Source organism: Neodiprion virginianus, chromosome 2 (genome assembly GCF_021901495.1).
Source record: "Neodiprion virginianus isolate iyNeoVirg1 chromosome 2, iyNeoVirg1.1, whole genome shotgun sequence".
NCBI lineage: Eukaryota > Metazoa > Arthropoda > Insecta > Hymenoptera > Diprionidae > Neodiprion > Neodiprion virginianus.
The window spans coordinates 28,981,856-29,225,648 of NC_060878.1; the positions used below are offsets into that span (position 1 = coordinate 28,981,856).

The 243,793-nt window shown below is 38.9% G+C and overlaps 23 protein-coding genes, 1 long non-coding RNA gene and 1 other non-coding gene across 81 annotated transcripts; 10 read left to right on the plus strand and 15 right to left on the minus strand.

Annotated features, from left to right (window-relative positions):
• Positions 1–5,889: 5,889 nt before the first annotated feature.
• LOC124297570 (transcription factor Sox-14-like) lies at positions 5,890–97,957 on the minus strand. 4 transcript variants are annotated; one of them, XM_046748738.1, is made up of 5 exons: positions 97,850–97,957; positions 58,006–58,086; positions 10,062–10,239; positions 7,430–7,517; positions 5,890–7,109 (listed from the first exon to the last, which is right to left on the minus strand). In XM_046748738.1, exons 3-5 carry the CDS (start codon positions 10,166–10,168, stop codon positions 6,387–6,389), a joined length of 918 nt encoding a protein of 305 aa, XP_046604694.1. In that variant the 5' UTR covers positions 10,169–10,239; positions 58,006–58,086; positions 97,850–97,957; the 3' UTR covers positions 5,890–6,386. The 4 variants fall into 4 exon arrangements, with proteins under 4 accessions (XP_046604694.1, XP_046604693.1, XP_046604691.1 ...); XM_046748737.1 differs by lacking the exon at positions 97,850–97,957 and adding an exon at positions 87,198–87,360; XM_046748735.1 differs by lacking the exons at positions 58,006–58,086; positions 97,850–97,957 and adding an exon at positions 47,249–47,458.
• Positions 23,200–39,716, plus strand: LOC124297569 (transcription factor Sox-9-B-like). Its single transcript, XM_046748734.1, has 5 exons — positions 23,200–24,124; positions 30,106–30,252; positions 35,527–35,872; positions 36,564–36,901; positions 37,553–39,716. Exons 1-5 carry the CDS (start codon positions 23,880–23,882, stop codon positions 37,965–37,967), a joined length of 1,491 nt encoding a protein of 496 aa, XP_046604690.1. The 5' UTR covers positions 23,200–23,879; the 3' UTR covers positions 37,968–39,716.
• A 1,967-nt stretch (positions 97,958–99,924) lies between the features above and the next one.
• On the minus strand, positions 99,925–118,218 carry LOC124298503 (zinc transporter ZIP11). Of its 2 annotated transcripts, none has more exons than XM_046750599.1 (6): positions 117,475–118,218; positions 115,878–116,259; positions 114,566–114,720; positions 113,924–114,009; positions 102,906–103,163; positions 99,925–101,135 (listed from the first exon to the last, which is right to left on the minus strand). In XM_046750599.1, exons 1-6 carry the CDS (start codon positions 117,580–117,582, stop codon positions 101,057–101,059), a joined length of 1,068 nt encoding a protein of 355 aa, XP_046606555.1. In that variant the 5' UTR covers positions 117,583–118,218; the 3' UTR covers positions 99,925–101,056. The 2 variants fall into 2 exon arrangements, with proteins under 2 accessions (XP_046606555.1, XP_046606556.1); XM_046750600.1 differs by having other exon boundaries at positions 116,010–116,259; positions 117,475–118,217.
• Positions 118,219–122,345: 4,127 nt separating this feature from the next.
• Positions 122,346–124,580, plus strand: LOC124298506 (uncharacterized Golgi apparatus membrane protein-like protein CG5021). 4 transcript variants are annotated; one of them, XM_046750613.1, is made up of 5 exons: positions 122,346–122,652; positions 122,925–122,986; positions 123,133–123,367; positions 123,633–123,887; positions 124,179–124,580. In XM_046750613.1, exons 1-5 carry the CDS (start codon positions 122,638–122,640, stop codon positions 124,242–124,244), a joined length of 633 nt encoding a protein of 210 aa, XP_046606569.1. In that variant the 5' UTR covers positions 122,346–122,637; the 3' UTR covers positions 124,245–124,580. The 4 variants fall into 4 exon arrangements, with proteins under 4 accessions (XP_046606569.1, XP_046606567.1, XP_046606566.1 ...); XM_046750611.1 differs by having other exon boundaries at positions 122,347–122,652; positions 122,913–122,986; positions 123,642–123,887; XM_046750610.1 differs by having other exon boundaries at positions 122,348–122,652; positions 122,913–122,986.
• Positions 124,581–124,832: 252 nt separating this feature from the next.
• On the minus strand, positions 124,833–124,924 carry Trnai-uau (transfer RNA isoleucine (anticodon UAU)). The gene is given in 2 exon segments: positions 124,833–124,868; positions 124,887–124,924. It is a non-coding gene; the product is annotated as a tRNA-Ile (tRNA).
• A 257-nt stretch (positions 124,925–125,181) lies between these two features.
• On the plus strand, positions 125,182–132,176 carry LOC124298496 (TATA element modulatory factor). Of its 5 annotated transcripts, XM_046750588.1 has the most exons (12): positions 125,182–125,526; positions 125,928–125,981; positions 126,120–128,342; positions 128,536–128,643; positions 129,037–129,318; positions 129,501–129,839; positions 129,923–130,135; positions 130,249–130,395; positions 130,688–131,080; positions 131,196–131,442; positions 131,529–131,655; positions 131,735–132,176. In XM_046750588.1, the coding sequence occupies exons 3-12, from the start codon at positions 126,136–126,138 to the stop codon at positions 132,022–132,024; spliced, it is 4,353 nt and encodes a 1,450-aa protein (XP_046606544.1). In that variant the 5' UTR covers positions 125,182–125,526; positions 125,928–125,981; positions 126,120–126,135; the 3' UTR covers positions 132,025–132,176. The 5 variants fall into 5 exon arrangements, with proteins under 5 accessions (XP_046606544.1, XP_046606541.1, XP_046606545.1 ...); XM_046750585.1 differs by lacking the exon at positions 125,928–125,981; XM_046750589.1 differs by lacking the exon at positions 125,928–125,981 and having other exon boundaries at positions 128,536–128,637.
• A 1,022-nt stretch (positions 132,177–133,198) lies between these two features.
• Positions 133,199–135,517, minus strand: LOC124298500 (protoporphyrinogen oxidase). Its single transcript, XM_046750597.1, has 4 exons — positions 135,365–135,517; positions 135,123–135,294; positions 133,755–134,871; positions 133,199–133,555 (listed from the first exon to the last, which is right to left on the minus strand). Exons 3-4 carry the CDS (start codon positions 134,868–134,870, stop codon positions 133,226–133,228), a joined length of 1,446 nt encoding a protein of 481 aa, XP_046606553.1. The 5' UTR covers position 134,871; positions 135,123–135,294; positions 135,365–135,517; the 3' UTR covers positions 133,199–133,225.
• Positions 135,308–138,767, plus strand: LOC124298499 (RNA-binding region-containing protein 3). Of its 4 annotated transcripts, XM_046750595.1 has the most exons (6): positions 136,608–136,842; positions 136,948–137,157; positions 137,241–137,584; positions 137,714–138,184; positions 138,279–138,438; positions 138,526–138,767. In XM_046750595.1, the coding sequence occupies exons 2-6, from the start codon at positions 137,084–137,086 to the stop codon at positions 138,695–138,697; spliced, it is 1,221 nt and encodes a 406-aa protein (XP_046606551.1). In that variant the 5' UTR covers positions 136,608–136,842; positions 136,948–137,083; the 3' UTR covers positions 138,698–138,767. The 4 variants fall into 4 exon arrangements, with proteins under 4 accessions (XP_046606549.1, XP_046606552.1, XP_046606550.1 ...); XM_046750593.1 differs by lacking the exon at positions 136,608–136,842 and adding an exon at positions 135,308–135,394 and having other exon boundaries at positions 136,948–137,584; XM_046750596.1 differs by lacking the exons at positions 136,608–136,842; positions 136,948–137,157 and adding an exon at positions 135,342–135,394.
• Positions 135,655–136,524, minus strand: LOC124298508 (50S ribosomal protein L27). Its single transcript, XM_046750614.1, has 3 exons — positions 136,326–136,524; positions 136,047–136,210; positions 135,655–135,944 (listed from the first exon to the last, which is right to left on the minus strand). Exons 1-3 carry the CDS (start codon positions 136,405–136,407, stop codon positions 135,741–135,743), a joined length of 450 nt encoding a protein of 149 aa, XP_046606570.1. The 5' UTR covers positions 136,408–136,524; the 3' UTR covers positions 135,655–135,740.
• Positions 138,768–138,971: 204 nt separating the features above from the next.
• On the plus strand, positions 138,972–146,827 carry LOC124298501 (axoneme-associated protein mst101(2)-like). Of its 2 annotated transcripts, XR_006906823.1 has the most exons (6): positions 138,972–139,583; positions 140,294–140,573; positions 140,679–140,965; positions 141,318–141,603; positions 141,724–141,877; positions 146,558–146,827. XR_006906823.1 is itself a non-coding variant. In XM_046750598.1 (5 exons), the coding sequence occupies exons 1-5, from the start codon at positions 139,395–139,397 to the stop codon at positions 141,783–141,785; spliced, it is 1,104 nt and encodes a 367-aa protein (XP_046606554.1). In that variant the 5' UTR covers positions 138,972–139,394; the 3' UTR covers positions 141,786–145,338. The 2 variants fall into 2 exon arrangements, 1 of the variants encoding a protein (XP_046606554.1); XM_046750598.1 differs by lacking the exon at positions 146,558–146,827 and having other exon boundaries at positions 141,724–145,338.
• LOC124298505 (uncharacterized) lies at positions 145,147–146,768 on the minus strand. The gene is made up of 3 exons (XM_046750609.1): positions 146,550–146,768; positions 146,148–146,369; positions 145,147–146,006 (listed from the first exon to the last, which is right to left on the minus strand). Exons 1-3 carry the CDS (start codon positions 146,766–146,768, stop codon positions 145,590–145,592), a joined length of 858 nt encoding a protein of 285 aa, XP_046606565.1. The 3' UTR covers positions 145,147–145,589.
• LOC124298498 (histone-lysine N-methyltransferase, H3 lysine-79 specific) lies at positions 146,780–152,371 on the minus strand. Of its 3 annotated transcripts, XM_046750590.1 has the most exons (11): positions 152,126–152,369; positions 151,921–151,999; positions 151,013–151,256; positions 149,870–150,068; positions 149,416–149,666; positions 148,983–149,272; positions 148,078–148,857; positions 147,846–147,953; positions 147,429–147,530; positions 146,997–147,306; positions 146,780–146,919 (listed from the first exon to the last, which is right to left on the minus strand). In XM_046750590.1, the coding sequence occupies exons 1-11, from the start codon at positions 152,181–152,183 to the stop codon at positions 146,848–146,850; spliced, it is 2,493 nt and encodes an 830-aa protein (XP_046606546.1). In that variant the 5' UTR covers positions 152,184–152,369; the 3' UTR covers positions 146,780–146,847. The 3 variants fall into 3 exon arrangements, 2 of the variants coding, with proteins under 2 accessions (XP_046606546.1, XP_046606548.1); XR_006906822.1 differs by lacking the exon at positions 146,780–146,919 and having other exon boundaries at positions 147,166–147,306; positions 147,429–147,540; positions 152,126–152,370; XM_046750592.1 differs by lacking the exons at positions 146,780–146,919; positions 146,997–147,306 and having other exon boundaries at positions 147,512–147,644; positions 152,126–152,371.
• Positions 152,372–153,173: 802 nt separating this feature from the next.
• LOC124298504 (CYFIP-related Rac1 interactor B) lies at positions 153,174–160,930 on the minus strand. Of its 6 annotated transcripts, none has more exons than XM_046750606.1 (7): positions 160,645–160,930; positions 155,798–155,927; positions 155,462–155,686; positions 154,915–155,249; positions 154,748–154,827; positions 154,499–154,625; positions 153,174–154,354 (listed from the first exon to the last, which is right to left on the minus strand). In XM_046750606.1, exons 2-7 carry the CDS (start codon positions 155,880–155,882, stop codon positions 154,217–154,219), a joined length of 990 nt encoding a protein of 329 aa, XP_046606562.1. In that variant the 5' UTR covers positions 155,883–155,927; positions 160,645–160,930; the 3' UTR covers positions 153,174–154,216. The 6 variants fall into 6 exon arrangements, with proteins under 6 accessions (XP_046606562.1, XP_046606557.1, XP_046606564.1 ...); XM_046750601.1 differs by having other exon boundaries at positions 160,463–160,930; XM_046750608.1 differs by lacking the exon at positions 160,645–160,930 and adding an exon at positions 157,416–157,978.
• Positions 160,931–166,725: 5,795 nt separating this feature from the next.
• Positions 166,726–170,602, plus strand: LOC124298427 (uridine-cytidine kinase-like 1). The gene is made up of 10 exons (XM_046750405.1): positions 166,726–167,002; positions 167,180–167,310; positions 167,385–167,555; positions 167,732–167,838; positions 167,910–168,080; positions 168,150–168,221; positions 168,300–168,551; positions 168,683–168,892; positions 168,995–169,180; positions 169,294–170,602. Exons 1-10 carry the CDS (start codon positions 166,950–166,952, stop codon positions 169,606–169,608), a joined length of 1,668 nt encoding a protein of 555 aa, XP_046606361.1. The 5' UTR covers positions 166,726–166,949; the 3' UTR covers positions 169,609–170,602.
• On the minus strand, positions 170,533–176,214 carry LOC124298431 (E3 ubiquitin-protein ligase Iruka). 6 transcript variants are annotated; one of them, XM_046750421.1, is made up of 9 exons: positions 176,089–176,214; positions 175,603–175,785; positions 174,891–175,022; positions 174,288–174,433; positions 173,604–173,717; positions 173,367–173,527; positions 172,848–172,963; positions 172,342–172,439; positions 170,533–172,037 (listed from the first exon to the last, which is right to left on the minus strand). In XM_046750421.1, the coding sequence occupies exons 2-9, from the start codon at positions 175,684–175,686 to the stop codon at positions 171,944–171,946; spliced, it is 945 nt and encodes a 314-aa protein (XP_046606377.1). In that variant the 5' UTR covers positions 175,687–175,785; positions 176,089–176,214; the 3' UTR covers positions 170,533–171,943. The 6 variants fall into 6 exon arrangements, with proteins under 6 accessions (XP_046606377.1, XP_046606376.1, XP_046606374.1 ...); XM_046750420.1 differs by having other exon boundaries at positions 170,533–172,032; positions 174,198–174,433; XM_046750418.1 differs by having other exon boundaries at positions 174,198–174,433.
• A 7-nt stretch (positions 176,215–176,221) lies between these two features.
• LOC124298433 (uncharacterized) lies at positions 176,222–177,568 on the plus strand. 5 transcript variants are annotated; one of them, XM_046750426.1, is made up of 4 exons: positions 176,222–176,363; positions 176,513–176,733; positions 176,796–177,110; positions 177,198–177,568. In XM_046750426.1, exons 2-4 carry the CDS (start codon positions 176,729–176,731, stop codon positions 177,418–177,420), a joined length of 543 nt encoding a protein of 180 aa, XP_046606382.1. In that variant the 5' UTR covers positions 176,222–176,363; positions 176,513–176,728; the 3' UTR covers positions 177,421–177,568. The 5 variants fall into 5 exon arrangements, with proteins under 5 accessions (XP_046606382.1, XP_046606383.1, XP_046606386.1 ...); XM_046750427.1 differs by having other exon boundaries at positions 176,534–176,733; XM_046750430.1 differs by having other exon boundaries at positions 176,308–176,441; positions 176,534–176,733.
• A 248-nt stretch (positions 177,569–177,816) lies between these two features.
• LOC124298432 (protein TSSC4) lies at positions 177,817–179,244 on the minus strand. The gene has a single exon (XM_046750425.1). The coding sequence runs from the start codon at positions 178,630–178,632 to the stop codon at positions 177,850–177,852; it is 783 nt and encodes a 260-aa protein (XP_046606381.1). The 5' UTR covers positions 178,633–179,244; the 3' UTR covers positions 177,817–177,849.
• A 2,921-nt stretch (positions 179,245–182,165) lies between these two features.
• Positions 182,166–185,149, minus strand: LOC124298428 (probable ATP-dependent RNA helicase DDX5). 2 transcript variants are annotated; one of them, XR_006906802.1, is made up of 6 exons: positions 185,099–185,149; positions 184,718–184,955; positions 184,242–184,522; positions 183,674–184,167; positions 182,663–183,180; positions 182,166–182,303 (listed from the first exon to the last, which is right to left on the minus strand). XR_006906802.1 is itself a non-coding variant. In XM_046750406.1 (5 exons), the coding sequence occupies exons 2-5, from the start codon at positions 184,841–184,843 to the stop codon at positions 182,334–182,336; spliced, it is 978 nt and encodes a 325-aa protein (XP_046606362.1). In that variant the 5' UTR covers positions 184,844–184,955; positions 185,099–185,149; the 3' UTR covers positions 182,283–182,333. The 2 variants fall into 2 exon arrangements, 1 of the variants encoding a protein (XP_046606362.1); XM_046750406.1 differs by lacking the exon at positions 182,663–183,180 and having other exon boundaries at positions 182,283–182,410.
• A 2,450-nt stretch (positions 185,150–187,599) lies between these two features.
• On the plus strand, positions 187,600–188,128 carry LOC124298434 (uncharacterized). The gene is made up of 3 exons (XR_006906803.1): positions 187,600–187,641; positions 187,751–187,925; positions 187,987–188,128. It is a non-coding gene; the product is annotated as an uncharacterized LOC124298434 (long non-coding RNA).
• Positions 188,129–189,264: 1,136 nt separating this feature from the next.
• On the plus strand, positions 189,265–210,991 carry LOC124298426 (serine/threonine-protein kinase SMG1). 4 transcript variants are annotated; one of them, XM_046750401.1, is made up of 16 exons: positions 189,265–189,749; positions 189,886–190,192; positions 190,281–190,504; positions 190,632–190,884; positions 191,032–191,161; positions 191,823–193,170; positions 193,267–193,423; positions 193,506–194,034; positions 194,181–194,368; positions 194,493–198,338; positions 198,423–198,696; positions 204,861–205,123; positions 205,477–205,753; positions 206,376–208,257; positions 208,337–209,284; positions 209,446–210,991. In XM_046750401.1, the coding sequence occupies exons 2-16, from the start codon at positions 189,939–189,941 to the stop codon at positions 209,628–209,630; spliced, it is 10,758 nt and encodes a 3,585-aa protein (XP_046606357.1). In that variant the 5' UTR covers positions 189,265–189,749; positions 189,886–189,938; the 3' UTR covers positions 209,631–210,991. The 4 variants fall into 4 exon arrangements, with proteins under 4 accessions (XP_046606357.1, XP_046606358.1, XP_046606359.1 ...); XM_046750402.1 differs by having other exon boundaries at positions 189,265–189,367; XM_046750403.1 differs by having other exon boundaries at positions 189,265–189,367; positions 189,902–190,192.
• Positions 198,736–214,461, minus strand: LOC124298429 (D(2)-like dopamine receptor). Of its 10 annotated transcripts, XM_046750417.1 has the most exons (6): positions 204,256–204,508; positions 202,885–203,068; positions 202,362–202,559; positions 202,042–202,138; positions 201,731–201,890; positions 198,736–199,336 (listed from the first exon to the last, which is right to left on the minus strand). In XM_046750417.1, exons 3-6 carry the CDS (start codon positions 202,462–202,464, stop codon positions 198,935–198,937), a joined length of 762 nt encoding a protein of 253 aa, XP_046606373.1. In that variant the 5' UTR covers positions 202,465–202,559; positions 202,885–203,068; positions 204,256–204,508; the 3' UTR covers positions 198,736–198,934. The 10 variants fall into 10 exon arrangements, with proteins under 10 accessions (XP_046606373.1, XP_046606368.1, XP_046606371.1 ...); XM_046750412.1 differs by lacking the exon at positions 204,256–204,508 and adding an exon at positions 214,306–214,461 and having other exon boundaries at positions 202,042–202,559; XM_046750415.1 differs by lacking the exon at positions 204,256–204,508 and adding an exon at positions 204,772–204,807 and having other exon boundaries at positions 202,042–202,559.
• Positions 214,462–215,341: 880 nt separating this feature from the next.
• On the plus strand, positions 215,342–218,713 carry LOC124296983 (serine/threonine-protein kinase RIO1). Of its 2 annotated transcripts, XM_046747504.1 has the most exons (6): positions 215,342–215,498; positions 215,636–215,779; positions 215,915–216,918; positions 217,036–217,247; positions 217,336–217,599; positions 217,887–218,713. In XM_046747504.1, exons 2-6 carry the CDS (start codon positions 215,730–215,732, stop codon positions 217,986–217,988), a joined length of 1,632 nt encoding a protein of 543 aa, XP_046603460.1. In that variant the 5' UTR covers positions 215,342–215,498; positions 215,636–215,729; the 3' UTR covers positions 217,989–218,713. The 2 variants fall into 2 exon arrangements, with proteins under 2 accessions (XP_046603460.1, XP_046603461.1); XM_046747505.1 differs by having other exon boundaries at positions 215,407–215,779.
• A 587-nt stretch (positions 218,714–219,300) lies between these two features.
• On the minus strand, positions 219,301–227,671 carry LOC124296982 (putative uncharacterized protein DDB_G0282133). Of its 8 annotated transcripts, none has more exons than XM_046747498.1 (13): positions 227,344–227,670; positions 227,064–227,209; positions 225,760–226,109; positions 222,971–224,949; positions 222,625–222,885; positions 221,438–221,779; positions 221,213–221,339; positions 220,934–221,127; positions 220,688–220,777; positions 220,517–220,574; positions 220,028–220,104; positions 219,768–219,870; positions 219,301–219,572 (listed from the first exon to the last, which is right to left on the minus strand). In XM_046747498.1, exons 3-13 carry the CDS (start codon positions 226,067–226,069, stop codon positions 219,307–219,309), a joined length of 3,807 nt encoding a protein of 1,268 aa, XP_046603454.1. In that variant the 5' UTR covers positions 226,070–226,109; positions 227,064–227,209; positions 227,344–227,670; the 3' UTR covers positions 219,301–219,306. The 8 variants fall into 8 exon arrangements, with proteins under 8 accessions (XP_046603454.1, XP_046603453.1, XP_046603452.1 ...); XM_046747497.1 differs by having other exon boundaries at positions 227,055–227,209; XM_046747496.1 differs by lacking the exon at positions 227,064–227,209 and having other exon boundaries at positions 227,344–227,462; positions 227,527–227,667.
• Positions 227,672–229,112: 1,441 nt separating this feature from the next.
• Positions 229,113–232,502, minus strand: LOC124296992 (uncharacterized). Of its 2 annotated transcripts, XR_006906495.1 has the most exons (5): positions 232,232–232,502; positions 231,388–231,616; positions 230,941–231,219; positions 229,859–230,415; positions 229,113–229,779 (listed from the first exon to the last, which is right to left on the minus strand). XR_006906495.1 is itself a non-coding variant. In XM_046747528.1 (4 exons), the coding sequence occupies exons 2-4, from the start codon at positions 231,597–231,599 to the stop codon at positions 230,151–230,153; spliced, it is 756 nt and encodes a 251-aa protein (XP_046603484.1). In that variant the 5' UTR covers positions 231,600–231,616; positions 232,232–232,502; the 3' UTR covers positions 229,113–230,150. The 2 variants fall into 2 exon arrangements, 1 of the variants encoding a protein (XP_046603484.1); XM_046747528.1 differs by having other exon boundaries at positions 229,113–230,415.
• A 1,320-nt stretch (positions 232,503–233,822) lies between these two features.
• Positions 233,823–239,896, minus strand: LOC124296989 (activating transcription factor of chaperone). Of its 4 annotated transcripts, none has more exons than XM_046747519.1 (4): positions 239,740–239,896; positions 238,860–239,219; positions 234,481–235,391; positions 233,823–234,362 (listed from the first exon to the last, which is right to left on the minus strand). In XM_046747519.1, exons 2-3 carry the CDS (start codon positions 239,122–239,124, stop codon positions 234,535–234,537), a joined length of 1,122 nt encoding a protein of 373 aa, XP_046603475.1. In that variant the 5' UTR covers positions 239,125–239,219; positions 239,740–239,896; the 3' UTR covers positions 233,823–234,362; positions 234,481–234,534. The 4 variants fall into 4 exon arrangements, with proteins under 4 accessions (XP_046603475.1, XP_046603477.1, XP_046603479.1 ...); XM_046747521.1 differs by having other exon boundaries at positions 233,823–234,366; XM_046747522.1 differs by lacking the exon at positions 233,823–234,362 and adding an exon at positions 234,415–234,446.
• Between the last annotated feature and the right edge of the window lie 3,897 nt (positions 239,897–243,793).

Genomic DNA, 243,793 nt, shown 5'->3' on the forward strand with positions numbered 1-243,793 from the left:
TGATCGCGATTTTTCGAAGTGCTGGAATAAATTCATTCTGGCACTACTCCACCTTAACTTTGCGAGACAAATCGATGAAGCGCAGTCCCGATACGCTGCGAGCAGCGGATCAAAAGTCACAGCCAAAAAACCAGAACCTGTGTGTTCGACATTTTTCAACAGGCAACCTAACCTAACCTACCCAGCACCCAACCTACCACCTACCTTCCCTACCCTACCCCACCCTACCCTACCCCTGCCTCTCCTTCTACTCTTGTTCCCACTCGATATCCTACTCCTACTCCCATTCCTACTCCTAGGTATTTACTAGTCTCTGCTTGTAAGACGTGTTTTGGAGGAAAAATTACCGAAGTGCGTGGATCGGTAAACAGTAAATTTAGTTTCTGGCACAGTTATGTTTGTAACCGTCTATCAGTTCTAAAAAAGCGAATCAAACTTGAGGCATCATGGCTCATTATGTTAGTGGCGTGCAGTGTTCAACAAACAGGAATAATCTGTCTATCTAAAGCTTGGATCAAGACCAAAACTTAGTACCAGGCTACTTTTCTTCCCTTTCTTCATTGGTAGAGCTGGGGAATGGTAAGTACTTTTGTTCATTCACTTTTATTCGTATATAATCAGTATTTTTGTTTATTGGCCTCAGTTTCTATACAATATATATATATGTATATATACAATGTATATGTATACAATTTTCCGATATATAGATCAGTATATCGTCCCACATCAACCCAACACTACTTCACATGGCGACTCCCCTATGAATGCAGAAATCCTAAAATTTGATGAAATAAAACAGCCGGAGATATTTGGTAGGTTCGATATTGATTCTGGAGAAAACCACAGTTCATCCGGTTTTTGGTAAAGTAACAGATATTTTTATGTTCGGAGACAACCCCTGCTTTTTAGTTAATATTTCGCCATCTTGTCGATTCGATCGTCATTTTTGGGGCTACGAAATAATTGAAAATCCAGGTATGGATATACATCCAAGTCTCATTTCTTTTAAAATGTTAGCCGACTCACGTCCGTGTAGTTTGTTACTTATAAAACAGTCTAAGAGACTTACGGAACTACACGTTGCGCCTTGTAATTTCTTGCAATTGTTATATGTACCTGCCCAATGTTCATGTTTAATGTAAATTGAAGGAATGTTGAATAAACAGACAAACATTATAATTACAGACTTATTATTTCTATAACTATATCTTGCATGTTAAATTTACTGAACTTCTGGTAGATTTCACCAGACTGGCAAGTCTGTATATGGATAGAATGCCTGTACTGTTAATTTTACCAAAAAGTTTAGTACAACAAACAAAACAATATTTTAGCTACGATTGCACCGATCGGTACTCTCAACTATAGACAGTGGTAACCAGTGCATGGATTATTCCTTCAGCTTGATAAGGATACTGTACAGTTTGGTTATTCCAACAATACCAGCTGGTTCAATGAACCACATTGGGGCAGTAATTTCAACTTTATGGTCTTGTAAATTTATCGTTGTTATGTCGTAGCAATTAAAGCATTGACTAATAGATTTATAGTTGTTCTGTCGTAACACTTACAGCATCGACTAGTAAATAAGCTGTCTGGACAGAGTAAATATAACATGCGTGTTTGTAATGCTGATGCTCGGGATTGGTTTTGAGAACCACAATTTGAGTTTCGAGCCTTACCAGACAAATAAAATAGGAATTACCGTACAGGCATTCTGTCCATATACGCACCAGCGACTTCAGTAAAAGTTACATTCATTACGGTATTCTGAACCCGGTTTTTTCTCCGTGCAGTGCACAAGTTGTTGTCGTCCTCGTCGTACACCTCGATCACCCGCAACCACCTCCGACCACTTCCAACGACCACCTCCAACGACCACCGATGACCACCTCGGGTTATACCTTGAATAGTAATAAATATTTTCAGCATAAGAACACATCAAAAATATTGTATAAGGATTAGTATAATTAAATAATGAATTAATAATATAATAAATGTTAGCAGCGCATTTATGGCTACTGAATTTGTGCTTGCGCGAAGAATGAATTGAAATAATATGTTGTAAACATGACAAGTTTGAAAAATTTTAGATGAAATGTAATCACAATTGCCATTAAATATTATAAAAATATTAAACTCACTGAGTACAAATCCTCGTGCTCCTCGTCCACGCTGCTCTCCTCGTCTTTCTCGTTCTCTTCCTCGTCCACCTTGATCACCCGCAACCACCCCTAACCACCTCCGACCAGCTCCAACCACCGCCAACCGTCTCCAACGACCACCGCTAATCACCTCGAATACTAATAAATAATTTCAGTATCAGAACACATCAAAAATATTGCTTAAGCATTAATGTAATTTTTTTATCGACTCATTTTACAAAGAAGATTATGAGAAAATTACAAAAAATTATAGAAATTTTATTAGCGCATTGATGGCTACTGAATTTGGGCTTGCGCGAATTGAAATAATTTATTGTAAACATGACAAGTTTGAAAAACTTCAGATAAAATATAATTACAATTGCCATTAAATATTATGAAAATGTTACTCCTACCGTGCAGAAGTCCTCATCCTCCTCGTGCACCTTGTTCTCCTTGTCCTCCTCGTCCTCTCCTTGAAGTCGAGTTTCACCGGTTTGGACCTGGAGCGTAGAAACTACAGAGCGCTTGGTCAAAAGTCACCAGGTGAAGCACCTGGACAGCCAGAACTACGGAGCGCTTGTCCTGGAAGTCGAGTTTCACGAAGTAGTGGACCTGGAGCGCAGGAACCACGGAGCGCTTGTCCCTGAAGTCAAGTTTCACCAGGTAGCGGACCTGGAGCACAGAAACCACGGAGCGCGAGTTGCACCAGAAAGCGGACCCGAATCGCAGGATCCAGGAGGTTGAGAACCCGGTACTCGAAATTTCCGGAGCTCGATTTTCATGCGTCCGCTCTACTGCGCGGTTGTTTCCAGACTGAAGAATTCGGGGAGCTGATTTTCGTCTACATAGATCGATGACGTCAAGAGAAAAAAAATTTTGTTGACTAAAGATATATTCTTCAGTTAACGAGTCAGTTAATAACGCTGCTATTCTGAGACAGTCGCCGACAATCACCTTTTTGGGTCTTCAAATCACGACACTGCGTTAAAGACTGTCTCACATACGGAGCATCCATTTCATTTCAATCAAAATCAGCGCATCCGTGATGTATTAAGTTACTCTGAATTTTTTTTCCATACGTACACTTCTCGAAAAACAATTCTGCTCCTCTACTCAACGTAGATACTTCACTTGCGACTAGCTAAAACAGTGTTTCGATTCCATGCTAACGAAAATTCAAGATCGCGAGAGCAAATGAAAAGTTGTTGGAATAATCATGAATATTAATGTTATAGAATACATCGAGCGCGTGTCAAATAGAATCCCATTTCGAAATGAATAATTCTTCTTATTTCATATTATAGCCGATTATTGGAGATAATCTAGTTTGTCTCCTGGAAAATTATAAAATTTATAGTATTCATCACGTATTAATCGTAAATGGATTGTATGTATTAATATCGTACATGGACCGCATATACGTATATACTTTTTGATCTCTGCATAATTATTACGTCTGATCTATTATTATTTATGATCTATGTATACATTCTTCTCTCGGGTACCTGTAATTTAATTAAATCACTGTTTTGCTACGAATTTTGGAAGAAATTTATTCTCATTATTAATTCCTTGTATCGCCGACAATTCGTTATGTAGACACAGGCTAAGTACTGTCTTGGACTTACCATTGCGAAGACTGTATTACTCGGAAGGTGAATGCAGCCAGCATCATGTCGAAATCGGTGACTCTCTGATGTTCTGCAATAAGCTCTCAACTCTACTGTTGGAACATCTCAGGGGGCGTAAGCGCACGACGGTTCTCGGTTGTCACACCAAAGTCCATTAGAGTAACTGTCTTTATATTCCTCAGTCAACCTATTAGCTTTATGAGACGTGCATAGGGAAGGATGGCAGTGTCATGAGATTTCGTGTCGTGGGGGAGGGAGCAAACGTACTTATTGAATGGCCTTCAGGATAAAATAACATGTTTTTTTCCATGTTAAATACAATATTACTTCTACCAAAAATACAATTTTCACGACGTAAACAACGCATACAAACTAAACAGAGATAGATCAGGTGTTTAGTCGGAGAAAGAAGATGGTAACGCTGCCACATTTCTCACTTCCCAGGAACATATCAACGCATAAAACAAGACCATTTTTGAATCACAATTTTTGTTTGTCTAATTCATGAATACTGAGTACAATATTATTCATAACAAATTTATACTTCATATTCGTATCGATTTAATGACAATTATGCGTAAATTCTTAATTTGACATTGGGCTCATGGTGGGCACCCACGTAATAAGTCCCTGTGCGGAAGAACCACCTTAAGTAGAATCTGATAACTGGTACATGAGACGGTTATTTGTGTAGTATGTAAGTATAGTTTAAGTTCTGACCTACATACAGGTGCAATGTATCTCTGCAGGATACGGTGTGAATGATATTATATTGTTACCATTTCATGTAATCTGTATTAAAAAATCGATTAATAAATAAATTTCCCCGAATGTTTTTCGTATTTTGTCAGCTGTTGGTCCTACACCATTGCAATTGTTTTTCTCGCCCTTCTCCTAGGCAATTTCTTTGCTCCTGGTACTTTCCTCTCTTAGTTGTCTATTTCGTATTACTTTGGGTCCAATTAGTCTTAAAAATGTCGTAGAAATTGATTCTGAGATGAAAGATATTATGATTAAAACAAAGCAAGGCTTACCTCTCTGTATTTTTGTTCAAAATTTTAACGCTTTTGAATAATGCTGGAATCAATTCTTTGAAGCACTATAGCGACGTCATTTTACAGAAGGAATCCACTGGGCGCGCTCCAAATCCATTGTGATCAAGGGATCAAGAGTTATAAACGAAGATCAAACGATTTCCTTCGTCATTTTTTTGGTGCTGGTCCTTTGCTTTCTATGAAGTCTTTCTTGCGTTTTTGAGATTCAAATCAGACTAGAATGGGTCAAACATATCGATTCTGAAGCGAAAAATTTTTTCGACATAAGAAAGCAACTTCTTTGTACTTTTTTACTCGAAAGTTCGTCGATTTTGAACAATGCTTTGAACCAATTATTTGTTACACCACGGCGACGTAATTTTGTCAAAGAAATACATTGCGTACAATCTCAACTTGCTGTGAATAACGGATCAAAACTTAAAGTTAAAAAAAAAATTGTATTTATTCATATTTTCTTCTTTTACTCAGCTGTTGTTCCTTCGATAATCCAATCCTCATTTTCGTGGCAAGTATGCATAACGTAGGAATTTTTTTCAGTCGTATTTTGACCTATTCCTAGTCATGCTAGAATCAATCCTTCTCCACAATTCATCGACCTAATTTCGCGAGCTGAATTGATTACCAGCAATGGATTAGAAGTGACAATCGAAAAACGGAACATATCGTGTTATTTTCTTTGTCTGCTCGCAATTACTCATCCCACAAAATCCAAGATCTTCTACCTGGAAGTTGCATGTAAGCAAGTAATCGCATGTCCTTTCAAGCAATCAGGCACTTAGGTACTAGAGTTAGTTTATTGGATCATACCTGTGTTGAAATCGTGTTCGTAAGATGCGGTAAAAAAGTCGCTACAGATGCTTGCTCAGGTAAGGATTCTTCGCACTACATAATTTTGCCCTATCCCGATGTATTTTAGTTCTACAGATGAAGTAAATCTTATAAAAGAACATCACATTTCCAGGCATCATTCACCTTACCTTATCTACGATGTTACGCCACATATATTTCCTACGAAGACGTGACGCACCAAAAATAATGGTTTGACACGGCATGCGGTTCTTATTTTAGCCAAAGGCGAATGAGTTTATTTTCATCTTCCCGACCAAAAACTTGACAATGGGATTCAATTCTACATCGGAAAATAATACATCCGTACACAATATCTAGACATTACTTTCGCAATCATGAGTGCGTAAACGTAATGTAAAACGTTTGAAAAGAGTGGTATATCGTGCTGGGAATTATTTCATTTTTTGACAGGTGTGAGTTTTATAAACAATAAAAGTTTTATGCTCATTAATTAGCCCTGGCTTAAACATTTCTCCAAAAGTTCTAAAACTTATTTTATATTATGAAGTCTAATAAATCGGACTGCCAGATCACGATTTGAGCTCCAGTGACACTTTGCGATGAAGTGGGATTTACATCCTAACGTAACAATGACATTTCAATATTCGAAAACGGCACATATTCCTTTGCTACGAGATTGAACTCTTCGTAAAAACTCGAATTCAAATGCAAGATGAAGTGACTTGTCGATCACCCGGGTACAGTTATCGGGGGCCCATGTAATAAGGGGGCTGCGCAATCGAGGTCGCGGCTGTTACGTAGGGGTAAAAGGAGTGTCCTGGAGGAACGCCTTGAGGCTGATGATCACCGTCGCTGTGAGCGGCGGCGTAACCTTCGAGGGGGTGGTAATCGCTGTGGAAACACGTGTAAGACGGCTTCATCGCCGCGCTGGAGTCATGGGGGTACTTCAAGTTCTCTGGGTACGTCTTCATCGCGTCCGTAATTTTCGGTAGATCATAGGCTCTCGGCTGTGGCTCAACGAACTTTGGCACACCGCCGTTTTCTTCGTGACGATGATGGTGATGGTGATGATGATGATGGAGATACCTAGCGTGCAACAGGTCCTGACGCTTGGAATCAGGGTGTGTTTTTGGTAGTTCGTACTTTGGGGGCTGCGTCTGACCGTCGTAGGCTTGCTTCTCGGCGTATACCTTATCGTGGTCGGGTCGCTGCGGGAACTTTACTGGTGGCGGTAGGTTGGATGGCACCATTGATGGATCTCCGTATGTCCTCGACGGATTAGCCGCGTAGTACGACGTCGGTAGATCGTAGGCCTTGCCGGCTTCGTGATACAACAGCCGTCCATAGCCGCAGTCTCCCGTCGATCCAGTCGGTGAGTCGAAGCTCGTTGTGGTTGGGACGATGCATTGCGCAAGCACCATGCCGGCCTGCTCGGCCAATTTTTGCTTTCTTCGCCTCGGCTGATACTGAAACAAGTAATTGATTCGCGTATTGCTACACCGTTATACTTTTCGACTATGACTGGTAGAACAGTGTGGAGTCACTAGATTCGGGATTGGACCGGTTCATGATTCGGTAGGTGGAAGAGAGAACGGGACGTAATTGGTAAGCAAAATGAAAGTGATATCTCAGCACACGATGCATCAAACGTATAATAATAAAATCTGTAATCGAGACGAGAAATCGATGCGGAATGTTACATGCGACTTTTACTTGTTATACTGTACCCGCGTATCTATATGTGATGCACGTGTGTGTAAATTTAAATAATACTTGTATCATGTACCTTGTACTCAGGATGCTGTTTCTTGTGAGCGCTTCGTAGTCTTTGCGCTTCTTCGACGAACGGTTGTTTGTCTCTGTCACTCAAGATTCTTTGAACAAAAAACAAGAAAAAAATAATAATTACGAAATATTACCACTGTAAAGAACACCTAAGCATTTATGATAAACAAGTGATTGGATATTATTTCAATGCTGTAAGATCTTAGCGTTATCGAATAGTAGATGAGCTGCGAAGGCTAGGGTAAGAGACTCACTGGTGTCACAGAACACAAATTATGATTCCAAAAATAATTTATCCACGCAGATTTGGATTTAAAAATTATTTGCAGACTTCACTTTAGAAGTTGGAAATATTGGGCATATAACGACGTGATAAAAATTCATTCCAATAATTCATATTGATCTTTCGAAAACGAAGTATATTAAGTGATGTTAGAGATGAATGACATGAATATATTCATCGTCGAAGGGTACACGAAACAGCGCGCGGTATTCGGAATCGATGTTCGTTGGCATGGGAACTGTACACACCGCAACGTATGAAAGACAGATGTTTGAATGATCTATACGATCTATACCTCCGATTTCAAATTTTTTACCCAACAGTCTACTGCCGTCATCTGCACCGTGATTTCCAGAATCCCCATAAATACTTCAATGAATATTCTACGGTGGCATCGACGTGCCGTTAATTGTCCACTAGGCTGCTTGAAAATCAATAGTTTAATCGACAAGGTATGCGAACGTCAAGTGGTATTCTAAAAGTCAAATGAAACTCTACTTTGTGCGATTCGACAGTTTTTTTGGCTACCGGAGTTCACATGATAATTAGTCTTTAAATCTTCGAAACGTTGTATCGCCAAAAGTTTGGTCCCGCATGGCGTCTGACTGGCTTCCCCATTGACAACATTGGTGCAGTACGCCAGGGTTCAAGTATCGACGAGGCATTGTGTGTCAACGAAGCACCTATGCTAGATCCAGAGTGGGCCACAGCAGATTGCGAAAAGCTCGAGGCACTCGAAAGATCATCCGGCAACATTAGAATTGACGTTGAGTATCCCGTGAGTGATTCAGGCAGTCTCTCCCGTCTCTCATCCAGTCTGTATCAACGTGAACCATACATTTTGATAAGGTCATGCTGTATACGCATAGGAAAAATTTTTACGGGAAAATTCAAATTCAACAATCAACTCTGTAATAAAAAGTTCCAGGTTCAGTGGAGTCACCTAAGGATTTTCAGTATAACGAATACCAAATTTACCGTACGTTTATCGTAGGTGTATAAAACAGTAATTTTTCCTTGAGCACATGGGACCAGGATAGGTTGCCAGAAGGTTCACGTCACACAAGAGTCCGGTGACTCACTATAATAAGATATAGCAAAGTAGAATAAGACCCACTTGTGTAGTTAGTGTGTAAGAGCGCTAGCACTCCGACTTGCATACATTCAATTTTTGTGAGACGTACGGCAATGGAAACATTTACACCGCGTGTACAATGTTTTCCGGAAATGCACATTCAACCTCCACTCACGACGCACTTTGAGTCCCAGAATTGCCAAGGCATCGAATGTACAAACCATTGTTGACCTGTAAACGAAGATTCAGTTTCCTTCCTCCATTGCGCAGGAATGCGCGGCAACAACTAACGGGGTTCCGGATGGGCTCAAATGTTCAAAGGCACTCTACATTCGTTGTTCGGTAAAGTACGCGACCATGTCTGGAACCGCACACACTTACCACTGGGAAGCATCTTGGGAACCGGGAAAGAATTGGATGAATCCACTCATGGGCTGGACAAGCTCGTGAGTTGAAATGATTTAAAAATTGTTTGTACAAAGTATATCGTATCGTGTAAAACGAATTGTAGTCTGGATGAGCAGCTGAGCAGCGGTAAAGAGTAAACAGTGCCAAATAACCACAGGCTGGTCCATAGGTGCGCTAAAATGGATACATCAATAGTTAGACCATCTGATTCATAGACTATGCATCGACCTAGCAACCGAAATTGCGGTGCAAACGTCCCATTATATCCAATAATTATTGAGTTTTCGAGTGTGTAAAGATGAGCTTGAAACTTGCTCCGAAATTCTTCAGGTCCGATCCAGGAGCTTCGTTGGCGCCCCTCAGGTTTCCGGATGAAGCGTCCGCGGTGAAGTTCTGCGAAAAGAACGGGTACAACTGGTACAAACAGCGCGGCCCCCCATCGCTGCGAAACCCCATTGTCAAGCGTTACGAGAATAACTTCCACTGGAATCGGAGAAGCCGCCTCTCGACCCGTTGAGATACTTGGAGCACTTATAACATCATACTGTTCCGCTTGTGTACCTCAAGTGAGCCGGCGGGCTTGACGCGCATGAAAGTTACCAAATTTCAACGGAGATTTTATTGGAAAGTTGTACAACGCGTTGTGTGTACCGAAGAAATTATAAAAAAGCGAAGAAAAATAACCGACGCCCACGCGTCGTTTTTTATACAAATACAATCTTATTATACACGCGCTTGTCGGTTGGAGAAAAGTTTAAGTGTAAAAGATGAGATGACGTTAAAGGTGGACGACTGAAATTTCGCCTCTGCGCCCTGCAAGATCGTATTGTTGAAACGAAAATTAGGAAACTGCGAAATATTTCTTACCGCCACAATTTTCCGAGGGTCTTTGACAGCTCCGAGTTGTGGAGATGCGGATACTGATAGGAGAGCTTTCTTCTCGCTGCTTGAGCCCACACCATGAAAGCGTTCATCGGTCTTTTAATGTGGCCACCCCGGCGACCACTGGCTTTCGATGTGACTGGTAAAAGCGTCCAGTCGTAACCTGCGATATAATCAAGCATTATCATTCGCTCTCCACGTATACTCTAGAGTATACGCGTAGACATCGTACAAGTTTTGAATTCTCTGAAAAACACCAAAGACTAGAACGATCTTACATCACAGTGACCATTAAAGCAAACTTAACGGAAACAGTTTTAATTAAAACGTGAACTGCGAGATTAAAAATCCGGAGTCTACCAAAGAATCTCAATTCTATAAGGTTAGATATAATCATACCCTGTTCCACGTACATGATACTGACTTTACATAGTCGATTTTACGCTCTTAGTCTACGATTGCATCATCATCCGGAAGCGCCGCGAGCGAAACGAGATAACACCGGTTACTAATATGCTTTTACGTGCACACCTGCTTTTATAATGTATAATCTGCTCACCCTGCGGTGGAGCGCAGATGCGAGCTTTGTCAACAATTTTTCAGAAATGGCGGATGATATCGAATGACAGCGATCGTTGGCCTTGAAATGTGGCGATAATTTTTTAACCGCACGTCCTCGGGAAAGTCTTGTCGTGCGTACCTATCCTCGTGGCAAAGCTGCATGCGACATGTAATACCGAAAATGACTTCAAAGTGGTTTTCTCGCCCCTAATTGCCCCACCAAGAATCATTAGGCTCTCCTCGCCTAGTATTCCGGCAAGTTCCCCGGCTGTCACCATGGCCCATGGCCACCCCTCCGAGGAGCGTGCCACGGTAGCTAATTACCACGGGGTCACGGATGGCCGAGGCGGCATCTCTGTCGGTTTTCTTTCATCAAAGGAGGTCCTCGACGGGGTTCCCGTACGCGGAAATCCTCCAAAGGATTGCCGAAATGTTGAGAATAACTTTACTCGCTGTCACGCGATGCAAAAAGATCATATCGAAGCGTTGTTACATGTGCATATTGTATATACCTAAATTTGCCAGGGTTACCTGAAATTATTATATTGGTAATATTCTTGTAAAACCCCTCCCCGGTGAAAATTGCAAACGCAGAGCTCGATTAATCAATCTTGTCAAGGAAACTAAGCGATGATGCCTGATCGATCGATGATATTTGTTGATACAAAATTAATTTATTTTATTCAACTTTTCAGCCAGTGTTACAAAACAGATATTTACTGACTTTGTTCGGAATTGCGCAATTATCTACGGAGAAAAAAGTCTGCTGTTCCGTTTTATCTCTAATAGCATGTGACTACTTTCGGCCACCTATTTTTCAGAATTTTACACCGAAGTCCAAAGTAGGCCGAGTCGATTAGTATTTTGTTTGTTTTCTCTTTAGTTGCTAAAAAAATATCGCCGAGCAATAGGTGTCTGTACATTTATTCTTGCCTCTGTAATGTATATGTATTTATCGATATATGTAGATGGTTTTAAGTCGTCATTTGTGATACAAAATATAAATATATACATATATATATAACGTTTGACAGTTTGGAGATGAAAGATTTTTCACGATTTAACTGTATTGAAAAATCGGTGAGAAAAAAAATACACCGACTTCTATACGAAAGGCGTCCATAAATCGGCAGTTTACGAGATGTCTGGCAGACAGGGAGCCTCTGTTTCCTGATGTAACTTTAAATATTTAGCCAAGGAGCGATAAAAGAACCAAATCCGTTCTCAAACTGTCTTAAACCGTTTCGAACTATCGAAATAGACATTGGCCCAATTAACATGGTGTAGGTACATTCACGTACACTCTGTACACACGAGAAACACCCATCCACCCTCTGCACGGTGTAATGCACAATTTTTATACTTGCGTAAGCGGGCTGCACTTCCATACATTATAACCATAGAAATATTCAATGGTCAGTTGATCAAAGAAGCTGCTGCAGCGGTGAAAGAACATTTGAATTTCTTCCAATTTTTCCGTAACTGTTTTCATCCGACGAATTTGCAAAAATTACCAATTGGGAAATATTTTCAACTCCACGATGTTGAAGTCCTGACAACAATATCAACCCCATTACTCGATGAAAATAAATAAATAAATAAGAATAGGAGTAAAAAAATATCCAATAAAGATCGACGCTTACTTCTACACTGCTCCAACAATAATTACTACCGCTTGGAGAATAATGATTATTTCTTATTTCTATAACTTTACCCTCGCGACTTTGTTCAAATTGCAAAATGCCGTTGCTTTGACAAATTTGAGAAAAGAACTAGATCCATCGATCACGGTGTAAATGTATAGGCATAGGTAATGCGTTACGCGACGACGTGAAATATGGGAGGCGAATGTTTATTATAAAAAAGTGTATAACGCAAGTTAATGATGAAATAGGATAGGATGACGTGAGTTCACGGAGCGGTTTGACGCGTAAAATAACGGTATCATCGACGCCCGTCGGGCCGAAAGATTAACGAACGTTCGCGTTATACGAAATATAGGTAGGTACGACATAATTTCTTGCGAGGCCAAGATGTGTCAGATTTAAATCTGTCCGCGCGTAATTAGCGCCGCGGTACCGCGATCCTGGTCGCGCTCGACTCGCAGCACCTGCCTTGAAAGTCTCCGGGTATCCCGAACGGTACCAACTAGCGTCTGCGAGGCATGGCAGCATCATCCCCGGACCCGGGCGGCCATCTCGTACGTCGTTCGTATCACCGGGGTAAATCTGCGCTGCCCGATGGAGAGCGAAGAGCAATGGCTGGCGACGTGTGCAGGCCGGCCTTTCAACGCCAATTAAAATGCCACTGCTAAACGACGCAATGAAGATGCGCGCCCGGAGATATATCACGCTACTCGCGTTTCGCTGTAGGTATTATAACGTTAACTCCTTCTAAAACTGCATTTCTTTGCCATATGCACGAGCCGGCGTCCCACGCGTGTCGGTGCATTCGAGAAAAAACTGCAGTCACAAAAATTGGCGCTATGCGTACTCTTCACACGCTGGTTGAAGATAATTTTCTTCAAGGATGGACACGCTGTAACACCTGCGCGAATTTACTTCAAGTCCGAGTTCAGCATACGGTCCATCGTCGTCGTGTTGAATTAGTTAGTAATTTAATGTTATCGTAACGATTAGTGCCAAAGAAAAATCGTCGCTTCGCGATTTCGGAATCGTGTGCAATTCAGTAAATCGTAATAGAACAAAACGCATTCATATTTCAAAATTTTAGTTCCTCCAAAATCGTTGCAAAATTAAGATAATAGTGATGTTTTCCCCAATATTTCGTTACGATAACGTTGCTAACTTCAATCTCGTCCATCATCTGACGGTGGAGAAAATTCTGGATTCATCAAACGCTGTAGATTGTGTTTGAATTTGAGATAGCTGACAGAGAATGACATTTTTATTTTTGGGTAATACCGAGGCAGTCGAGATAAAGTAACTTTGCTGGTGTTATTCTAGACATATTATTGCCAACTTATGCTCGAACATTTTTGAATTTTAATTATATTTAGGTCTAAAATAAACAGTAGAAATCCCACGAGAGATGTTCAAAAAATCGGTAACTTATAGCCTGAAAAACTTTTATCTAACATCCTTCCATACACAATTATCAAATGACGCGCTGCGGTACAGCCTCAGTTATAAATTCATGCTCCTGGGAGAAATTACACGCTAAGATAAGGGTGAACTGAATGGATTTGCCACGGTCGTCAGGTAGTTAGTCTTTTGAAGTATTGCATGTAAACGGATGAAGAATTACACGTTCATCATGCACACGAAATTACGTATGTCCATTTTACAGATGTAAAACAACCGTCGAACGAGGGGTGAGTTACAGTGAAGAGTATCAATTATACGTATACGTTGTAACAAGAGGACCGGTGTGATTTGAGTCTAACGTTGTCATTAGGTTGTGCTTCCTAAAAAACTCGTTTTTCAAATCAAGTAAAAAAATCTCGAGTGAAGATTCAGCCCTTTTCAAGCTGAATCTATAAATTCTAAGTGTAAATTGATCAAGTCGATTAACAATTGATGATAGTTTTGTGAACATAGGAATGAACTAAGGACCGTGTTTGAATTTAGACACAAGTACTCTGTATTAATTGTCGTAATTTTCCAGGTTGATCATCGTGTGATTCTGATTTATATTTAGGAGACCTTCAGCTCTCCAGAAAATAAACTTCTATCGTATAATCCGATAATATGGGAATAAAAAATTCTGCGGCAAAGGTACTTCAATTGAAGTCAAAAAATTGAACTATATATATTGAAAAAATCACGCTTCCTCGGGACTTGCTTAATCGTATACGTTAAAATATTCTTGCACCCACAGCAGGTAGAAATGAATTTGGAATGTTGCAGCGACTATAAGTTACGTGCTAAAGAAATGGTCTTATCATCGTTCCTCTACAACTACAATCATCAATGTTTATGGTATGTCAACTAATACGAGTTTGAGCAGACCTGAGCGTTCCCAAAAATCACTGATCTTGATCATGTATGTAGTCTGAGAAGTTCAAGCTCTTTAAAAAATAATAATAATCTGCAATTTTTCCATTGTATCAAAGTAAACCCATATCGATCCCCCATAATCGTCAGTCAATATACCTTGTAGCAATTTTCCAACCGCGTCATCCAACGTGTTCTTCTGACCACTGGATGGTCCTGCAGCTTCTCCCTCCATCGGCAAAGGATGCGTTGTGTAACGTCAACTAGGTTTGTTTGAATTTTGGATCACAGCATAGGTGCGAGACGGCACCCAACTCCAACGATGAAGAATATTATACACTAATCGGTGGGTCGATCAGAAGAATTAAACTCAATGGAGGCAGTCTCGCTTCCGCTTCTAGGTACAAGTTTAAAATGGCGTTCTACGCGGTTCACGATGATAGTTCGCGATGTAAATCGAACGATCTCATTGTGACCATACAGGGGTGAAATTAGTAGGTAACCGAATTAAGGTTGTATACTTGACACCCGGCAATGCGAATATACCGAATAAAATTTACTGGATCCCGTTTTAATTGGCGATGATGAGTTGAGACCCTGTGTAACGCACAACCACGCACATCGCACATACACACACATATATATACACTTATAGCGTGCGCGCAAGCGCGTTTCAGACTTGACAATCGGCTACGCGACGAGAATCGTCTGATTATTTAATTCTACTGTTATTTAAGCATTCATTTTCCTCCTATACGTCGGAAACGACGAGTTTAATTCTCGGCGAGTCATTATCATCCCCGTAACGGCATGTAACGCGAACTGTTCATAGGATTCGCACACACACACATACACACACGCACACACACAAACCTCTACTCCAGTATCTGTTAACTCGCTCATTAATTCCCACTCACAATCAGTTAGCTATGTATTTGAAAGATGCGTGATGTACTCCTACCCACGTGCATCCATGTTACCGTATCACCGAACGAGATTCTCCAATGCAATCGTCTTGCGCTCGGCGACTCTTGCGCGCCTTGTCTTACCGATAAAATTATATTTTTACATGGAAAAATTTATACGTTATCCGATATCCTGCCCATTTCGCATCAACGATTCCTCCGATAAATTTTCGCTTCAACCCTCTACCAGCCTTTCATGGTGAATATAAACAAGTTACCGATACAGCCATCAACGCCAAATATTAATCGCAATTCGCACTCGGAGGACGAAATTGAACGCGGTTGGCAGCTGCGAGGGGATCGGCCTCGCGCACTGAGAGACACTGCCACCAGGAGATGGGAGATGAGAGATCGCGGAGGCGGTCGGCTGTACCCTGTGGACCACCTCTCCGGAGGCAAGTGGGGTGGGGGCAGGGGAGTGGGAGTCTCTTCATCGTCCTGGCTCTCCTGCATGTCCACATACGTACACAGCACGCGTTGATCGCTAAGACAGCGTGGGCGCACAATCCTGGTTTCGGCTGTTACCTGGCACCAAAATTCCTGCAGGTGTCGGGTATTTCTTTTATTCGGCCCCGACTTTTTTACTCCGTCAATTTTCATTGCATAAGTGAGAAACCCTTTTAAACGATTCTGGGAATATATTATCACAAAGAATAAATAGCTTGGGATGAGCTGAAGTAAACAGGGTCATCTAATGCTGTGTAATTTTCAGATGTTTGAAGGATAGTTTTGAACTTGCGAGTATTTAGAACCAAGAAAATTTACTTTTCCTAGTATTCTTGTATTGGTTTAAGATATACCGTATCAAAAAAAAAAAAATTTAAATAAAAAAAACTGAAAACAAAAATCCAGATGTTATACCCTTTCAGATGAAATTATACGTCAGCAAAAGTGTTGAGAAGATTTAAAAAAAACCTGAATTTTTCAATTTGGCAATATACCGAAACGTCGACACAATTATATATATATAAATGTGATTGACCAACAATGGACAAAATTCTCTTCAATCTATGCATATCAGACTTTGAAATTGTTTAAAATCGATCAATTAAAGTAGAAAAAAAATCTAATCTTTCCGAACTTATGGCGTACAAGGAATACGAGAGTGCAAAGAGTACGAGCAAAAAACCCCGACAATTCTAAAAATCGATGAAACTAGCCGTTGACGTTTTCGCAAGTCATTTAAATCTGTAAACGTGTCTAAAAATGCATACCTTTACTACAGTCGAATAAAAATCTTCGCCTTGGCTCGTTTACCAAGAAACAAGTAAAAGCGTATTATATATCTAGTCCCGCGGCAGTGTTCTGTACGAAGGCGTAAGAGACATTCAGAGCAGATGGATATTCTAGGACAAAGTGCAAGGGTCTACCGCGTGCAGGCGCATCGCCATTTTAGCCTTAGCTATACGGAGGCACGCATATGCATAGGGTAATATATGCGGAGAGCCTAATTATACAACTAATTTGATGAATGAATGAGCTAGCGAGTACAGTGGTCCATACATCGCGGTACAATATATGCATACCCATACGTATATACACGCGTCAGGGATGCGCTCGCGTGTATACGCATAATGGATACGCGTGGATACGCGCACCCTTGGTGCGTGCGTGCGTGTGTGGGTGTAACTCGAGGCGCGTATATCGCTCTATACGGTGCCACGGTCACTGCCGGGCGTGCAGGCGGCCTTTGTGCGGAAACATCAAAGCCCCGAGACTCCACGTAGCACGACCCAGGGCGCTCATCACTTACGAGCTCACGCGTGAGGATCCATGGAAAATGTACGCCCGGACACGTGTATCTGTCACTAGAGTCACCCGGTTTTAATTTTATATCCTGAAAATTGTCGGTTTTGGAAGAAAACCGAGAAAAGGGTGTCAAACGCTTCTCTACCTCACTTCCGAATTCTTGTATACCAGCAGCAGGGTGTCGATGTTCGGCGCTCGTATACTTTAATCTTACTACGTTACTTTTTCAATCGTACAACGGAGCGATATTCCGACGACGGACATGCCAACTCACATGTTAGGGGCCATACTTAAATTACGTAACAAACGTAAGGGAGGGGGGGGGTCAGACTCGATTGTTACACTTTGTTACGATACGGGGGAGGGGGTCTTTTGATGCTTGTACGTAATTTTTTGAATTGAATGTAAAATTTTTTGATAATTAATAAAAAAATTCAAACTGAATTCCCGCGCCAGATTCTGTTATAGCCAAACCTTTAACATTTTGAAACTAGCGCGCTGCGGTAGCTCTTGGCATTAGATCACTCAACTTACAGTAATTAAAACACTTAATAATTAATTAATAATTAATAAATAGAAGAATAATGAAAAATACAAATGATTTTAATAAAATTTTATGCTATTTCGTTATTTGATTCCGAAAAATTACGTACAATTTGGGACGGGGGGGGGGGGGGGTTGACATTTTGTTATGATCTGTTACACAGGGGGGGTAGGGGTTGAAAAGTTCTTCAAATTCCGTTACGTAATTTAAGTACGGCCCCTTAGCTGATACCCAGCAACTATCCGTAGGACTTGTGGGGTCCTGGTCGATTTCGACGTTGGTATATACGTCGCCAAATATCAAAGTCCTACGTATCTCAAACGCGAAGAAGGGCCTGACAGCCCCATTCTCTACACAATTTTGAGCAAAAACACTCCAAATCATTTTCATTCGACGCAGAACTAAAGCAATGGCATGAATCCTACGAATTTACTATTGCGATTTCGTAGAACCCGTACCATTTCTTTATTTCTGCCTCAGTGGAAAATGTATCAGTGTATTTTTGTTCAGAACAGTGTATATAATGGGAGATAGGTGAGCTTCGATATTTGGAGATGCATACGTCACGTCGAAAACGACCAGGGCACGGCCTTATACCTCGGGAAAAGTTGGTCGAGTTCGGCACGCGTTTACGGACAGCTAGCTTGCCGTCGGTAAAAAAAAATGGTTAATCTGACAGTGAAGCAACCCTCGCAAAAGCCATTTGTGATTCAGATTTGTAACCGTGTCCCAGTAGAAAATTGATACAGCTATTGGATGTATCGTTAGCGAAAAGCGTAATTTCAGAACGAAAAAGAGATTTCTTCGCGTTTGCTTCCGAAAACGAATTTCTATTTGGTCATTTTTTCCATACCTTCGAGACAACGGAATCGCTAGCCATGTATCCAGGCAACTCCAACGCGTCTAGCACGTCAGTCTTGACACGTAGGGCCTGATTCTCATCCTCGCTTCAAAGTGTGTGTGTGTATACAATAAGTAATGCATTGAGACACCAATTTTGACGTTCAGTTGCGACGGGAATATCAATTGCGAGCCTAGGTCCACGGGTATGGTAGAATGAAATCTATACGTGACGGATGTTGAGTTAAATTCGTTACTATCTGGTAGCTACGGATGATGAGGGTGTACATGAATATAAACATGGATAGGCATACCGTGCATGCGGGAATGGTTCATTATATCTTTATCCTCGATCGGCACTCGACTGTTATCTTGAGGAATGACCGAATTTACTTTTAGCCAGTGAACAATAATATTGACTTAATGGCGAGTCGGCGGCGCAGGAGGCACCAGGGGAGGAACGGAGGATTTACTCTCCCTGAGCTGGTAAACATCCAGACCAGACGCACGTGGCGCCAGTATGTGATTTTGCGCTCAACTCCAATCGAATAATATACAGTAATTGTTCGATAGTGCAAGCGCATACGTGCACAAGTAACTGCCAACCTTCGCATCCCTCTGGACAGAATAAATACGATCGTCGGTATAATAGACGTTTATTTATTTATTTACACTGAATTTTTTCACGTCAAACTTAATCCCGAGATTTGTTTTGCCGAGACCAGCCTGCAACACGGAAAAGTGGCTTTTCAATATTGAAGTCAATGTGCCCTGACCGTCACCAATCGTCGATATCTTGACTTTCCTGGCAATTGGATTCCCATCAGTTTTATAATTTGAAGTTAACCAAGAAGCGACAATTGTAATAACAAGTTTTTCACCGGATCAAATCAGGTGTCATCACATTCGTCGCTACAGCTTCGGGGTGCTGACTTTTTGAACATCATTTCTGATGATACCCACAAGATCGGAATGGGTTTGAAATCAGCTTGAAAAATTATCTACAAGTCCGGACACTCAACAGGTGTGTCGCCATTTCGTCCCGGCATGGATATTGTCGTAGATAGGAATTCTAGGGACATCGTGTATATATTATATAATATATATGTATAGATATGCAAAAGTATACGAACGCACATATTCGTGTGTTTGTACCGTAAATATATACGGAGCAAGCTACGTTACACCGTCAAAAGATTGGAGCTATCCACGTACACCTGCGGGCAGCAGGTGAGAATCATGGTGTCGATAGGGCTGGGAATATCTATTGTTATAAGTCACCGTACGACTTGTTGAATCCTCTATATAGTATTTTCAACGAGTTACATATGGGAAATGTCTCTATCCTCGAGTGCGCGATAATCTCCAAATCAATTTTGACAGGACAGTTTGCAACTGGCTCAGGTCTGACCAATCGTGTCACAAATTTCAAAGTCACGATAATACCTTGAGTTCATTAAATTCTCTCATTAGCACATTTCCACTTACACAATGTATCCTGAAACTAATCCGCATTTGGGCGTACGAAACGATCAGCCAGCTGCGGCTCTTGGGAATAGTTGCTCAACTTTTCATGACGAAAGCTTGACAAAAAGGGCGATAACTCTTTTCTTCTACCATACCGTCATCGATGTCTATTCCCAAAGCATCACGGTTATTGAGGTCCAAATCCCGGCGGCGTAAGAACACCGGTAAAAGGGTTGGTCAACGCGGTTGTCCGGTTGTTGCACGACCGCTATCCATGTGGATGTAACCTCGCCGTATCTCTTTTCGCCCGTGACTGAACTACACGCGTGTAGGTGGTATACGGATATTGCGTGCAGCACGGGGCAAGACGTCGTCGTCGTCGTCGTCGTCTTCGTCGTCGGCGGCGACGGTTCAGCGTCGGGTACTTGAAAGAGTCGGTCGTGCGCGGCGGGATCGAGGCGGCGTCGGGAACGAGGGATACCGACACATGTTGTCCCCCGGGAGGTGGGCCCACGACCGGGACCCCCAAGAGAGTACGGCTGTAGCAAGCATTCTGCAACGTCATATCGACCACGGACGTAAACACTCGTGGATCGGCTTATCCATTCCGCGGAGCAATGTAGCGTAAGTAGGCTGCGCCTAATTACCTGGGCAATAAAGATCGGCGCAACTTGTTACCTACGCGGTCATGTGGACCTGGAATTACCACTAGTGAGAAAGAAAATCCGACTCTGAGAATCGTATTTATAACCGATAAAAATCCTTGAATACCGCATTTCTTACTCGATAATAAATACTGAATATCGGAAAATCAAAGCTTGACACTTTTGGCACCAAGTTTTCTGTGCATTGATATTCGTATAATTCAGCTAAAACGATCCAGCTGTTCAGCTTTTCTTCCACGCAACGTTGCGGCACGATAAGAGATGAGAAGTGAAAGAGTTCTCGAAAGGAAAATAACGCGGCCCTACGACGTTGGCGTCCGGTATTTAACTTTGAAACGCGTGCCACATTATTTGACCGATCATCCACCGCAGGATCATCACGAGATTATCCACTACGAGGTCCGGCAGACTCCCGGAGGTCGGTTTTGGGGTCCCTGATCTCGGGGCGAGTGATATATTCTCGGAAGTAAGACGGCGTAGCAATAATCTTGAAAATAAATTAATGTCCTTGCGTTACGTGATGCGGCGACTTATTCCACAGCTCGAAACAATTTTCACTAGTCTGAGATTGCACGTACGGTGAAAAATATCAAATCTGCGGCCGTACCAAGACCAAAGCGGAAGCGGTTGGACAAGGACTAATATTTAAATCACAACTTCAGTGCTGGCCCGGATCGTAATATAGATATACACGTAGAACGTGAACTATATTGAAGAGTCATTGCTCAGATGCTTGGGCGTGTCTATTCCGTGCGGATGCTGTGCGGGCAGATCAAAAAGAATCGGATCTTGACCGGAGTCACTGAACCGAGGCCTCATCACTTCCATATTTCTGCAACTTTCTTCCCGCTCCCACGTGGGCCTTGTTAGGCCCTTAATTAGAAGCCCTCTTCGCGTCTCTCCTGGCGTATAACATGCAGGGGGCCCAAAGCGCATGCTGGTCCATCGCAGGTCCCTAACGTACAAAGTAAAACTGTTATACGCATCAAAGGGGTTAAAAGTCCCCAAAACCCAATATCGTGTAAATTCTTGTTAAGCCTGTTAAAAATCTTTCCTGCAGTGTTATCTTCTGGGTTTCTAAAATCGTTTATTGAAAAACCTTCTGAAATTTATTAAAATCGTTAGCCAAGTTTCAATTTCTTAAAACATGCATCCTTTGTGCATCGTTGTGCAGCACTTGCCTTTGCCATGGTCCATACGAAAAACCAAGTACCCGATGATATGGAAGGCAAATACAAATACAAGGACTCGTGTGATTAGACTTAACATTTTTTTAACGATATCACGAAAGGATCCCCGGTCATTCGAGTTACGGTTAAAATCTCAGCTTTCTGATAGCCCCTGCCAACCGGCTGAACTACATGTTGGTAACGACGAAAACGGACCATGTAGTCAGGTTACAAATCGCGATTTAGCTGCTCGACGGCGGTCCTCTGATCCCTGAGGCATTTCTCCGATTTCAGAACCAGTCGGTCGATAGCGATTGACGAACGGCTATAACTTGGTACGGGTGTTGAAATAAAACGGTACTGGATTAGGTGCGCTGCGTAGGTGACGTCATAATTATAGACCCCATTAACCAATCGGAGACCAGCGCCAAGGCGAACATACACGATGCATCCGCGGATGAGAGGAAGATTCGAAAGGAGCGAGGGAGAGAGAGGTGAGAGGGTGAGAGAGCGGATAGTGGGGGGCACTGAAGTGGAGTTGGGAGAAGGAGGAGCCAGAAATAACCCGATTGGCCACGGACTTGGAGGATATTGTAACCATGGCAACCCTAGCTCTGACTTCCCAGTATCCAGCTTGGGACAAAATATAGAGATATTTATCGAGAGAGACGAAGAGAGAAGGAGATAATCGAGTGTACGAAAACGTTGCTCTTGGCGGAGTTCGCAATTTCGGCACGAACGAGTGGGAATCGACTATGTTGTACAGCACGTAACGCATACGCGACGCAACGTTCTTTCTCTTTCCAGAGCACAGAGGTCTTCGTCTTGCCAAATCATTACTAACGTACCTCGCGATATCGATTGGGCAAATTACTCACCTGTGGAATATACCTTAGACGGACTTTTCGCACAAGTTGAAGAAAGAGAAGAGGGAGACAGGGAGACGGAAAGAGTGGGCAGAAATAAAATGGCGATGAATACCTCGCTACGGTGAGTAAGAGAAAAGAGATGCGAGAGCCAAAGTATACAGAGGAAGAAGGAGATGACGGAATGAGAGAAATGAAGCGCGGCGCGAGAGGCGAGGAGGAAAGCGGCGGATTCAGGAAGCAACAAGTGTCGGTGGTATATATAAAACCGACGGCAGACTCCGCCTCCGAAAAGGCCTCGTGGTGGAGGCGCCCCGGGGCGACGTTACACCACCGCACTTGAGCTCGGAACGTTTTACACGATCCACTATAGCAGCGGTCCTGCCGCTCGGATAGAAACTCTGCAAGTTGTTCGGTTTCGGTGATTTGAAATTTTGCCGTCATCGATTGACGGTTGTTCGGCCAGGCGAAACGGTGAAGGGAAATAAAAATTTCAAGAAAAAACAAAGAATCGGTTTCGTAAACATACATACGCGATTTTCGTACAAGTATACAAATTCCGCGTTCAGAGGAATTCTTCTCCGCGGCGACGGCGGTCTTCCCGACGATGAGGAGCATCCTTCACGCCCACTGTTCGTTTGTATTATAATGATCGGTGAACGGTACCTAAAGACTTGTGCATCGGTTAACGAGTTCCCGCAGACCTACGTAAGATCGTTTGAACAATACCCGAAAGTTTGTTGGGTGAAAACTTGACTGAACGTGCGCTGTTAAAGGCCGTGAATATAACCACCGGCTGTATATACGACAAAGAGATTTTAACGAGTGAACCGTGACGTGATATGCCGAAACGGAATACCGTTGAGAAATAGTTCGACACGATTGTGATTGAAAATAAGAATCGTTCCTCATACATTCGCCTTGGAATAAAGTGGTTCTGTATAATATATAATAGGCGAAGTGATTTATCCCGTTCAACCGCCGATTACGCGACGTTACTGCGATCCGGAGGATCGGTAACATGAACGAAATAATGGGTGAATCATCGGCACCACCCGCGACAGGGATGGAAAATTCTATCAGCGTCAGTTCCACCCCTGTCCTCAACAACAACAACAACAACAACGAAAACAATAACAGCAGCAGCAACAACAATAATAACAATGGTCCAGGAATCGGTGGAGTGAACGGGGGCGAGGGAATCAGCGCTGCAGTTGCCAAAGTTCTGAAGGGGTACGACTGGACGTTGGTGCCTGTTGCCACCAAGTAAGTTTTCCAAGCCATTGTTAACTCTGCGAAAATCGTATTATTGTTTTCCACGCAAATATCCTGCAATACCAAGCGCGACCGTCGTACGTGTACCAATCACGATGTGTGGTGCATCGTGTACGTTGCACTCGGACATCTTCGCACCCGTAGTCTAAGATGCCACATGCACTGCACCGAGACTCTATAATCAAGTATGTACGTACTACGGGTCATTATTTATCCGTCAACCCTATCGCGTTGCTATCGCGTTGTTAAAGCAGGGTCAGTAACGCGTTACTGCAGCGTCCGTTTATCTCGCAACGTCTAGTGTCACTGAACTACGGGATATACCCTGTTGCTGCAGTGGCTGGCATGCACCTAAATACGTACAGAACGAGAGTTGTATTACACATGTAATTGTTCTCCACCCCGCGAAGTCACGAGGGCTCTAGAAAACTTCCCAAGTTACCCTGATTTTTAGACATTCGATGGTTAGACGTGAAACGAAAGCCGGTGATTGTTGTTCGCTGGACACAGACGTCGCAAACTCGTGAGTTTTATAAGACCGAAGGACGTGCTCTTTCTGATGAATTATTCTACGAGAATCTTCAATTTCTATATTTAATGTTTCACCGATTCGACACTCTTTAAGTCAGCCATTGGCGGCGTACAGTAAATTGGCAATACAGGGTGTCCTGGTAGCTCTCTTCCGTAGGATAAATTCATTACAAACAAAAAGATATTTTGTGAAGCGAAATCGGCAAGAGACTAGTCTATTAGATAGTTTTCAAGCCACAAGACGGGGTCAAAGATGAGTGACCATGGCTCACGATCATCGGAGCTTTCAGACTTAGGGACGTATGCCTGCTGGAGCCGGCGGGTATCGCTAGTTATCGCTCTCCCAAGTTCCCGCTAGTCATACGCTGTATAAGGCGATCGGTAAACTTTGACCTCTTCTACATTATTTGGAAACTATCAGCTCCTCGATGTTTTTGCCCAGGAATACCTACCAGTCTCGACGGTTCTCGTCCAAGATCCATCGGGAGTGTCTTCATGGGTGGTCGTGATTCAGACTGGAGTGCAAGGACTTTGAAAAAGTTGTCTTATAGACCATACATTATAGAGGAGAGAAAAAAACAATAAAACAAAAAAAAAAAAAAAGAAATAACTTTCTTTTTTCCAACCCACGATGACATGTCCCGATGTATTCACGCATCCCTCGAGTGTCATTAGAAGCAATACACACGCCCGGTTCGCACGGGTATGCTGGCCACCTGTTGAGCCTGTCGGATATTGAAAGTTTGCCGTCCCACCACCACCTCTGCCTATACCGTACACGATAAGCCTAGGCCCTAGACCGTGCGTCAACAAATTCCCATGTGTCTCGTACCGCGGCACACGCGAAACCATAAGACGACATTGGCCAGTCGCAAACCCGCGCACCGCGATGCTGCGTGCCCTACGTATACGTGTAGATAAGTACACTTAGCGTGACGCTAATTAATGTGTATATGTATAATATATATTTACGCGCACGCGTGTGTATTTGCACGTCCGAATATGCGCGTACTGCACACATACGTCAGGTATATATTCTGAATCGCTGCAGGCACTCCGCGGGCTTAGACTGCGGGACAGACGCGGAAAAGACGTAGAGGGTAAGCGGTACTGTGAGAGGCAAAGGGAGGTTCAACGCCGCTAACTCAATTATGACGTGCTTGTTTCCCCAGCCTGGGAAAGGCTCGCGGATAAGAGTAGGAAAAAACATCCTTGTCCCACAATTATCAACAATTAGTTAAATGACAGTCTATCGATATATGTCTATGTACGAATGTCTTACATGTAACCTGATGCATAGTACAGTGGATGACATCATAACGTTACGCTGTCATTGTACGAACCGCAGGTTCAACCTACAACTGCCCAGCATTACAATGACTTCGACTAAACTCCTTGCAATACCTTTCATCCCTTTCATCATATTAGAGTCCAAATTCCTTTAATACGATTTCTTTGACCTGAGATGGGACTTCATTTTTATTACAGGCTTGTGGTGAACCTTTGCGAGGTAGTCAAAAATATGTGACATATATACCTATGCAAAACGCTTTATACAAACACGAGTCGATCGAATTCACGAGAAAATCTGTATGATCTGTAATCTCTCAGACCTTCGACTTAAACCCATAGAAGAAGGTAATGAGAACTTGAGATGCAGTCCAACTGTACTAAGAAACTTGAGTTGATTACAAGTTTTCGACCATCAGGTGCGATGATGGTTGAAGTTGGGCCAAAGATGGCGTAGAATAACGCGGTAAAAATCTTATACTATCCCAGCTAAGTAAGAAGGCGAAACCAATAAATGGTACCAACGTATCAATTCAATAAATATTAACACCCATAACCCAATATCCCACGATCTGCAGGTTCCGTGTCAACTGTGACATACTCGCAATGCGTGTACCGGGATATAAATCGAGTCGCTCGAGTGTCGTTTGATTTTAACGATTTGATAACAACGCGGACGTCTGCCTGGCGAATGATGCAACGACGGAACGGCGCCGAGTGGTGATCTGGTATTTGTAATTGCTCGGTAAAAATTCTCTCGCCACTCGGCCAGCCCTCGATCTCGGGCTCGTCACCATCGCACCGCGTCTTATGTACAACCGGTCCAGTCCAGTCCTGGCCGTCGGATGTTGAAAACACTGTTTAAATTATTTTTTTTTTTATAATTAGATATTATAACCTATATCCAGCACGTGCTCTGCGTACAGTGGATTGCTGTGATCTCTTGATTAACCACCGCTCGTGTCACGTCAATCCACAACCTGCAGGTAGTTCCCTTATCCCGACGCGACGTTGCCTACCAAGAATCTTGGATGATCCTTGGCCTGACCGGTTTCAGTTCGGCCACTGCCGTCTTTCTCTCATTCAATACCATAAAATCGAATTGGTCTGTTCAGACTTTGAACAAATCGTGAGAATCATTATCGGATCACTCGGTAAAAAAAAATAAAAAAATTGATAAACAAATCTAGGTATGAGAAAACGGTGAATTGTATAGTGGCGCAACCGATCTTTGCGACGAAAATTGTGGATCGGAACACCTTTTGGTAACATGTTAAAGGTACGCGTTGAGAGGGTATTAACGCGTATTATAAACGCAGGCCGGCGGACGCAGGGAAGCGGTGTAGTTTGAACCCTGTGCAACCGGTTGGTAATGAAATCTGACAAATTTTGACGAGTCTACTTCCCCAGGAAGGTTGGCCCACTCAATTCTACCAAATTTCATAGGTTTACGAGTGGGTCGCAAGCTGGGCACCGTTCATGTTTACTCTGTCTTTGACTGCGTAATTGAATTACGGTTCGCCGGGACCTCGCCAGCCGAATCTCGCTGCTTGGCTAGCCTTACTAATTCCGCCGCATACACACCTATTTATTTATTTATTTATTATTTTCCGTATGTGTGCACCGTTTGTATACCTGATCGTCGTGGCCTCGCTCCTTCTCTACCTAGACTTTTCTTATACGTTTTTTCTCATAACTTTTAACCCGCTGACTGCCGGATGACTGAACTATCAGAATTCCTCGACTCTCTTCCTACGTACAGGTATTATACCGATTGTCTGAGAAAAAACTTGCCTTTTTACGCGCCGTTTTTTTATCCGAATTAAGAGCTGTGGATAATAATGATACATTCGTTGTTCGAACTTTCGGATCAATATTACAGCGTAGAAACACGTTAAATTAATTCTGGAATCCGCCGACAGGAATAAAATCGACTCTTTGAAAAAAATGTGGGTTCCCAATCAAGTTCCATGAATCCTCCCGAATTTCCAGGTTTACACGGTGAACACTTTCACATACCTATGCTGGCCGAGCACGCGCACGCTGCATCAGACTTTCACTGTGTGAAGTATAATATTGTAAGTGTAAGTGTACGGCTTACGGGGTACCAAGTACCGAGCTATATAGGTGTCCCTTATCTTCACGGCACGGTTGAGGGGGTTATCAAGGGCGGCAACGGGTGCAATGTTTATTTCTACTGATACGGTGATGGGGCGATAGCTTCGACTGTTTTTATTCCCATGAGGTCTATGGGAATTTTGTGCGGTGAATTCGTTTTATAATCTGTCAAGAGAGAAAGAGGGGGGAGGGGGCAGAGAAAGAAAGGGGTAAAAAAAAAAAAATACGAGAGACAAGGAGTCGTCGGCGGAGTTTCCGGGGATACAATCTGAACAATATTCAAATATACGCGTGTAATGCATACGGATACGCGTTATAAAAACATTACACATAATGTACCCTACTGCAACATGCAGATACAATGTGAATACTATAAATAATAGCAGCTTATACCTAAACATACGTTCCGCAGTAAAGTTAATTTCAACATTTATTGATGGGGTAAAAAACGACATGATGTTTTATTGACGTGGTGAAGAACGACACGATGTTAGGTAGATGCGAAATAAAAATATTATCAGAGACTGTTACGATGTTATGAATCTGATTATTAATTTTACGTCCAACATTTTGTAAATATAAATTCGTTCATACGTTGTACCGTACGGAATTCTGAAATGTACGCGGTCTTGAAATGGAAAAAGACCATTACTTTGCCGGAACCACGTGCTTTGCACGAAGACCAAGCTAATTCTGAACAAATGTCGGTTTTCAATTAGAATCGTAAATTCTCGAATTCATATTTGCACTTCGTCATATTATAGGTACACTTAAGCGGCGTACAACGCACATCGCGTAGAAGTTTAGACGACAAGACCATATGCGCATATAATTATAAATTCGGGTAGATATAGGTAGGTATGTTATACGCGCGTATAACCGTACACGTAAAGAGGTAAAACATCGTACGTACGCATCTTTGGGAAGCAAATGAGGTGCAAAGAGGAGAAATTTTTGCGTATCTGGGTAAACCTGTAATGTACCGAGTCGGTTGGGTCCTGTTAGAGGTGCGGTGTTAATTTCCTTGCCGCTTAGGTTTACCCACCAGTTTCACACCCAGCTCGTTTCAAAGAGGCCGAAGAGCGCGTAGAACGCGCCTCGTCGCGGGGGAGAAAGAGAAGAGGATGGGAGGGCGGGAGGGCGGGAGGGAGGGAGGGAGGGATCGAGGCGTGATTCCGGCAGTCGACTATACATTTGTTATCGGATCGAAAAAATCGTAACTGTAACAACTGACGAAAAATTCACGCACCTATCGTTACTTAGGCTGCTAAACACAATTATCTGCGACTCGTATATGAATTCCCCCCGGTGTTTCGAAAGCGGCCTGTGATACTTTTGTAACTGGAATACAATTTAACGTACAACGAGGCGATATTAACACGACAGGCTGCAACGAAATCTCACAAGCTTTGAAAAAAAAAAAACTCGCGGGAAGCGCTGCACGAGAGATGACGAGCTGAAGAACTCTGATGAAGTCATCTCGTATATACATATAGGTAGGCATATAAGCAAAGGGCACGCCGTCCGTACGCCCGGGCGCACTCGACCAGTGTTATTTTAAGCTCACCTCTAATACATGCATACATAAATACATACGAAAATACATACATGATACATCCATGCATGTGTAGCTCGCATTCGGGAATCCGACCGGGTCCTTCTCGGAGAAACGGAGGAGATGCTGGACCACGAGGCTAAGAGCCTAAGGGTGGGCGCCGAGCGAACAAAACGCTCCTCCATCCTCTCCTTCTAGGTCATTTTTCGCCCCTCAGACAGACTTGTGAAGTAGAATATTTATAACCACTCTATGTGAAAGAGTGAATCGAGCGAGTGATAATTCGAATGATTTTTTGAATTGTGCAGATTTTACAAGATTGTCATACTGTTTTGCATGATTTTGACGTTGCACAATTCCAATGATCGGAGAAGGCGCAACAAATCCACACATCCCATTCCATGCTTTGATATCATTTATTATTCGTAACACTTGCTTCACTCACTACAACGACGTTTGTCCATGTATGAAATTGCAGAGGTTCCGGGGACAAGCGAGCAGCCCACGTTAAGAGGCCGATGAACGCTTTTATGGTTTGGGCACAGGCAGCGAGAAGAAGGCTCGCCGATCAGTATCCTCAGCTCCACAACGCCGAGTTGTCAAAGACCCTCGGAAAACTGTGGCGGTAAGTTGCAGGGGTTCGTTCAGAAATAAAAAAACATCAATTTTCGCCCTTCAATGGTATAACTGACAAATTCGCAATGTCATTTATGGTAGCCAGCTACCGTGCGAATCTGGTAACGGTGCTGCAAATTACAACAAGGGTACAAAGTACACAAGGTGATTGTCAGCGATTCGATGCCCGGAAACGAAGTCGTAAATTTCAAGTTTCGATATAATTTAGATTTTTTCACAACTGATTTCCAACTCCCAGAACAATTTAGTCCCGCAATAATTTACACCCGCAAACCATTGAAGGACAAACTCGCCGATCGGGCAGCGATAGCTGTATAGGCACTGAGAGAAATTTTTTGTTCAGGTTACCACTCAGTCCTTAACTATTTTGATTTTTTACCACAATCGAAAAATATAGTTGCAGGTACAGAATGGAAATTAGTTCTCTAGCTGTTACCGGAAAGTTTAGTATCCGTTGCTGTTCTTTCTCATTACGATCACTGTTGCTATATTTTCTTGTGACTGTTGCAAAAATTTAATGCTTGTGCAAGAATAAATCGACGTTAAAGCCTTGTTTAACTAAAAAAGTAGAGTCAACCTCAGAAACTGATTTTGCGTTGCGATTAGCAAAAAAGCATCGACAATAGCGCAAAATGGATACGCGTACCTCGTTTTTGGTAATTCCAACGATATTCAAACAGTTTTCTCAACGATGCCTGTTTTATTGAATTTTTCCAGTTAATGTAACATGTGAAATATTTCTCAGTGCGGCGGGGGGCGAAGGGTTACGATTACATTTCCTCCCGCTAACGAGAGGCCCCGGCGAGACGAAACTAACCGCGTATTCCGTCGCGATTAGCCGACGCCGACGACGCGCGTCGTGTCTCCCCCGCTGCGAGTGATTTCAATTCGCCCGATATCACGGCCCCCCGCCATCCCTTTTCACACACACAAGTGGAAATGCGTACAACACCTGCATGTGAAAGAGCATCGAGTACACTTGAATATACGAATATGTATTAAGATTAGTTCTTTACCCGTTACTGACCAAATATTGACTCTGAGCATAGCAGTCGTTGCAAGTGTCTACAAACCGAAACTCCACCACATTAATTGGACCAAAGTGCGAATTGCAGTGATAGTTCGGGTTTCACGGAGTAAGATGGATGAATGAATTAGAGTTTGCTATCTTGAGAAATTAGTTCTAATATATGAAGTCAAACAGAGATCTCATTCGCTTGCTTCACGCCACGAGGTTTAACAGTTTCGTAGCATTTTGGATTTGCAGATATTTAATTTATGTAAGTGCTCAATCGCGGCCAACATCAGTGCAGTGAAATCAATTAATTCTACATTGAATTGACTTCAAAATAAGGAACCAATAATCAATTGCGACCTTTTTTTGACATAAGATTCACTCGATCTTTCATTCTGTGATACTTGATAATGAAATTATTCAAATTTATGGATAAACAGATTATGACCACCTTAAATTTACATACAATATATATTTCGAGCAGGTAATTGATAAGATTCTCGCCGATATTTTCCGTCGTTGGAAATAACACTTACGGATCGTTAGTACATCTTTAATTGTTGAGACCTGGCTCTCGTGAGGAACGAACCTGTCTACGTCAACCGAAAGATGCATCGACGGTTGGTGGATTGATATAACAGAAGAACCTATAACAGTAAATATAGGTCGTCGGACGGGGTGGCAAGGCTTAGAGGTTCAGTCCGGTCTGGCGTCGCGGGATCGTTCACGCGTCACTTCTAAAAAGTCATTATTTAGCACCTTCCGAAATGGCCGAAACCCTGTTAGCACGTGATGTCAAACATGAAATTTATCTTAGAGTCGACGCCTGCGGGGTGTTTTCAATTTTGCCTCAATATTAGCTGCGTTCGGAATCCTTACATACTACTCGATAGCCTTGGTACCCTCCGCAAGTTTACCTGAATTTTAAACTTCAAACCGAATGCAGTTGCATGCAGCAAAATGAAACGGGTGAGAAAATTGACTGAAAAAAAATTCACCCAACGGCTAATAGGCATCACGCGTTACAGGGGGTGCTGTAAGATCTTGGCGCACCGAGACGCTGGCACGATAGATCGTGTCCAGATCCGGGCCCGTGATTGGTCCCAATCATGATCGCACAGATTCAATTCGGCGCCTCATTCTTCAGCGGCGTAACAAACAGTACCGCAGTCATCTAGGATAATTGCCGTGCTTAAGCACACGTATGTGGGACATTCCGTACCCTTTATCAAAATCAGATCACGTGGCTAGAACCGGAATCGACCATACATTATATAGGGACATTTTACTGCGTCAGGCTTTTTCAAAATTTTTTGTACGTTACTACGTTATTCGTTATAATTTATAAATTTACTCGCAAACTTAAATCCTTTAGGCGCGAACATCGACTAAATAATAGTATCCTGTGTAACAAGGAGGCAAACTGGGTCTTTTTGGGCCGCGTGTAAGTTTGTAGATATTGCAAATACGTGAGGTGAAAAGGTCATTGCATCCGTGTCGCACATAATTCTTTACATAACAACAGTATGTTGCGCGATTTTTTGCTAAGCACGACATTAAGGTTAGGCTCGCGTAATGTCAGATTTGTTCGCTAGAGCGCATGCGCGCAGTACAGAAAATACCAGTTTCAACTCCCGCGCATGCGCATTCGCAGACTCGCTTTACCGTCATAGAAACGGGTACTTTGCGTACGAAAAACACGCATAAAAAAACGCGCGAAAAATGCTCGCGTTATATAATGCGAATTACTCAAATCTGTAAAATAAAGTTGACAAAATAAAATCACCGCTCGACAATTTTAACAATAAATGAAACTACACAGGAGTGTGTAGGCATGCCTGTCGTATCCGTAGTCAAAACTCCAGGTGCGACTTTTCGACAATATTTGTCGAAGAAGATATTGAGGGTTGGCGATTATGCCTGCAGGGGAGGGTCGGTGCAGAGGATGTATAAACGCGCACAACGCGGTGTCGCCGGACACGAACGATCCGTAACTGCTCGTGCGGCAGCTGCCGACGATGTTAGTTCCTGTGACACGGATAGGCTTAGGTACACACAACACGTATGAAATGTATAATGCCACTTGCATCCCTGCGCCCTGTCCCTCACACTACTGCGCATAACGTAACTACGATACTCTCCGATTCGTACAAGGACCACAATGACACCCTTGTCCCTGTCAGGTGAATTTCACTGTATATCTATGTGTACCTGTATCACATTAACTTGCCGAGAGATCTCGGGTAAACATCCACCATCATCGCAGCCCCCCATTTGGCCAAGTAAATCTGGTATGGATAGAAAGAGATTATAGGGTCAGAGAGGAAACTAGGGTATAACTTCTATAGGACGTCGAAATTCACGAATAATTCTTTTTCTAACTCACCGTTAAATGCATGATGTATTTCGTTGAAAATTGATTCGAGTGCGAGACGTAGAATCGTACCCAAAACGGTTTAAGTGTCGAATACGAATATTTGTTCGTTAAAAAAAATTTCTGAAGATCATCTGCGCGGAATCTAACGCAGTAAAATCCCCACGTCGCCGAACACGGGATGTACAAATTATAACACCCAGTTACAATTATAATTGAGATATAGAACGTACAGGGCGCAAGACGAGATTGGCTGACCCTGCGCCGCATCTGGCAGCGAAACTTGAGATATCGTGATTGATCGTAACCCCCGTACGTCTTTCCGAACGGAGATACAAGAAAGAGAAAAAGAAGATGTAACAAAAAAGAAAAATCCAAGACAAAGTCCATTGACCATATGGAGTTTTAAGAGTGACAAAACATCCGTTAAAGATGAAATATATAATACTTATAAGCGTAGTCGAGGACCCGCGGCGCATGGACCCCGTATAGTATCTATATGGCTATGCATACCACATTGGCACTTCACATCTATTATACGGAGGCGTCACGCAACGAAACGAGCAAGCGAGCGCCGCGACGCCTCGGTGGCCGATCTGCTCCTTGTCATAATTTGAACCTCCTTATCCGAGCTCCTCGGGCTTCAGACTGACCCCGTTATACCTGTGTAAACGAAGAGCGAACGAGTCGCTCCTCAAGGAGTGTTCAACTCTTAAACCCGTCAATTCTCGTCGCCCGATCTTGTAACCATAATTAAACGTTAATTGTTCCAAGAGTTGCATTCCGGCATGAGTCGTCGTATACTAAGCGGAGAGCGGTGTGATTAGAAGGTAATGATTATTAATCTATCTAATATTACGACGCGACGAAGAGTCTAACGAGCTCCAAAGAGGGGCTGCAAGAGGTTGAATTGCGGTGATAAATAACTCGTTTTTGTCTTCGCTACCTTGGTCACCGCGTGTACAATTTTGCGCGAGTAACCGCTAATGCGGAATATTGCGATCCGCGAGGCGAATACGCGCAACGTCTATGTATGTACATATTTCTATGTATGAGTGTTTATATTTTTATATGTGTGTTTGTGTGCGCGTGTGTGTGTCGAAAAAAAAATAACTGTAATAAAAAATTCACACAACCGTCCTGTCAAATCTTTCGAGGCATAATATAACGCGCCATACCGGAAAAGCTTATCAGCTAAAGGGTTTACGAGCCAGTTGGAGCATAAACATTAACCGTAACTAGTCCCAGTCCCGAAGCTGTGCCGGAGAATGAACGACGCATACTTCGAGTGTACATGAAGGGTACTTGTGTGTAGGTGCGCGTATGGCACGGTGAACGAGGATGGATGTGACTATGTACGCACGCACATAGGTATGTATTCCAGCTCACGCGGTGGTTCAAGATTCAAGGAACACTAACCAGACCCACCAACCGACTGACTGACTGACTTCGTCGTCATTACCACGAGACGTCAAACCGACAAGCCGTCGGAGTCACTCAGTGATTCCCGAGTCCGTATCAAACTTTTATCACGTGGTATTATACATACACCTCAGATTCACGATGGGGTCTACGGATGAATCAGTCTTTTACCAAAAATCGATACGCATGTTATATTTCTACCGCATATTCCTTGCGTTGTTTATTCAATCAGCCTTTGCCGTTTCACCTCGAAAAACGAGCGCTTTATCTACTCATCCCCATATTTACATACCTACCCGCTTAAATAGACGCGATGAAGTAGCGTATTAGGGAAGCTTCGTCGTTTCATGCGACGTCGCCAGAACTGGAAAGACACAATATCAGATCAGAAAGAATCGGAAGAAAAATATCACATTGCACTCACTGATTATTTTCGAAACGCGCAATTCCAGGTTGTTGTCCGAATCGGATAAAAAGCCCTTTGTCGAGGAGGCGGAACGACTTCGGGTGATCCACAAGCGTGAGCACCCGGACTACAAGTATCAGCCCCGACGTAGGAAACAGAACGGGAGCAACGGACGAGACAATTCGCCAACCAGGAGTCAGAGCAACGTAACCTTCAGCGTATCCCGGTCTTCGTTCAAGCAGGAGGACAGCAGAAGCCCGGTCGGTGGTCTTCAAGGTCCCACCTCGCCCCAGAGCGGCATAAGCTCCTCGCCCCCGACGACACCACGTCAGGGTTTGTCGCCGCTGACACCGCCGACGACGCCGAGAGAGCAGCACTACGCCAACATGCAGGTGAGCACAGCCTGCTCTGCTAAAGAACCCCGTAATAATATTATGGGAATTGTGTTTCAGGGAAATAGTCGTAGATCGTGGCATTCTGAAAACAGTCTTCACGGGCACGATCTCCGCTATGAATAGTTTGCGCGATAGAAAACTGTTCATTTTTTATCCTGTATTCTTTTGTCAAAAAAAAAACTAAGAAAAAAATTATTATCTCTGATAAATAAAACTTGTCCACGTAACCAGACGTGGCCACTTTAAGTGTATCGCCTCCTCTAACCTCAATGACCTTACCTGTAGAGGACGTTACGTGGTGGCGTCTGATGCAAACAGATTTTTTCAGTTCTTCGATGGAAAAACGGACATTAGAGAGTATAAAAAACATCACCGAGTTCCAAGTGAATTGACGGAAGTCCGGTTACGTGGCTAAGTTTCATTTATTAGAAATAATAATTTTTTTTCTTACTTTTTCTCGCACAAACAAATACTCGATGTATAATTAACATTTTTCTAGCGCCCAAACTATTCATAGCGGAAGGTCGTGTCCTTGGAGACTTGTTTTCAGAACGCCAAGATCTACAACATATAAAAAATTCAAACGATTTCACCCAAAACCCAATCCCCGTAAGATTATTCCGAAGTTCTTTAAAATCGCCTGTCTCATCACCGCGAGATGGTCTTGACAAAACGAATGGTTGCGCAGGGAAATCCTCATCAGCAGAACAACAGCACTATACCGCTCTACCACCACGATCAGTCCTCGGGGGCTTCGTCGGCTACATGCGAAGGTCCCCAGCAACACGGCGGTGTCGACCTCCGGTATATCGAGGTTGGCGAATGCCTACCCGTCGAGGATGGACACCTCACTACCCTCAGCAATACCTTGGGCGGTGTTGCAGGGTTGAACCTGCCTCTTGCTCTACACGAGTGCGAAGTCGAGAGTAGTGAGTTGGACCAGTATCTTCCACCTCCTGCTCTGCACCACATGCAGTATGCCTTGGCGCCTCCGTGTTCAACGGCCTCCCAGTGGCTGCCCAACAGGTGGGTGCTTGGTTGGTCTATACTACCTGGTGAAGTTTATCGAGGCTGAACAATCTGTACTGCTTAAGGTTTTTGCATGACTCAAGTGTACGGAGATGTTGATGTGGAGATACAGCTAGTCCAAAGAGGACGGAAACTGGTTAGCAAATATTGGAGTTTCGTATTATGTACCTGCTATTAGAGAGTGATCATCGATTGGTTTGGTTGATAATATTCTTGAAAAATCTGGTCAGAGCTCAAGATTGAATCGTTTGTCAGTGATGACAGTTCAGACAAACGTCAATGTTATTTCTAGTTTAGTTCCTCAGCTGTTTTCAAACCGAACGCTTGCGGCATGCATTAGCTTGGTTCTTGATCGTGTATTGTATCACAATACGGTAGTATAACTCCGAATGAGAATTTTTTCTCGTGACTATCATTCATAAAAGTATTTACTTAGTAGAGTTTCGACCGGAAGCCGTGCGAGTCGGATTTTTCCCAGTCCCTATACCTATATTTTTACATCGCTGCTCAAGCCAAAGATCCATATCTAGACGGTTATACACACATCCCCCGGGAATAAACACAACTAGTCCTGAAGCCGTGTAAAAATTAACCAAGCTCTGACAAGTTAATCCGCGGAACGATGACGGTTTTGAATTGATTTTTAAGGTACGGTATGACCGACGGGGACGACGAGGAGGATGACGACGAGGAACACGATAACGAGGACCTCGATAACGAGGACTCAGAGAGAGCCAGGAAGCGCCACTGCAATGAACACCATTTGGAGATGACGTGGGAAGAACGGACCCACGACATGATACGATATCACGAACTCCAGCCACCGCTACCGCCCGTTCAGTACATCCACGCCCCTCACCACGGCCAGAGCCATGTCCACCTCCACCTCCACGGACACGGCCACCCTCACGGAACGACGAACTCGTCGACCGGGACGTCGACGTCGACGACAACGACGACCCCCCACGGTGGCCACCCGCACGTGGTGGGACCAAGCCCCTACACTAACCAGTACCATCGCTACGTACCTGGAATAGAAGAATCATGGGCAAACTGTTTGTAAAGCTGGAAAGAAGGACGGAAGCGATCCTTATATACATGTGTGTGTGCGTGTGTGTGTGTTTAATTAAATACTTATTCCTCCATCTTCGAGTCACGTCCAGTATCACCGTTGCGTCCGAATGCTGATTATTGTGGGAATGTACCTCAATCGTTCAAACTACGCAGATGATGATTTGAAATTTACGCTAAAACAGCAATGGTGATTATGGTACTAATGGAAGAAGGGGATAAGTCGAGAATGAGGTTCACTGACGTGTTCTGCAATGTAGCGATACATCTCAAAGTCATATTTAAGCTCGTGTATGTATATGCGTTATAGAAGATTAACGACTTTTCGAATCTCACCCCCTTTTTCTGAATATCGAGGTTCGTAATAATTGGGAGCTATCTTTTTCGTGTCTGGTCCCGTTTTCGTTGATACTTCCCGAGTACCCGGAACGGGGGAACGACTTTGAACACACGAATATATTTATACACAGCGTATATTATACTACATAAATTTGTACATGTTACTCTCGCCTGCAACTTGTGTGCCAGAGTATTCTAGACCAACGTTACAGCTACGCAAATATACTATATATTATAATCGTAATACAGCTTCCTTCAACGTTGGAGTCTCGCGTATAATATACACACATATATATAATATATACACATACATACACGCATGCATAGGTTTACCCATATACACGTATAGGTACCACAATATTCCATGACATCATTCCATGACAGCCACCCATTCCAAGGCGAACATTTTCAGGCAAAAGAGAACAAATGAATCGGTGCACCAAGGCGTAGTAACTGACCGTGAACTTTGACTAAACCATCGCGTCATCCCTTTTATCACAATTTGCGTATATTTTCCACTGATGTGGATCAAGGGCAACAAACATTTTACGACTATAGACAAGTTTTGCCGGTTTGAGCCCAACCGATTTTCATCAAGTAATAGTATCAAAGTTTTTGTTTCCTAGAATAACAATTATTCAGATAAGTATCTAAACCCGACATCCGACTGACGTTTGTCTAGTCAGGAGTTGGAAATAAGTTCCAAAAAAATATGCGAAACATGACAGTAACAAATAGAGAAGTATCACCCGAAATCGACAACGTACTTCGTTATCGTGAAGCGTATATTTATCTGGCAATAAATTTGTACCGCGACAAAGGTATATCTGCCTGTATACTCGATGCGTGTCGGTCTTTCGGGTATATTGATAACGTATATAATACCTATGTGTATGGATGATAACCTTTGTCCACACATATGTACCTGGCGATCGAATCGATTCTTTGCGTACTTGCGTATGTTAATAGAGCCTGAATCTATAGGAATCTTCGGTAACAATGTTGGGGATTCAGTTTGTTCGATGACGAGTCTGTGTACACTGAATTGAAAAAACGTAGTGTGCTATTACGATACGTACAATTTATTACATTCTTGGTCGCTCCCCGATGTTCGCCACTCCGGTGTAGATACAGTGCATATAACTTTCGACTGTAGATAACACAGTAACGTAATAATCATATTGATGTATTACCGATGATGTATCAAAAAGCAAACTATACGTAAATCGAGTATAAATGAATTGCAAAAGGAATTCAGGATGTTCATATTACCATATCTTTAAAGAAGTTACGTATATCATCAAAGTTCCGCCGTATTTTCATATTAGTAATAATTATCTGTAACAATAAAATATTGATAGTTGATAATATAATTGTCCCCCCCCCTCCCCCTCTCTTTTGCTTTAATATGTACTTTATATATGTACACATATATGTATGTATATGCATTACCAATATATAAATAGGTATAATATATTTATTTACTTTTATTTTGGCACAGATAGAAATAATAAGATAATTATGTAATTTTAGACTTAAACCGTTCGTCTGACGTGCTTCTATTATATATAAAATTGTTAAGGGAACAGCGATCCTGTTGACGGTGATTTTTGAGTGGAGCTTCGGACTAGTAATAAAATTGACTGTTCTCTCAATATCGCTTACTCAGTTTGAAATTAATCACCAGCTGATCGTAAATGGTAATACTTCCCTTACCAATGCCGATGAAACCCATTCTGTCGTATACGCGTACATATATGTGTAGGTACATCGTCCTGCACACATACTAGAAGCATGTTATTTTTATAATTTTGTATTATATCGCTGCACATGTAGAAAAATTAAACGTTATTCATAAAACTTCATCACGAGTTTTATTTTTAGTTCAATCGTTACCTATACTCGTCATAGTTGCGCGTGCAATACGTGCGACAGCTTCTTCGGGCATATAAAAGAAACGCATTGCACGAGGCTGCGTAATGACACAGTCCCGAAAATTCACACGCATACAAGGCGCGTGAACTATAATATTATAGTGTATAAAGTGTGTCTCGAATATGGCAACAAATATTTGTCTTTCATCTTTACGAGCTGCTCTTGTATGAATGGACCAACCGTACTCCAAGATCACGTCTATATATAGGAGTAGGTAAACAGTGCTATCATCGTAGCCCCCGTGTCCTGCAAGGATCGTGGGAATATCTCGTTATGCATCTCGCCAGCAACCTTACAATTAGTTCTAGGTCCGCTGGTTGACGGTAAGTTTGACAATCGTTGGACGAAAAGGGAGTAAGCATATCACTCATTAGTTGAGATCTCGAAGTCCATCTGAATTAAGTTGAATCGAAATTGATCTGTTTCAAAAATAACATCATCCGACAGAATTGAAGAATAGTGTGACTGGAGTAATTCTTCAATTGTAACCTATGGGATCGCGATTCTGTCTCTCTAGAATTGTGCGTTCCAGATGTCGGTACATGCCTTGAGAATAAAAATCGAAATTCTTATCGTCAACTGCCGTGATTATATATACATACATATACATATATATATATATATATATAGACAAGATTGGTACAACGGCGCGCATTTTTCTGTCAATCATGGTCAATAAGACAGACAAGATAATTAGGGAAACGAGCCGCTCGAATTCGTCGTACGGAAAGACGCGCGTTTCCTGACTGAGTTGCCGGCATTGGTGACCCCGCGATAGGATTGATCGACGCCGAGGTCGAGGTGGCGCGGAAGGCTGATGGTACTAATGGGAGTATAATATTAAGCCTTAAGATTCCGTGAAGTGAATATTATTCCGAGAGATCTGACCCACGAAACAATCATCACACAGCCTTCTCGTATAATAGACTTCATTCAGAAATACGATTACGAACTTTTGGAATAAATTTTAATATACATGAATTATAATTTGCGTGTGTGTGTTGCGGTTACTTTGAAGTAGGCCGACTTGTTTAAGCATGATCTTCGTTTAATTTCACGTATGGTTTGAAATTGTAAGGGGAAATGGAAGCGAGTTCCTACGGCACACGTGCTCGAAATAACGCATACGTAATACGTGCCCTCGACGACCCTTCGTACTTTATGGTACTTTGTACCATTGTACTATTATAGCTTGTATCTTGGCAGTCCGCTCGGAAACTCGGATGAAACCTTTGTCAGCGCGAATCTGGCATCGGCGGTGGGTATACGACTTTTGACTAAGCACACACAGCAGTGATAAGTCCCGGTATTAAGGTCGACAACAATTGCGTATATGCAGGTATCCACAGACGGTTATTTGACGTAGGTGCTACTTACACGTACTCCAAAATCGATCGCATCTTTCTACGTGTCCGCGTTAACTCGCGATACGAAATTTATATACCTGGGTGATCGCGTCCGACGTGAGCAAATATTTGTCAGGTAAGATATAGTCTCGATAATTTTGACAAAGTCACCCATTCAGAGGACCACGTGGATATGTATAAATATGCATATCTGTGTTGTTATGTTACGTGTGCAGTATAAAGTAATGAATTCCGTTGGAGATGACATATTTTTGTCAACGTCATGCGCGTCGATCCTTCGGCTCATTTTCTCGATTACATTCGGACCTACGGTGTACAAAGAGAAACGAGTCACCTATTGTGCCTACTCGCCGACCAAGAATCTGAGGAAATAATTCAACCGCAATTGAAACCTCTCAAACTATTATCGTATAATATGCTCATGGATGTTCAAACTTCGTAGTATCGGTATATCAATTTTTATGCTACATCGAGGATTGGGTTTTTGGTGCAGACAGATGAAGCGAGGATGAGGATCCAATAAAATATTAAGCTAGACTCTCGATATAATAAGAAATCTTACGTAAGATTTTTTTCACAAAGTTTATCCACGTTTCCACATTCATCATCGCATTTGAAAAGATAATGCATGGATTTCATTTCACGGGTCATCCCGTGGAAGTATGGCGGTAGTGTGCAGAGCGTGCAGTTTAAGTTAATTATAATATACGAGCGCATAAGATAATTGGCTTCAAGTGATCCACGATATGTGTATACAGGGATACATTATACGCATTATACATACGCATATGCAATGTACACGGATGACGGGGTATGTGTATGCTGCAGGCAGAAGGAGGAAGAGACGGCTAATTCCCGGAAAGATTTTGTTGTTTTAGTTTCAAGTTTCATTGGTCCAACGTCGGGACCCGGGAGCTGCAGCCTTCGTGCCGTGATTCGATATGCGTACTACGTCGAGAAAAGAGCGCTTACGTACAATTCTGACGTCGCCTCGACGCTCCTGGTCCGGACACTCGAGCCAATTCAATGCAGACGTATTCCCCAAAACGTATATGCGCACTTGTGTGCATAGTTTCTCACATGTGTCAATTTGCTAAACGTTTCGCGTGATGACGAGGCAATTTTTAAATACGAGTTGAAAACTCGAGGATGATGATGATTAATGAACCTAATCAAGGGAACGGTATGCATATGATTTAAATTTCATGTGAAGAATACACGAGATTCGATTACGTTGCAGTAATCGTCTTATGAGAAGTTCGACGATTTAGACTGTGCCAGAAAAAAAAAAAAAAAATCGCCTAAGGAACGGTGATTTATGGCCTTCTGGAATCATTTTGGTTAATTACCGGACAACGATTAGAATGAGAGCGACCTTCCCACTTTCCCATTTCTCAAAGTTAACACAGCCGGAGAACTCTTCAAAATCTTGAAACGATACCGCTGATATATGATAGCAATATAGGTCGTGTTTCGTCGGAAGAAATCAACCGTGTAAAGGAAATGAATTGTACATAAGTGATCCGATGATCGGACTAATTGACAGAACGGGGATACCGGGATCTATATCTAGTTACAAGCAGGTCACAGAGGGATGATGATCTGCGCATTATCAATATCGTCACTCTCGAAGATCTCTTCGTCACCCCGCTGCATTGGAAAGATTAAGAGTATCACTTAGATGAGAGCTAGCAAAGGGACAGAGAAAAAGAGAGAGAGAGACAGAGAGAGAGAGAGTCGAGCAGTTGACTGACTGATTGACTTACTGACTGGTTCTACGAAAGCTAGAAATATGAAAAGAAACTGATCGAATGTCGGAGTCGAAGCAGGGGAACCGGAGGAGATTGATGTGTGTACGTTCCGCGTACGTCTACATATATCGAGATCATCTTCTCTGCAGGACGTTACTGCATGAGCATCATGTGAGAGAGGAGCGATAGGATCCAATCTGGTTGAACGAACCCAGATGACGCAACTTTCGTGGTGATCTGTTTTTTAACCACTTGACGCCATTCGACTCTCTTCTTGATTGCAAACGTCGAGATAGAGAACTCCGCGTTCGGTCCGATCGCGCATCACATGCACCGCTCTGCGTGTGTGTAAACCGTTTTTGTAAATTCGTGCGTATCAACGGATAAACAACTACGAGTGAAGTTTAAAAGTTAGGAAAAAATACAATAAGGAACGACCGTTGCAAATGCACGATAAAATCAGTTTCAGGCCAATTTAGATACCAAATGGAAAACACCGCTGCTGTTAAGCCAGTGCAGAAAATCATTATAAAATAATGCCTAAGTATCGATTGAACGTTACTTTAAATAATATAACGTTGGTTGATTATCGAGAGCAGTTGCCCTTTGAATGGCAAGTGTCTGTAGGTAATGACAATTTCCGTTATAGACCGCGAGATAGTCAGTAGCTGTTAAAGCTCGCTGGATAGCTAATCTAATTCCTCAGCTGCAACCTCGGTGTTTGTATGGAAAATCTCAACGACATCTTTCCCTATTAATTTCTATTTCTATTACGCATACGTCGTCGCTTAACACGACTATAGCCTTCCGTTTGGGAACGGAGCGTGGTACTCCAGGGTTATAACAGAAATTGTTCGCCTCGCGTACACTGCGTTTCGCGCAAGAAAACAACACAGACGTAACTCGCAGTTGGTTTTAATTAGCGTACAAGTCTAGAATAAAGCAGGATAGCCTGCTCGCATTACGCGTTATGCGAATATTTATACCCGTATATCATGTGTATGTTTTACTAGACTTAACAAAGTGAATTCGTAGAGATATGTATTGTACCTATTCACATCTGGAAACTAACGCTCCGAGCCCTCGAGTTCTCTCGCAAGTATGCATAAGTTAACAGCTGAGCTGCATTCGGCCTGAACTTCGATCGCTATACGTACGTCGATCTGAACTGTCGGTGTCTAAAACACAATAATGCGATACCGACACGTTTTTTATATTCGACTTGAGGGTAGAGGGAGAAAAAATTATCTGGCAATTCACAACGGAAATAGTCTTATCTTACCGTTACCATATATATTATATGCTGTACGTTTCACACACCCTATATTCTTCTCTCTTTCTCTCCCACAGCTATTTCGAATCACAAAGTGCATCCTCAAAGAACAATGAAACTAATAGCAGACAATAATATTGTGTAACAACAACTTCAAACGATGTACGCAACCATGTTTTATAATTTATTATCCTGCACTATCGTAGTTATTGAAATCATTCCGCTATCACCCTTTCTGTTGTTGCTTTAGCTCATTACATTCTACCATTAATAACATTCGTTGTTATAAAAAGATTCTCGACATTTTAAGCACACAGCTTCGGCTGCCTTGTTTCGACTTTTGTTGGTAAAAATGCGTGATGGTGATTTTGCGAAATGGTAGAAATATGCAATTTAGATACTATCTTTATTATTCTTTAAACATCTACGACATTTTTTGGTTGAGAGCGTAAAAAATCATCAGCTGCCATTTAATCTAGCTTCTATTTTCTTCATCGATCGCAATGTTAAAAATTTTCGAACTCACGTTACATAGAAATGGATAAACTACGACTCTGCCACCAGGTTTATTAAAATTTCATAACATATAATGTATAATAAACTACCAATAATTGCCGCAGATGATATTCGAAATTAAAAAGAACTTTGTTCAAACTTGTATCTTGATTAATCTCCTGATTGCGATACGCTGGAATCTGTACCGTCACCATTGATCAAAGCTTACAAATCGTATTACATCCACCCCGCAGTGTTTTCATATCGCAAAATCCACTGTGCGGTAGGATAAACGCGCGCGTAAACGGTATGCGGACTCTGCGCTTAAAGCTTAATTAATTATCATCCAACAAAACGTAGTCCGGAGCGAGCTAATGTCTCGTACGCGTTGCACACGCCGCGTTTTATACCCTGGTTACCGAGTGTGGGTGGATTCCCAACTTAAATCGTAATACGTAACACCGAAGAATAAATAACGCCGCGTGGAGTTGCATGGCTCTGCGGATGTTCGCGCCATTGCGTTTTGCCGCGCTCAAATTGCACGCAAGCCAGCGGCCCTCGTTCGTCCGACTATAAACCGACTCTCCGTCCTAATAATCCCTATCGCTCGGCGATCTTTGCCCCAGCATCATCACGCATCGTCCGTGGCCACGTGTTGGATGCAAAAAGAGCTCGAACTCCCGAGTATCCATATAATTCTGCGCCGGCAATGTTGACAGTAAAAAAGTACAACTTTGTTCCAACTTGGCTCGTTTTAACCGTCAACAAAAATTCATCACATTATTCCTGAGACGAGTGAGACACTTTTTCGAATTATAGAACCCTCTGAAACTAAGGAGAAATTCCAGAGACTTGAAAGACGTGTTAGATAAGAAAAAATCTCAATAAGTTTACGCCAGATGGATACTGTGAGAAGACGTGAATGCGTCGAAGCCGCTTGTACCGATGACTGATTGGGCGACAAGAACCCTCCGATATTTGTTTAACTGATCTCAAGATATGCAATGATTTTACATAACTTGAGGGTAAGCTGTGCAGAGGTTTACAGAATACGTTTGATCGTCAAATTTTCATGATGTTGATTATGTCCCGGTATTTCCCACGCGTTCGCTAATTGTAACCGGAATAACCTAACTGCCGCGAACCAGTGTTTACAATGACGAAAATATTTCTTGACCTCAGTAATGCTGAGAGTAGGATACATTGGGCTCAAAACAAAATTTATCTACGTCAGTCATACAGAACGAGAAAAACAAAAACAAAATATAAATAAACAATGTATCATAAAAAAAAGTATTAAAATAAAATAAAAGAATAAAGCTTAGACTTTGTGTAATCTCAAATTACCTTGGGTTGTAAGAATCAGATCAAATTTGTGTGCAAAAACAAACTTTGCAACTCGAGGTAATTCGAAGTTATCCAAAGCCTAAACTTTTTTTTATTTTACTTTATTTTTTTTCCGTTCTGTATGACAGATGTCAATGGATTCCGTTCTGAGGGGAGGCAATGTGGAAAATATACACAGCCCAAGCCATCACAATATGAAATTGTCGCGCTTGTAGGTCGCAATGTAAAAAATCACAATAAACCTCTACAAGTTTATACGTGTTCGAAAAAGTAGCTATACGAGACTATTTCATACTATTTCGTACACAGAAATCGAATGGAGTATAACGCAACCATAATGGTACATTTCCTCAGATCAGGTATAATCTTAATTGGAAATTTCATCGAACAGCGTACAATCGAAATCATAAAATGATCGCAATCCGAATCATAAACTGACATAAGAAATTCGTAATCTTTTCCGCAATTCGAAAATTATACCGACGCCATTCGACACACCCACACACGGGAATTCGCGACCTATTCGAGAGGCGACACTGAAAAATCTGCGAACGCGACTCGACACAGAATAGAATAGAATTTTGGCTACACGCAGTTTACGTTAAAACTAATTTCAAACAAAAAACTGACTCGAATCGTCAACCCTCAACTCAGGCTACGATCATCAAACGAATTTCGAACACATATCGTTATCGTAATCCAAAAATGGCAAGCTGTTACTTTGTTACGCTCGAAATTCGATAGCAAGAAATAAAGAAGCGCTTACCTCTTCGAAGCCGCAATAGATAGCTTTCCATTGTTTCAAACGGTCGCCTTAAGAGTATCAACGGAAATCCAAAATAACTTATATAACACGGCACTCTATGAAAACCTATCGTTCGCGCCATCCCCGAAATTCCAAATACAAAACCTTGCATTAAAGGAAAACTTGCGTCACCAGTGTTCGCCAGAACTACAGTGATTCGAAATCTATCGACCTACCGCAACTCGGATACCTTTGCGCCATCTGTTACGCGACGTCGCGCTTAGCAAGAATTCGCAACAATCGATTCTAGATCAATTTTGCCTATTGCGCAATCCTACGCGCACCTGCTGGAACGTCGCGACGCAGAACTTACCCGTCAAATCGTAAAGTGACGATCGTTGGCTTTCCCTCCGTAGCCGGGCGCCGTTCTTCTTTGGAAATTGGTGCCATTCGCTACTCCGTAACACCTTCAAAATCATCACCGACTCCTCGCTTGACGCCGTAGATACTCGAAAATCGATAAGAAACAAAATCTCTGAAACAAAACCTATTCCTTGTACCGTCCAGTGTCCCCTCTTCCAATTTTCGGATGCGTGACGCCAGTCTTGGCGCTCTTTTTCGAATTTAACTTTGGATTCCGTCCAAGGTTCAAAGCGCCGCTTGTAACATTTATTCAAATTGCCACGTTACAATGTATAATAAGAAGCAGTAATACTGCAGACACCGCGTTACAAAGGTGCGCTATTTTGCAAATTAAAACATATTTTCAAAGCTTGTTGTACAATTGTAAAAACGTGAGTCCCGATGAGAGAAAGAGAAAAACCTAACTGAAAGTGTTCCTCGTAATCTGAGCCTGTGTGTGAGACTGTTATAAGCGTGGGGCGAATGCGGGCACACATAAGGAGCGAGTCCTCGCGTATAAAGGACGGCTGGAAGGGATGGCTTAGCCTCGCGTTGCGAAGATTTACGAGTTTTGAAGAAAGGCCCAAAAGTTTAACGAGAATCCGTCGCGCTCGCTTAAAATTCCCGCCCCGGTCATAAAAGTGAAATTGTTTCCAAAACCTTGATATAATCATACGCGCCTTTATTATACACTTTCATACGCTTGTATTTACTGGTTTATCTTCCGGTCCTCCGGCTCTTGCAGCAGGACTTGACTGCGGCTTCTCCTCGGTCTGAATTAGCGATACGTCGCTACTTGAATTCCCATTTCGTCCATCCTTATAACGATCCTGTCCCCCGATAACGGCGATATAACAGTAATAAAACATAATGACCTGCACACTTGGTATACAAGTAGCTGTATATTAAACAGCAGAGAATTCATACCGTCTAGAAAGTGACAGACAGTATACCGAATCGTCAAACTAATTACTCTAATTGTGAATCTAACTTGGAATCGACTAACTGGCTCACTACTGATTTATACGTAACAGCTGTAGGCGTAATTGGCAATTTTTGGTAGAAACAATCGAGTCCAAGACATGTTCAGGACTTGACTGTGATAAACGTTGACGTTAAAATTTACCAAAATTTGTCGGTACGGGAGTGTCGACTAGTGTAAAACAATTTTTCTGGTCAATTTGGAATTCGGAATTGAAAATCATATAGTGTTAGATTGACACCGAATTATAATCCATAAAAGACCCACACCTAATTTTCTTTTACTCAATTGACGAATGAAAGCTGACTAAAAAAGTTGCTACTCTCAAGGCGGGCCATTTCAAACTGCGGCAATAGCGATTCCGATTAAAGCCGAAAATTGAACTTGACTCGAGTAAACGAGGAGGAATAATCACCGAAACCACACCGCACACTCGACTCAATGGCGACCTGCCACTTGCCACACTTGACCGAGCCCCCTGCTCTCACTCGTCGCTCTCTTTTTACTAGCCGAGGTAAGCGGAGGACCGCAAGTTGATAAGGTTCAGAAAATGAGCGAGACAGAGGTAAGGCGAAGGAATCAGAGAAGGAGGGAAAATTCTTTCGGTAGCCGTTTCTTTTATACGACGACGTGAAAGACGCGCGAGCTGCAGGCGACGGAGGCAAAGTAAAGTCCTTCGAGACCGTTGAATCGAAGCGGGGAACACGAACCGTGGCGAGTCGACTGTGCCAAGGAACCCTGGATTGAACTTTGGATTGAAGCTGTAGCTCATCGGTCGAATTTAGACTTTGAAATAATCCATTCATAAAAATCTTTGGAAATTGTTTCAAGTTTTCTGCTATTACATGAACGCTTTATCCGACAAGGTGTTAATTCTCTTATCTCGTGTACTCGAAGAAAGCGATGAATTGCATGCGAGATTTTAGCTTTAAGCTTATCCATTTACCGTTGCGTTTACCCTAGTGACCAACGCCGTGTCTACTGTTAATTACACTATACAAGTTTTGAACGAAGCGTGTATACCAAATAGGTTTGCTTTCGTGCTCCAAGCTCGTAAAAGCTAGGTTTGTATCGCCCGATAGTTTAAAATATTTACACAACGGTCCTCGAACAAAATTTCACTCCAATTTTTATCCCCTATAAATTTTGTTGTTTACGCGTCAAAATATCTCGGGGCGAGTTAGACGCAATATAAATACTTGTGTACGGTTGCTGCTGCATGCACCAGCACCATGGACCTGCCTCTAGGACTCTCGCTCTATTATGCAGACTCACTGCTGCCGTAACCCGATATACACCGGGGACTATATTTCATTCGTTGCCTCATAATTTGCCAGAAAATTTAACGACACCCCCTCCTTCCCTCCCCGCCATCTACCGCACGAAATATGGCTGTACCAACACGGCGCAACGGAAGCAGGTGACGAATTTTCATTAAACTATAGTACATGATGTATGTAATCTGTAACGCCACTGCAATAATGATAGATGTGAGATAGAATAAATGCAATCGTATAAAGTCAAATTTTTTTGAAAATTAATCAACTATTTTCACGAAAAATTTCCTTTAGTCTACGGCAGTCGCAATTTTATGGATTTTATGCAAAAAAGATTGTTTATATACGATTAGCAATTTTTTATACCAAACTGACTTAAACTTATAATCAGTCTTAAATTTTGATCGCGTAGAAAAGTTTTTCTCGACTGTACAAAAGAAAATGGTAGTATTTTCGCAGAGAGAAAATGAACCGTATCGAAGAATTTATGTAATGTATGAAATTTCTATCATTAATATTCACTGATACGATCACTTTTTATTTTTTAAAATCACCTGGGAAAAAATGTATAAATTCACCCTGGGGTGATCAATTTTTTCGCAAAACATCTTTCATTCGCCCTTAAAACGAAGTTAAAAATAACGAGTTGAATTCTGTAGATCTATATGTAAAATGTAAAATTGACCGTCCCACGTGATTGGTAGATATAGTGAAAATGAAATAATTTTTTCATCCGCTCGATTGCGATATTTTATACGTTAATAAACCAGTGTCTAAAATTCCTATAGTTGTTCCCGGATACGATCCTGACACTTGAGAGTTGGTGAAAAAAGCCAAACTTCAATCGTTTCTTTAGATTTTATTTTTACAACTTATCACGTATACGAGTGCCGGAGGTATGAAAGCGCACGCTTGACCCGTTGACGGATCCTTGAGCCCTTCAGGGTTCAGGAAGCGGTACTCACACTTACCGCATACGTCCCGTACATACATACATACATGTCCAGATTCACATGCTAGAGAGTTTGAAAGTCCATAAAAATTTATCAGGAATTTCAAACGCGGCGCGCTGCAGGAGAACGACACGTTGCACGTATGCGCGTCAGGGGTCTAGGACGTATAAAGTTTCCCGGCTGCGTTGTTTCAATTCTGACTCTTCGGATTTTCTTGTACGTCTTGCGGGCTCGTTTGACACGCGATAGTTGATAGCGTTGAGCTACCCCCCGTACGCAATGCAAGAGACAGCTAATCGTCGGCTCTGTGTGTGCAATACTTGAAGCGGTGCGCGTTTTATATACACATACATACATACATGCGTGTATACAACGTATGTAAAAGTATATATCCGCGGAGGAGCAGAGCCCTTACTCCGCTGCTGCCAGCCACTTACGATTAAACTTCTTACCGACTTGGCTACCCGAGCGAGTTTCAGCAGCTCAAGATACGATCTCGCCGGTTCGCCCTTTGATAAATCGCTAACGGAAATTAATACAAAAACTTATTTATTATACCCCGCCTGCCTGTCTGCCTGCCTGTATTCAGCCAACCAACATGCGTTCGCGGTATAAATGCAGCGTAATTGGCGCGCGATGCTGAGTGGCAGTGAAGGAACCTTGATGCCGGAGAAATTAGCGATGAAAAAATATTCTCAAACGAGTAGAAAAAATTAAATAATCGAATGCCGCAACTGCCGAATATCAAACCGATCGCTGGATCGTTTGATTGAATTGGTTAAGAATTAATTGAAACTTACGTATTACGTGACGTCACTCTTCATGCGTCGAAATACTTACGATTATTATAACCGACCGATGTTGCGTTCCCAGTATATTTTCCCTGCAGGTTGACAGAAATTTTTTTTCAACCTCCCCAACGGTACTGCCGCGTACGAACAATCATCGATGGCGAAAGAACAAAATTAGCTTTCACAATGATCTCAGAATCAAATCCATCTGTTAAATCATTGTGAAAACCAGTTTCGTCTAAAATAACAGGTACGTATCATCTAGATCACCGGATTTTCTGAAAGTAGAATAATCAATAGAACTGATAAAACAAGAATCAAAAACCTTCTTAAAACTGTATACAGACATATTATATTCTTTCGAATCTTGCACCTTACATCCTGGAAAGATTCAATTTCCTACAGACAGGTATAAGAATGTGAACTTCGAGGAAGAGTCTAAATGCGGAATATGAGAAGAAGAAGAAGAAGAAGAAGTAGAAGAAGAAGAACTAAAAAAAGAAATGAGAAGAATATATAAGTGTTAGTCATATGCGTTAAACCTGACGCCTAAAACTGTCGACTGTCGTATGTCAACCGTCAACCTTCGCCTGTCGCAAAGCAGTAAAAGAAGAAAGAAAAGTGCAACTAAGTTATGCATATACATATCAATGACACCTTTTAACACAACTGCGATTAGTAGATAGCCCGCTACGTAAGTATAGCATGCGCACACACACACCCACACATGCACGCACGCAAAGGCAAGGGCATCATCGAGTGCGATATTCGAGAGAAAAGATCCTAAAACAACAGAAAGATGGACGTGTGCCGTAGTGCTGAGTCTTAACCGTGTATCCAACTCTGAGGCGTGGCAATCTCGCATCGTAGCCATAAGATACGCGTCACGCATCCCTCAAGAACCCCGACAAAGATCACTTCGGATTCGTACGAACCTCTCTTCTCGGATGGTCTTCTCTAATCCCAGCCGCGCAGCGTATATAATACTGCATCTAACCGTCACTCGATAGGACCACCTGTACATCTTCCTGGCTATAGCTGTTGTATTAGGAAGATCAGAGAGAGAGAGAGAGAGAGAGAGAGAGAGAGAGAATAAATTCGAACAAGGGGCGATGATCAGTGATATCCGAAGCCTTTGCATCTCGATGTGGTATTACCTACCTATCATCGCTCGTCACTCGACCCTACCGCACGCAACATTCTTCCTCCAACCACAGTGGTTGGTTATACGGTCCTCGTTACAGGTTATAGAGAGGATGTGCTTTTTACCTCGGCACTTCGCGAAGAGTCTAAAAGTCGTATCGAAGCTAATCTTAAACAAAATTCGATCTGACACTCGTGTCGTCGGTTTCGACTAATTCTCTTATGTTCTGCAAAAGTTGCCCCTTCCAGTCATCGTTTCCCAAATTTCATTCGTATCTCTGGGTACGTGGTCCCAATATTTCCGGCGAAACGAATTCTGTTTACTACGCAACTATTCGCTAGTCAAACGTGTAATTTTCATACCAGGGTTTACCATGGCCATTAACCAACAACTTGAACCTGGAATTTAGGGAATGATATTTGGAGCCTGATCGGTGTACGAAATAATTAACGTAATTATATTACGCTTCTAGGAAAACAAAAAAACTCTTCCAAAGCGAATAACGTTGCGCAATATTTAGCTTCTAGACCCAATCGCAACGCAGACACATCATATAACTACAGCCAGATATGAAACCCCATAATACCGGGCAGTATTCGCTACCGCATGCTGGTCACACGTCAAAGTTTTGATACCCTCACCATCTTCTGGGATGCGGGAAAACGAATTTACTGTGCTGTTAACATCTCGCCAGACAGGTGAGGAATGCATTCGTTTAACAAATCAGGGAATAAAACCCATCGAACGAGCACAGTATACTCATATATCATAGAAAGGCTTTGGAGGAACTGGTATCATCATCTCGGTAGCAGCATAGAGAAGAGGAAGGGGAAAAAGGTGGCGGAGAAGGAGTAGGAGAATGAGAAGGAGTAGAAGGGGGGATGCGCCCCCGGGTTATCTAAACAGCAAGACCGACAACACGTGTCGTCGGCGAGGTACAAAGCAACACGTAAGGCAGTACGAGTCGAGCGAAGCCCTCGACCGTTCACATCTGACGTACGCGTCTGAGGATGAGCGGTAATCGGGAGCCAAGACCAAGACCAAGACATAAGACCAAGGCTCGATAGTCAGTTATTCGAGTCTTATTTTTTCCCCAAGCTTCGCTTTCCCATTAATATGTTTAGTACACTGCACCAACTTTTTCTCAAACCCGTGTCGTTTTTGTTTCATGCACGGCGGCTACTCCACTTCACCAACCACCCCAACTGAATTCCGGAAAGGGCATAATAAAGCCGAGCAGATATCGTGGAACCATGCAGCTGTAATATAGAGCTGGGTGGTCGCCGATGAGATCCGACCTACTGACAATGTGCTGGTAATTGCGGCTGAGACGAGGATTGCTATCTTTCTATCGACTGCACATGCTTTGGGAAAGTTCCGAATCTCTTGCAGGCATTTGCAAGCTTCACACCGAGCAGCAAGCGACAAAGAATACACGTATCGTTCTGCGCATGCGAGGGAAGATGCGATTGATCAGATTTTGCCCCCCTTAGAAACGTCTCTGTCTTATGATTTCAATTAAATCTTATGTCACACTATATTGTTATACCTGGAGGTGAATAATCTCAGTTTTGCTTTCGTATTAGAATTTTTAGAAGAAAAAAAGCCTATCATTGCAATTATTGTTAATACTGACAATTCTGGGTTCCTCCGCTATGGTATAATAGTATAGACGTTGCGTTACGCAAGGATGAACGTGTGTGGACGACATATTCTGTACGCGTCGCGTTTTATCCATAACCGCCAAGTAACCCTTACATGAATGATCGACTTCGAATGATTGTTAGTAATATTTTTATACTATTATCTGAAGTGTTGACTGTTGTTAAGAAACTGCAGTTACGGTTACACGATAAACCGGCACCGATCAAAGCCACGGTTCAATTCACCGACCTTCGCCGTGCATCGAAAGTAAAAGAATTTTACAAATCTTCGATGAGCCCATGGCACCAATAATAATATCGATGGTTGTATAATGGTAATTTTTATGCGATAGGTACAGCTGCATCGTGCATGAACGTTGAAGAAAATTGATACGGGAGCAAGTATAACACGAGGCATGAGTACGTGAAAAAAAATGATACGCCATTCAAATACGATAATATATGCATATAATGTTATTTTGCACGTGTGCCCGTAAGATACAATATCTGGAAGAACCACGGGGCGAGATACGGGCATAGACCGCACGTAAGCGAAGATATACGGCCCCGTGACTTGTGACCCCGTTAAGATTTGCCTGGAAGTGTATAAGATATATACTATATGCGTAATATTATATTCATACACGTACGTGGTACATAGATATACGTGTAAGGGGGTAAGAATCGTTTCCTCCATAAAACGTAATATACATATGAATAAACGCGTATTCGTATACGTATAAACCGGAAATTATCTATGATGGTGTACACAAGCATCCTTAGATAATACACGACAAGCTAACCAAGCCCCGATAATTTCGATGTAGATGCAAGTATGCCACTGACTTATAGATACCATTATACACGTATTTATATTCTCGGAATTAATAACTTATCGTTACTTTATCTCATCAACGGTTAATTCTTATACGACATTCGTACACCGAACACGGCACACTCTCGTTAATATTAACGAGTCCAGTCAGTCGTTGGAACTATTTTTTATCTTCCATTTTTTACAAATTTTATTACAGTATCGATTACGCAGTTGGCAATTTTACACAAGTTGCGCACCCTCTGGTCTGTGCTGACTTAATGACATGGAGCTACTGAGATCCACGCGACTTCGACATATGTAAACGAAACTTTATATACCGTCTTTCACTGCGTAACATTAAACCTTACAATGTGACTAGACGTTATTGTAAAATTGACTAAATAAATTATCGACGAAAAGTTTCGCTGCGTTCAAATCAAGCTTGACATCACAGAATCTCGTAGCCTTATAAGACTGTAATTTATCGGATTTATGGTCAAAGATAGACTCCGCTAAACGCTGACGCAACCTCATAAAACATTTACCGACCGTCGGTCTTACAGAAACTTAAAAAATTATAGAGTCACAGTTACCACACATGAAGTAGCTGCAACGGTCAGAACAAATTACCCTGAGGAAAAGTCGACCGATTCAAACAATATCTCGTAAAATAAACCCTCTCCGTCGGTCGGCAATTTGTTGAAAATCGATCAGGTTCTATTTTACCGACAGTGTGAAGGTATCCTACCAACACTACGATTCGATATCGACCCGCGGTAACGTGGATCAGGATCACCGAGCACTGCTAAAATGAACAACTTTTTACCGACCGATTATTCAAGACGATAAACTCTGTCTATAGCTACCGCACGCACGTACAAAGAACCAAGCGTTAAATGTATTACACAGTCTTTTAAAAGTACGAAGTCAACGAGGCAGTTGGAACAATTTTACCAATTTGCGAAACGTTGGATTCATTTCTCAACATCGCATGGTGTTATTAATACAAAAGTTGCTGACAAAAGAAAGAGCGTTCTAAAAGAATTTCACATGCGAAAACTATACGGAAACACAACGAAGAAGGGGAGGGGAGGGGAGAGTCACCGCGGAAAAAACGATAGTGGCGATAAGAGGGGCGAATGAGAGAAGGTACGGTAAAGGGTGGGGAAGGGGGAAAGCATTGACGGGGCGCGAGTTTGGTTGGAGCGGAGAAGTGGCGGAGGAGAGAGATGAAGGAGGGAAGGAGGAAAGGAGGGAAGAAGGGAAGTAACGCGTCCCCCGCCGCTTGCTTATATACACCACGCAATCGCGGCGTAGTAGGAAAAGAAACGAAATATACAGCCATTGAGGCTGCTGCAGTGAGCGAGCCATTGATAGAGACGAACCGAGGTCAGCCGGCTATTTGTACGCGTGACAGAGTTCTCCAGAGAATTTCGCCACGGCACACACGTTACGATGCCCAGAAATGTTTCCCTCTCTTTTTCACTGTCTCTCTCTCTCTCTCTCTCTCTCTCTCTCTCTCTCTCTCTCTCTCTCTCTCTCTCTCTCTCTCTCTCTCTCTCTCTCTCTCTCTCTCTCTCTCTCTCTCTCTCTCTCTCTCTCTCTCTCTCTATATATATATATATATATATATATCTATCTCTCACCAATTCATACTCAAGTAGGTACACCATATCGAGTGCACCGTACCGATGATGTTTTATAAAATTAATTCCAACGCTCAGCAACGAGATAATTGAAAATCGTAATTGTAACAGGCGTTAGGAAAGAGAATTTTATCGTTTTTATGACAAATATTTTTGTTGTTTGAACAGCGGTGATGAAAATATGGAAAATATGTACGTATGGAAAAGAGACAGATTCCATCGGCGTCTCTTCTATCGTTCTTTTAGCGCGTCGAAACAGCGTAGAAGAAGAAGATGGAGAGGAGAGGAGAAGAGAAGAGAAGAGAAGAGAAGAGAAGAAAAGAGAAGAGAAGAGAAGACACGCGGCGTCGCGGCGGGTGTCGGCGTCGGCGTCGCCGGCAAATACAGCTGATATATCTCTCTTCTATCTATCCCATACATATATAATATTATACATAGATACTCCAGGCAGCAGCCACGCACTGCTAGAAAACTCTTGTGCGGTTACGTAACCCCCTTCGAGGTTACACATCCTATCTGTTTATCGCGGGCCTAAATAGAGTTAAGCGCTTCGGCAAACTACGCCGTATAAGTATCTATATATTCGTCCATCCATACGTTATACGTACATATACGTATATATATATATATATATATATATATATATGTACGTATGTACGTATAAATTTGCACAGGGTGTACGCACAACTGTATAACGAACGTGTATTGTATGGTTTTGTGTTCATCATGTGGGTATATGTTGACCCAATCAAAAGCCCCCCTTCACCTTTTTAATCTTATCAGCTGTATAGTATCTTACTACTATATCGTTGTATATTGGATCAAAGAAAATTATCGAAAGTTATAGAGAAATGAACGCAAACGGAGTAGACATTGTACAAGTCGATAGTTGGGTGACTAAATATGAGTATATGGTACGGCAAAGCTAATCGCATCCAAGCTACGAAGCAGGCATTGTAAATTGTAGGATAGACGGGAAATACCCAATTCTGTTAGGTATATAAATAACTATAATGTATTCAACTAATTGCCAACAGTTGTAATACGTCGTAAGAAGAAAGGAGAGAACAATAAAATAAAAATGTGCATCGAATTACGTATCCATGTATAAATGTTTACTCACAGTTGTGTTACAATGAATTCCCGCACCTAGTTAGGGATGACGAAATTCTACTCCTATCGAGAGTTTCGTAAGTTGAAAAATCTGTAAGAAGAAAATAACCGAATTATTGACGTTACCCTCATCGTAACTTATCAGCGAACAGACACATAATTACGATATACTGTAAAATAAATGTAGAAATTTACAAAAAATGAAATATAAAAAAAGGCTATGATAACGATGATAATAATAATTATGACAATTGCTTTTTCCTGTACATCTGTATTTAAAATGAAGAAAAATGGAGTAAAAAATAAACAGTTTATACCGCACAGCAGCAGCAGCGGTATAATTCATATATAACGATTACGTGCACCCATACAACGTATAAATTCATTCTCCGTTAAGCGATCAGCATTCCCGAGGCGTATAGGTGGGTAGGTAAGTACGTATAGGTGTAGGTATAGGTATAAGTACACTACAGCCTCCTTCATCGCGACGCACGTGACACAGGGCGCATACCTTTAAAGCGACCGTAGGTATGCGTTCACCACCAATACCTATAACAGTACCTGTGCAGTGTGCAGACTGGTAAATGTAGATACAATTCGTACCCGTTCGAGATACTCCCGTATTTTTCCGCGCAGAAGGAAAAACGCTGCTTCCCCCGAGTATACGTGCCTTAGGATGTACGCACATTATAAGGAAGAGCATACACGTGTGTAATACATTACGAGGCGTGTGTGGTTGGTACGCGTCTCTGCGAGTGCATGTCGTATATATACACGTATATACAGCAAGCGGGCAGAAAAGTGCCTTGACAAGGCTGTAACAACTCGAGTGTCAACCGTGTCTAGCCCTGGTATGTACCGTAATAAAGGTCAGTGAACTCGTATACCCGCGACCGATGGTCGCATTCCTCGATAAATACCCATGACTCGATTAGTTGTTTCGATTAACCGCGCGCATCGTCACGTTTACGTGTATTATACGTATAATTCTACAATGCGTGTGCGTGTGTGTGTGGGCGCGCGCGTGTATGACACACAATATATATATATACATACACACGCACACACACACAACACAGTGTATCGAAACCATTATCGTCGACGGTGGTCTTCGTTGCGCAACGAATGCAAACCGTGCAAAACGTCGGACGAGGGCAATTGATGTTAATTTTCAACATTCTGAGTGTACGTATAATGAAGAATTTCACAAACCGTTAATTTACATTGAACGAGGATTCGTTCCTTTATTTTGAAAAAATATAATCTCATTATACGCACGTATCGTTTAAATGAGGATTGAGCCGTGAGTGCATGTACAGTTATATGGATAAGCGAGGCGGATTGGCTACTATAAAACCGCGAGAATATAATGAGGAGAAAATAGAATTATAAATATACTGTAATAACACAATGTATAAATAAAGTATATATAAGACCGGAATTCCATCGCGTTTACCGATTCTATTTCTTCCGTACACTTCTTAATCACTATCACAGGTACTATTCCTGTACACAAAATATTCAACCATTGTGCATTGATTTACGGTTCACGGTTTGTTGGATTCCCGCTGCAGAGAACAGCTCTTTTCTTACTACTTCATTTAATTTTTATTCTTCATTCTTTGCTTTATTTTTATTCATTTTCTCCCGGTGACGGGAAAGAGGAAAGTTGGGTTATTCCAAATCGTACACTGCGTTCATTCCCGATCCCCCCCCCCCCCCCCCCGTCGTCGGAATTCGCCGCTATTTCTTTTCTTTTTTTTTTAAATTTTTTTGTTTCACCTCCTTCATTGTACTTGGACGTATAAAATGCTATAGTATGCGTAATACCGTTGGTGCGTTTACGGTACGGTTGAGAATTTGCATAGAATGGGAATTTCCTTCGTTTCCAGTACACAGCGAATACCTAGTTAGGCGGACTTTCGTTAGAAAGATCTCCGACGATAGACAACAACAACTATTGCCTGTATCAAAATCGTCAGAGATTTTTAAGTATACAAACACTAAGATAACGATGTATGCATTTATCGCGGTGTTCTTTTTCTTGACATTTAAAAAAGGAGGATCGCGACCACCTTTGAGATAAAGGCGACTTTCCTCTCTCTCCCGAAAAAATTCGCTATCTTAAACGGGGCTCTGGTTAAGGAAAGCCACGGCAATTATCCTCGCTGAATGTTCGGGACGACGACGAGTAATCACACCTAACACGTATGATGTACACGCGTGTGAATATGCGTGCACACGCAATGCGATGCGATACGACGCGCCTCGTGACGAATCCATCTATTCTTGGACCGTACATAACTGTTCTAATTAAAAGACCGCCGGGATCGCTTCGGTGTAAACTTGGTCAGTAATACTTGAATATATATATATATATATATATAATAAATAATATATTATAAAATAGCGTTACGTGCAATAATTATTATTTATTTTTATAATAATATGTATCATATAATATATCATATTAATAAACGGGTAATTATTTTAAAACAGATCGCGCGCGATTATCCTACAACTAGAATTATTATTATACAAATATAGATGATGAATATACCGTATAACGGATTATATATATATATAATAAAAGTGAACGTCGCAAGTGCCGCAAAGAAGATCAACGCGATCGAATCTCGATTATAAACCTATACTACTATGATAATGTATACAGCATAGAATAGGCATCTATTATACCATTTCAACGAGTACATACCCCGACGTATATAAACGTGTTTGGTGTTTAATAACAGATTTAAAAGGCTACTATACGCAGGTTTTTTTTTCTTCGTTAGTTTGCCTTTTTTTTTTGCTCTCTTATATTCCACACTCTTCCCCAACAGGCCGGCCGGCAAGGGAGGGGGTAGAGGTAGGATAAAATCAATTGTAGTAAATGACGATCCCATCGAACGTCCGTATAGTATATAAAACTATAAAACGCACTGCAGCCTAAATATAATGTATATTTTATATTATGTATAATGTAATACATATAGTATTAAGTTGTCGTGCGATTGGCCATGATAAATATAGTATAGAGGCCAGGATAGAGATCTGCCGATGACGAGGAGGAGGAGGAGGAGGAGGAGGAGGAGGAGGAGGAGGAGGAGGAGGAGGAGGAGGAGGAGGAGGAGGAGGAGGAGAGGCAAGGCAGTCAGGCAGACAGGGTGGGAAGGGAAAGGGAGGGGGGGGGTGTCTCTCGAACGAACCAGCGCATTCCTTTCCCACTGGCACTTGGCAGCGAAGGCCCTTGTATAGCCGGCTACTATCCTCCTTGGCCTTACTTACTTACTTGCCAACTCTCCTCCTCCTCCTCCCCCACCCTTCCTCGTCCGTGCAGCCCCTCTACCCGCCGGTCAATTCACTTTTTCCCCCCACCCCCTCGAGCCGGACGAAAGAGACGGATGCACGGGCACGTGTACGCTCCTGTTGTACTTACGTATGTATGCATACATACTTTTTTGTACAGTACGCTTGAAAAATGAGGAAAAGAGAGAAGGAGATGAAGAAAATGAGGAGAGGAGAGAGGAGAGGTGAGGTGAGGTAAGGTGAGACAGAGGAAGAAGAGACGCACGTAAATTCATCGTCCAACTTCTCTTATCTTCGTTAACCGCGAATGAGGTAGGTGTACAATGTATGCAGGTGTATTACATGTACATATATACCACCATCTAACCTCAGAAGCTCGCACCCGTTTCTGCGCACAATGTGAAAAAAAAAAACGATACACCATCAACTGGACTGTGAATAGGAAATTAAAGGGTAAAACTTGAGCACAAAGTCCCTCCGCATTTCACAATTAGAAATATAAGGCTGCGACTAACGGTCATTATACTTATATGTTGTACTGTGCAATTATGTCACATCCCATGCGTGAGAATCACTGCAGACTGTCGTCTGCAAGTATTACTGTAGAGATTTATTTAAAATTACTCTGTATGTGTGTATACAAATACATACGAGTATAGATTAATGAAATTTTACAAAATTTCTAATTGCTTCAACTTTTCAGCTCGTAATACCCTTGCCGTTAAATTCGTATTTAATTAATTTACACAATCTTTGAGTATTATACCAACGTTATTCATTATAATTGTCGGGCATATGTCCCATGTCTACAAGTATCGCACTGGGAAAAATTTCATTTGTTACAGTAACTAGAAAAATTCAGTAAAACAGGTATCGTTAAAAAAAACTATTCGAATGTTGTTGGAATTACGAAAAACGAGGTACGCCTAACCATTTTGCGCTATCGTCGATACTTTTTTGGTAATTGCAACGCAAAATCAGTTTGTAAGGTTTACTCTACTGTTTTAGTTAAACAAGGCTTTAACGTCAATTTATTCTTGCACAAGCATTAAATTTGCGCAACAGTTACGAGAAAATATAGCAACAGCGATCGTAATGATAAAGAATAGTAACGGATAATAGACTTTCCGGTAACAGCTATAAAATTAATTTTCATTTTTTACCTAGAACTATATTTTTCGATTGTGGTAAAAAATGAAAATAGTTAAGGACTGAGCAGTAACCGGAACTTAAAATTTCTCTCAGTGCGTATACACACCCGTGGATCGATTTGATTTAGGGATAGGTGAAGGCATATATATGTATATAAAATTATATGTATTATAGCTAATATTATGTATACAAGAAGCTAATGAAATATGATTAATGTCTGTTGATCGAGAAGTGTTTACGTATACTGTACTAAGTACTTATAGATATATATATATATACCTATATACGTCCGCGTGATAGCGAGGTATATATGTATAACATGTACATACTCGATGGTAGATACTTGGTGAAAACTTGAAAGTTTCACCATTCCGGAGTGCCGGAGGCTGATTTTAGACGGATCAGCGGAACTGTTCGACGATTTCGTTTAAAAATAATACAATTCGAATTATCCAGAAAAAAAAACCGGAAGCAATGGCTAGGACGCGTGTATCGTACGTCGCTGATTGCGAGTATTCTTTACACACACCTGTACCTATGCATATCGCAAGTATACGGTATACAAATTAGATTACACTGGCAAACATGCAAGAAATATTTCACAACTATATAACATATTCGACGAGTAATGAGATGAAAATTCATTATTCATCGTCAGTCGAGTCAATTCGAATTCTCCTTCTGCATACCGATAACGCGATTACGGTAAGGTTGAGGAACGGTTCAATCGATCTAGTCGATAAAAACGTCTGCTGTTTTTTGCAAGAATAAAAATTGAAAAAAACAAAGAAAATAAAAATATCAATCCTTATCGTCAACGGTATTATTGTTTCCGCATACAGGTACAACAGTGCAAAACGTAAGGCGTAAACGCGTGTGACGAAAAAAAAAAATAAAATAAAATGCACACATATATGGGCCATTCCATGGTAATATCGTATATGTATGTATATATCATATCTATGATACATAATACTCGAAAGGAGGACGTCGCACCTGTCCATGTGCGGTGGTGCGATTTTATTGTCGTGACCCATAAGGGCCCGCGGTTGGAATGCGGACAGCACACTACGCGGCCCTGCAGAGCCATGGAAGACGGATCACGGGTCTGGTCCCCCCACCCCCCTTCTCTTCCACCTCTCTTACTTTCCTTTCCTTTCCTTTCCTTTCCCTTCGTTTCCCATCCCTTCCCTTTCTTTCCTTACCGTCCCGCGAATCCTCGCGTCTCTGTCTCTCTGTGTTCGTAAATACCGCACATACTGCACATGCATACATATATGCATATCCAAACGCAGCAGGGACACACATGCGGTCACGTGTGGACAGCTTACGTTTAGAGCTGTTTCAAGACTGTCTGCCCAAAGCTAGACCTTTACTACTTACTCGTCTCGATATTCTCACAATCATCCCGTCCCCCGCACAACAATGCAAGCGGAACCCTTTTACCCGTAACAGGCCATTCATGTACGTACGTACGTATGTATGCATGTATGTATGAACACCGCGTTAAACCTCCGCATGCGTATCGCCGTATACTGTTCAGCCAAATAAATCGTCGACCGAAATTAATACGGATATATATCGATTATGCATACTTTATTAAAGTATAGGTTGTAAGTATGCAAGAACGCGCAATTACGAGTTCACACTTTTTCATTTATTTGTACGATAAATTTGATTTTTTATGAATTCAATTACACTCAATTCGTTACTAACATTCGTGACTTGGTACACGTTTTGAACGTCTTTGTTTTTTTTTTTTTTTTTTTTTTATTATACCTGATCCAGTTTGTTGTTTAAATTATATTGGTATTGACTTGGTTTAATTCACATATCCATAATCATATGTGACCGTGATCTTGAATTACACGGAACAGGTTAAACAAGTATAGATAAAACGATGATTAAAAGTAATGGATATTATTTTACCCTAATAATATACGTCGGACCTATTAGACTTTCGTTACATTATTGAAAAATAATCAACCAGTTTGTTCGTTTTCTTACTGTGAGACAAAAATAAATTGTGTGAATCAAAGAATGGAATCAAAAAGACATCAAAACAACTCGGTCGATGAAAAATAATAGCGTAAAAGCAAAACGTTTCCTCCTGCACAAAATCGACGTATCGAACCGAGTGAGATAGGTAAATGTTGACTTTTGTCTACGCCAAACGGTAATTAGGGTATATGAAAAAAATACAAAGAAAAAATAAAAAAACTTCCATCACTGAAATAAAGTATTCTTTCTCTTTCTTTCTCTCTCCCTCTCTATATATAGAACGAATTTAATACAGATATTAATTACATTTTTTTAAATGTAAGTGTAATATATGTTTAGGTGTACGTATATATATATATATATATATATATATATATATATATATATATATATATATATACATGTGTACGCAACGAAATACGATTGTTCGCCAATGGTACGTATAATGTATTATGCATATAACGTGAATTAATCATTTCATTACGCTTGTAGAAATTCCTTCAGAGTTACGCATCACTTGAACCCACCACAACGATACATGATATAGATTGTGCAACGCCCCTGGGGCAGATCGTGCATTACGGAGTCACGTTAGTAAGGTGCATAGCAGCTGGTATAGAGAGGTGATAAAACGTGCCGCTGCACATACATAGGCATATAACACCCATATAGATATACCGTTCTTTGCTCAACGATTACTTCCGGCGTAGCAAGGCTTACGTATTACTTTATACGTAGGTACGTACATACGTCCGTACGGTTGGCGCATCACTCTCCAAAATAGGCTCCTTCCGGTTTAGAACAGTGAGCGCGAATTTATACGTCATACCTATACGACACATACATATACAATACATATACATATATGCACACACCTAGTACAGTTGCGTTATACGTATATGTATGATACCCATATGCACACTCGTTACCAGTATAATCTATATGCATGCGAATACGTTCACCGAGCCATAGAACACGACTAAATCTGCACGAATGTTCTAAAACTCATACAATAATGCAAACAAGATTATCATTGTATATTATTATTTTAATACCGCACGCGTGTAACAACGGTATTATACGTATACGGTATGTTCAACTGCATACGGTACAGGGTGTACTTTTAATTTGTACGACCAGTAGCCTAAACTTGTTGTAAACGTTATAAAATTTACCCAAATCGACATTTTTTTCTATTAAATTTGAATCACATAAATACTTTGAGAATTCAAAACGCCCCAAATTATTCGAGCGTTCTTTGATCAATGTTTGCTTCTCGTTGGGAAAGAAAAATTCAATCGAACATTCGTTTGACTGTTTTTCTCGGTGAAACACCCCTTCAATTTTTGGCTAATTTCATAGAGCGCGCATTGCCGTTTATCACCGCCTCGATATGTTCGTATACATATACGATAATATACGTTACACATGCTACCGAAAACACATGCGCATGAATATATCACGAACATACATATATATATATATACATATATACATGGTACATGTACATGCTGTTCATATAATATGATAATTTATTGATAATTTCTATGAATAATGTAGAAGTTTGAAAACCACGCAGTATGTCATTGTCAATTTAAACGGTTTAAATGCCTAAGAATCGGTTTCATAATAAATTATAGTTGTCCGATGTATATATATTTGTCTTATTCGTGTGTGTGCGCGAGTGTGCCTCTGTACATACATTACACCACGGTCGATGTATTAGGAAGGTATTACTCGTGGCCTATATTTCGATTTGACCATAGAAAGGGTGTCGATGACCTCCGCCGTAAACACGAGTGGTCATTTTCATGGCTCGCATTTAACCGCTCGTATACGCAGAATGCAGGAATCAACTCAAATTTGCGTACCCGTATTACAAACACCGCTTTCATTCGCTCGCACTTCACGACTCAATCAATCCAGGGATTTCTATAATTTCATAATAGATGTTTGTTATACAGTTCGTACGTTAATTTTTAAAAAGGTGAATTTTCTTCCAACTCTCTACCCTGTAACAATAAGTTATACCAATATTCACTTAACGTTATACTATACGTGACTAAATATACATGCAGAATGAAACCGCGTTCCATAATAATTTATTATACTGTGCACAGCAGATTCAGGCACATGTGTCTTGCATACAAAACTTCGTCCCCTTTTAAGAAGTATATCATCCAGGTGTTTAACCCCCCCACCCCTCGACATGTTCCTGCACCAACTTCCTTCACAATATGAACTTACAACGAATAGTACGTATGCATATACGTATAGGGTCCATTGTAAAAACGAATATACGAATTTAAGCTTCCGCTGCAAATCTTGCAGCTGCGGTTGAAATAAAAATTAAAAAAAAAAAAAAAAAACTATACCTTCGCGTTTCGACAATTTTATAACGCGTTGTTTCGTTACATAAACAACTTTACGTTAGGGTGTTTTGGAAAAAAATAATTTACGATTTTCCACCATGGGACCCCATAAAAAGTTTGTTTGTGTCAAAAGAAAGGTTCTGGCAAAAGCCGAGTACTCTAGGTTACGTGAAAGATCGCGCTCACAATCGTTTGACTTTTCACCTTTATACATTTTTTTAAACTCAGGAAGAATCGTAAATAAATATTTTTTTTTTTTTTACTGCTTAAATCAATCATAATACCAATTTACGTCACTAAGAAGACCCACACTTGTAATGTTAAGTCTCCAATCGATGTTTGAGAAGTGTATCCAACGATCTTTTCATTATTAATTCAATCTCATAAAATAGTTATTGTTTAATGTGAACTTTTAATTCAGGAGAATAAGGATTCCCGGATGATACATCGTTCCATTATGGATCGTGATCTTTGGGTTGAATATAAATGTCAGGAAAGAAACAATAATTGAATTGCTACAACGTGTTTCTTCGCACATTTAAAAATTAAAAAAAAAAAAGTGACAACCAACTGCGCGTGATCTTCCACGTAACATGGAACGCTCATATTTCCACAGAATCTTTCTTTTGACCTAAACAAATTTTTTACGGGGTACCACGGTGAAAAATCGCTAATTATTTTTTTCTAAAACAACCCGATATACATATTATGATTCATAAGCAGGTCATGGTCTATTTTAAATTAATCCATAATAAGAACAAAAGAATTTAAAAAAAAAATTAAAAATGCCAAATGCTAATTCAGTATGAAATAAAATTAGCCTACGATCATGCTACACTGGGAGGTGGGTATAGGTAAAAATTGCAGCAACGGTACCGTAATAGACCAGTTACAGGAAGATTCCGATGTCTCCAGGATAATTATAGATATTACCTCCTGTACAATAACGCAATTATACACACTGAGAGAAATTTTTAGTTCCGGTTACTATTTTCATTCTTTACCACAATCAAAAAAATACAGGTCTAGGTACAAAATGAAAATTGTTTTTCTAGCTGTTACCGGAAAGGCTAGTATCCGTTACTATTTTTTCTCGTTACGATCGATGTTACTATATTTTCTTGTGACCGTTGCGAAAATTTAACGCTTGCGCAAGAATAAATTGACGTTGCAGCCTTACTTAACTAAAAAAGTATAGTAAACCTCACAAACTGATTTCGCGTTGCAATTACCAAAAAAGGATCGACGATAGCGCAAAATGGTTAAGCGTACCTCGTTTTTCGTAATCCCATCAATATTCGAACAGTTTTTTTTAACGATACCTGTTTTACAGAATTTATCTAGTTACTCTGAAAAATGAAATTTTTCACAGTGCAGGCATAATTTACTACGAGCCAATTTATCGTAAACAAACATCATATCCCATGTTACGGTTGCATTACGTAATGCTGCACCTTGCACCGTGCGTAACCTATGTATAACCTGTGTCGGGGATGATGCGATAAAAATAAATAATATAAATAAATAAAATTGCACTGTACGGCACCGATGTACGTAGCTGTCTTTGCGAAGTCGGGAGGGCGAGGGCGGCGCAACGAGGTGGTTACCAACCAGCAGGGTTATGCATACGTATCTACGTACGTACGGTACACGGAGAGGATCTGAGGGCCGTTCAGCGTGGGACCAGAGGAACTCAAAAAGTCGCACGCCGCGCTGCTAACAGCAGCGGTTCTCAAATCTTGATAATTTTACAAGGTGTAGTAAGCGCGTATGCGAGGAACCGAACCCGTTACGTACATACTTCCTAGATAACGTATAAAAAATTATCCCATCAGCAAGAAAGAAAGAAGGAAGGAAAAAAAAACACCATCGTCTAACGTGTAAACAGCGGGTTTGACACACTCAATGCTTTAGTATGTGACCATTATTCGACAACCTGATGTAAGTGTACCGGTCATTGACACGATTAGGCTCAACGTTATCGTACCTTTTACTTTCCAAAATTGTAAATTGACGACAGTATTATAATGAATTTCTCGGTGACTGAAACCAATTGCCAAAGGGTCAGACGCTAGAAATTTATTTTTTGGTAATTTTAGAACTACTAAGAATCGAACAGATACAACCAAAAAAGGTCGATAACTGCTACACTTACCTTATTGCGGAACATTATTTATTATACCACCTGATCCGAGCTGGGTGATGAAGTAACCAAAGGTTAACAGAACTGTACAACTTTTGAGTTTTCCCTCAAGCTTGTCGGTAACAACACAACTTTCTCACAGCGCACACTCGTGATAAAAAAATCAAACAAATAACTTCCACCGTTCATTATTACAATCACTGCCATCGCTCTCTGACTAGTTCAAAACTTTTCTTTCCGCCGCTTATTTTTCACGCTACGATAACGGAACGTCGCAAGTTCCCAAATAAGAAAAAAAAAGAAATGAAAGAAAAAACTTGCGCGCCAACCCCGCTGCGTGTAAGAATAAGGTTGTACGCGGATATATTCTCGGCGCGTGTCTTTAGCTGCGAGAGAGGAGGAGGACTACGCGACATCTGCCGTTCGCGACGGGGATTCTGGACTTAAGAAGGGGACGACTAGGCATTCAACTATTTCATGCCCCGGGTGTAAGAGGGTCGTTCGTAACTTTGATTCAGGATCGCCGGTTGCAGCGACGACTTTGATCGGGGTTTTGGAACGACAATGACTTCGTATTGCACATCCTACCCGCTTTACGTACATATATGTATTAAGTATATCTATATACATGTACACAATTCGTGCGTAGATGCGTAACCTATTGCTCGTACGTAAAAGTAGGTAGGTTAGGTATGTATATTCATTCGAGTTTGTGTTGCACGAAGGAATCAACAGCTGCTTGTGGTATACATACACGTACGTCTTGTTCGTTCGGTTTGCAGGCCTACGTATTACAGGATAATAATGCTTGAACCTACCGCTGCTATGTACGCAAGCCCCGGGCCGAATCGGCACACCTGCAGCCCTCACCTGGCCCAAAACAATTGAGAAAGAGAGACGAGTATGAAACCGTCGGCATATATATATATATATATATGTATTTTTGTATAATGCAAGACGTTGTCGATGCATAATTCTAACACAGTTGTACGGAAAGAATTTGTTGAAACTTTATTGCAATTTACGTTATAATATGTAACGTGATCCTGAAATTAATCGTGCAAACGATAATTATCAAGATATTTGTAACGTGTACGGCCCGGATAAATATGTATTAAAAATTACAAAATATGCACGTATAATATAAACTTAAAAAAGTTAAATATTTGAAATAAAAACTGCATTTTGGGACTCCAAACATCATACTTTATGCAGAAACCTTATTAGGAATGAAAATGATTTAAATAAAAAATGCCCTAACGTGTATTTAATCAAATTTTCATCACATATCGCGACGCGTCTGCACTTTTGCGTATAACGCCGGTCAACGAGTGACAAAAAAATTTCATCTGCCTGCGTTGAGTTTATTATTTTTATATTTGTCATGCGTGAAAACAATGGAAAAATATATACACCTCTGCTTAAAGTTTGCTTTTGTAGCCTTGGGAGAAATAGTTACGATTTTATTATAGTTTTGATAGCACAATTGTACTTGGACGGATTTTGTGCCTGGTATTTTTGTAGGTGTGATTGTTACAGGTGTAGCGATACTAAACAGAGGAAAGTTACTGCTTCTCGAAAATGTTTGATTTTGCAAAACAGGAGAATGCTACTTCAAAACTTAAGAAAATTTCTAAATTCAATCGTTCACTTGTTACTTATTTTGTATATTATTTTCATCAACTGTAAATTAAAGTTACATAAATTATACTTTAATACTTAAGAAAACCTAGGGTATTAATTATTCAGCCAATAAATATCATAAATTTTCCAAACTTTTAAAACACCATACTCCCGGCTGCAAAAGCAAACTTTTTCGACAAATATTAATTTTCCTCTCTTTAGCATCGTGAAACCTACAATAATAACGTACACTAATCCCAATCCCGAGATCAGTGTATACTAATATAATGTATAGGTACGGATCGGCGTTGAAAGCTTTTCTTTTTTTAATATATATATATTTTTTTTTCTCTCAAACGATAAAAATATATACAGCGTTTATATTACTAGCGTTACACGGCGGAGAGACGGAGACTACACGATAAAGTGTATACGGTGTATACATACATATATTTACGTACCGTATGTGTGAATCGAGTAACACGTGGCGAGACGTGGCTTCTATAAATTGTGCGTATAAATACTAGAATTATACGTAAAAAATATACAGGTACACGTATATGGGTGTAAAACGATGTAGACGTTTGTGCGCGTGTGTATGTATGTACGCATGTATATATACATACAAATAAATATACGTATGCACGGATACAGGTTATGGTGTATATACCTACAGCCTATCCGCAGTGACATAATCGCCCGGCGTTTGAAGAGAGCGAGGCGCTATTTCTGGCCGGGCATCGACCCGTAGACAACTCCTAGACGCGCGGGACCCGGTTATACACGGAGAAACTCGCAATGGTTTTGTATACGCGAAGGTGCGTCTACGATACAATTGCGTACAACGTAGAGACACCACGTCCGTGTGCAAGGCGATGCGGATGCCCTCGAGGTATTTCGCAAAATCTTGTATAATAAAATTTATCGAGTTAGATTGGCAAACGAGAGATAAAAGTGTGCCCGATACCTACGATATTTCAAAGATCCTAATTTCCTTGCATTTTCCCGTCGAATGTGTATCGGTGGTTGAGGTGTTATCGTCGATATTGCTACAGGGTACCTACGTACATTATTATCGATAATAGGGGGCCGTCGCGTTTAATTATCTCAAGCACATGCCTGTGCGTGTAATAAACGAAAAAGTTGGAGACCCGAGTCTGTCAGGAAGGCGAGCGAGCGTCTGTCTGATAGCACACAGAATTTTCAACACGGCGCCACAGCTGTATCGTCGCGTCGTGACGTAACAGTATTTATCTAGCAGACAACGACGACGTAACTGGCCAACCGAAGTGCACGTGCCGAACTGTTAAATTCGTCGGTGAAAATCACCCTTTGCACAGTGCGAAGAAATACGAATGATGATTTGTCTTTTTTAAATACATTATACGCAGGTATTGTATGTATGTATGTATGCATGGATGTTAGGGTGGTCCAAAAAAGTTGACTATTTTTTTTTTTCTCAAAGGCATACGTTCAATAGTTGTAGGAAGAGGAAATAACACGTCTGTTATAATTTGAGTCCTTAATGTTAATATTTAGTGGTTCCTAAACGCGATTTTCCATTTTCCATTTAATTAACACGCGAAAATGATTTTAGTTATTACTGAATTATGTAGCTCAGCAACGAGGAAATTTTGTAATAAGTCTAGTATTTTCGCTGTTGATCTCGACAAAAAAAAAAAAAAAAAACCAATTTTTACATGATATTCACTTTAACTTTGATTAACTTTTGAAAGAGTTGAGTTATCAAAAAATAAGAGTCCTTTTTCGTAAAGCATTCAGTTCCCTACATAAATAACTAAAATCATTTTCGCGCGTTAATTGAATGAAAAAGTGGAAGATTGCATTAAACAATCATTAAATATCAAGATCAATGGTTCAAATTATAACAAGCCTCTCACTTTCAATCCCAGCACCCATTAAACGTGTGACTTTGAAAAAAAAAATATCCGATTTCTAAAATTTCTAAAAAATCCTAAATCGTGTATAGTATCGATATTAAATTGTGTCGCGTTCTCGGACTCGGATATCATCACACAACAAACAGAATAAGCTAAATACGAGAAAGATACGAAGCACGGAATGACCCGTAATTACATAAATAAAATTGAAAAAAAAAAAAAAATTTGATAAACCGCGTGCGATCGTTCTGACTTTGTTTGAAACCGCGCTATGCATAACGAGACCAGGAATTCGCAGCTTCGGGGGCGAAATACCAGTGTGGCGTAACCGAGGACCGGAAGAAGACAGACGAGCTGCGAGCTGCGAGGTTGTAAAGCGCGTGCGTGCGTGCGTGTCGGAACCAAACGCCTGACCCAGTTCTGCAGCACGACGTGCTGATCTCACCTATAATTATACGGATTCAAAGATATATTCTCATCAAATTAATCCAATAGATTCGCGATCATTTATAATGAATTATTACAACGGTCGCATCCGAGCGAGAGAGAAAAAAAACTCGACACTTTCGAATTGTAATATTTACACAAAATATGTACAGGTATACATATAATTATAAATTGTATGTTGATAAAAAACGAATGACGAAAATAACGACCAGTCGGTGTGAACGAGTCTGCATATTTAACACATCCGATTCTAATATCGTTGTTAAAAGTTTATATTATAGAGTTCGATTTCAGTCGATTTACCTGTACTCAGGTTATTTAATAAATATATGAAGTTGGGTTGATATGTGACGCCTGACTGGGTGGCTAATTCGTTTTCATACGTGTGCACAGTTGCCTACGGACACTGGAAGCTGATGACGAAAAAGCAGAGACGAGTAGATGAATTAGGAGAAAGAGAAAGAGATAGAAAAAGAAGAAAGAGCCAGATACGGATACCCATTTAAATGTATACATACGTACGGTTGGCGGGATGTACGGACGGATGGACGGCTACGCGCGAGCTTCTCCCGTACGACTCATTCATCGCAAGTTCGTGAATGGAGAGGGAGCGAGAGAGGGAGTGAGGGAGAGAGGGAGAGAGGAGAAAGAAGGGAGGGAGAGTCTCGAGCGCACAAACGCACCGATGCGACGGGACCGAGAAGTTAGCAGGAGCACGACTGGCGGCAACTTATTCGTCGTCGTGGCCTTGCACCTTGATTGTGAGAACGAGAGGGGAAGGAGAAAGAGAAAGAGAGATATAAAGCTCGCTCGCAAAGGAAATTGTGAAATTTGCCAGCGAATAAGCCACGGTCGCACTTACGTTAGTCGCATAATAGAGTTATAATTTACATACTAAATATCGATGTATGCGGATGAGGAACACCAGGCACCCCCCGTAGACTCACACACATACACAGGTGACGGGCAAAACTCCTTCGCATATATCGAGTGTAAACTGCGACGAAGGAAAGTTGTTAGCACCGCGCATGCGCGAAATAATCGACGTCTATTGGTCGGCGAGACAGCAAGAGACAGGAGAGCCAACTTGTTCGAAATTAGTTTTCAGTTACATTGAGGAGAATTGAAATTGAGTTGTTTATAAAATGACTCGTAGTCCAGTAATCAGTCATCGGTCGGTTAACGATCAAAGACTTACAAGCCTTCCCGAATCACTGCATCGTTCGTCTGTTCGAGTAGATTATAACTTCCATAAGCCGAGTTTGGCAGCTGAGAATGAAGCCCGATGTGGCCAGCCTGCATTTAAATTCAACAAAGCTCGCGCATGCGCGGCAGTCGGATGCGAAATATGACAACTTTCACTGTTTCATCTCGGTGAAATGTAATGTACTAATTGTTGCGAGGGACCTATTCACTCAAACTTTTAGCGTACCTATGAGAGATTTTGCGATTTTGCACGATTGCAAGTAAGCAAATGAATTTCAGATGAACTTACACGTCGTGAATGTAATTCAACTGGATTTGATTAGATTTCAAGCAATTTCACATCGTAGATTTTTTTTACAATTTTCTACGCGTCCGTAATATTTTATTTTGAATTAATGTTTTCATTTAGTATCACTGGTGAAGGTGAAATGTGGAACGATCAGAAAAATGATGTCCAATAATAAATTTTCAATAAGGCAAAAATCCGTGTCACGGAATTTAAAAAGGCTAAAGTTGAAAGCAGAAAAATAAAAATGTCGGAAGATCAAAGTATAGAAAGCCAAAAATATTGAATCGTCAGACTGAATATAGGATGAAGAATACAAAAAGCCGAAACGGAGGTAAGGTTTAAAATCTAACCAATCCATATTTTGGTTTTAGATGTACTTTACCTCTCTACATTTCGACTTTTATTTACCTCGGCATTTTACATTACGAATTTCTCCAAACAGAATGCCATATTGTGACCCATCTATTTTCTTATTGACATTTTAATCTTTTTAATTGAAAATTAAAAATATAGAAATCAAAGTATAGAAATACAAAATATAGAATTAAAAATACAGAATCTGTATACGATTTTACACTATCGAGACGAACTCTGGCGATTCTTCAGGTTCTATAAATTAAAAGTTTCCCCTTTTCAAAAATTCAATTTTTTGATCTTTCCATATTTTACCCTCACCCTTTACCTTTAAATTTTTCGACGATCACGTATGTCAAGTCAGAATAGAGTTGTATACCAAAATCGTTTACTTCGTTCTCGGACTAAAAGTATATTCGAATATGTGGCAATACACACACGCTAACTTATGAAAACAATTGTACTTTTCAATATTATATAAACCACTTACACAGGGTGATTGGTTTAAATCGCGCTAATCAAATATCTCGAAAACAAAAATCATCAAATGAGACTTCGTATAATTTTCAATGATTACATTGTAATTTCGACAAGATTCCCATGTAATTATAAACGATTTCCACACCTATATTTTTAATTAATTTCACCTTCGCTTCAACAAATTCCAATTCATTTCTGTAAATGTCAATTAATTCCAAGTGACTAAATCTAATGTCATCTCAATCCACGTCATTTCTTTCTTATTTATACAAATCTTCTAACCCATTTCAAACTAGAATCGTATATAAATTTAATATCAATAGTACATAGCACAGCCTCTCGAATTCTTATATTCGCAGGGTGTATATTTCCATCGCACGGTACAACAAATACCGAACGGAATGTCAGGAAGAGAAATATTCATGTGTATGTATACACGTGCGTCCGTATACATGCGCGCGCATGTAGATAGAATGCAAGTGACTATCACGTTACCCTCGTCGCCGCCGTACGACGAATAGTACGAAGAAGAAGCGATCGAGCTGCTGTTAAGTTGAGCACCGCAGCGCCGACGGCGGGTGCCGAAGAATCTAGAGAGAGTTCCCACGCTGCTGGCACGGCCACGACGACGTTATACGGCATGGCATAAGCCTATACAGTATTACACACACACACACACACACACACACACACACGTATATATCGTTCTCTCGAAGATACGTATGTCCCGCAATCGAGGCACCGAACAACCCACTTCGCGACAAAAGACCTCTCCCCCCCCCCCCTACCACTTGATTTTCCTCTTTATTCGCGCAAGCCGGCGATCGGTGCGACGTCCGACGTACCGGGGGGTCTGCCTCCCCCCCCCCCCTGCCGCCATACTTCGAAATTTTTTTTTTTTTTTTTTTAATTATCGTTATTTTTTCAAGATATACCTGTTACACGTACGCTGTGCGATAACAACAAAAAAAAAAAAAAAAACAAAAAAAAAAAAATATAAGGAACGATTGTGATCAGTTTTCCTGTAGATCGTCAAAGATGGTTTGTGCGGTAGATTGGAAAGTAACCGGAAAAAAAACGAAAAGAAAAAAAAAAAAAAAAAAACAGAGTTCCGAGTTCCGAAACTCGGGGCCGAGCACATGCATCGCAATAATTGTATATAGATACATGTGCGATGTATGAATTTTTGGGGCTTAATTGACGGATAGATTGGAAAATCAAAGCGGATGTGATCTTGCATTCCTGCGCAGGAATGTGCGATGTGAAACGGTATAATATGTATGTATATTGTACATATATACCGGATGATAGCGGTGGGGTTGCGGACAGATTGCCGTTAGGATACCTCGCGGAAGAATTGAAATCAGTATAAGAGAACGGTACAATAAATATACGTACGTAAATTATAATCGTTGCGCGCGAAACTAGAAACCGATATAACACCTGTGACATTATATTGAATAATTTTTCTTATTTCTGTTAATATTTTTTTAAACTGCAGTAACAATAAATCTACTCGTCATTTATTATATACCTACGACATATCGATATACATGTCTATTGAACCGCGTGGCCGCGGTAAATATAAACATCATTCGATCTATCTATCCGTGTCGAAACGTTTCCCTGGAACGTAAAACAAATAAACGCGTCCTCGCGTATAATTTAAATAACTGACAAATTGGAAGAGGAATAAAAAAAAAAAAAAACCAAACGAATAAAATAACCTGCAAGACTTACATACATCACAATTGTATGCGAAAACTGTAATCGTATATAATAATATACGGATAATCGAAAGGTGATCGGTTATCGTATATTTGTCTCTGTAATATATGACAAAAGAAATCAATCGATTATATCCAAGTACACGTTATACCCTGGAATCTACGATGAATTCGGCTAGATCTCTATACTCGATGTATCTCATACGATATGTATGTATGTACGTACGTATTATATACGTAAATAGGAAGACGGATCGGTCGCGGTATAATAGGGGGTATATGAATACAAACAGCTATATTTATTTATACATCATACATACATACATGTGTGCATGTATAAATATACGTATCTACACGTTTTCCGCACTCGTGCGCGGTGGCGATTTCCGAGCACCCATACCCAAGTATCCACGAACCGATGCACACGTGAGTTGAACATGTACACGCATGTGTGTATTACAGGCATCATTACTCGTCGACGGAGAGAGAGAGAGAGAGAGAGAGAGAGAGAGAGAGAGAGAGAGAGTGGGAGAACCGCACACAAACGACGGATGCCACGTGCAGAGCTGTTCGTCGTCGCGCCGAATATTCGCGTGGCGCGCACTAGCCGAGATATGTGGATAAGCAGATAGATAAATAGATAGATAGGTAGATGAAAATGAGTTGGTGGTGGGGGGGGGGGATACGCAAATACGCGTTAGGCACGCAGCCATGTGTGCAGGATGTAGATGCAACGCACACAACCTCGTAGTCGTCGTAAATGTTCCTCTTCCCCGATCCTCCGCCTCCTCTTCTTCCTCTTCCTCCTCCTCCTCCTCCTCCTCCTCCTCTTCCTCCTCCTCCTCTGCGTGGTGTGCGAGATCGCGTGTATATAACGTAACTCTTGTACCACAGGAGCAGCAGCAGCGGCAACGGCAGCAAGCAAGCACCCGGTTGTGTGAGCGCGAAGATACAGCCGAGGTTGAACGAACCCACGTGCCAGCCGAACCTTGCTAATAATTTTTTAAAGCACCGCCGCCGCCTTGCGCAGCTCCGACGAAACGACGACGACGACGACGACGACGAGACTGAGGAAGAGAGGGTTACCGTACGCACGACACGGTTCGAGAGAGTACACGCTGGGTATTCTTTCCACTCTCGTCTACCACAGGGATTTCGAACCAATTCTAAATTTACCTCGTTTTTTTTTTTTTTAAACCCTCTCAGTCACAGTGGGATGCCGAGGTTCCCACCTCAACAATGTCCAAGTCCTAACCTTTGATTTGAATGATATTTGTCTGTATTGGATCCGCCGTCCTGGGTTTAGAAATGATCAAATTCAGACTTATGTTTCGTGACAAGCGTGCCGAAAACCCCCCCGAATAAGAAAATTGAGGCAAAAATATCGAGTTGAAAAATATGCGATTGAAAAGGTTAATAATTAGCACTTTCAGGCTTTCGAAGATAGTAATGCGTGCGAAACCGCTATATGTGTGAATCTCGATGATTTACTAAATTGTGGGAGTTGCGAAACCAATGCGTGACATGTGCGGTGCGAAGAATAGAAAAATATAGCGATCTGCGTAACGTTTCGTCGTATAGGGGTCGATTCTGTAACTTTATGGATGCGAGGGTACCGCAGTTGTAACTGACTGGCAACAAACGTCACGTAAAGTAGATGCGTGAAGAATCAGTGTTCTTTCAAGTTCTTTGCCATTTTGCAAACAGCAAAGCTAGACTGTCGTGAAAATCCAGCCAAGGAAAGCAAAGTGCAGTACGCCGATTAACGAGACTTGCATTAAGATTTATTTACCGATTTGAGGCAAAACAAGCGTATCAAGGAGCGTTATGAACAAGGAAGAAAGTTGCACTGATCCTTACGATCGAGGAATAGCAGCTTCGCAATAATTAGATCAGACTCTTGGAAGACTCCCCTAATCGAATGAATATGTATGAAAAATTTGAAATTGGTTTTGATTTTTGAAACATGCTTTTCTCAAACTAATATCCATGATATCGCAAAAACTACACGTCGTTCTATCAACTTTAGATTCGTAGATATTCCGGTGCACATCCGCACTGACTGTGAAATGTGTCTCCGTATCCGACTAACCGAAAATACATACATTCTCTCACAATCAGCGAGGGACCTTGGATATGGTTATCGAAGAACTAATGATCATTTTTTAGAACGTTAAAATTTTGTATTAGTATTAATTTTAATACAAGATTTTCGAGGTTTATTTTCGATGACCTGCTCAAGTATCGGTATTAGTAGATCAAATTGACTTTCATTTACGAAACTTCAAACGGTCGTTTTAAAACATGTTAATTAAAACAACATTTGACAGAATTGGTCCGATTGCTTTACATGTTTTCCTCGCGTTAAAAATACGTAAAAATTCCGACAAAAAATTCCTTCGGACTAGAATAATATCCTCCTTAATTCATATGCGAATAGCGCGTTTTTCATTTTAAGGCATACAAAGAAAAACAAAAAAGAATTTTAAAAATAGTCAACACGAAATACATAAACTTGACAATTTTCAATTCGACTCATTTGCAGACAAACGTGAAAATCAAAGGTTATTTTCTTACAGAAAAATGCCAGACTTATGCGTCACGTTCTATAAATTCTCGTGTTTTATATTCCCTCTTTCGTCTACGTGTCGGAGGCATGCGATTTTTCTCAACCCTACAGACTACCACTAATAACACATTCATCAAACGTCATTTAATCCGAAATACAAATACCGCATGATTTTTCAATCTAAAGCGGAATATAAATAATTTTTTTTATTCAATTTATAAAAAAGAAAACTTCTCACGTCATGATTTTATACACGCAAAAATAACGTACATCACCAGGATTCGTAATCTATTTGGAATCTGAAATTCCGCGACATTTCCAGGTATTCCAGTCTAAAAATTGGATTTTCCCAGTAAATTTTTCAGAAATATTCCGCTGATTAATGAAATTTTGTTTTACACATTAATACCAATACCTTCAATATTATACCTAATAACTAACTTACCGTCTGACCATCAATTTACAAACAACAGCCTGCGATTTTCCGTAAGAAAAAAAAACGAAAGCAAGTTATTGGTATCAAGTAATATACGTGGAATGGTTTTTTTTTTTTTCTCTCTCAAGATCGACAGTCCGTACTTTGTACAAGAACGAGTTTACTTCTAAAAATTGCATTCTTATTTTCGAAATTCCCTAACTCTTCCCTGCCGTAAGAAATTCGCAGAGTTTTCCCATTTTCCCAGCTTTTCCCTTGCGCGTTACACGAACCCTGATAACGCGTGATTAACAATAAACACAAACGATTCGGGTAATAATAAGACGATGAAAAATATCTCTACAGCTGCATATCGTACGAGGAATTCCTCACTGTTGTAACATACATTAACAGGTAAGTACATACTTATGTACAATATCCATAAATATGCAAGAGGCGCGTATCGTGCGCTGTGCAGGTGTAACAACGAATAAACGTTATTACACCTCGTCCGTCGTCAGTGGGCCAAATTTCTCAGAGCATAATTATCATCTCGTCGCGTCGAGACTTACCTACCTAACAAACCTATAAGCCGAATAGCGGAGGTGAGAGCCGACGTAGGTATATTCAGACAGACAGACAGCTGGCGGTTTAATCCGCAGACTACGCGGCTCCGGTGCTTGACCATATATTATACAAATATACGACACGCGTATGCACATTCGACGTTATACGTCATCGTAGCCGTATTATACGTACGATTTATAATTGTACCCATCATGCTTACAATGCGTTAATTAATTTTCGAATTCGTGATTTAAGAAATATTGACGACGGGTGAGACGATTTCATTGCAGTTCGGTAAAACGGATCGTTAAAGAAAAGCTGAGAATTCCTCTTAACGGTCAAGGATATGGTTGACTGAGGAATGTTCGTGTCATATACCTAGAATAAGGTATACACACCTTATTCCAGAAATATACATAATATATAATGCAACCATATTTCAAAGAATATAATTTGAAAAAATTGAATCTGTTCGAATCAACACCACGTTGAGACTATAATGCATCATCGCTTGAGTTTGTTCAATGTATATATATATATATATATATATGCATGTATGTATATGCATATATGCCTTGTGACACACGTATATATAATATGTAAGTATATACAAGTTTTCAGAAACGTGAAGTCAGATTAAATGTATTTCAAATAGGAAACCGCAAGCAGCCCGACACTTTTTTTCTTCCTCTTTACCTTTTTCTTCTTCTTTGAACATCTGACGTAAGATTTTTCATTGTATAAAGTTAACCGTGTGCACGCTTTGGGATAAAAATAAAAACGCGTCATTTAGATGCATACGTGCGTATATATATATATATATATATATACTAGCAGCCCATCCCGGCTTCGCACGGGCATATAATAATATTAAGTAATAATGTAAATGTTATTTTTCTAGAAACTCACTGTAAACATTGTGTATTTTCTTTTATTATATTATTATATGCCCGTGCGAAGCCGGGATGGGTTGCTAGTGTAGCTTATATGACACGTTCGTAGATTTACCATAGCAGCGCCATCTATTGATTACTTACTCAACCCAGTCGAAAGGTATCGACATCTGTTAGAATCATTCGGAGTTAACAGATAATTGTGACTGTCAAATAATAACAGACAAATAATTAGCAATATATTATAATTGCGACTATAATTTGAGATTTAAACTATCCTATCTCTCAAGTTGGATCGAACTGCACATGGTGTGCGTATTTTATTATAATCGGTTAAGTGGTTTAGGAGTCCATTGAGGACAAACATCGTGACACGAGATTTATATATATTAAGATTAAGATATATATACACTTAAACGAGTTCGACCTGCTGCATCTGATTGCAGGAAAGGCGACGATGATGAATTGGCAATCTTGATTTTGATGTACGTATAAAATTTTGGAATTAAATTGCAACTAAAGAAGAGAACAGAGAGAATATAAAACCTGAAAAACATTGAAATTAAACGCTTGTAAGAAATACAGGATACTTGTAATGAAAAATTCATATCGTCATCGTTATGCATTCGTAGTAATATAGTCACGGATATTGCCAAGAGTACAGAGAAGACGAGATGAGACGAAGAAGAGAGGCGAGAGAAACGCGTGAAGAAAAATGACGTAATCGGGACGAGAAACCGCTGACCGCATTCCTGTATAATTATTTTGCATAGCTGCTGGAAAATGATTTCGTATAAAGGTATTGCATATACGTACAAATATACATACATACATACACACATATATATATATACATACAATGTTTATAAAACATAAATATTTACGAAATTTACACAACGCATCTCTTTCTTTCTTTGAGGCTAAATCGCACTCTATACACGATGCAAACTCTGTTGCTTTCGGCATGCTCGACGATTCGGGGGGCGGGGTTGAAATTCCGAATATTCAAAAGTTCCGAAAGCGTCAAATCCCGAATTTTTTTATGGTGAAACTTGAAGTAAAGAAGTCAAATTCGGAACATCAACCCTGCTCCAGGATTGTGCAAAAAAAAAAAATGTGTATCGATTCACCGGAAGTTGATTGCAACCTTCTAAAAGTCAATTCGTACAATTCGAATGAATTACAGCACAGTTAATACCCACGCTCATTGTATGCGGTATAATCTAGTTTCCAATTTGCGGCACCTTCTATACGTACAATATACGTGTATACATAGGACACATGTATCGTTTGTACAGATCAAGATTTGAGATTTCATTCATTGAGCAGAGCTACAGGTTGAAACGAATAACCATCGACTTATGACAATATCGTATTGTGAGGCGACATTGTGTGTGAATATTTTTCCCCATCGTGCAGAATCGTAAGAATTGTCAGCTGCAGATAATAAAATATATATACATAGCATTGGACTTGTGATGTTTATGCCGGATATAATGTTCGAAGTCTACAATAAGAGAAATCGCGAAATATATATGGAATGCAGACGTTACAGGAAAAAAAAAGATAAATCTGTGCAGGCATCAAACGTACTTTGTCAACAGTCTCTGCAAAAAGACTGAATCATATGACAAATACACGCACTGAATGTGTTGCAGAACCAGTTTCAGAAATTGATTGCAGTTAAATCGTCTGAGAAAATGAAGAAAAATTTGTCCTTGGATAAATATAAACTCATATGAGAAAGAAGATACGTATAGGTGTGTATATATGTGTATATATATAAGGGTATGCCCAAAAAAAAAAATTTTTTCTTGAAACATGCGTCAAAATTTCTGCAAAGCATCTCAAATAGAATATCTTAGCCAAATATGAGCTCTTAATATTTATATTTAAAAATACCTATTTTATTTGTTCCATTAAATCAATATGTAGCAAAAAATCGGAAAATTTTGGAACTTTTGTTTCACGTAAACGTCTTGACGTATAATCTATCTAAATACAAATTCTTATAAGAAGGTCCACGCTCTATAAAAAAAAGTACCGATAGAATTTTCCTAGCTCTAATCGATTAAGAGTCATCATAATTCTATCTCACTACTTTTTCATATAGCGTGAATTTTCCTATAAGAATATGTAATTTGATAGTTTATCAGTCAAGCCGTTTACGAGAGAACAAAAAAATTCCAATATTTTCCGATTTTTTGTTAAGTGTTGTTTACATGGAAAATGGATAAAACAAAAAAATAGGCACTTTTAAATATCAATATTAAGAGCTCGTACTCGACAGAGTTATTTTGTTTGAGATGCTTTACCGAAATTTTAATCCTCGAAAGATGTGATAACAACTACAGTTACTCGTATATGTCATAAATATTGTATGTATATGGGGGATTCCATGCAAATCCGAGCAACGTCTGGCCCTCACCATTTCTGATTTTGTTGAAAAAATTTTCAGCAACTGGCCTGACTCTAAAACGGTACCCTGTTTTTTTTCAGATTTTTTATTCAAATGATCAATTATTTACATATATTAAAAGCGATTATGAAAAGGATCTTTTTTCCATTGTTTTCAGCACTTTCAATTTTTCTGGTCAACTAAAACATCGTTTGAACGGTCTAAAAATTCTCTAAAAATTCTCAAAACTTTTATATTCCACTCAGAACACGTCTTATAACACCGGTTCCATTACGTAGCTATTTTTATCTATTTTTTCGGCACGTTTCACGTTTTTTTATCAACTTCACGCAGATACGTATAAACTAGAACAAAACTGAAAATTACGCCAATTATGCGAATCGGGATGTTTGCATCTGTATTATTTAATTAAGTGACTATTGCATCGCTACACCTACCTATCTACCCAATTCATATAACATTGCATCCATCATTTACAATCATTGTTTATGATTAATAGAGAGAAAGAGAGTATAAAGAATCGAATATCGGACTATCCGCACCCACGTGAGGTGGCACGTGTTTGCCAAATTCCGCAACAGCTATAATAATAATAATAATAATAATAATAATAATAATAATAATAATAATACACCGATTATACATCGAAATGGATCGCGAATAAAATTAACGATCGTATAATACAGACGTGTAATCCATGTATAATGCAAGCAATATACGGATATGCGTGTAACGCTGTATGAAAGGGAATGGTAAGGTATAAACTGGTGGACGTTAAAACGACGTTGCACCTACGTAGCCGAAGCAGGTCCGCCAGTTAGTGTCGGCTGATATTTATCGATATTTACCGACGTCGATACTTGGAGAAATTAAAATATCGATATTTTTCAACGATATTTTACGTACTCGATAAGAGTGTATAATAATTCCAACTGTCAAACGATAAACTGAAAATAATTCGATTTAGAGAAAACCTCGAATACTAATATCAAATGCAGTTTTCTACCCTAAGCGTATCGTTGTAAAATAAATGTAATTTTGGAGTTATTATTATGTATTTTAGTTACACAATTATAATAAATATTCTATATGGTAAAATGTTATATGGAATAAAGAATTCCAACGCTAAAGTTACAAGTCTAAATAAATAACTCAAACTGAAGCGGATTTAATGTTTCATCTTCCAATTAACATATTTATCGATATTTGAGCAGCAATATATTGATAATACCGATATGAAGTATCTGGTATTTGAAAATCTACAAAAATCGAACCTCCGTCGTTTTTACACATCATTTTATATATATATATATATATATATATATACACACACACAGACGTACACGTGCATACATGTGTATATTCGACGATAATAACCATCTAGTAAAACTTTAATCGTTGATACTCGCAACGATTATGCCCACATTGTACTAATTGTACGTGTACGATGTAATACATAAAACGTACGTACCGATGCTAAAATATCATTTTCAAATGTTACTATACGATCTTCACTGCGATGTAAGGATAATTATTATAATTATCATTATCGCTGTTAATATTATTGTAACACGGATACAACCGATACAGAGGTTTTATCTACGCGAGCTATTGCTGCGCGAAAGATAAGATTGTGACACTATTTCTCGCTCTCTTTATTTCTCTTTATTTCCCTTTACGTCTCTCCGAGGGAATTCATTTGGTTACGCGTTTTTTTAAACTTACACGTTCAGAAGTTCACTTCGACACTTTCGCGATAAATTATTCGATAATTTCATCTCATTCCCTATTAATCGTTACTTTTTATTATCACAAGTACGTAGGTGTGCGTTTTCCAAAAAAAAAGAAACAAACGAATAATGTTAGTATGCATATATTCCAAAATACGTACTTAATGAACCATACTTTCAAACATACCCTGCATACACAACCTCTAATATGTATATAGACTATTCTTTGCATTACATCGATGGCAAAAAAAAAAAAAAAAATACACGTCCGAATAAATCAATATTTAAATACAACAAATTTTTGCTATCGAGTATCGAGTACATATGCATTATTTATTATACACGCGTATTTTTATACAGATCTGTACTCGTTCTAAAGTATTATATATAATAATATTACATGTATTATATGTATATAAGACCGTGTGATTATTATTCCGGTAGTTTAAACACCCAACCGTTATTAAACATAGATATACTATAGGCCACCTACCCAAATGCGACAGTCAACCTACACACCGGCAATACCTATAACGTAAATACATACAGCGTATGTATCTACACCAACCTGCCTATACGTGTCTGCTATGCCGTAAGTACATAATGCCCTGTATACAGGTACCCACACACGTGTACAATGTGTACATACATTTTGTTCGCGAAACGGAAGTAAATTTCGCACGATGCTGGATGTGATGGCGGGAATACCGGCGTATCTGTACATATACGACTGCAATTCAAGTCACACCCTGTTGCATGCGATACGTCCGAATAGCGTGAAGATCGGAGCATGTGTGAGACAATCATTGCTAAAGATTCGAATTTTTGTTGAAAAGACGGGACGAAATTAAAAAAATTTAAAAAAAAAATAAACGCTGCGCGAAATATTTTCAATTCTATTATAGATATACGCGTAAAATTGAAATTTAAGGTGATGCAGCAATCTTACATTTACCGACCGAGCAAACTCACCCTTTTGTCTTCCTATGTAAAAAAAAAAAAAAAAAAACGAACGGAAGGTGTTCAAATTTCGACGGTGGATCGCTCGTATATTCCGAAAGTCGTAGGAAAAAAAAAAAAAAAAAAATAACAATTTTACAGTTTTTTGACACGTGTTACTATTTCCACTTTTCCCGAATTTCAGGGGCCAAAAATTGCATAGTTGAGATAATTTCCGCAATTCCGAAAATAATGAGTAAAAATGAGCCATAGTGAGACTGTTTTCATGGTAGGACTGCTACGTGACCTTATTAAACAGCGCACGTGTCGGTTCATTTCTAAATGCGAGAAGTTCATTGCCATGTAATTCGGTTGTGTAAATTTACAAATTTTAACAAAATTTACAATTCTGACAAATACCTAATCCCTGAGTAGGTCTGTTTATAGTTATAACCATGTACCTATTAACGATCAAAACGTCTTTTTCTTTTTTCGTGTACCCCGAAATACAAAAAAGAAAAAAAAAAAAAAAGAAGAAGAGAAAAAACCTCGATCTATTCGTACAGTAAATAAAATCTCTCGCCACTAACCGAATAACAAGATGCCACGCGACCTTATAATATAAAATAAATCATTATTAACTTGTTGTTAATGAAGACATAATACCTTTTCAGCGACAGCATGTTCACGTCACACGTATGCAACGGTACCTTCTGTAGGCCTGCGTGTAGGTGTAAGTTGCCGTTTCTTCTGGATGATTGTCGTCGTCCGCATTACACACATTATACATACGTTTACACTTTCGCGAATTTTCCGCGCGTATCGTGTCCGTCGAATGAAAAATGGAGGAAAGAAGAAAAAAAAAAAAAAAAAACAATAAAAAAACAATAAAAATTAATATTTGTAACCAATACCGCGCACCTGCACTGTGAGACATACAACGTACAATTAATTGTATCCGCAACCGCCGCGACTGTACAATAATATAATATAAGAATCGTCGCGAAGTTTTAAGCACGAATAATCTGCGAATATATTATTATGTATTTATTTTATAATCATATACTTAGGTATGGTATAATGCAGTTAACCGTTGTGCGTTTCTGTGCGTGTATTTAAATTCATTCCGCGTGATTACACAATATCCGCATTGTTATACATATAATTATAATGTATATATCCGTGTTTGTAAATATTTTATTCGCTTTGCATAATTTTCGTCGTAAAAATTTTTCTCTCAATTCTCGTCCTTTTGCCTTCGATAAATTTTACGCGGGGCAAAATATTTTTTCATCCTTCTATGTCCATCACCAAAATAACACTAACGACGATTTTCGCAACACCACGGCGGTAATGAAACGAACGATTGGGGGATGGGAAATGGCTGAGAATTGGCCGGTGGAGGGGGGGGGGGGTGAGGAGGGGAATAGGGGGGGGGGCAGAAAGAAGGGAACGTAAAATTATAACAAAGGAATCCTTCGGAGAATGTATAATAATAGATTACACATATATTATTGACATACGGCGCGATTAAAGGGATTAATTATTAAAGGCATACTTAACGAAATATATCTATAGAAGAAGAAGAAGAAGAAGAAGAAGAAGAGAGAGCAGTAAGGAAGAAGAAAAAGAAAAACTGTACAGAAGAGGAAGAACAGAAATCAGCGAGGGGATGGGTGGTGAGGGGGGGGGGGGGGGGGGGTTTAGGCCGTAGAGGGGGGAGAAGGCGGGGGAAGTGGAAGGGGCGCCACGAGGCTTGCAGGGGAAACGGGCAAGTCGCGAATAGAGCGAAACGCGAATTATTCCTCGTAATATGCTACAAGGTACGCGCGTGCGCGTGTGTGTGTGTGTGTTTGTATATGTTTGTCCGTGCTCGGTGCGTACGTACGCACGCACAAATATCTGCGTACACGCGCACGCACACGCGCGTACAGCGTGCGTACGCGTGTGTATGCGCGCGTTAAATGTTTTTATTACACATGCCGTCGTGGATGGGTGTGTATGTATAATGCGTGTGCATACGTATTCATGTGTGTGTGTGTGTGTGTGTATGTGCGCATGTATATTGTTGTATAGTATAGTACGTACGTAACTGCATATCGCGACTTTACAGGGTTCGCGACGGTGGTGAGTAGAAAGAATCGACGACGAGGAGGACGAAGACGAAGACGACGACGACGACGACGACGACGACGATACGAGGAGAACGACGAGGAAGGAGGACGATAAACCCCGAGTCGGTCGACGGGCGAACGAGGACTGGGACGGGAGTAGTCCGACTCTCGGAGGACCGCCGCCGCCCCCCTCGCAGATCCGCGGCCAAGAGCCTGCCTCTATACTCGTGCGGGCTACTAACTGCGGCGGTATTTGCGCCGAGCGACGACGACGACGCGGCGGAGCGAGAGGGGGGGGGGGGAGGGGCAACGTCGAAGAAACGGCGGAAAGAAGGGCGAAGGGGGAGGGGGGGGGGGGGAGAGGCATAACGACAAACGGCAACGCGTACGTGTGTACGCGACGCGTGCGTGTGTACGCGATATGTCGAGGAGGTCCGAATCTGCCGACGAATTTTGCAAATACAATAAGATATTGCGAAAAAGAAACTTGTAGTAGCGGAACGATGGGAGAATAAAAAAGGAATATGTATATATATATGTATATATATGTATGTATATACCTAAGATGACTATGACGATGATGATGGTTGTAATAATAATGATAATGAAATTTCGCGCAACAAGTGTGCATGATTTTTAGAACGATTTTCTGCGAAAACTGTAATAATAGGTATATATAATATATGTGAATATATATCGAGCGATTTATATAGAGATCGTATATATATATATATATATATATGTAGGTAATGATATTTTACATACAGGCGAAATTTTTATTAGCCACGGTGATAATCGTTGTACGCGTGTACAGAGAGACAAACGAGAAAAAAACACGCACACACGCGCGCGTATCACGTATACGTAGGTATTTATATCCGCGGTATGTGTGTACCTAGATGTATCCACGCGGAGAGAGAGAGAGAGAGAGAGAGAGAGAGAGAGAGTGAGAGAGAGACATGGAAAGAAAATGTATCCGAGAGGGTCTCGCTCTCTCTCGCGGAGGCAACGCCAATCGTAAGCGACTACAAAATGGCCGCAGAATCGCGTCGAATTCGCGTCATACCGTAGAGTGTGTAACACGTATATATACACACGCATGTATGGCCGCATATGTAAGGGGTATAGTATAATAGACGCGTTGTACAGTTTATATGAATGCGGTAATTTTTGTAGAATTTTTGACGATCGATGGAGATGATGTTTTTTTTTCCAAACGTTTTTCGTCAAATTTCAATTGTCGGGTGTTTACCGATTTGTGGGGTGGAATAACCGAGCGAATATCGCTGCCCGAGAATTTATATCAGCGGCTAGAAGCTGATGCGCAATAACGTCGGTGGCCTTCGGAATGGCCGAATCTCTGGCTGGTCAAATGGACGCCTAAACACGAACGATCTAATCAAAATTCAGAAATCACGCGTCGCACGATCGACCGACGCAATAATAATTTTCAAAAGTCGCATTCGGCCCGACGGTAGTTGAGGAAAATGCACTTGCACCGATTTCCGTTCCTCTCAATCTCCCGGGTGTCGTCGATACGCTCGATCCGATTATACGGCAGTTTTACACCGTTAAATTGTGAATTTATATGCATTATTGCGCAACGTGATCGCCTCAAGTATGGGAAAATTTGAAAATTTTCAGTATTTTTAATTTCAGAATCGCCCTATAACGGTATATAGTATAAATTTATCTATACGCGCGACGCGGATGATTGCAATGTGTACGAAACACCCATTTTTTCATATCAATTTTTCCTGTTTATCGATACTCGAGTGAAAACAAACGAACAACGAACGATATAAAAAAAACGCGGCACAATGTCATCTAAAAACTGTCGAGAATTTGATGGGTATAGAAAAAAGGAACGACTCCTTTTTGCATGTTGAACGGATTATAAACTGAGAAAAGAGTTTATTTACCGTTAAAAAACGTAAATATTTCGACATGGCGAAATAGATGTTTTGTTATTATTATCAAATTTTTTATTATTGTCAAATAATGATCGATAGAAATTAATTAATAGTTAAAAAATCGTATTTGACTCAACTAAAAATTTGATAATAATAACGTAACGTTTATCTCACCGTCGTACGTCCAAATTTGCGTTTGTTAACAATAAATAAATTCTTTTCTCGGTGAAATTGTGTCGGAACGCATTTTTTTCAGGGTGAATGTAAAAATTAAAACCCGACGCGGTTGTAAGCGGATGTAATAATTCCGCCTGCAGCGACAAACTGCATTGATGAGGTTAACTGGACGCAATGAAACACAGACTGCAGGGAAACCCGGCGGGGATTTAGGAATTGAACCGGATATAATCTCCGTAACCGGGATTCTCGAGACGAGTTACGAAAACTTTCGCATTCCCATTGGCGAAAATTATCTGCACGATCCTTGTTTCGTGTTGATGATCGGGGAAGATTTAATATAATTATTCTATTTTCTCCATATTTTTTTTTATTTTCGTATTTTCCCGCACACGCAGCGCTAAAGACGTTATAAAACGACACTTTTTTACAGGGTTACAACCGCGATATAAGTTCAAAGAACGCATGTCTGATAACACCTGCAGAGACTTGAATATAATCTAGGTGGTAGTAAAATATAAGTAAATCCCTATCGTGCTGCGGTGTAACTTTTCCTCGAAAAAATACCATAAACTAAATAATAATTAAGCTCGAGAACGTGTAAGAGGTTAAAATTACTTATTATACTTTCAGTGTAACGACAAGGTTGCAAATTTATATTTTTCACTCCTGCATTACTTCAACACCATAAAATTCGCTTCGTCGAACGATCTTCGTAGCGGACACAATATATATATAATTACTGACATATGCTTGTAATAAAAGTTCGCGTGTAATTGGTTAACTAAAAGCTATGATTTAACTTTTCGTAGCGATCGGTCAACATTTAAATAAATTACATGAATTTACTAGGCATTTACTGTACAAAAGAGTTGTCAATTTGCGAAATAAGGTTGCAAATATACAAATTCGGTGCAGCGACGCGAACTACTATGTATTTGTTTTAAATTTATAATGAAAATTGTTGATATTACCAAAGTTTATAGGAAAAACGCAGAAAATTAATTTGAATTTACTAAATTGTTTAGTAAATTCATTGTATTTGTGAATTGAGTTAAACAGTAAGTGTACGATGAATTCAATTTTCCGTATAACAGGATAAAACTTCCAACGCAGTGTAAAAACTTCCATAAAAAAATTTTCAACAGATCATATACGCGTTAGAATTTAATTTATAAGGTTTATACAGTGGAAAGAATTGAACCGACGCTTCAGTTCTGCAGGAATGACGAAAAATTCTTGAAAACCGAGTCGCTGTATAAGTTTTCCACCAAAGAATTATCTGTAGTGGGAATGATAAAATGGTCGACTAATGTCCAAAGGTAAGTTCCGCGTTCATTGGAGCAGGAAAAACAACGATTCACCCATGAGCCATATTTATTTCTAATGCATTATCAGTACGCAACGGTTCATCATTTGGAATAAGATGGCGTATGACTCCGATAACTTTACCAAATTATGATGTAAAATGTATAGTTGATTTCGCACATACGATGGAAGCTAAAGTTCAAGTAATTGCATCATCTGCAACGAAAAGTTGTTACAGACGATGTTTGACAGGGTGTCCAGTGCCAATGACGACGTGTCAAATTCTCTGACTGGAATAAATATTTTTCCCGGACTCATTTCAACCTAACTTTACCAACAAACTCAATTCTTTCAAGCAAATTAGTTAGAAATTAGACATCAGATGTTTAAATCGTGATTTAAAATAGTCCAATTTTTCTTTCAGTTCAATTTTGAATAAACGCAATTACCAAATGTATCAATAAACATTCCAACTTAAAGAAACTTCCGGGAAACTCGGATTAGCCGTTCTTTCTCAACGTGAAGATAGAAACATCGATTTGAGAGTATTAATTGTTCTTAATACATATTTATATTTTTCGTAAAGTATTTTGCGCACAAGATAAGATCTTTTATGCGATCCCTCTTGCAAATGGAGGATTCGTTGTACCTTCGGGAGTTATTTTGCAATATAAATTCAAAATTCTATAAACAGAATGATAATGCCGCAGCTGGATATCGTTTACAAATAATTATAAAGCGATGAAAATGGCAGGATGTGCAAAATAGATTTCACTGTTTTCTCAATTTTTCAATTCTCGTTTGCGTATCTACATGTATGAAAAATTCTTTGAAATTGGAAAGAAAATTTTGCAAAATTCGGTGTAAAATAATAGCGTGTAAGTATACAAACAACGATAAATTATAAAGACTACAATGCAACAAGCATATAATGTACAACATCTTATTACTAGGGCCCGGATTAACATGTAAATACATATTTTTTTATTTAAATCTTTTTCAATCCTGAATCGGAAACGAAATTCCTACATAAAGTACGATGCTTCGAGCCAGAAAATGCAGTTTCTATTTTCTATAATTTTAAAAAAATATTTTAGTTCTTCAAGTCTATATTATTCGTACATATAATTTGTAATTTTTAATACACATTTATCCGGGCCCTATTCATACAGTACACAATATGTACCTGTTTCGAATTCCCGCACGTTACATACGTCTAAAATCTCAACGAACAAGAAAACTACGTCTATACCTAGTTCCGTATCGAATTAAGCGATATAGTTAGACGCTTAAACAGCGATCGTGAACAAAATGACGGGCGTTCACAAGACCATGACACCACCCGACTGCCCGATCATGCGAAGAGAGCGCCGATGTATAATTACCGGTGACTAATAAGGAGAAAACGCGGTGTGATAAGTTATTCCTGTTAACATGCAGCAGCCGCTCGACGTTTGCACCGTCGGTGCAGGTTGCCGATAATCGAAAAATCGACGAGGCTATCGTTAGTAACGTTTAAAGCAACGACACGTTGGGTTAAGATCGTCGTCGTTATTGCACAATTTAAGAATGTCTTTCGAAGGTTTGGCTTTTCCATAATAACACTACATACTCTGTCTGTACTGCACTGAGAAAAATTTCATTTGTTACAGTAACTAGAAAAATTCAGTAAAACAGGTATCGTTAAAAAAAACTGTTCGAATGTTGTTGGAATTACGAAAAACGAGGTACGCCTAACCATTTTGCGCTATCGTCGATACTTTTTTGGTAATTGCAACGCGAAATCAGTTTGTGAGGTTTACTATACTACTTTAGACAAACAAGGCTTTAACGTCAATTTATTCTTGCACAAGCATTAAATTTGCGCAACAGTTACGAGAAAATATAGCAACAGCGATCGTAATGATAAAGAATAGTAACGGATAATAGACTTTCCGGTAACAGCTATAAAACTAATTTTCATTTTCTAACTAGAACTATATTTTTCGATCGTGGTAAAGAATGAAAATAGTTAAGAACCGAGCGATAATCGGAACCAAAAATTTTCTAAATTTCGGACATTCCTAAAGGTGCGATGTAGCGATTTTTCCTAAAGATGCAACGTTATTGCGATAACGTTGCTGACTTCATCGTCGTAAATAAATGAACGGTGCACCATGTGTACGATGCAACGAGGATACACGGAGAGACGCACAGATATTCATACCAGATCCACTGCACACGATGAAGATAAGGAGCTGTGCAAGAGGCTTAGGACTAAACCGGGATATCCGCAACCGCAGCCGCAGGCCGATGCTCGTGAAGCACCCAAGTCTCAAAATATCACAGACGTATAAAATGGTCGTCGCTCGCCCCGCGACCACGGTGTGGAAATAGAAAATAGAAATGGATTTAGAAATAGAGTCAACCCGCCACGCTCCGTGTCCTAGAATTTTATCAAACTCGCCCGTCGCTGCCATATATATATATATGTATGTATATGCGTATACGCATATATACCTACATTTACATATTATACTGACTGCATGTAATTCTTACCGTTCATAGGCAGGTTGCGTACACGCAAATAAACGCATATATTTAGAGTATCTAAAATATCTTAAGAACTCTGATGAATAAAAAATGCCTACGTTGTAGCATTACTGGATCTTGATATAATTGATCAGTTGGTTTAAAAAAGTTTTTGTACGATGATAAAAAAAAAATTGAAAAACTATTTTGTATAATAATAATTTCATCAAACAAGAATATATATCGTTGATTTTGTAAAAACATTTTGTATATCACTACCCATTTAGTTGTGAATGCATTAACAAATTATACTTTAAAGTTTATATACTGTTATTATTATTTCCTTTTCTTTTTCAATTTCAATTTTATATCAACCAAACCTACACACAGAAGTCTGGTAAGTAATTACATTGTTAGGTGCCTTAGTAGGATGCAATGTATATTATATCTAGTTCCTAAGTATTGCATATTATACTTTATGTCATTTATATGATTTGGTTTAGGCCAAATAAAAATTAAAATAAAATATACGTATATATATATATATATATATATATATATATATATATGTATAACGTTCAGCGACTATTCATGTATTTGATAAATGATTGCCGGTGCAGGCCAGAAGACTCGGGGCGAGCTATGTGTTGCTTTTTTTCGCCTTTCCGCCTCTTCGCCTTTCCACGCTTTTTTACTATATATACTTATCCGTGTCCTCGCCACGGCAATCAAACATCGGTATGTAATATAATGAGTGGGCATCGTTGCAAGCATAACGTAAAACGATGTTGTAATGAAAATCCGTTTACCGAATGCCATACGAGGTAGAACTCGATAGAATTCGAGACGGATATTATTTATATATACGAGTGTAAAATATATTTGATCGTTAATAACAACGAAAATACTGCAAATAAAGTATTCATAAGATATGAATGTGAAAAAAAAAAATGTAAATATTAATTATAATACGAGGGAGACAATTTATTGTACGGGTAAAAAATTGTACGAGTATTCCCTTTCGGGAAATATTTATCTCAATTTCATTGGGACACACACGGGGTTATTATTTTTTCCTCGTTAGTCGAGGAAGTAGAACGTGATAGTGGGTGATAAAATGATAATAAATATCGCGGAAGCCCTTCGCGGAGAATGTTGGAGTATATAAATGTATGCTTTTTTAGCCCGACCGCAAGATTGGCAAATTGTTAGCAGCCAAAAGTATAATAATTAATACGTCAATCGGAGAAAATTGTATCGGGTTTGAAAAAATATCAAGTCTAGACTGTGCCGCTGCATTAAAACGCTGCGTGTGTAATTGAATCCGAAAGAGGAACTTAGGTGTTGTGATTAAAAATCTAATAACAGATACATCTAGAAATAGACAAAATTCAAGTGGGATTTTAATATTAAAGTAGTCATAATTGTAGACCTGGACTTGCACCCTCTGCCCGTAAATTCATCCATCAAAAGCTGTTTCCAATGATTTAAAAAATGCGCAACAAAACATGCCAAACGAAAAGAACACGGGTGCAGTCTATGCTTATAAGCATGAATACCAGCTATTGGAGAAAAAGAACGAAGAGAGACATTACCGGAAGTAAAGCTGCGCCGCCGGGCTGATAGGTCAACAAGAGGTCACCGCTCTTTGAAGGCCCTACTGCAAAGCCGCGTGTAAGGCGGCTAGCTTGGAACGAAGGAATTCCTGAGCCGGAATATCTCGGGAGAAATTCCGCGACCTGACACCGATTTGACCGAATTCAAGTGCATATCTACCTCGAAGGAATTAAAAATCAAATTTAAAATCCCTCCTTGTCCTTTTCTGGAGGTCTTCAGGAACCGAAACGTGACGTTTTTTCACTATTTTGCGATTGAAATTGAATGGGTAAAATAAATTGTGCAAATTGTTGAAAATTTTAAACGTCCGATTTTATTCTTTTAATGCTTCGTTATATCGTCATTAATTTTTTTCCTAATTCCATGGGTTTAATAACGTTGCTGAACAAGCAATACGAGTTTCAGTTTGACCGAAACGTTCTACGTGACTGTGAGACATGACAGTATTTGTACAGGTATGTATATGTATATATATTAGGGTGGTCCTCATTTAGAATGTTGACGAATTTATTCCGGATCACCCCACCAAATCAACTATAAATAATTGAAAAACAATTCACAATTTTTTTCACATTTTTATACCAACTGTAACCCGTGCCTGTAAGAGGAAGGATTTCCCAATTTAAAATACACGTGTTTCGGACACGTTCTTAGTGAATATTTTACTGTAAGAGTAAAAATGTTCGAAAAAATCCATGAATGTGAGGTTCTAATGAGCATTAGTGCTACTATCTGAGAAAAATTCACATCATCGTACCAGGTAATATAGACAATTGCATTTCTTGTAAATAAAAAGAAAAAGTCAAATTTCTAGGGTGTGCAATTCGTCGAGATTGGTTGGTATGATGATGTGAATTTTTTCTCAGATAGTAGTACTAATATTCACTAAATCTTCGCAATTACAGATGGATTCGAAAATCGTCACTCTTACAATAAATTATATGCTGAGAATGTATCTGAAACAGGTGTATTTTAAATGGTGATATCCATCTATTAACAGGCACGGGTTAGAATTGATATAAAAATTTGAAAGAATTAGGAAATTGTTTTTGAATTATTTATAGTTGATTTGGGGGATGGTCTGAAAAAAAATCATCAACACCCTAAGTAAGGATCATCCTAATATATATATACATGTAATATTTTTTCCCAGAAACGTAACCTAACTTTTCCTCGAATTCTCCGATGTCAAATATTTCGTCGTTATGATTTTACAAACTGTAAGTGATCATGGCAGAGGATCGAAGAATGTATAACTACAAACAGCCTGATCCAGATTGAATTTTGTGTTAAAAGAAATCAAATCGATTCAAAATCACAATCGATCTTTCGTCTTCAGCGCGAATTAATATCGAGACAAAAACATTTCAATTTAAATATAATTTCCAGTGAGTGTAAAGACGACAAATAATAAATTTCGACGCCTACGGGTATTATTCTCAATTCTGGTAAAAAAAAATGAGCTTACAAAACCCAAATGCAATATTGGAATTTGTTGTTTCGGGCGTTGCGAGTATTTATAATCATATAATACACTTTTCAGTGACAATAAAAATATTGTTTGCCTTGATGGTCATTACGTAGCAGTAAGTGTAGTATAAAATCACATCTAAATACATGATACCGAGTTATAACTAAATGCGATATACATATTATTATCATCACAAGGGATACTCACCACATTTGTTAGGGGTCCTTCGGAATTCGAAAGCTTCACATCGCGTCGACGCAATCTTCAGCAGAAAGGGCGGCGGTGAATTTTAAAAGGGGGGGGGGGGGGGGGGGGGGGGGGGGGATTCAGGCTGCGTTAATACGTGTTTATTCGTGGGCCTTTGATCGTTGTTATCGACACTCTTATTCACGAAAATTTCACTGCCGAAGAAGTTCAATTCCCTAAAATGCATTGCAGATATGTATTGTATGTAATATAAATAGCACCTGCGGTGGTCTTCATTTTCGATTAGCCCAATTTTTTCTTCCGCACTAAGACCGATTCGAATCGGTCATCTTCATTCGTATACCCATAGCTTCCGGTTTTGACTTTGAATGAATCGCGAAACGAGAAGCCGGAACTCACGGGCGCGCATATCGGACATGATCAACGACTGGCACACATGCGTGCATCGTATTTTTGGGGTTAAGATAAAGGACGTAAGCTGCACGAGCGACAAGTAAAACTCGGTCAAGATCGTAAATTATAACATGAACCGTTCTTCCAGTTCTAAACAGTTGAGTCGCTGTAGTAGCAACGTACTGCCGGTAACGACACAAATACAATACAATAACGTTGAAATTCAGGGGAACGATCCACCGGAGTGAACGTTGCCGCAAGATCGCCGGCGCTGTGATAAAAACAATAACGCATCGCAAAGCGTAACGGTAATACATAGGTATACCTATACGTATCGATGAAACAACATCGCATCGCAGCTTCGAAATTTCGGCGGGAAGAATTCAAACGAGCCTCGATAGTCGTAAATTATAAATTCACAATTTCGCGATAATCACTGTACCGTTGTATTAAACCCGGCAAATACAGACGACGGACAACGACGTCTAATCGTGGCGGTGCATCGCCACAAACGACGCGATGCACGATCGTAGACTGCAGCTGTCGTCATCGGCGTGACCCGAACATGCCGCGCCTGCCCCCACCTTCGCAGCTTCTTTCTAGGTATACGAATGCGGCTGCAGCGACGCATCGCATCGTCGCCTAGTGCATGCAACCGAGAGACTTACGCGTCTACACACGTAGACGCATACATGGATAAATACGTACCTGCGGGGTGAGTGGAAAAAAGGGAGCAGCGCGGGTCCGTTCGTACGTTCGTTCACTCGGCTAGCAGCCCCTAGATTCAACCTCGTTACGAGTTTTACGAACGACGATCAGGCGATATTGTCGCCTTCTACGAACGCCCCCCTCCCCCCACTTCTCAGCCACGTTAACGGCCTCGTGTCCGTTCATTCATACCAGTTTCACCCTGTACTTTGTCCTCCCTCCGGATCCTATGCCCGCTCAAGATTCCGACGATGCAGTTATTTATCCCGTTGATTTTCTCTCTGCCCGGTGTAATCGTCGTCGACTAGTGAAATCTCGTCCATCGTTATCTAGGATATCGAGAGCACGAACAAGTATACAATTATGAAGACACGTCACAAGGGGTATTTGCGATTATTTTTCAACGATCACACGTTTCGGGACCAGATTTCGGCGGGTGATTCGGTGCCACGTGAACTTTCCGTCAATTTTGGGCTACGTTGTTTTTCGTAGATTCGAATCCGGCAAACTGTTTATTCTTCTTTCAATCCCCTTTTTCCGTACTATTTACAACGATTTAGCAACGTATTATGAATAATAAAAAAATATCCTAATTTTGTTTTTTCTTACGTCACGGTTGAATAATTGACTCTGACGATCTCTGAGCATACAATGCGCCCAAATTACATACGAATTTTCTAGTTTAGTAAATAATTACTGTTGAACGAATCGATAGACACATGTATAAATATGCTTATTGAAAACGGTGAAATAAATTAGCTGTCGCTGTCAATTTCCCGTACTTTCAGGTGTACGTACACGGAAGGTATTTTAACCGAACTCGGTAACCTGACTTCAAATGATTGGTGTAAACGCCGTAGAGTTTAAGTTCTTGGCACGCATTAGTTAGGAAGGTGGAAAGGTATAATATAGTTATACATATGCGCGTGTTAAATACTGCCGCGGTGTAAAACTGGGCCATTGACCTGCTGGTACTATGTTAAGTTAATATATTTACATATACAGCATGTGCGTGCATACATATATACAAGTATGTATACATAATTAAAGTTACTATCTATGTACAGTTCGTTTCGTATGCTCTATATCATTTTTATACATAAGTACATCATATTGAAGAAGAAGAAAAAATACCCAATTGCACGCATGTAATTGAAAACGTCGTCGTGTTGAAATAAAATTATCATTATCGTGAATATTAATTTTGTACAAACTTAAACCCATTCGCACAAGCACACACGTATACCCACGCATATTGTAGAGAGTCAATTAAATACGTCTATTAGGTCACATTTCTAGTGGAATGGGAAAGAAGTTTTATATATAACGATTTGTGGTACAATAAATTGCTTTACCCTCAAGATACGTTTTGTTTTTTTCTTTTTCTTTTTTTCTTACCGATTTTCAGATGTACGGAAATTGACATTTGTCACCAGTATGTTTTTTGCAATGTCTATAACTGTACTTCTCAATATGTAATATGATTTTAATATTTTCGGGCATTGTTTATGAGAGGATTTTCAAGACGATATTGGGGTTTGGTAAGAGAAGGTATCTAAAATAGTATAAAATATGATAACATATAAAGATATTTAAATCACTCGAAATTTGACGTATTCGCACCATAGGAAATTGTACGTGTAGCGGAAGACTTTACGAATGTAAACGAGCAGACCATATTCAAATGCATATGCCTGACTTGTTGATTATTTAATTGAAATTTTCGCGTAAGAATCAGTCACCTTTGTAGTCGTCCGAACACGTGAGTAATACGTACACTTGTACGTAAAAACTATTGTGCATGTATGTATTAAAATTCTAAAGTTATTTACATGTTTACCCACGTAATGCTGGTTTCAGATGTAATCATTTTTACATACATATAATATACGTGGTATGTATAAAAATTCATGTACATACGCAAGCCGGGATTTCGAATACCGTATGTACTCACGTGAAATTTAAAACACCGATTGGTATAATCGGCTCGTCGTTGTATATAATATTAAATAAAAAAGAAACCCGCGAGTAATCCATCGGTGGGGGAGGCGGCATACACCTGCACGTTTTCCATGCTGTAATCATTTGGCGTTTACTTCCGTATTTTTATCCAAGGCCAACGTCGAGCGCCATCATAATAAGGAAGCCAACAATTGCACCCCAGCTTGCTAGCTTTCCGTTACCACTGCGTGGAAAGAACAGGAAAAAATAGACACATGTCACTAATTATACCTACATTATAGAAAATCACCGTTTTAAATTTGATCATGTACCTAATGACAAATACGTGAAAATTATGAGAAAAACTTTTCAAACAATTTTCGTTCGACAGACAAAGAATGTTTGATGATACGAGTTACAACGATTAGTAAAACAACACAAAATATGAATAATGTAATGGTAAAGTGACTAGAATTATCATGTTCAAAATGAAATTACTCTCCAAGAATATGTAAGTGGTTCAAACTTCAAGGTGCTTCCTGCACGAAGAGTTTTACTTTTGTAAAATTAATTGTAGAGATCGCCTCGAAGCTGAGTCATTCTCTTTTGGTTGAAACAAATTTTACACGCCATCGAGGTTCAAGTTCGACATTTATACAAAATTTCATAACACGTGATAAAAAAAATTTCATTATTCGAGGTATACGGAATTCTTCAGTCCCGTGTCGAAAATCAAATAAATCCATAAATATTACAACATGAAATTTTTCCGAGCCTCCTAACGTCGGAATCGAGTGTAAAAACTTCGTATAAAAGTGATGAAAACCTGAAAAGTAATAAGGTACGCAAGTGTGGTGATGGTTTGGCAGTCTGCTGCGATACTCTGCGCGATGACCCCTGGATTTGTCGGATAGCTGTATAATACCGTGAGGAAAGCAGAATGCTCAAAGAGTCCTATATCCGGTTCCAGGAAGGAGGATCGTTCGTTTTTCACTTTCGTACGTGTATATACATATACTCGAAGAAAAGAAGAAACGAGATGTGTTCCCGAGGGAGCCTACGACGAGCGAGTATCTCAGGACACCCAGGGGCCCGGGACGCGTGGACGGACGGTTACAAGACGCACGCGAAGCACAAAGAAGCCAATTATAATGACAATGCAGAGGGCCTGGGAAAAAATTCGCCATACCCCCTGCAAGGAGTTTACCCCTCGGCTCACCGTGCACGTATGCATGTAGCACCTACACGGACTCGTTTTTCTTCCTTCGAGTTTCCATACCTGTACGTTAAGGGTTCCTGCAGGGGTAAAAATTGAGGCTAAAGCGCGAGAAAGTTGCTGCAGTTGTCGAGACTAGACAGCCGTTAACCCTTTGAGTCACACATTATTGTGCCGAGTCAAATTTTATAACACGATAGTATTCTATGGTTTTTGGAGTTACTGAAATCAGATTTTGTAAATTCAAGATGGTGGATCCGATATAGTGAACGAAAATTTCAAATTTGATCGATTACGGACAAAAAACTCTATGCAGGGGTTTTCGGGATCGTTGATTGGATTCGCCATACTAAGTTTTCGAAATCTGATTTCAGATTTGTAATCAGCAACCCTAAAAAACCCGTGGACAGAGTTTTTTCTCCGCATTCGATAGAATTTGAAATTTCCGTGCGCCATGTTCGATCCGCCATCCTAAATTGTAATTTATGTAAAAAATATACGTGTGTAGAGAGGTAAATTTCTCGGAAATGAACTGTTCCTTCAATTTTCCCGATTTTTTTCAATCAATTTGTTTCTAACAATAATAATTTACATTAAGTCCTAAGTATTAAAAATAGGTGATAATAATACTTACCGCTGTGACTCAAAGGGTTAATTGTTTCAACGGTTGTCAAAATTTACCCGCAGGCTTGACTTAGTCTTACTCTTTTTGATTATGAGTGAAGAAAAATGTGGAGAATGTTGAAACCGATAATGTTTAGCGGGATGTTTTGTGGCAGCAGGGATGATGCAACTTACCTCGAATGAGCTTCCGGAACGATGTCGTCGACGACAACGTAAATCATGGCACCGGCAGCGAAGGAGAGAGCGTAAGGCAAGGCCACCGATGCTAAGCTGACACCAGCCGCGCCCAAGACCCCGGCGATTGGTTCAACCATTCCCGAAAGTTGTCCGTACCAGAAGCTTTTTAGCGTGCTGAATCCAGCAGCCTGGAGAGGGACAGAGACGGCCAGACCCTCCGGGAAGTTCTGTATCCCAATTCCGATCGCCAAGTTTCTAAAACAGCCAGGATTCAACCCTCCGTTATTTCAACCTTAAACGTATTCCGTAGGAACACAACAGCTAGAATCCAGGTGTTTAGATCGTGGCAAAAATTTACATTCGAGAATGCAAAGAATAAGCGTGAAGAATCTTTTAACGATCGTTTGTCATCGTAAAACGATCCACATAACTTATATCGTGAGTAACTTTAAAATATTATAAACTAAATATAAAATTCCTCGACCATCGCAGCTGTTTATACATTCAGTCCAGTCAAAGTAAAAGCTGTGTCCCGGTAAGGATGCCGAGCGTATCGATCGATCATCGAAGACCTTTCAAAACTTGGCAAAGGTATAATTCTATAATTATGACGTTATAATTTCAGGCCACACTGATAACACGTTAACAACTCAATTTCAGACGTCGTTTCAGATTCCGGATAAATATTGGCTACCAAAGAATAACTTCTTACACATACTCCAGATTAATTCGTTAATTTATCCTGTAAAATACACCGTTGCGTGATATTCGTAGAAAATATACAATGAATTTTTGACGAAGAATGCTTCCTTCGGCTTACAACGACGATCACTTTTACTTTGACTCTACATCCAATCAGAAGAGACGAAGTTTCTTCACAGAGAAGACCACCGTAACAAACTGCTGTAATAAAAAGATATATATATATATATATATATATATATATACATATATACGTTAAAAAAAATCCATGTAGACAGAAATTCCTACATGTCCTCAGGTGTATAAATATTACACGCATTGCTTATATACAATATCCCCTAAACCCACTGAAAATCTCGTACATTCATAAAAAGTCGCACGTTATTTGTGTACAGAAAGAAGATGAATTAAAAATTGATTAATCGTTTACAAACGATCTTTAGAATAAATTTTTCTTATCTTTGTCGTGATAAAAAATAATTGACTTTCACCTTAAGTATGTAATAAATATTAATTAAACCGTAATAAATACTATCTCCGAGTGTGCATATAGGTCTACGTATGCATGCATACGAGCATAGGTATTCACTGATGCAGGATTGGTGGGGAGGGGCGGGGGATGGGAGCCAGCGTAGAAATACTAAGCACCCCCGGGACGGTGCAGTAACGTAGAAAGAGAGACGTAACAGGTGAAGTAGGAAGAAACGAGCCACAGGCACCACGTTCCTTGGGTGCACCCGGGCCGAACGCCGCGTCGACGCGACGCATTCCTAACGATGATCTGTGAACGCTTCCGAGCGCCGGCGAACCCCGACGAAGAGTCAGGCAGCTAACAGCAGCACCTCTACCTTTCGATACCTACGTATACGGATATTATGTACAGTTAACCGGTGAGCGAGGGGAGGTCACCCAGGTTCTAAGAAGCAAGAAGAGACCTTCTCGATCTGCCGCCGTCATTCCCATGCTTCGTTTCCTACCTGGCATTTTTATCGTCCTCGCGGGGGACACAACGATTACCCAAGGATTTGTGAACCGGATACTTGTAAGTACCAAGTACGCCAAGTCGAAAACCCATCGATGCCATTCGTTTTACCCAAAAATCTCCAGTCGTACTCTCCCATTTCCAAGTTAATCAGAAGCTCAATTTCGTCTAAATTTATTAAAAATATTACTCTGCGGTAAATTCTTCGATGGTGTGCGGGAATCGAGCGAAGTATTTCAGAACTTTTCTGCGCAAGTATATCAGATCATTCTCTGACTTCTATACGCTGCAACGAAGCGTTTGCATTGAGAAATTCCCGTCTCTGTTGTATCGTAAAAAGAAGCTTAATATCGGTGGGGAAAAGTGGATACACTTTGTTGCCGATAAACTCAAGGACCAGTGGATCAATCTGCATGAAACTCGGATACATGTTAACCTCGTATCTAGAGAAGTAACATAGGCTACATAATGATCGAAATAAACGAGAGAATCAACCCTGACTTCCTTACAAAAACCGAACAAACCAGATACGTATCCAGGATGGAGGGTCCCCATAATCCCCATGTCTGCCATCCGGTGGTATAGCAAGGAAATAAGGTTGAACCCGCGGCACCTCAATGCTTATAGAGCGCATACCGCAGCTGTACGGTATAATATTTTCACCTGCATCAATGTGTCATACAAGGTATAGGTATAGATACAAGATATAAGGTATGGATGGATCACACTAAGGCATACGTTATATGTGTATATAACGTGTACGTATACACGCATACCTTCAAGTTCTATTGAAAGGATCTGCTTGTAACGCGCGCGATTAAATTTGCTTAACTTTGATTGGCCGACATCGGTGTTCGCAGCCTGAAGCAAACCTTCGCTGACAATAAACAAATTCCCTAGAATCGAGTGGTTGACAAATCACAGTGAAACATAACCCCTCGCCTATTCAAGAATCGCCGGGTTACGGTCACTCTGCCCACCGTGCTAGTAACGTTTTTCCCAAGTTGACTGCGCATGTAAATTACGACGAGTTGCAATTGTCAAAAAAAATTCTCTCAAGCCACTCTCTCAATAGGGCCACAACAGTACAAGAGGGGAGAAGCTATTTTCCAGGAATCGGAAGCCCCACGGTTATATCTTCACGCGAACGTCGCGTCACAAAAAAAACGTCGCAAGCACTCTCATAAAGTAGGGCCAGCCTCCAATGCACGCGCGAATACGTTGTCTGCATCGGTTCGATTCCCATTTCATTTTATTTTAGCCTGGAAAAATACTTGCGCGTCAATATTTTATTAACACGTCCGGTTTTTTTTTTTTTTTATACGCAATTACTCATGTAAAATTTTTACGTGAAATATTGTGTGTTTAAATAGGAATATGTTTGTTTATGTCGAAACGGAAATGGCGGAACCATAGCATTTGCTGTGCGGCTCTATTGAGAGAGTTGTGCTTCAAAGATATACTCGGGTCAGGGAGTGGAGGGACGGCAACCGAGTACGAAAGCGGGGAAGCGACCTTGTTGAGAGAGTGCACACTGTATTCTCTATAGATAGATACATAGAGATAGATAGATAGACAGATGGATAGATATTTTATTCTTGTCCATAACAATATTGGACAATATCAGCATATGACGAGAAAGAGAGAGAGAGAGAGGGATAAAGAGAGGAAGCCTCCCTCCGCAACGTCGAAGAGTCTTGGCGCGGTGGGCGCGCCGTGAGGAAGGGTTAGGTAAAAAAGAATCTCGGAGTGTCCGCGTGTTCCTCTCGCGGTGAGCAGGCAATCCCTGAAGGTGGCCGGTGTAGGAGCGTCCGTGTACGCGGTGGAGGCCGGTGTGGTGGGCCTCGGGAGCCGGAGGAATGCGGCACGGGCGAATCGCGGCCGGTCGGCTCGGCCGACTCGACACCGCGTTCCCATGCATTCCAGAGCCCCACCACGACGGCCTCCCTCGCTAGCTGCTGGCGCAACGCGCCGCGCCGACCGGGACGTTACGGAGAGACTCCTGCGCGGTGCACAGACCCTCAGACACACTCGACGGACTCCCCGTATTGTATTATCCGTTGGCTAACTAAAACAGCTCGAGGCAACAACTCTCGACTCGAGGTGTGATCAGCTGTAGAAGAGCACGGGGAGGGCCGGTTGATGCGCGCAGGGGTCACCAGCCGGCCTTGCGGTTGCCGACCGGGGTGCAGCAGGGTGAGAAGATAGAAATAGAGCGGCGGGGGGGGGGGATTTGTGATCGTAATAAAGAGGGCAAGAGTGCGGACGGCCTTTATTTCGCCCCCTTCTAATCCGGGGAATAATCGCGCCCTGTCCCGCCTCGGGACAATTTCCTCCCGACGCCTTCCATGCGGCTTCTACGTTACACACACGAATGCATAAGCGAGGTAACGTCGAGCAGCCGCGCCGGATGAGGACGTCGACGGGTTCTTAATGCCGATCCACGTCTCCGAGACTTGCAACGCGAGCTTGCTGCAGACTCCTCGCTCGTACATTCCAGGTAACGGACGCGCAACGCGCATACACGATGATCCCGCATTCCAAAGATTGTTTCACTTCACCGCTGCCGCCTACTCGAACGCAATACTTACGTTGGTGTATAGGTATAATACGCTCTCTGCGATACACAACGTTCGCCTAGATGAAACGTTGTCGGGTATGCCTTGTGTTGGACGCGTTCTTGTGCCTATCGTGCTTTCGTAAATTTGTACGCTTCGCGGAAAAATTATCCTCCTTAAATTGTAATACCGTATAGGATGTATGCATCAAGGTGGTCCTTATTCAGGGTGTTGATGACGAATTTTTGCCAGACCATCCCCCAAATCAACTTCAAATAATTCGAAAACAATCGCCTAATTTTTTCAGATTTTTACATCGCATCTAATTGTAAGATAGTCCGCATTGTGATCGAAGTTTCTTATGGAAATTAACATGGGTAAAACTTTTTTTCTCAGCATATATTTTATTGCAAGAGTAATAATGTTCCAAATAATCTGTAGCCGCGAGGTTTTGGTGAGAATTAGTGCTACTATCTGGGAAAAAATACACATCATCGTACCAGGCAATCTAGACGAATTGCACAACCTCGAAACCTGACTTTTTTTTTTTTAAAGGAAGTGCAATTCGTCTAGATTGCCTCGCACGATGATGTGTATTTTTTTTTCATATAGCATCACTAATGCCGACTAAAACCTCGCAGTTACAGATTTTTTGGAACATTATTACTTTCACGATACAATATATAATGCGAAAAAAAGTTTTTCTCATGTCATTTCCATAAGAAACTTCGATCACAACGCGGGCTATCTCAGACTTGCTGTATGAATATGAAAAAATTTGGCGACTCTTTTTAAAAGATTTGAAATTGATTTCAGTGATGGGGCGGTAAAAATTCGTCAACACTCTAAACAAGGACCACCCTAATATGCATAGATTTACACTTTTAGGAGTGTAAAACTGCTGCGTTGCAGTTCAGGAAAGATTCATAGAACAGATTACCGCAATAGTGTTGAACTGTTAGACGTGCGTATCGAGGACTGAGAACTCAAGGGTTGTGTGCAACCACAAAAAAAAAACAAAAAAAAATAATCAAAGACGCGGATTTATCCCACAAATTGACAAAACAGTGGATTGCGCCCTTGGTTTCTTAGCCCTCTATATGTATATCTCTTTTCTTAGAAATTATTCAAGACGTATGTGCGACTATCTTTCTAGAACCTGAGATGCAGAATATACGTCAATGAAAATATCTCGGAGACCATTTCCGACGCGCCCGATCCAGAGAACGCCGTTTAAACTTCGCCCCTGCTGGCGTGAAGGTTGACCTTTTACATAGATTGTTCGCATCAACGCTATAGAAGGTATTAAGCGAATGTATACTATACATATCGCCGTGTAAATCCAATTCCGTTTGATAACAGTCATGCTGTTTACCGATTGTGCAACAAATTTATAAATAACTCAATATTTAACATAGAATATAAATTTTAATCTTTGATATTCCTTAAGGATTTTAAATGCAACATGTAGTCGTCAACTTCTTTCCTCTCGTCACTTTATGAGATTTTTAATTCTGTTTTCAGTCGGGTGGCGAGCTATGCTAATTTGCGCGCCAAATTTTGAAAATTAAGTGGTCTTTCGAATGAAATTCTTTTCCTACCGGCGAGTCAATAAGTTTTTGAATGGAAAATTAATTTCGAGCCGTGAAAGCCATGAGAAAACTGGCATGGATCAAGCGCGTCTATCAAAAGTCCTAGTGCTTTTTTTTTTAATTTTCCACCGACCGATGGCACGGTGTAAAATTTCTTGTTCACCCCTGAGCGTGGTTTCAGACCGTCGCTGAGTCAAAAGCTTGCATTCCAGCACGCGTATCCCGTAGCCCACATCTGTGCGAGCATACCCATTGCTATTCCCATTCCAAGTTTACCTCAGTCCACCGTTATCGTTATGGTACGTACTAGTTGCCTCCGTTGCGCCAACTTTTTTTCATGCACGCAAGATGCAAGAGTGTGAAACACAGGCATGTAAGAATACGCACAATAGCAAGCAGCTACGTATGACCTTATTTATACCGCACATACGCGCTGCGTACAATAAACTTTGTTTCGGTATACGTGGGCACGCGCCCGTCTTTCCCTACGGCTCGTCCTCAGGGCGGACATGCAGTAGCGCGTGTATCTATAATATCCCGGGAACCCCGAGACCGGAAGTTATACCGGCGCCGGTTTCCGCTGCTCGGTTCTCTAGCTATTCACGCGATACACTGCAGCGTATGGGCATGGATATTTCCTCGACGCCCCCACACGTACCAATTTCGTATTTACAGTTGAGCATTATCGGTCGATTGAAAAACCAGCGATTATCAATGGGAATTAATCGCTCGTGCTCGACTACCAATTGCAGGGGATTTGAGGGAAGGAGAAAGAGGAGGTGAGGGGCAATATGACAATACGAGAATATGACGATTGAGAAACTTGGTGTGAGGAAAGGAGAAGAAAGGAAAAAAAGCGAGGACAAAGTGTTAACGCGGAGCGAATGAGGACGGCCGGGTAATAAGGATTTATAGATAATACGTAACGGCGAAGCGACGAGATATGATGATTATATGACTGGAACTTGATGTATTTTATAAATGATAATTAATTTCAAAAACCTATACCTGATATTACAGACCATCATTATGCATACCTTCGGGCATCGTGGATGAAAAAGAAAAATAATTATAATAAAATTAATAACGACGACAACAAAATAAGCGTACGGTTTGTAATTAAAAAAAAATTCCCTGCATGCATGCGCATGGATCGATATCCCGTAGCGTTCTCATACAAGCATACCCGCGCATATGATATAACGTTATACCTACCTATGTAGAAATTCTTCTTGATGTACCTGCACATTATATTCTATACCTGTTTACGGTATGGTTACCGTCGGGCGTCTTTGCAGCCTGAGCTTTGCCTACACAGCCATTTATCTACATACCTTGGTTTATCTGTCTCTATATGGATAACCATCTCCCCCAGTAGTAGGTAGATTGCTACATTACACGCGTATATCTCTGTGTGCGTGACAACGCGTACGTAGCTGGTATAAGGCCTGTAGAACGTTCGAGCCGTCACGTCGCGGCTATCGCGATACACGTGGAACCGACGATTGGCTGCCCGAGCGGGGGAATCACCGAGCGATCCACGATCCACGTTTAGTTGCACTTTGTCAATGGGGGAACGACCGCGACGGTTCGTACACACAACTCGCTACGGTTATGAATGACGGGACACCCATACTACACCGACAGCTGTATAATATACGGCCCTTCGCCCGCGTGACACGTCGGGGCGTTGCGTTGCGCCGCGTACCGTTGCGTTCTATGGTTATTATATACCATACAGCACCTCCTGTACCCATCTATACCTATACCTATGCTGTAGAAACGTCTACGGTCATTCAGAACCGACTCGTAATTAAATACCTACACGAGATATGCATAATACGCGCATACTCCAGGCTAATGAGAGCCCACCTTGTCGTTATTCTTGCATGAAACCCGATTTCTACAACTTCGGCCGAGTAGCGACATCTCTACGTCGAGGGTACGATCGGACTATACGTTCACCTGTAAATGTGACAAAATGTATGCTACACTGCAAGAAGAACTATTTATAAGATCTAGATAAGGCAGTAGTGACATTTTTTTCATTTGAATAAACTGTTGTTGGATCGGATACACTACTTCTGGTCAATGGGTTTTCAATTGAATTGTTCTTATCGCGAGTAACAGGGATGAAAATCCAGGTATACCCGTACAGGTATTCAATTCTCTTTAATACTTTTTTAACGAATGATGTAGAAGGACGCAGCGTGAATCTTAACATTTATATAAACTGCGTAATATGTCGAGGGAAACTTGTTCCAACTACCAAGTATCGTTTCATCAGTATGGTACGTATGTCTTACAGGAATTTAAGAGTTGTGAATGAAAGTTGATCTCCGTCCTCTTCGCGATAACCTTGCCCCGAACTTTGTCCTTGTAGTATATGGATGTAACGAATGCATGTTACGTCATATTTGTGCGTCCAGAATTATAACGGGAACGATAAAAACAACCGAACTGAATGTATTTATACAAAACATTCAGAAAACAGGATTTCAGTGTTTGTAATTGGGAAATTGAGGCTTCTTACGTGAAATTATTCAAATATACGCTGTACCAGTGTAATGACTATTTGAACATCTTGAAATGCGAGACAACTAAAGCTAGCTAAATACACAACATTCTAGGTCCCATAGAAGAAGGAATTAAATTACGGTATCCCGTATTTCTATTTATATCTACGGTTATTCTCTAACAATCCTAACGGACCGCTATTTTTGTAAAAATAAATATTTGGTGCTCGATGTATTTTCTAATTCCTCAATACATGATTTTCAATTTGGAAAAATTAAACTCGTAATTAGTTGATATGTGCTAGCGGCTAATAGAGTATTATAAGTACCTAGCAAATAATCTTGGAGAGTTGGTCCGGAATCGCGGAAATTACAAATACATTGATAATCCGAGATGCGACTATGCGAGATGTAATTCCGAAAATCACAAGGGCATAAGTGAGTAAGTAAAAAATGTACATATCGCACATCGATCAAAGCACGTGAGCATTGGCTGTCCGTATCCAACATAAGATTTCATCATATTTTTATATAATTCAAATATAGATTCACTGAAATTCCATGGTCACACCAATCTGCACCTTTCAGGTTTTGGTGGAAAAAATTCTAGAACTTCCAACGGAAAACGTCAAAACAAGTTTCAAAATGGTGAGACCTTCATGAAAGCCGTTGCTTTTCTTTTCAACTCGCATCTTTTAGAATTTGAATGCATGCTTGTAGGTTGTGCTAAAAGCTAGTACGATATTTCTGAAGATTAAAATGCAGACTCGTTAGGCACACGCGAAAATAACTTGTGCATACGCAATAAAATTACAAGATTTCAAATATTGTTCCCGAGACCTAGATACAGTGAAAATTGTGACGCAAAGCCTAACCTGCTGTGTAAAGTGAGAAATTTCCATTTAAGGGTTTCCCCAAAACGTCAGATTGTTGAGCTTTGGGGTTTTATATTCTTTGAAATGATGACCACCAATAACAGTTGAAAATATTTCCTGACTATTGCCTGACCTTTCCTTGGCCAAATTATAATTTTACCCAGACTAAAATTCGAACTAATAGTGCCATTTCAAATATCTAATAAATGAAACGCCAAATCAATTAGTTTTCAAAAAAAAACCTATTTATGATCTACTTAATAGTCATGAAACCGAGTAAAACAAATCGTTCGGAAATTTTTTCATGCAAAAAGCTCTATTCTTCGTCGTTCTATCAAACCGCCATAAAATTCCCAAAATTGTCACTGACTTCCTAATTTTCTTTGACTAGTGATCACTATGTGTAAGATTTCGCTGCAAGCTACAACCCTCGGCCAATTTTGTATAAAAGTAAAATTCTACCTCTTTTTCCACCTCTGCAACTCTGAGCCAATCATTATTTGGTTGAAAACTGATTAATCAAAATTTAAAATCATCCAATTACCTCACGGATAAGGGGCCGTACTTAAATTACGTAACGGAATTTGAAGAACTTTTCAACCCCTACCCCCCCTGTGTATCAGATCATAACAAAATGTCACCCCCCCCCCCCCCCCAAATTGTACGTAATTTTTCGGAATCAAATAACGAAATAGCATAAAATTTTATTAAAATCATTTGTATTTTTCATTATTCTTTTATTTATTAATTATTAATTAATTATTAAGTGTTTTAATTGCTGTAAGTTGAGTGATCTAATGCCAAGAGCTACCGCAGCGCGCTAGTTTCAAAATGTTAAAGGTTTGGCTATAACAGAATCTGGCGCGGGAATTCAGTTTGAATTTTTTTATTAATTATCAAAAAATTTTACATTCAATTCAAAAAATTACGTACAAGCATCAAAAGACCCCCTCCCCCGTATCGTAACAAAGTGTAACAATCGAGTCTGACCCCCCCCCTCCCTTACGTTTGTTACGTAATTTAAGTATGGCCCCTAAGCAATATCTAACTATCGCAATATATGAAATTTTCATAAGAAAAATAAAAATCACGTATATTTTGATATAATCTGTCAATGTGTAGACATCGCTAACCACGGACGATACACGAATCCAAGTAAAAACACACTAGCTACTTATATTGATTTAGATTCCGATCATAGATGCATATCGAAGTTGTGGTGCCGATAATAGCGCCGACAAATATGATGCTGCTGACAATGGTATTGTTTCAATCAATTAATATGTAATTGTCAATGCTTTATCGTAATCAGTATCGGAGTACAGATAATCACGGGTTGTTACCAGCTCAAATACATTTAAAAAGTTGATTCTTTATTGTGTAGCTTTAGAAGGGATAATAGGAAACGTCGCGAAAGTTAATTTTTTCACGTCTTACCGATTTCATTGCAGTGTTATCTAACCGGATTCCATTATCATGGCAAAAATAAAAGGAAAAGAAATGACGGAAAAACCTATTGTGAATTGTCCGGCGAGAAAACAAAACAGATATAAAGACGTGAAATCTTAATGTATTAACGATAAATTATCACGTTTCCCTCCACTCAAAAAGAATTACAACCCGCGCGACGATTGTGAGTAGACGTGGATACAGAGTTAAAAATTTGTTACGGCTTGTTCAAGTATTCTATTTTCTAAAAGGCAGTGACGGTGCGTCTGGCATTTTTCGTATAGCTCAATAATTGTATATGCTGAATCGTGAAATTCACGAAAAGATGAAGATAAACTCACCTTGCACTTTCAAAAGTAGCTTCGGCTGTGCTTCCTATGGCTCCAAATCCGACGCCTACTGCAAGGCCCTCGGGAATATTGTGAACCTGCAAGAATATTAGAAGTTATTAAAATTATAAAAATAACGAAGGTATTCACGTCTTATAACTGGGCTAAAGTTATAAACTTTACCAAGGTCAAACTACTGTACACATGCGATACCATGCTTGACGATTGCTTTACATATACGTGGTTTGAATATTTGAATCTACATCGATCCAACATTTGTACAACTGATTAAAGCCTTGGTTAGAATTTGCTTTAACGTTCCAATAACGACATCATTGAAATAATTACACAACTGTTACGTGCTTTTTTTATTTTCTCAAGTAAAATCATTTATGAGTATTGAGGAAGTAAAAATTCTGATTCTGAAAAACTGTACTTGGTACTTGTGAATCAGACATTTTTGGAATCTACAAAATTTTTGTGCCAATGCATTCAACATGCAAAGTGTATTTCCACTACCAAGTGACAGTGTATATCACATTGTTTTCCATAGAGCGGCACTATATCTCAAATAATGACGACAGATACTTTTTTGTATTCTTTGATTAAAAAAACTTTCATACTAATAATCGTATTTTGCAGAAGGAACCATACCGTGATTGCAACGACAAGTAACAGTATCCTTCGCCACTGGTTATTTTTCGCTTCGTCATTTGGGTCCTCGTAAACAGTTTCGACATCTCCTGCTTCGGGAACACGTGAAGCTGTGTTAACTGTTTGTCTCCTTCTGGTACTTTGTTCGTAGAAGCCTGAAATAGTCATCAATTTTTTTTTTTTTAATAAAACTACATTAATGTTAAACTGAAATGGTAATGTAAAGTACACAGTCGTCAGTACTTTGTCCATCGCAACGTTATCTATATGTAGATTTAAATATGGTTTTCAATGCCGATCACTATTGGATTATCAAAAACGGTATCTGTGTACCAGTAGCCTAGGCATTGCTTCTTAGGAAGAACTCATGTTTATTTTACATAGGTGTGACAATGCCTTAAGCCAAGGATTATTACTTTCAAAAGTTAAAATTTTGTTTAGTTTTAGTCATGTGGATTCTCCTTATAGATTATCACAAATTGGCTAAATTATCATGCCAGTGCCTTAAAAAGTAAAATTTTGATCATATACTTTCAATGAGAGAGCCTCAAAAGATCCGAGACAAAATGGGTAGTGTAACATAGTTTACACCAGTTGTTCCTCGCAAAGACCGTCATGATATACATAATTCTAACGTGAACTGAACAGGCTTTTACTCTTGCATGCAGGGTTAGTAGGATCAGCTTTAGCCATAAAAATCACAAAGCAGGGAATCCAATGTTAATACACCTCTAACTTGTTATAATGCAGTTACTCAGTATTATGCACATATACGCCGATTTCGAAGTGCTTAATGCTTACACATTTGTAGATCGTGGCATGCGGTAAGAATTAGAGACAAAACCGATTTTCTCTACTAGCTGTAAAACAGGTGCAGTTTCATGTGAACTTTAAATAGTGAATGAACTATCAAATTTGGTTTTCATGCATTTTTAGTAAGACACGAGATTGAGTAAGACTTCGTGAATACTCATTGGTTGAGAAAACTACAAGGGTGAGTTAGTCAGATGCAACAATATGTATTCTGATGATAATTATTTCCGATACTAGTTTTCGATACTTATAAATAGATGCAGCTCGTGAAAATGCAAGATAATATTTCTTAACGGTATTTCATTGGATGTAAAACAAATTTCTGATCTAAAAATTTGTAATGAATAACTCCGTTGAGATCTTTAATTTGGCTTCATTGACACCAATCCCAAGACCAACACTTGCTGATATGTACTTGTAAAACCGATCCCATCACCCAAAGCCACAAGTGTCAATATTACGTATCTATTTATACAATTATAAAATGAATAGTATCTACCATCGATGGTGGTCGACTCGACGTCAGAGTAGACTTTTGCACCACTAACATTAACTTCACTAACAATAATACTGTCGTCAATATCCTGGTCGCTCTTTAGCTTTGCCAGGATTTTTCGTCTTTGTTTCGTACCGACTGATTGCATGGCTAAAACCACATTCGGAGACTGAACGCCTAGTGCAGATATCAACACGTCTGTGCCGTAGACAAAAGCAGCGCCTATGAGGAATCCAAGTCCGACTGGTAAAAACGCGTATTCCCCATTTTCCCCGTAAGTTTTGCTCTCCGATGCGGCTGTGATGGCTGGTGATAACAGGGACCAGTAGCTTGCAGCAATCATAACTCCGGCTGCAAAACCAAGACTCACATCCAGTAGTTTCCTCTGTGAATAGAAGAAATTGTAATTGAAACAAAATCATTGAGGACACATAGTGTATAATGAATAACCTACAGTGTAGAAAAAGCATACGTGTGGAAAGAAAAGGTTTTCCAAGAGGTAGGTGTGAAACTTTATTATTAACATAAATAAATTAATAAAGTATGCTCAAAGGCATATGATTATTATTGATTTGAACAGATGGCAAACAGCAGACAGCTGAAAAACCAACACATACTTAGTTATCAATGCTTTTACAATCTGGAATATCAATGTTGCAATTCACTTTATTATCCTACCAATGCCCAATCATTTCACAATCAGATACCATCACCACCTGATGCACATGTGATGAAAAAAAAGCAATTTCACGTTAATTTGAGCTATTGTCGAAACTCACAAGAAAACAATCTGTACCAGTTTATTACAAGGTTCAGGATTCTAGTGGGCCTTTCTACAGAATAATTACACATTATGTATTTCCATACCAGAATGAGGCTAGATATCAACCTTGTAGTTCAAGGGTAAGCTCCGGTTTCTTAGTTCTTTACCTGTCCTTCATTTTCTACCATATTCGTTATTGTATTTAAAATAATGTGAAAACATTTCTGTAATGCCAGTACTCTGTATAGAATTTTTCTTAGGATATATGATAAATGTATTGCTAAGCACGGTTAAAATAAAGACAAATGATGTATTCTAAGACTATCCAATTACGCTTGCGCCTTGGCTAAGCAATATTTCAGATGCCAAAGAGGCATTCCACTTTTGTAACATTTCACATGTTTCCGAGTATTCTTGACATCCTCCTATCTCTGATGCCATATTTATTACTCAATACTTATATGCATCCTATCTTGGATGATTTCATATTTATATCTCAATATTTAAAAACATCCTCCCTCCTCTGATCTCATATAATTATTAATTATACATGTCGTCTGATACATACGCTTAATTAAAGACCAAATAATTGTTACTTGTTAAAGATTACGTGTCAACGATTCCCAACTGCAATAGCGTCGTTAAAACAGAGCAGAAGAAGAAGAAGAGATAAAGATAATTAAATTAAAGAAAATGATGAATGACAGAAACAATTATACCCAAAATGTAAACATACGAATCGCTGTATCGGGAACACGAAGGCAGGATGGGATCGGATGATGAAAAAATTGTAAAAGGTTTGCTTTGTACTTACAGATATGCCTGGTGTGAACTCACCTGTTTTCCGCGTATGAAAATAACGAGAGCGGCCCCCGCCGCCGTCAAACCCCATGTGAACAAAGTGCCCAGAAGGGCCTGAGTGACAGGTCCGTATCCTCTCAACATCTTCGGGGTTTTTGGTGATTAGCTTTTCCGACCCAGTTATCCGGCATTGGATACCGTGCTCCGGTGGTCGAGTCCCTCGCCAAACAAGATCTCGACTGACACCGAGTTCCGTGATGAGTTTGCGAGGTTATGCCTACGTGTATCAATTTGCGGTGGTGAAAACCGGTGTTGGATTCTGGCTCGTGCGAAAAGCAGCAAGGCTCGTGGAACGCGTATCAGCCGTGTGCCTCGCCAACGAGCGAATGAATATAGGTAAATTGAAGAAAAGGCGCTGAGTACGTAAGCGAAATCATTCCCCCGCAGTTATCTGGTCGCCGCCTCCACAGCCGCAGACGTCACCGCTCCTGCCGTCCTCGTTGTCGCCATTCCGGCCACTTAAACTCCCCTCCCGCCTCCCGGTCAACCGCCGCCATCGCCGCCGACCTAGAGGCAGCTGAGTTTTCAAAAATAACAGCGGCATGCGATTTTCAACCTTGTTGATTATCGTATCACTTTATCGGAAACTCGCAAACCGATTTCCTGCGGTTTCAAAGACTCAATTCATGTGTTAAACACTCAAGGTCTCGTATCGGCCGATCTCAGGGTCACAGGTGGTTACCGCCACTTGCTCGCGTTTAGTCAAACAGGTATTTCGCACACAGTGCTGGCCCACTGTGCTGGCCACGTTGACTGAGAATATAGGTATAAAGACTGATAGCCCTGCGTTATTTTTCGTAACAGTATGGTGGGTCTGGTCGAGTTTGGGGGTGTTAGCAGTTTCACGTATTATCGACCAAGCAATTGACCACGCCGGTAAAAAGATTGCTTCATAACCAACAACTATCGCGTGTAAAACGTTGGAATTGAAAAGTGAGAAAAACCCGTACAAGAAATATATACGTTGAAATTATACGACGGAAAAGTAAATTTCAATCAAATACATAACCGTGTATCGTTTATATTTACCTCGATATCTCGAATCTTTTATATGTGACAGTGGCATCTCTATTACGCGCAATTAATTTTTTCCAAGTTTTATACAAAGTCAACTTTCAACTGCTTCATTTATTAGCTTATTTAATAGTTACAACTGTTTCAACAATGTTCTTATGAAGAATTTCCTTTTTTTTCTTTTTTGAGCACTTTTCAAATTGCGAATTGAAAAAATTCAGTGTCTCATTAAGTTTTGATATCCGAAAAATTCTGAAACAGTCTTCCATTTGCTAGAAGCACGTTAAAGATATTTCGAAGATTGAACATATTTTATGAGTTTTTCTAAAAATTTGGAAGCGGTGATTGGATTTAGATTGCGAATAATTAAGCAAATGAACTAAATGAACTATTACCTTCTGCATAATATTAACGTACATATTAAATCATATTTTTCTTCGCAATTTTGGAAATACTAAATATTGATTATTCTCAATTCATAATTATTTAAAGTGCTAAAAAAAAAAAACGGAAAAAATCTTTTTCTCACAGCGAAAATTTTGAAGCGTTCAGGATTCCATAAATAACATTATTGAGAACTCGACGGTTTTTGTTCAATTACTGATTTTGAAGGGGAATAATCCGATGGCTTTCAAATCATTAAATTTTATTACCAACGCAACATTATCTGTAAAGTCAATTTTTATCCTGTCGGCTGTACGTACTAACGTTATCAAAAGTTACTTATAGTTATAATCTGTGATTACGTATCAACGGAAGATGAAGCGAGTATAATTACACCATGTACTGTTGTATATTTATTTAATTTCAAGAAGTGAGAATTGACTATATTGTTACGTGTCCGATAAGTGCAGTTAAAAAAGTTGAAGAAGCTGTTCAAAAAGCGATGTGTGGTTTGTGGCCACTTGCAATAATAAGCGTACCGAAAACGGTAACCGAAAGTAGCATAGCAAGAAGATGACCCAAGAATTTTCTTGCGCGTATTTATAATTAAAGATGCAGATCACTTTGTCACAAACCATAATCATCCTTATCATACGAAAATATATATTTTCTTTTAATATTCAGTGTTACAAGTGTGTGTGATAGATTTTTATTATTGTTAAGTGAAAAGCGTGTCAGCCGGAAAATTACAGACACGTGGCTTTGGAATTTGATAAGGGTGACAAAAAAAAGTAGATGATTGGTTGCAAAACCTTCCGAAAGCTCGGAGTCTACTGTGTCCAATGATCCATTTCTCATCTTTGAGAAAAATTATCAATTACGGTAGCTAATTTCCGAAAGGTGTTCTGAGAAACATCAGAAACCTGCAGTCTAAATATTACCCAAACCACAACTCTAACTGAAGCAGCCTAAAATTTTGAAAAATCTCGAAAGACTTATAGCTTTCAAGAATTTATTGATTTTTGAAACTGTTGAAGCAAGACAAAAAACTATAGCCCACAATTTGCAAAGAAACTGAAACTATTTAATTCAGTTCACAGCAAGTCGACCACATTATTCAACTCGATGCAATCACTTTTGGAGTTTCAGAATTTTAGCGAAGTTCTTGTGACCTCATCGTCAGCCGCTGCAGTAGGCAAATTGAGGTAAAAATTATCTTCATTGTTCAGAATGATTTTTCATTTTTCAATTCGCAAAATTCTAATGGGAATTTGTTTCAACGCAAAAATTCTACTTGCGGCAAAGATCTGCAAAGTAAAAAGAAATTGAAAAACACGATTTTCAATCTACTGCTGGTGATATGCTAATGTCAGAATCTTATCTCAGAAAAGACCATTGGATTGTTGGAAGCAGAACACTCTTGAAGCTTCCGAAAATTCTTACAACCTTTCCTCTATGTTTTTTTGACAGCGATATCGTATTTCAAAACCTGCACGTGTCCAAGCTTCTTGCATCCACCTTTGACGCATTCACTCACAATCAGACGACAAACTGTTCAGCATGAAACCATCCGTATATATTTGGCGCTAATTGATAAGAATTTGATTATATATAATCCGGAAAATCTATCTTAAGGTGATATCAGTTGTTAGTTTCTTATATCCAATTTAAAATTCTAATTCACTTCGCTTTTCAAAAAAGTTTTAGGAGTGGAACGAAGGATTGACGTGCATTAAATTACATTCAATTATTATTAATTTACTTTACATCGGCGAAACCTTATTTGAATATCATTTATCAATGTCACTTTTTGTCTGTACATATTTGGATTGCATGTTTCAACAATTGGATTGATACTGTAACTCGTTTCTCTCGGACTTTCAACATTTAACTCGTCATTTTCTACCGAATTGGTGAATGAATGATTTTTTCATTGACGTTTGTTTATAAAAATCTATACATTTCACCTCCTCAACACTCATCACTCAGTAAATTTTCAACATTCGTCGTTAATGACGGAATAACAAATTTATATCATTATTGATATACGGAGAAACTTCTTGTATAACCAAAATTCCACTACTGACTGGTAATTTGTGGACACTTCGTACATTTTGACGATATTTCTTGGCGAAAACAGGAAAAGATAATATTTTTTCATGAATAACATCATAAAAATATTAGCGTTTTCTACATTTCCAACAAAAAAATATCGTCAAAGTTTGCAATGTGTCCGCAAATTATCAGTCAGTTTCTCGATGGTAATTTCAAAAGTTCGCTTTCTTCAAGAAAAAAAAATTCCCAAATTAACAGGCATTGAAATTATCACATAATTTTATCCTCTGAGTAATATTACTATTAGGGGTTACGGGAAAAGTACTGAAATTCTGGGTGAAATAGTATCGTCTTTGTCGTGAATACACTTTCTCACACTCGAAATTCCTAATAATCAGCACGGGCACTGCCACAAATCTATAATAAAGCAAACACGTACGGGCAATTATAATCTGGACCACTTCATAATAAATTTCCAAACAACCTTGCATTTGTGGATCAGCGGGCAGCTTAGAGTCGCAATCTAACCACGTAATATAAGTAGAAGTTGAAAAAAAGGAACCCTGATCATATTCAAATTAGTTTTTATTATTTTTGTGATAATTACTTACCTGAGGTTCATCAGACTTTGTTTGTTTGTAGCTTGGACTCGAACATTAGTAACAATCGAGTGTTATTCAATTTCCCGAAAATATTCGCAAGTAGTATTTTTGTGTAGAAAGGTCTGAGTTTTCCGGTGCAAATAAACCGTATTTTAAAAAAAACGACAGAAATCTAACGTAAGTTAAGAAATTAATTTCATATGTCAACTTCTTTGTTCGCAATGAAGGTATGAGATTTGATTGATGATGTATATCTTCAGTCAACAATTCAAGTTATGTATTAAATATATGTACACAAATTACATAAGGTATGTACTTATGTACACACATATAGAAACAACTATATATGTTAATCCTTTGATTAACTTATTCGACAATTTCTCCCATCGTTTGCATCAAGAAAAGGCTTTTAACCCTGTCAACAGTAGACCAGGTATACGTTTATTGTGCATCTATTTAGACAAGATTATTTTTGTCGATCTGATGGAGTTAGATTAACATTACTGAATTAGGATCAAATGAATTCGCATGGTTGACAAGTATACGGCGACCATTCGGATTTACTTGAAAATTTCAGTCTGTTCCCGTTCGTCATTCCACATGCATAATAGTATTCGACTTTGGATTACCTGGGTACACGTGGTGAGAGATGGTAACACCAGTTCTTGTCACATCTACGTACCGACCACTTTGCCGACTTTGAATACAGCTACATTTCATGCCGTTTGACACGACAGGTGGAAAATAAATTCATGCCATGTGCTGCCATCTAATATTTTCCGTCGATAACAAAACGTAAAACAATTGGTCGTGTGAAAATGAATATTCCCGAGATCAGGTGACTATCCAAACCTCACTCGCACAAACCGATGTATGGAAAAAAGAAAGAACAAGACCGTTTGTTACGAAGGTTACGAATCAGTTAATTTACTAGCAAAGAGGAGATTCAAAAATGATTAGCAGTGACATTTGATAAACGCTTGGTACCCCTGGAATTTTCGCCGCTACACCTAGATCACCTATCTTATATTGTGACAGCCAACAGTACAGTCAACGCTTCTGACGTGATAAATATTCCAACAACATGGCGTCTGCTACGGTATGTTTTCAAAATAAATCTTCATCTTCATATTGTACTGGCCCTATACCATGAATAAAATTTGTACTTGACATCGACTTACCTACTTGCTTGTGAAAACACGCTGGTTCAAGGCGTATTTGGTGAATAATCCGAACGTATTTCATCCGGCTAATTACCCATTCACTGTCAGTGTAGCGGTTCGCGCTTGATTTTGTCATATTTAGTGCTCTGAGCCCTACAGATTATCCCTTCTGGATGATGTTTGGTCCTATTTCCAGGTACCATTGTTGATGGATGATGATACGATCGCTTTTGGGGAGGAAGAAACTGCACAGAACTCAGAGAAATTGAAGTACGTGATTGAACTAATATACTCGCTGGGCATTATTTTTTTCACATGTGTTTCATAGTTTTTATCGAATTAAATCAAGATAAGTACCAGGCATACCGTTTTCGCCTTGGAAATTTCTGACAATTTACTTTTTCCTTCTTTTACAGACACCCGTATGTTACAACATTTCACTTGTTCTTCCGTGTGGCAGCCATCGTGGTTTACATACTATGCGGATTATTTTCCAAAAGCTTTATTGGAAGCTTTGTTGTCATTGTGCTGCTACTCTCAATGGATTTTTGGACTGTTAAAAATATAACTGGAAGATTAATGGTCGGACTAAGATGGTGGAATTATGTTGACGATGATGGAAAAAGCCATTGGGTTTTTGAATCAAGAAAGGTTTTGTTCATTCCTTCTTTCCACACTATGTTTTTATCATTCATTTATCAACGAGCATATCTAGAGTAAGAAAAAAAGAAATATTTTATTATAGTACATGAAGTTTGATACATTTCATACCCACTACATCATTCTCTAATTTTTGTTGATCACGGGTCTATCGAAATACTGAAGCTAATGATGAATGGAGATTTCTAATTCCGTTCCATTTTGTTAGTAGTTCAATTACTATTGAATTCATGCTGCCATGTGCCCTGTGTTTCAGGGCTCACAGCAGAACCGCGTCAGTGCTGCTGAAGCACGGATATTTTGGCTCGCCTTGATCCTGTGCCCTTTTGCTTGGTCGGTTTTTTTTATGGTAGCCCTCTTTAGTTGGAGTTTCAAATGGCTGCTTCTGGTATGCATAGCCATTACTCTGAATGGCGCCAACCTTTATGGCTACATAAAGTGTAAGATGGGAAACAATCAGAACATTTCAGCAGCAACCGGTGATTTCTTCAAGAAACAAGTACTGAATAATGTAAGCATGATGAAAGCATAATCACATGCGTCAGCAATTATTTTTAAATGTCAAAAAAACTCATGTTGATCATTTAAAAAAAAATCTGCTACCACGTGCAAATAACAATTCTATACAAGGTTTTTTCCGGAATGAACCTGTAGATTTTACATGAATGTCATCTGTCTTCATCACTCTCCTTCAATATATGAAAACCAAATATGAATGATGTATCTATTAAAATGAAGACATAGTATTTTAATTACTATATTCTTAATTTCTTTGCTTGGTAACGGCATCAATTACTTTCAGGTAGCTACGATGATGTCTCGAAGTCCACCAACCAACACTCCAGGGCAGACAATAAACGTGATATAATATATTGATCTTCTGCATTAAGCATTTGAAAAGTTGTACATATATATACAATAATTGTAATAATCATATTACATTATCCTCGATTATGAAGCAAATGTTCCTTCAAACCAAGGATTATTCTCAATTTTTTTCGATGTACATAATATATCTATGCACATACATGCATACACATATATACATCCATCTATCCATCTAAAAGGTCTCATCATTCAAGGGCATAAAGAAGAAAGAGTCGAAAGAGTTTACCAAATAGGATGGAAAAATGGATTTGTAATTTTAACGATGTTGTCAATTCTCTCAGTGTTTAGTTATTAAAAATATTAAAAAATGATTCAATCAATCGTCCAAGGATTTGAAATCTTCAACCGATGACGCAAATATAGATTGTTCTGTGTATAAATTTCGGATGTTGGAGTTAAAGTATAAACATTTTGTTGGGTCTACAAATGATTTCATTTGTAATCGTTTCGTATCTTTACGGCACGGGATCATCCGTTGGAAAAGGCTGCTGTTCAAAGGTATCGATGTCCCTTGATAACCAATAATTTTTGCTACCTTTGCTGCGTTTTGATATGTTGTAAAAAATCATGCTCCAGGTGAGGCTCGAACTCACAACCCCGGCATTGCTCACGAAAACTGTCTTATAAGTACCGTGCGCTAACCAATTGCGCCACTGGAGCTGGTACGAGGACGGCCCCTAAAATTGCCCTTACCCTTGATCCAATATTTTTCTTAGCGCTCTTTCAAACGACCTTTTATTGAAAACCCACGAATTATTGACAAGTCGACATAAGAATGTAGTAAAACGGAGAAGGAATTTTAAATTCGGGCAAAGTTACTAGGCGAATGAACTCGTGAAAAATATTTCAGTACCTAGTGCTTTCATTCATTTGTGTAGTAGTCATGATATGGGAATGACATATAACAATGGTAGAGCGACGTGTCGGCTGCTAGATACTTGGTGTTATGATTTGATTGATAACAATAACTTCGCGGATTGCAATTTTTGTTCGACACAGTTACGGTGACGCAGTAGCGATGAGTTGATTTTATATTGTCATGGTTAGCTAGGAAACTGTCAATTCATGTTTTTCATCGTTCCACGCGGGACATTTTCAATTTGATCCCGCCCTCGTGACGTTATTGTTAATACGGTTTGTTGGTATCAACTGCCAACTCAAAGGTATACCCCTTCCCCTGTCCTACTTCATGTACGCAGAAACTGTCAAAAGATGTTTGCAAATGTACTCCGGGTCTTTAATTAAATTCCCATTTCGCTAAGGTGAGCGTATTACGACGAGAGAAACTCGACAATTGTTTCTGTAATTATAAAATAGAAGAGTCAGGGCGATTTAATGTTTGTATGTCTCAACCTAACCTAACCATAATCACAGCTATTGAAGTAACTTTCATTTCTGTTATTAATCTACTAAGCTTACTTTTATCGCACAGTATCTTCGCAACAATCTTCGATATCCCTGCAATTGATTTATCTTTTACAATCTTTGAAAATTTATGACCCAGAAATATGTTCACAAGTTGTATGTTTTGGTTGTCGCCTGACACTCTGCATACATGACTAATTCCAAACGATCTGAGAATGATTGTTTTTATGTATCTCTAATGCAGTTTTTACTGTAGCTATAACTATTCACCTGTCATTAACTAATGTATGTCATACAGATTTCATCCCTCCTGCAGCTGTTCGTACCTCTCAGTTTCTGTATCGATTCTTTGGTAATATGTTATGTAAAAGTTTTGTTCAAAACAATTAGAGTTGGCATATATATGGCATAATATTTTTGATCTTGAAAAACAAATATAACAGATGTACGAAGTTACAGTTATAAACCTAGTATTTGTTTCTTAATTCAGATAGATATGAGGAAAAATGAGCTGGTTCGACGCATCGGGAATTGCCAATTTGGCAAAGTCGGCGCTAAAAGAAGCACAGAAAACAATTGACAAAGCGTTGGACATCAAAGAGGAGGAACAAAAGAGAATCGAAACACCATTGAGAGATGAAAATACAGCTGGAGACAGTACTGACTTTTTCGCAGAATGGGGAATAAAAACTGACAATGGGCAAGCAGAAAAATCTAATGAAGTAACAGCCATCTGTAAAGAAAAGTCAACAACTAGCGTAATATGGGGTAGCTTCGCAGGGTCGTTTTTTGAAAATCCCAGCTCCAGTACTGATGTGCGGACTACATCTACTGGAATCAATTCGGATTCTGTATTGTCCTCACAAGATAGCATTTTAGAAGACACGCATTTGAATAACCCTATGACATCTATATCATCTTTCTCTTATAATCGAAATACAGAATGTCAAAACGATTCTGCGTTGCAACATGACTCTTCGGATAGAATGTTGCATTCGTCACCACTTAGGATGGATGATACTGCTCAGAATTCTACCAATAGTGATGATAGGGATAGGGCCAAGGATCTGGCTGAAAAATTGGCGAAAATGAGGCAGAATCCTGTTGATAGCTCCGTATTACCTCGTACGAATAACTACGAGTCATTCAAGGGACTAGAGGCACTCGACCTGGGAGAATCTAACGATACTATAATTGATGAATCATTTAGCAATAGTCAACTTATCGTGGATTTAGATGAAGATGGAGCACGAGCTGATGGGGAGGAGGGTAGAAGGCAGAGTTTGGGTAATAGCTTTGGAATGTTTGTTAACCCTGCCGAGGTGATCGAACCGAGAAACCATGATAATCTTGCACAAAGACGGCGTAGTAGTGATGAAACTATACCAGAGGATTCGAAGAAGATCTCTGTAATTAGGAGACAAGAATTAAATAGTGCAAACCGTGTCACAAACAGGACATCTGTCGTATCTTCAGAGAGTGATATGAAGAGTTCAGATAGTGTTGAAATCCTAGGGTCAAGATCCAGTCCATGTACTGACTATACAACAACTCCAGAATCTGATCTTTATTCATTTGGTCAGTCGACTGGATCATCGGCAGTGGGTACAAAAATAAATTCAGATTCAGTTGAGATATTACCTGACAACAGCAGCTTGACAACATCTCCAAGCTCGGTGGAAATTCTCGGTGAATGGAAGAGCGAGAGCAGTCCCTTTGTTTCACCGGATGATGGTGAAAGTATTACACCATATGATCCTAATCTGATGGATCCTATGCTAGAAGGACGGCATCTGAAATCAGCAGCAACGCTCTATGCTGAAAGTGCAAAAGAGATTGAAGAACGGCAGACCTTAGGAGGCACGCCAATTATTCACCCACTCCAGTTGCCCTTGAATAGTCCCATAGCACCCAGTTTGTCTGGTGCATGTTTGAGCAATCGGTCCAGCTTGCCAGCAAAACTCAGCGCTGAGCCTAAAGGTGACGACATATCACCGGACAGTGTTGAAGTGATTCCAGAGATAGATGAGTCGGAAGAACCAAGCTTGGCTGATGATTCGTACACCTCCGCGTCTGAGAGCACTGTCCTATTGACTGTGATGGAGGGTAGCCATAATCAAATGGCCGACCGTAACAAATCAAAGGCGTTGGATTTTGTGGACCGAAACTCAAAGATGCACGATTCTTGTCCTGACACAAGGCAGAATGTCTCAATCTCAATGCTGGCTGATACACAGCTAAACCTTAGCCTTGACTCATTGAAAGAAAAGCATAGTTTCCGTCTTGCCCTTACACCGATAACGACACAGCCTATACGAAAGCCTGTTGATTCTCTCGAGTTCGAGGTTCTCGATACATTGAAGTCGTCTACAATAGAACTGCCAGATCCTGATACCTTCCAGGAAAATATAGCTCAACTTCAAAAAAACGAATTCATAGACTGTCATGATCAGCAACAGCAACAAAGTGATACATTCACCACTGATCAGTCCAGTTGTGAGGAAACGCTGATTGAAACCAGCTCAGCAGACAATGCCACGCTAGTCTGCCAAGCTCAGCCCAAAATTGTAGACACTACCACTTTAACTGCCAGTTCTTATGTCAAAAATATGCTAGCTGAAGCAATGGTTGAGAAGATTGAGGCTATCGATTCGGTGCAGCCACGTGCCCAAGTTGAAGCTACTAGAGATACTTCACCAATTTCCTCAGAGAGGTAAGTTTTGGAATATGCACATTCGGTTTCATAATGCATTTATATAATGTCCAAGCCAATCAACCTGGTTGAACTCTTGGATGTAGCTATGTAGTTATATAAATTTCGGAAACTGCATATATCGGGCAAAGCTCTTACATTTTATATACACGTATATTATCATTTATGGTTTGTTAACATTATAAACTTATAGTCGTTCAGACCTGGTGAAGATTGGATCAGATCAAACTAGTGGTCACACAAGTGGAGACGAATTAGAGACGGCAACCTCGAGCGACATTGAAATAATATCCAGGTACAGGTAAAGTATTTCCTTTTAGTACATATCCAACGCATAGACACGGTTGACAATATATATTTTTATGACTTTTATTGACTATTATACTATACATTGTTAAAACAAATTCACTGGGTCTCTTTTTTTAAACTTGATATGAAGAACTGTAATGAATAATTTAGATAACTTTAGGCTTTCACTTATAGATGCAAAAGAACGTTACTAAGGTTACCACAATTATAATTTCATATTTTGATACCATCTGTACTCCAGTCTGCATAGCTTTTAGCTCCCCCAAGCAATGACAGAATCAGATCGTACTCTAGACTCTGACGCCATAGTATGACTTTCTGTGACAAGTCTGAATAAAAAGATCAAGAGAATGGAATACTCAAATTATGTACATGTGTTTCTCAGTCCAAATGGTGATTCAAGTTCAACCCAGTCACGTCAGAGTCCAGCCAAGTTACAAACAAACAAAAGTTCTGATCTCCTTACCAAAACGTTGAATAAGGCAAGGGGTCACTCCCGCCAGCTTAGTGAAATAAGTGTCGGTTCAGATGATACAAACGTTGAAATTGAGAAGCTGTTCAAGAGGATACAGGAGATGACTGAAATTTTGGAAGCAAGAGAATCTAAGCTTGTTGATGTAAGCCGTATCAACATGGAACTACACGAATGTAACGAAAGTTTGAGAAGGTGAGTAATAAATTAATATAAGTCGGTATATATGTAATTACTTGTTTTTCGATATCACACAGACAACCGATTAGTGTTTGTTGCAACATACTATGCACAATCCCTGGCATCTATTTACTGATTAGCCCAAAATTTCAGATACTTAAGGTGCAATATAGCATGTGTATATTTTGATTTCACAGCCAGTTGAATAGTATTCAAAAACGTGCGGAGGAAAACCAAGAGCTCAGCCAAATCACCGATGAATATACTCAACGGCTTTCTGCTTTAGAGCGAAAATTCCAGCAAGCAATTAGAGAGCGGGACACATTGAGAAAGCAAATGGAACAGCTGAAACATGAAGCCTCAACAAGGTTTTCATCTCAGGAACTATCATCCATTGGAGCAGAGAAAGATCAAGTTATTAAGGAATTGAGGGAGGAGGGCGAAATATTAAGTAAACAGCAGCTACAACACAGTAATATTATAAAGAAATTGAGATCTAAAGAGAAAGAGAGCGATAACACTATTAAGCAGCAAAGGTGATAACATATGATTATTTTTCTAACATTTTGGCAGCGACAGGACGCATCGCACCTTCCTTATACATTTTTATATATTTCAGGGACCAAATTGAAGAACAATCTCTTGAATTGGAAAGACTTAAACGGTCTCTGTATGCAAAGGAAGAGATTGAACGTACTCAAATAGAAGCAGTGCATTCGCTCACCGCAAAGACAAAAAGACAAGAGAAAGAAGTTCTGACTCTACAAGAAAAACTAGATGATGCTTTGAATAAATTGGATACCTACAAAAAAAGCCTGGAGGCTGCAAAAACGTAAGATACACAATGTAAACATGAAGTCTACTTGAATAAACACATATTTAAAAAATACTCGTATGTCACTCAAGAACACAATAAAGTAATACCTAATCAACCAATTGTATTAGAGATTTAACAGAAACAAAACAGCACTTGGCATTTGCTGAGGAGGAACTAAAAGAAGCTATAGAAAACGCGGGGGAGTCCAGCCAACTTTCGGCGCAAGTTCGTGAACTCAAAACTAGATTGCGACAAGCAGAAGAGACACGTGTGAAGTAAGTATTTTTTGCATATACAGTTATACAAAGAGATATCGATTCTCTATGCTTATACATTGCTATGAGTTATACCCAAATTTCCTTAGTCTAATGCTTTCCCTAAATCATATATTTGAGGAAGAGTTTTGTCAGAGAAGGTCATAAGTAATACATTCGCACATTGTTGTGTAGCAAATTTTTAACGTTTCGGCTGGGCTCACGAATTCTACACTACCTAAATCATATACCAACCACCAACCATACAACCAACTAATATATTTGATGTGGTTTTTTAATATAATCTGTTTAGGAGGGAAGACTCTTTGAGACAGGAGAACAACGAGCTATTGAAACGTTTGGAATCATCTGAAGAAAGAAACGAAGCACTTTCTGAATCTGTTTCAATGGCCACAAAGCCACTGTTGCGCCAATTAGAGCAGCTGCAATCTAATTTATCGACCAAGAACGCCAGTTTTCTGAAACAAGAGAAAATATTGTCAGAGACAATTGCTGAATTGCAAAGAAAGCTTGACACTACAGTTGAAACAAATAGATCGCTTAGAGAAGAAAATGTAGCTACAAAATCTAAACTGACTAATCTAGAGGCAAAAATAAACACCTTAGAATCAGAAAAAGATAAACTAGAAAAACTGTGCCGGGAAAAAATGTTGGAGAATTCACAGTTCGCCGAGGAATGTAAAATGTAATTATTAATCAGAAATTTACGTATCTATGTACATTCTTTTGAGTAAAATACTACTAGGGTAGACAGCAGTTAAACGTTATACTGTTGGTATTACCAATTATTTATTTCACAGACATCGGAAGAGGCTAGAGTCAGTCGAGGAATCACATGCTAAGCAAATAAAAGAACTAAAGCGTGAAGTCAATTCACTGGAGAATAAATTGTCCATGGAAAAGGCTGCCACAGATGCCGAGAAAAGGAAAAACCATCCAATTTTGGAACAACAGCAACAAGGGCTCCCTGATGATGAACCAAGGCTCAGTCCAACATCCAGCATTGGAAGAGATTCTATTGGAAGTTTAAGCAGCGTCTGGCCGTCGGTAAATACACCAAAAGTTATACCTTTATGCAGTGTCTTATGTTTGAAGGCTGGTAACAATATAATTATTTGAATTTATATTTTCAGTTCAATGAGTCAACGTTTGAGAGTGGCTCTGGACGGTTCGGAAATGTTTACGAAAGCGTGCGATCAGGCGCTAATAGCAGCACATCCATGTTTGAAAATTTGCAGTCTCAGCTAAAGCAAAGAGATGGTATTTCCAATTCGTTCTTAAATTCATTATATTCTTGTTCGATTCAATCCTATATTGTTATACTTGATGTTACCCATAGGAGAAGTACAGCAACTTCAATGGGAACTGTCGAGACGAAACATGGAACGTGACGCTCTTAACTCCGAATTGTCAAAATTGACGTTCAAAGTAGAAAACCTGACTAGTAGACTTCACGAAGTTGAATTGTTAAACGAAAGCCTTAACGATACTCGGACCAAATACGATGCTTTGCTGCAAATGTATGGAGAAAAGGTTGAAGAAAATCAAGAGCTTAGGCTCGACTTGGAGGATGTCAAAGAGATGTACAAGACTCAGATTGATCAACTACTTAGAAGAGAAGCACAGTAGCTGTGGTTATTACTTGTTACATGTATATTATCGAGGCCAATGCCTTATTCTAACCATTCGTACGTAATGTAATATTTAGTAATTTAATCTTATCTATAAATCCCAAGTATTGTATAATATTCCCGAAAAGTAAAGAGGTGGTATACACGGAAGGCATTTGTTATAACTACTATTCATTCCCAAACTCGCTTTTGTAAAAGACTAAAAGGTATGTAGTGTTGGCATGTAAATTCTCCGTTCGATTGGCCCACGGTACTGATTCAATCTAGACTGGTCGGATGAATAAAAAAAACGAAGCTTCTTTGCGATAGATACAACTGCATGATTGCATTCATAGTCTCCAACAATGGCTCAGTTTAGATGATTGGACATTGGGGTGGGGGGAATAGGGAAATTGGCGTAAGCAAAAAATTTCGAAATGATGCAATATAGCAGGGTAGAATACGGGTAGAAGGGATGGAAAAAAAACTACGAATACAGTAACACCATTATTTTGAAATTTGTCATACCTGTATCGAGTACTTTATTTTCCTCCCAAACTTCATTCAAATCGATCAAGTTGTATTTTCGTAATTCAGTGACAATGTTTGTCGTAATGACAAATCTAATGAGTAAGTTTTGCAAGTGCCCTGTTAAATAATATGGCTATACAATTTTTATAAATAAGTATATTATTTGCTTACCTGGAGTAAAGGTGTGCTAGGATAGTTGCCAATGAAGTCCAGTTCTACCATTTTATTTCCCACCAAAATAGCTTATAATTAATTACAGGTACTTAGGATTATTTATACACTATAGTACAATGTTTGTTGAGACATAACATTTAGAATAAAATGCAATGATGCATTTCATAAGGAAATTTAACCCATTGTATACAACACTGGGGTCAAGTATATCCAGGTATTTGCTTCTGAATAACTTTATCGATCATACTAATTCAAATACAAATATTTGTATAATATTTATATGGTAAATGGAACCGGAAACTAGAAATTATTATCACTATAAAATTTTTTAGCACATAACTAGTATACCTATATGTTACACTAATGACCCCAGTGTGTGATAGGTGTCCGATGAAATATAGTGTACGTACGAAAGTTTTGTGAAGAAATTCCTGGCAGTCTAAAACTTGTGCACTGTTCCTCAGACCATCACTTTTTTGCCGACACTCAAGTATAAAAAGGTTTCATCACTGAATTCAACATTGTTGAGTAACCGCTGAAGCTGCCTGTTTTGCAGACAGAACAACGTCATTCAATCCAACACCATAATATGAAGAGCCACAAAGAAAAAGGGGAAGTTTGTGTTTCACTAAGTAGTTTTCGATACCACGAATCCTTTGCTCATGACCAACTACGTACTGTGGAATACAATCCTTTAGAATAGCCACATTGTGTGCAACTGGATCTGCTTCAATATGTAAAATAGTTTTGACATGATGCACTGCTACTTCCAAGAGATGCTCTTTCGATGGTTGATCACCGAAATTTTTTGTAAACCAGGCTCCACCCATCATCACAGTGAGGACCTATTAATCAATATAAATTATGATAATTAATTGTTCTGTGAGGTATCACATAAATTCAGAGTTTGAAAGTATTACAACAATGTATTGCGTACTTTGCATTCTAATCAAAATGTAAAGAAAGCAATAGATGTATAAAATTACATTGCTACTGGCTCAAAAATCGTGCATAACTTGAATTAAACTATTAAATAATACATACTGTAGAGTTCCTTGGAGGTAAAATGCATGAGTCAAAAATGACCCCCAAAATTGGCAATTTCTCATTAGGTGGTACTAAAAATCCAAATGCTTCTTGTTCCAGCACGTTGCCGACAAATTCCAAATTAACAACAGCCACAGTAACAGAGGGTATAGCTGTAAGCTCGTTTGCTAGCTGTGGATGTTGGTGGTGAATCATAGGTGCCAAATTCTTGGCAGATAAACTGGATATTACTCTTGAATACTCTTCAGTCTTCCCATTGAATTTTAATTCAACACCACCTTCTGTGAAAGTCAATTCTTCACATTTACTATTTAAAGAAATTTGTACCCCATGTGAACTGAGACTGTCAGCGAGTGCTGTTGGTAATTGTTCAAGTCCACCACGCAAAGTCCAGATTGACCATTTTTCATTTTCAGCTCGTTGATATGATGTAATTTCATCATTGTCATTTGATTTCTGGCTATCGGTTTTGTTAGACTTGCTTCTGAACGCCTCCCAATTACTTTTTACATAACCTTTTACAATAGAACCATATTTTTGTTCATATTCGAATAAAGATTTCATTAGAAAATTTACACTGATCTGTTTTGCATCTCCTGCGCAAATTCCACAAACCATTGGACTTATCAAATAATCAGCTGCATCTTTTCCCAGTCGTCTTTCAACAAAACTATAAAGACTTTCGTCTTGTTTGATAAGCTGCGGCGCTTTTAAATCGGTAATCAAGCAGCTAACCAAAGGTCGACTAAATGGCGAATTCACCTTAAACATAGCAATCAACGAGTTGGGCAGCGTGTGTAACTTCTTGCCAGCATAAATCATTCGGTTTTTAGCTGCTGGATGTGTGAAACTAATTGGAATTATTTTTTCTGACAATTTTAGACTGTCCACTAGATTGAGAGTATTTAAACCAGCAGGACCTCGGGGTCTTATCGTCCTTGGTCCTTCCTCGAATATAACACCCTCCGATGACACTCTTGAGCGTAGCCATCCGCCAGTTCTACTGGATGCTTCAATTATTTTGATGGCCCGAAAAGCTGGGTTATCGCACAGATAATAAGCCGCAGAGAGGCCTGATATTCCACCTCCCAAAACGGCGGTCCTTCCCGACATTCTGAAAAGTGAATTTTACCTAACCTAACATTCAGTTTTTCCGAGAATAAGATAGTCGAACATTTGAGAGCTAAACAACCTAATGACTGCGAAGATTTAAGGACAATATACATCATAAGTGTCGGACTCAATGCATATACCTGCACTAGATTGTGTAATAGAAATAATTGAATTGTCATGTTCATGTGCTGCAGAATGATATACGTTGAATATTCGGTATCCCAATTTACTTAATAAACATCTCAGACATACCTTTCTTATTATTTACATCAAGATGTTATGGATACTTCGACGGGCACGATTTTTTAGAAAGCGAGGTAAACTTGACTCGGAATCAGGAATCAGCCGGCGGCAAATTCTCCCTCTTTGATCAATTTTCCGCACGTGTATCTTGTCGTATTTCCCCTGCTACTCGCGCGATTGGCTGACAACAGTAGTTATTCCTCTATCATTGGTTGTATGTGGTTGTATGTATGTACGAAACAGATGCGTACCTGCAGGCAATTTGGAGGAACAGCATTTCTGTGGATTCCGTATATGCGTACCATTTTTAATGATAAATATATTAGGTACATGTACTCTGTATGCAAATAGACATCCCGAATTGAATGACCCATGAATTTGGTCATCTAGCAGGACACAGTAGAGTAGACTCTAAAATGAATAAGTGGCTGCTATGCAACAGTATTTATGTGCTTCTAACTTTTCTCAACACCAAATACCACACCTCCAGAATCCTGTGATGTAACATAATTAATGGTGGAACTAAACGAAGATTGATCGATATTTTTATACAACTACTAGATTTATTTTGTGCTTAGCACAGTAGACGAATACAGTAGTATCCACCTAATATTTTACAACTGTACATTAAATTGCGTCAATAAGTTTGAATACATTATGTTGAGGTTCAGGGATGACGTTGAAGTGTTTTTTGTAAATGACGTGACCTTGACGACCCTCATAGTTTCCATTAATCCATGTATGATCCCAGTTTGGGTCAATTTTCTCACATGTGACCATCACCCTGCCAGCTTCCAAGGCAAACAAAGTACCATCTCGTCCAAATCCAACCTGTAAAGACGCACAATCATCTGTGACTGGTTCATATGCTAAATACCAAAACCAGAATCTTTAATAAAAAAAAATGTACACTCAAATGTATCTGATAATCACATGTAAACCAGGATGAAACCGCGTATGCAACTGCGTCGCTAATAGTGTACCAGCTTGAACAAATGTTCCGTCCTGGACACGCCACCCTCTGTGTTTCGGCCTAGTATGACGTGGTGGATTCCTTGAAGATCCCCCAGTCTTCTTGGAGGCATTTCTTGTACATACTGAAAATGTTAATAATTATTCAGTTTTTTTTTTACATCGATTTATACAATGAAGAGAACAATCACCGGATTTTAAGCCCCAGTCTAACCTAAAAACTAATCATTTCTTATTTACCAACGACAGATGCAATAGGTTGCATGAATCCTTGTTTTGCATTCTGAAAACCGGCCACCAATGCATTCGTCAATGTTGTCATTTTTAATTATTATCTATCCAGTAACAATTTTCCGAAAATTCAGGCAGATAATTCCCAGCGCCCGTTCAGGCATAAACACATCGCATCTCAAGAGAGGAACGTAACCCCAACTTTGGAGATACAGGAAGAATACATAAGAATAGTGATGAGAATCGTGTGAGAATCGTTGTAAACCAGCACAGAAAGCAGTATAAACAAAGATCTGTTTCATAGTATCAGAGATGAGTAGGTTGTCTATAGTAAACAAATCGAGAGGTTAATAAATAACTAATGAATAGTACCGAAGTATGCCAAAATAATTTCATCAGCTTGAATTTAACTGACAATCAGTTACAGCAAAGAGTACTTTCTGAGTCACAATAAGTTAGTGCTAAAAATGGAGAGTACACCCGTGAGTAGGAAATCCATTATTCTGTTTGTATCAACCTGTGTTAGGTAGGTTATATTGGTTGTATCGGTGTATAGTAACTAAATATTTATTTCAAAGCATATAGTTGATATCACTATGAAGTACCATAGCTCACCTTCTTAATGTTACAGTATCAAGATGAGAAGTTTTCTTGCGACACCCTCAGGATTTCTCATCTTCCTTCAAATCTGACCAATTCCCAACGTGAGAGTTTACTGCAAAAGTTTGGTGCAATCAAAGTAAAAACTATCAACAAATCTGAGAAATATGCAATTACATTTGCAAAGTTTGTGTCTAAACATGCCGCCACTCAAGCCTTATTTCGGCTTCATCAATTGCAAGTACGCGGACAGCGTCTTTCGGTTGAATTTGCTAAAAAGAGTATTTCCGATTTTTCTGTTCATGAATCTCACAATTTACAAAGTTCAAAGGATGAAGGCACCAAGGAAGAATCAACTGAATCAAACTTCCAAACATTTCTTAACAAGTTGAATGGTTGGGCGTTCAGTCAAGTTCTTACACAGCCCCCATCGCCCAACATTTGGTACAAGTACTCTCCGCCCACAGCCAACACTCTGTTGAGAATAGCCATTCAAATGATTAAGGAGCCAGTATTCTACTGTCAGGTTCTTCATTTAATGAATAAGATGAATTTACCACCTCCATTCCAGGAATTGGAGTCTGAATTTCCATTCCTTAAAGATTGCTATGATGTGGAGAGATATAGAGATATATTCGGACCGACTGTTGGTCGTAATAGAAAGAACGGTGAGTCAAAATCGCTATTAGACCTTAGGAAGCCAAAAGTTGAATTAATTCATTTCATAATCAGTGATAGAATCTATTAATACTTTAATTTAGAACTATACATTACATTGTGTCCTATTTCACGCTCAGATGATGAAACAGAAGAAAGTGATGAATCAGAGTTAGAGACTGACGAAAATATGGAATTAAAGGCCAAAGAAATCATTCCAATAAAACGGAAACGAGCCCAATCTAGCAAACGTTTGAAAATTCCAAAATTTGTTAATCCATTAAAACAAGCCTTAAATACCAGTTCTGCAAATCAGAAAGTAGTCAAACCGGAAGATGTATTTGAATCATTACAGAGGAGTGAAAGTAAAAGCTTAAAAATTGCTCTCAAAGTAGATTCAGATTTGGAAAAACGATTAGATATGGGAAATGAAATAAATCCCATCACTGGTTCTCCTGTGATAACATCCGAAGGAGAGGGTGGTTTCGGTCTGATATATCCAGTGAAAAAACCGGATGATCCTGGTGCAAAGGATGAAGATGCACCCGTTAGTTCTTCCACAGAGTTTATTACATCGGAGGAATTAGTAGCTAATCGAATTTCTGTGAATGGTTGGTATTAGTAATTGCAGATTTTAAATTTACATATTCCTCCCAATACTATTAATTTTCAATAACACGTTTAATTTCTGAACGTGCCCTTCAGATCAAAGGCTACTGCCTGTATTCAAGAATTACCATCCTGGAAAACCATCGTGTCGTCTTTACATAAAAAATCTATCAAAACAAGTCGAGTTGAAAGATTTGGATTACATTTATAAGAAGTATGTGCTACCTTACAATCAAGCTGATGAGGAGGCTCCTCGGTAAGTATTTATTAGTTCATTTATAATCGATATTTGCTTTTTGTGAAAAAATTTTATTGATAGTTTATTTCATTCTCTGCAAAACAGGTACAACGTAAGACTCATGCAAGAAGGGCGGATGAAGGGCCAGGCATTTATCACATTACAAACTATTGAACAGGCTCGAATTGCACTCAAAGAAACTAACGGGTTTATTCTTAAAGACAAACCAATGGTCGTTCAGTTTGCCAAAATTGTAAATAAACCGCAAACTTCCTGAAAACCATACAGGAGATATGTTTTCATATATGTTTATCAATTGAAATATTATAATGTAGATATGCAACAAATATGATTTTCACTACAAATCTATATTACACCTAATTTCAAGAATATGTTTCTACACGCGTTCCAGAGTTCTTCGTGTGGTGTGATACATCAATGTATGCACACATTCAAAAATCTGGCGGCGTAACGGTAATGTCGCCATCTTGGAAATTAGTTCCTGTAAATAGTGAGATTTGGCGTAGGTGGGGTGTAGATTTCTACATCCGGAAGAACACGACTTCAAAATTCAACACCGCCACGCACGGCATGTTACATACCCTGCGCGGTTTTCTTGTTCGCCCTCGCTGTGTGTTTCGCCTTGTAGGTGTAATATACATGCATACACGTGGAATAAATCCCTTTCCCTTCCCTGCCTACTTTCCCGTTGGTTTGGTACTGCAGCGCTGACGAGCGCTGTAGCGAGTGAGTGCCAGACGCGAGTGTCAATCACCAACCTGGGCCAACTGGTTCGAATCGGTGAATATTTGGCTAGATTTCGGTACCTCACTCGACACTCCATCATCGGGGAAGTATTGTGAGAAAACGCGATTAAGAAAAAAAAAAAACACAGAATCACCAAAAGGGATTTTTGAAAAATCACAAACGTAAATTTAACGCGAAAAGACTAGTATTAACCTCTAGCATCGACAATGGACGTGGATGCGTTGTTGCAACATTCCCAGTACGCGATACCTATCGGCATTGTGTTGGCGTGCGCCATTCTAGTGTTTGTATTCGGTTTTAAAAATGCGGAGCAGCCACCGTTTGCCCAGCTCACGTCGGGTTCCGACGTGGACCGGAAGCCAGCTGGCAAAAAGCGCAACAAGATCAAAGATAAGGTATGATAAATTATTTAAAACATTTTTTTCTGCTGTGCTCCGGATTAAAGTCATACAATCGTCAGCTAGTCCGAATCTGAAGGAGCGTCCTTAAGCTGGCCTCCCTACCATATGGTTACACGTTTTGACAACATGGCACTCTCTGCGTAAGTATGTATGTATGCATCACATGCGTACATACACGCCGTCGCGTCACACAACGCGTTTGCAGGTTTCTGCCAATAGTCACCTGTGACGTTGAGCCCTGTACTTTTACCTTTCTGTTTTCAAATTAACGCCCTTTTATACACGTAATAGAATCATCGAATATTCGCCTCAATTTATCCTGCTAAATAAAAACTCATGATGCATACATAAGGTGGATTCGTTTGACTCTTGTTGACTCTTTCCGTGATGACATGCTTTCTCTGTTCAATGCATGCCATTAAAAAGAGAAATATGAGATGATCGCTAAGTAATACACTTACGATTTCTTTCATTTATCAACGATTCATGTTTCATATTACCGTAAAGGCTGTAAAACCTGGCCACATCTTTCCAGCCCGACCAACATATGCTCATTATTCATTTAATGTATTTCTCATTGGACGTTACTTAAGATAGGTACTTACAGTGAATGGAAATCATTGCTAACTTTGGTTCAAGAAATCTATCAATTTTCAATTTATACACATGGGCACATACTCAGATTCATTGACGTTACATTGCAGAGTCGTACTACCAATGTACAGTTGACTACAGAAAAATCAAGTCCTGCTAAGAAAGTAGTAGCTGTCAAAGCAGAGGCTGTTAAAAAAAATGCTTCAAAAAGTGAAGAGGTAGGCAGGGAACTCAAGGAGCGCAAACATGAAGACAACAAGCCAGTTGTTGCTAGGAAAGAAAAGGCTGTCAGCACTTTAAAATCTGGAAAAGAAAACAAGGGAGAGTTGGTAAAGAATCGAAAAAATTTAAAGAATCTTTCTCAGGAAAAGCCAGTTGACTTTGATGATGGTACGTATCTATCATTTACGTTAAAACAATATGATAATCAGGTAGAATATGCATAAACTGACGGTAGGAATAAGGGGAAAAGCTTTTTATTTTTGGGAATTACAGGAAATTGGGAACCGGTTTCGAGAAAGGACAAAAAGAACAAGAAAAAAGATGAAGATACCCCATCCAAGAAAATTAAAAAGGAAGGAAAAAAGGCTGCAGAGCTGATTACCAACGTAACTAAAAAGGAAAAGGAACAGCCGGAAATTAAAGATAAAGTGGCCAAGGATACAGAAAATAAAGAACTAAAAGAAAAAGATAAGCAAGAAGTTGTTCTTATACCAGTTACTGATGTTGAACCAGCGATTGAGAATCACGAAAACAAAGAGAAAGCCGATGAGTTAGAAAAGGTGAGAATTAGTGAGATAATTTAACGGCTGCTTAAAGGAAAGTGGAATAACTCGTTATTTCTATCATTATCAGCATTTGAAAAGTCGTTTATACATAGTATGCAAATAATAATCAATAAGAAATAAGGGCATTATGTCAGGATCCAAAGGTTAAAACAGAGATAACATTATTGCTATCCTCACATTATTGACGCAGATTAAACATTCTTCAGAACAATCGCTTTGCAAGTCAGCAATATCAATCAGATTCAATGTAGGGAGTTTCTTGTTATCCAATGGTGTAATTTCCACATGATTATATATAGATAATTAATGTGCATACAAACTTGTTGATATATTGCTGGTGATATAGATTGAGAAGCCGAAGAAGCCCGAGAAACTCGAAAAAGTACAGAAATCAGAAAAGATAGAGAAATCTGAGAAGCCTGAAGAAAAAAAGAGTAGTAGTAAGGCCAAAAAGGTAAAGAAGGTTATTGGGAATGAAAACGCACTATCAGCTGATGTATCCTCTTCTGAAAAACCAGAAAAAATTATAGAAAAATTAGAAGAAGAAAAGAAGACAAAAACTGAAACAGCAGAGGAAAAGAAGGTTGAAAAAATTGAAGAAAACAACAAAGTGGTTTTTGACGAGTTGGGAGGTAAGGACTGAAATTAAAATTAATACAAACTTTTCTGTATTACATTAAATCAGTATGGCTCTTCCTACTGCCTGAAGTATTTACTAATAGGTTAATGTATTGGTACAAATTTTTGTATAGATGTGTGGACTGAGGCCAAGCCACAAAAGAAAAGCAAGAAGAAGGCTCGTAAGGACAACTGAGAAGAACAGGGCCAAAGTATAACAGCATTCTCTATAGCAAAATTAACAATGAGAGCTGTTGCACAGCCGTGTTATTAGGTTGGACTGAGCAGGTGTGTCAATTGATCTAATCGTGAATCACCTGCCTAAATCCTCCGCTCCACTGTACAAAGAACATTGGTTTGACTCATTTCTGTGGCGTCAATATGTCCCATTGTAGGACTCACTGCATCACCATCAAGTTGGAAATCAACATTTTTTTAAATATACTTTCTTATCCATCAATAGCACATCATAAAGCATCATTTTCAATATCTAATTATGGTGAGTTTGAGGTAATTGTTTCAGTAGTATCAAGTTAACAAAGCTCTCACTCAGCATGGAATGCTTTGACTGTACAATTCATTTGTTTATGGTAACAAACATTTACGTGAAGTACATAACTTTGGAGTATATAGAGAAATTGGTAGCTTTTATTACATTTAAAAGCTTGCAAGAGTCTCGTTTGCATTGGTTACCTGCAAAGTTAAACATTAAATGCAATTATTTATTATTGCAAAAAAAAAACCTCCAACTGTCTGTCGATAGGCAGTTAGAATCAGTCGTCCTTGTTTAAAAATGAGCGGAGTGTCCAACTTGCCTTGATTGTTGTTGAGCTTAGATCTCATCGTGGAACAAGACTTACGTAGCTTTGTTCTCAGCCAAATATTTCCAGAATTCAACATATTGGGCGTGTAGAAACTGTCAATCTGAAATGGGATGAAATTGTGAAATGCTGATCGCATTTTGGATATATAAAACTGAGGTAATTTCAAGATTTGAGCTGTTTCTGAACAGAGTGTCCGACTGTAAAATCAAGATCAGCTGGCCCCTACCTGTTGTATCTCGTGATTGTCGGCAAAATAAATTACATAGTTAATTCACGTATTTAATTACCAAACGTTACATTATCGCCCATTTATTTTTTTGTGTAATGGATATTTAGTTTAAATATTTGGCTGTTAACAAGCTGTATACATAAAATAATATATGAACTTTATACATAAATAAAGACACGTGTGTTTGTGTGCATGCGTATTCTTGTGTGTATGCGTGAGTGTGACGTTACATAATTGAGATGTGTACACGTGTAGGCTGGCTTTGGCAATAACTACTTTGCACGGTGTCTTACCTCCTTTTCTTGCTTTATGTAGAGTGCTGCAACTTATATTTTGTCATACATAGTAAGAAAAAGACAAAAAATAAAAAAAAGAATATAAGGAAAAATCGTAGAAGCTGATCCTGAAATACCTGCAAAAGCATAATGATGTATGTAATTCAAAAAATTCGCACGGAAGTGTGTAAGCTAGAATTATTTTATGATAAAGCAAACGATTCCGTATGCGTGTAATGAAATGGTGATATATTTTAAAAAATGATAAATGTGAAGACAGTGCAACAATGTGATAACTGTACTTGATACCTGAAGCTCGTTACTTGAACATCCTCCAAAAATATTTAATTCAAAAAATATTACTTTTAATGAAAAAATACGTTCAACACATTTGCTGCGCTAGATTCTATACTGTTTGTCAATGTATCATAGAGTGTATAATGATTCCTGGTGTAGCAAATGTGTTAATTGTAATTTTTTTAATTTTTTCCTCAGATATATTTGATAATTCGAACTTGATACATGAAAAAGAAAATGTTGAAACGTTGAAGCTCTAGCTTTAAATGACACTATGTACATAATACATATTATATGTGACTGTCGGTGTTCAATGTTTATACAGTATTTACATTCAAACTAAATTTGCCAAGTTGATTCCAACAGCTATTCTTGTTTATGTGCCAAAAAATTAAAACATTCAATTCCATCTCGTTCATTATTTCAGAGCAAAATTATGATTCTATTAAAATTGTTACACAACTACGAATTGCAGCTTTTTGAAACGGCTGTAGCCAGCATTCCTGATATTTTTGTAAATGCTAGTCCACAAAATTGCGTATAATGCATATAGATTCTGTTTTACGGTACATTGTAATGATTTTATAAAGATGGGCCTACGGCACAGTTGAGATTTGTATATTGTTATCACTGTTATTATTATTATTACTACTTTTATTATTATTACTAATATATTATAGATATCATATTTTGAATATTAAATTTGTACATACAATAATATAATACTTGTGACAAAATTACGTACATTCACAGCAAAAATGAACTTATTTATCAGGAGAAGTGAGTAATCTTTTAGATGTTCGAATCACGATAAAACTTACATGCTTAATCTAAATACTTTCACTTTTTTGATATCCACTGCTTTGAAAAAAAATATATATTCTTACGAATATTCACGAGCTGATTGCAGATTTTTTTTATATGTTGAGATTATCAAATATTAAATATATTCGTCGTCTTTTTGGTTTATCTTGTGGCCTTTAGTTGTTACAAACACTGAACGCCACAACATAATTGACTACTGAGTCTATGATATGCTATTTCAACTGAATATGTGTAGTGTTTGTTTCTAGATGTAATTTATGAATAATATTTGTATAAATGTGGCATTATATTAGTTATGGAAATGCAGCTCTGGAAATGCATTGGTAATCGGAATCTGTTCCGCAATGCCTTGATAGAATGAAAATTCAATTTGGTACCCACATGAATTAAGTTTTGTTGAGATAGATCGATAACCCTCGAAAATGTGTCTATTTTATTTCTGTGAAAAATACCCTGATCTTTTGTAATTATTATATAACTGAAATCAAGGAATCAGACCTGACCAGTCAATTTTTGGTCACTTTAAGAAAGGAAAGGCTACAGTAATATTTTAATATGTATTACTCCTAAATACGACCAACTATGTCTGTCAAGCTGCTGTCCATAGTCTTCCATTCCAACTAGCAAGCATAGCAACAACTATTTGTATGTGTGTTAAATGTAGTGCTATTTATGTCCTGCTTATAATACAAATATGTATCGTTAATAATATCTGATATAAGAGTCCACAAGGTAAAGTGGATAGTAAGAAGCAAAGAACGATGCTAATAACATTTTGTATCGTTGCAATCACCAGTTGTAGTTATACGGCCATATACTCGTTATGTTCGACACCGATACTCAAACGTAGATGATGCTAATAACGTTTTGTTAACCGGTCTGTCCAAAAATAGGAGGGCTCCTGTATCACTTTATACTTGCAAACCAGTAACTGCAAGATATGTGAGTGAATATGAGAACTCTTCAATGATAATACATATATTTCAAATTCCCTCTAATGTAAAATTATTGGCGTAGCATACGATGCTTAGTTATTGTAAGAGAAATTCAGATGTAAATTAGTTTTTCCTGAAAAACTCTAATTGTTTGGGTTTTTTTGAATATGCACCTATACCAGATATAATCTGAATGAATGGGTACTGATACACAATGGGTATATTTATATCTTTAATTGGGGAAAAAATATAGAAGAATAAATAATAGGCACTAAATAGTGTCAGGGTCAAAATGAAATCAAGTTTTGGATTGTGAAAATCTTGTGAATTCAAAGAAATGGAATAAATCTATATTTTTCCAGCATTTGTGTAATGGCATTATATTCATTCAACAACTCTACAATTTTTAAATTGGTTTTGATATTCTCATCCTCGACTATGATAGATTAATTTTTTTTTTTTTTGTTTTCCAGATAATAAGCTGAAAAGAATCAGCGCAATTTGGATTTATATGCAGAGCATACTAATGAAATATATTTATTTCACACCACTGTGTACAATGTGTGAATTTTTTGCTCCGTCATTGGCTTGTAACTGATTTATTATTTTACTACACTAGTTTGTCTTCTTCTTACATTTCCGTTTGAACTTCTTTCCTTCTTTGGGTGAATTCTCAGTTGTTATATCTTTACTGTCATTCTTTCTACCACTTTTATTCTTTTTTTTCGACTTAGAACGCACAAGTTTAGCCTTTTTCGATTTTTTTTTTGGTTTGTCCATTTTAGCAATAATAGCTGCAGTATCAGCTGATACTTGTATTTTTGATTGCTGAGGTGCTACTGTAACTCGTATGCAAGAATCATACAGTATGTCACCACAGGATTCTCCATAACAAAACTCTTCACCGCAATCTCCACACATTTTTACACTGCTCTCGATTATTCCAGCTCTATTTTTGCTACGCCTAATTGGACTTGTGAAATTGTGTCGTTCCTTCGCAGCTGTTTTTATCTCCAACTTCCCCATATCAACCTTTAAAACAAGTCATCTGTGAGTTGTTATTAATCAATACTAATGGACGTTCAAGAGTCGTACTATTGAATACATTTTTCGATAACTGTATTTATAGAATTTACCTAGTCAACTGCATGTGACAGATTTGAATTCACCTACCAGCCTGGAAAACATTTCCTCATCCTGACGTAACTTAGGACGAATTGGTGTTAGCATCCTCCAATCTATAGATACTTGTTGTAATTCAGCAAGATTGAGACCTCTCATGTCTGGTGGCACAGGGTCTCCGTAACCATATTCTTTTTCTATTGCTCTGAGCTCACGCTTTGTTGCACGCCAAGTGAAATCTTTGTCACGTACTTTTGAATCTTCTTTCTTTACCTATTAAAACACACTACATCATGATAAATGTATAACCACCACTACTGGTCCATCAGAGGGATTTCAGGGAGTACTGACTGCAATTTGTTCAAATCTTGTTAATAAGAACAGGGGGATTAATGTAAATCTTTTGGATAGGTTCTAATGATGAACTTTAGTATCAAAGAATTAACACTATACCTTTTCAGATCTGATTTTATACTCTGGACAACGCTCAAGCAGTCTTCTAAACTCCTCTTGCGAATTGCAGGTTGCTTTGCTCAAATCTGGTATCAGATTGGCATCTTTCTTATCATCTCTAAGAAGATCGTCAAGCTGGAAAGCCATTACAACTAGGCTATACTCTGTAATATAAGAAAAGACACATTTGCTGTTATGGAAATGTTCTTTTCCTTTCATTTTGCTTCCTTAAACAAAAATTTTACTACTGTAATGGAAATAAACATAATGGTTTAGAATTTGTTTTATTGGTGGATGGTTACTCAAACTCCGCACTCGGAGACACGAGACACCTCTGTGGGTCCCACTCCTTTTGTTTCATTGCGAGACCCTGTAAAATATTAGAGAATATGTAGTTGATTACAAATTACGTTCTGATTTGAATAATCTTGACAACATTTTACCCACATTTCGCAATGTTGTTAGCTGCAACAAAATTTCCCTGTTATACCAAGTATTCAACTTTTCGTTTCCTTCTTTAATCGACAAACTTCTTTCATCATTAATTATTTCATTTGATTGCGGCTTGTTTTTTTTATTATTTTTATTATTCTCAATATGGATTTTTCCATTCTTATCTACTTTTAAAGGTACTATGGAATTAAGACTATCCATAGACAGATCCGCATCATAACTATCCAGTTTGATAGTTCGCCTCATTGTGTTACGATTTTTTGATTTTAAGTTGGTTGGTTTTCTCCGCTCAAGGGATGGAGATCTATTGAATGCAGACATAAACCAACGTATATTCGATACCAAATTGAACCAAACTAATAATAAATACGTGATCGTACAACAGTAAATTCAATTAATTTCATGTAAAATACAATGAAAATTTACCTAGAGCCATCATCACTTGAATCAAGTTGGCGTCTTCTCAATCTCAAGCGTCTTTGGTAGTGTGGATCTTTTTCACTCTGAGTCCGATAACGAGTACCCGGTCTGATAGAATCTTTGAATTAATGATATTTCTAAAACCTGCTCCATAGGTATACTGGACAAGTGCATACCCAGATAGTGAAATGAAAGTATACTGAAGCTGTAGATGAATTTCTACTATGAATGCAAACAAATATAGCAATTTGAGCATGACGATACACTAAAGTGGAGACAATATTAGCACTTTTGATTTATTGCTGGCATATTATTAATAGTGTCCAATTGAAATTGAGCTTTAACCACATTTTTCTATCTGAGTAGAGGCTGATAGACAAATATGTGAAGTCTTTGAACTTTTTCAGGTGTATAGCAACTCACCGATTAGCATTCCAACGTGGTCTGGCTTCAAGAGATGAGCGTGATTGAGCTTTGGATCTAGACAAAGTCTTCATAGATAGCTCTTCAGTAAGAACAGTATTAGTAGATCTGTTAAAAGTCAAAAAAGCGTTGAGCTTGAAAAAATTGTATGTTTTGCCAACACTTAATGACATTTTATATTATGTAACATGTTTCCTTTATCAGCAAGACTTAAATGAATGTCTATACAAACTTTTCAATCTCTCTCCGGTTAGTATTCAATGATTCTTTGCGTTCCTTCATTGACATTTCCTTATATGGACAAGCATTATTATGCATGTCTTCTAAATCCGTTTGGGTGCCAAATTCTCTGGCGATAGTTGTCCTATATTTGCTGGGTGTCAGCAGTCTTGTATCCGTTGTTTTAGCATATCGATGCTGACTTGCATGTGATATGGTAGCAGGGCTGATGACGTTTGAAAGAGGAGTGTTACTGACGCTAAACAAATTCGGCACACTTTCAGACTTGGTAGGGGTTGGTGTAACGACTAGATTAACTTGTAAATTCGAAGCATTCAAAATTTCTGGATCTTGTAGCCGGCCACTTAGTACAATGGAAATTTCTGAGCTAACTGGAAGTTGTATTGTATTTACTTTCGGTTCTTGGATATTGTTATACAAGCTACTTTCCTTGCTAGAAATATACTCCGAAGAATGACTAAGTTCTTTATTCTCTCGTTTAAGATAGTATCCATCATTTACTGAGTGTGTATTCTCTGTGACAGGTGAATGGTCAAATTTTTTCTCAGAGATCTGGTTTGGACATATTTCTGATTGCATTGCAGGTTCAGCGGCATCTACATTTACATTATTTTCATCCTTTCCAAGATTCAACATATTGTTGTGTTTTCTACGGTACTTCTTCTCTTCTTTGGCCAAGCGTTCGGCTGCCTCAAGCACCTGACGCATAGCCTCTGCTTTTTTGTGCTCGGTGTCTTCTTTCTCCTTAAATTTCCTCTGTTCTTCTTCAAATCTGTAGCCATATCAAGGAAGAAAAAGGTAGTCGGTATTTTCAATACTAATACAAATAATATGCGGAAAGGAACCACTCGTGCTGTAGAATCACAAAATAAAGCAACAAAATGCCATGAAACATACCTTTGTTTCTCTTTGTCTCTCTCTCGTTTGATTCTTTCTTCTTCGGCTTGTTCCTCCATCAACCTCTGCTGTTTTTCCTCCTTTCTTTGTCGATCTCGTTCTTCAAGCTGGTGCTTGATGGCATTTTGCAATTCTAAGGCCTTCTGTCTCTTAACTTCACGCTCTTGTAACACACCATCATCCAAGGGGACATTTTGTCCTCGAAGATAGGTTTTGTTAGAATCTGATCCGGCTGAACTAGTTGTGGAGCTATCAGGGCTACTTGCACTTTCATGATTTATTACCAGCACCTGTGTGATAATTAGTCATGAAAAATTGATTATCAAAGCATGGTTACAGGTTTCATCAGTTATTACACACGTTTCTATGCATGGGAAAAATATATAATCATACTTGCTTTATGCCAAACTCATTGGCTAATAATCATAGATACCTGGCTGGTATGGTCTATTCGCGAAAGACCTCTTTCAAGCCATGAGGGTGGCGGTGGATCTCCCCTTATCAATTCTTGTCCCCATAGGCTGCCCCATCGTGGTCTCAGCTCAGTACAGCCTCGCACTGCAGACAATCTCCTCGAGGGTGGGAGAGAGCTCTCAGGCGTTACATAGCAGTTGTAATTCGTTGGATTTTGCAGATTGTTTTCCGACATCGCACTTCCGGGTGGTTTGCAATTGGGAAGTAAATCTTGACATAATAATAAATATTTTATTATCATATCGCCATTAGTATACCACTTAATTTCTAATTACATGTAAATCAAGGTATATTGAGTATACTAAAATGAGTCATGGAGCAAATTAAGTTTCGTAAAAAATTATCAGCTTAGAGCTTCAATGCTTTATTATGCCACCACTACAGTACGTTTGCATATTTATGTATTTACTCACCTGCAACCGCTGGAAGCGGCACCTCCGCGGAGTCGCTCGCGTATCCCGATGTTTCACCCCCGAGTTCTTCGCGAGGCGAATCACCGTATCGCTTCCTTCGAATATGGTTGTGGAATGGGTAGCTGTTGTGGTGGTTCAACTGAGTATGATCTGGGCCTTGATAGCGCAACCCTACTTGATCCACTTCAACCTGCTTGGACTGAGGTTCGCAAAATTAGAAACTCGCGTGACTGAATTTTAATGTCATGAGTGTAATAGGAATGACCCTAATATTATTATACTTTAAGCTGGTGCACAAACACATTCGTCATTCTCATCGTTGCTTCACCATTACTTAGCTCGTACATGCAGTCAGTCATCTCTGATCCATGCCCTAACACTGGTGAAAATAATTCTATGAATTTCTACAAATTTTTACGGAGATTTCTATGCAAAAGTATAGGATTTGGACCAATTCATAGATTTTGAACTTAGATTTCGTAACGGTAGTCTTTAATATATATATATATATATATATATATATATATGTAGATTGGCTCGCATTGACGCGATCCTTTTTCTTATATCATATATTGAATTGGATAAAATTTGTTGGTAAAATATTTCAAAATTTTACTGGTTTTCTAGAATAACAAGTGCTTTAAAACCGTCAAGTTCGTACTCGAATGTCGATCTCGAATTTTGCCATGAATTGAAATTGTAGACGGAATCTGTCGTATATATGTGCACTCACCTTACTTCAATAGGTGAGTCTTATGAAAAAAATAACATTTGTTATGTCACTAAACCAGAAATTCTAAGATATTATGTAACAAATTATATTCTTATAAGAAAATTGATCACGCAAATGCGAGCCACTCTAAACTTATTTATTAAAAATGACGATATTTTACTAAAAATTCTATGCCAGAACTGCGAAAGTAACCGAATATCCTTACTTAATCATCGAATCAAATTCGTAGATAGGCGTAAAAATGATATCCACCACAGCTGTAAATCAGTACACGTATTTTCGAGTAAAACGTACATTCCGTAGCTGGAAATTTAGGATGATTTGATAAACTTTGCTTGCATAAAAAAAAGCAACAACTTCAGTTTGCAAAAGTCTTAATCTGCTTATCAGCGGTCAAAGGTTGCACTCACCGTATGCTGCAGCGAGCCACCGGATTCTCTCGTATAAATTGGCGGAAGACTGGGGCTTCTCTGTCTGAGGATAGGACCATTTGGCCCACGGTCATTAACATCCGTAGTATCCTGCAAACTGATCAGACTAGCCCGAAGAAGGTGCGTCTCCCCCGCAACCCTACCGACACTCTTTGTGCTATCAACACCTGATCCACAACCGCGTCTCAGTGCTGGAACCCCCGCAAGTGTCGACATTCTTGACCTAACGCGTAAAATTTTTTGTCTTAACTGCAGTTACAAGGCCTAAAACATGAATTTTTTATCCTTTCATCAAGAGCAAATAATTCACCTTGCAGAAAAGAGGTGATCACAACGTTTTGCTTCGTTTGGAAACAGTTTAGAACACTGCAGTAAACATCATTTAGAATTCACATATCGTTCAGTCGATATATATTAGTTTGACAATGAGTACGCGATTCAAGCCCCTTTGTGTCTGTCTAGTCGTTGATCGTATTTTATAAATATTACGTAGGTTAAAGCTATGCTCTTACGGCATCCGGCCAAGAAATAGTTATATTTCAATATGGTTTAGTATAATATAAATAAAATTACTCAAAGAAATTGCTGCATAACCCAAAATAAAAGAAGTTGTAATAATGTAATGTGCACAGTCAGAGGAACCGCGATTTGTAACGGTAGCGCGCGCGGAAAATTTATGTTGGGCCTATTCTAAGATTGTTGCGAAAGATCCGCCCAATAAAAATATATAACACATTTATGCATATGATTTACCCACTTAAGTACATACAATAGCACGCGCCGTAGCTTAACGTTCTATTGATGACCTAAATCGATATTTTTCACTTTCCATGACTGAGTTTTCGTGTTTACTTACACAACGGCACATATAATGCAAATAAACTCACCTCACAGCATCGTGAATTACATTCACCACTGGTTTGACGGTCGTTCCCCACGATGCGCACGATAGTCTTGCCATTTCTTCTACGATGTTTGATAAATGAATTTGAAATAATGACATGTATTATCCAAGAAAACGTATCGCATTATATTGCTCTACGTACTCGTACTCTCCTTGTACTCATACAATTTGCTGATGGGTCAACGTACCTCTTTCTTTTGCCCATTGAAGCCTTTTCTGTTCCACCAAAGACATCCGGCCATTCATTTCATTTAAATTATAAATCCTTTAAAAGTATCAAAGAAAAGGAACGGCGGGAAAAGTAAATTGGAACACTGTTGTAATTGACAATCGAAATAATAGCAATAAATATAAAAATATACTTAAACGACAAATAGTATTAATTGATGATAATGATAAACTACGATAAATCATAAAAATAAACTAAGATACGTAAATATGTATGCGAATGAAACTAACTTTATGGATATTTGCCCACAGCAAGTAACACTGGCGCGCTCATGTAATACCTACACAATCAAACAACAGTTTCAGAATTTATTTTTAGGAATAGGAAATTTCAATAGCAACAATTCGTTGTTAACTAATGCCTTATGTTTGTATTTTCAAGATCAGATTTGTATTAGGAAAGTACACGTATTAGTCGATAACGGTATTCGGAATGAGTATGCTAGTTGCAGGTGGTGGCCGAGGAAAGACTGCCGCAGGTTCATCGCGGGTCGTGTTAATATTGCTAGCTACAGTCTAAGATGTTACACTGGGATCGTTCGTGACCCGTACGGTTCACCTGTTAAAATTATTATACTTGAACACCTGAGCGAGGAATTGCGGTTTCGCGTGCGTTGTTATACCGAGATCGATATGGCACACGTTTCCATAGAAACTATTGCGTGAATCAAACCTCGTGTGGTACCGCTGCCAAGGACGGTTGTATTGACAAGAGATATAAGATATAAGACGGTGATAGGGGACAATGACCTCGGCCGCAAAATACTATTTTTTCCCGTGTGTAATTATCAATAAATCATGTATACACCGCATATGATACACCGCAAGTCAGTTTGTCGGATTTAATGGCAATCAGAGGTAATATTCCATCAGTCTGCGACATTAAATACAATTACGCTATTTATAATATTATACGTTGTGAAAAAAATATTGTTTAACACCTATCGTTGTTATTTACCATAACTGTGGTAAGACATATTACACTACAATCGATCAACCGTAACGAAACGAATATTCCAAATATTTATTTATTTCTGGTCGTTATTTACAATTTTTTTGGCGGTGCTCGTAATATTATGTTTAAAAAAAAATATATATATAATTAAGGTAAACTCTACGAAAGTAGACGGTATAATAAGTATCCATTTCTCCTTGAAATGCAAAATAGCCGTGCAATCATCGTAGCTAACAATGGTCGGCTTTAGTATTCTCTATGTCAAATTTAATGCGAAGTGGAAGCGATTGGTAATATCAGAACAAAATATTACAGTTGCTTTTGCGCGGGTCTGACGATATACGACGATGATTTGCGGTATAATTGGTGATGTGAAACATTACAAGTATAGTGTATGAAAAGGATTAGTACTATAAGACCACTTGAATGCTTTCACAAAATATTCAAAACATTTTTAGTGGTATATCCATCTATTTGTATGAACTGTTACGATATCTTTGGCTTGTCTCAATAACTTAATTATCTACCTACGAATATGTTATTTATGTATGTATACTACGTATTATGACTGTTTTGATACACTGATTGGAATTCCAATGACTTAAAAAAAAAGAAAAATATTATCTTTGATTTGAATAATATATCATCTTACATGCCTGCAAATTTGTCGAGAAAACTTTTTTTTCCTTTGCACGAAACTAACGCTAAAATTTTGTAAATTTTTCAACACATTTAAACTTTAATCTTCTATCACAAGTTAATCAAAATATCAGATGTGTCTAGCCTTTGATACGATATGCTCTAATAATTTTCATGATCTGGATTTATATCTGCGAAACCTATTCACAATTACAATCATCATTTACCATTAATCAACCAATTCCTTCTCTGATAGTCTCATTTGTATAATATAAATAGTGTAGAATTCGTTACGTTACTGGCAGTTGGCATTATTGCTATCACCACAATAATACAGGTATTGTTAAAATCGCCATTTGAAATGCAGTTTTATTCGCCTGGTACTTTGGTATCGTTTTCTTTAGATCTCCATTGGAACGGTTCAGCTTCTGATGCAGCAGCCGCGATGCTTTGGAAATCATGAGGCTAATAAGTTACGTATATTTTTCGGAGTATTTTCTTCATTTAGATGTTTGGTTGTGTAACGTAGAGCATTAAGAAGTCCTTCACTCTTGCATGGCGGCTGATCCTTGAGAAGTTTGATGCAACCTTTTACCTAAAACAATGAGAAACGTCGTGAATAATTATCAACTTCTGAAGCAGTTTTCTACAAACTATCACTTTTTTATATCCATTTTCACCTTGGTTGATGAAATATAAATATAAAATGTAAAAAATGTAAATAATTGTAACCACTCACATCAACATTTGACCCCTTGATAAACGCACCCTGAGGATGAACATGGTCGTAGAGTATTACAAGTCCTACCATTACCCTCAAGACAAACAGCTGTGTTTCTTCTCTTTGAAACTGTGCCAACAGATTTCTAAAATTTATACAACTGATATGTTAACGTGTTTTTACATATGTCACTGAACTGACACTTGTATAAAGTGTCATTGTATAATTTATCTTATTTTTTATAGTTTTATACACATGGATACATACGGATTTTCTAGCATTCTCAAACAGACTTTAGCCATTGTGCCCAGAGTTTCTGTAATATTTTCTCTTGGTGTATCCTCATTCTAAAAGGTAGAAAAACAGAAATCATGCGTAATATTTCGAGACGCTGATGCAACAGGTCTGTATGGCAAAGCTTAAGTGATACGTACATCTTTTAGGAATTCGAGTGTTGCTTCACTGAGTACCCGAAGCATAGGTGTTGCATTGGCATAAAACAGAGACATCCTGTATGCCAATTCATTACCAACACAAATGTCTCGTTCATTATCATCCTCCTTGGGAAAAGTGGTTCTAGTCAGAGTTCTTCGGTAATAACTAAAGTCATTTTGTATGGCGGGTGTCTTCATTTTATGCTCGTCAAATTTGAAGACGAACTCCAAGATTTCTGCTAATTGTTTCACCAATGCTTGCTGTGTCTCCAAGTGTTGCGTGGGTGAAAGATTTCCTGAACAGAGCTGACCCAATATTTTCGGTACGATACCCTCTGTAAAAAGTTACTTTAAAAGACCGAACGACATGTAATTATGTTCCTCCAAACCGATATTAATGAGCAAAACCCAACATTGCTAACTTGACTTATTTTAGTAACATATTGACTTGTGTTGTAGAAACCCTGGTTTAAAAATTTGTAAATGAAAGTTTTCCATTATAGCAGTAATTACAAATGATTCATAAGCGAAATGTCGGTACTCCTACCTAATTCTAGCGAGAATTCATAAAATCGCTTTAATTTGGCAACAAGCGGAGCCACAGCCAGGTAGGCTTTCCTCTGACACTCGTCTGTTGGCGCTGATATTGCCTCCCTGATTTCCTTCCCAGCTCCCTTATAGAATTGAATTTCTTCCAAAATAGACTCAGAATTTTTTAACACCCGCTGCACGTCCTCAAATGTTTCCCTTTCATTATCAGATGGCTGAGCATCTAAGGAATGATGAAGTTTTGTCAAAAACATTTAATAGTGAGTGAACACGATGAACCAGATAATGTAAATTATCCAAGAATATCATCCGAGATATGCATACAGTCACTTACTCTCAAAATCGAGGAAGACATCATATTTTTGCGGTGTGCAACAGGTCGATTCATCACGAGCCAACAGGCTCAACAGCTTCCCCATTGTGTGTTTCAACTATAAAATGTATAATTGTTCCCTAAACGACATCTGAAACAGAGATGTGACAAAGGTAAGATGATGTAAACTGGCTTAATGACAGGTGGGAGTAAACTTTTGTTTGGTCGATTATTTTCGATTTATGATCGGAAAAATTCAATCAAATTTTACGCGATGAGTTTACGTGCCAGCACAAAAATACTGTTCAAGACAGCATTGATGCACATGAGTTGCTTTCGTCTTGGCTAACATTGACGTGTACATATAAGAGATTAGTAGGTTATTTGATTATCAAAAATATTCGTGGACGAGGATGAGGAAGAAAAAATCTGGTCGAACAATCCTGCGATTTAAAATTTATAGCAAGTTGATTTCTATACTTGAAAAAAACACGAACTATCACGTAGGCAAGCTCATGATTGCGCGTATTTGTCTAAACAATAGGATTCAAAATAATATCCTCGAGAGTCGTTGCCGCTTTAGGTGATGTGAACAGTATTGTTCAAAGAGTCATGATCATTTGAGACAAGCTTGATGCAATATAGTCGGAAGGTGTTTAAATTCACTTCACACGACCGTCATGTTTGATTTGATCATATGCGTACGACAAACGACATGACGGTTTCGAAAAATCAATGGATTTCAGTTAAACCACCCCGAACTAGACGGCGCTTCTGGAGCTGACTGAAACCCCTGTAAAGAACCACTTCACGGCAAGGAGCGAAATTCAAACGCTTTATCATCATTATTTGGCAGATCTTTTCGAAGGTGAATTTGCCAGTAAAGAATTCTCACCGATATTTTGCTAGGCCTGACGTAACGTTCTCGATCATTCTCCTCGCTTTTTTTTTTTTGCCGAGATGAGTATGATTCAATCTTTTACACGATTTCTAAAAGTCATAATATCCATTCGGAAAAGTAAAATGTTATTTTAATATGTGGACCCATCCGTTTGTGATGAGTATGAATTTTATCTATGTATCTGCCCATAATATATACCTATATGATAAGCGGTAAAGTAAAGCGAATAGTGTTCGTAGGTCAGGACTTATTTATCATATATTACAAGGTCAATCCTTATCTGTTGTTCAATTGCTGACAAAAGTGTATACAGAACTCTGATTACTACAATCTAGCAGCAAAGGCTGACGTCTCGGAAGAATTTGATTGATGTACGTCGAGCGAGTCATTTCAGAAATTAGCATTTCAGAAACGCGCAACTTGACTACCGGATTTGCGTGCCGAATACTTGTTAAAAAAAAAAAAAAAACGAAGAAGAAGAAGAAAACAGTGACGGTATTTTATTATAAACTTAAATTTTATTACTATTATTAACAATAACAACAACGACAAAAACAACTATAATAATATTACACCGAATATGCATGCTGCCCGTGACCGTGCCACGTACGAAAGATAAAAATCGTTAGCTGGCACGCATAATTGCTGCGCCTACGATCGCCATGTACGTTATACGTATGTACACCCATGCAGCCATATCGGTACACGCCTGCCCATAATTACATATTTGTCAATCACCCTGTTATTAGACTGCCATTTCATTGCCGAGGATATGCGTATTGACAATCATGGTTATTGGACAGTTGATTAGTCGAATGTGGAATGCAGGAATCAAAATGCCACGTGACGTCCCTATGTGAAACTTTGATTTATAGGGACTGCACCACTAATTTTTAATGAGTTAACCTTTCAACGCATATTAATTAATCACGTTTGTCAAATTTAAACGGTACATTGACGGTGTCGCAGCTGTCAATATTTCCGGAATAAAGACTTTGTCTATGCCTAACAGAGTCTGACGTGAGTTGAAAAACAATCTTCGGACCACCATGCCCTTGTCGCGTTAGTGTTGACGACACGCAACAAGATTATATGTATATAGACACATATATCCGAAAGTGAAAATTATCTCCCCCTGGTTATATTTGAGCTATAGGTGCTATGAGGTTGACGCTTGTAATGATAACGTGTTACGATGTATAATTTCTAATCTGAAATTCAGTAAACCGCGTATAATAAAGCAAAATGTATTCACTATTTGTAAAGTCAACTACTTCGAAGTAATTTTGAAGTTGCAAAATAGAGATTTACTTCAATGCTTCGATACTTCTTGTTACTAACTTCAACCTCGTTATGTGTTAGACAGCGTAGTATCACTTGATTATGGAAGCAGGTGATAATAGCTACGGTTTAAAAGATCCTATGCCGATGACATTAGATGCATAAAAAGTTAACCCATCACTGGAGGCAGCTCCGTAAAATGGTAAATGAACCGTTAAACTCCCGATGTTGGAAAAATAGACCTAGTACCGTATTTTGAAGATTATGAGTATTGGAACAGAGATGGTCACACATTTTTCATAACAAGCACGTGTACAGTGTACACGGCCGTATACGGCAATTTTTTCACCAATAACAGCAACGGGATTTATGTACTATATCCTAACCCGTGCAGGGGTTGTTTGAGCTATATTTAGACAACTTTGTTTCCATAACAGACGAGATGATAAAAAATTCCCGTCTCAACGCAGATATCTTTTAGGCGACCACAAGTGTTGGTATACATATACAAGGATTATTTTTAATTCTGTAACTGGTAAAGTTACTCGGTAACTAATTTCCGCGAAGTAACCCGTTAAGGATAACGAGAAACGCGCGGAGGAAAAGTGAAGAAGTCGTTAACTATAACAAACAAGAATAAAGCCACGTTCAAAATGCAGACTGCGTGCGTTAGGTCTGTACATGATTAAAATCAATCATTAGATGCGTACGTGTTAATCATATAATAAATTCCTTAGTTCCGTGAGCATCGTATGCGTATACGTATACTGCTACAAACACAACTCTCGGAGAGCTTATGTAGGTAAGTGTAACAAAAGTCCGACAACGACGGCTGACGACGGCAAAACGATCAAAACGATTCAGAGTACAACAATGAGGATGATAAAATGAAATTAAATAAATATACGTATGTATTTCTTTGACCCGTTGAAAACCGACGCCCTTGGCTAAGCAACAGGAGGAAGGCTGGGGGGGGGGGGGGGGCACAGGCGTCATATCCTGGACGGAGACGCTGCGGCATCGCGGCAGCAGGAAACCTCGGCGGGAGGTGACTTGGCAGGGAAGTATGAGGGACATGGGACTCACATCACACTCCATATGTTCACATTTAATTTTACCACGGTAATTTCAATTTTAATAAAGTATCCGCACCCTACACAAAAGTATATTACCTTACACACCTTTTACGAATGATAATTTCGCGCTTCCACGAATCGGCGGACACATTTAAAGAGAATATGCAGATTATGTGTCCTTCAGCATTCGTAAATTCACCCCTTCAGCTTTAACAATCTGACTTTAGACTAAGGGTGCTTGGTTCAAGAAACTTGCCGTAAAATAATGCCATTTAGTGCAGAAATCGAGGATCTTGCATCGATTACCGAAAAAATGATGTTTTTCGTCGATAATTTGTTATCCAGTTAACTATTGTTTTGTCGCTATAATATTAATGTTTTTTTTGGATTATATTCTTTTTCCTTTGTTTGTGCTAAAGGTCGGTATAAAAAAAGGTTCCGGCTAGATTTTCAAACCGTTCTTTTTGTATTAACACATGAACAAATGTGTCCTGAACCCATTATTTGATTATTGAAATAAAATTTACGATTTTGGCCGACGTCACTTACTCATATTTTTTTACAGCAGGTCTTTTTTTAGAAAATTGACCGCAAATGTTAGCTTGACGCGATAGTTAAATTGTGGTCACAGTCAAGGAGTTTGATACCCGATTTTTTTCTCCCGTTTACGTCAAGTATCTTTTATTAGATATATTGTGAAAACGAACGGGTTAAAGTACACGTAGGTTCGAATATCGAACAACTGGTTGAATATTCTCTTCTGGCATCATGTAAAACCCTCCAGTAGTAAAGATCATGTACGAAATAAAGACATACCAAATGATAGTTTCGCATTACACAAAACGAAAACGTAAATTCATACGTTCATCCAGAGAAAGCATAGGGATAGTTTGCCACAAGCATTCTTCAAATTCTGCAATCAGTATCATAGCGAAATATGAAATGATCTGAAATCATGAAGTAATAAAATCTATCGCAAGGGTCTGCGACGAAAGCGACTGTTACAAGTAAACCACATTCGAATAAAACATCTGATTTTTTATTAACATTCCTCTACTTTTAGGGAAATCGGTGTTAACATAATGAAAATGACCGTTCGGTAAGTTGAGTACACGGGAGTTCGTGAATGACAAAAAAGGACAATTATTTTATTCAAAATAACTATATAATAGCTAATAGTTTTGAGTGTTTTGTGAGTGACAGATGAAGTAAACAAAGGATACATATGATAATACAATGCGTAGACAGCTCTGCACAAAGCCACGAGCCACAACCAAGTAAAATATTCCCAGAAAAGCCACCAACAGAATTATGGCATCACACGAGTTACAGAAGTTTACACAAGCGATTTGAGATGTGTGTGGAGACAGATAATGCATGGGGAAATAATGTTGCACATATACGTACATACAATGCATACATACACACCTGTCAAATAAGCTAGATTATCCATAGCCTGCTTCTTAAAGTGAACAACGGGTTGATGTTTACACTCGAAATACACACGCGCAGCGTTAGAATGACATTTTGTACACGAAATTTATCAGCCGATTAAACAGTACGTGTAAATGATGAATATTGATGCATGCAGTGAATATATGAACACACACCTAAGGAACGCAGCACTTATGCATTAACGGAAAAAATAGTAAATATATTGGTAGTTTTTAAAAACTGAAATAAATATGAAACTGTTACGATGGACGATGACTACCGGGACACTGTAAACAAGATATTAAATTTTTCGCGACACCGCGGAAATTTTCGTTTCCACTGTTCTCTGGATCACTGATCCGGAGTCAGCGCAGCAGCAAAGTCACGGTAAAGTCCTGCAACAGCCCTACACACTATCGCATACTACTCGCTCTGAAACTGTTACTCTTGCGAGCCGTGACTAGAGCATGAATAAAACAGGATTGAGAACATGCGAGCGAAGAGAGATGCCCCCCCCCCCGCCCTGCCGTGAAATTTAAGGCAGAATTTTCATGCGCAGCAGTATTTTGCTGTTACTTCTTAACCAATAGAAATGCCGGTAAAATAGGACTGTCGCACTCAATGACGGCCAGATGGCGTTTCTCTACTTAGTTGGGATTAATTCCTCATTCTGCAGCAAAGTACTGTTTCAGTTTTTAGAGTTCTAGGAAGTTTAAATGCTCGAGTTTTTTATTCGCTGACAATTAACTGAGTTATTTAATGGAAACGTTGACAATGTCCCGGCGGCGGCGGACGCCCTCATTTCGAGGCTAAATCGGTAGTTCTATCTTTGCTGATCACCATGATGCAGATTGTGTGCTAGAGTCTCTAGCTGACAATGAGACCTAGCACGGTTGAATGTATGTTGTATCTGACTTATAGCGTTGACTGCAGATGCACAAAACTGCTAGCTTTATGGGGCTTTTTGTAATCGAAATTTGCTGACATAAATACATCGTCAAGCAGCGCTCTCTGCGTCCTTCCCTACACGCGTACTCAATCCGGTAAGCAGTCGGTAAGTACAGACAACAAGAACTGGTGTTACCATCGCTCACCGCGTGTACCCAAATAATGCAGGGGCCAATATTATTATGCCTATGGAATGACGAACGGGTACAGACTGTTATTTTCATATAACCCGTATAGACGCCGTATACTTTTCAACTACGCAAATTCAGCTAACTCCATTGGATCCACAAAAATAATGTTATCGAAATAGATGCACAATAAACATGCACCTGGTTTACTTGTTAACAAAGTTAGAAACCTTTTCTTGATGCAAAAGATGGGAGACATTGTCGAAAAAGTTAATCAAACGATAGAGATACACAGTTATATTTATCTTCAGTCAACACTCATATCTGCATTCCGAAAGGAGATGCGTGTAAAAATAATTTCTTAACTGACGTTCCGTGGTTTAAAAAAAATACGGCTTATTTGCAACGGAAAACCCAGCCCTTTCTACACAAAAATACTACTTGTAAATATTTTTTGGAAATTAGGTAAGACTCGATCGTTTGTACTAATGTTTGAGTCCATGCTGTAACAAACCCCGATGAACCTCAGTCAATCATTATCACAAAAGTAATTTTAAAAAAATTTAAAGGTGATTAAGGTTCCTTTTTTCAACTTCTACTCATATTACCTATTGAGACTGCGGCTCTGTCCGCTGATCCTCAAACACTTAATTAAGAAACGAAATTTATCAAAAAGAAAACTATATTTACTTGGAATACACTCTGACTAAACTAGAGAAATCCGAAGGTATTACGATTCCACATGCGTTACACATTATCGAAACATGGGTTTAATTGACAATGAGTTAAATTTACGCAAGAATAAAATTGTCATTTCAAAAACTACAATATGTTAGTATTTGACCATTGAAGAAAATAAGTTCATGTATGCTCGTTTCCACACCACCGCAAGCGGTAGAGCACCCGGCGCGTTTTTTTTTTTACGTGGTATCCCCAGTAGGCCTACTCCACGGAGAATAATTGCAAGATCGATCTTACGTTCTTCGAAAAATTTCAGATGACTTTTTTTCACATGTTAATTATGGTGGATTGCTTATCCCAATCAATTAGTATTCGCGTACATTCGCAGTTTGTTCGAAATTTTTCAGTTCATATAACCTGCTGACTATTTATTATCGATGAAAGATGACTATTTGATTTATGGATGAAAGATGGTTATTTTAATTATGGATGGAGGGTGATTGTTTTTATCGTATATGCGAACGGCGATTGACTGAATTTTCGCGCACGGTTTTTTTGTCAATAAAATTCAGTTACCTGGAACAGATGAAAATATAATTAGTGACATATGTCGATACAGACAAAAATATACTTAGCTTAGACGAGTAAAAAATATACTTGAGGAAAAAAACAGACAAATTAATTAGCTGAAACAGACAAAAGGTTTGATTAACTGAAACAGACAAAAAGTTTGATTAGCTGAAAACGACAAAAAAATTTATTAACTGAAATAGACGGAGAGTTCGATTGGCTGAAACAGATAAAAGGTTTGATTAGCTAAAATAGATGGAGGGTTCGATTAGCTAAAACAGATAAAAGGTTTGATTAGCTGAAACAGACAAAAAGTTTGATAACTGAAATAGACGGAGAGTTCCATTAGCTGAAACAGATGAAAGGTTTTTATTAGCTGAAATAGATGGAGGGTTAGATTAGCTGAAAAAAGCAAAAAGTTTGATTAACTGAAATAGACAGAGAGTTCGATTACCTGAAACAGATAACAGATTTGATTAGCTGAGACAGACAAAAGGTTTGACTGGCTGAAAAGGACAAAAAATTCGATTAACTACGATAGACGGAGAGTTCGATTAGCTGAAACAGATAAAAGGTTTGATTAGCTGAAACAGACAAAAAATTTGATAAGCTGAAACAGACAAAAGGTTTAATTAGCTGAAAAGGACAAAAAGTTTGATTAACTGAAATAGATGGTGAGTTCGATTACCTGAAACAGATAAAAGGTGATTTTCCACTATTACTATCCACTATAGAGATTTTTGTTCCTGCGCGTTGAGCGCTGGTTTTCAAATGCTGCGCTTTCTCTCATAACTGAAAGGTATCAAGTCCACGCGCAAAAGGCAGCGTGGAACTTGAAAACTTTATTATTCGTAAAAAAATTGACCGGAGATCTGAAAGATCAGCACATAGAGCGTGCGTAACTCTTTTATATACTGTTTGCAAAATCGACGCGTAAAAAAACGTGTCCGATTCCCGTTATTAATTTACGCGCAAAAAGCTGCGTCCAATTCTCATGATTAATCTACGCGCAAAAAGGCGCGACAGATTAAACTGTCAAAAACTTTGTATCATCTGGGACTTGTCCCAAAAATTCTGTAGAAACCCAATCCACATCTGCATCTTTCTGAATTAGATACATTGCTATGCGGATTGTTCTTCTCAGATTACAAATCGAATCAAAATCGGGAGGGAGGTTGGAGGGCATGCATTATTGTGTGGCGTGACGGTCGGCGGTCCTCTTCGACGCGAAGACTTCGAGCTCAGCATCTCTCCCCATCTAGCGTACCACGGAACGCGATAGATGGTCCAGAGATGCGTTTTGCCCATTCAGACGATCACAGAAATTAATTGAATGGAATAATGATCGGTAATGACGAAATAATTGAATTGAATAACGAATGAAAAATGGGAAATTCAATCTCGTTCATATTCAAATGCTTACAAATTGTCGATAGACTCGAATACGGAGTCTTTTGTGAAAAAAATTTCTGTGATCATTCGACGCTGTGGATGACAAAAGTTAGTAACATCACGGTACATCGCGACCTTCCTACCCTTGTCTGTTTCCCAACGGAACCACCCAACGGAAAAGAGACTCACACACACACATGCATAAACTCCGCGACGGATCCCAAACGTCCACCTACCTACCCGGTTACCTATATTCGATCTAAACGATTCTTCACTTTTTCCAACACACATCATTCTTCAATATTTGCGCCGTGGTCACTGACTTACATTTTCGTTGGTTACCTGTTGGGAGCAAAATGTTTTTGTATCATAGTCTGCCTACTCAGAATACAGTATCGCGGTTGTATCCCGCCAACCCTGATATTGTAAGTATTATTTTAGTAAATTTTGGCAGACTATCGGTACATTAACCTTTTGTAAAATTGATTAAAAACATCCTGCATGTCAATTAGCATTTTTCTAAGCGAGCTAAGCCTGCAGTTGATCAATACTTGTTGGCTGTTAAAAGATTGAAAATGATATATAAGATGCAATTTGATTACGTTACGTTATGCCAGATTTTGAAATTTTATCGATTTAACAATAATGTGAATAAATAAATATGTTCAAACCTCAGGTGAACCCACCACTTAAACGACATCATCGGTAAATTCAAACGTAGATTATTGCTTCAGTTGCGAAACACAATTCGATCTCGCGAGTGCCGAGTAAGCGATGGTTACCTGTCGCGATGCTCATTCCACTTTTAGCAACGTGAAAAATTTCTTACATTTTCTTTCATTTTAAGTAATTAAATAAGTTGAGTAAATTAAATTGCGAAAAAAAAACTATTCGACAAAGTCAAGCACGTTGCGATCGTGAATAAGCCTATCCATGCAGCTAAGAAATGGAAGAATTGTGTAACAATTGTTACCGCCACGCCACATAACAGAGGAATCCCAGGAAAATACCCGTAACCTAACACGTGCAAACTCACCAACGTTGCCGAGAAATGGAAGAATTATTCGGAAGTCTCTGCTTAAATCTGTGAAAAACAAAACACTACACTTTAATTAATTAAGCAAATTGACTTTTCAGTTTTCAAATTAGTTATTACTGTTGTCTAGTTTCATATTTATGCATTGCATATTACACAAGAACAAAAGTTCAGCTTTAAATGACCACCTTGAATTATCAATCAGTAATTAAAATAATTATTGTTACCTCGACTATGAGCTGCTCCACACTATTACATGTAGTAGTTCTTGTAGCATCTCAGGTTTATTGGTGAAGCGACACACTTTTTACATTATTCAGATCTTCACTAATCTCTTGCAATCTAAAAAACCGCACCGCAATAACACTCGATTCTATACTCACTTTTTGTGCTGTAGCTGTCAGTTCGAACCGACTGAATAAACTTGCTAACAATGCAACTGCGCATTTGCCGAAAATCAGCCAAAAAAATAATAAAGTTAACACTCGACGCACAGAGACAAAAATAGACATCACTGAAAGCTGAAGTTACACAAAACAATGAAAACTCGGGACACGAAATTCATCTTCAACGTTCGCTGGATGTTTTTATTTCAACAACTCGGTTTTTCTTCACGCTCTACGCGCCTTCAGTACACTGGAAATACACTGATCAAAGAACGCGGTCTGAAAGTGGAACTAATACTGGCAAAATGTGATTTCACTCCGATTACTCGGAAACAACTGATGCCGCCCGACGTTCAGAAGAGATTAACTCGGTTCTCTGAAGGACAGAACATAATATCCCCCCCCCCCCCCCCCCCCCCCCCCCCCCACCTCTACGCTCATCCTATGGAGTGGGGGTAGCTGCACGCGGAGCCTAGCTGTTCTCCCCCTCTCCTGGCCGCGCTGCATGGGTAGAGAGATAGAGAGGGCGGGAGAATTATTATCTTCTTTCCTTTAGAGAGCCGATTCAAATCCGTTCACGGGACGCTTACGCTGTTGCTTACGCTCTATTTTATACCTATATCTCTATGGTCCCAACGGCTGGGTAAAAACACCACGTAAGCTACGCGCAACGCGATTAAATGTTTAAAGGATTGTCGTAACATGCCACTTCAGGCGAAGTTTGAATTTTCCGATCCCTTGCGGCAACGGTTGTATACTGCGCTGTTCACCGAGCTGAAGCCGTAATTAGAAAGAGAACAACAGCTGAAGCCCGACCTCTCGCTACAATGGTGACTTGGTGGGGGACACATAACTCACACACGTACACCTTCCAGTGACTGCCAGTGACACCTTCCCGCTAGCCTATTGCTTTCCCCGCCTGGCAGCTGCTCCCCACTCTTTCGATCGTGCAACAGAGAGGTCCTGGCCCCTGCTATGCTCTCTCTTTCTAATTCCGATTCAGCTCGGTGTACAGGCTTGAGGCTTGCACATTTATCTTCTTTGAGCAGATCACTGATATATCAGTAGAGCAAATTGCGAACGAACTTGCGAGCACGCCACACATTTTGTGAAAAGTTCAGGTGGCCGCACGAGGCGTTGCACAAGGTACACGGCAGTGACCACGTCTGACGTCGCTGTGGACCGTAAATTACTCAGTTGTCGAGCATACAGAATAATTCATCAAAAGGAGAACAGAAATACAAAGAAGCAGTATTATCTATTTTGTAACATATTTTTGCATATAGCAAACTCATATCCTAACCTTGACGATTTTTAACCTAAAACATTGATACGTCACTATGGCTGCAAAAATACAACAATTTGACCCCCCTAGTTCAGCCAGTTCAGATAGGTAATTCATTTTACGTAATCATATATCTATATGTCCCCGCGCTTAACGCAGTTTACTGTCATTACTATTCGCTCGAGTTTTTTGTTGGCACAAGAGTAGATGTTCAACCGAAGAGAATAGAACAGGTCCATGATTGAAAATCATTCATTATTTGTTGGTACCATATGCACTCATTAGCGACAACGGCGGAGAGCAGTGCCTTGAAGATCGGGAGGTTTTTATTTCGGATGAGCTAGCAGAGGATATTGAACGGTATCAACGTTCAAATGGAACCCCAACGCCCCAATCTCCTAGACCTCCTTCTACAGGCATGTCTTTACTTGGGCACAACACTGATTTATTCCTTGAAAAAGACTTGCTTGATAAGACATTCGTCTTTCAGGCTCTCAAAAATCACCTAGGTCCAGAAGGCAGCGAACTACCAGTATGACACAATCGAGTAAAAAAACGTCAGCCGAATCTATTTTACGCAGTAAAACAAGAACTATATATACAGCAGGGAGACCACCTTGGTACAATTCAGCTGGACAGCAAGTCGAACCGTTTGTCATAGGTTGATATACACATCTATATTATTACTTAAGTAGTGAGATTAGTGAGATTCTAGTACAATCCATATAATATGTAATAACAATAATGGGTATTTGTTTTGGTGTCTTTACAATTTGTAATGCTGCATTTTATGTGTCAAAAGATGCACACAAACTAGACATATGAATTATTGTTTAGGAATATGCGGAGGCAGCGCTTCTGGGAAAACTACCGTGGCGGCAAAAATTATTGAGTCACTAGATGTCCCTTGGGTGACACTACTCAGTATGGATTCATTCTACAAGGTAAGCTTCTGTTTTCAAAGACAGCAACAGAATTTTCAAGCTACCTGTTTCGAGGATGTATCTTTTTCTAGGTTTTGAACGAAAAACAACATGCAATGGCTGCAGAAAATGAATACAATTTTGACCATCCAGATGCCTTCGATTTTGAACTTCTTGCTGCAACATTGCAGCGGCTCAAAGAGGGGAGAAAAGTGGAAGTACCAATTTACAACTTTGTCACACATTGTAGAGAAAATCGAACTGTGAGTGAAGTGTGGCTGACGTTGCATTTTAATTATGTTTCCCAGCTTGAGTTTTCTTTCAACTTTTAGAAAACTATGTACGGGGCCAATGTTATAATATTTGAAGGAATACTCACTTTTTATAATGCAGATGTATTGAAGGTTGGTAAATATTCATACAATCTATCTACATACCATACAACAGTAGTCGTAAAATTTCCTCCTGCACACTGTATTCAGATGTGCGATATGAAAGTATTTGTCGACACGGATGCAGATGTCAGACTGGCTCGAAGGCTACGCAGAGACATATCACAGCGAGGAAGAGATTTAGAAGGAGTGCTCAAACAATACTGTACGATGGTGAAGCCCTCATTCTACTATTACATTGCACCAAGTATGGTTCATGCAGATATCATTGTTCCACGGGGTGGCGACAATGAAGTAGCTATCGAGTTGATAGTTCAACACGTTCACACTCAATTGCAATTGGTAAGATAAAAGCATACCTATATAAAAAATCGTAGAATTAATCGGATGTATAACAAACTGAGCAAAAATGGCATCGATGATAAAAGTAACAATACTACTAATAATAATAATACAATTGGTATATGTTTCAGAGGGGTTTTAAGTTGCGTGAAAAATTGGCACATTCATACATCGGTCAACCTTTGCCAACATCGCTATATTTGTTGCCGGATACTCCACAAATAAAGGGCCTGCATACGTTTATTCGGAATAAATCCACTCTCAGAGACGAATTCATTTTCTATTCTAAACGTCTGATACGCCTAGTTATTGAGTATGCCCTATCACTATTACCATTCAAGGTGAATCCTGGGCAAATCATTGTCAGCTCTAGCATCGCTTTCTCTAGTTTGACTCAAATTTAAAAAATAACCAATACTAAATTTCGAATGTTTATTTTGCAGGAGATTACAGTAGAAACACCGCAGGGTGTGTTATATCAAGGTAAGCGTGGAGCAACGGACAAGATATGCGGAGTTTCAATACTCAGAGCAGGGGAAACTATGGAACAGGCTGTATGCGATGTATGCAAAGATATACGAATAGGCAAAATACTCATACAAACGAATCTGCATACCGGCGAACCAGAGGTAATCAGCTCACATTCTACTTTTTAATATTTACTCAGCATAATGAACCAGATATTGTATATTGACATAGATAAATTCAATGTGAAATATCTATTTGTGTCTTTTAATTTCAGCTTTACTATTTGAGACTTCCCAAGGATATAAAAGACTACAAAGTGATCCTCATGGACGCTACAGTTGCAACTGGAGCGGCAGCCATGATGGCTATTAGAGTTTTGTTGGACCATGATGTAGCTGAAGACAATATACTACTGGTGTCCCTTCTCATGGCAGAATCGGGTGTTCACTCAATTGCCTACGCATTTCCGCAAGTTAAAATTGTAACATCTGCGTTAGATCCTGAGATTAATGAAAAGTTTTATGTTCTACCAGGAATTGGTAACTTTGGTGATCGATATTTTGGTACTGAACCTTCAGGTGAAGATTAAGGCGAAGTTATTAGAAGACTTGTTACACGTAGGTATAAGGATTCTAGAAATATTATATATTGTAACGTTTCTAGTTAATAAATTTCTGACAATTCTACATAATGCTCTACTCACCTGATTCAGTTTACTGTGATTTACTTCTACATGCGTTGAATTTTGAACAATTTTTTTTTGACTGTTATTATATGTATATAGGAAAGGATAAAAATTCTTGGGTGTGGCGGTCATTCCATAAATTAAAAACTTTATTTAGACGTTTTGATCGAGGCATGGCTGGCCATCCTCAGTTGATTTTTTACTTCTTGCGCATCAAGATGTTAGTTGAAGCCTCGAACATGGAGAAGTGACTTCTACTTTTTGAAATGACCGTCACACTGAAGAATTTTTATCCTACCTTGTACATACTCTGAGTCTTAATTGTATTATATTTCACGGCTGAGATAGACAGATATATTTAATAGGATGTTTCGGAATTGCATTTTCACCGTAGCTTGTTCGATTTTTCCCAAATAAATATATTTCACTTTTATCTGCTACTTTGATAACTTACAGGCTTGCAAATGGAAAAGCAGCTCTACCAGTACATATGGTGTCACTTTGCACATAATGCCAGATGGGCTGGGTATATTTTACTTTACGAGTTGAATAAAATTCTTTCACAAAGGAAAAGATTATCGGAAATTTTCAGCCACTTTGAATGAGATATTCCAGTTTCACGGGTAGAAAATAAGGTTACACTTTATGAACAATGATTTTCATACCTACATGACATAATGGTATAAACTTATCATTGACTGCAAAGAAAGTTGCTAACAATTAAATTCTTGTAAGGTATCTTTCAACAAAAATGGATTGTCAGTCCTTGCCTCCACTTACATTATTCACTACTGTTTTACAAGCAGTGAGAATAGCATTGGTTTTTTGGTTATGCTTCGGACATGACTCATCTAAAATTTAACAACTAAGAATGTCACTCAACAGCCAAGAGTACATATGATAGCTCAAAAATATTCCAATGTAGTATTTCATCAAGTGCATGCATATCTTTAAGATGAAATTTACCTGTTAATAAAACTTTTCATGTCAAATATTTTTTAAGCATACACTTGTAAAAATGTAATAGAAATCAATAATTCTAACGTCAACAATAATTTTTAACTATATATTTTAGTCTGTCTAAACTCTACTGGTATGCCCAAGTTGAATGACGAAACTGTCTGCTTTCCAAAAGTTTTATCACATCTCTAATTGGTGATTTACTCTTCTAATTACCTATGAAATATATGTATGTTGGAACTTGCTGACTCAATTAACGAATACAGCCGTCGAGCATGTTCCATACTCTCATTCCACCAATAAACAAACAGCTGTGACCTCTTTTACGCCTATATACACACATACGAATACATGGATGTACATGAGTATGTAACATACATATTCGAGTCGAAAATTTGGTAAAATATAATTAGCATTATACAAAATAAATTTAACGCATATTGTTCATATTATTTACCGAAAACTACCCCGATGTTCCTAACAAGCTACTCTTTCGAAGTTCAGAAATATGGATTTTAGATCGATGCTACTTTCCCATTGGTGAAATAGCATAGTAAAAACGTTCAATAGCTACGAACTCCATTGGCTTGATCAGTATTCAGTAACGAAACTGAACAATGATTTGAAATAGCTTTTTCACTGAACTAGAATAGAAATCTTGCATTATCCCTAAAATGAACAACTCTAAGAGTAGATTTCAGTTCGAGGGCCGTTTCTGAATCGTAAAAAATATCAATCAATGTCCAACTGTTTATCAAAACATTTCTGCGTTGCTATGCAACTGGTGATTTAGTTTAAATAACTGGGTGAAATAAGTTACTTGACTACAAATATGAATCAATAGTGTGACTGAATCGAATAGACTAACCAAGTTGATGAGGTAATGTCCCCTTTATTGGTTTGACACTTGCATTACTGATTCTAGGTGAGAAATTGGATTCAGTGAGTATGCAGACAAGCAAACAGATATTTTAAATAATGAAAGATCAATCAAGACAACACAGGCCAAAGGTGGGATTTTGAATGTCAGGAAGCAAACTAAGATTTAATAATATTGAAATGTTATTCTTTTCAAGGGACAAAGATAATTTGATTTGCTGATGGCAGTTTAATATATACTGAGTGCTAAAAAATGTTGCTACCGTGATCAAGGAATAGAGAAAAGCTGAGCGATTCACCGTTTCAGTTTTCAAATAAATTACACGCAGCAAGATGTGAACCGTATCAAAGAGTTATACCAGGTCAGAGGTGGTGATGAAACGATCATGAGTACCTAATTTCAAATTTCGTTTGTAGAGTCACTGCTGGAACTACTACCGGTTGATGTCGACGAGGTAGAAGAGGTCCTGCTACTGTTTGATTCATTGGCTGCTCTGCAATAACATATATCCAAGTTTAGTATATGATTCCTAGCCAAAACTGGTGGTATTCACAAGAAAGTTCAGAACTTGACAGCTGCATATAGTCGATTTTTCAATTTCTTCAAAGTAGCAATACAATGTAAGCATCTCTGAGTATTTACTATCGAAAAAACAAGCTGAGGCAACAAAGAGTTTTAAAAACACAAATGAAAGTTCAAGGAACTAATCCACTATTTCAATGAGATACGAATTTGAAAGTACTTTTAATATTATCAAAATAAGCAGGATAGCTGAAAATTCTAGTCAGAAGACATACCTGAATAGAGCAGCTAAGCTTGGGGCTACTGTGTCTTGATTTGCTTCAACTGAATTCTGATCTCCCAAGCTCTGCCTGCAAATTGGACAGGTACCGTGCTAGAATTAAAGGAGAATGCAAAAAGTTTATAATCTTTTAAATAATTTTCCTGACCAACATGACATACGTACAAAAGTACAAACCTAAATTTTCTTAATTGTGTGGCATGTAGATTGAGGCACTATCATTTGATTGAGAAAATAAATTTACAAACAAGCAGCTGTTTTTTCAGAGAAAAAATGTGAAGAAAAAGGTAAAGTAACTTTCCAAAATGATCCGATTGATCATTAGATGTTATTGATTAAATCCAAACCAAGCAATGACATCCAACATCATTTATGTTGATGCTGTTATAATTTCTTATACAGTTTAATTTCATGTGGACTAAAGGAGAACAGAATAATGTTTTACTTTTTCCCAACTTGATTAACTTTAAATTACCACATATTATTTAACATGGGGCTTACCAACTCTAGCCAAGGAACGATGCAAGGGGCATGATAAAAGTGTTGACAAGGTAACTGCCTAACAGGTTCAGCCAGTCTGAAGTCCTCCCAACATACCGAGCACTGTAGCTTGCCATCTATCCATGTGAAGTTACTTTAAAAGTTACAATTACCAAATTTTGGATGCACCATGTTGGTCTGAATATGAGTCGAAGTGTTTGTCAATTTCCTCAATTTCCTTCTCAAAATTCGTGCTCGATTATACACGGGATCGACATATATTCGAAACTGTAGGAAATTTGCTTTATCAACGACTTAAAAAAAAATTTATATAATTCACCTTATATTCGGTTGGAAGGGAAAAAAAAAAAAAAAAAAAACTGAAATAAAATCTGCAATTTCGTTCAACTTATACTCAGAGCAATGCAGTCTACATCCGTATCGTTTGTATAATTTACATTTATCACAAGGTTTGGTAATATTTTACGCCAAGCAATCAACATCCAATAACTTAAAGAGTTTACGGTGTGTTCAACTCACCAACTTGTTCCTGTGAAACCAAAGTACTTGGAATCTGATCTATTTGGTCTCGAGGCAGTGGAGGTGGGCCAGTGCCTTCCATTTGATTTAGTAATTGCGTAACTATTGCATCCAGTCCGTCTCGGCCCCAAACATAGTCTCCCGGATTGCCCAAAAAGAGGCTGAGGAGGTGGAGGGAATAAAAAAACTGTACTTTACTTAGTAAATGTCAAAAGAAATTAAAAGTAAAGTACATACACAGGGGGTTGGCCTTGTCCCACTGGGACACCCCATCCAACTCCAGATAAATTGAGGATGAAGTCTTGTATCAGATGTTCAATTGGTACGGGCATTACTTGCCTGGCACGATCACTGTCGAATTTTACAGAGATTAGTATTTTCACCTAAAGATATGTTCATACGCAAGAAGTAGATAACCTGTCAGCTGTTTAATTTTAAATCGTTATATAAATTGATGAAGGACTCAGATTAAGACATTAATCAGAATTTGTTTTTGGGGCTAAGATAGAAAATTTATAAGAGTATCTATAGTCTTTAGCCAAAGGCAATGCGTCAAGGCAGCAACAAACGTTTCTGGGATCTATTCCAACAGTAAGTCCAAAGTGCGTTTGCGTACTCCCTCAGTTCAGAGTAGTATCCTTAGGAATCTGGTTTAGTTCTAACATCGTTTTGGCACTAGCTACACGACACACTGCTGTTTCAAGATTTGGGAGTAAACTTTGAAATGATATTTTCTAGAAACGCTGGAGAGGTAATAGGTTTCAACAAGGACACAAAAAGGAAGAGCGAATCAACAACAGGCAAGAGACATTGCGTCAATAAATAGAGTACCGAAGGATTTGAGGCCTGGGGCGAGAGATAAGTGCAGTGTGCCTGCCAGGGCGGACAGGGTCTATTCGTTCACGGGCTCTAAGCACTCGCCTCTCACTTCCCGGCCTACTGCTTCTGCCGCTACTGGCACCACCTGCAACCACAGCTGGGCTGTTAATAGCAGTGGAAATAGCACTACCAGCACCCGTCAGTCCAAGGAATAAATCGCTCAACTCCTGCCCGATTCGTTGCGGGAACTAAAAGGAGAGAGGGATTTGCATTTAGAAAAAATTAAATGTGAAAATTTTACCGAACAGCAAGAAAATCAATCCTTATCAGATTTCAATTGACAATAATAATACCCATATCTTCTACGTTTGATGTAGGTACATATTCTTGAAAACTTTAAACTTATCCGACCGTAGCAGCGTCGGTACACCTGGGCAAGGTTTACTGCAGTTTTCCTCATCCATTTTGCAAATGCAGGTGTTTCTATTCAACATCTTAATGATGGTCACTAATCCATCCCCTCCCTTGTCCCGCACAAGCCTAACGGCTCACTGGGACATACCCTATCGGGTATGGCGGGTGTTGGTGATTATTATTACGATTATTATCAGAGTATAGTCAAGGTACTGGCTTCCTTTTGTATTTTGAATCAATAAGTACAGTCGACTATTAAGTAGCTGTTGTTATTTACTCGATACAACTCACATCAAAACCTGCAATATCAGCGTCGACATCACTGAGGTCTTCGCTGCTAATGTCCATATCCGCACCTCCATCGTTGCCTGCAGCATCTAACTCTTCAATAAATCCACTTGAGCAGTTTGGACAAGTGTAGTCCTAAATAAAAGAATCAAATTATTTAAATTATTGACAAACTTCCCCATGTTTACCCTAGTTATAATGATTGTTATTTACAAGAATTCATATTATAGACGATACTAAATTGAAGAACCATTTGCAACACAATCACATTGTTGGCTAAAGTTATCATTTATGTCAAGTTTTCGGAGCGTAGAGCATAGTATGCATGAACATTTGTCGAACATGAAAAAATAGAAAAAATCGATCAACTAAATAGCTTTCAAATTATCGTAAGAACAAGGTGGATGTTGTGACGTTTGTACGGGAGGATCAGTTATCGAAAGAACCTCGGCCATTATGTCTTCTTAAAGTCTGTGGCTAAGTAGTTTTGGAAATTGATTGAATAATTTTGAGCAGCGCACAAATTTTGAACAAATAGAGACAAGGTCATTTTCAGGTTCCTCAACTTCAGAATATTCCCCGTATAAATAACAAACCTATAGGTACAGTTTGGAGCTCAAAACGACTGATTTTATCCAAGAGTTTGATGACGAATGATGCAATACCCCGGTCCAACCAACGTGTAGATACGTTAATAAACCATCTATTTACTTACGGGTAACAAGTGTTCAATTTCGACGCTGCATCTGTGACAAAAAAATCGGGACATCGGAGTCCCATCCACGGCGGCTTCAGCCATGTTTGACGTGTCCCCTTCCGCCTTCACACGCCGTCACACTTTGGTTGCGCCTTGGTCGCGCCCGATCGTAACACTCGCAGTATAATCGGGAAAGCCTTCCTTGGCAATTCGATAATAAAAGAAACAACATAGTTCGATAGAACGAAGACTCACGGTCCATAAAGTTCCCTGATTTCGGCGAGTTTCCGATCTGCGGATGCTTGCAATTCTCAATCAACATTATCACACTATTGGATAGCTCGACGATTCCTTGACGGAATCGCCAATGGGAAGATGATCTTTGACCATTCATGGAAAAATGCTAAACGAAAACGTGCCTTAACGATTTATAACTTTATTATTTTTTCATGTATGTATACATAGAGTTGTAATGTTTATTATCAGTAATTTTTATCAGCGTACCAGGAAGGAGGTGAGGGGCGATCCGGACGATTGATGAAATGTTAACAACAGAATTGGCTTCTCTCTACGTTGAAACTTGTGCGACTACTGCGCTGTAAGCACGAGTGAGACCGACGAGTGCATACATACCTACCCTACATGCGTGAAAGAAATCGCTCGTGAAACAACGAATTTTGTTCAACTTTTTGCAAAACATCTACATACTGTAAGACCCTGGAACTGCGTAGTGGTGTGAGGCACAGAGTCGTAATGCCAAACAAGACATCAATGCGGTGGTAAATTTTTTAACGCATTCAACCCTCAACGCCGATAAACTTGTGATCCGAAATTATTTGCGGGAAAGTCGTATATATGTATGTATGTACATACATACAATACGATCACCGCATATGAACTTAATTCGTGCGCTTGCTCGAATCCATAGATTGTTGAATCTCGTATTCAGGGTCCGTGGAGCCAGCCAACTGTGAGCACCTAATGATTTGACGTCTGACCACATGGTGGGGAATAACTGACCAGTTGACAGATGTTCATAATCTAACCCTCAAATGCATTGGAAGACGCGGATGACGCCTACCTGACGCAACATTTTCTGTATTTAATTCACTGGCGAAAAAGTATTGTTGCTACAGGTCTGAAGATGAAGTATGTCGGCAGTATTTAAACAATAAATCAAACGACGGGTTAAACCTGAATTATCTTTGCAGCTGCGAAATTGAGTTGAAAAAAAAAAACTCCACTCAATCCAATCTTCAGGCAATAACAAGCGCTGGTGTCTCAACCCTCCCTATGACAAGTGTCAACTGTGAGGAGCTGCATGCGAATGAAACCAGCAAGGAGGGATTTTTTGAAACTGATGCCAAAGGTCTGGTTCGGAATGATGCCAGTTCTTCAGAGCTTTCGATACATAGTGAAACATTGAAGACAAATTGCGATGCATTGCAAAGCACAGACTCAGATTGCCATTCTAATCAGGCTCGAGATAGGTGCACTAAGAAGACTCGCTCAAAATCACACAAAAGGTATTTTGGCTGATGCTTTTCTGTTATTTGATGAGTGTCATTACATATATTAATATATGTATAATAATTACGACCCTATAATTTCAGGAAAGCAAGATCTTTGATACCCGGATTGTCCAGAGACTGGGAAAGCAATGATTCATGGACTTCTGAACAGGCACAGGAAGATTGTACCCTGGTAGCTGAGGAAATTGAAAAACGGAAGAAAATTAAGAGTTTACAGCAAAAGAATAGGAGGTTGAAAGTTCGACACAGTAGGTTAAAGGCTGCTATCAAGGAAATGAAAGCAACGATGGAAGATAAAAATTAGGATAAATCAAGGAATTGGATATTAAAGCGATGTCTACCTACGAGATGACAGTTGATGCCGAGAATAAACTCATCATCATTATACGTGTATCAAGAACAGACTGTATGGAATTAGAAAATACAGAAAAATAAACGACCTGTTAGAAAAATTCTTGTCAAGTTATTGGTATACTACCAAAATATACATAAAACTTGTTTCTCGTGTTAAAAAAGGTTATCTTCAGCACAAATGCAGAAACAAATATTTCTTTAGAATAGGAAGTAAGATTTTGTAAACCTCTTAAACAATTTTTTTTACCTTAAATCAAAACCAAATAGTTTTACTGAATTGAAAGTATATAACTGGTACATATGCATAATATGTATATATTTTGTGAATTTGACAGACATCAAACAATAAGTATAAATATAATTTATTGCAAAAATAATCTCAGATTTGATCATCCTCCTCGTCAAATTCTTGCAAATGCTTTAATTTCAATTCCTTCGTACGATCAACTTTCACTCTCACAGCTGCTCGCTTTTCCTTATCCTTCTTCTTCTGTTTCTGACCAACAACATATTCCGGCATAACAACCTTACTACTACGAAACATTGGCTTTTCCTCATGTTCGATAATTACTGTAGCATCACAAGGAGTGCGATATTTTTGGTCAAATGTATCTGGCTTTTGGTATTTAATGCTTGTGATTTGTTTCGGTTTTTTGAAGCTTATACCTTGGGAACCAGCAGGCTCATCTTTGTCGCTGCAATCCATTGACGAGTCCGAGCACCTCTTGCTTTCTAGGTTTTCTTTAGCTTTTCGAGCCTTTAGCTCTTTAAGAAAAGCAAAGGCAGTCCTAGCATTGCTACAATCAGTCATATCGTCACTGGAAACATCATCTAAGCTGTACTTCACCCATTTATGAGGATTTCTGTGGTGATCCGGAATGCTGCGAGATTTATTGCAGGGTGCCGGACCTTCTGGCCTTTTGAAGATACTTTCCTTCCCACGAAACTGCCTTGTTTCGTTCTTACGTTTTCTACCCATCCGAAGAGGATGATGTTCATCTACATTTATAGATTGAATATCCATTGGCACATTGGTATTGTCAATATTTCTTCCCCTATTGCATTCTTTTTCAGCAATTGACAACTGATCAAACAATTTCTTTTGCCTATCAGCAAAAGCCCCATCACCTCCATACAACATAAATTTATTCGACATGTGCATTCTTAATGTGATGTGTACACATTCGTAATATCAATCTTGATGTCCCAGATTATCTTTAATTAGTTATACAACCCCGTCGATTCATACACCCTGTGACGGAGATTGATTCAAGTTTTGCAAAAGTGATTAATATTGTTCCCACGGGTTGCGGACCTAGGCCAAAGCAAGAGCGTTTGTTGTCAATTGATCATGCTTTGCTCAACACGCGAAGTGATTGTGCCAACTAGTGTAACCGTAAGCACAATCAAAGGGCGTCAACACACAATGCACACATCAAGCACACATTATCAAATATCGGATCGATAGAATACTCGTCACTTTCAAAATTGAGCGTCTCGCAAAATGCGCTGCGAGAATTCTTGAGAGATAACTCAATCAGAACAAGGTCTTCAATACAGGACACGACCAGCGTTCATTGTCAGTGGAAATTTTGTTGCCAGTTTCTGCAACTTACTAGTTTGTCCAGTTCCGTACCAGATGTCGCTCAGATACCTTGAAGCATTGCCTTGGAGCCACTGTGAAGATAAGACGGTCTCGAGGGCTGAGCTTATGGAGTTAATGCTTAATGGAGAAGGTTTTTCTCTGATGGAGAGTTGCGTTATCACGGCGCCCCTATAGTGGAAGAAGCATGGAATAGTAGGAAGTAGTAGTAGGAAGGAAAATGTTTGTCCAGTTTTTGGGCAACGTAAGAGAATTTGTCAAGGTGCGATTAAGCGCCTCTTACGGTCCAAGACCGTATAACGCACCCCCCCTACACTCTATGATCTTACGATTTGCCGTTTGGCACCTTTGCCTCAGATTTAATGTCGGTTAAAATTGGAAAAGCAATTATAATCGGTTTTCACTAGTCTTCACTCACTTCAGATGCGTATTTTACAAATTTAGGGAGTATATTCATAGCAGCCCCCTGACACTCGCCGCTGCGCGTATAGTAAAAAATTGTACGCGTCTTGTCACAGTTTTTTAGTTCCTGTACGTGCCGCTAGTAGTAGACTTCTGACACGCTCGCTGCCCTCGCTGACCGCGCGCAAGCTCGTCAGGTAACTACTAGCGCCACTAGTGGTGGAAATTGGCGGCAGAATCGAGGGACATTTTGCGAACCACTTTTAGCAGCGTGTCTCAGGGGGCTGGCTTATAGTACGGAGGTCTACAGGTTATGATCACTGCCCTTCTTTCTTTACATTTTATAGCACAAGTTTGACTCTTTTTGGTAAGAGGCGCTTAAATCGCATTCAGACCATTATTCTTACGTTACCTCAAACTGGGGACAAGTTTTATCGCAAAGTATTGTCAACTTCCTACTACTCCGTGAGTGGAACGATAGATGACGAACATACATACATACGTTGAGTATGATGAGTAAGAATTCTCGAAAAAGAAAATATATATATATATATATATATTATACATACATACGTACAATTTGTAAACCAATTTCCCCTTGTAAATTAATGAAATGATGAATCACTGAAACTTCAAAGGAACATATTGACCACAACAATACAAAATGGAAAAACAGGAACTAGATAGAACAGTGGTATCTTTATACGATCATATATTTCCGGAATATATTAAATGTTCTCTATCACCTACTTATTCGATTTACGAGATCACAGAAAATACTGAACGCAGCTATACGTGTACGTAATGTAACTAAAGTGCCAAAATTATATCACTACATGATGTGTGAGTAACCAGTATCAATTGATGTATTCTGCGACTATCTGAAGACAACGCATACGTCGCATACGTAGTATAGGAACAATAATTAAATAATACAGAAGTTATTTGACTAATGACTGTGCTTAGATTGTACTTACATAGGGAACAATGGTGCATAATCATATAATTGTGTATGCTGATGTTTCCTACTTGTGATAGGCTGCTGGGAATATTATCTTAGGCAGGACCGTAAAACAAGAGAGTCATACTTTAAGTTATTGCCATTTAGTTCATGTGATTCAATCATTTCCATAATCTTCAACAAATTTTTAACAATTTAGAATACACAACATATCACGAGGAATTACTTGCCTATGTTATACTTGAGCGTGTCATCTTTACATTACATCGCCAGTATGCTGCAAGTTTTTGGCTTTTCTCGCCATCCAACTCTAACTATACCTTCGCAATTACAAAAATAATCTTCACCCTGTGTTTCAATCTACCCAAAGTATAATCTCATTATTTATAAGTATTAATACATTCTAGGTAAAGTCTTCTTCTTATTCATCGAAAATATGATTCAAACGAAACATCAAACATCTTACAGACTCAGTCCTGTTTTTTCTTAAGTTTACTATAGGAATATAAGTATAAATACCTGACTCTACTTTTCAAGCAAGTCACAATAATATAATGTTCTTGACTAGAACCTCATAAATCCACTTAAAGATAAGTTTAAAGGGGAATTTTCAAACCACTCAACATGTAATTAATTTTATACCAAATCGTTTCCGTTCAACAGAAACATTTAAAAGGACAGTCTCAATAAATTGGACCTAGATCTATTTAGCACTGATATACCTATATCTCTATCTATATAAATATGTGCACCTCCACATACTTTCGAAGCCGAGAGTTTTTGAATAAAATAATACGTAATATCGACGCTATTTATAGGCGCCATAATTAGAACACACCTATCACGTCAAGAAATTTCAAAACACTGGTTAAATGAAATACTACAATTGTGTGAAGTTAGAATTATTGCTCTCCCTCTTGAATGCCCGATTCAACTACGGTCATGCCTAAAAACTAACAGTCACACTATTAGAAATATGTTATCTAATATTATATATATATATAGATACCAAGTCATGCTTACTGTTGCGAGGAAATCTTTCCAGAGCTCAATTAATAGTCACTCACATCCAATATCAGATACGAATGAAACAATATTAGTAAGCTGCTCCTCTGTATTGGTAACTTGAAATGCCGTAATTATCTCCCCCACCGTAATTTTGTGGTCCGTTATCCTGACCGTAGCTTCTTTGAGTACTATAACCATAACCACCGGTTTGTCCTGATTGATTATTTTGCTTTCCTCCGGCATAGCTATTATAATCGGAGTTTGAATAATTTCCTGAGTTTGACTGATAGGCAGATCCTCCGCGAACTCCTCTTCCTCCTCTTCCTGATCCATTTCCACGTCCTCTTCCATCCATATTTCCACGGCGCCCTCCACCACCACCACCACCACCACCGCCACCACCACCACCACCACCACCACCACTACTACTACCGCCTCCGCCAAAGCGCTTCCCGCCTAAGTTATTACATTTTATTACTTGTTACGTGAGCAATGATCATTTTTCACTAGTGCAATCTCCATAGGATTCATAATTTATGATGATTTGAACTATACATTAAAGGAAAATGATCTTTTGAAAGTTAAATAATAGGCTGCGTAAAATAAAACTGCCCACCTCGTCCTCCAAAGCCACCGGACTTAGCCAGCTCTGCCATTTCACTAAGCCGAGGATTAACATTTTGCCCAGCCTCACGCAATACCTCAATCAAATCTCCGGCATGTTTCATGTTGTGGGTAGTAAAAAAAGCATAGGCCGTCCCTGTCTGACACCTTCTCCCTGTACGTCCAATACGATGAATATAGTCCTCCGACGAAGAAGGGTAATCAAAGTTGATGACGTATTTGACATCCTCCACGTCTGTAATATTGGTATGCTTATCACTTTCCATCAATATTTCCATTGGATAACATCAAAATGATTAATTGCGTGATTTTCAATTCTATGGCACTTTGGGTTGCCAAGGCCTGCAAGACATGGAGAACTTGGTGAATTTCACACAAATAAATCAAATTAGAAACATAAGTCTGAAAAAAGCATGAAACATTGAGTTATATGTCACCTAGGGCCACGTTAAGAGATACAGTACAGACGTAAAAATGTAGATTCATCAGAAGGTCTAAACATGTGGTTATGTATCTGTGGTAGTTTATCCAAACGTGGTAATAGACGTGCAATCTAGTATGAAATGGAATAATATATACATTGATGGCACCCACCTTTCGCCTGCAAGTCCCGACTCGAACGGCGAGATGGACTTCATTTGCATACAGAATGGTGCGATGCCAATTGCAGTTGGTTTGTTATAGAAATTTAGTATCAGCCTAGCAGTTAGACAGACACAGCAATTGTGTCTGATGTGGGATAAAGGCAGCATTTTAGGGTTTAGACCTGACGAGTGCATTAGTTCTGTTAGCGGCACCAGATATAGATATGATGATCAAGGTTGTCAATTTTAACAATTTTCAAGTTGCAATAAATCTCAGGGCTGGACGAAATTTCGTTAATAATTGCTAAAATTAGACGTATTTGAAGCAAGCTAGGAAGATTGGTTCTCCAATTGAATTTACTAGTTTTCAGCTTCACGATAGAACATAAAGCTTGGAGCAGGCCCTTGATATTCTATCATTTAGAAAAGGTTTAGGGTACCAAATGAAATTAATGAATAAAACCAAAAAATAGCTGTGTCTGCCCAATACTGGCATTACACCGCGTTGATATAGTAAACTCTGTGCCTCTGGAAAAAAAAACCAGACTGACTTATTGTTGGTAGTAGCTTGTGTGTGTTCATAGAACCCTACAAATTTTATTGAAGAGCTTGTCCCTAATGTTTTTGGAATTTTCAATTGTATTTAAAGCTTTCCAGTCCATCAATAAACATATAAGGTCTGCGTAAAGGCAGGAAAGATTGAAGGGTGAAATCACAGAAAATGTTTCCTCTTCACGATGTATAATTACAGTATTTTATAATACCTAATGAAATTTATCAGTATTTTCAATCTCGCAGGGCTCTGCAACATAGCTTAGAACAATGAGTAAAATAGTTCCAGGCATCACACATTGCTACATACAATTGTCGGCCTGTCTCGCTAACTGTAACGCATCTCCGGCTAAATCCAATAAGTGTTGCCAATTCCCAGAAATATAATATAGGTCTGTGTTTTCATAGTCAAGTAGTAAGAACGGAGAACGGAGGAAAACGAGGATATAAAACTGTAGCTCATACATACCTAACCCACGGGCTGCTACGTCAGTGGCAACTAAAATCGGTGCCCTTCCACTACGAAATTCTTGCAAGACATGATCTCTCTCTTGTTGATTTTTATCTCCATGAATACTTAGAGCTTGCCAGCCATCTCGCCTGATATTTCGTGTGATATCGTCTACCTTTCTCTTCGTCTCCACAAATATTATAGTTTTATTTTCTTTTTCCGTGCCAATTTCTTGGAGAAGCCTGAATAACTTCATATCTTTTTCAAACTCCTGACAAACGTCCACTATTTGAATGATGTTGTGGTTTGCCGACAATGTCAAAGATCCGATATTGAGGTGCGTATAATTGGACAAGAAATCTTCCGCTAGCGCCCGTACTTCCTTTGGCCATGTTGCTGACCACATCAAAACTTGACGATCAGGCCTAATTTGTTCAATGATTCTGCGAATCTGGGGCTCAAAACCCATATCGAGCATTCTATCGGCTTCATCCAAAACGAGATATGTGCATCTAGATAAATGCACAAATAAAGGTGTGTATTTTAGTGGTGTAGAATATTAGATTGAAAAATCACCAATACCCACCTGCGAAGATTGGTTGTGCCTTTTTCTAGAAAGTCAATAAGTCTTCCTGGCGTTGCTATACAGATTTCTACGCCTCTTTCAAGGTCATGAGCCTGTGGGCCCTTAGGTGCCCCACCAAAGACACATGTGTTCCTTACAGAGGCTGTTTCTCCAAAGCAATTTGCAACTTCTTGAATCTGTTGAGCCAGTTCTCTGGTGGGGGCCAGTATCAGAGCAATAGGACCATCACCACTGTTCAGCCGAGGTTGATTTATGATGTGCACTATAGCTGGCAGTATGTACTGAAAATTTAGACTCCTCAATATTCTGCGTGATTGGAAGTACAAACTGGATTTGTATTCATATGTAGCATGTATGCGTACATAAAATGTACTTATGTGCGTTTAGGTATAGTATCTATGTCCAAGCATACCAATGTACAGATATGATTAAGTTGAATTTTGCTTTTTGGTAGATATATCGTTGGAATAGCTCACGCCGAGTGTTTTCCCAGATCCAGTTTGTGCTATAGCGACTAGATCTTTTCCACCAAGCGCAATAGGCCACCCCTGTGCTTGAATAGCGGTAGGCTGTGCGTAACCCTGCCTGCGGATCCCTTCCATAACATACGAAGGAAAGTTTCCTTCTTCGAAATATTGAATCGGATTTGGAACTTTATCTCCTTTGACAGTAATTTCTGCAGCTTCTCTAAATCGATCCACTTCTTCTCTCGATCTAAACAGTATTCTTTACTTGTATGCACTGAAAACTGTTTACCTCCCTGCTGCCATGAGTTTGCAAAATCCGTTCACATGTTCAAATCAAACTTTGAATATCCTTACTACCGTTAGAAATATCACTAATAGCAACTGTCTTACCTTGTTCTAACGGATGGATGTTCTACATAAAAGTCTTTCCGTAATGGCTCCAGAGATCTCACATCCCAGTTGAGTTTGTGCAAGGCACTGCCAGGCGGTTTTCCCTTTAGATTACCAGATCCACCACCTCCCCGACCTCCGAATCTCGACCCACTGTCACTTCCAGATCCTCGGCTTCCTCCTCGGTTACCACCACCACGACGTCCTCGACTCTGATCTCGATCTCTGTTGAACCTGTTAGTTAACAGTTCAATGTGCTTGCTTGAACTGGAATATTTCTAATTGGCTATAATTATCTTATCATGGGGGTGGCTATTCAGAATACTGGAATAATCGTTATCACTTATTTTCTGTCCAGTGATTATTAATTAATAATAGGAACAATTTTAAGCTATTTGAACTCCTGAACAAATATAGCTGGCATATCAGTCTATGAGATGCAGGTAATATCAAAATACGGGAGAATATCATGTTTTGCCTGAATATGCCATACTCACATTGTGAAGAGAAGCAATCAGTCGAATTCTCTGACGGATAATAAAACGAGTAGGAATTCAGAGCAGAGATGGAGGACAGAAACGAAATGCGGCGAAGAGACCCGCCTTACGGGGACTCGATCGATAATCTTCGTTAATTTAAAAAGGACCAATTTAACGAACTATATCGCAGATTTTCGATAAAGTTAATAGCTGTATACAATTAACGCAACCGTGATACACGGCTCCGGTGAATAAGTAACGTGATACAGGACTTTAAACGAACGTGCCAAAAGTTCACCGGATTGATGCTTGACAAGTGAAGTTGAAATTGGCTCTGTAAACTGTTGCTATAGAAACGGCAAAGGTGGGAGAACGATTTTCATTCTTTTTCAAGCTGAGCAAAAGATGGCAGGACTGAACGAACCGGATATGCGTTTTACGTAAACAAAAGTAGCTACGAGAAGCTACATCCCAGGTAGCATTTCATGCGCCGTCAGATCATGCAAGATCTTGATCGGCAGCACCATACAGCAGAATAATGCATGATTGGTGTATGGCGACGCAAAACAAGCGAGCAAACAGCAAAGCTGTAAGGGACTGCCTAACAGCGCTTGCTGCAGCATTCATGCGACGTCTGCCGGAATTCTGTTCTTCGTACTTCGCAACCTTCCCGCACGTGCGCGCAGGATGCTTATACCCTATATATTACATACAATAATAGCGGGAACCGGGGAAGCTTGGGCATCCCAGTAAAACGTGTAAAGATATTGTCGACGACATTTTATCAGCCGTAAGACGTACACGCGGTGCTGGAAGGAAAACAAAAAGAAACACAATACTTCATTTCACAGAGTAAGTGTCGTTTCAAATTATCTTTCAAAATTAATGCACATATGGAGACTTGCATGTCGGGTTCAAACGTTGACATATAATACAATATTACCTATATTAGCTCACTTTTTAAGTTAAATTTTTGGCCATTGCTATTACTTTTACGTACGAAAGTGATATTTCGTCAAATTTCAAGTCCCGTAATTCTCAAAGATTTGTATTTGTTGCCTCTACTATAACTATATATGCAATATTATTAATAATTTCTGTAGCTTGTCTATACCTATACATGCCTGAATCATGATTAGGCTGAAACGAAACCCCTTTAGTCAACTCACACAAAGGCAACGGCGTAATCGTTTAAATGACCGTAGAATGGCGACGCATGCCGATGCTAATCCTTACTTACGTTGCAATATCGTCAATAATGATAGTTCTGAGGAAATATCTTTGAATAATGGAAACGTCGTAGCATCTATTTTACCAAATGACAATCCTCCTCACGAACCGCAAAGTTCGGTTACTTGGAATAACTTAGCTTACGAGGCGAAAGATAATTCTTCCGAATATGAGTGTTCAGATTCAGATGCTATCTGTGAAGACGATAGTAACAGTCAGTCTATGGGTGAAGAAGGCAGTATTCGATTAAAAAATTGCTTTTGAACACAGTTAGCTGATTGTTTTATTGAGAATAACATCAACAATGTCCAGGCGAACTCAATACTTACAGTTCTCAGATCACATCGCTGTTTGGCCTCTCTTCCACAAGATGTAAGAACATTGATTGGGACTTGCAATCGTCGCGTTGAATTGATTGATGTTGAACCCGGAAAATATTGGCATGTAGGTTTTGTTGCTGGAATTTTAAAAGAACTGTCGAAACACACATATGCCATACCTAATATCTTAGAAATCGATGTTAGTACTGATGGAGCTGCTGGTGCAAAAGACGGTTCAACTCAGTATTGGCCTATCCAGTTCCGAATAATAAATATTCCTGATAGCTCTATACTTATCGCAGGTGTCTATTATGGGAAGGGTAAGCCAAAAGACCCGAACAATTTCTTTAAAATGTTCACAAATGAAGTCCAAGAGGTTTTCGCCAGCGGTGGTATCCATTTCAAGAATCATTTAGTAAAAATAAAATTCAGATGCTTCATAGCTGATGCTCCGGGTTGATACCTTGGAGGTATTTAAGAGTTTGAAGAAGATCCTGAAAGACAACGATCTCTAGTAAGCATTATAGTTTTATCATATCACCCGATAGTGTATTTTTTCTCGGGTGGTAACTAATTTCAGTGATATTTATTGCAAGTTTAAAAACGAGTGATATGAATTTCAGAGACACTATCTTATTAACGTTGGTGGTGTCACAGCTAGAGATGCTCTCAACCAATTTCTGAAGGAAGCCATGACGGATAGCCTGACACAAAAATTCTCTTGGACTGGAAAGTCTGTTTCAGATAAAGAGAATCTCCGACCGTTATTTAATACCTGTATCGGAAAGGTATTTTTTGGTGTGTATGACTAAGATTATCGTTATTGACTAATAATACGTTACCCTATATTCAATGCAAGGTTTCGATGATTGTTTACGCAGATGCTTTACGTGAGTGTTGAACAATACCACAGCCACATGATCGTACAGAATTTGCGAGACTGATGCAAGAGGCAATTCGGGGCGCACGAAAAAGATTGCAGGATGCAAAACGACGTGCCATTCGCTGTCCATGTGGAGGGTCGCAGACAAAAATATATGGCTGAAATGGCTCATCGTTACGAGGTTGAACACCCAGGACAATGACACTGCGGAATAAGAGACCCACAATTTGCCTATTAAAGATCCTACGTGTATTCAAACATACGTACCTATGTACTTTGTTTGACTAAGAAATATTTTAGTACGTATAGCTGTGATGTTAGTTTTTATGTTTATGCTCAAGCATAGTATTTATAATTGGTACTGCAGCTGTGATATCCACAAATGACATGTAACTATATGTTTTCCAATGAAACATTATACCTATATCAACAAATGCGGCGGGTTTGTACTAACATAGCTAACATTTAGATACTGTAGACGCTTTTGGTATCTGGTATAAATTTTAGTCTTCTGACATTTATATAAAGTATTAATTTTTATTTTTTGATTTCAAACACTTCATTATTATCTACTGTTCTACTCATTTGATATCAGTTTATCAATACTATTATAAACTGTAGTTAATAATTTTAAGCTACAACGTATAAAAATGTAACTAAAGACATATTTATATTAATAACTGTACAACAGTAGAAGAGACCCTCTCTTCTAGTCTTGTTGTAGACATAGATTTGTGAGTCAGTGTTTTTCTTGTTCATTTTTGCTCGCGAGTAACTGTAACACGTTTATGACTAATTATCTTTAAGTAAAAGTAAAAAATATGAAGACTTATATTATACCTATATATGTATATGGGTGTAATATATCATATATTTTACGATAGCCGCATATTAATAATATAAAATATAAATATTAATATAATTATATAGTATAACGATTATAGTCAACGAATGACCTGCCATGTTCTGTGATTTTGAACTTTATATTTGAAATAAATGAGAAAATCTTGCAATATATAGTTTTCTTCTTTTTTTTTTTTGCCGATGAGAACCTGTGCATTCTGCTCTTCGTAAATGCCGGCAGACCCTTCGAGAATCATGCATGATCTGCAGCAAGCTTCTGTCGAAAGCACACATGCGCACGTCTTCCTACAACTGCGGAAACAGGCAGATAGTGGTCTGCCGCCAGAGCCATGCACGCACCACGTGACGACCATAACGTGAACTTGCGACAGAATGCTACCTGGGATGCTGAAAAAGTTGAAACAAGTTTAAAGAAAGACGCGAAGTCAGCGTTTAGTGCTTTAGTGTCGCGAGCGCGATAAAACCGTGGTCGCGACTCGAGAGTGACTTATACGTGAGTATAGCCGTTATGGCGTAGTACACCAATAGCTCTTTGACCAATAATTTGTACACTCTTGGGTGTTAAATTGGCGTCAGTATCATATTGTGCGCTTGTGTTACGCCGTTTACGACTGATCGATTGCACAACATCTGTAATAATAAATTTTATTAAAAAGAGAAAGACTATAAAAAATATATAGAATCAAGGTGCCAGAACATACAAGTTTCAGCATCGCAAACAACGCTCGGTTCACGAGATAAGTCTCGATATATCGGTCTTTTGGTTCGTGCTCGACCTGCAAGGCCCACGGACAACAGGGGCCGTTGCTACTTGCACCAACAACTTCATCGTTTCTTTGAACGCACGCGTCCAATGTCTATCACTGGAGTGCGCTGCAAGTGATTTGGAGATAATTAGACAAGCTGTGACTGGCAATCTGCTCCAGTCGCCGCTCTCGATCACGTCCAACCCCAATATCTAATGTTCTCTAATCCTATTCAAATATACTAAGGGCTGTAAATATTACCCAGAGGTTGCGTCGTTCAGGTCTATGGGTCATGCCGACCAACGGTAGAGTGATGTGATGAATAGCTGTGGTAACGCGAACGCTAGCACCAAGCTACGTGGAGCCAAAGTCACAACTGAGCTACGGGAAGAGCACGTAGGAAACTCTGACAGTAATAACGAAGAAAAAGGGGACGGAGACGGTGACAACAATACTCTTCCTGGTTATAGTGCTGGTGACTCGATTAATCAACGCCAAGCTCTCTTCATCTGCCAGAGAAACTCAACTTTGGGATATTCTTCTGATCGAGCCATCACCAGGTTTAAATCAAGGCACGTATATCAGAGAAGAATGTGATAGCCTTTTAATAAACTGCTTTGTCTCAGGTATCAAGTAACATATGCGACATGTGTATTTCAGAACCAGCAGTGGAGCACGAAATGAGTATCGAATGGCTCGTGGCGGAAGTACAGGAGAGCGAGGTAGAGGCGGATCGAGGGGTAGAGCGTTTAAGAAAACCCCTTCCGATCGAGAATCAAACTCTGTGGCTGGGTACCATCCTGTGTCTAGATCCAAGTTTCAAGAACCGCTGAAAAACCAAGATAACTCACCAAATAAATATTACGATGATAAACGAGGAAATGGTAAGTTACATTTAGATCAGTCAATTGAATAAGCGATGTCCACCCTATTTTGTCATAATATTTACTTAGTTTTAGTTTGGGTCAATAGCTACAACATGACTAAAAGCTATGGTGATTATGTTTTTAGAAGATTCGAGAATATCTAAATTGCTTAGGCGTTTATGTCGTGAGGATGACTACGACAATTTCATGGGACTTTGTAAGCAACTGCGAGAGGTGATGGTGGCCCCAGAGAACCAGAGATACGTACGCCGAAGCATGGATTTGATCTGCGAAAGCCTTCTAGACACTCTACACTCCGGTCCAGGCTTAGAGGCAAAACAACAGGCAGCAAGATGCCTGGGTCGGGTTGGATACGTTGTTGATCAAGACTTTAAACGGTGGGCCTTCAGTTTCTCAGTTACTACTGGCAATTAATTCAATGTATCTGCAACAATTACTGCTCAAAAATGATCGACAAAGCCCAAAGGTTTTTTCGAAAAGGGGGGACTGGTTGAAACTCTGATGTGAGCAAAAATTATTTTTAGATACATGGAATGGGTGTTCAATAAGTATTCCCTAGAGAGAAATGACGATGTCAAGTGTCTTCTCATCAAGTCTTTCGTTGAAACGTTCAAACTGGATGCCCAAGCACCTAAGCTGAAGGAATTTTCCGTAGTAAGTACAAGCGTAATGTTACATGATGTATGATCTTCATAAAAATTGTGAAACCGCACAATCAACTATGAATTTAATAAGATAAAAATTTCAAAGGCGATTCAAAAGTATCAATAGTGGTTTTGTAAGTTTATTAGAGTCGCGAAAGACTGCGAAAACTGGGAATAGTCGGGAAATTTCGTCAATTACGTAAAGTATGAGAATTGCGTCATTCCTCTGAAAAAAAAACATGCTCTTTACTTGTTTTTATTCTCTTAATCATTTAGCTTTGTAATACGCGTTGTAAATTCAGGTAAACTTGTTGTTAATAATATTCAATTTGCATATTTAATATAAAAGCCACTCAATGTTTCGTAAATGCTTGTAGCAAAAGGTTAGACAATACTCAAATTTTTGGCAGACATAGTCAGGAAATTTTGTTCCAACAAAACTCTTGCCACCTTTATTACTAATGGAAAGTTAGACATGTCTTAGAGTTGCTTTGCAATGTAAATTAATATTTATACTCTCAATTTTAAAGCCTCCTAATTTCGTCACTGTCAAATATTGAGTACTTAGAACCACTTTGATTTCTGTATGAAAAATCTGAAATTATAATAAATGTTCTACATAAGTACATGAATTTTATTCCTGCAGTACTTACTTGATTGTATCATTTTAGCCCATGATGTCAGAGCTCCAGTCAACCCTGGAGAATGTTGATAGACCCGATCTGTTGACTGCTACTGTGGACGCGATCCTTCTACTCACTGAATCCTATCCAGAAACGTTTTCCAACCACTTTCGTGACACTGTTGACATCCTTGTTGGTTGGCACATTGACTCAACACAGCAAAAACAAGTAGTTGCATACGCCAGTCGAAGCTTACAAAAACTGCGCAATTTTTGGATCGGTGATCTCGAGTTCAGTTTGACACTGTTGGGTCAATTTTTAGAAGATATGGAAAGCTATGACGAAGAACTAACCTTACCAGGATCGGGTACAAGTTCCCCTGGAGGTGATGTATCGCCTAGTCCTCGGGAATGTATTCTCAGAATAACTTCGTTGATATCTGTCTTTAATACAGTAACTAAAAGCATATCCGATCACCTGAACCCGAATTTCACGCCGAGTGTTCAGTGGTCTTTTTTAACGGATTCTCTATCAAAAATGCTAAGAACTGTTGTTAAGGCTGTGGAGCTCGATGACGGGAATGAAGCATGGGTTAATAACTTGGGACTCACCCGAGAAAATACTGAAAGTTTAACACGGTCAATGAGAAGCATGAACCTATCACAAAAAAACATTGAAATACTTCTGAGGAACCTTGGTAGAGATGATATTAATGAAGAAAGTCTTGTTAAAATGATCAAGTCGCTAAATGTTGGTAAAAGAAACGATAGAAAAAATTCTAAGATAAGTTCGGAGAAGGAAATATTATCAATGGAGAAGGAACAGTCGTTGATAAACCTTTTAAAGTCTACGGATTTAAAGGGAAAAAAGATCCAAGATTTATCAGTGGAAAAAGAGGAGTTAATTGTTATTGCCAACGAATGTGCGTTTCTCCTCCTTGGATATCTTCAAAGTCGTGTAACAAAGAATCACGATCTTTTATACAAATTCATAGATTTGCAATTGGAAAAGGTCAACACATTCTGGGATGACACCATCGTCTCGACACTTAACATAATTGGCAAAGTGATCAAAGAAGTTTCTGCGAACCTGCCGTTAGAATTGGTCCACAAACTGCTTGGTCAGACCTCTGTTCTTTTACAGCTGAGGTTTAGAAACTCTATACCAATCCAAAATGCAAGTCTCGGCGTTTATCGCAGCCTTTTAAGTCTCAAAAATATTCCTCTGCTTCAAGAAGCATACAGATACATATTAGCTGATCTTGAAACCGCTTACAAATTGATTGTGGGTAATGCTAATGATTTGGTAGTGGAAAATCCTTTATTTGACGTAAAATATAAGAGAAAAGACAGTGAGCTTGTTGTTATATTCCTACTTCGTGCTCTGTCTGATATTGGTGAGTCAAATAACAGTAACAGTCTATTGATAGTCAACTGGGCTTCACACGTCTGAATCACATTGGCGCAACAACCCATTAATCAAAATTTTCCAGCAAATGCGAGTAATTCTATAATCGGTATGTGGGCCTTGAAACCGAGCATTTTGGAACTCTTGGCCATCCGTCTACGGCCATATGATGATGCGTTGGCTATGGGAAGTCCACTACTCCAATACACAGTGCTTTATTTACTCTACGCGCACTGCTCAAGGTAAGTTGAGAGAATACAAGCAAGTTGCTATCTATTGTCAATGTCCATTTACTTTTTGACATCCTAAGTATATTATTTTCAGATACAACCACTTTGTTTCAAGTTCTGTATTGATATCTGGTACGAACACAAACCGACCAAAAGACATATTTCCTGGAACATTAGATGTGCCTACTACATCGCCAACAAGTGGCCATCTTTCTATTATTCTTCATCTAATTGCAAAGACTTTCAAGAGCACAACTTCAAATAAAGTGTTGCTCCTTCTGGCTAATTGGACGCAGGAGATTTTTATACAGGCTGAAAATTATATTGGAATTTTAAACAAGACTGAGGAGTGTTACAATATTTTAACAAGCCTTATATGTTGTGGGTACACAACGAATCATGATATTAGTCTGGCCGTAGGCAAAAATTTTGAAGTCCTCACAAGTGTGAAAAATATATTTTGGCCAGAACAAATTTACCTTGATCTCATAGACTTGGCTATTTTACATCTTACATCGCACAATCCGAATGTTCATCGAAAATATGCTCAACTATTGATGAACCTTCCACTTGATATAGTTATTCCAAAATTAAATCGAGCCTGCTTGGTGTCAGAGACAAAGGTGCGTTAAAAACAAAATGTACATACCTTTATATTTTTTTCAGACCGGAAAATATTTAGCACACCATGTTACCATCAAATGTACATAATACCTATAGAAGTTTTTTTTTTTCACATGGAAATGCTGAATTTTCTATAAAATTCCAGAAATCTCAGACCATCAATAGGTACACTGTGAAATCCTTGGTATTATCACAGCGGTTACACATGCGAGGTAACAGTAACGGCGAGATGCAGGCACAACATTTCCGTACTTTCATGGCTTATCTACTACAAGAATATCACCTTGATGCCACAGCACTTTCTGAAGTATTCACATTGTGTTGGCCATCTGTGTAAGGTTCTCCATTTTAAGACTAAGCAATAGCACAGCCTAATGTTTGAATATTTTTCCATGAGATGACGTTCATCAGTATTCGAAATAGTGCATTTTCTATTTTTTTTTTCTCACATTCACAGGCACGAGAACGAAGCAATTGAAAAAATTTACGAAATGGCATTAGCCAATCGAAGTTTCTTACTATTTTGGGGTGGTTTCGAAGCTGCCCAGCATTGTGTTGGTAACAAGCTTCGCACTCCGCTTGGAAAACCTCAGGAAACATTTACCACCATTGAGGGGGCGTTGAAAACACTAGCCCGTGAAATATCTTGCCATACAGAAGTAACAAGAAAAGATGAGCGTGGGCTTGAGTACTCCCTGCACGAACATAATCGTGTCAGGTTACTGATAGAGTTTCTTGAACACTTGGAACGAGTAATCCATAACGCAAGTGAGGGTTGTGCACTGGCATTGCTACCACTTTCTAAACCAGTACGAACTTTCTTCCACACAAACAAATCAACATGTCGAGAGTGGTTAAATCGCATACGGTTGGCCTTATGTGTTGTGTCTCTTCATGCTGGCATGGCTGCGAACGTGCTAAGGAATGGACAAAGGCTAATGGAGGATATTTCAAACTCTGAAAATGCTCAGGGCACTGAGTTTGAGAGAGCAGTTCTGTGCACAACCAAGGCTATGGTGAAGCTTGGTGAAGCTGAGGCGCTTCAGGGATTGTACGTCTACACTAAGGATAAGGAAAAGAAGTTCACTTGGTTGAAGGCTGCAACCGATCAAGCTGCGAGTCGATATGAGGCTGCAATTGATGGCTATAAAAATATATTGGTGGAGCAGAGTTGCTGGTGGTCCAGCCAATCTGACAATGAAACCACCAATACTGCACCAAAGATTGACAGAGATGTCCAAGTGGCTGCATTTTGCTTTGAACAGCTAACAAAGTGCTATCGAGCTGTGAGTGATTGGAGTGAATTGGAGGCTTGGAAGGTTCAGGAGAGCGAAGTTCTCAAGAATCCAGCTAATGCTGTTCTCGATAAACAGATATTTGAGAATGTCGTACCACAACAAGCAAGGAGCCTGCACAAATTCGAAGAAAACGAAAATATCTTGATTGAAGAGCTCTCAGATTGGACGCTTCTGGACAAAGAGGCTAAAACAAATTGGAGCTGTACCAAGACAATCATCGAATGTACCAATACGCTAACCAACATTGCAATAAGGATTCAGAATGATGTATTTGAGGATCACCATAATGAAGATATAGAGAATTGTCGCAAAGTTGCAGAAAAAACTGTGAGTGAAAGTCTCCGAAGTCTGCCTGCCGAATATCTGAGTGATGCCTTAATGGTCCAGTATTCTGCAGCTGGTCTTACTGCTCTTATTTCAGGGAAGAATGTCAACGCCTTTGAATTATACCGGGCAGATAAAATAAATTACCTTGATTCAAATATCCTCACACAAGTTTTATGGTGGTCAGACTACTTTGCGAGAGCAGGCCGCACTTGTTGCACGGAATTGGCTAGTCTACGTTTGAACGTGGTTAGGAATGCAAGAAAAGAGTGTAATTTTAATCTGGCTAAACGTGAAATCGTGAAATATTTCAAGGGGGATTACGAATTTCTTGATGTGAATGGAAAGATAAATGTTACTTTTGATGATCTAACTACGAATATATTAAATGGTCCAATACACGTGAAGTGGTCAAAAAACAATGTCAGGGCGTTCAAAGAGGTAGCTAAAATATTATTTTCAATGGAAAGTGGCGAGAATGCCATAAGAATATGCAGTGGGACTGCCCTCGGAATATCACAAGCAATAGTCAACGGGGAGCAGTGTGTTGGACTCCGGGAAATGGGGACGAAACTCTTGTTGACTCTGGGTAAGTGGATCCAGCAGGATGATACAAAGATTAACAGTAATACACAGCTTGAGGAATTGTTGAAATTCGAGGCAGTTCATAATGACGGTTTGATGGATAATTTGTTTGGTGAAACTAAAGATCTAATACCCATCTCTGACATGATCGTCGGCAAGCTAGCACAGCTTGGCGTCAACCAGTGCCCAGATCTACCTAAGGCTTGGTGCAAATTTGCCGCATGGTGTTACAAATGGGGGCGCAAAATTGTCGACAACTCCAATTCTGGCCAGTTGGTGGATACAGATCGAGCCAACATACGCTCCCTCCTACCCCTTGGAACAACAGATGTTGACGTGAATATGATATTTTCAATACTTAGTCAAAACAAAACGATCCCAGAGGATGAGGGTGACATCGATACAAGCGATGTGAACACGTCAGAGATGATTGAGAATCAATTGCGGAACGTTGCGGTACTTAGCAATGTCAGCCTTGAACATCTTGGAAAGTTGGTCGAGATATGGCGGCAAGCGCAGAGAAGAGTCTACTCTTACTATGAACTTTCGGCTAACGCGTATTTCAAATACTTAGAATTGGCAAGCTGCGAGCCTAATGGATGTGCCCTCATCACTGCCACACTAAGAATTCTTCGTCTTGTAGTCAAACATGCTCTTGAACTTCAAGGTGTCCTGGAGTCAGGATTATCCAGCACACCTACCTGCCCATGGAAAGAAATCATTCCCCAATTGTTCTCACGGCTCAGTCATCCAGAAGCGTACGTACGAACTCGAGTTGCCGAGTTACTGTGCCGAGTTGCTGAACATTCCCCACATCTTATAACATTTCCTGCAGTGGTAGGTGCAGTATCAGGGGACAGGTATGAAACAACGATAGCGCCAACGGATCCGCTCACAGCGGAAATGGAATCAGCAACGACTGCGATGAACGCAGCAACTTCGTCACTAACAGAATTAGACTTCATTGAAGATGAGCGCTATGGCAGTAATGATGAAGGTCAAAACATCTTGAACTCGTGCTTTATGCCGATGGTTGATTGTCTGTCAAAAAAGATTCCAGACACTATTAATCAGGTACAAGTATTGGTTAAGGAACTGAGAAGGATAACGCTCCTCTGGGATGAGTTGTGGCTTGCAACACTGGTTCAGCACCATGCAGAGATAACAAGAAGGTTTGCCCAACTGGAAATTGAGATCCGTAAAGTAAGGGAAAACGCGTCGTTACCAACCGACGAGAAAGAACAGCTAATCGCTGAAAAACACCGTATCATTCTCAAACCAATTATATTCGTACTAGAAAATTTGTTGGCGATTACATCTGTACCACCTGAAACCCCACACGAAAGATATTTTCAGAATAAGTTTGGTGAGCACATCGACGAAGTCATGAAGAAGCTTATGAATCCAAAGAATCCTGGTAAACCACAAGATGCAGGTCTATCATTAAAACAATTGCAAGCTAAGTTTACGCAAAAGGCCCACAAACGAGGTGCTTATTCTTTGAAGATGACAGATATAAGCCCAGTTTTGGCAAATCTCAAGGATACGGGTATCCCAATGCCTGGTGTATTATCAGTTGATAACAAAGTAGTAACTATCAAGTCAGTAGACATTAATGTGCAAATACTACCAACGAAAACGAAGCCAAAAAAGCTTATATTTCATGGGTCAGATGGCCATGTATACACATACCTTTTTAAGGGCCTAGAAGATCTACATCTTGACGAGCGCATCATGCAATTTTTGGGTATTGCAAACACAATGATGTCAAAGAATAATGACACCAAACGAATATACCGGGCTCGCCACTATTCTGTTATACCCTTAGGACCTAGGTCAGGACTCATACAGTGGGTCGATGGTGTGACACCGCTTTTTGCCCTTTACAAACGATGGCAACAACGAGATAGCGTGATCTCTGGTAAAGGAGCTGCTGGTGCTGTGATGAGACCCTCCGAGTTGTTTTATAATAAGTTAGCTCCGCTTCTAAAAGAAAGAGGTGTTGCTCTGGACAACAGGAAAGAGTGGCCACTGCCAGTATTAAAACAAGTCCTAGCAGAGCTGATGGCAGAAACTCCGAAAGATTTGTTGGCTAAGTAAGCAGTTATTGATATGGTGTTATAACAATACAAGAATCGTCTACACCATAATTTTTTTTGAAATAATTATTTTCACCTCAGGGAAATATGGTGCAACAGCATAAATCCTGGCAGCTGGTGGCAGGCGACAAAAAATTACTCATACTCGGTTGCCGTGATGTCAATAATCGGCTATATAATTGGGCTGGGTGATAGGCACTTGGACAATGTGTTGGTAGACCTGAATACCGGTGAAGTTGTTCACATTGATTACAACGTTTGCTTCGAGAAAGGAAAAACTCTTCGAGTGCCAGAAAAGGTTCCGTTCAGGATGACTCCTAACATCAAGACTGCGCTTGGAGTTACAGGGGTTGAGGTGAGTGACTGAGAGATGTGTTACTCTTAAGTAGATACATATTTGTTAGGTGTTATATTTTAACACTGATAATCATCAGTGTACCTTGTCATTTTGGCCTTTATGTCCCACTTCAGGGCGTAGATAGGATTACCATGAGCTATCAAACTTTGTGTTTAATTATGGTGATTGGTGATAAATTTCAGTAAATATCCAGCCGAATAGATTTTCTTAAAAAAGTTATTCGGTAACAGGTAATTTATACAGTTGTCATCGTTGCCGTTTCTTCCATTTCGAAAGAGTAATTGCCACATATTGTTTTAATTCCGTGGTTTTCCACGGCCTGAATCGCAGGATCGACACCGCCTAATTCCTTCTTCCTAAGTTCCTTCTGTTTACTCAAGTAGTTCTTCAAGCTTGAATTAAACTCGTTGCAGTTTGGTGATTCAAAATGTAACAACTTGTTGAATGCCTTTCGAAAATTTGCATTTTTCCATGCATAAATAATCGGATTCATCCCACTGTTCGCCATTGCTAGAGAAAACGTTGCTTTGTACAATGTTGGTGATGCTTTGTTCTGCCACTCATAAGCCCGCGTACAGGCCACTATCAGGTATGGTAGCCAACATACTGAAAAACATCCCAGGACGAGCAAAACTACCTAAAATTATTATTATCATAAAGATTCGTGAATACAAGTATTTACAAATACTGTAAATTATTTACTTTAGGGTAATATGCATTAGGAAATACATATGGGCCATTCTACGTGAAATCGGACAATATTTCAAGGAAGAATTTTTAATTTGCTTATTTTTTTTATTACAATATGCCTATTGCAAGTAGGATTTCTGATTTTTTCAAAATTTTTGTCCCAATTTGTACTTCAGTTATAATTTTTTTTAAATTTTCTGGTTCACCTTTTTTCATGAATTTGATGCCAAGTATCATTATGGGCCTATCTTATATAGTGATGCCGTATTTATAAAATTAGACTTTACCAATTCAAAATTTAATTTAATTTATATATTGATTTAATTAAATGTAGATATAAATAATTTATATCATTGTAATGGGAGATTGGCTCATATTGATAATTCCACACAATGATCCTTCATAATATCCCTATAATTCATAATGATACTTGGCTTAAAATTTATGAAGTAACTATCACTTTTCAGGCTGTTTGTTGCAATGAAATAAAACATGACCATGATTTCAAAAAAAAGTTTGCTTTGATTCAAAAATCAAATAAGTTAATGATTTTAAAGAGATATAATACTTTTAAATTTTATTTTTTTATTGAATTTGTAATTCAAGACGAGAAAAACGTGTTTTGAAGTTTATCAATATCTTTTTTATTTCTTGAGTTCCATCCATCTGAAAAGTTAAACCAGGAAATTTTTTACAATTCCATGACTGATGAACAAATTGAGATATAAATGTCGAAAGAATCAGGAATGCTCAGCTTAAAAGGCAGATTGAAATAAAAAGAATTAAGCAAATCAAAAATTCAATTTCAAAATGTCCGATTCCATGTGTACCGAGAGAAAAAATATGGTACATGCATGGTTGTGTAGGACATCAACCCTTGATTGCTGGTTTTGACTTACCCAAGATATGGTTGTTTTTATCAATTTTATGGTCACGATGACATTTCTAACGGTATGTTTTCACCCTGAGTGACGGGTTGAGGACAATTTTCAGCATATATGGTGAAATATGGTTTAAATTAATATGGATATGGTGAAAAGTGTCCTCAACCCGTTACTTGTATTTTTTTCTCAGTGTGGAAAGCCCCATAGGTATGTAGGTACACATTGTGAAGCGTGAGATGACGATATTGATAAGTCCTGATTGAAGGGACGTAACTCGCATCACGTTTCAAAGGATATATGTTAGACAGCCGGATATAAATGACATAATTCGTTCGAATTAAGCACTAATGCCGAGCTACGAGCTATCAAATGTACACAGTTAAGAATTACTACAGGTGTAACTAAAAGGTGTTTTGCAAATGTGTTATGGTACAGGGTGGTTGTTTTTAATCACCCCAGGCAAATATGTCAGAAACCGAAAGAGATGCAAGAGGAAATCTTGTACAAAACTTGTATGGTTTCTAGGGGAAGTTGATGCTGATATTGTCGACTTGTGGAATGTGTCATTTTAAAGATTTTGCAGTAACTTCTGATTTTGGATGGGGAACACGTACTTTGCATATAAGCAGCTGATAGTGAGAACAAATGCGAATTCAGAGACGTGGAAAAAGATTCTTGTTTCTTTGAAAATTTAAGATGATCATTTTTTTCAAGTTTTTTTTCCATCTCAGCTTCTGCAAATATCTATTGTCCCTCACCCTCATTGAAAAATTTTGATTACGATTATAAATTATGATCACAATCCTTTAACCACGGATGCAAAACAATGAATCAGTGTGAAACTTGAGATAAAAGAAAACGGTATTTCAAAAAAATAGAAAAAATAATAATTTCACGTCTTTGAATTCGTCTTTGATCTCTCTAGTAGCTGCTAATTCCAAAATACGTGTCCCCTATCTAAAATCAGACATTACTAGCAAAATCTCAAAAATGCTGCACTCATAAGAAGAGGACCGTTTCTACAGAAAAATTATTTAAACAAGTTCAGAATCATTCGTTTGAAAACTGCATTCACGTGATTTGTGGTTATCTTAAATGTTAGAATAAGTAACGCTATTTCCGTAACCACAACACGCAATCCTTTCATAAGAACGTTTTTGTCGAAATAATCTCCGTAGGAACAAATTCTGTAGAACCGATATCTGCAGAAACAACGCCCGCTCTTTCTGGCAAAATTAAATCCGACCACACTATATTGACTTGAAACCTCTCATGTCCGATATTTCATTCGCAAACACTGGAATTCACGGATTCATTTCTGGTACCACAGGTCAAGGAATCTTTCATTTCATAATCAAGTCTTGTTAGATGGAACATGCCGGTAGTATATGATTCATACAGAGAGGGTGTGATTCACAGCGGATGAACATAAACAAGTTTTGTTGTTGTTGTTTTACCTGGACGCTCTTCCAATCGCTCGCTGAGTCGTTGTACAAAGTGTTGCCTCTTAATCTTCGAGCATGAGTGCTAGCCTCCCTCCAAATCCGCCAGTATATTATGAACATTGCAATCCACGTAAGGAAGAGCATTGGTGTCAGTACAGCAACCGTGTAATATCTATAAAAACAATAAGCAAAAATCCACTAAACCGTTACAGTTCCAAATCTGACGCTTACTTATAAGTTTCGCAAATTTACTCGACCACGAAACGATGGGCGTATGATTCGCGTGGAATCTTTCCACAATACAGTGAAATTAATTATGGTACCTGGGTAGGATAGTGTCCATCTCGCAAATTGCACCGGCGTTGTCAAAGCAATTCCAGTATGTTGGTATGGTTGAAATACCAATCGCTGTTATCCAACCTATAGTTATGATTGTGTAAACCACCCGCCTCGTCATGTATCTCGTGTACTTCATGGGGTGGACGATTGATATGTATCTGTCTACCGCAATAGCGATCAAGTTGTATATGCTCGCGGAACATGCGAGGGTTATGAAAACAAATCTTGCGATGCAGGCAACTTTCACATGGCTCAAATGGTCTAGAACGTAAAATGCGAGGTGGTAAGGCAGCGATAGACCTACCAGAAAATCGGAAATTGCCAAGCTCAGAACAAAATAGTTCGATGTTACGTTCCTCAGACGTCGGCTCAGCCTGATCGCTAGTATCGTTAGGACGTTCCCACATATTATCATCACGAAGAGCAAACCATCTATTATTGACCAGACCATGTGGCTACTGAATGACATGCATGTAGCCGTCCTTTGCCGTCTCTGTTACACCTGCGAAAAAATTCTCGTACATTTCGTTCGTTTCAATATTTGAAATATTAATATCATTGCATCAATACTATTTGTGTTACGGTTGATGTTGTGATTACTTGTTACGGTGTTTGTTGTTTTTATCACATTATTCACGGAAAGTGAATTTTGATTCGTATACATAATTGGATATTACGTTGTTCATTGAAATCGAGCCAACGATACACGACGATTCCATTTTTAAGCACAATAATGATATATATTATAAATATACATACGAATGAACAAAGGATTTTCATCAAACTGTTAGCACATTGATTATTTGGTAATTATTCGACTTATTTACATTTGCCGTCAAACGATATAAATTCACTGGGCGCACGTGCAGGTCCTTAAGATCACACACAACTCCTTCTTCGTGCACGCTACCACCGAAGATAATCCCGAAGTGTAAATTTTCTTTCGACTATTAGCTGGATGCTAATCCCAAGGTAAATGCCTCCAAGCAACACAGTTTCTGGATAGAACGCCTGTAAAACGGAATAAAACATACACAAAACACAGAATGACATACTGTTACGAAGAAATCATATATCATTATAACCATATTCATTCATCGCCACCTGAAGTTATTGCATATACTTGCTACAAGAATCACAAAAATTTGCAGATTTTGTATTTTATGTTACCACTTGTTCGTAATGGGCCACATTTTCAAAAGGTATTTGTGAGTACGGTTTCAGAAACTTCAAAACTCGACAAATCAGTATCTTCAAACTTTGCCAGCGCGGCAATGACAACCTTTGGCATAAGAGAATTGGCGTCGTGGTTTGAATTCCCGATCAGATGCTCATAATTTTATGTATATTCCATTTTTAATTACCATTCATTTATTTATTCAATCATTGATTTCCCGTTTGCCGAAAATTTGAAGTTAATAACAATGTCAAACATTAATGAGGCCCATCGGGCGATGAACCAGCCGTAGGTTTTCGACCGAATTTTCGTAATATTTATTCGAGATTCAGTTTGTTTTCAAGGAAAGTCTTTGTGGATTACGAAATGCAAGTTTTGTAGTAAACGTTTTTGAAATATAATAATCAGATTTTCACGAACATCTGGTTTGGTTTAAGCCAAACGTCGCGTTCATCGAAATGACACTGGTGTATGTAAATTGCATAACAGTTTCAACTGTTCTTCGTCAAGTCGAAAACCGTTACGGATACTAGAAATATTTGCACGCGTGACGAAGAAAAGAGGTATATTCTGAAATGTTGCAATCAATATTTGGTGAACGATGGGTTAACGGTTATCAGTTGATGTGTTTGCGTAAAAATGTTTTGGCACGAACCAACAACGACCCGATAAGAACCACCTCCCCTTTCAAGCGCTATAATGAATATCTACTACAAATGCTGGCACTTGCATCGTTAACGACAATGCAATTATTATGTGTCATAACATTATACGCGTATACATTTTTGCGTATTGCAAAATGCGAGGTTCAATATCGTTATCCTCACGTTTTTTGTCACCACCTCTACCTTCCTCGAAACAACCGATGATCAAATAAATGCATTATACGTTAGTGCAACCCTTAGCTCTAAAATTATTTTACTTCGTTTCAGAAATATAACTAATTCTTGTAATGAATGAAATTATTCCGATAATTTTCATGCTTTATATACAATCGGAATTACACATTATACACACATACAAGATATTACATGTGTTAGATATTTACGCCGGGAGTGTATAGTTGAGATGTGAAACCATTTATGTACTTGTGTGCGAACCACGGTGCGAATTGAGAAAGTTAAAACTGTGTAATTGTTGTAGTTTTTATCAACTCAATTGGTCTTGCCGTTTCTTTTCACTTCCGTTTGTCTCTGTATTCAAAATACTGTCCTAAAAAAGCACCTTCTCCCTGAGAGCGACTGCAACAAACTAGTCGGGGTTATAGTCCGTTACCTGGAGCATCACCCTGCGATATAATACAGCGAGCGATTTAACGTTTCATCCCTACCACCACCTGTCCGATTCTCACCTAAATACCAGATTACAAATCCGATCAATCTGTGTAGTGTACTACACAACAACGGTTTGTGGATAGTAAACGGGCTCGTGATCACGAAAAGTGTTAAAAAAAAACTATTGCGGAAATTGGTACTTGTCAGTGCATTTTCCGACGTTCGGCTTCTCGGAGTCTGAAATAGCGTTATTATTTTCTCACTTTGTTTTTCTGATTCTGATCAAATTATTCTAATTGAGCGAATGGATGGTCCCGAAAGCGTAATAATGTTCCGCTACGCTCTTGTCCAGGGTATATTCAGGCTCGCGTGCGAACACACGCTTCGTGTAATGCGACGTGGGCGTGAGACCCTGCTTACGCTCCTTGAAGCGTTCGTTTACGATCCTCTGGTGGATTGGAGAGCCGGTGCAGAGACAAGCATCGCAAGTTACGGTGCATGTCAAGCACGAGCTAGGTGCACTGGCATAGGGAGAAAGCAGTTGGAAAAAGAGATGACTACGGCGATGTTTACTGTAAGAGCGGCCGAGATGCGCGCAGAATGGACTGCTAACAGGTCAGTCCACAAAACAGATCCTAATCTTGTTATTTAACTACTTCATAGTTAACCCCCTGGTGGGAATAACATTATTCTAATAATGCCGCGTAAGTTTTTTCGGTTATAATTGGAGTACATCCATTACGACAACAGTTTGCACGATCATACGCAATGACGCGAGTAAATAGTCAGCATTTTGCTAGATCTTAAGATTCATGTTGCAATGAAGTTTGCGCCCGAATTTGCTCAACGTTAGTCATAAAATTACGAGCTTGACTATAAATACAATAATAAAAAATAATTACTTATATGAATATCACTCATGTGGTTGTAATGTCTAATTTTGGAATTTGATACTGTTATGGACTCAGGGATGAGCTTGTGGCGGTGTTTCCACTGCTGCGACGGCATCTTACTCACTGGATCGAGACAACCGCGGCATCACGAGAATGCCAAGACCTACTACAGGACAGGCACCAAGAATTAGCATTGGTGAAGGAGGCTCAGGCCATGGGACGCACCCACGCTCTCTATTCGGTTGTCAAGAGATACGCCGCATTCAAGCGGGCAAGGGATGCCCGCGACCGGGCGAAGTCTGGTTTGGTCGAGAAAATCGAGGAGTGTGGAAAGCACATTAACATGCACAATGTGCGTTTAATAAATTTTTCATTACTCTGATTTTTCAAATTGTTTTGTATCATATTGCGTTCAAATACATCCTGTACGTATTTTATATTCTAAAAATTTAACGGGAAACTTAGGTGAAATTGTGAAAATTATTACTAGAAATCGTAAAAAAAAATCCTTTCAGCAATTTTTAGATCATGGTAGTGTGTAGGCTTTGAAACAAAGTTTCAACCTCTTGCAATGAAAGTGCACGAGCGAGGAATTTTTTTCAGCTGTGGTCAGAATCTTCTTAAAAAGTTTCCTTGGGCATAAATGTCCATCGTAGGAGGTTGAAACTTTTTTTCAATGCATATAATATTAACATAAAAATTCCTCAACGGATTTTTATACGACTTTTTTTAATCTTGTAAGGATTAAAAAACCGATTTTCGTTTAAAATTTCAAACAAGTTTCCCCTTAAGTAAGTATGAATGAAATTCAGTCAGTAGAGAAAGTAATAATATTTAGTTCTAAATAATGACGAGAATATATAATTTTCTTAGTTTCGAAAAGCGATTACATTTTGTTGAGAGGATACCTGGATTTTTACTGAATGCAGGAGTCCAACACCTTGTATAACATGTGTTTGTATACTTGTTATTAGATTGCTTTGAGTGCAGTTCGGGGTCCTCAACTTGGACAGTGGCTAGCGGAGGTTGGAGTCCCAACAACCCCTGAGGACCATCTCGTCTTCGATCTTGTGAAGGAATTTCTACAGAACGCTGGCCAAAGTCAAATGATTATTCACTGCGAACAATCCGAAAATGAACTGGCTCAGTTAGCTACCCAACAATCGCTACTGATACGGAACTGTCTTGACCTTCTCAGTCAATATTCAGCTATATGTAGCCTCTACCCCATAAGTATAATGTCGCGTCACAGGTCTGTCGCCTATCATGCGTGGTCTAACACATTGTTATCTACCCGTTCAGTCGAGGTCTGCCACGAGGTAATGTCACAGTTTGAAGCCAGCTTTGCCCCAATAACAGCAAACAATCCCCAAGTACAGCACATTGTGACGTTTTCATATCAGTTACAATCAGTTCTCAGTAATGCAAACGAGAGGTTCAAAAAAGCATGTGAACGAATGGTGGTTGAAGAATTACCTGGTGTATTGGGTATTGTAGAGAAAGCCTATACTGATTCAAAACTACAGGTTGGTGCGTTTCTGAGACGTGAAAAGGGGGCAGATAAGGCTCTGGAGTGCGTAAATATAACAGCTCTGTGCGCATTAAATAAAAGATATCTTATGATGGAGGGCGCGGCTAAATGCGCTGGCGACTGCCTGGTGGATCTTACATCCAGAGAGGGTGATTGGTTTCTGGATGAGATGTGTTTGATGTCCTCGCTTGTTGCCGAACTGGTAACACTCATCCCTGATTCCCACAAATCCAATAACGATCCAAAAATTCCGCTAATACTCAAATGTCTGCAGAGTGCTGATTCCATATACCGAGGTTTACAGGAGTTGAACTATAATTTTCATACCATCATTTTACCTGAGGCAATGAAGACAGTTGTTACAGAGGAACCAACTGTTATGGTAATGGTCAGTGAAATAGAGGATGTTGTATCTACCAGTCTTCCGACTGCAGAAATACTCGCCCAGCTCGAGATGCATCTCAGGTTTACTGTTATGGAAATGGAGAGTCCACATGCTGGTATCCGTGACTTGGTTGCCAGTATACGGCAAAGATTTGATACCCTACTTTCACGACCAGCAGAGCTCCGCGACCCAAATCAAGAAGAGAGCTTGACTCCTGGTCAGATGCTACTGATGGGCTTCAATGGTTTGTTTGAGAAATTGCAGATGGAGGGAAATGCTTTGGTCGCTACCCTTAGTACACTGAATATTCCCACTAGCTGGAAAAAGATCGATCAAATAAGAGAAGCAAAGGAAATGGCCTCACCAATATTCAATGATGCGGCACGCCAAGTTATCGAAGATATCTTTTTGATAAAACGACTTCAGACTATACGCGAGTTTTTCGCGATGTGCCGTGACACTGGAGCCGCTTTCAAGGGTGGTCCCGCTAATGTATTTGATGACGAAAGATTGAACAAACCTGTTAGAACATTTACAGCCGATTACGTTTCGAGGCAGTTACTCGGTGTTACGACGCAAACCTTGGCTATTGCTTTGTGTTATTTGCTACAGCGCATGGGACTCAACGTAACGACTGAAATAGAACAGAGAGATATTGGCGCTGAGAGCAAGGTATCACTTGAAGAACTCTGTCGTAAAATTGTTGACTTATCGTTGAAGAGAGGTCTTTTTACGGGCTCAGTCTTAGCGCAGGCCAGTGCTTCTAGTAGCTCCCTTGAGAGTTCTTGGAGGAAAAAGCAGAGTGTGAGATTAGCAAGACAGGCAGTGGATGTCGCACGAGCATCAGTTCAAAGAATCCAATTGCATTTGACTGCCCATCATTGGCTCCATGAGGATAGTATCATAGTCGGTTCAACAATAAATCCTATGGGACCTCTAAGTGAGTTTTGACTTCTTGTTCCAATCACAATCATTAACTTACATAACCAGAACTCATGGAACTTATTTTATCCTTTCAGATCGTCCAACTTTCATGCTAGATATGCGAAAAACCGCTGCAGCATTGTCGAATCTACAATCCCGGGTATGTGAGGCAAGGGAACAACAACAGAATTTGGTATCAAGTGCAGGACAGCGCCTTAAATGGGCAGCAGGTGCAAATCCGGCACTGGGTGAAGTAATGGCTGCATTTGACAATGCAGTGGCAACGTCATGGGATAAACTTACCCGCCAGCATAACTTAGCTGCAGTGGTTGTGAACACCTCTAACTCTATACTTCACTATGAAGCTCTCAGAACAAGAACGTCAGAGAGTGTTTCGAATGATTCCAATTTTATGACATTGATCAAGAATTGGGAAAAGAGTTGCGTGTTAACAGCTAATTTAACGACAGGTGTTACACCAATGGAAGAGAGTTTAATAGAATTATTGCACTTGGATGGGAACGTCGATGCTAGCTGGCTGAGGCAGGCAGAGAAGCTAATTTCAGAAGTGATTGTGGAAACTCAGAAAAAATTGCAGGAAAAACAAGAATTACTGTATGCAGCACATGATTCACTCAGGGAACAGGTATTACGTCTACAAAGTGTAATTGGTCAACACCACAGGCTAATGATGGATGTGAGAGGCTTGTTGAAGACAATGGCAAAACAAGAGAATATTCCCGGACTGCGCGACTATCTTATGAGTTATCGTTCATTTACTGAAAGAATTTCATCAGCAGTTAAAGATCTTGAATCTGATGGACTCGACCCACTGAATGCTTTTTCCATACGAGAAGAATTAGAGCAATTGGAGGTGCAAACACCGTCTCTTTATGACGAACTTCTCAACTTTGCGAACTCAACCAAACTGACTGACAAGGAAGTACCGTTTAACAAGAAGGCAAAACTGGTGAGACAGGACAGTGTATGCTTCAGTCCCAGAAAAGGAGTTCCGTTGGCTAGAGATCCTACAACTGGCAAAGGTTTGTTCTAATTGTCATGGCTCCATTGTCACGTAGTATATATAACATTTCTACATTTCAAAATTCACATATTATATTCGTATATGTAGTTTGTCAAATTTCTTGCTGTTTCATTTGATGTGTCTGTTCGAAATTGTAATGAAGTCTTCACACTTTCGCAGCTGTGCAAGAGAGAAACGCATATGCCCTGAACGTGTGGCGCAGAGTTCGCATGAAACTTGAGGGGCGTGACGCAAACCCGTCACGACGGTACACACCGGCCGAGCAGGTAGAGTATGTGATTCGGGAGGCCCAAAGCTCGGAGAACCTGGCTCTACTGTACGAGGGCTGGACACCGTGGGTCTGAGGCGTATAGGAGCCGGCGCGTATGCGCCGCTGGTTCTACTCTCGACTCGCGTGGTACATCAAGATGTACCCCCCCACCCAAAATCAAACGGTCACCTCCTGATCTGGTGGCCATGGCTAACTGGCAACTTCTCTTACAACCATGGGAGTACCATCGTCCATCGTGAAATACGGTACCAGATTGAACCGTGCTTCCGAAATCGAAATATCTCGCAAGCTAATTAAACACATCCATGAGTACGGATTCTATAGTTATCTCAAAATAACATGCACATTACCGCAATTCACAAGATACCAATTGTCTTGATTTAGCCATTCTCCGTTTATAATGTATTTTGTTTCTTTCCTAAATCGAAGGCAGAGTGCTAGTTGAGAAAGCATCAGGATCATTCATATGTAGGTTGCAGTATATCATTCCGAAACGGTTCAGATTTAAAAGCAGCGTGCTTATTATTGGCATAAATTTTACTGATATGAACAATATAATATGACACAGGCCTTTATTTTATTTTATGCTGTAATGTGATACCTGTATATGAAGTAAAAGTAATACTATTTTGACCATCTATATTGTCAATTTCGATTCGTCAGCCTTGCTAACAGTTAGGCTCGAATTTAAAAATATATAACTTTATAAACATTTTGGTGTATAGCAGTCACAGCCGATTAAGTTGCCACATGGCTTTAATCAATTACGCGCCATTCTATTGTGTGCATGTCAACGAAGAATCCTAATTTTTGAGATAGCAGTAGAATCCGTAAGGTGTTTACATTAGTAAAGTAGTTATGGGGCGTATGGATAGGAACCACTCGAGCAGAATGCTGAAATGATTCCACGACAGCCAGCATTGAATATTATGGGTCTATCTTATATTCGTCGCGGACATCGCGTATTTTATTACCAAAGTACGAATTCAGTGTATTTTGTACTTTGTTTCTGATATGCGGGTACCTTGGTTGCTGGGTTTGCGCGGTAAAGAACTGTACTATATTTCACATTTTCGTGAGACCGAGTGAAGGATCGTGTAGTTCATACATGAAACAATATCACATATAGCAATCATTAATGTGGTCTACTCTCCGTTGAATATGAAAATAATGAAATGATTTCAAAACTGACACAGTTATCATAGCAAAATTGCATTCTTAGCGATTGAATCGGCAACCAAGGTTCACATATCCACTTTCGGAGATCAGAGTCCGTCTCGCAAATGTAAAGGCGTCTGACATCTGTGTACCTGCAGGTACTCCAAGAAATAATACAATAACTTGGAAAAATCTTGTGTCTAATTTATATTCATCAAGTCTTTACACCTGTACTGGAATTATATTAAAATTATAATCTATTTCTCAACATTTAAATTCAGTCCATTGCGTTAACATTATTTTCTAAGTAGAATTAGTTACCCGCCCTGTTGACTCGTTTTTCGTCTACAACTCCTGGCGGCACGTGTCTGTGGCCTCTAAATCTTGTGACTCGGACTATGTCCATAGATATGTAAGATTGTAGCAAACTAATCTTAATTTTATTTTCTTATTAGCTGCTCAAGCGGAATAATTGCATTACTTTTGCACCATTTTAAACCTTTTCAACTGTGTACATGACTATGAAATCTTCAGTTGATCGTTTTCAGCATTTAGTAGTTAGTTACACTCAATATACTTCCTACTACGTATGACTCGATGTATGAACAATGACACAGTTTCAAAATTTCGAACCATATCTCCGAGATTCACTTGATTCATTTGTTGGCAAAGTGTTTCACACAGTAACTGCTATGAACTGATAATAGCTACGTGCATCCTGTCACTTCTTTCCTGCTCCTTACTTTCGATTATTATAATTTTTTTTCTCATATAATTTTTTTATAACACCTGTTATTTCAGACATCAATCCTGATTTTTTTCATTCACATGCATCAACTTAGAAACGAATGAATAATACTTGTCTGATTCTGATACAATAATTGTCAATAAATATAAATATATGTGAACGACATGTTTTTTTGTAAATACCTACACACAGTCATTCCCGTCCTTATTTTTGAAAGTATTTCCAATTACAATAATTGAAAATATCACAGACAATCTCTTACATGACAACACAGCTCTGCTAAATGATTCCGTCCCTGCATAAAAAATGTAGGGGTGCTAAACCTTACATTGTTTGAGACGAGTCCCTACCCCTGCTTTCGTCGAAAAAAGGTTAACAGACAGCGCGTATCTCTCATTTTTTTAATCCTCATAATTGTCATTAATTATGAGGTTAATGACTTCCAAATTATCATTTGATCATTACAGATAGAATATATTTTTTTTTTTAGGCGCATAGGTCTTTAAGTTATGTTAGGAAACTTGTTTGTCTTTGATCGTAATTATATGTAAGTTTTGTTTTCACAATATTTCCACTATGCACGCTATAAGTAAATAAAGTGATGCTTACTTGTACGTGTGTAAATTTTACTCGATGGTAATTTGTATCCATGGAGTCCTTATGAATCTATTTGCCGGAATTGCAACGATCATGTTGGAAAAGGTCGATGAGCTTTCGTAGCGAGAATTGCATGAAATCGTTTCAACAGCTTCTATATGAGGATGATATTTAAATACAAGCCGTGATCGTCTTTTAACTTGCCGTTTTTTAACATTCCGAAAATGTAAAGTTCAGTTTTCTCAAGGTCGCTACGACTTGAGGTCTCCAGAATCTATCCAGTAATTATCAGATTAACGGCGGGATAGGCGTAAGTGCAACCAATTGATTTCATATCCGATAAAATCGATGCGCTTCTTCTTAACTTGGAACTTATTAGATTTTGGATCTGTTCGGGCCAGTAGCTTTCGAGTTATTCGAATGACAAAATTTAAAATAACATTCAAATGATTTGTTCTCAATCAACGCGGCTCTTCTGTACTTGAAACTGATTAGAATATAGATTTAGACGGTCTGGTAGTGTTCGAATTATTGAAATAACGGAGTGAAAAAAACAATATTTTATTGAATAATTTCTTTTACGCGTCAAGTACATACATAGATACACTTCCAATATTATTATGTTTCAGTGTTGGCCAGTGGTTGCTGTACATATGTTGGCCGAAAGTCTATATTGCGCATGTATTGCCGCTATGACATTACCCGCGAATTCGACTAGCCCGGTGATCCATTATGAATGCGAATTTGCCGTTCGTCAAGGTGAAACTTTGGACTCGACCAAAATGATGTATCGAATACAATATTTACATATAAATTTTGAGAGAAACACTGCAGTAGACAACTCAAGTTTTGTTTAAAGAGTAGAAAATGGTCAATCAACAAAAAAAAAGATCTAATTCCAAGCAATATTAATCGCACGGTCACTTAACTTCACACAATTATCATTTTTTTCACTTCATTGTTTTCAATATCTTAATAATACCATGTAGCTAATATTACCTACTCTCAATATTCGACGTAATTCTGGAAAGGGGACAAAGTGGAAATTGAAGTTTTTATACTATGTCTTCATACGGCTGTCACTTTTGCATAAGCCGTACGTATACATTTGATTTGTGCACCATCGGTTCTACTTTTCGACGAATTCTTTAAGACGAATGAATTTGCTTAATATTTTTCAAAACAAGATTTACATTTTAATAGCATATTCGATGGTCAACACGTTGACCTATATTAAGTCTCTGTACAAGCACTTTTCCGTACGCGACGAATAAACCAATCGCATCATTCGTACACAATAATACTCAAAACACCTAAACTAATGTTGGTAACAGAATTAAGTTACGTCGGAAATACTTATTGGGATGCATTGAAAATACGAACTGAAGTAATTCCGATGTAACTTATGTTACCAACATCGAGATCAATTTCTGCTACAATCCTCATAATTGTCAATAGACCCTTGATAGGTCTTGCAAAAATCGAATTGGGACGTGCCATGAAAATTGCTGATCGGGAAAATATTTTGCCTTAAAAAAGATACTCTTTCAAGCCACTTGAGGTGAGATACTTCTCCGATCAGAAATTTTACACAATTCAATTCGATTTTAACATAATTTATCTTCATTGATGATGCCGGAAATCATAGCATAAATCGCTTGAAATGTTGATGAAAAAAGTTTCATCGGGAATACAAAAGATTTGATTAGCTGGAACAAACAAAAGGTTTGGTTAGCTGAGACAGACAAAATGTTTAGTTAACTGAAACAGACAAAAGGTTTGGTTAGCTGGAACAGTCAAAAGGTGTGATTAGGTGACTGAAACAGTTCAAAAGTTTGGTTAGCTCAAAAAGACGAAAGCCTAGGTTTCATTAACTGAAGAAAAAACAAAAATTTTGATTAGCTGAAACAGACAAAAGATTTGACTACCTAAAACAGACGATGGTACGATCAGTACAATGACAAAAGTGCGTGTACCGACAAAAACTATGTTGAGCTCAACGTCAACATGCGCAAATACCGTTTCCTACTCTATCATTTCTGTGATTGTACAAAAATTATACATTTTTCGAATCAAACTTAATTTTCTACCTGGAATTACTGAAGTGAATATTTTGTTTAAGTGAAGATACAATATTTTTCGGGATGCTTGTAACAAAAAATTAGTTCGTCGCCTTCAAACAAAAGACAATACAATCACTAAAAAATACTTTTGTACACCTCAGATATGTTTTATAAATACTTACGACAAGATTCTTCACTATCACTGTACACTCCGCGATTTTTATCCCCGTGAATTGACCGCCGGCTTGCGAATACTGCGCTTTCTCTCACAATCAGAACCACACAGTATCAAGACAAATTTTTCAAGACAAGACAATTTAAATTTGAAAACATTGTTGGTGAGAAAATCGATTGGGAAGCTGAAGGTTTAATTAACACATCGAGAGTGCTGTACTTTTCACATACCGTTAAGCAATTGCTAAGCAAAAGGCATGATCGATCGATTTCTTAAATATAAGTCTTTCACTTTTTCCTGACTTTTTCAGTTAAAAAATTCAAATTGCTATTTCCGAAAAAGTTACGTGCAACTTTGTGAAAGTATGAAAATCACGAAAAAACATGTTTAATGTCCCCGAGTGAGTGCTAAAAAGGTCGTAGTAAATTTTGCAAAGAACGGTAACGAAGCTGATTCTTTCTATTTTCAAATGCAACCTGCAACCTTTCTCTACGCCTCGTCGGAAACGACTGACGCCGCACTGCGCTGGGAAGCAATTCTTGATCGGTCGGAAATGCCATACGAGTTGCGGACAACGCTGTCAGACGTTCGAAAAATTGCCGAAATTTTCTGACGACTTCCAGCCGAATGAAATGTGTTAACCGAAGATATATTAAGTCATTCCTGAGGGTCCAATTAGTGGAAAGAGTCTTGCAAAAACGATTTTGGGACGAAAGTTTTCCGAGCTCTGAAAATCGCAAACAAAGGAAGGCTAACCCCTTTGGATTGTTTGAGCCGAAATTTGGCCGATTTTGAAAAATACTTAAATGTATTCTGTGATGCATTATATGGACGTAATTTTGCGAAAAGAATTGGTTGCGCTCAGTTCGAATACACCATCAGCTATTTCATCTCGCTTCTTCATTTTCTCCATTTTTTCCAATTTTTTCACGCTTCCTAGATTTTTGAATTCTTTGAGCAAAAATGTAATTGAGATCCACTGACCTAACCACGTCGGTTTCGACGCGCGGCATTTTGCCGTTGCGTCGGTACCCATTTTTGACGCCCGTATCAAATCCAGCCTACGACTGATAGATACACCAGAATCTCCGCGCATGCGTGCGGAAAAATACTCAGCTTGAGAACCTGCTGTTTCATGTGACTGTTACACACAACCTGATCACTCTCCAAAGTGCAATATGGTATAATATATCTTGACAGGTATGTTGACAAGTTTCGAAGAAAGTAATAACGAATAACGCGACCAGTGACGCGTTCTATTCCGTACACAGACATTCATCGATTTGATAAGAGTGGTGTGACAAACATAGCTTGCTAAAATAGGTGTAATTTTTCAGTATCAGAATCTGGCTAATGTGGGCAACAACGTGTGTCACGTGGCAAGCATTCTTGACTGAAATATTCACCTGAGCACCTATTCCAAATTCGACGATGGCATCACTGGACGAAGGCCAATTTAGCGATGCCGATGAAGAAACGATGTATGTACATACAATTCATAGGTTTCATACTACATACATTTCAGGCATTGCGCGATATTGTGTCACGAAACTGCGTCTAACCAAACCTGGCTATCTTTAAGCGCGTATGAAATAACATTTTTCATTCCTTCCCAGAGAAAAAACGAAATGTGGAAAACCAATGATCATTCACGAATTGACCGTCACAGTAGGACAATTGCAAATAGACATCGAAGACAACACAGAATATGACTCCGAAGACGATTCATACGATTGGGATGTAGATGCTAGAGGCAATTACCAGTTGAAGAACAATAGTCGTTCAAATGGAACGGCCAACAGTCAGATGGCTAGCAATAAAGTTTCCAACTACCAGCCTACTGATAAATTATTTCGACGTTACTCCAATAAAATAAATGTTGAAAAATATGAGGGACCCAGTTTGCCCAATCATGCGGCTAATTTACTTATCGAAAGTAACAAACGCACTGAAAATGAACGGATAAGAACAAAAGACAAACATGACAGAGCAACGGCTGAGCAAGTTATGGATCCTCGCACACGTATGATTTTATTCAAACTACTCAACAGAGGTATAATCGCTGAAATCAATGGATGTATTTCAACGGGAAAAGAAGCTAATGTTTATCATGCCACCTCTAAAACTGGTATTGAATTCGCGATAAAAATCTATAAAACATCAATACTAGTGTTTAAGGATAGAGACAAGTATGTAAGCGGTGGATTTCGTTTCCGTCATGGTTACTGTCGTCACAATCCACGTAAAATGGTTCGCACTTGGGCAGAGAAAGAAATGCGGAATTTATTGAGGCTCAGTCAGGCAGGAGTATGTGCTCCGAAACCAATTTTGTTGCGCAGCCATGTTCTCCTGATGGACTTCATAGGTAACGATGGATGGCCAGCACCAAAGTTAAAAGACGTTGAAATAAATTCTTCAAAGGCCCGCTCGCTTTACAGAGAATGTGTTGTGATGATGTGGAGAATATACAATAAATGTAAATTGGTTCATGCTGATTTAAGCGAATTTAATTTACTCTATCACAAAGGAGAGATTGTTGTCATAGATGTATCTCAATCAGTTGAACATGATCATCCTCATGCGTATGAATTTCTCCGAAAAGACTGCACTAACATCACAGGTAATCATCTTCAGCATTTCAGTGTCTTTGACCTTCATAAGTAAAATTAATATTTTGAATGCGCGAGTAAATTTTCTCGTTTTCTCAAATGATTGTATATGCAAACTGATTCTTCAGAATTCTTCAAGAAACATGGAGTTGCAGTTATGACGATGAAGGAATTATTTGACTTCATCACAGATCCTAATATAGTGGAAGATACGATGGATGAGTACTTGGATGCGTTAGCAGAACAAGTTATGCTAAGAGAATCAGAGGAAATGGATCCCAACAGTCAAATAGAAGAACAAGTGTTTAAACAAACATATATACCTCAGAGGCTCAATGAGGTATAAATAACCATTAGTGATTGAAATATTCTTAATATATCCAATGACCAAAATATTTAAGCCAATACTGTTGCTCTCAATCTTGCAGGTTGTTAACATTGACAAAGATATATCTGAGGCTAATACCGGAGAGCAAAATTTGTTGAGGAAAACCGTGTATGGACTGAGCATTGATTTACCCAAAGTAACAACTGTCACCTCAAAAATTATTTCAACCAAAAGTCACGACGACAGCCATACCGAAGAAAGCGGAGAGGATGAATCTGAATCTAATTCAGAGTCACAAAATAACGATGAATCGAAATTTGTCAATTCAGCTCGACCACGAGACGAAAGTCCTGACAGCAAGAAGGTGAATGCATTTGATTCGTGGGCGATTTCTTCATCTATGATTAATTTATCCATTGCTAATGCACAAATAATAGTGTATCTGAATATCGTATATGACCAGTCATGAAATATATGAGAAAATTGAAAATCGACGTTGCACCTTACGCACGTACAGCTCATCTTTACAATATCTGGATACATTTTTTCACATTCTCACCGTTACATGATACTCGTGCTTCAGGTTATAAATAAAAAATAACGAAACTACCTAGATGATTTCTAATTTAATCATGTTTACCAATGTTCCAGGCACGAAAAAAAGCTATCAAAGAACAACAAGCAGAAAATCGTAAGAAGAAAACCAAGAAGCACATAAAAAAAAGAAAAGAAAAGATGGTGAGAAAGAAATAGACACTAAATAGATCCTTGTACAATGTTTGATTCTAGTAATTTAGGATTGGCTCAGAATCTCGCGTTGTATGAATACATTATGTGAAATGATTTAGGTTACAACGATCATTTTAACCTTATTTATGTAATGCCTTTCGGACTTAACAACTACGTACACGGAACCGAAGGTAAACGATGAACTGAAAAAACCAGTCTTTATTGAGTAATTTATAAAACAACAATACTTTTGAAGCATCCCATTTCAAAAAAATGTACTATGTTACTTTTTTTTAAATACTTATAATAAATTTTTGTTTAATATTAAAATTTTTCGCTAATATTTACATTTTAGTGCTGTCACATACTGAGCACATAGATATAGTCATACAGCTAACATAGTTTGAAATAATGGTGTCCAGAACTTTCCCAAGTATTGATTATTACTATAATACCCACCTATTAAATGAATGAAAACTGGAAGATAATTGTAATTCTGTGAAAGTAGAAAATACGGCAAGATCCTTCATGTTATTAAAAAACTATAGTTATAACCAGAAACAACAGAAAATAGAGAAAACGCGATTCCTTTTTTACAATCATAGGGCCTGTTGTAATAATCAGATACTCAAGTTCAATATTGGATACATGGGAACATAATATAATTTTCTCAGCACATCAGACTGTTCAATAACCAGAATATACCTGTATGTCTCGCAAACCGGCACGTTGATAATTAGATAAATACATCTTGGAAAAAAAAACCGTCATAATATTTTGAACACAAGGGTACACATTTGAAAATTCATACACTAAGATGTGAATATGTACAACATAGGCCAGGCAGTAAATTTGATGATATTGAATGAATAACTCGAGATATTTATAGAATGACTACTAAGTTTTTTCAAATGCAATTTTCCTGGAAATAATTGATTTTAAGTAGTTGAAGTAGTAATCTAGTTCAAGTAGTAGTAGTATTTATACATGCTGTATACATACATATATATATATATATATATATATATATATATATATATATATATGTACACTCACGCACACATGTGTGTGTGTTGGTTTCAACTACTTGAAATAGTTTACCATTTCAAAAGTTATAATATTATTCTATTATATGAACAAAGATGGAGAGTAAAATTTGTTTCTCACAGCACATGTTATGATGAATGGAACAAATTTGGACACTCAGTGGATATCAAATAGAATTGTGTAATAGTGATATCGAAGCAAGTTTTCATCTGCTGACTGAACATTGCAGAACAAACGCCACAGAACAGTAGTTAAAAAACAGATATGGGAAACTTTTTCACTGTTTTACTGACTATTATAAAGAAATGTTACGGGGTACACTGTATTGACCAAATCTGGAATGTCTATCTACTGCCCTTACAGCAAAGTGATAATTGTTGCCTGGAGTGAACTCCTTGAGTGTGCAAGCCATTGGAAGTGGTAGGGCCCTTACATCTCCCACTTTCTTCCACAGATTTGAGTTTGGTACAGTCCCAGGTATCTCTTGGTATGCATATAGTTGATAACTAGCAATATCTGCATAGTTATCTGACTGCACCATATTCCACGATAAGACAATACCTGCATTGATATTTGCAAAATTGTATTAAATAATAACATACCAACTCCACTACTATCATATTATTTTTAATTACTACAATAATTACCAGGCAAAATGAATAAAAAAAAATAAATGAGCTGGTTGTTGCTACATATAATTCAAGTAAATTAAATTATGATTGTCATAGAATATAACTGTGTCATCCGGTGGCTTACCTTGTGTAACTTTTGATATTTTGAGGGACGGAGGTGGAGGAGGTAGTTTCCATCCATTTCTGTGTGGATAGTGTGGCGTATCGGGCAAGGGTGCTGGTGGTGGCTGTGATCAAATATAGTTTTTTCTCAAAGTATAGATACGCAATCGACTTACCAGTTGTAAAGTACCATAACAAAAGAACCAAAATCATTAAAAATGCAGCATAACGGAAAAGATGTTCAACATTGTTAACTAAAATAATACACTGAACCATACTCACATTTGAAGGTGAAGGTGGAACCGTCGTAGCTGCTGTAGTTAGTACTCTGACGGTACCATTGGCCAATGTTGATGTCCCTATGGGACATAAGAACTTTACAATCGATATAAAACCAAACTGCTCAGAAGGTTCTAGACTACATCAGAAACTCAAAACTCTAGAGTAAGAAACCTTTGTACCAAAGACATAAAGAACTGACCGTGCACATGATATCTCATTGCTTACCGGGCTCTCTTGTATAAAAAAGGAATTTAATTTTCAACACATCTGTACTCGTCTATTTGTCTCTGATTTCTCCAATGCATTAGAATAGCAAATAGTCAAAAATACTTTGCACTGGTCATAAATGTAATTTCTCTGTATCTGCTAGCACGACGACTTTCAGTGAACCAGTGCTTGGTACAATACGTCAGTGTCTCATAAAATATAAGATAATCACAGAATAACAGGTGTCAATTGTTCCAGCCAGAATGTTATTTTCACACTTACCAGCCTTGTACGGTACATTTGAAAACTGGCCCCGTGTGGTGGATGTTACTGGCCGTACCTGAAACGTGGATCAAGTCCTTGTAACGTTCTTCATTACTTGGAAAAACGAGACTGCTACCAGCTTAATGGAATATTTTCTCTCTAGCAAGCTGTAATAAACTAAAAGCTAACCTGGTTTGGATTTGGTGCTATCAGTAACTGTCTTCCAGTTCCCAAACTTCCTTGCATTACATATGCCAATTTTGTTGCATTTATGTTATTCTGGAAACAAAATGATCAACGACTTAAAACATCATCAAAAAATTTTAGGAAAAAATAAATGCTAAGACCTTGACAACCTATAGAATACTATTCGATTACTCAACAGTCGTCTGTTGCTGTTGGATTTTGACTAATCATAGCAGATTTATTACTCACAACAAGAGCCGTCGGCGTTGGTTGACTAACAGACTGTACTACTCTAATATTGGCAGCCTGTGTGGTGATCGCAACGTTCGGAGATAATGTGGTTTGTACAACCCTTTGATATCTGGTATGGGGAACCTTCGGTCCAATGGAAGATGTAATTGTTGCAACCATTGGTAGTACACCTGATATAGTACCACTAATTGCTAGAATGGGACATTTGATAAGCTTATGAAAGAAACGTTACTCGAATGACTGATTTAAAGCTTTTGATAATGAAACGTTCCCTACGTTTATTCTTGTCCTCTTCTTCTGTGAGATCAATCAAATCACTAGAGACAGTACTCTGATTGTTCGGGACTGTTGATTGCCGGTTTGTGTGATTTGAAATCTTTCCATTTACTACAATATTTTTTATCTAAAAATTACACATATCGAATAAATATCATATCATTTGCAAAACCTTCTCAAGGTATTGCAAAAACAATGAGCAATATATCTGAAATACAAACATACTTTAGCGGCAGTTGGTTGAGGAGAAATTGCACTTGGCAAAACCTGTTCTTTGCTGGTGTTAGCAGCTGATAACTTGGGCGACGTGTCCACTGGTTTGGCCAGAACAAGGGCTGCTTTTGGCATAGCTGTGGATATTTGAGGTTGAATTGGTATTGGAACATTTTTGGTGACTTCTATTCTTCGAGGGGATCGTATTTTAATACCACGTCGTGGGACTGTTGTAGTCTTGTTATTTTCAGGCTTAGCCAGTTTATTACCTCCGTTCACAGTAACAGGATTTGGCACATTGCTCTTCGAAATATTATTAGAAGATAAAGACCTCAAATTCTGGATACCTTGTTCCTACATACAATTGTAAAACATTAAATTTGTAAAAAAAAAAAAAAAAAAAAAAAAAAAAAAAAAAAAAAAAAACTTCATTGTACTGTGGTCAGTATACAGGGTGTCCCTAAATTGCCTCCCACGGACTAGCCAGCATAATACCTCGTTAAAATCCAACCGAGAATTTCTTTTCCGGAAGCTCGTCCGACGCATAGTTTTTGAATTATAAGCGATGGCGCTAGGCCAATCAGAGTGCACCATTTCATCTAGATTTGTCGCCACGGAAATTGCTGTTTTTTTCGTCTGGGTGAATTATTATTATTCGCTTACGAATTAAATATCGGCACCTCCCCTCTCTCGCTGCTGTATCCCTTATTCTTGAGGATGCGCTTCTGTTTACACACACAAGTGTGCGCCCATGGATGTGCGGCCGGCAGCGTGTGCCGCGGCAACAATACCGAGGTCAGCGCCCGAGAAGGGGTACAGCAGCGCGAGAGGGGAGGTGCCGATATTTAATTCGTAAACGAATAATAATAATTCACCCAGACGAACAAAACAGCAATTTCCGTGGCGGCAAATCTAGATGAAATGGTGCACTCTGATTGGCCTAGCGCTATCGCTTATAATTCAAAAACTATGCGTCGGACGAGCTTCCGGAAAAGAAATTCTCGGTTGGATTTCAACGAGGTATCATGCTGGCTAGTCCGTGGGAGGCAATTTAGGGACACCCTGTATATCGATATAATACCATGTATAAGAAATCATGGGATTGTTATTTATGATGACTAGATGTATAGTAACTAGATAAGTACAGTTTTCCCAATAAAACAAAGTATCGTAACTATAAGAACAAAAACTAGGATTACCGATATGAAATTCACTTGCAGTCCAACAGATCTATTGATTTTTATGGGTGGCATAGGCTTGTCATTGTTAGCCCGACGGTCAGCAGCATTGCGATTGAGGACCATGTCAAAATCATTTATTTGCTTTGTCAACTGTTGACAGCGGATACGATTGGCTTCTTGATTGCGTTCTGATATGCGCGCTTGTTCTCGTAATTTTCCAATTTCACTTTGCATTGTTAGAGTTTCTACCAATTTTTGTATTATAAGTTCTTCCAATTCCTGTTCACAAATATGAACTATTAGGTGAGAAAGTACGAGTACTATCCTTTGAAAGATGCTGAAATCAAAATAATATTATACCTACCTCACGTTTCAATTTTGTCAACCTGCCCTTCATATCTCTTTGGAAAAATTTTCTTACATAACAAAGATTTTTCGGTGATTCATCACTTTTTCCTGCAGGCAAAGCATGTATTTCTTCAACGGGCGACATCAATGTATTTTGACTTCTGAGTTGCTCCGCAGAAATATCTGAATTTGAATCTGGAGCAATTTTCATTTTTTTATGAGTCAATTTATCGTTTTCCTTTTCACTGTCTGTCAAATTACGTTTCATAACCAGCAATGGTTCTGACTGTAGATTATCTTGAAGTTTTAATGAGTTTTTTTCGGTTGACTTTCGTATAAAATTATGATCTGATTCATCACTAGATTCACTATCCACCAATTGATTCCTAACTGTTTTTTCATTGCTATTTAATGTTTTTGGTTTCTGTGAAATATGTTCAACTAACTCAGTTTCTTTCTTGTCTGAACTGAATTTCCTTTTATTTTTAGCTGGAGCACTAATTTTACATTGCTTGTTCTTATATTCACTACTTTCCTCTTCTTTCGCAAGTTTATCTGAGGCTTGCTCAGCCACTTCCTGTTCATTAGACAACGAAGTATCGTCTTTTATTTCCTCTTTAATATTCATGTCATCCTTGTTATCTGATTCATGTTTTTCACCACTGTTAACCACTTCATTTGTTGTTTGTAGCTCCTCATTTTCGATACTTTCTTTCTCTAGCTGTTCTGGCATTGGCTCTGTGGTTGACTGTTTCTCTGGGGCCCATAATTTGCTAGAGGTTGCATTGGGCTCATCAGTTTTAGGCACCTTCAAAGAATCACCAACTTCATTTTTTTGTTCGAATGTTTCACATGCATGGTTGTTGGTCTCAACTTCTTTTTGAATATCACCTGGTGTATCTACTCCGAAATCACTATCTGATTTGATTTCAAGCAGTTTGTTACCTATGTCCAGTTTAATTGTCTCTTTTAATGAATCAGAAGAATCAAGATTGTTATTTTGGGTCACAGTCTTATCACTCATAGCAACAGAATTCTTCGACTTCGAAGAAGTTGTGGACTCAGTATTCTCAAGGGACAATAATGATGTAGTACGTTTAAAATCAGAACTATCCTGGCTTGACGATGATGAGAAATTCTCTGTAGCCTGCATGTGTTCATTGTCAGGAGCAATAGGTTCATTCAACCAGTCGTCAGAAGTAAATCTTAAATCGCAGTTGTGGTTGGTTGAATTTTTATTGTTTACCAAATTGGTGTAATTTTTGTCAGCATTTTCTAGACCTCCACTACCATTAAATGAAGCTTGATCAAGATTTAGGTGACTGCATTCCTTGGATAATTCATCATTAACAATGGACAATGTATCATTGTTACTGGCAACAGGAATTTGTAATCTTTCTTTGGAATTTAAATTAGAGGACGAGAGAGCTCTGGGTGGATTTGTGCTACTGTCGCTAGCACCAACTTCAAGAGGTGCTTGTTCCGTAGAATTAGAAAGGGCAGACTGATCTGGTTGAGAAAGGTCAATGTTTACATTCAATTTCGGGCTTAACTTCAGTTCAAAATTGGCAACCTCTTCTTTGACTACTTTTTTTTGTACCTGCCGAAAACTACGAGGGACACACTTTCCCATAGAGTTTTTCCAATGGTTTCCATGTTTTCGAAATCCTGACGGCCTTCCAAAATTGTTATGATTATTGAAGTAAAATTCACTCCTATAGATACTCGAATTATTGTGATAGTGCCGTGATTGAAAAGTATGACCTGGAAAGGGGCGTTTATTTGTCTGAATGATATTATTCAGAGAATGCACTTTTCGGTTTCCGCCACGCCACATTTTTTTCTTATTATTTTCACTTCTGTTGCGTACTTCATTTAAAATTTCATTATTTTGGTTTGACTTCAGAAGTTCTATATTAGAGGCAGATTCGCATGAGTTATATGTTGAGTGTTCTGCTGCATCAAGTGGAATTTTTTTGGTTGAATTGGTCAAGCCTGTAATCATAATATCAAATTCTTAATAACGCTATTTAATATGCAAACTTATGAGAAACATATTCAGTGTTTAATTACACTTCTCATAATCATATGACTTTATCAGGGCATCCAGTGAAATTTTGCTCTTTCTAAAGTGGAACATGGTATTTAATAGTCATCACATTGGGAAAAAGAAAATTTCGACCATTCCTCGTGACCAACTGTCAAATGTGCTCAATTACATGTCCCTACTTTACAATAATATGTTTGGATGGAGAGTCACTCTCAATCAAAGTTAGAAAAGCAGACAACGATCATCTTTATTCAGTATCGAATACTGAAGATTTGCAACAACTAATGGCAGAACCAGAGGCAGTGGAATAAAATAAATAGATCCTCATATTTAACCGGTGTCAAATTATACTGGTCATTTAGGAAGATGATCAAAAAATTAATTCATATCGGATAGAAACAACACCGAATATTGTGGGATTGGCACCAAACCTTTATCTACGAATGACCACATCCCAGAATTAAACACCTACGGTATGAGCAAAAACAGACACTCGAAATTTCACTTATTTGAAATCCCAAATTGCCACATGCTTGGTCACCGGACGCCCTGCTCCACGCAAACCATACATGACATAAAATGCAGTCGATGGACTAAAGGGATCAAGTCTACAACTGAAATTAGGTTCGTCGAGTATCACAAATGTTACTCTGCTACAATATTAAATTTCCAATGGCAATCAAGGATAAAGAAGAAGAAACAATCTGGTCAAAAATCACAGTTCGAAGACAGGTAGATAAAAAATTTGAACACACCCGTAGTTGTATCCTGAGAAGTCATTTGTTCAGAACTAATACACAGTGCAGCTGGTTTATTTGATGAAACAGTGTCACTAATATCAGCTTCATCATCTGAGAATCTTAACCGTAAGCTGTCATCAGAAAGAGTGTCTTCGTCTTCTGGATCCTGATTTGATTCTTCCAATATTTCGTTTTCGGTTAATCCATCTTTACAATTTGCCACATTGCTACACAAAAGCTCTGAGTGATCATTTCTTTCTTTTATATTATATGACGATGTCGTACTTGTCGCGTCCATAATTATCGGGCAGCTTGGTGATATCATGTCATACTACTTCCATTTAGCGCAAAAGTTCAATACAACTCTGTGAAGTAATTCAAATTCGTCAACTTCATCATCCTGCTTTCTGAGACCTATAGATAACTGTAGCTCGCATGCAACTCTGACTGTGGTCTTATAGACCATTCCATTGAAATATCTCACAATATTGAAATTACTTATGCAATCGCGCATGAAACTTTTCCCACTAATGCAGATGGTATCGTTCGTCTAGCAAATGGACATTACTTTTATCTTTCAGTATATGCATAAACATTTGTATGCAACCTTGCCAAGGCACCATTTAATTAAAACTGAAATTTTTCTATATATTTAAAATCGCTTCATCACTGATCAAAAATAGAGCAGCGAAGTCTCTACTAAGAACTAATGATTAGGAATACCAATAATCTTTAATTGGATATACATACGCAGAGTCACCCAATGTTTTTATTCTACCATAATCTTAGCAAATCTTTGCCATTCATCCTGAGATGATTATATTACAAGTCTAGTCAGATGGAATTCTCGTAATATATTGCGTGTGAAGAGTACTACCATTTCTTATGAAACACTATCGCTATAAGTACCCCAACTACCAACAAGGTCACTTCCACTTTGACCTATTATCTGAACTTTGGCATACATATGCAGAAATATACTCATACCAAGAAGCTGACCAATATGCAACAAATAAAAAATTTGCAACATATGCATGTGGAGTCATTTTCGCAGATTACCGATATCACGTGACGTAATGCGCATGCGCGGTAATATTATTCGATTGTTTTACCGGAAGTAGACGACAAATGTATCTGCACCAAGGTATGAATCAATATCGCGTATACGAGATATAATTATTTCTGAGTACCTGACGGCAGACATTGGGATACAGTCCAAAAACGATGGTACAAGATTATTAGAATTCTACTGGTTGCGGAAAACCAGTTGGATCGAACAGAAAAACAAACGGAAAATTGCACCCTCATACCATAATTACCAACTTTGACATTGCTGAATTTTTACACTTTTGGTCCCGTGTTCCAGGCGTATCAACGAGATATTTTGCAACATAATTTCGTCCCAAATTCCAACATGGCGGTACATGTATAATATTTCTGCGTGATGTAGGAACGCAACCCTAACCTTAAAATGGCGATGCAAAATTTTCAGGTCATACAGTCTACGAGTCATTCAAAATGATGCTAGTTAACATTCCAACTGATCCTACGTAGTCTTCGCTAGGAGGTGTATAAGTCAAATGATAAAAAAATGCTTACAACCAGTCGATGATCGAAGAAGAACCACGGTTTCGAACGATGCTCTCTTTGTGGTTGTATTTCAACGCCGCAATTTAAACAAGTGAAAGCTGCGTTGTCAGATCTCCAACTCTCAGCATCTGTGATTTTTGAGAACTGGAATTTTAATGTCAGGCCTTTACGGTACAATCCGAGATTTCTCACCAGCAATATATCACCAACAGGTTCACCGGTGCTTTTTCATTATGTTGAATTTTTATTGAAATTTTTCTGTACCAAAAACTGCATACAAACGTGTTTATGTACATATAGTATTGCTCAACGTCTTATTGCCTCGGACTAGCCTGCACAAAAATGGGGCATACACGCATGCGCGATGGTTCATCCAGTAACGAGTATACTGCTATGGCATATGTATCTGCTCTATCCAAAACAAGGTGGAAGTAGGTTTTTATGGAATTCCAACGAACCATACACTGTATAAATAATTTTGAAAGGAAAAATATAAATGATTTCTAAAGAAGACGTCAACAAGAACTCGTTTATCAACAACATTGAACCGGCATCAAAAAGCGCTACACAGTTCTGCCCTACACTAGTTGATAACAATGAGAGATTTTCGTCAACGGCCATCAAGTATATTTTATCGATTTTCGCTGCGTACCTGATCATTATATCAAGTACTGCTGTGGTCGAAAGGGTATAAAAAAATGTATACTTTGTAATTTGACTTTTTTTTGTGTGGAACATTGAAATTTGAGGGAAGTCGACATAATAACTCCATCTTTAGTATACAGTGTGTTCCGTTATTTCTTATACAGCATATGTTCGTAGTAAGTCTATTGCGTTCATCATAAACACTATACGATCATTGAACTTACAAGAGGTTTACAGAAATTTCAAAATGTAAATTTCGTACGAAAAACATTGATTGTTACGTCGCTTCTGTAACGAAGCGGTTACAGCATCCTGACTTCGACTTACCATATCCAATTAAGATTAGTTCGAGAGAAAACTGCAATTTTATGTGAATTTTCACTCGGGAAAAGCAACGAAATCGTTGACATCTGAAAGTCACATGTTAGCATTTTGCAATCGGTACGGATCAATGTTTTCGGTTTAGTGTTTACGCATTACCTGACGTCACAACATTTAGTGACGCGTGCTCCATGTGTACCGAACCAAATATTCAGATGTAACTTCGAGCGCCGGGTTTTAAAACATCAATGAGTACGAGAATATTGTGTACGGAGAATGTCAGCCCAGTATTCACTGATTGTGAGATAGTATACATGTCGTATATTGACTGCCTAACGCTGTAGCAAAGTAACTTGCCAGAATATAAGGCAGCGTGTCGTGTAGTTTACTACGAGACAAGTATGAACCTTGGTACGAACAGTATTGGTGCCTTAGTATAGGCAACTTGCAATAATCGCTCGTTAGCATGAGCTCACAATTGGACTTGGATACAAAATCTGTATTCCGTTGTTGACCGTATATTTGAAAATCTATAGCAGTAGTGGGACAGAGCTAATGACCAATCCGGGATTACGACAGAGACACACGATTGCTATGATGCAACTATTATGACTAATCTTCGACGTGACTCTTCCATAAGTCGTCTGCTCTTTGTAAATCAGAATGTAGAACATGGAATGGAAATAAAGCAGCAGTTTGTTTCTTTGCACAGTTTTGACAAACGCTCTGTTTATTTCAGTTTATATTATGCACGTATTTCTGCGAGCTTAAAAATACCAAATGAAAAGGAAAGTGGAAACAATATGCGTATGCACAGTTGATACAGTCATTTATATTTTTCACGATCAGAGGTTCATAAGTACACACAGCGTAGTGAAAGAGTAAAAAAGATCAAACAACAAACTAGATAACGAAATTATAAATAATCTGCTTATTGTACCTATATAACTTGAGTCGAGATTATTCGTGAACTGATCATATTATTATATATTACAACCTATGTATCTACACATGTACGTACGTGCACAGCTGCCCATAAGTAATTGTATCACGCGAAAAAGAATATAATATTATGCAATGGATTCATCCTCCCATCGGCTTGGCGTTTGTATTAAATTGTTCCCAAACGAAATTTTCGTCACTCTCATCGTTTTTGTGAGAACTTCAATCAAATCAGTTTGTGTTCAAGTAATTGCAATATCTTACTTGCTACTCGGTCAATTACGTTCACTTACACGTACAGCTGACGAGAAGAACAATTATCCATAACAATCCTGGCTTTGCCAAGTAAAACGGTGTTTTAAATAAGCGTGTTAAAAAAATGTTAGAACAAAATATATATTATTATATCTAATACAGTTATGTGTATTTCTCAAATAACATAAACTTGCCGCGGTTGTCCTGATTGGATATAAGCGACTTTACATAATGAGTTAAAAGTCTCGTATCGCTGAAAATATTTCCAAGGTTGGATGCAATCTGGAATGAGCAGAAAAAAATTTTAATACTGCAAATAATGAGACTTAAAGTTTTCATGCTGCTCTATAAGACGAGTTACCTTCCTTTCGATTTTGATTATTACATCGGCGTATGTTGTGACTCAGCTGTTATACGATTTATTGTAACACATGCCTTTTACGGTTAGATAATGACCAATATTTAGTCATGAACACAATTTGCTTTTGTCAGTAAATTTGTTATTTACATTTTTAACGTCTTTACACAATCCAGCTGATTGCTCTTTCTATCATCATCGTTTTTTTCTCATTTACTTTTAGCCTTTTCCTTTATGTTTTAACGTTTTTTCTGACGATGAGTCGATCTTCAGTATATGTATGTGATTCTTTTCTTCAATACCGTTGACTGTGCTTGTCAGACATTTTTCCGGAATATTTGCTTAATCTATCACTGTATTCGTCATCCTGATATTTATCGTCTGCCCTATAGTGTATCTCTGGAGGCGAATTAATCCGCCTTTGCCAGTGCCACGACCAGTACAAGTCCTCTTGGTTAATATCCTTTGGATGCCTTGCATCTCGAAAGACATGAACACAGTAGAGTAGGCTACCAAGGAGTGTGAGAAATCCAAAGACTAAGAAAACTATCCCGAGAATCCTGTATATAAAATACATTCGTTACATGGTATACACAGTAAAAATGTCCAAATACATATAACATTCTAAGGAATTGTACACCGTGAATATTTGATGAAGTGGACCCAGTCCGTTCGAGGTGACTTTATACCTCACATTGACTAATATGTATATTGAACCTGCCGTGTAGGTTCAGGGGTCTACTACAACAAATATTTACTATATCAGCTGTCAAAGAAATTTTTCACATTGTGTTTCTGTACGCACATATAAAGAAATTCATGATGCGTTATCGCAATGATGACATCTAAGAATTAACACATGTCTACAAAGGTGTTTACACACGAAAATTGAAGTAAAATTAATGTATCCCGTCAATTCAAATTGCGTTAAAACGCCAGCTTCTAAAACAAGACAACTATATTCTGCTATTTAAATATTCGCTTTTGTCGTTTTGCCTTGAATTGACGTAAATACGATACTGAAGTCAACATAATAACTTCACAACATTTGGTGACATTCCTACGGTTAAAACATCGATACTTACCATACGAATAACGGCTCGAAGAATTGAAGCACAATTACGAAACCCAGAGTAACGAGAATCAGACCAAGGTTTAAAAGCAACATCAGGCAACAGATGCCTTTGGTATTGGGGCAGAAGGGATTTGGTGCGGACATGGTTTCCATGACTAAGCCTCCTTTTCGCGAGGTGCGTGTTTTGGTTGTGGATATTCCGGATCTCCCAGATGGAGGATATCCGTAGCTACTAGGTACCTCGTGACCAACCTTTGCACTGGGCGCTAAACTGTACCGCGACCCTTGACTGTGGATGTTACGCTTTCATTTTTCCATGGCACCAACCAAGTTTGGCAGAACAATTACTTCATCAGATCAACAGGAGAAGCGAAGCTTACGGAACCTTTGCTTGACTAGCATTATATGAGCATATCGTAAATTAAATGTTAATTGAATGCATTTGTTAAAATATCACCTTATCTCGGAGGGTGCTTTGTAGGCGGCACTTGTTACGTAAATATCTGAATTGTTGTCATACAGACTACCATGGGAGGCACTTCGTGGAGTGTTTTTGTTCAATCGGTTCAGGGAATACGGCAAAGGTCCCGAAGCAACGGAGCTCCGATCATTTTGCGCACTCCGTGATCTCCGGTCGTGATTATCGCCTACAATTCTTTCGGATGACATCGTGGACAATCTTATTTCTGTAACAGAATTACGTTGTATACCCGTCAAATAATCTTCAACGACGATCGGTGTATCTTTTCAACACAGTTATACGACTTGCGATCTTACAAACGTAAGGAGAATGTGTTCGGACACACCTACGCGATTTTTGCTGTATATATGCACACGATGATGCGATTCGAGCCTTTTACGACTGTCTCGATGGCCTAGAAATATGTAGGCGCTAGGTGGGTCGAAATGCTACATTGTGTACACAAAGTACGGTATAAGTATGCAAAATTGGTGAGACTCAGTACCCATGTGAGTGCTACAGGTGATAATTCATGGTGAATTTAAAGGAAAGTGACGATGGCCTTGGGTCCAAATAACTACTACTGGCGATTTCATTTTCTTCACGAATGCAAATTGAATGACTAATAACAGACTTTGTTAAGATGATTTTAGTTTTGATGGGCAGAAACCTATTCGAAGATCTTTCGAAAAAACCTTAATGCTGAGATGCGTGTGGTTCTACCAGCTGATTGAATTAAAAATACAAATTGCAAAAAATATTCGGCTATTCGTGAAATCGTTTGCAACCGTCACCCACAACTTCTGATAGTGTATTTTATTACGACGGTCAAAAAACGCACCTTGTCACGACTGATATTATTCGATGGAGTAGGTAGCCACACTATACCATGCGCGCTCAGATTCTCCTCCGGTATATCAGTCGACAAATTTGAAATTCCACCAAATTCATGAAATGGTAGTACATCCACGATGACGTGTTCTTCGCAGTTCTGTTACGACTCGGCTGTATAATCTACCTGTAGTAAAGGCGAAAGGTGTAGACCGTAGACTGCGGAGTGGAAACTCAGAGGACTCGGTCAAGTCCTGTTTACCGTGCCTCTCGCTGAACGACGAGGAGGTAAACCCCCTCCGCGGAGGTGGCTCGAGCAGGAGGGAGACCGAGGAATATAATACGTTTTTGCCGATCCAACAGCGCGCACACACGCATCATACGTGCACACATCCGATCGCGTTCGCGCAACGACACAAGTGCTCGAAATATCGATGACGATATACAGTCATCGATGCAGCGGATACATTCGATATAATTGGTGTATCGTTATAACATATGAATGAGGAAAACAATCAAACAACCAGATCGCACGTATACGTACTATTACAACTTGCTGTGGAGTAAACTAATATGTTGAATATGGCAACCGCTGAATACAGGTTTCTCTTTCTATATTGTGCAAGTGCTGAGCATAATAATTTACATTTGCACAACGTATAAGTCACGCCCAGTTGTTTATTAAACTTGGTGTAGAGTAGCAGAGAGGAACTCCCGGGTAAACGTCTGGTGGAGGAAGAAGACGTTTTCAGATTTTTGCACGCAACGCTCCGCGCCGCCAACGCCGCTAGCTATACGCTTTCTTTTCAACTAAATCGACGCAGAGCTGGTAAAGAGGTCAAAAATGCATTCTACCGCAGAAGCTCATTAAACCGTCTGCGATAAAGAGGCGTAGTAATAAGCATATATATTGGCGAGAAAGATTTAATCATCTAACCATTACCGTCGAATTTACCTACTATTATAGCGCACTACTTTTAATCAAGTACAGGCTTTATTTGCTCAATTTTGGATAAATATCATGCGAGATTAATGAGCAACTTACGAGATTTTATTTCATTTCGATCACTTGGTACCCAAATCACTCGACGTGTGCATTATGTACACGCAAGAGAAAACTCACGACACCGTATCAATGATACTTCGGGATCAGTTTGCAAGAATGAAGTCCATTCTAAGCTACACAAGTCTTTGTTTCTTGTTCTGTGACCTTTGTCACTCTGCCGTGATTACAAAATACTTACATTAGTCACATGCTAACGTCTCAGGGCGTTTACCGTGCCAACTCAGCGGATCGGAAAAAGGATAGACAGAGAAAAAAAATTTAGTCAATAAAGAGGGATAAGGCTAACGATCTTTTCTCTAGATCTCTAGAGCTGATAGAAAAACATACGAACGGAATACTTTTCCTTGTTAGTCAACATTGTGTTCATTTGTTCAACAAGTCATAACTGACTGGTCACCATAGTCGCGATTTTCAGTGGTATTCCCGAAACGTGATCATGTTCATGCGTAAAAGATCGTCGAAGTCCACTAACTCGAATTCTGACAATGTTACGTAACCGCGTCGGTTGAAGTGAAAGTCATGGACAAGTTTCAAGTATCGGTAAAATTATTTATTCTTCCGGTATACAGACATGTCTATAATATATGAAAATAATATTTTGACAATCTCTACTTGAACAACGGACATAAATCAAGTTGAGATTCATGCTAAAATTTGTTTGTTAAAAAAATTAATAAATAAATAAAAAAGACGATCGTATCGGGAGACAGCAGAGTTCCACTCAGGTGAGCTTCATAGGGCTGCTCTCCTCCTACAATCTACCTTTTTACGATTTTTTTTTTCGGATATTGAACAATCTGACGACGTACATAAAGTTTAGGATATCTAATATAATCCAAGGCAACCCACTTATGGTCAAGTCGACCGATGAGGAAGCAGCAAGTGGCCGTTCGCTCTCTTTAGGTATATAACATGCATAATTATACATTTGTGATAACGTACGAGTATTTGAATGAGTGTTAGTTACAAATACGCGATGCCGAAACTAGGTACCGCGTAAAATAAGGAATAAGGTTGTTAAGTACCAACTACTAGTATAATATATATGTATATATATATATATATATATATATATATATATATATATATATATATATATATATATATATATATATATATATATATATATATATATATATATATATATATATATATACATACATATATACATATACACACGTGTGTGTGTGTTTGTGTGTGTGTGTGTGTGTAAAAGCAACGATCGTATACAAGAGTGATCGAAGAAATTATTTCATAAGTCCCTTGGCTTTGAATAGGTCCCTCATCAGCCCCTTGAGGCAACGAATCTCCCGCTGAAGATCACCAACTTGGCCCTGCAGTTTCTCATTGTAATTAGTCAGCTCCTGTACCTCCCCCACGATCTCTTTTATTTCTTGCTTTTTCTTTTGTCTGTAACGAGTTGCTGCGTTCTTATTCTGCTCTTTTTTGCGGACCTTTCTATCATCTGACGGTGGACGGGAGTAAGGTTTGCGATAACGATTCTTCGACACAACAGGTGTTGACGTGGTAGAAGGTGTAGCTTCGGGTGTCCACAATGGATCATCATTGGAATCTTCCTCAAAAGATACACAACTCGTGTCAGAGCTAGTGGATAGACTTGATGGTGATATATTCTTGGCACATGAGCGAACTATTTCGTCGACTGCTGCCAATTCGCTTGCGACGTCCCCCAGTGGTTCAAGAGAGATGTTTTCAGCACCCCATTGCGACAATGGGGCGACACTGGGTAAGGATGGAATTTCTTGAAATTGGTCCTCGGGTTTGACCACAGAAACGCCCTGAGTTTGAAAAGTTGGTGATAGAGATATCAGTATTTTGGAATTTGTTGTGTTGTAGAATTTAGCAGGAGGTGACTGTGGTGGAGTCAATGCCGTGACAGGAGCTTGGTAACAGGCCTCTACATCACCCAGTACACTTTCAAATTCCTGTAGTAGGGTCCGAGTTGTTTCTTGTTGCTGCAACTGCGTTTGCAACTTTATTGTACCTGATGGTAGGATGGGCTGGCTGATCCCATAGTCCAAAGGTGATAGTTCTTCGAATATTGGTAGATCAGTTTTCTCTTCAAGCCAGTCAGCAGAGGGTTCTGTGGTGAGAAAATATAGTATCCCATAAATACAAAATGGATTTAAATATATATTTTCATGCTGTAGATATTCGCACGGCAATGGGCGATGGTGTCATTGTGTATGAAAAGAAAAATGGACGGTAATAAATATCGCAAAGCCTCAAGTACAACAACAGGGATTTCAAATGACCGTCTGACGAATAAAACTCAAGTGTTGCAAATGAAAGAGTAACATGATAGAGATCACTGTACCTCTGAAAAGAATTATCCACAGAATCCCATTGATATAATATAAGGTCCAAATAATAAATAAAATACTACATCCTTTAGAAAAAAATTGATCATCTCCATATCAATTATTTCCAGTTTAGTGACAAGCCTCTTTTTTCTGTCAGAGGTGATTCAACCATAAGAGAAATGTGATAATTTTTTTTTTTTGGCAATTCTACATGGGTTTTCAAGGTGTTGACCATTTTGTTCAATTTATAGCAGTATCTTATTCTTGTATTTAATTCATTCCTATTAACATAATTTCACTACTTTCACGTAAGTTTGAATGTGTGCTGTGTATGTGCATGTTTTGATGCACACCTAATACTATGGGCCACCCATCTGTCCATCAATCTATCTCTATATTTCTATCCATCTATTTATCCATCTGAAGGGTACCTTTCCCTGCTTTGAATGTGTTAACGTTTACAGTGAAGAAATATACATATATATGGCATTCCAGGGACACTGAATAACAAGTAGCTAGAAACTTGTTCATATTTTTATAAAAACTTAAGAATTCTAAACAGCATAACCAGTTAGAATTAAATATACCTATGTATTAAACTGATAGATGAATAGATTTACTACTATTTTAGTCGTAAAAAATATTCTATTCACATTGTAAATATGTGAGGATATTTTCTGCAGACAGTACTATTATTAAAACAAATACAAGTAGCTGCCATCAATTTGGTTGTAAGTTGTATGGACAACGGGAAGAAGATATAAGAAGTGTTTTTCATAGCAGTTTGTTTATTTGATCATTGTATTGCAAATATATGAAGAGTAGAGCAAGTGCATCAGTGCCAAGAGAATAGCAATGATAGTCATATTCAGAAAATGTGAAGTACAAGATATTAGAATTTGACAACAGCTACTGGGTAAGGTTTGTTGTTCAATAAATAACACGTTAGATATATATTTCAAGTAGGATGTACTTTCTATTATGAATTGGTATTTGACTAGACGAACTCCATTCATAGAGATAGAGATTAATTTATTTGTTACAAAGTCAGATAATATTTAACCTAAACTCATCAGATTTCCGAACAACCAACATTTTGTTGATTTTGCTAAGAGCTCGTAAACAGTGACCATAGATTCCGAGTTAGAGGAAATACAAAAAAAATGTCTACGACAAGCGCCAAGTCCCTGACCTACTTTCAAATGAAACTTTGCTTCATATTGCTTTTCATACTGATTAACCAGGGAAATAATCTCAACTTTAATAACAGGGGCATGAGAGGTCAGATAAGGAAGTTTTTGCAGCCAAAACAGTACTTAGAACGATATAATAAAAAAGGTATTTCGAGACCATATGGAAATTGATCTATAAAATTATTAGTATAAAAAGTGGTCATTGGTATATATAGGAATTCAAAAAGATTTTGCTGATGCATAAATAAAATAATTATATCTTTACTATTACGATAGATAATGTGACAATGTGTTGTGATGTGTGAGAATAATGAATGGGTCAAGGAAGTCAAGTAGGTAAATGTGAAGGACAGCTCGTTCAAATCACTTATATTACAGCTTACAAAATTGTTAATCGGAACATAATAAAATCTCGCGTTTACGCAAAACATTTAGTCTATCGCAGGATCAACAGAATAATCGAGACTACCAAGAATTCCTTAGTAGTCTATCTGATGGTAAATATAACTGTACAATGGTAAAAATGAGACGTTTATATGCAATGAATGTGTATATAATCACTGTTTGTCTTAAACATTTAGTACAAATATAATAGGAAACATACCACGGAAGTACAAGGTAGCCATAATTTGAAAGGGTTCGTTGTTCCTGGAGATTCAGAAAGATGACAAGCAGGTAATATGGCAACAGGGTTGAGACTTAAATTCTTTATTGAGATTGTCTTGTGTCGTGAGGGATGGAAGGAGGCAATTACACTATTTGATGGTCGTAATAGAATCTGTATGCCAGCAGCAACAATTCAGCGTCTTTTGACTAATTTCTGAGAGTTGACGATGATTTCCCTGTTCCACGTGTAATGGTACGTGAACTGCATGCTATTGTATAACATTAGCATGCGCCAACATCGAGAGGCAGAGCCTATGTCTGATTTTCCTTTTAAAACTGCCAGTATCACCAAATCCAGATCAATGTAGGGTCAAACAATGTTCAACACTCGCCTTCTAGTAGATATTCAAACAGAGTCAAACATAACTTTAGCACAAATTCCTGTTGAACATGTATCTCGTATTTTGCGTAAAGTCTTACACGTTGTTCTACTAGCACATTATCAGGACAAGCACTATGTCTCTGAACATGGACAAACACTATGTTTTTGGATCGAAATATGGTGGTAAAAGTTGTGTGGGGTAAATGAATAACTGTGCAAAAAGTGCCGTATGTTGAAGAACTGCGTTCACAATATTGAATATCGGGTGTAAGTTATGCTGCTGGAGAAACCAATAGACACACCACACCAGGCTTACACAAAGTCACTGAGGCAAAGAGGAGTGGGACGTGTATCATGTGGCCTCTACACAGGAGACTCGCATACTTATCTGTGAACTTTCCCCCCTCCCGTTTCTTTATTGCCTTCATCTCCCCTTCCTTCAGCCTCTTGCCCTCACTTCTGCCAAGCTGGCTATATAAAGGCTAACCAGTTTGTTCCACTCTCCACTTTTCCCAATTTTGTTTTTTCCCATATTTTTATTTTTCAGTCAAATTGAAATCATATAGGTGATGTGCGAAAAAAAAAAATTAACCTCATGTCATATAAATGATTCAGAGCTGTAAAGTAAAATTAGAGATAGTTTTGACAAAGAACGCTGATTGAATTAAAGCCATAGTAATAAATGCTACGGCAAGAGATTCCCATTTAATCATTAGAAGAAATACAATATGAATTAGAAATATCATTTCTCCTTACTTCTTGCCATGCTGTATGAAGGGAATGGCGCAATACTGTCTGCGCAGATTTCAAATATTTGTGCTGCACTTAAACATATTATGTGTATTGATTGGATACCCAGTGATGGATATTGGTTGTCGGATTGTTTACTTATACTCAACATGGTTGAAATTTATTTACTAACAAATTAAAGTGTCTGGTTTGAATAAGCATAGCGTCATTTGATTGATGAAATGCAACGTAGGCAAAATGAAAAAAAAAGGCAGTGAAAGTTTTTATACAGTTGTAAAAATAATCAAAGATATCTTTCGTTATCTTCCAACAATTACCTTCTTTGATAAATTCTTCCAGTTGTTCTAAGAGTTTAGTAGCCACTTGCGCTCGTGATGTTTTCTCATCCGCCTTTTCCGCCTCTTCCTCGTACATGACCTCTTCCCCATTGTTGCTGAGATTTTCAATGCTATCAAAGCTCAGCCAATCATTGAAAATGTCAGGGGTAGAAGTTTCAATGGGCGAAGCACGGGAATTGGGTGAAGCCGGTGATGAGGGCTCCGCCTTCAATACCCAGATTTTCTGATATTGATCGGTAGACATTGTTGGTATTTATCCGATCAAAAGATATGCTTGGATTATTATAAGGAATTTGAGTCGTCTTAGCGACGTCGCTTTTGTTGAACGCCATGTCGGCCCTGTAAATAATAAATGCGTGTCAATTTAGCTTGTAAGTTTCTCTAGATTGGCAGTCACTCGCAAAATGATTTCGTTCATCTGTTCACCACGCCCTCATCATGCAGATTTGGCGAAAACCAATTTGAGTCATTTGGCCACGGTGATACTTTTACTCACATCAAGAGAACACTCAATCTAATCCAAATAATTTTCATCACAGGTGTCAAACCGAATTGGATATATTCAATGCAATAACAGATGAGATGGAATAAACGAATCGATGATTCGTTTTATTACTAAACTGAAGTGTTCTCCAAACTAAAATGCTTAATTAGCTCCAAGAGTTTATCAACCAGGATTTCAAAATTGGGTAATACTTGAATTTGTAGCATGGAAAGCGTGCGATTTCGCAATCTGAGGTAACGTTCACCAAATGGAGGGCATGGCGGTTCTTTCTCAAGTACCGTTTGATGTGAGCATCTGTATCGCTGATGTTATAAAGCAGATCAAATAAACAGAATGAAAAATATAGCAACTTACCCCATGGTTATTATGATGTGATGGCACACTTGCGTGTGCAAAGTCGTTTACCGACTAGAAACTCATCTTCACCCCTTTTTTAATAGAGCCAATAATAACGATGTCTTCTTTTCTGGTTTCATGGATGGAGAATGACTGATTTCTACGAACGATGAGTCAATGAATTTCATGGTATACAGAGTCGACTCCTATTCGGACGGATAGTTACCATGGAATTGAGTTCGCTATTCGGTCGACAGATGTCGGAACAAGGGACTATATTCACAAAATTCATACTACTGGACGCTGCGCGCCAAGCTGTGGGTAAATTCAAACGCTTATTTTCAACTTGGACATTCACCGAAATATTTGGGGAGCCACGGATAGAATGAAACGAAGGAGTACACGATCACAAGTTGTTTCTTATCGGATTTATGATGATTGTCTCGCAGTTTCGACCATTCACTTTACTTCACAACTATAAATAGATCGTTACATGCGTGGATGAATAAAAAATGAAGTCGACTAGCTCGTGTGCTTACTGGAGGTAAAACAAACTTCTATGGCTATGATGCCTGGACGCTTGATCGACGTTGTTCGCTATAATCGACTGACGTCGCACAGCTTTTATGCTATCAAAAGATAAACAAGGACGAGATAATGTGCACGCAACTGTCAACGCAGCGCGCTAATTCGTCGATCAGAGTATAAATTTGACATTGAACGAAGATTAACTACGCGGATTCAGTTTGGAATCCCGTAGCTCGTAACCTTCCAACACCGGCGCGGAATGTAAATATTACCACACAGCCGCTCCTTTGCAAACAGAACGCCCGCTTATGCCTCACGTATACGTACAAGTTGAATTATACTCAAGGTAGTTCGAATCCATTACCACGCGGGCTGTACGCGTATCAAGGATGAACCCCACAGGTGCGCAAGGAGCAAGACCGCTGACAAAATCAGTGCGTATAGTATGAATTACGGTATGCACAAGGATGTGAGGTCCTAGCTGTAATAGATTGTTAAAGATCACCTCGATATTTCCGCGAGATTTCGGATATTCTGTTCGGTTTTCAACGCTACAAGTTTCGTTCCAATCTACTACTAGCGTGGACTTTCTTTGTTCCTACTATAGTCATGATCGATGACGATTTCACAGCGACAATGGCAATGAGACTTTATTACATGTTTGCCCTGGGAAATGCGAAACCCATCAGCTTCGACGCAAGTGCCAACTGCACCGCGCCTCGTCGGAATATTCAGCAGGATCTTGCAGAGGTGCGAATTATTTGACAATTTTGAACCGAATTTAATTCAGTCTCGATTGATTGTAACGATTTGCGGATCAACGAGCGCTGAGGAACTTTGGAGAAGACATATATCCCGAATGCTATATTGCTTTGAGTAATTAGCATAATTAAGGAACCAATTTTTAAAAAATACCGGAACGAACTAGTTAGATCTCTTGAAGTCATGGCCGATATTGAAAAAAAGCTTACATCGCTTTGTTTCATTTATAAAGAATTCAAGAAAAACCATTCGCTTTAACGGAAGCCTGTACGAATTAAACCGTCAGGATCATAAATTACTGCATAGCAGTGAAGTTATAGTTAGAGGGAAATGTGACTTTCGCTTGCGCGGAGGAGTCAAGTGAATTCTTTTCCATACATATTGATGACAGACCCATTTGCACAGCGAAAATTGGTCGCCATTTCAAATTCGTGTGCATTGTCAGTAGATTAACAATCTGTATGCAAGACACTCTGGTTACGGGTGTTGATATTTCAATTGTTAAATCAATGAAGATTTTTTTAACGTGCGGTATTGTTTCATATTTCTGTGAAAAACCGTAAAGTCTTCGATACATCTATCAAATTTGGATACCTTTAAGCACGCTCGTGAAAGGTTCGATTTTACGTCATTAAATTGTTGGATTACTTTGAAATCTTTGATTCCTTGTGAGAAGCTATGAAAATCTCCGAGTGAATTGTTTTAAAAATCTGCTTGATATTCGGTCATTATCTAGCCGCCTCGTTTAGAATTCTAATTTATTTCTAAGGTACTACTATAAAGATCTATAATTCTGACTTGCTAGCTGGGACATCAAAACATGTTTTTTTTTGAAAGTACAAAATATTCGTTTTCTCCTGTATGCAATACTTAATCATGTTTCGTGCAATACCTCAGATGTCGAGGAAAAGTCATAACTAATGATCATTTGCGAAATCCTACCGTACGACGACTCTTCTTAAATTCTGTTCAGGACTTGAGTATGTTTAATCATCGCTAAAGAATTTTGTAATTTCTCATCTTTTTCATTGAATTTCTCAAATTCCAGTAGCAATTTTCAATAAACATATTACTTTGAACTTTTTGCTCAAAGCAAAGTATTCAATAAAACGCGTATTTTTGGCATAGACATAAAAAAATGTTAGGTGTAATCAACGCCGAAACGTTGGAAGATATTACGGCTTTTTTCATTCATCAACCTGCATATCCAAGAGTTCCTTTATAAATAAAAAGTGTTAGAAATAATTTTTTTTTTGAAAAGATACTTGCTCCCAAATATAAGCGACCCCGACAAATGTCTGCAAATCGAGCTGCAAATTTAAGTAGGTACTACCAATTGAGTTGGAGTGCTAGTATATTGCTTGAAATAAACTTACACCTCAATTGAAGCCTGCAAACAAATTGTCTGCATATTCAAGAAAAACAGTTTGGGCGGTTGAAGATTGTAAATTTACAAAGTTGATGAAGCTGTTGCATATACGTGTATAATTTGAAAATTCTCCTTTACGGGTATTCACGATGCTAAATTCCTAAATTAATTGTATCCAAAATTAGAGGGGTAAAAATAGATTATGCTCTAGGAAATTTTAAACTTGATAACACAGATCTGCGAAAGAATATTTTTTTTCATCTGCATGTGACGTTGTTGGTAAATAGTATGTTTTGTACGAGTGTGCTGAATCCAAAAATGACTTCCATTTCCCTCCATCACGTACAGTATTTTTGCAAAATAGAGACGCTTGCATTAATAAAGCATAACAATAATGAAAAAACCACCATATCATTGCAATAAATTAAACAATGTTTCTTATAAAATTAAACAAACAATTTCTTCGTGAAATGTACTTAACATTCCATATTCGTTCTTTTTGCCTATGAAACCTTTTCTTCTTCTCTTTGATTCTTCTCCGAACACGCTTCCGCTTTCGATTCTCTGTTTCCCTGTTTGTATTTATTCTTCGTTCTCACTCTAATGCATATTAAATGGAAATAAGAAATCACTTTTGCATAAGATTTTTAGCATCAGGAATAGGATACCAGATTTCGAGTTAAACGGGAGTTTCACTACAAATGAAACTACAAACACGCATTTAAAAAAACCTGACGTGATGGAATGTTTTGAGCATTTTTCCCGGTTCCAGTGATTGAAAATCTATAAGAAACAGCGTAAAAAAACATGTGCAGTTTTTTGGTTGTAGATCAGTGTAATCGTTTGATTCGAGAATGTAGAAAATTGCTCACTCCCAAGATTCGAGTACGTGAATCGATCAAGACGAATCTTATACTTAGATTCTGTGGTTGGATCGGGTGGGGGTGAAAATATAAAACGAATAAAAAATCGCAGGGCCACAATATCAAATTCTTAAAGAAGCAAAAACTTCGTTTATGGAATTTAGAAATGTTAAAAGCTGAAGTAAGGAGAAGTAACAGAATAGAAAGGTCAGAACATGGAACGTCGATCGGTAGAATCGTCAGAATTCCTCTCAATAATATGGAATCGTATACAGTTCTATGTTTTGTTCTTTCTATATTTTGTCATTCCGTATTTCGATTTTCTATATTTACAATTTTCTATACTTGGACTTTCGACAGTTAATGATTTAATGAAACAGATTTTCGCGTCTATGAAAATCGATATTCCGGTCCTTTCGTCAATCGACATTTCTACTTTTTTACTCCTGCTTGATGAATTGCATTGTTGAAAATAAGGTCCGGCTCAAAGGGCAAGGGAAATGCACGTGATAAGTGTGCACCGAATGGTCAGTCACGGAAGCCATGTTGA

Bases quoted from the DNA above. Each gene is read 5' to 3' on its own strand.
- LOC124297569 (XM_046748734.1), top strand. From the start codon at position 23,880: ATGAACGAAATAATGGGTGAATCATCGGCACCACCCGCGACAGGGATG. The intron at 24,125-30,105 runs GTAAGTTTTCCA...ATGAAATTGCAG, and splicing joins TTGGTGCCTGTTGCCACCAA to AGGTTCCGGGGACAAGCGAG. The intron at 36,902-37,552 runs GTGGGTGCTTGG...TTGATTTTTAAG, and splicing joins TCCCAGTGGCTGCCCAACAG to GTACGGTATGACCGACGGGG.
- LOC124297570 (XM_046748735.1), bottom strand. From the start codon at position 47,399: ATGCAAGGTTTTGTATTTGGAATTTCGGGGATGGCGCGAACGATAGGT. The intron at 10,240-47,248 runs GTAAGCGCTTCT...ATTATATCGCAG, and splicing joins TCTATTGCGGCTTCGAAGAG to GTTACGACTGGACGCTTTTA. The intron at 7,518-10,061 runs GTAAGAAATATT...TTTTGTTCAAAG, and splicing joins ACCCTCGGAAAATTGTGGCG to AATCTTGAGTGACAGAGACA.
- LOC124298503 (XM_046750599.1), bottom strand. From the start codon at position 117,582: ATGTTGAGAGGATACGGACCTGTCACTCAGGCCCTTCTGGGCACTTTG. The intron at 114,721-115,877 runs GTAGATACTATT...TGACTATTTCAG, and splicing joins CGAGTCGACCACCATCGATG to GCTTCTACGAACAAAGTACC. The intron at 114,010-114,565 runs GTATGGTTCCTT...ATATTCTTGCAG, and splicing joins TACTTGTCGTTGCAATCACG to GTTCACAATATTCCCGAGGG.
- LOC124298506 (XM_046750610.1), top strand. The intron at 122,987-123,132 runs GTACGTGATTGA...CTTCTTTTACAG, and splicing joins CAGAACTCAGAGAAATTGAA to ACACCCGTATGTTACAACAT. The intron at 123,368-123,632 runs GTTTTGTTCATT...CCTGTGTTTCAG, and splicing joins GGGTTTTTGAATCAAGAAAG to GGCTCACAGCAGAACCGCGT.
- LOC124298496 (XM_046750588.1), top strand. From the start codon at position 126,136: ATGAGCTGGTTCGACGCATCGGGAATTGCCAATTTGGCAAAGTCGGCG. The intron at 128,644-129,036 runs GTAAAGTATTTC...TGTGTTTCTCAG, and splicing joins GAAATAATATCCAGGTACAG to TCCAAATGGTGATTCAAGTT. The intron at 129,319-129,500 runs GTGAGTAATAAA...TTGATTTCACAG, and splicing joins TGTAACGAAAGTTTGAGAAG to CCAGTTGAATAGTATTCAAA.
- LOC124298500 (XM_046750597.1), bottom strand. From the start codon at position 134,870: ATGTCGGGAAGGACCGCCGTTTTGGGAGGTGGAATATCAGGCCTCTCT. The intron at 133,556-133,754 runs GTATGTATTATT...ATTGATTAATAG, and splicing joins TACCTCCAAGGAACTCTACA to GTCCTCACTGTGATGATGGG.
- LOC124298499 (XM_046750593.1), top strand. From the start codon at position 135,344: ATGTACGAAACAGATGCGTACCTGCAGGCAATTTGGAGGAACAGCATT. The intron at 135,395-136,947 runs GTGGATTCCGTA...TTAATGTTACAG, and splicing joins TTTGGAGGAACAGCATTTCT to TATCAAGATGAGAAGTTTTC. The intron at 138,439-138,525 runs GTAAGTATTTAT...TCTGCAAAACAG, and splicing joins GCTGATGAGGAGGCTCCTCG to GTACAACGTAAGACTCATGC.
- LOC124298508 (XM_046750614.1), bottom strand. From the start codon at position 136,407: ATGACAACATTGACGAATGCATTGGTGGCCGGTTTTCAGAATGCAAAA. The intron at 136,211-136,325 runs GTAAATAAGAAA...TAACATTTTCAG, and splicing joins ACCTATTGCATCTGTCGTTG to TATGTACAAGAAATGCCTCC. The intron at 135,945-136,046 runs GTGATTATCAGA...GCGTCTTTACAG, and splicing joins GGTTTCATCCTGGTTTACAT to GTTGGATTTGGACGAGATGG.
- LOC124298501 (XM_046750598.1), top strand. From the start codon at position 139,395: ATGGACGTGGATGCGTTGTTGCAACATTCCCAGTACGCGATACCTATC. The intron at 139,584-140,293 runs GTATGATAAATT...GTTACATTGCAG, and splicing joins GCAACAAGATCAAAGATAAG to AGTCGTACTACCAATGTACA. The intron at 140,966-141,317 runs GTGAGAATTAGT...CTGGTGATATAG, and splicing joins AAGCCGATGAGTTAGAAAAG to ATTGAGAAGCCGAAGAAGCC.
- LOC124298505 (XM_046750609.1), bottom strand. From the start codon at position 146,768: ATGAAAGGAAAAGAACATTTCCATAACAGCAAATGTGTCTTTTCTTAT. The intron at 146,370-146,549 runs GTATAGTGTTAA...GTGTTTTAATAG, and splicing joins ATAAAATCAGATCTGAAAAG to GTAAAGAAAGAAGATTCAAA. The intron at 146,007-146,147 runs GTAGGTGAATTC...CTTGTTTTAAAG, and splicing joins AGGAAATGTTTTCCAGGCTG to GTTGATATGGGGAAGTTGGA.
- LOC124298498 (XM_046750590.1), bottom strand. From the start codon at position 152,183: ATGAATGGCCGGATGTCTTTGGTGGAACAGAAAAGGCTTCAATGGGCA. The intron at 151,257-151,920 runs GTGAGTTTATTT...TTTACGCGTTAG, and splicing joins GTAATTCACGATGCTGTGAG to GTCAAGAATGTCGACACTTG. The intron at 147,307-147,428 runs GTAAATTTTCAT...TGCATTCAATAG, and splicing joins TCAAGTGATGATGGCTCTAG to ATCTCCATCCCTTGAGCGGA.
- LOC124298504 (XM_046750606.1), bottom strand. From the start codon at position 155,882: ATGGGGAAGCTGTTGAGCCTGTTGGCTCGTGATGAATCGACCTGTTGC. The intron at 155,687-155,797 runs GTAAGTGACTGT...ATCATTCCTTAG, and splicing joins TGTCTTCCTCGATTTTGAGA to ATGCTCAGCCATCTGATAAT. The intron at 154,355-154,498 runs GTGAGTGGTTAC...TCATTGTTTTAG, and splicing joins TCAAGGGGTCAAATGTTGAT to GTAAAAGGTTGCATCAAACT.
- LOC124298427 (XM_046750405.1), top strand. From the start codon at position 166,950: ATGGCTGCAAAAATACAACAATTTGACCCCCCTAGTTCAGCCAGTTCA. The intron at 167,556-167,731 runs GTTGATATACAC...ATTATTGTTTAG, and splicing joins AGTCGAACCGTTTGTCATAG to GAATATGCGGAGGCAGCGCT. The intron at 167,839-167,909 runs GTAAGCTTCTGT...ATCTTTTTCTAG, and splicing joins GTATGGATTCATTCTACAAG to GTTTTGAACGAAAAACAACA.
- LOC124298431 (XM_046750418.1), bottom strand. From the start codon at position 175,686: ATGGCTGAAGCCGCCGTGGATGGGACTCCGATGTCCCGATTTTTTTGT. The intron at 174,434-174,890 runs GTGAGTTGTATC...CTCTCCTTTTAG, and splicing joins CTGATATTGCAGGTTTTGAT to TTCCCGCAACGAATCGGGCA. The intron at 172,038-172,341 runs GTATGTCTTCTG...ATGTTATTGCAG, and splicing joins AGCTTAGCTGCTCTATTCAG to AGCAGCCAATGAATCAAACA.
- LOC124298433 (XM_046750426.1), top strand. The intron at 177,111-177,197 runs GTATTTTGGCTG...CTATAATTTCAG, and splicing joins CGCTCAAAATCACACAAAAG to GAAAGCAAGATCTTTGATAC.
- LOC124298432 (XM_046750425.1), bottom strand. From the start codon at position 178,632: ATGCACATGTCGAATAAATTTATGTTGTATGGAGGTGATGGGGCTTTT.
- LOC124298428 (XM_046750406.1), bottom strand. From the start codon at position 184,843: ATGGAAGGGATCCGCAGGCAGGGTTACGCACAGCCTACCGCTATTCAA. The intron at 184,523-184,717 runs GTGAGCTATTCC...CTAAATTTTCAG, and splicing joins GATCTGGGAAAACACTCGGC to TACATACTGCCAGCTATAGT. The intron at 184,168-184,241 runs GTGGGTATTGGT...GCATTTATCTAG, and splicing joins GGCACAACCAATCTTCGCAG to ATGCACATATCTCGTTTTGG.
- LOC124298426 (XM_046750401.1), top strand. From the start codon at position 189,939: ATGAATAGCTGTGGTAACGCGAACGCTAGCACCAAGCTACGTGGAGCC. The intron at 190,193-190,280 runs GCACGTATATCA...TGTGTATTTCAG, and splicing joins ATCACCAGGTTTAAATCAAG to AACCAGCAGTGGAGCACGAA. The intron at 193,171-193,266 runs GTGAGTCAAATA...AAAATTTTCCAG, and splicing joins TCGTGCTCTGTCTGATATTG to CAAATGCGAGTAATTCTATA.
- LOC124298429 (XM_046750412.1), bottom strand. From the start codon at position 202,526: ATGTCATTCAGTAGCCACATGGTCTGGTCAATAATAGATGGTTTGCTC. The intron at 201,891-202,041 runs GTACCATAATTA...TTGTTTTTATAG, and splicing joins ATGGACACTATCCTACCCAG to ATATTACACGGTTGCTGTAC. The intron at 199,337-201,730 runs GTAAAACAACAA...TAATAATTTTAG, and splicing joins GCGATTGGAAGAGCGTCCAG to GTAGTTTTGCTCGTCCTGGG.
- LOC124296983 (XM_046747504.1), top strand. From the start codon at position 215,730: ATGGCATCACTGGACGAAGGCCAATTTAGCGATGCCGATGAAGAAACG. The intron at 215,780-215,914 runs GTATGTACATAC...ATTCCTTCCCAG, and splicing joins GATGCCGATGAAGAAACGAT to AGAAAAAACGAAATGTGGAA. The intron at 216,919-217,035 runs GTAATCATCTTC...CTGATTCTTCAG, and splicing joins AGACTGCACTAACATCACAG to AATTCTTCAAGAAACATGGA.
- LOC124296982 (XM_046747495.1), bottom strand. From the start codon at position 226,069: ATGATATCACCAAGCTGCCCGATAATTATGGACGCGACAAGTACGACA. The intron at 220,105-220,516 runs GTAAGTGTGAAA...TATGTCCCATAG, and splicing joins AAATGTACCGTACAAGGCTG to GGACATCAACATTGGCCAAT. The intron at 219,573-219,767 runs GTAAGCCACCGG...ATATCAATGCAG, and splicing joins AATATCAAAAGTTACACAAG to GTATTGTCTTATCGTGGAAT.
- LOC124296992 (XM_046747528.1), bottom strand. From the start codon at position 231,599: ATGTCATCCGAAAGAATTGTAGGCGATAATCACGACCGGAGATCACGG. The intron at 231,220-231,387 runs GTGATATTTTAA...TAACATCCACAG, and splicing joins AAAGCACCCTCCGAGATAAG to TCAAGGGTCGCGGTACAGTT. The intron at 230,416-230,940 runs GTAAGTATCGAT...TTTTATATACAG, and splicing joins TTCGAGCCGTTATTCGTATG to GATTCTCGGGATAGTTTTCT.
- LOC124296989 (XM_046747519.1), bottom strand. From the start codon at position 239,124: ATGTCTACCGATCAATATCAGAAAATCTGGGTATTGAAGGCGGAGCCC. The intron at 235,392-238,859 runs GTAATTGTTGGA...TTCTCACCACAG, and splicing joins GGAAGAATTTATCAAAGAAG to AACCCTCTGCTGACTGGCTT.